Genomic DNA, 242,968 nt, shown 5'->3' with positions numbered 1-242,968 from the left:
AGAGTTCTCTATCCCTTGTGTTTCTTCTGCCCCATTCCCTTTAGAGTGTAAGCTTGCAGGCCAAGCTCTCTCTATATCTTGTGCTCCCCGTCCCCCTTTCACTCTAGATTGTAAGCTTGCAAGCCAAGCTCTCTCTATAATTTAGTATTTTTTGTTTATATATAAATATTCATTTCAGCAGTTTTTTTGTTTATTTAAATTATTTTTGTTAAATTTACAAACTGATCTCCAGGCCTGGAATCATGACCCAGGGTGAAAGGAGTGTTTTCTATAAACAATACGTGTTTTTAATTCATTAGAAGCAGGCATATCAGGTTACCACTCACATTTGCTTCATATCTGATAAGAAAAATATTTATTAACCCCTTGTAGCATACCTGCCACGTGTGTTTTTACAGTCCATCTTGTAATGTGTTCCTTCTGGGAAATGTTGCATGTGCAATAACTGCCCATAAACAGCCATTGCTAATATCCAACTATCAGTGATTGACGGTGGACGTAAATAGACAATTTAAGCCTTGCAAACATGAGGCACAGCACCCACTGCACTGCACTGAAATTAAAAAATATATATGGAATCTTGTAATAAATATTCTCTTTTTAAATGGGAAGTAAACTGTCCGTTCCGCAGCGATATATTTATTTGTAATAAAATGAAAGATTGAAGCTTTCAAGTTTAGCTAGTCTTTGTTCACCCTGAGATCTGTTCTGCAGAGGTTCCAGTAATGACAGAAGGAATCAGTCTGCTGTCTGGCTAGAGACTTGCACAGTGTACAGACACCTTGTTACTGTGGACAGACATTGGACAGAAATGTTGGCTGACATCTAATTCCCTTCTGCCAACAAGTGTACGCAGTCAGGCTGCAGGCCTTATCTCTGTGAGAGATAAATAACCAGCTCCATCCTCCCTGCCAAGGCCCAATTTATACGTCTCTGCTCCAATTCCTTAGCCACCAAAAAGCACAGTTAGTATGCTGGGGAAAAGAGGCCCCAATCAGACAGCAGCATAATGAATGGAACCAAATATTTCAGATACAATTTGATTTCACTCTCCATTCCAGAAGTGGATCTCCCCTCTCAATCCATTGTCAGTCCATGAAATCACACGAACGAACTAATTAATATATATTTATTTATTCTCAGATTTCCATTGTCTTTGCTACTTTTTGTGAATACCTGATTTCTCTAAATTGTTGAGAGGCGGATTCAGGGGCCACATTGTAGGGAAAGTGGGATCATGGCTTCATGTACTGTATATACTTTAGAAACCTGTGGCTCATTAGGGGGAAATAAATTGAGAGCCTCAGGCTTAGTCGGTGTGGATTAACATTTCTTTGACATCAGAAATAACAAGATGGCTGTCTCTACGTAAAACAAAGTGGCAGTTCTGATAATCGCTACTAAAGTTAGCATAACTAGGTTAGATTAAAGGGACACTATAGTCACCAGAACAACTACAGCTTATTGAATTTGTTCTGGTGAGTAGAATCATTACCTTCAGGCTTTTTGCTGTAAACACTGTCTTTTCAGAGAAAATGCAGTGTTTACATTACAGCCTAGGGATAACTTCACTGGCCACTCCTCAGATGGCTGTTAGAGATCCTTCCTGGGTCATGGCTGCCTAAAATGCATCCAAACATTCAGTATCTCCTCCCTCTGCATGCAGACACTGAACTTTCCTCATAGAGATTCATTGATTCAATTCATCTCTATGAGGAGATGCTGATTGGCCAGGGCTGTGTTTGAATCATGCTGGCTCTGCCCCTGATCTGCCTCCTTGTCAGTCTCAGCCATTGTAATTGGATCAGGCCACCACTTCTGAAGATGTCAGCAGACAGGTTGCTATTCTGAGTCAAGCAGCATGCAGATCTACAGCTCCAGGCTTGAATACAGTATGATTTTGCTATATTTATGGAGGCATGAGGGGCCCAGGGGGGCTAGATGGTGGTTTTAACACTATAGGGTCAGGAATACCTGTTTGTGTTCCTGACCCTTTAGTGATCCTTTAAAATATTTGGGATTGGTTGATGTTTCTGTCCTAAACTGGATTATTTTACAAACAATTACAGGAGACAGGTCTACTTTAAACATTAAAGGTTTTTCTGCTAACATGAAATCTGGCAAGGCTTAGGAGTTACCAGGTTTAACATTTTCCCAGATATATAATTTTGCCATGCTGTAGGGCAGTCTAGGAAAAGTTCTGCCTTGTAGCATGTAGCATTCCTATGCTACAAGTGAGAAATCTGTTAACTTGTTAAAGCCACGCTTTTTGGATAAAATGAATGGGTGAATGAATGTCCCGATGTTATTTCATTTTTGTATTGGAGCACTTCCTCAGTGTGTAGAGGTGAAATTTGAATTATTTGGCATTCCTGGGTTTGCAGGATTTCCTGAGCCCCTGGACAGTTTAGAATTTCTACACCATGCAGAGGAGTTTCAGGGCCTCGTACAGGATGAGCGATCTGCGGCCTCTGCTACTATCTCACTCTATGTGCTACTAGAAAATCACTCATTGTGCTCACCGAACAATAGCTACCAGGGGCCCAGGAACTGCATAGGTTTACAATGAGCTTATTTGCAGAGTTGAATGCTTTCTTGCCGGTTACACTGTGTGGTGTATCTTGAGAATTTTCTGGTAACTATGACAAACACAGCCGTGCTCTACTAAGGATAGATGGGTGCATTTCTATTTCATTTAAACCCCTAATGCCCCTTATCCTAAATTATTACACACATAGCTGAACGCCAATCTGAAAAGTCATGGGAACAATAATGCCACAAACAATAGCTAGAGCTGTGTGCACTCATTTCATGACATTTAATTAATACAAATCCATGTGTTCTCAACATTGCAGCACATTTATCGGTCTGCGAGAGATTAGCTGGAGAAATGTTTATCCCTTATTACCTTATATATTCTAAATACTGGAAAGCATATAGATTAAATGCGGAATTTGTTCTTGCTGGAAAGAGGGAAACACAGCAGGGAATGCACTATAGCTGAGTGCAGGATATTCTCACCTAACACATCAGAAAATGCACAATAGCTGAGTGCAGGATATTCTCACCAAACACAGCAGAGAATGCACTATAGCTGAGTGCAGGATATTCTCACCAAACACAGCAGGGAATGCACTATAGCTGAGTGCGGGGTATTCTCACCAAACACAGCAGAGAATGCACTATAGCTGAGTGCAGGATATTCTCACCATACACAGCAGAGAATGCACTATAGCTGAGTGCAGGATATTCTCACCAAACACAGCAGGGAATGCACTATAGCTGAACACAGCAGGGAATGCACTATAGCTGAGTGCGGGATATTCTCACCAAACACAGCAGAGAATGCACTATAGCTGAGTGCAGGATATTCTCACCAAACACAGCAGGGAATGCACTATAGCTGAGTGCAGGATATTCTCACCAAACACAGCAGGGAATGCACTATAGCTGAACACAGCAGGGAATGCACTATAGCTGAGTGCGGGATATTCTCACTAAACACAGCAGAGAATGCACTATAGCTGAGTACGGGATATTCTCACCAAACACAGCAGGGAATGCACTATAGCTGAGTGCGGGATATTCTCACCAAACACAGCAGGGAATGCACTATAGCTGAGTGCAGGATATTCTCACCAAACAAAGCAGGGAATGCACTATAGCTGAGTGCAGGATATTCTCACCAAACACATCAGAAAATGCACAATAGCTCAGTGCAGGATATTCTCACCATACACAGCAGGGAATGCACTATAGCTGAGTGCAGGATATTCTCACCAAACACAGCAGGGAATGCACTATAGCTGAACACAGCAGGGAATGCACTATAGCTGAGTGCGGGATATTCTCACCAAACACAGCAGAGAATGCACTATAGCTGAGTACGGGATATTCTCACCAAACACAGCAGGGAATGCACTATAGCTGAACACAGCAGGGAATGCACTATAGCTGAGTGCAGGATATTCTCACCAAACAAAGCTGGGAATGCACTATGGCTGAGTGCAGGATATCCTCACCAAACACAGCAGGGAATGCACTATAGCTGAGTGCGGGATATTCTCAACAAACACAACAGGGAATGCACTATAGCTGAGTGCGGGATATTCTCACCAAACACAGCAGGGAATGCACTATAGCTGAGTACAGGATATTCTCACCAAACTCAGCAAATAGTGCACTATAGCTCAGTGCAGGATATTTTCACCATACACAGCAGGGAATGCACTATAGCTGAGTGCAGGATATTCTCACCATACACAGCAGGGAATGCACTATAGCTGAACACAGCAGGGAATGCACTATAGCTGAGTGCAGGATATTCTCACCAAACACAGCAGGGAATGCACTATAGCTGAGTGCAGGATATTCTCACCAAACACAGCAGGGAATGCACTATAGCTGAGTGCAGGATATTCTCACCAAACACAGCAGGGAATGCACTATAGCTAAGTGCAGGATATTCTCACCAAACACAGCAGGGAATGCACTATAGCTAAGTGCAGGATATTCTCACCAAACACAGCAGGGAATGCACTATAACTGAGTGCGGGATATTCTCACCAAACACAGCAGGGAATGCACTATAGCTAAGTGCAGGATATTCTCACCAAACACAGCAGGGAATGCACTATAGCTAAGTGCAGGATATTCTCACCAAACACAGCAGGGAATGCACTATAACTGAGTGCGGGATATTCTCACCAAACACAGCAGGGAATGCACTATAGCTGAGTGCAGGATATTCTCACCAAACACAGCAGGGAATGCCCTATAGCTGAGTGCAGGATATTCTCACCAAACACAGCAGGGAATGCACTATAGCTGAGTGCAGGATATTCTCACCAAACACAGCAGAGAATGCACTATAGCTGAGTGCGGGATATTCTCACCAAACACAGCAGGGAATGCACTATAGCTGAGTGTGGGATATTCTCACCAAACACAGCAGGGAATGCACTATAGCTGAGTGCAGGATATTCTCACCAAACACAGCAGAGAATGCACTATAGCTGAGTGCAGGATATTCTCACTAAACACATCAGGGAATGCACTATAGCTGAGTGCGGGATATTCTCACCAAACACAGCAGGGAATGCACTATAGCTGAGTGCAGGATATTCTCACCAAACACAGCAGGGAATGCACTATAGCTGAGTGCAGGATATTCTCACCAAACACAGCAGGGAATGCACTATAGCTGAGTGCAGGATATTCTCACCAAACACAGCAGAGAATGCACTATAGCTGAGTGCGGGATATTCTCACCAAACACAGCAGGGAATGCACTATAGCTGAGTGCAGGATATTCTCACCATACACAGCAGGGAATGCACTACAGCTGAGTGCAGGATATTCTCACCAAACACAGCAGGGAATGCACTATAGCTGAGTGCAGGATATTATCACCAAACTCAGCAAATAGTGCAATATAGCTGAGTGCAGGATATTCTCACCAAACACAGCAGAGAATGCACTATAGCTGAGTGCAGGATATTCTCACCAAACACAGCAGGGAATGCACTATAGCTGAGTGCAGGATATTCTCACTAAACACATCAGGGAATGCACTATAGCTGAGTGCAGGATATTATCACCAAACGCAGCAAATAGTGCACTATAGCTGAGTGCAGGATATTCTCACCAAACACAGCAGGGAATGCACTATAGCTGAGTGCAGGATATTCTCACTAAACACAGCAGGGAATGCACTATAGCTGAGTGCAGGATATTCTCACTAAACACATCAGGGAATGCACTATAGCTGAGTGCAGGATATTCTCACCAAACACAGCAGGGAATGCACTATAGCTGAGTGCAGGATATTCTCACCAAACACAGCAGGGAATGCACTATAGCTAAGTGCAGGATATTCTCACCAAACACAGCAGGGAATGCACTATAGCTAAGTGCAGGATATTCTCACCAAACACAGCAGGGAATGCACTATAACTGAGTGCGGGATATTCTCACCAAACACAGCAGGGAATGCACTATAGCTAAGTGCAGGATATTCTCACCAAACACAGCAGGGAATGCACTATAACTGAGTGCGGGATATTTTCACCAAACACAGCAGGGAATGCACTATAGCTGAGTGCAGGATATTCTCACCATACACAGCAGGGAATGCACTATAGCTGAGTGCAGGATATTCTCACCAAACACAGCAGCTAATGCACTATAGCTGAGTGCAGGATATTCTCACCAAACACAGCAGAGAATGCACTATAGCTGAGTGCGGGATATTCTCACCAAACACAGCAGGGAATGCACTATAGCTGAGTGCAGGATATTCTCACTAAACACAGCAGGGAATGCACTATAGCTAAGTGCAGGATATTCTCACCAAACACAGCAGGGAATGCACTATAACTGAGTGCGGGATATTCTCACCAAACACAGCAGGGAATGCACTATAGCTAAGTGCAGGATATTCTCACCAAACACAGCAGGGAATGCACTATAACTGAGTGCGGGATATTTTCACCAAACACAGCAGGGAATGCACTATAGCTGAGTGCAGGATATTCTCACCAAACACAGCAGGGAATGCACTATAGCTGAGTGCAGGATATTCTCACCAAACACAGCAGGGAATGCACTATAGCTGAGTGCAGGATATTCTCACCAAACACAGCAGAGAATGCACTATAGCTGAGTGCGGGATATTCTCACCAAACACAGCAGGGAATGCACTATAGCTGAGTGCAGGATATTCTCACTAAACACAGCAGGGAATGCACTATAGCTGAGTGCAGTATATTCTCACCAAACACAGCAGGGAATGCACTATAGCTGAGTGCGGGATATTCTCACCAAACACAGCAGGGAATGCACTATAGCTGAGTGCAGGATATTCTCACCAAACACAGCAGAGAATGCACTATAGCTGAGTACAGGATATTCTCACTAAACACATCAGGGAATGCACTATAGCTGAGTGCGGGATATTCTCACCAAACACAGCAGGGAATGCACTATAGCTGAGTGCAGGATATTCTCACCAAACACAGCAGGGAATGCACTATAGCTGAGTGCAGGATATTCTCACCAAACACAGCAGGGAATGCACTACAGCTGAGTGCAGGATATTCTCACCAAACACAGCAGAGAATGCACTATAGCTGAGTGCGGGATATTCTCACCAAACACAGCAGGGAATGCACTATAGCTGAGTGCAGGATATTTTCACCATACACAGCAGGGAATGCACTATAGCTGAGTGCAGGATATTCTCACCAAACACAGCAGGGAATGCACTATAGCTGAGTGCAGGATATTCTCACTAAACACATCATGGAATGCACTATAGCTGAGTGCAGGATATTATCACCAAACTCAGCAAATAGTGCACTATAGCTGAGTGCAGGATATTCTCACCAAACACAGCAGAGAATGCACTATAGCTGAGTGCAGGATATTCTCACCAAACACAGCAGGGAATGCACTATAGCTGAGTGCAGGATATTCTCACTAAACACAGCAGGGAATGCACTATAGCTGAGTGCAGTATATTCTCACCAAAGACAGCAGGGAATGCACTATAGCTGAGTGCAGGATATTCTCACCATACACAGCAGGGAATGCACTATAGCTGAACACAGCAGGGAATGCACTATAGCTGAGTGCGGGATATTCTCACCAAACACAGCAGGGAATGCACTATAGCTGAGTGCAGGATATTCTCACCATACACAGCAGAGAATGCACTATAGCTGAGTGCAGGATATTCTCACCATACACAGCAGAGAATGCACTATAGCTGAGTGCAGGATATTCTCACCAAACACATCAGAGAATGCACTATAGCTGAGTGCAGGATATTCTCACCAAACACATCAGAGAATGCACTATAGCTGAGTGCGGGATATTCTCACCAAACTCAGCAAATAGTGCACTATAGCTGAGTGCAGGATATTCTCACCAAACACAGCAGAGAATGCACTATAGCTGAGTGCAGGATATTCTCACCATACACAGCAGAGAATGCACTATAGCTGAGTGCAGGATATTCTCACCAAACACAGCAGGGAATGCACTATGGCTGAGTGCAGGATATTCTCACCAAACACATCAGAGAATGCACTATAGCTGAGTGCAGGATATTCTCACCAAACACATCAGAGAATGCACTATAGCTGAGTGCAGGATATTCTCACCATACACAGCAGGCAATGCACTATAGCTGAGTGCAGGATATTATCATCAAACACAGCAGAGAATGCACTATAACTGAGTGTGGGATATTCTCACCAAACACAGCAGGGAATGCACTATAGCTGAGTGCAGGATATTCTCACCAAACACAGCAGGCAATGCACTATAACTGAGTGTGGGATATTCTCACCAAACACAGCAGAGAATGCACTATAGCTGAGTGCAGGATATTCTCACCAAAAACAGCAGGCAATGCACTATGGCTGAGTGCAGGATATTCTCACCAAACACAGCAGATAATGCACTATAGCTGAGTGTGGGATATTCTCACCAAACACAGCAGAGAATGCACTATAGCTGAGTGCAGGATATTCTCACCAAACACAGCAGATAATGCACTATAGCTGAGTGTGGGATATTCTCACCAAACACAGCAGAGAATGCACTATAGCTGAGTGCGGGATATTCTCACCAAACACAGCAGAGAATGCACTATAGCTGAGTGAAGGATATTCTCACCAAACACAGCAGGGAATGCACTATAGCTGAACACAGCAGGGAATGCACTATAGCTGAGTACGGGATATTCTCACCAAACACATCAGAGAATGCACTATAGCTGAGTACGGGATATTCTCACCAAACACATCAGAGAATGCACTATAGCTGAGTGCAGGATATTCTCACCAAACACAGCAGGCAATGCACTATGGCTGAGTGTGGGATATTCTTACCAAACACAGCAGAGAATGCACTATAGCTTAGTGCAGGATATTATCATCAAACACAGCAGAGAATGCACTATAGCTGAGTACAGGATATTATCACCAAACACAGCAGAGAATGCACTATAGCTGAGTGCAGGATATTCTCGCCAAACACAGCAGGCAATGCACTATAGCTGAGTACAGGATATTCTCACCAAACACAGCAGGCAATGCACTATAGCTGAGTGCAGGATATTCTCACCAAACACAGCAGGGAATGCACTATAGCTGAGTACAGGATATTCTCACCAAACACATCAGAGAATGCACTATAGCTGAGTACGGGATATTCTCACCAAACACATCAGAGAATGCACTATAGCTGAGTGCAGGATATTCTCACCAAACACAGCAGGCAATGCACTATGGCCGAGTGTGGGATATTCTTACCAAACACAGCAGAGAATGCACTATAGCTTAGTGCAGGATATTATCATCAAACACAGCAGAGAATGCACTATAGCTGAGTACAGGATATTATCACCAAACACAGCAGAGAATGCACTATAGCTGAGTGCAGGATATTCTCACCAAACACAGCAGGCAATGCACTATAGCTGAGTACAGGATATTCTCACCAAACACAGCAGAGAATTCACTATAGCTGTGTACAGGATTTTGTAGCTGAGTACAGGAGATTCTCACCAACTCAGCAGAGAATGCTGCATAGCTGAGTACAGGATATTCCCAGTAAACATATAAATTCAGCAAAGAACTCAACACAGGTGAGAATAGAAAATAGCAGAAGAAATGGCCAATCAAGAAAACTGGTGTTACATATGTTTTTCATTATTTTATATGTGGTGGATTTTTTTTTAGATGTTGATAATAAAAGCACAGTCTTGAATCTGAGCTGCCTCCTGACCAGGCACAGACAGCATTTCCTTTCATCGTCAGTGCCAGTCATAACTTGGTTGGTACCTGGGTTAAAAGAGCAGGAACTGCCTAGGGCACGCAGTTATGTTTTTATTTCTAAATGTTTTATTACAGTAATAGCTTTATTAATGAGCCATCGTTTTGTGGGAAAGCAGCCGTTATCGCCCCTGGGGCCAGGCTGCAATGTCTCCAGCAGCTGTTTGGACACTGTGTATAAAGCTATGAGAATATATAACTGTAGGCATGACCAAGGCTGGCTGAGAGCCCTTCGAAAGAATTCCAAAAATGTGAAATATAGTGCAATCAGGGGAGGATAGCCTTCTCTCAACTCTTCCTTATCTTGGTTAAGATTAGGGTACTTTTCCAGGGCATACCTTCCAACATTTCAAAGGGACACTTTAATTCTAGAGCTATAAGCAGGTGTAGCCAGGAGCAGGGATGCTCTGAGACATTTTATTTGGCATACTAATAACAGTTTGTAGAACTAAAATGCAATTTATATCAAGAACAATGTATCTTATTCACACAGACTGATTTCTAAACACATTTATTGCAGTTTAAAGACACATAGGACAGCACAGGTTTATACACCTTTACTGGATATTTTTTTTTTTCACTGTGGTAACAGCCTTTATTTAACTTTGAAAGCGATTAAATTATATACCGTGCATTCCAGAAAATATGCAGACCCTTCCCTTTGGAATACGTATGTCAATGTTCCGTTTTTACTTGTTTATTGAGAATGCTTGCAGAGAGAAACATTTTACAAATACATTCTGAGGTCAACAAGCAAACAAATAAAACATTCCTGATGATAGCATGCAAGATGATGTAAAGGCATTCTCATTTTCAAGTTTTTAGTAAAAAAAAAAAAATAAAGATAAAAAATGGAGGGGGGGAGGGGGGGTGTAGGTTGGAAGAGGAGGGGGCACCTGTGGTAAGAGAAGTGCAAACCTAGGAGAGTCCCTCCATTGCCATCCGAGGAGGGGAAGGACAGTGTGTCCCCCAGTGGAACTGTAAATCATCACTAAACCGTGAACAAACACATATCTAAAAGTAAGTCTAAAATGGATATTAAACAACACAGGTATCCAAGTAATGGGGAGGGGGTCCATTGACTTGTTCGGGATTGGTAAGTTGTTTGTCAAATGAATCCTAGCCTCCACCATAACTTTGCTATGTTTAGTGTTGACCCAATGTGTTAGGGTAAAGGGACGTCATTGTAATAGTAGAATGTGATAACGACAGATAGCTGTATTATAATGAATCATTTTTATTTTATTTTATTTTTCTTCAATATTTTAACCCCTTAAGGACCAAACTTCTGGAATAAAAGGGAATCATGACATGTCACACGTCATGTGTCCTTAAGGGGTTAAACATTACATGATTGGTAGCAGCATCTGATCACCTGACTAAAAGTATAATAGAAATGTATAATAATACAACCCCCATGTGGAAAGCCTATGCAGAGAGAACATTCACTGTTAGAGTAACAAGTCGCCCTGAAGTCGCCCTGAAGATGATAACACATCTCCAGACATTAAAGGGGGAAGTGTAACCCATCCCATCTGTTATATGTGATGGAGGACTTTGAGGAGGTGGAAGAAGAAAAAAAAAAAAAAAAACACAAAATGTAAAATGCTATCCCCACATTCTGTAGGAATTAAGTTGTGGCCTTGTCCACTGTTTGGGATGCTGGATTTTTAAAAGAATTTTCCAGTCACTGAACAGCCTCACCATGTTTAATAAACCTGCCGAGCCAAAACAGTTTTGTAAACACATCTCACTTCATGGTTGAATATATTTATTACCTGTTATGTATTACATTTATACATGTGTGTGTATATATATGTAGTTTGTGTATTGTATTTTTGTAATATTGTATCCTATTGTAACAATGCAATGTTTTGTGGACCCAGGACATACTTGAAAACGAGAGAAATCTCAATGTATCCATCCTGGTAAAATATTTTTAAAATCAGTATATGAATAAATAATTCTATTTAACTCGTCCAAAGTTAAATATTAATATAGTTTGAGCATAAAAGAAATGATTTCTGTTTGTTTTTCAATCACGCTAATTACACAAGTGATGATGAGAATCTTTGTGTGTCTCTGGCTAATTGAAACCTCTTTAGAGGAAAATGAAGCCAATTATTCAGGTTGATATAATGAAATCAGCTCCTGATTGGATAATATACGTTTTATTGCCGCTCTGCCAGGACCCATTTCATCATCATGCTTTCTGTACCACAACAAACTGTGTAATAAAAGTTATTAGAAATATATATTGCTGTCATTTTGGGATGATATTTTTGTTAACGCCTTGCATGCTTTCTTATGCAAGTAAAATACGTTAATTCTAACGTCCCAAGCAGAAGGCACATTAAAAATACTATTATATCTAATGTGACAGTGTCCCCCTGCACTGCTGCCCCCAAATCACTGCTGAAACCAGCGCCAAACCCCAGCAAGGGAAGCATTCTCCTGCCTTAACTTAGATTTTTGTTATAAAAGAAGCCATGTTTGGAGAATGTGCTTAAGAGAGCAGTGTTGAAGCCGATGCGTAGTGATGTCATCGCGCTGGTCTCCTTGACTTATAAAAGGTAAATGACATTTTTCAGGTTTCTGCGTATTATCCCAAGTACTTGTGGTAAAACACAGATTACCGTGAGTTTCGTGTGACATGTCCCTTTAACTCTTTGAGTGCTGCACAATGCATCCGCTGTCCCTCAGCTCTTGCAGTGTTAATAGAAAGATTGCAAACATGCGTTACTTTCTTTGATTAGTTTATGATTTTGTGTAATTCTGTCAGTGTTATTTACAAAAGTGAGAATTCAAAGTGATTTTCAAATTTAAGGCCATAGAAGCCAAACTGAAAGCAAAGCTAATTTAGAGAATTTTTCCGGTTTGACCAAATTGACCTTAAATTTTAAATTCACTTTGAATTCTCACTTTAGTAAATAACCCTGTAAGAATCCATATATAATATTACATTTGTAACCATGTTATTTAGGATAAATCTTTTTAGTTTTTTTGCACACGTTTATGAAAAATGCATTTGTGGGAGAACGATGTCAGTCTTCTTTGCATACATGTGTTGGGCTTTACAGGAAGCTGAAGGCAGTGATTAGCCAAACATGCAGTGCAGATTATTTCATTGTTCCTTACCTCATCCCATTAACCCCTTAAGGACCAAACTTCTGGAATAAAAGGGAATCATGACATGTCACACATGTCATGTGTCCTTAAGGGGTTAAACGCTGCCCTGTGACTGTGCGTCCAGCTCAGTATAGGGCCATAACGTTTGAAGCATTTCACATTTACAGTATCCTCTGCATTCCACCACGAAGGTATGCTGATCATTTCCCTGTAAATTGATGCAGGAGATAGCAGCGGCTATGGGGAAGGTCTCAGCATGTTTCATGCAATGAACTGACGTGCAAAGTAACTGTTAAGTAAATACATAACTTCTGTAACATAGCGATTAGAATATTCTGGATCCCAAACCGAGTTGCCGAGTCTATTTGCCAACATTTTGATAGGGTTTTGGTAGACAAGGTCAGGCAACAAAAGCCCTGTTATAATGGACTATGGTAGTGCCCGATACTTGTCATTTAACCCCAAACTATAATGAATTTAAAACTAATTGACAAAACGTAAGTTAAACTTGCCATGTTGTGACCATAGAATGTTTTCAGATCTGCAATTTTTGCTTAAGTTTTGCAAATAGTTTTCCATTCATTACAATTCAGTGAATACACATAAAGGCATTCCCCTGGACAACTTAGGAAGGGGGCGCATGACTGCTGCATACTCCGAGGCTCTCTGGATTGGCTAAAGTTAAAAATTGTTGCAAAAAAAAGTAAGGGTGAAGAAAAGGAGAGAGTTACAGGAAGGTTGATAAAGACTGACCTGTTTCCTCTCCCATCCACCCTGAGTAATAATGGTAATTGTTGTGTTTGTTGGGTATTGTGTTGTTTCTTTTTTCTTTGTTGATTTTTTCTCTCCTCTGAGCGGTGGTGCTTCTTGCCAGCTCAGCAAATATAGGTTGTAAGGTTGGCATGGGGAGTCGTGGTCTGCATGGCAACTGAAGGCGGAATGGACTTTGGTTAAAGTAATTAATGTATCTGTCTGCCGGTACTCACCCGGTACTCACTTGGCAGCTGTCCATTTGTTATTTTGGATGGTTGATGGCAAGTTGTGCAGTAAAACAAAGCTGAGGCCCATGCCCTATCCAACATAACAGGTTATCGGTCTATGGTTGAGGCTACTTAGTTAGGACATGGGTACATATTTGGATAAAAGTTAAAAAGGATTTGGTTATTAGTATTTAAGAACTGTTTCAGCACTCATGAATAACATTTAACTTAGTGATATACTGTCATGATACCTAGTGACCCAACACGCAGAGTATATATGATAATAGATAGACGTGTACCGGTCCTCAGAATGGCCTGGGTTAGACATTTTTAGAAAAAGAATGGTCAGGGACAAGCCGAGTCAGGGAAGCCAGAAATCAGGGAAGCGAAAAACCGAGAGCCAAGTCACAGGATAACAGAACGGAGAATAGTCAAGGAAAGCTGAGATCAAATACGAGAATAGACACAGAATATAACATACTCTTGGGAACTGAAAACAGAAACCACAACAGGCCAATGATCCACACCCTAAGTGCTCTTTTTATAGTCTATGCCTTTAATCTATAGTCACGCCCCCAAAACGGTCTAATTTAAATGTTTTGGCGGGCCATGACTTTGCCGCGCATGTGCGGCGTCATAAAAAGGGGCGGATCTACAGTGGCCAGCGTTGGAACCGCTGGTGAGATGAGAGGGACCGTAGGAAGGGTCCCTTTCCCCCTCATGAACTTCCCCAAGCTGTGTTACGGCCTAGACAGTAGACAACAAAAGGTAACGTGACATATATATATGCTCACAAAACTGTGCCAAGGAATGTCCCAGAACAATACAACACAAGATTTGAGAAAACTTGTCTTTTTATTGAATATTAACAGCCTCTATGCAAAGAAACATGAAGTCCAGAGGAAACAGAATATAGACACAGGTTACCAGCCATTTCTGTCCTAGGATCTCCAGCATTTGGGGAGAATTGGAACTTAGAGTTTGAAATTGAATGATGTTTACAGGAAGGAAAGAGGATCATTGACCATATCTAATTCTGCACCTTCAGAGGAGGCAGAGTAGCAGATAGAAGATAAGATGATGAATTGAAAGCAAGTGGAGAAAGTTCAATGTTACCTCAGTATAAATCATTCATGTCTACTTGGCTACTATATCCATTTCTTGATACTTTGTTTCCTAGAATATTCAGAATGGAGACAATTTAAATAGGACACTGTATATTGAGTTAGCTTTACAGTTAAAGGAATAGTCTACCCATGGCTTAAAGGGACACTATTGTCACCAGAGAATTTGCAGCATATAGTACACAGTCTAATATAGTTGTTCTGGTGTCTATAGCATGTCCCTGTAGGATTTTTGCTGTAAACACTGCCTTTTTAGAGAAAAGGCAGTGTTTACATTACTCTCTAGGGACACCTCCAGTGACAGTCACTCAGGCGGCCACTAGATGTGCTTCCTGGGTCACTATAAATACAATGAGGTAGAGACAAGATACCTGCCAACACAAATGTCCAATTAAACAAAAAAAGCTTTCCACAGTGCAGCAATATCTCCACACTGTAGTTCCAACAGTCCTTCAGCATTGATAAAGGGCTTCTGCCTGAAACGTTTGTACTTTGTCCTTCAGAATTAAAGGTGTAGCACCAGGGGGTGCACTTAAAATTCAAGTTGCACAAGACTGAACTTGCTCTATATTATATCCCCGCCTCTCTATATTATATCCCTGCCTCGCTTTATTATATCCCTGACTCTCTTTATTATATCCCCGCCTCTCTATATTATATCCCGCCTCTCTATATTATATCCCTGCCTCGCTTTATTATATCCCTGCCTCGCTTTATTATATCCCTGACTCTCTTTATTATATTCCTGCCTATCTGTTATATCCACACTCTCTATTTTATATCCCTGCCTCTCTCTATAATATCCCTGCCTCTCTATATTATATCCCCGCCTCTCTATATTATATCCCTGCCTCTCTCTATAATATCCCTGCCTCTCTATATTATATCCCCGCCTCTCTCTATAATATCCCCGCCTCTCTCTATAATATCCCTGCCTCTCTATATTATATCCCCGCCTCTCTATATTATATCCCTTCCTCTCTATATTATATCCCTACCTCTCTTTATTATATCCCTGCCTATCTATGTTATATCCCCATGCTCTATATTATATCCCTGCCTCTCTATATTATATCCCTGCCTCTCTATGTTATATCCCCACCTCTCTATATTATATCACTGCCTCTCTATATTATATTCCCTGCCTCTCTATATTATATCCCTGCCTCTCTATATTATATTCCCTGCCTCTCTATGTTATGTCCCCACCTCTCTATATTATATCGCCACCTCTCTATATTATATCCCTGTCTCTCTTTATTATATCCCCACCTCTCTCTATTATATCCCTGCCTCTCTATATTATATCCCCGCCTCTCTCTATTATATCCCTGCCTCTCTATATTATATCCCTGCCTCTCTATATTATATCCCTGCCTCTCTATATTATATCCCTGCCTCTCTATATTATATCCCTGCTTCTCTCTATTATATCCCCACCTCTCTCTATTATATCCCTGCCTCTCTATATTATATCCCTGCTTCTCTCTATTATGTCCCCATCTCTCTCTATTATATCCCTTCCTCTCTATATTATATCCCTACCTCTCTTTATTATATCCCTGCCTCTCTCTATTATATCCCTGCCTCTCTCTATTATATCCCTGCCTCTCTATATTATATCCCCGCCTCTCTATATTATATCCCTTCCTATCTATATTATATCCCTACCTCTCTTTATTATATCCCTGCCTATCTATGTTATATCCCCACGCTCTATATTATATCCTTGCCTCTCTATATTATATTCCTGCCTCTCTGTTATATCCCCACCTCTCTATATTATATCCCCGCTTCTCTATATTATATCCCTGCCTCTCTATATTATATTCCGTGCCTCTCTGTGTTATGTCCCCACCTCTCTATATTATATCACCACCTCTCTATATTATATCCTTGCCTCTCTATATTATATCCCTGCCTCTCTATATTATATCAACATCTCTCTATATTATATCCCTGCCTCTCTATATTATATCCCTGCATCTCCTTATTATATCCCTGCCTCTCTATATTATATCCTTGCCTCTCTATATTATATCCCTGCCTCTCTATATTATATCAACATCTCTCTATATTATATCCCTGCCTCTCTATATTATATCCCTGCATCTCCTTATTATATCCCTGCCTCTCTATATTATATCCCCACCTCTCTATATTATATCCCTGCCTCTCTATATTATATCCCTGCCCTGCCTCTCTTTATTATATCCCTGCCTCTCTTTATTATATCCCTGCCTCTCTATATTATATCCCTGCCTCTCTATATTATATCCCTGCCTCTCTATATTATATCCCTGCCTCTCTTTATTATATCCCTGCCTCTCTGTTATATCCCCACCTCTCTATATTACATCCCTGCCTCTCTATATTATATTCCTCTTAATTATATCCCCATGCTCTATATTATATCCCTGCCTCTCTTTATTATATCCCCATGCTCTATATTATATCCCTGCCTCTCTATATTATATTCCCTGCCTCTCTATATTATATCCCTGCCTCTCTATATTATATCCCTGCCTCTCTATATTATATTCCCTGCCTCTCTATGTTATGTCCCCACCTCTCTATATTATATCGCCACCTCTCTATATTATATCCCTGTCTCTCTTTATTATATCCCCACCTCTCTCTATTATATCCCTGCCTCTCTATATTATATCCCCGCCTCTCTATATTATATCCCCGCCTCTCTATATTATATCCCCGCCTCTCTCTATTATATCCCTGCCTCTCTATATTATATCCCTGCCTCTCTATATTATATCCCTTCCTCTCTATATTATATCCCTGCTTCTCTCTATTATATCCCCACCTCTCTCTATTATATCCCTGCCTCTCTATATTATATCCCCGCTTCTCTATATTATATCCCTTCCTCTCTATATTATATCCCTGCTTCTCTCTATTATGTCCCCACCTCTCTCTATTATATCCCTTCCTCTCTATATTATATCCCTACCTCTCTTTATTATATCCCTGCCTCTCTATAATATCCCTGCCTCTCTCTATTATATCCCTGCCTCTCTATATTATATCCTCGCCTCTCTATATTATATCCCCGCCTCTCTATATTATATCCCTTCCTATCTATATTATATCCCTACCTCTCTTTATTATATCCCTGCCTATCTATGTTATATCCCCACGCTCTATATTATATCCTTGCCTCTCTATATTATATTCCTGCCTCTCTATGTTATATCCCCACCTCTCTATATTATATCACTGCTTCTCTATATTATATCCCTGCCTCTCTTTATTATATCCCTGACTCTCTATATTATATTCCCTGCCTCTCTGTGTTATGTCCCCACCTCTCTATATTATATCACCACCTCTCTATATTATATCCTTGCCTCTCTATGTCATATCAACATCTCTCTATATTATATCCCTGCCTCTCTATATTATATCAACATCTCTCTATATTATATCCCTGCCTCTCTATATTATATCCCTGCATCTCCTTATTATATCCCCACCTCTCTATATTATATCCCTGCCTCTCTATATTATATCACTGTCTCTCTTTATTATATCCCTGCCTCTCTTTATTATATCCCTGCCTCTCTATATTATATCCCTGCCTCTCTTTATTATATCCCTGCCTCTCTATATTATATCCCTGCCTCTCTCTATTATATCCCTGCCTCTCTATGTTATAGCCCCACCTATCTATATTACATCCCTGCCTCTTTATATTATATCCCTGCCTCTCTATATTATATCCCTGCCTCTCTATGTTATATCCCCACCTCTCTATATTACATCCCTGCCTCTCTATATTATATTCCTGCCTCTCTTTATTATATCCCCATGCTCTATATTATATCCCTGCCTCTCTATATTATATTCCTGCCTCTCTTTATTATATCCCCATGCTCTATATTATATCCCCATGCTCTATATTATATCCCTGCCTCTCTATATTATATCCCTGCCTCTCTATATTATATCCCTGCCTCTCTATATTATATCCCCACCTCTCTATATTATATCCCTGCCTCTCTATATTATATTCCTGCCTCTCTTTATTATATCCCCATGCTCTATATTATATATTTCTGCCTCTCTATGTTATATCCCTGCCTCTCTATGTTATATCCCTGCCTCTCTATATTATATCCCTGCCTGTCTTTATTATATCCCCATGCTCTATATTATATCCCTGCCTCTATATTATATCCCTGCCTCTCTATATTATATTCCTGCCTCTCTTTATTATATCCCCATGCTCTATATTATATCCCTGCCTCTCTGTTATATCCCCACCTCTCTATATTATATCCCTGCCTCTCTATATTATATCCCTGCCTCTCTTTATTATATCCCCATGCTCTATATTATATCCCTGCCTCTCTATATTATATCCCTGCCTCTCTATGTTATATCCCTGCCTCTCTATATTATATCCCTGCCTCTCTATATTATATCCCTGCATCTCTATGTCATATCCCCATCTCTCTATATTATATCCCTGTCTCTCTATGTTATATCCCTGCCTCTCTCTATAATATCCCTGCTCTCTTTATTATATCCCTGTCTCTCTATGTTATATCCCCACCTCCCTATATATTTAACCACTGCCTCTCTCTATTATATCCCTGCCTCTCTATGTTATATCCCCACCTCTCTATATTATATCCCTGCCTCTCTATATTATATCCCTGCCTCTCTTTATTATATCCCCATGCTCTATATTATATCCCTGCCTCTCTATGTTATATCCCCACCTCTCTATATTATATCCCTGCCTCTCTATATTATATCCCTGCCTCTCTTTATTATATCCCCATGCTCTATATTATATCCCTGCCTCTCTATATTATATCCCTGCCTCTCTATGTTATATCCCCACCTCTCTATATTATATCCCTGCCTCTCTATATTATATCCCTGCCTCTCTATATTATATCCCTGCCTCTCTATGTTATATCCCCACCTCTCTATATTATATCCCTGCCTCTCTATATTATATCCCTGCCTCTCTATATTATATCCCTGCCTCTCTATATTATATCCCTGCCTCTCTATGTTATATCCCTGCCTCTCTTTATTATATCCCTGCCTCACTCTATAATATCCCTGCTCTCTTTATTATATCCCTGCCTCTCTATGTTATATCCCCACCTTTCTATAATATCCCTGCCTCTCTATATTATATCCCTGCCTCCCTATATATTATATCCCCGCCTCTCTATATTATATCCCCGCCTCTCTATATTATATCCCCGCCTCTCTATATTATATCCCTTCCTCTCTATATGATATCCCTGCCTCTCTATGTTATATCCCCACCTTTCTATAATACATCCCTGCCTCTCTATATAATATCACTGCCTCTCTTTATTATTTGTTCTGGTGAGTATAATCATTCCCTTCAGGTTTTTTGTAGTAAAAGCTGTCTTTTCAGATAAAATGCAGTGTTTATATTACAGCCTAGTGATAACTTCACTGGCCACTCCTCAGATGGCTACTAGAGGTGCTTCCTGGGGCAGTGCTGCACAGTGTGACTGACATTCAGTGTCTCCTCCCTCTGCATGCAGACACTGAATTCTTCTCATAGAGATGCATTGATTTAATTAATCTCTATGAGTAGATGCTGATTGGCCAGGGGGTGGCTAGGTAGTGGTTTTAACTCTATAGGGTCAGGGATACATGTTTGTGTTCCTGACCCTATAGTGTTCCTTTAAATGTTCCAATCAAGAAAATAAAATGCTTGGAATATAAAAGAAAATAATGGAATACATTGCATTCTGTTAGGGTGGGAGACAGCTGTGACAGTAACCACAGTAAATGTTTTAAAAATAACTGATTCCTATTAAGCCAACACATAATATATATTTTAGAGATTTCATTTTAATGTGGGGGAGGCTGGAAGGATTTGTTGCAGGCTCGCTTTAACACAATCTGTGATACATTGCTAGAATAGTCATGACTTTGTGTGTTATGAAACTGTATCCCATTTCTGGAATAAATACTAGAGCTATTCAAAGAAAGGGCGTGAGTTTCCTTATGAGACGGGCGTCGGTTAAAAAAAACCAACACAGAAAGGGATATATTGATCTGGTTCCAAGTCTCTCAATGAATCTTAACACAGAATGTGTAAGCACTTGAAATCCAACATGCAACGCAATAGTGGAACATTAAACCATCGTGATTGCAAGGTTTCACTAGTGACAGGTAACGTCAGTAAGTTTGTTCTGGGCAGTGGACACAAAGTGCAGGTCCCTGACTGACAGTAACAGGGCAGCTGGTTAACAGATGGGTTCCTATTTCAAGAGTTTTTCAAAATCGGTTCCTTATCTGTTAACGTATACATTTCATGGAGTGCAGGAAGGACTGTTTGATACATATCCTTAATGTACATATTTTTAGCTGGAAGGAGGAATGCTTAGCATGTGCCAAATGCTTTTAGACGCCTACTTTTCGAAGTGTATATATATATATATATATATATATATATATATATATAAAGCACTAACAATCCGATAGCACACCGCAGTATATATTTACAGTAAAACTGTCCCCTCTGACATTTTCTCACATTCTTATCCGTAATTGAAACAATTGTTGTGTTTCTTTTATGTTCAGATGACACCTTTTGTGATTTTTTTTTTTTTTTTTAGTAATGAAGGTTTCATTGACAATTTTAAATTATACCAAGAAAAATAGTAAGTACAACAGTTCTAATAATTGCTTTAAGGATGGTGTACAACAGATATACTGTAAGGAACAGGTTTTCTATATATCTTTAGTTCTAGTGTGCACAATGCTGTCAAGGCATAGCCTGGCATACTATGTAAATTATTTCAACCTCATTATGCTGTGTTCAAATGTGTATGCAGCCATGTTTCACAGCATAAAATATGTCTTTTTAGGTAGGTAAATGAACACATGTCAAAACCCATTAGTTCTAGAAGATGACTAAAGGAAGTATACATTTAGAAAATTAAAAATATTCTGTGTTAATTATTTGTTTTATTGCCTATTCAATGTTTTTGAAATGCATTGTCTCCATTTAGCTCTAACAGCCTCCACTAACTAATCCGTGTGGTCTCTTTATGAAAGGCCTCTGTCTCCTGTAACCTACATGATAGGGACTCTATAGACAGACACCCAGACCATGTTATCTCATAGCAGTGTCTCTGTCATTGTAGCACTGCAGCTGCAAACAGCAGTTTTAGAGGCGCTTCCTGGCCTCTAACAGAGTTTGGCTCTGTGAAACAATGCTGGACAAACACAGTGCATGAGGACGTCCAGAGTCTTCTAAATCCCTATAAAACAGTATTGATTCAATGCTATGGGGAAGAGGTAATGTGCGCGTGGTGCTTGCCGCGCATGCGCATTAAGTTCTTTCCACATCAACTGACATTGGGGGAGCCTGACCCAGCGCCGAGGGGCATCGGTGCTGAAATAAAGAAGGTTATAAAGGGACACTATAAAGTTATGAAATTAGTTTGTATTTCTAACACTATATTACGCTTTAATCTGTGTTGTCTGTATACAGACAGAGTGTTTCATTGCACCTGTCAGACTTTTAATTTAACTCCATTAATCATTGTGGTCTGTATAATGCTGGAACTTTCCATGGGACGGACTGTATAATGCTGGAACTTTCCATGGGACGGACTGTATAATGCTGGAACTTTCCATGGGACGGACTGTATAATGCTGGAACTTTCCATGGGACGGACTGTATAATGCTGGAACTTTCCATGGGACTGTCTGTATAACGCTGGAACTTTCCATGGGACGGTGTCTGTATAATGCTGGAACTTTCCATGGGACGGACTGTATAATGCTGGGACTTTCCATGGGACGGACTGTATAATGCTGGAACTTTCCATGGGACGGACTGTATAATGCTGGGACTTTCCATGGGACGGTGTCTGTATAATGCTGGAACTTTCCATGGGACTGTCTGTATAATGCTGGAACTTTCCATGGGACTGTCTGTATAACGCTGGAACTTTCCATGGGACGGTGTCTGTATAATGCTGGAACTTTCCATGGGACGGACTGTAGAATGCTGGGACTTTCCATGGGACGGTGTCTGTATAATGCTGGAACTTTCCATGGGACTGTCTGTATAATGCTGGAACTTTCCATGGGACTGTCTGTATAATGCTGGAACTTTACATGGGATGGTTTCTGTATAATGCTGGAACTTTCCATGGGATAGTGTCTGTATAATGCTGGAACTTTCCATGGGACGGTGTCTGTATAATGCTGGAACTTTCCATGGGACGGTGTCTGTATAATGCTGGAACTTTCCATGGGATGGTGTCTGTATAATGCTGGAACTTTCCATGGGATGGTGTCTGTATAATGCTGGAACTTTCCATGGGACGGTGTCTGTATAATGCTGGAACTTTCCATGGGATGGTGTCTGTATAATGCTGGGACTTTCCATGGGACGGACTGTATAATGCTGGAATTTTCCATGGGACGGACTGTATAACGCTGGAACTTTCCATGGGACGGACTGTATAACGCTGGAACTTTCCATGGGACGGACTGTATAATGCTGGAATTTTCCATGGGACGGACTGTATAACGCTGGAACTTTCCATGGGACTGTCTGTATAACGCTGGAACTTTCCATGGGACGGACTGTATAACGCTGGAACTTTCCATGGGACTGTCTGTATAACGCTGGAACTTTCCATGGGACGGACTGTATAACGCTGGAACTTTCCATGGGACTGTCTGTATAACGCTGGAACTTTCCATGGGGCTGTCTGTGTATTACTAGAACTTTCTATGGGGCTGTCAGAATATTATTTGAAGTTTCCATGGGGCTGCCTGTGTATTACTAGAAGTTTCCATGGGGCTGTCATGTTGCTGTCAGTATTATAATGGACTTGAAAACTATTAAAATCATTAACACAGATATAAAAAAAAAAAAAGACACTTGAATTCTGTCTAGTGAAATCTACTACAGACGGTAAATACAGGTTCATTCACTAAACATAGTGGTAGAGGTTAACACAGTGAGGGAGTTTAAGCATGCGTGGGATAGGCATTAGGCTATCCTAACTATAAGATAAGCCCAGGGACTAATGAAAGTATTTAGAAAACTGGGCAGACTAGATGGGCCGAATGGTTCTTATCTGCCGTCACATTCTATGTTTCTATAGACACTGGGGACGAATCTCGATCTGAGCTTAGTGAAGGGGCAGAGGTTCAGAAATTGATGACTAACTATAACAATTTGTTGTCTCCTTCTCCCTCTGCACTCCCATAGAAAATAAAGAAAACACTCTGCTGCCCTGGGCTTTAAAAGACAAAACACAGAATGACATTGCTTGATCAATGAGTAGTTCTTTAATAATGACAATACTTATTAATTTACTGCTCTGACAGCCAACATGTATGAGATGCATGGTTTGTCTATCTTGACGTGAAACATAAAACTCACTTTGAATCCTGCAGATTTAAAAAAAAAATATGTATTTACAAGAGAGAAAATAGCGTAATCCATGTGTTTTATGAATGAAGCTAACTGGAGTTGTGTTTAGGGCAATCAGTAAAACACAGAAAGTGGGACATCGCAAGTAACAGCCGATTTAGTGATTTCCAATTTGTCACTATATGAATGGAACAAGCTGGGACACGAGTCCATAATGTCTTAGAAGAAATTCCCTAGACCTCTTATTTATAAACACAATACGTGGTTCCAGCCAAGACTTGGGTGTCTTTCTTTGCATGGTGAGTGGAGGTTGAGAAGATAAAGTGGTTTGTTCTCTGGAATAATTACCTTCTGATAAATAGCGTGTAGTTAGTGACCCCCTGAACAGTGAATACTGAAATCCATAAAATAAATTAAACCACAGAAAAAAACTTGTCATATTCCACACTTCCCCTACATGCCCAGTTTGTCAATTTTAGCCTGAACTTGTGCAAATGTGGTTTTTGTTTCGCCACAATTCTATGTTTAGCAAATAAAGTTCAGTGTTTAGATAGTTTGATAGCGTGTTTTGTAGAGATCTGAAAACCGTTGACTGAAAAACAAGAAGTGGGCTGCAACATCTGAGTAGTGCAATATGTCAACACAAGTAAAATCATAGAATACATGAATTGCTTGCTTTCCCAGCAGTTACAATATTTCTTAATTCCTTTATAAAAAAATAAAATAAAAACCTTCTGTGTGAATAGCAGAACAGGAATATAACATGTGGCAACCCGAAACTCCTATTATTCCCTACCAGTCGACAAGTCGATTACAGGGCTCTGGGGATCATAGGAGTTATACTTAAATGTGGATATAAACACACATCAACTATGAAACAATAAGGCATTTATTCATTCCTGTGTCCAGAAAGTGCATGGACGTGTCCGAATGACTTAGAATGTCCTGCATCCTTTTGTTGACATGGTGGGTGGAGCCTGTTACTATTGATTTTGTGGAATTACTGGCTCTTCCTGGTGGGGGGGCTGTTACCAACAGTTTTGTGGATATACTGGTTGTTCTGGTAGTTGGGGCCTGTTACCAATGGTTTTGTGGAATTACTGGTTGTTCTGGTAGTTGGGGTCTGTTACCAATGGTTTTGTGGAATTACTGGCTCTTCTCTGGGTGGGGCCTGTAATAACGGTTTTGCGGAATTACTGGCTCTTCTCTGGGTGGGGCCTGTAATAACGGTTTTATGGAATGGCTGGCTCTTCGTGGTGGGTAGGTAGGGCCTGGTACTAAAGTTTTAGTGGAATTACTGGCTGTTCCAGGTAGGTGGGATCTCTTACTGAGGGTTTTATGGATTGTCTGTCTGTCCTTCCTAGGTGGTGCCGGTTATTAACTTTTGTGTAATTACTGGCTGCTCCTGGAAGGTGGAGGCTGTTCCTAACGGTATTGTGAAAAAGCTGGCTGTTCTTGTTGGGTTGGGCCTGCACTTATTGTTTTGTAAAAATAAATAATACACATGTATGTAATTACTGGAGACCTGGCCACATCACAGTCCATCGACAGGTCTGATTCCTCAACTTCAAAAACAGACAGGTACTTTACACCTCAGACATCTCATAATAAAAAAAGTGTCACGTTTTATTTGTATTTTCTTTCCTACAGTATAAAAAAAAAAAAAAAATCACAATCAACATTTAAAACATTTAACATTTTCCAGCTGCTCTATATTTTTCCAGGAGCTCTTCACCTGCCCTAAGGGCATATGTTAATGTTCGTGTTTTGTAGTATTGTGGGTCGCATTCTAGGTTTTGGATCACATCGCACAGAAGATGAGCACGGTCCACAGAAATGCCAGGAGCGTCATGTCCGAGTGCAGTGAAATGTACGTGCAGGTGATAATATGAAGGCTGATAATGAAGGTAAATTCGTAGCTGGTTTCCATGGATACCATAGCGCTTCAATATGGCTTCCTACAACAATAAAAACATCACTTAAAACAAGGACGTGAGAAACCATGGCTAAATTACAGTATTTATCATCCCTCACATTACGTCTCACAACAAGGACATCGTTATTCCCTAGTGAAGAATTCAAGGTAAATTTCTAATTAAGGTCACAACAGCCAAAGTGGACAACTTCTGTGAGTCAGCTATACTTTCAGTTTATTTGAAATTTATTCTAAATGCTAATGTTATTAAATAAACCAGATGAAAGTAATTTGTCACTGTCACCAGCCGACTGAGCACTACAAACACAGGGGAGTGATATTTATTGTGGAAAATCAGAACAAGCAATTTGGGCTGTTTTTGTGCTGTAATAACAGCGGAGTAAATTCCACCAGAATTCTTCAATCAAATGTCCTTTAAAGCGGAAAGGTCGAGTCACGGGAATGGCATAGTTACTCAGCCTGGAAAGAGACATGTGTCCATAGAGTTAAGCCTTTCTCGCAACAGTTTTTGCTGTTGATCCAAAAGAAAGTGAAAAACCCAGTTGAAGCACTTCCAATATTGCAACAAATTCCTTCTTGATCCCAGAATGTCAATCAGATCTCTCAAACTTATATCCCTGTCTATTATGTTTTTGCAAGAACTGAAACCTTAAAGAGTGTCCCTTAAAAGATTTAACAAATGACATCATTGTCCAGCTCAGACAAGGCACAGTCAGGGCACGCAATGCTAATAAAGGAGGAGAAATAGTAACATTGTTTCATTTCTCCTCATCTCTGTATGCTCTCTCTATACTGACTGCCAGGTGTAAAGGGCGGAGCTTATAACAATGATTGACAGGGAGCTAAGATGGAGGTGGCTCTTTCTATACTGACTGCCAGGTGTAAAGGGCGGAGCTTATAACAATGATTGACAGGGAGCTGAGATGGAGGTGGCTCTCTCTATACTGACTGCCAGGTGTAAAGGGCGGAGCTTATAACAATGATTGACAGGGAGCTAAGATGGAGGTGGCTCTCTCTATACTGACTGCCAGGTGTAAAGGGCGGAGCTTATAACAATGATTGACAGGGAGCTAAGATGGAGGTGGCTCTCTCTATACTGACTGCCAGGTGTAAAGGGCGGAGCTTATAACAATGATTGACAGGGAGCTAAGATGGAGGTGGCTCTTTCTATACTGACTGCCAGGTGTAAAGGGCGGAGCTTATAACAATGATTGACAGGGAGCTGAGATGGAGGTGGCTCTCTCTATACTGACTGCCAGGTGTAAAGGGCGGAGCTTATAACAATGATTGACAGGGAGCTAAGATGGAGGTGGCTCTCTCTATACTGACTGCCAGGTGTAAAGGGCGGAGCTTATAACAATGATTGACAGGGAGCTAAGATGGAGGTGGCTCTCTCTATACTGACTGCCAGGTGTAAAGGGCGGAGCTTATAACAATGATTGACAGGGAGCTAAGATGGAGGTGGCTCTCTCTATACTGACTGCCAGGTGTAAAGGGCGGAGCTTATAACAATGATTGACAGGGAGCTAAGATGGAGGCGGATCTCTCTATGCTGACTGCCAGGTGTAAAGGGCGGAGCTTATAACAATGATTGACAGGGAGCTAAGATGGAGGTGGCTCTCTCTATACTGACTGCCAGGTGTAAAGGGCGGAGCTTATAACAATGATTGACAGGGAGCTAAGATGGAGGTGGCTCTTTCTATACTGACTGCCAGGTGTAAAGGGCGGAGCTTATAACAATGATTGACAGGGAGCTGAGATGGAGGTGGCTCTCTCTATACTGACTGCCAGGTGTAAAGGGCGGAGCTTATAACAATGATTGACAGGGAGCTAAGATGGAGGTGGCTCTCTCTATACTGACTGCCAGGTGTAAAGGGCGGAGCTTATAACAATGATTGACAGGGAGCTAAGATGGAGGTGGCTCTCTCTATACTGACTGCCAGGTGTAAAGGGCGGAGCTTATAACAATGATTGACAGGGAGCTAAGATGGAGGTGGCTCTCTCTATACTGACTGCCAGGTGTAAAGGGCGGAGCTTATAACAATGATTGACAGGGAGCTAAGATGGAGGCGGATCTCTCTATGCTGACTGCCAGGTGTAAAGGGCGGAGCTTATAACAATGATTGACAGGGAGCTAAGATGGAGGTGGCTCTCTCTATACTGACTGCCAGGTGTAAAGGGCGGAGCTTATAACAATGATTGACAGGGAGCTAAGATGGAGGTGGCTCTCTCTATGCTGACTGCCAGGTGTAAAGGGCGGAGCTTATAACAATGATTGACAGGGAGCTATGTTGGAGGATTTTGTACAATTAATTTATTTCTCACACATCACGAATTTATTGATTTGTTAAGTAAAAGGCTAAATATACACAGCATTAAAGATTCTGGAAAGTCAGAGTTTCACTTTAAACGGATGTTAAAAAATGCTTTTAAATAAATGGACAAAAGAGGAGAAAGCAGTCTCGTGCTTCACAAAATAAATAAAAATGATTCCCCTTTTTTGACAGTAGGTATGGTTAGGCTTAGTTCCATGATGTTTACCAATAAGTCTAAAAGGTAAAACAAGTTTCCAGATCCCATGATGCTTTGCAAACATTAAGGCCATGGGAGTTGTGTTTTACAGTTAGAGGTCCACAGTTGGTCCTCAATGCTGTGGATAGTTCGGTGCTCTAACAAATTCTCTCACTGGCCGGTGCATTGTCGCTGGTATCTTGTTGATGTACTAAATGAGTTATTTATAGTAATTTGTTCTTTAAGTTTTCTCGGCCTTATCAATGGTACTGCTTGTTTACTAATCTAATAAAAATATGTTAAAGTACATCACTAACGTTATCCAGGAATTAAATTTTTCCATGCCTTATAGTTGGTTTACCGATTGCACTATTTAAAGGGATACTATAGTCACCAGAATAACTACAGTTTATTGTATTTGTTCTGGTGCATAGAATCCTTCCCTTCAGATTTTTGTAGTAAACACTATTTTCAGAGAAAATGCAGTGTTTACATTACAGCCTAGCGCTACCTCCACTGGCCACTCCTCAGATATCTACTAGAGGTACTTCCTGGGGCAGTGCTACACATGCCATTCAGTGTCTCCACCCTCTTCATGCAGACACTGAACTCTTCTCACAGAGATGCACTGATTCAATGTATCCCTATGAGAAAATGTGGATTGGCCAGGGCTGTGTTTGGCTTGTGCTGGCTCTACCCCTGACCTGCCTCCTGTGGGGAAGCATTGTGATTGGTTCACACCACCACTTCTGATGATGTCAGCAGATAGATCAGAGGCAGCAGCTGCAGACTTGAGTACAAGTACAATTTTACTATATTTAGGGAGGGAAGAGGGGCTAGATGGTGGTTTTACACTATAGGGTCAGGAATACATGTTTGTGTTCCTAATCCTATAGTGTTCCTTTAAATGTTGTTGTTATAGAACCTCCCAGAATCCATGAAGATAAAAATAAATCTACTTCATAAAATGTTTATATTTATTTGTGGAAATATGAATAGCTGATCATCAAAAAAGGTAGGAAATTGGTCTTTGCAGAATAGAATATTAAACCTATGGTAGAAACTAGGTCCCATTATGCTCTGTAAGCTAGAGGCCACCCTAATATATTTTCATATGATGGGGGAAAGTCTCTCTCATTGCCTCACACCATCAAAGCACTATGCTTGTGGTAATTGTTACAAAGCTAGGCTGATACATGCCATCAAAGCGCTATGCTTACAGTAATTGTTACAAAGCTAGGCTGCCACGTATTTATTTACCCAGCAATCGGTGATGTTTGTCTGCCTTGTGTCTACCACTAAATCTGTCTGTTGTTACAGATTCACAACACACATTTCCTAATGTACATAGAATGTCTGCCCTTTGACAAACTGTATTTCAGGAAAGAGCAAACAATATTCTGGAGGCAGACCGATATGACAGACAGGGAAGCTCACCTGTCCCTCGCGCAAAATGTTTCTTAACAATGGAAGATGATCGGAAGTGAGATCCCGCAGAGACTTGATGCCACGGGGATGGCAAATAGCAATGAGGTACAGATCTTCTACCTGTGAAGACAAGAAAGGATTCACTTGCAGCTATCAGATCTCTAATTTGGCAAAATAAAACAATTGTCTTCTACACAACGTTTGGCTAATCTGTAGGCATGCAGCTAAAAGTGCAAGGAGTTAATTAATCCGGCAAGGGCTGGGCGTTTTTACCAAAAAATGTAACCACAAGCTATGCAGGTCTTCACGAAGGTGGCCTCCTACCTATAAAAGAAACTGGTATTTGAAACTATTTTGTGGTTGTAAAACAGGCTCCTGCGCCCAGTAAATAAATCCTTGCAGGTAATTTGGGATAAGGCCAGTTTGTCAGTCTGCAGGCTCATAATTTCTCTTTTTCAGTTCTTCAGCCCAGAACGTAAACATGATACAGTAATTAGCAAACTGATCATCAACAGAAACTGGTAGACTACAATTCGTCATTGCAAAACTAAAACAAAACATTGAATTCACACAGTACAGATTGTGATTACTGGGTCTACACTGGGAGATTAAATTCCTCCGAAAAGATAACTGGCTTTAGGGAGTCTGAGGAAAAATGTTTAACATGTTGGGGGGAAAGTGTCCTCAGTATCTTGGGAGGGTAAACCCATTTTAACACATGAATATAAAATAAATACTCACGGATTCCAGGTTTCTGTTGTTTAGTGTTATGCGGGACAGGACACCTTTATATATGGGATGCAGTACAGATTTCTATTTTTGTTTTATCTCAGAGAAAATGTGGTTTTACATTAACAACCAGTAAGTTTGCATACTAGATACAGGTGTTGTGTTTGATTTGATGTAAAACTAAAGGTAATTACACTTGGGGTCAACAAATACAGGCAACTTCTTGGGCATGTAAAAAAAGTAAAATAGAAATTGACAGCCAGGGAGGTGTAACGAGGTTAATTTATAAAAGTGTCAGACAACAAGTAATCTTACTTCCTCGTTTGGTTAGATCAGTGGAGATCAACTCTAGAGGCAGCAATTGCCCAGAGCACCTACCTTGCAAAGACTTCTCATTGAGCTGCATTGGGAAGTATGTGATTGGGCAGTCACAGAACGTCTGGGCGGGGTTAGAAGGGGAGGGCTTGTAAAAACTGCTCGAAGCGTTTACAAGCTGGCTTAGATATACCACAATGGAAAAGTGGAGTGACCCTTTAAAGCCAAGGTAGCGGAAAGACAAGCAGAGAGGAATTAGAGAAATTATATAGTTCGGCTATAACTTAATTATGAATTCCTCCCTTTAATAAATAATCAGTGTGGTGTCTGTCCTGATATAACCCAGAAAATATATATACATACACACCCCCCAAAAAACAAAGTTTTTGTTTAAATATTTTTTAATATAGCCGAAAAAAATCAGAGGGAATGTATTCTCCGTACCTGTTTCTGATTCCACTTAAAATCTGGAATGAGGATAAAACCATGCTCGGGGTCTGGATCTTCATGAATTATGCGTTCAGACTCTGCCTTCTTATCCAGGATATTGTAAACCCACTATAAGAGCAGGACACAGTCATTAACGGGCATGAAATTATATAATGAGCGACTTCTAGAAAAAAATGAGATACAAGCAGTATGCACAGAATACACACACCATAATTTAACTGGCACAAATTCCATACAATAGGCTTGAAGTTCGACACATGGCCTCTGGGTGGCATGCCAAGTTCAGGGCTTTGTAGCTCAGTGCGTTACCTGAATGCTGAAACTCTGAGCCTCAATAAATGGCAATGTAATGGTTTTATAATCCTCCCCGGTCTCGTGGATTAAGTACAAGTCTTGATGCAGATACTTCTTGATATGTTTCTCTGTAGCAGGGCAGATAACCGTGGTTTTCACTTCTGGTTAAGGAGAACCCAGAAAAAAAAGTTATTATTTAGCATTATTTCTCAAAACATGAATATCTGCATGAAGCAACCATCAAACGTGTTAACACCTTAATTAAAATTGCATGTCTACAAAAGGTACATTTTACAACGTTTGATTTCTGAGTAAAACCATCCAATACACAATCATAGGTCATCACACAACTGCTTAGCACATGTTTAGCCAAAGACATGACTGAAAGTCCTCGTTATCGGAAAACTATGCCAAACAGGGCCCCAGAGTATGTGTCCAATTAAAGCGCTATTCACAGCGATGTCTATGGCCGGCGTGGCTCAATAGCAGTTTAGCTGTAGGTGCTCACCATTTAGTTCTGGAGGGGGGTTCAAATGATAAACACTGTAAATGTCATTCTTTAACTGTAGCTTCAGCTCTGGCTGGTTGGTAAGCAGACTGGAAACGGTTTCTGCTTGGAATGGAAATCGCTCCAGAATGACCACCGCATCTTGCGTACCGTGAGAAACACTCGTCACCTAGCAATAACACAAACGAGAGACACTGCAACAGTTACATGAATGGTACAAAAATAGTCAAATTTCTCAAATAAAACTAGGGGATAATTATACGAGTAAAGCGGCTAGGGCTGCTTGTTTGCTTTGGTTTTTAATAAACTCTTTAGGTTTTTTTTTAGGTAGTTAGATTTGCTTTCCAGCGTATTGTGCAAGAGGTCTCCATTTCTACTATAGCAGAAAGCGGACAACTCCCAAGGCGTTCTCTATTTCCCGTAAAACTGTAAGCCAAGTACAGATCTTTACTAACATGTCCACCAGATGATAGAAAGAGAGCGGAGGACCTCGGCTCAGCCGATACTAAAACTCACCCACATCTATAAACTACTTCTGTATAAACGGAAGGGAGATGCTGTATGGCGCTGGGGGCACATATGCTAAAAGGATATTTCCCAGTGTGAATGGTATCAGCCGCTGTCCCCCCCCCAGTGTGAATGGTATCAGCCGCTGTCCCCCCCCCAGTGTGAATGGTATCAGCCGCTGTGCCCCCCCCAGTGTGAATGGTATCAGCCGCTGTCCCCCTCCCAGTGTGAATGGTATCAGCCGCTGTCCCCCTCCCAGTGTGAATGGTATCAGCCGCTGTCCCCCTCCCAGTGTGAATGGTATCAGCCGCTGTCCCCCTCCCAGTGTGAATGGTATCAGCCGCTGTCCCCCCTCCCAGTGTGAATGGTATCAGCCGCTGTCCCCCCTCCCAGTGTGAATGGTATCAGCCGCTGTCCCCCCTCCCAGTGTGAATGGTATCAGCCGCTGTCCCCCCTCCCAGTGTGAATGGTATCAGCCGCTGTCCCCCCTCCCAGTGTGAATGGTATCAGCCGCTGTCCCCCCCTCCCAGTGTGAATGGTATCAGCCGCTGTCCCCCCCTCCCAGTGTGAATGGTATCAGCCGCTGTCCCCCCTCCCAGTGTGAATGGTATCAGCCGCTGTCCCCCCTCCCAGTGTGAATGGTATCAGCCGCTGTCCCCCCTCCCAGTGTGAATGGTATCAGCCGCTGTCCCCCCTCCCAGTGTGAATGGTATCAGCCGCTGTCCCCCCTCCCAGTGTGAATGGTATCAGCCGCTGTCCCCCCTCCCAGTGTGAATGGTATCAGCCGCTGTCCCCCCCTCCCAGTGTGAATGGTATCAGCCGCTGTCCCCCCCTCTCATTGTGAATGGTATCAGCCGCTGTTCCCCCCTCCAAGTGTGAATGGTATCAGCCGCTGCCCCCCCCTCCCAGTGTGAACGGTATCAGCCGCTGTCCCCCCCCTCCCAGTGTGAACGGTATCAGCCGCTGCCCCCCCTCAGTTTGAATGGTATCAGCCGCTGTCCCCCGTGTGAATGGTATCAGCCGCTGTCCCCCCCTCTCATTGTGAATGGTATCAGCCGCTGCCCCCCCCTTCCAGTGTGAATGGTATCAGCCGCTGTCCCCCCCCTCTCATTGTGAATGGTATCAGCCGCTGTCCCCCCCCTCTCATTGTGAATGGTATCAGCCGCTGTCCCCCCCCTCTCATTGTGAATGGTATCAGCCGCTGTCCCCCCCTCTCATTGTGAATGGTATCAGCCGCTGTTCCCCCCTCCAAGTGTGAATGGTATCAGCCGCTGTCCCCCCCCTCCCAGTGTGAATGGTATCAGCCGCTGCCCCCCCTTCCAGTGTGAATGGTATCAGCCGCTGTCCCCCCTCTCATTGTGAATGGTATCAGCCGCTGTCCCCCCTCTCATTGTGAATGGTATCAGCCGCTGTCCCCCCCTCTCATTGTGAATGGTATCAGCCGCTGTTCCCCCCTCCAAGTGTGAATGGTATCAGCCGCTGTCCCCCCCTCCCAGTGTGAATGGTATCAGCCGCTGCCCCCCCCCCCTTCCAGTGTGAATGGTATCAGCCGCTGTCCCCCCTCCTCCCCTCCTCTCAGTGTGAATGGTACCGGCCGCTCCCCCCGTACTTTGCCGTGCAGGAAGATGGTTTTGTCCCGCGCGGATTCTCGCAGTACTGAGTGCAGCTGGAAGCCGGGCAGGGGCTGCTCCTGTGAGGAACCAGAGTCCCCAATGCCGCCATCATTGTCCTCCCGCTTCCTCTTCTCACCGCTCTGAGCCATGCTTCCGTGGGACCGCTCTGCGCATGCGCGTTAGGACTGCGCACAGCGCCACCTGCTGCCTGGCCATGGAACTACTGTAATACTGAGCACAGCGCCACCTGCTGCCTGGCCATGGAACTACTGTAATACTGAGCACAGCGCCACCTGCTGCCTGGCCATGGAATTACTGTTATACTGAGCACAGCGCCACCTGCTGCCTGGCCATGGAACTACTGTAATACTGAGCACAGCGCCACCTGCTGCCTGGCTATGGAATTACTGTAATACTGAGCACAGCGCCACCTGTTGCCTGGCCATGGAATTACTGTAATACTGAGCACAGCGCCACCTGCTGCCTAGCCATGGAATTACTGTAATACTGAGCACAGCGCCACCTGCTGCCTGGCCATGGAATTACTGTACCACTGAGCACAGCGTCACCTGCTGCCTGGCCATGGAATTACTGTAATACTGAACACAGCGCCACCTGCTGCCTTGCCATGGAATTACTGTTATACTGAGCACAGCGCCACCTGCTGCCTGGCCATGGAATTACTGTAATACTGAGCATAGCGCCACCTGCTGCCTGGCTATGGAATTACTGTAATACTGAGCACAGCGCCACCTGCTGCCTGGCCATGGAATTACTGTAACATTGACAAAGTTTCTTTACTAAACTAAAGCATATATTCAAAGTTAATTAAAATTTAAAGGGACGCTATAGTAACCAAAACAATTCTAGCTTAATAGAGCAGTTTTGGTGTATACATTGTTGCTCCTGCAGTCTCACTGCTCAACTCTCTGCCATTTAGGAATTAAATCAATTTCAATCAGCAGTGGCTCATTAGTTTTATCAGATTCCATACAGCTGTTCAAACAGCAGCTAGATGCATACTTGCAAAAACAAAATATTAAATTATATAATTTTTCAAAGTAGGGTAATAGCTTCTTGATCCAAGAATTAATCTGACTGCCATTCTGGGGTCAAGAAGGAATTTTCTTCCTAGTTTGTTGCAAAATTGGTAGTGCTTCCAACTGGGTTATTTGACCTTCTTTTGGGTCAACCGCATAAAACAAATGTGAACTTGATGGACGCAAGTCTCTTTTCAGCTATGTAACTATGTAAATCACAATGTTCACACAGCCTTAGCCACACCTCCTTGCTTGTGACTTGCACAGCCTTCTTAAACACTTCCTGTAACGAGTAATCTATGTTTACACTTTCTTTATTGCAAATTATGTTTAATTTAGGATTTACTATTTCCTCTGATAATAGTTTGCTACACCCTGCATTAGGCCCTCCACATAGGAAAGCATTGAACCAATGCTTTCCTATGGGTAAACAGCCAACGCTGGATGTCCAAAAGTCCAGTAACATTCTGGAAGCGCATCCAGTGGGTGTCTGGTAGACAGCCACTAGAAGCTGTCTTAGTGCTGCAATGTAAACTGCAATGTTTTACATTGCTGCACTAAGTGCAATAGGGACATTGTAGCCAGACCAATTCAATGTGCCTTTAGTGTCTCTTTGAGCTAAAGTTGTTTTGGTGCCTATCATGTCCCTTTAAGGCAAGCTTTACCCTTTACTTGACTAATACTGAGCCCAGTGCCACCTGATCATGAAATTACTGTAACTAGACACTCCAATGACCAAATAACAAACAAATCACTGTTTTGGATATCTATTCCAAATTAAAACGTACATGCATTTATGACTGCATTTCTTTTTTCATTATGGTTATATCTAAAAACAGCTTGCAGATCTCTTGTCCAATCACAGACTTCCCAATGCAGTTGTTCAGCAAACAAAAGTGCTTGAGGGATGTGGAATGTCCCTTTAAGCTACACGGTTTGTCAAGATTTGCCATGTGTAGACAAAGCAGAAACATACCAGACATGAAGAACCGATTCTGAGAGAGGAAGAGAAGAGGAAATAATAGGAGAAAGGGAAGTTTGAGGGGACATTAAAGCCAGAGTAGGCGAACCGGAAGCAGAGATGTCTCAGTTTAATTGAGTTTTTAATTGAAGGGAGAATGGTCAGGAAAATTAGTCTTAAAGCCAAAATAGCTTCCAGTTTGACTATTTTGAGCCTAAATTTGAAATTCATTTGAATTCCTAACAATTCTCACTTGAGTGTAGAACAATGTAAAATACAAAATTTGGGCGAAAAATAACGGATGATTTTTTACATTTTTTTTATTATTAGTAGGTGCTTGTATAGTGCCGACATTTTCTGCAGCGTTGTACAATAGGGAAATACAGACAAATAATAAACACATAGTAATAGGAAAGAAATAGAGGATCCTGAGCGTACTGTCTAGCAGATACAATGATTTTAAACAAAATGCTGACATATGGCAAGCGTACAATCTAAGGGTAATAACAGGGAACCAACACAAATGATTTACTGGGAGTGTTAGATGTAATGGCCAGAGATCAGGGGTTCTATGCAAGGACAGCGTAACTTGGGTGCTAATGAAATAGCTTACGGTAGATTTAGTTGAAGGGTGATTAGATAAAAGAATTTGGAGCCAGGAGGCTGGGAAGTGACCTACAATAAATAAATACATAATTAAAATGTGTTCTCTGTAGCAGAGAGAGGTTGGGGTGCAGGATAATTTGTAGATGGTAGCAAATTAGAAGAATATTTAGAATCAAATGTACAATAACCTGATAAATTCCTATCTTTGCGAATGAATAACACTTATGTAAATTGTAGATTAATATGGTTATTTATCCAACAGGAACTGACCAGGTTTGGGGCATTTTAGTCAAAAAGAGTCAAAATTTGAATTAGTTGTGTAGCAGAATATTTTAAATTTGGAGTTCCATTTTTCAACTTTCAGATTCCTATTTTATTGCATAACCTTGTATATGATTCCTGCTGCATGTAATGCCATCAGCCATGAACTCTCCCTGCACCTAAAGAAGCCGAGAGAGGTAGCGCAGGCCACAGAAAACTATTTTTGGGTTGTGGGTGCAAAACTGTCTGCAGGCCAGACGACTACAATGCAGACGGTTTAATGTAGAAGGCTACCAAGTTTTACTTCATCAAAAAAAAAAAAAACTTTATGATAAATCATTTTCATTTTTTATTATGGTTTTTGCATAATGACTTTTTTTCTTTGTTGAAGACGAAGAAGTTGTTTTGAATCCCTAAAAATGGGCCGTTTTTTTCTGATTCTCTACAGGCTATAGGGAACCACAAATTGTTTACTTAACTCACCACATCGATCAGAGATTCTAATTATTACAGAATGAAATCAGCCCAAACATTGTCTTTCTTTAACACTCTAACCTGTACATCCGCTATCACATATTCCTGGACTGGCAAGCCATGTTTGCAATTCCACAGCATTAAACTATCCGCGCGTTGTTATTGGACACGTTATAACAGCGAGGAAAGCTCTTACACAATACGCAGGTAATTCTCAGGATTACTCAGATTTATTAACAAGGTAAATATTGCTTTTAAAGTTTAGCAGTTTTCCCATCTTCTGACACATTACACTGTACGAATACGTGACTGCCGTCATCTAATGGGATATCGCAAAACCAAGTCCATAATTGTACACTTTTTCACTGTTGTTCCCCCAGATTTGATACCTGATAGCTTATCAGCATAGGTCAAGGGCATTTCAATGTCATTTGAGATCATTTTATGAGCTGTCAGTTATTGTGAAGGATCGCTGGGAGAGGTGAAAACGCAGAGGATGACGAGAGATATTCTTTAAAGGGACACTATAGTCACCAGAACAACTACAGCTTATTGAATTTGTTCTGGTGAGTAGAATCATTCCCTCCAGGCTTTTTGCTGTAAACACTGTCTTTTCAGAGAAAATGCAGTGTTTACATTACAGCCTAGTGATAACTTCACTGGCCACTCCTCAGATGGCTGTTAGAGATCCTTCCTGGGTCATGGCTGCCTAAAATGCATCCAAACATTCAGTATCTCCTCCTTCTGCATGCAGACACTGAACTTTCCTCATAGAGATTCATTGATTCGATTCATCTATTTGAGGAGATGCTGATTGGCCAAGGCTGTGTTTGAATTGCGCTGGCATGGACCCAGATCGGCCTCCTTGTCAGTCTCAGCCAATCCTATAGGAAAGCATTGTGATTGGATCAGGCTACCACTTCTGCTGATGTCAGCAGGCAGTGGGCAGGTCTAAAGGAAACCGGGACAAAGTAAGCAGCTGCAGACTTGAATACAAGTAAGATTTTACTATATTTAGGGAGGCATGAGAGGACCAGAATGGCTAGATGGTGGTTTTAACCCTATAGGGTCAGGAATACATGTTTGTGTTCCTGACCCTATAGTGATCCTTTAATGGCCATTCAATTGTTAAACCAATACAATTAGCAGCATTTATAAAACATAGTGTAGAGAAACTAATTGAATTAAACATGTCTGTTAAGAAACAATTTTATCACATGACAGGAGGCGAGTATTTTGCATTACTCTCTTTACTAAACTCCACAGCAGTAAAGAAAGTGAAAACATTTAAACCAATCAAAATGCAAAACAGTGGGCATATAGTCTCTGTGAACAGGCTCCTCCCCCTCTTTCTTTACTGCTCCATCGCAGACAGGTCAGAGTTTTTGGCTCTTCCCTATTACCTCATAATATTTATATGTTTCATTGTTATCGCTATATATTCTTTATATAATTTTATATATTATTATATTATTATTTCCTATTTCTATTATCTGTATTCTTCTTTTCTAACTATCTTAATTCTTATGCTCCTTACTGGGACTGGTTGCTTTCCAGCAACTTCGCTCCCGGTTCTTTCCCCCTTTTCCGTCATTTCCATTCCGCCCTCGGGCGGCCCCAGAACTTTACCGGCTATCGGCCTTTCTCACTCAGTTCCCGCGGCTCGGCTCCAGCCGCGGCTACACTCACGGCGGCCATCTTTAATCACGCATCTCGCGAGATTACGGACGCCATTTTGTGAGTACCGCGAGGGTCACACAGGAGCTCCCTTCACGGATTTTTGTACGATACTGTCGCTGAGGTCAGTTAAGCTTTTTAGCTGTTTAAAAACCGTTGTAAAGCTGTTTAAGCACTTAGGTATTTATACCTGTGCATACTTGGGGTGCTGCCCTTAAATTGTGCTGCTACAGAGGTCGCTTTGTGGCCACCTCTACAACCTGGGTGAGGCCCAGAACAAAAAATCCCAACCAGTGGTTTGCATCCTGCCTTCCTGGCACTATCTATTACTACTATAATTTCTGGCATTATACTCTGCCTTTGGACAGAACCCGGAGGGTATACCTTCCCTTTCATACCACTACATACCCTGCTGGGGTATTATATATATTTACAACCCTGCTGGGGTTATTTGGTTTTTCTGAAACCATTACCTTTTATTGAACCCTGCTGGGGTATTTTGTACTCTGTACAACGAAAACAAATTATTACACCCTGCTGGGGCTCGCATAAAGATATCACAACAGCTTATTTTCTGTCACTATACAAAATACTGACCTCTATTATACGCCCTGTGCCAAACATATTCAGGCATTATGGAGACCTCTCAGACAACAGAGCTCCAAAATATGGTAAACGAGGCCGTATCCGCCTCCATGGAGAAAGTTCTCTCCAAAATGATGGCCTCTGGTCCCGACAAGAGGAAACCATCAAAAACCCACACAACCCGCAATGACTCAGATTCTGACGAACCAGAATCACGCAAAAGCCCAGAAACTTTCACGGGCAAACGCCACTGGAAAGGCGAAAAGGGTCTCCAAAACCCTATTAAAGGCAAAATTCCCGCCAAACGCGCTAAACCCACTATAGCCACCACCCCGAACCCGCAACATGAGTATTCTTCAGATGAAGAAGAATCGCAAGCTAAACCCATGGCCATCATAGATGAATGGCAAGCGGATGACTCAGATTCCAACGAAGACGCTTGGGATGCAGATTCAGGATCCCAATCCTTTTTCCCACAACACACGTTCACGGGAGAACCCCATGAACCAGACACTGCGGAGACCCCGCAAGAAGATGAAGACACTATATTAGACCCGTTAGGGCAAAAACTGTTTGACCCACGAAAAATACGACACCCACGCTCAAGCGACTGGACACCGCCCGACCACTTAGCGAGGTTCATGCACCTCTGGTTACGGAAGTCCATGGACAAGACAGTCCGCAACCGCTTAAGGTCGGAATGCCCACGACCGTTTTTACCTGATCACGTTGCGGACACTCCAGAATTTGACCAGGTGATGACCACCTTTATGTCGCGAGGTGGCCGCGACCCACGCAAAGGTGTGGAGAAAGGGTTCAGAGGGGTACAGGATAAACTCCTGGATGCTGTGGGACCATTGTCCAGAATTATGTTTTTAGCTGACGACGCCCTAACCAAAGCCGATCAATTTGACGCTACTATGGTACGAGAATGGGCGCATGATGTGCGGGAATGGGCACAAAGGTGCTTCTGTTTTGTGGGTAATGCCAATGTCGCCTTATCTTCTGAGCGACGCAAAGCAGCACTTCTCCGCATTGACGGGAAATTGGTGGAGTTGGGCACCAAGGAACTAGGTCCTATGGCACAGGGCAAGCTCTTTGGAGAAGCTTTCCTAAAAGAGCTAAGCAGACATGTAAACGTCTACGCATCCTTAAACAAGGCTCAGACTTCTATGCGTAGAGTCTTCAGACAAAACCCTACCAGGGGTGTTTTTGGACGGGCTGGCCGCCAAAGGGGCCGTGCTGCCAGCCGATTTTGGCCTTCAGGCCCCCGCTCTACGAGACCCCAACCTTTTTACCCAGAGGCGGGATATCGCCCATACTCCTACACTCGAGGCGCAGACAGGGGTCGAGGACCACGCACCCGAGGCAGAGCTCGTTTTTCCTCAGGTAAGCAACCATTTCACTCATTCTCCTCTCCCCATGCATACAGCAGGTCGTATATCCCTTTTCTTTCAGGAATGGACCTCCATCTCCACGGACGCATGGGTCCTTCAGACGGTACAAGGCTACGTCATAGACTTCGTAGACGAACCACGACAGACGGAACTACCACGTCCCATCCACAACTCAAGGATAGACACCTCTCTCATCGACGACGAACTTCAAACCCTATACTCGAAAGGCGCGATCGAACCCGCCTCCGACCCTCTAGGCTTTTTCAGCAACATCTTCTTGGTAAAGAAGAAAACGGGAGACCTTCGGCCCGTCATAAACCTACGACTACTCAACGAATTCGTTTCTTACAACCACTTCAAGATGGAAGGCATACATCTTCTACGAGACCTGCTACAAGACAAGGATTGGTTCACGAGATTAGACCTCAAGGACGCTTACCTATCAGTTCCCGTCCACCAATCCTGCAGACAATACCTTCGTTTCCACTGGCAGGGCCTTCCCTGGCAATTCACGTGCCTCCCCTTCGGCCTCAGCTCGGCCCCTTGGTGTTTCACCAAACTGATGAAGCCCGTGGTCGCACATATTCGAGCGCAAGGAATTCGCTGCATCATATACCTAGACGACCTCCTACTGTTCTGCTCAGACAGACTCAGACTGATACGTCACACACGGTATACCACGGATCTCCTGTCATCTCTGGGCTTCATAGTGAACTTTCAGAAGTCGGCTATCTCCCCGTCACAGACGGTACAATTTCTGGGATTCGAGATAGATTCCATCTCCAGCACCCTACGGCTGCCAACAGCAAAGATCTCAGCCATCCGCAAGGAATTACGCAGAGCCATCCGCTGCCACACCATTCCACTCCGCGCCCTCGCACGCATAGTGGGACTTCTCTCTGCTTCCATTCAAGCTATATTCCCGGGTCCACTTCACTACCGGGCGATGCAACGTCTCAAAGCTTCTTTCCTCAGGGAAAACCCCTCCTACGACCAGCTGGTCCCGATGACAGAGGAAGTCAGAGACGAACTCAGATGGTGGTTGGACAGCATGGAGGCGTGGAACGGCCGAGCCATCTTCGGAAAGGCTCCCGACATGATACTAGAATCAGACGCCAGCCTCTGGGGATGGGGCGCAACGAGCGGAAATATATCGACAGGAGGTGCCTGGACATCCCAGGACCTCAACTTACATATAAACTGCCTAGAACTTCTGGCGGGGTCCTTCGCCATCCGAAGCCTAGCGAAGGACAAGTCGGACTGCTGCATCCTCCTCCGGATGGACAACATCTCCGCAGTCCGCTACATCAACCGCCTAGGCGGAGCCCGCTCCCGGCTCCTATCAGAAATAACGAAAGACATCTTCAACTTCTGCCTACCTCGCAACATCTCCCTCACGGCGGAATACCTCCCAGGAGAGACGAACCTCACAGCGGATTGGTTCTCACGCCACTGGCGGGACACCAGCGACTGGAAATTGGATCCACAAATCTTCAACCACATCGCGGATCGCCTAGGTCCACTCCACCTAGATCTATTTGCGTCCCGCAACAACAGACAAATGAAATTATACTTCAGCTGGCTCCCAGACCCGGAGTGTGCAGCAGTAGACGCATTTCTACAACCATGGCCAATCACGGGAGCCTACGCCTTCCCTCCCTTCGCCATGATAGCGAGGACCATACACTACCTGAAGAACCAGCAAACCTCGCTGGTACTCATCACTCCACTATGGAGGGGACAACCATGGTTCCCAGATCTCCTAGCTCTATCATGCAACGATCCTCTCCTACTACCTCATCATCAGTACATTCTCACAGATCCCAAAGGCAATCCGCATCCCCTCATCTTAGACAATCGTCTCCATCTGGTGGCTTGGACGCTTTCAGGGGCTCCTGGCAAGTCGGCGAACTATCGCAGGCTGCTAAGGAACTACTATGGGACTCATGGGCCCCTGGAACCAGAAGATGCTACCTATCCGCCTGGAATTCCTGGTCCACTTGGTGTCTGGAACGAAACTTCGATCCATTTACGGCCACTATTTCAACCATTTTGAACTTCCTATCTCACCTATTCTCATTGGGCCGATCCTACAGATCACTAAACGTAATCCGTTCAGCTATTTCAGCGGCCCATGTCCCCATTCAAGGGATCCCGGTGGGAAAGGACCCACTCGTATGTCGACTCATGAGAGGCATTCGATTACAACGCCCCCCAGGGCCGAAATATTCTCAATTCTGGGACGTCGACATTATCCTCCGATTCCTGAGAGATTGGCCAACTAACGACAGACTCTCCCTCCGTCAGCTATCAGCAAAACTCACAGTCTTGCTTTGCCTGGTCTCCTTCCGCAGGGTCTCAGACATTCGAGCTCTGGACATAGACGCTTTCTCAATCTCCCCTGAAGGAGTTACATTCCGGATATCTCGTCGCACTAAGACGGACTCCACATCTGTGTTTTATCCTTTCTTCCCCACAGATCCACAACTCTGTGTCGTCTCCACTCTACAACATTACGTGGAAACTACCCTACCACTCCGATCCTCACCATCAGGTCAACTCCTAGTGTCATACGTTAGACCACATGTCCCCATCACTACCACCACTCTAGCAAGATGGGTTCGCTGGCTACTATCGCTAGCCGGCGTTGACACTACGTTTGGAGCCCACTCGGTGCGCGGAGCAGCAGCATCCTCAGCCTTTATGGCGGGCGCTTCCCTATCGGATATCCTACGCTCCGCAGACTGGTCTAGAGAATCTACATTCCGCACCTTCTATTTCCGACCGAACTCTGGTGCGGCTATGTCTCTTATCCTACAGCGTTAAAAATGCAAAATAGGAAGCCTCCTGTCATGTGATAAAATTGAAGATTATGCTAGCGCTAGTGTACTTATAATCTTAATTTTAATAATGACAGGAGGCGAGTATTTTCCCACCCTTCCCACCCGGAGGAGGGGAACTACTCTAGTTATATTTCTTGTCTACATCTTTCCTTTCCTGTTGTCTAATTGTTTCTCAATATTAATGTGTTGGCTTAACATATCCATTATTATCATCAGCCTATTAAACTACTAGTAGATTTCACACTGAACTCGCAATTATTATTATTATTATTAATGCAATATTATCCGATGGATCACTGTCATGACTACAAACAGTTTTAAGACCGGTGCCTAACCTTCTCATATTCTCCTTTCAGTTTAACTTCGCAAAGATTGGGAACATCTACCATATATCCATAGGATTACGGCTCATATTTCAAAGACCAAAGACCCTATTGGACACTTCACCTGTTGGTACCGGTTTTTCTACTCAAGCCAAGAAGTTCATCACTCCCGTTAAAGATTACTACTGATGTTCATTACAGACTTTATCATCAACCTTCTTCCCTGTTCCGATGTCGCTCCGAAAGAGGGGGAGGAGCCTGTTCACAGAGACTATATGCCCACTGTTTTGCATTTTGATTGGTTTAAATGTTTTCACTTTCTTTACTGCTGTGGAGTTTAGTAAAGAGAGTAATGCAAAATACTCGCCTCCTGTCATTATTAAAATTAAGATTATAAGTACAGTAGCGCTAGCATAATCTTCAATTTCTTAAGTACATCTTTGGACTTGTGTTGTTTTTTTTTCTTATTTTTTTACAATAACCCGGCAGCATTAACAATATTTGAAAGGACCCTCTAGGCACTACAACTACTGCAGCCCTCTGGCTATTGTATCAGCAGGCAGGCTACTGGCCCAGCAGCGTGTCATTTATCAAACAATTTTCAAGCAGTTTGCCACAAATTAAGCCTTACCCCATGCTCGACATTGGGCAAATACCTGCTGTTTGCTGGTGGCTGGATGCCTTATACGATAGTGCCCATACTATCTACTAAACTATAGTATACATTTACTATACTCTATACTCACGATATTATACTATATACTTTACTATACAATTATTATACTCTATACTCACAATGTTATACTATATATAAATTATACAATTATTATACTATACACTTATACTAGATATAAACTATACAATTACTGTATTATACTATACATGTGCTATACTTTTACACTGTTGTCCACTTTCTGTCAGTATTAGTCCTGTTTATAAAATTAGTGTAAATGATATATATACACACACACACACACACACACACATACACACACAATACAGGGATGAGGCACTCACTGTTCTTCAATTACTTTTCCAAAAGGAACGATGTAATGCCTTTGTGCTCCACGTTGGAACCAATATATATCCAAATATTTCAGGGAAGAAAAGTGTATATTGAGATTTCAAATGTTAAAAGAATCAATGTAACTTCTTAGTCCCTAGAATTTATTCTGTATTATGTATCAATATCAGGGCGTTGTTTGAATACAAGGGCCCAGTTTTTTGTTGATCGTTCTTTTTGTATCAATACTAGGTCCAATGTCTGCAACTCCTTCCCTATAATCTATTGTAGAGCAATCCGTGCAAATTTTAGATCCTTGTGTGCCTCAGTGTTAATGTTAGCTGCCCTGTGTGTTAATGTTACTCTCCTGAGTGTCACTGCTCCTGCCCTGTGTGTTAATGTTACTCTCCTGAGTGTCACTGCTCCTGCCCTGTGTGTTAATGTTACTCTCCTGAGTGTCACTGCTCCTGCCCTGTGTGTTAATGTTACTCTCCTGAGTGTCACTGCTCCTGCCCTGTGTGTTAATGTTACTCTCCTGAGTATCACATAGAAGAATAGAATGTGACGGCAGATAAGAACCATTCAGCCCATCTAGTCTGCCCAGTTTTCTAAATACTTTCATTAGTCCCTGGCATTATCTTATAGTTAGGATAGCCTTATGCCTATCCCACGCATGCTTAAACTCCTTTACTGTGTTAACCTCTACCACTTCAGCTGGAAGGCTATTCCATGCATCCACTACCCTCTCAGTAAAGTAATACTTCCTGATATTATTTTTAAACCTTTGTCCTTCTAATTTTAGACTATGTCCTCTGGTTGTGGTAGTTTTTCTTCTTTTAAATATAGTCTCCTCTTTTACTGTGTTGATTCCCTTTATGTATTTAAATGTTTCTATCATATCCCCCCTGTCTCGTCTTTCCACCAAGCTATACATGTTAAGATCCTTTAACCTTTCCTGGTAAGTTTTATCCTGCAATCCATGAACCAGTTTAGTAGCCCTTCTCTGAACTCTCTCTAAGGTATCAATATCCTTCTGAAGATATGGTCTCCAGTACTGTGTACAGTACTCCAAGTGAGGTCTCACCAGTGTTCTGTACAATGGCATGAGCACTTCCCTCTTTCTACTGCTAATACCTCTCCCTATACAACCAAGCATTCTGCTAGCATTTCCTGCTGCTCTATTACATTGTCTGCCTACCTTTAAGTCCTCAGAAATAATCACCCCTAAATCCCTTTCCTCAGATGTTGAGGTTAGGACTCTATCAAATATTCTGTACTCTGCCCTTGGGTTTTTACGTCCAAGATGCATTATCTTGCACTTATCCACATTAAATGTCAGTTGCCACAACTCTGACCATTTTTCTAGTTTACCTAAATCATTTGCCATTTGGCTTATCCCTCCTGGAACATCAACCCTGTTACATATCTTAGTATCATCCGCAAAAAGACATACCTTACCATCAAGACCTTCTGCAATATCACTAATAAAAATATTAAAGAGAATGGGTCCAAGTACAGATCCCTGAGGTACCCCACTGGTGACAAGCCCAAGCTTCGAATATACTCCATTGACTACAACCCTCTGTTGCCTGTCACTCAGCCACTGCCTTACCCATTCAACAATATTGGAATCCAAACTTAAATATTGCAGTTTATTGATAAGCCTTCTATGTGCAACAGTGTCAAAAGCCTTACTGAAATCTAGGTAAGCAATGTCTACTGCACCACCCTGATCTATAATTTTAGTTACCCAATCAAAAAAATCAATAAGATTAGTTTGGCATGATCTCCCTGAAGTAAACCCATGTTGTCTCTGATCTTGAAATCCATGTGTTTTTAGATGTTCAACAATCCTATCCTTTAACATGGTTTCCATCACTTTCCCCACTACTGAAGTAAGGCTTACTGGCCTATAGTTGCCCGACTCCTCCCTATTACCTTTCTTGTGAATGGGCACAACATTCGCTAACTTCCAATCTTCTGGGACTACTCCTGTTAACAATGATTGGTTAAATAAATCTGCCCTGTGTGTTAATGTTACTCTCCTGAGTGTCACAACTCCTGCCCTGTGTGTTAATGTTACTCTCCTTCGTGTCGCTGCTCCTGCCCTGTGTGTTAATGTTACTCTCCCGAGTATCACAGCTCCTGCCCTGTGTGTTAATGTTACTCTCCTGAGTGTCACAGCTCCTGCCCTGTGTGTTAATGTTACTCTCCTGAGTATCACAGCTCCTGCCCTGTGTGTTAATGTTACTCTCCTGAGTGTCACAACTCCTGCCCTGTGTGTTAATGTTACTCTCCCGAGTATCACAGCTCCTGCCCTGTGTGTTAATGTTACTCTCCCGAGTATCACAGCTCCTGCCCTGTGTGTTAATGTTACTCTCCCGAGTATCACAGCTCCTGCCCTGTGTGTTAATGTTACTCTCCTGAGTGTCACAGCTCCTGCCCTGTGTGTTAATGTTACGCTCCTTCGTGTCGCTGCTCCTGCCCTGTGTGTTAATGTGCGATGCCTGCGCCTTGGAAGTTCTCAAAGACAAGTTACTGCTGGACGCTTGTGCCCCGAAGCTCAGTGATAGGTTATTGCTAGAGTCCTGTGCCCTGGAGCTCAGTGATGGATTATTGCCGGAGTCCTGTGCCCCGGAGCTCAGTGATGGGTTATTGCTGGAGTCCTGTGCCCCGGAGCTCAGTGATGGGTTATTGCTGGAGTCCTGTGCCCCAGAGCTCAGTGATGCATTGGTGGATGCCTGTGCCCCAGAGCTTAGTGATGCCTTATTGCTGGAGTCCTGTGCCCCAGAGCTCAGTGATGGGTTATTGTTGGATGCCTGTGCCCCAGAGCTTAGTGATGCCTTATTGCTGGAGTCCTGTGCCCCAGAGCTCAGTGATGGGTTATTGCTGGAGTCCTGTGCCCCGGAGCTCAGTGATGGGTTATTGCTGAAGTCCTGTGCCCCGGAGCTCAGTGTTGGGTTATTGCTGGATGCCTGTGCCCCAGAGCTTAGTGATGCGTTATTGCTGGAGTCCTGTGCCCCGGAGCTCAGTGATGGATTATTGCTGGATGCCTGTGCCCCAGAGCTTAGTGATGCCTTATTGCTGGAGTCCTGTGCCCCGGAGCTCAGTGATGGATTATTGCTGGATGCCTGTGCCCCAGAGCTCAGTGACGGGTTACAGCTGGATGAAGTATTAGCTTGCTCACTTGTTCCACTGCTCATCACGTTTTGTAACTTCTTTAGATCTATAAAGAAAAAAAGAATAGCACAGTTTATTATTAAGCGCATGGCCAGCAATTTTCCTGTTTGGTCTGCATTCTTAAAGGAACTGTCCTACCTCCATAACAACTTAAGCTTATTTAAGTTATGAGGGCAGGAGTGTCCATACGCCATCTTATCTTCAGGAGTTAAACCATTTTAACACGGTTTAACTCCAAAGTTGGGTCTCTGAGGCCCGGCACCTGTGCTTCCCGGCTTCCTTCCTCTCTGCGCTACTGTATGAGGAGGGGGTCAGCACGGCAATCACTGATGGACTGAGAGCGTAAGCGGTCAGTGAGCACCCATTGAGAAAAGCAGTGCGTAGTATTGCTTGCAATAGGTGCCCACCGACGCTCTCTGTCTGTCTTTGGCCACCCGGTTAACGCTTCCTTTCTTATATACTCTGTCAAATGACACACCATCAGGCTCAGGGTGAGAGTTCCCCCCAGCCAATCAGAAGCAGTTATAGAGTAAGCTTTGCTTGAGAATTAGACAATATGAGTGACTCAGTTTGCAGCCTGGACGTGTCCTTCATGGGTTAAAACATGCTTCTACAAATGTACATAAAGCCAAAAACACGAGAAGTTGCCCTATGGATCGCTTATCCGTGTCATTACAAAGAATACCGTTAGATTTAAAAGGACCAAAGCCACTTTAGCTTGTTACACTTTCTATGTTACTATTGGCCAGTGGAAACCTGTGCAGGTTTTCAGGATCAAACCTAATTCAAAGCGTTTCAGGTGTTTATTTCCCCCACACCTGTATTACGTCTGGATTGTTCTCAGTATTAACTCTTTGCAGTTCAAACACCCATCGTGTGAAATCTCTCATATGTATAAAAATAAAGAAAGTTGACAGTTGCTCAGCGGCTGCTATATAGTTTGCAGCCAATTTATTCTGGGGATCATTTGGAATATAATTGAATTGCCCATTTTGGGGAGAATATATACAGGGTTAATTACGAAAGTGAATGTTAAATTTAAGGCCAGAGTAGCCGATCTGAAAGCAAAGCTGACTTTTTAGTAAATTCCTTTTTATTAGAATGAGTTTTCGTTTTGTATTTTTCCAAAATGTATCAACAGCGAGAATGATCAGTACACGCAGGTACATCAGGAATTCATTATCAACGGTTGCAAGCGAGAATCGCAGTTGCATGGCGGACTTTGAGAATTTAACTAGTATGGCGATTTTAAAATTCACATTAAATTCTTCCTTTAGTCAATAACCCTATCAGTAAAGGACACAGAACTTCCTGAAAATTATAATGCGAAATCGAAGCCTCTCTAACTCACTCATGATGACCTCATAAAAAAACGACCTACTGACACCACGAGAGATACTTATCATCGTCTAACTGAATAATATGCAAATTTGTTGGAATTAGAAATTAGGAAATCCAGTTGTTTTCACTGTTACTTTTGTGCATTTTCTGGTTCTTTTTTGATTTACGTTGTGTAGAACGCATTCCATTTATTAATAAATACGTATTATTTCTTGATGTTTTCTCAGAAAGCGAGGCAGAATATGTGCTACTGGTGAAAGATAAACGGGAAAAGCACAATCGGTCAGAATGTACGAAGGAAAAATGGGGCACTTGATTACTTTAAAAAACTTTTAGAAATGTGGACAGATTGTACCCCTCTATAAAGACATTTTGATAATACTTCACCTGTGACCTGGAAGTCATTCATGATGTTCCCTTAACCCCTTAAGGACACATGACGTGTGTGACATGTCATGATTCCCTTTTATTCCAGAAGTTTGGTCCTTAAGGGGTTAAAGAGATTCTATAGTGCCAGGAAAAAAGCCGTTACCTGAATGGTAACGTTAGCCGGTTGGGGAGAACTAATGCGCATGGCCGGCAATGACGGGTCTCGCATTAGGATTTCCCCATAGGAAAGTATTATTCAATGCTTTCCTAGGGGAAAATATCTGATGCTGGAGGTCCTCATGCAAAGCGTGAGGACATCCAGTGTCAGATACCGGACCAAAGGAAGCCCTCTAGAGGCTGTCTGGTAGACAGCCACTAGAGGTGGAGATAACCCTGAATAGTAATTATTGCAGTTTCTCAATAACTGCAATACTTACTATTGCAGGGTTAATGGACATAGGACATTGCACCCAGACCCCTTCAATGAGCTGAAGTGGTCTGGGTGCGTATAGAGTCTCTTTAAAGGGTTACTCTACGTAAAAAGAGAATAGGGCATTATGGGACATAGAAATGGAGGTAATGCGTTTTTTACTTACCCACAATGTTTTTACATGAAGTATACAGTAAAAAGTTTGGTGCGTATCTCAGTGATTAGTAATTATCACGAACATGGGCTATGGGCCCAGCCAAGACAGTGGTGAGAGTGTGGAACTGAAAGGGTCAATGACACCAGATCCCTGGTTATCTGTTGCTAGTCCCAGCAACCTCTAGATTAACCCCTGCAATGCGTCCTGCCCTAACACCCTAGTATAGCGTCAGAGTACAGGAATACCCCCGTATGTACCTTTAAACGTTTTAAACATTGTTTTATTTATCAAATCCTCTAATTCCCCCACTAACTTCCTCCACCCCAGCTAGCTAAATATATAATTTTAAAATATTTAAATTAATGAAATAAATGTAACTGCCAGGGGGGTTAAAAATAAATAAAAGTTAGGTATAATACTGAGATCTGTATTTTGATCACTGTAGGCAGTGATCATTTGGCAGGGAAGGGTTTAACTTTATTAAAGCAGGGGAAAGGGATGGGATTTCACTTCAACTTTTTTTTATTACAGGGAGAAGCAGAGCACTGCTGATGTGTCTCCCTGCACTTCACACTGACCATGAAAGAGCAGGGAGGCAGATCAGGAGTCCCTGCAGCACACGTACTTGTTCTTACAGGCCATCAGACCTGCAGGGACAGCGTGATCGGGTGCTTCTGGTCTGCCTCGGATACCGAGGCACACTGGAGGAGCGTTAACCCCACAATCGCTGCGATCTGGGGTTAACTTTAGTAAATGACGAAAAGTTTCCACCATGTGTCCTTAATGGAAGGACAAGCATGACGGAAAATTTTCGTCTTGCGTCAGGAAGGGCTTAAAGTTCTCCAAGCAGTTGTTAAAAAGAATTCTCCCCCTGTATAATCCAACATTCTGATTATGTAGCTCAAACTGGGTATTTCTAAGTCGCCAGACACCTGTGTGGATCAGAGGGGTTTGGCCTGGCAGTTTATTGTCCACTCCAATAAACCGGTCAAGGGCACTAGTGTGGATTTACCTGAAATCACAATAGGCTTCCTAAAATGTGCCATTTACTGTATACCTCTATAATTCTGTTATCATCATATTCTTTCAATTCTTGTGAGTTTTCAGAGATCTATACCTCTATAACTCTGTTATCATCATATTCTTCCAATTCTTGTGAGTTTTCAGAGATCTATACCTCTATAACTCTGTTATCATCATATTCTTTCAATTCTTGTGAGTTTTCAGAGATCTATACCTCTATAACTCTGTTATCATCATATTCTTTCAATTCTTGTGAGTTTTCAGAGATCAAACATGCTAACTTTAACTTCTTGGAAAGTGGCCATTCTGGTTTCCCATGACAGCCGCAACTTCCACTGGGCATGTTTGGTACCAAACAAATGGATATAACCTGGGCAGTCGGAATATATATTCATATTGGGCCTTCTCATAATATATATACCGTAACTGTTCTCATATTTCCTTACATTATGTTGTCCTTTGAATAACCCAAAGTCAGAGCATATGGACCATTACATTTATGACACCTTTTGCCCAGCTGTGGTGCTGGTTATCTGGTTGTTACATTTTTGACTTGGGCCTGGTGTTAGATCAAAGCGTACAATACATGTTATTCCAACATGTACAAAAATAACTCATATCACATATCAAATGCCAACTCATGCTTTGGCATGACAGTAATACTATTACTATTTAAAGCAATCCTGGGGCAAAGATCTAAGAGTAGAGTAATCAGCAGGGGCATTGCACGGGTTTCTAGGACAACTGCTCCATGTTTTGAATGTTGCACTTTACATATAATTCCCATTGTCCTTAGTAATCTGTGAGCAGGACGCTCCACTCTCTGTATGAGAAGGAATCATAAAACATACTTACACATCAGTACGCAACTTCGCACCTTGGTCAACACCGACATATCTCCACAAGTCCCTGTGATAGAATACATGAATTTCAGCACTACAGGGTACTGAGATTTTGGCAAATCCAACATAAGAGGGATGAAACGCCCCTCGCCACAGGGAGCTAGCACCAAGGCTTGGTTCAGCTGGTAACCACACCACGAGTCCTGGAGAAAGCCAGGAGTGAGAAGCATTACCCAACAATGGCTGCTTCTTAGACCGTAGCACATCTCAGAGGCAATGGAGCTACCCACAGCCATGTCACGCATGGGCAGAAAGCAGCGCAGGTTCTCTGGCAGAGATTCCAGGTACGAGAGCATCTCAAACGCAAACGAAGAGTCCTTCTCGCTGTGGCAGATGTACACGTCATACTGAAGGTCCCAGCGCACACTCTTTCTTGGCCAGAAAAGCGCCGGCTCGCAAGGAACTCTGTTTGGCGATACAGTCATTTTCACAGAGGTTTCTTGTGAAGAGGACAACGTCTTACATGAGGACGAGGAGGTCTGGGATGAAGAGCTAGGCCTTAGAGTGTTCCCTAGAAGGCGCTTGAAGAAGCCTGCAGAGCAGAACGACATATCGTTAACGCTATTAAACCCATGTTTGTAACTAAATAGTAAAGAAGCTTATTAAAACCAATGGGGACTGACAGGTGACAAAATAAAGAAAAACTAAATACAGCCAAAGGGATCAGTGTTCACGAGAAACGCAGGAACAGATCAAGTTACTGAAATGTAAGATGCTAACAGGCAGGAAATTATTTGTAATCTACAATTAATCTATTTATTTCCAAAATGGTGGCCAAAGATTGAAATAAAGCAGACGTGGCAACTAGATTAAATTAGGGGTCAAAATCTTAGCCAGGAAATGGCAGACCTAAGAGATTGATGTCCTTGAACACATCACTCTACAATGTGAACTTATAGCTTGTATGGACGTGAGCTGGCTGTATAGTGATAATGGGTATGGACGTGAGCTGGCTTTATAGTGATAATGGGTATAGACGGGAGCTGGTTGTATAGTGATAATGGGTATGGACGTGAGCTGGCTGTATAGTGATAATGGGTATGGACGTGAGTTGGCTGTATAGTGATAATGGGTATAGACGGGAGCTGGTTGTATAGTGATAATGGGTATAGACGGGAGCTGGCTGTATAGTGATAATGGGTATGGACGTGAGCAGGCTGTATAGTGATAATGGGTATGGACGTGAGCTGGCTGTATATTGATAATGGGTATGGACGTGAGCTGGCTGTATAGTGATAATGGGTATGGACGGGAGCTGGCTGTATATTGATAATGGGTATGGACGTGAGCTGGCTGTATAGTGATATTGGGTATGGACGTGAGCTGGCTGTATAGTGATAATGGGTATAGACGGGAGCTGGCTGTATATTGATAATGGGTATGGACGTGAGCTGGCTGTATAGTGATAATGGGTATGGACGTGAGCTGGCTGTATAGTGATAATGGGTATGGACGTGAGCTGGCTGTATAGTGATATTGGGTATGGACGTGAGCTGGCTGTATAGTGGTAATGGGTATGGACGGGAGCTGGTTGTATAGTGATAATGGGTATGGACGTGAGCTGGCTGTATAGTGATAATGGGTATGGACGTGAGCTGGCTGTATAGTAACAATGGGTATGGACGTGAGCTGGCTGTATAGTGATATTGGGTATGGACGTGAGCTGGCTGTATAGTGATAATGGGTATGGACGTGAGCTGGCTGTATAGTGATATTGGGTATGGACGTGAGCTGGCTGTATAGTGATAATGGGTATGGACGTGAGCTGGCTGTATAGTGATAATGGGTATGGACGTGAGCTGGCTGTATAGTGATAATGGGTATGGACGGGAGCTGGCTGTATAGTGATAATGGGTATGGACGTGAGCTGGCTGTATAGTGATAATGGGTATGGACCTGAGTTGGCTGTATAGTGATAATGGGTATAGACGGGAGCTGGTTGTATAGTGATAATGGGTATAGACGGGAGCTGGTTGTATAGTGATAATGGGTATAGACGGGAGCTGGCTGTATAGTGATAATGGGTATGGACGTGAGCTGGCTGTATAGTGATAATGGGTATGGACGTGAGCTGGCTGTATAGTGATAATGTGTATGGACGTGAGCTGGTTGTATAGTGATAATGGGTATAGACGGGAGCTGGCTGTATAGTGATAATGGGTATGGACGTGAGCTGGCTGTATAGTGATAATGGGTATAGACGTGAGCTGGCTGTATAGTGATAATGGGTATGGACGTGAGCTGGCTGTATAGTGATAATGGGTATGGACGTGAGCTGGCTGTATAGTGATATTGGGTATAGACGGGAGCTGGTTGTATAGTGATAATGGGTATGGACGTGAGCTGTTTGTATAGTGATAATGGGTATGGACGGGAGCTGGCTGTATAGTGATAATGGGTATGGACGTGAGCTGGCTGTATAGTGATAATGGGTATGGACGTGAGTTGGCTGTATAGTGATAATGGGTATAGACGGGAGCTGGTTGTATAGTGATAATGGGTATAGACGGGAGCTGGTTGTATAGTGATAATGGGTATAGACGGGAGCTGGCTGTATAGTGATAATGGGTATGGACGTGAGCTGGCTGTATAGTGATAATGGGTATGGACGTGAGCTGGCTGTATAGTGATAATGGGTATGGACGTGAGCTGGCTGTATAGTGATAATGGGTATAGACGGGAGCTGGCTGTATAGTGATAATGGGTATGGACGTGAGCTGGCTGTATAGTGATAATGGGTATGGACGTGAGCTGGCTGTATAGTGATAACGGGTATGGACGTGAGCTGGCTGTATAGTGATAATGGGTATGGACGTGAGCTGGCTGTATAGTGATAATGGGTATGGACGTGAGCTGGCTGTATAGTGATAATGGGTATGGACGTGAGCTGGCTGTATAGTGATAATGGGTATGGACGTGAGCTGGCTGTATAGTGATAATGGGTATGGACGTGAGCTGGCTGTATAGTGATAATGGGTATGGACGTGAGCTGGCTGTATAGTGATAATGGGTATGGACGTGAGCTGGCTGTATAGTGATAATGGGTATGGACGGGAGCTGGCTGTATAGTAATAATGGGTATGGACGGGAGCTGGCTGTATAGTGATAATGGGTATGGACGTGAGCTGGCTGTATAGTGATAATGGGTATGGACGGGAGCTGGCTGTATAGTGATAATGGGTATGGACGTGAGCTGGCTGTATAGTGATAATGGGTATGGACGTGAGCTGGCTGTATAGTGATAATGGGTATGGACGGGAGCTGGCTGTATAGTGATAATGGGTATGGACGGGAGCTGGCTGTATAGTGATAATGGGTATGGACGGGAGCTGGCTGTATAGTGATAATGGGTATGGACGGGAGCTGGCTGTATAGTGATAATGGGTATGGACGGGAGCTGGCTGTATAGTAATAATGGGTATGGACGGGAGCTGGCTGTATAGTGATAATGGGTATAGACGTGAGCTGGCTGTATAGTGATAATGGGTATGGACGTGAGCTGGCTGTATAGTGATAATGGGTATGGACGTGAGCTGGCTGTATAGTGATAATGGGTATGGACGGGAGCTGGCTGTATAGTGATAATGGGTATGGACGTGAGCTGGCTGTATAGTGATAATGGGTATGGACGGGAGCTGGCTGTATAGTGATAATGGGTATGGACGGGAGCTAGCTGTATAGTGATAATGGGTATGGACGGGAGCTGGCTGTATAGTTATAATGGGTATGTGATGAGAGGTGAATAGATTGATCTATTGTAGTTTAATTTGTTATCAATGTTTTTTTTTCATTATTACCAAGTGTGGTGCGTGTGGGAATTGGCGTTGAGCATATAGAAGATTGAGTGATGAGTATGGAGCATATAGAAACCAGCGTGGAGTGCATGGAAGTTGGGGAGTAAAGTTTGGCAGTTGGCATGGCCCTTGTAGAAGTTGGCATGCTGTGGGAGGTTTTGGGGTTTGGGTGTCTGCACATGTAGAAAAAACCCATATACCCCTCGGGTACATACCTGACATTCCTATTGTACGTTCTCTAAGAATTTCCGTTGTGTGAAAGGTCGCCTGCATTAAGGGGAACATTGACCACTATTAGTCTGCAAAGAGGCTGAGATAACCCACAAAGAAGTAAAGTGCAAACACAACATGAACATTTAAAAAATGTAAATAAATCACTCGTGGGTCCAGACACAAATATCACTCACTAGCAGAGTAAACACAAAAAAAAATACACAAAAAGTGAGTGAACACTTAAAATGACATTATCCATCTGTTATACAAAACATCTAAGAGACAACATAAACAAAACAAGTTGTAGTACAGGTGATACTCGAAAAATTAGAATATCGTGCAAAAGTTCATTTATTTCAGTAATGCAACGTAAAAGGGGAAACTAATATATGAGATATATGCATTACATGCAAAGCAAGATAGTTCAAGCCGTGATTTGTCATAAGTGCGATGATTATGGCTTACAGCTCATGAAAACCCCAAATCCAAAATCTCAGTAAATTAGAATATTACATGCAATCAATAAAACAAGGAGTGGATATAGAACAATATCGGACCTCTGAAAAGTATCAGCATGCATATGGACTCTTGGTTTGGGCACCTTTTGCAGCAATTATGGCCTCAATGCGGCGTGGCATGGAAGCTAATCAGCCTGTGGCACTGCTGAGGTGTTATGAAAGACCAGGATGCTTCAATAGCGGCCTTCAGCTCTTCTGCATTGGTCGGACTCATGTCTCTCATCTTTCTCTTGGCAATGCCCCATAGATTCTCTATGGGGTTCAGGTCAGGCGAGTTTGCTGGCCAATCAAGCACAGTAATCCCACGGTCATTGTACCAGGCTTTGGTGCTTTTGTCAGTGTGGGCAGGTGCCAAATCCTGCTAGAAAATGAAGTCAGCATCCCCATAAAGCTTGTCTGCGGAAGGAAGCATGAAGTGCTCCAGACTCTCCTGGTAGACGGCTGCGTTGACCCTGGACTTAATGAAGCACAGTGGACCAACACCAGCAGATGACATGGCTCCCCAAATCAACACAGACTGTGGAAACTTCACACTGGACTTCAAGCATCTTGCAGTGTGTGCCTCTCCATTCTTCCTCCAGACTCTGGGTCCTTGGTTTCCAAATGAGATGCAAAAGTTGCTCTCATCAGAAAAGAGGAATTTGGACCACTGAGCAACAGACCAGGTCTGTTTTTCTTTAGCCCAGGTAAGACGCTTCTGACATTGTTTGTTGTTCAGGAGCGGCTTGACAAGAGGAATACGACATCTGAAGCCCATGTCCAGGATCCGTCTGTGTGTGGTGGCTCTTGATGCACAGACTCCAGCCTCAGTCCACTCCTTGTGAAAGTCCCCAACACTTTTGAATGGCCTTTTCCTGACAATTCTCTCCAGGCTGCGGTCATCCCTGCTGCTTGTGCACCTTTTTCTTCCACACTTTTCCCTTCCACGTAACTTTCTATTAATGTGCTTTGATCCAGCACTTTGGGAACATCCAACTTCCTTCGCAATTACCTTTTGAGGATTTCCCTCCTTATGGAGGGTGTCAGTGATGGTTTTCTGCACAACTGTCAGGTCAGCAGCCTTCCCCATGATTTTATTAAGACACGGAGGCGAGTATTATGCTGCACTCTTTCTTTATTTCCCTCAGCAGCAAAGAAAAACAATGATATGAACACAGGAACAGTCCTTAACACATATCTTCCCTGGCAACCAATCAGTCAATCAGGTTCCACTCTCCAGCATGATAGGCGGTATTCCCTTGACAATTTCCTCTTTCTTTGCTGCTCCCTCAGTTCCGTACACTGATTCCATAGTTCTTAACTGTGGGATTATTATTACTATTATTATTATTATTGCCCTTATTACAGCTATCTTTTTATTTACAATTATTATTATTGTTATTACAGTATTACTTTGATTATGTTCATCTTATTGGATGTTACCATATTCTACTCTCTTTTACAGCCTAAATCGAAAGTCCATCTATCGATGACTTCTTTCGTTGTTGGATTCCTTCTCTTGTTTGGATGATTGCACAAATTCGGGATCGCAAGAAAGAGGAAATTGTCAAGGGAATACCGCCTATCATGCTGGAGAGGACTGTTCCTGTGTTCATATTATTGTTAAAGTTTTTCTTTGCTGCTGAGGGAGATAAAGAAAGAGTGCAGCATAATAGGAGCCTCTGTGTCGTTAATAAAATCATGACTTTACGTCATGTAAATAGTAAAATCTGGTAATTGTGATTCCTACTGAACCAGACTGAGAGACCATTTAAAGGCTCAGAAACCCTTTGCAGGTGTTATGGCTTACTTAGCTGATTAGAGTGGGACACTGTGAGCCTAGAATATTGCACCTTTTCACAATATTCTAATTTACGGAGATTGTGGATTTGGGGTTTTCATGAGCTGTAAGCCATAATCATCGCACTTATGACAAATCACAGCTTGAACTATCTTGCTTTGCATGTAATGCGTCTTTCTCATATATTAGTTTCCCCTTTTACGTTGCATTACTGAATTAAATGAACTTTTGCACGATATTCTAATTTTTCGAGTATCACCTGTATGTCTGTGTGTAAATATATACAATGACACCACTAAAGTGAGAATTCTGGGGAATTCAAAGTGAGTTCACTCTGTCACCCCCCCCCCCCATTTACTCACCCCGTCACACTCCCTCCTTTACTCACCCCGTCACACTCCCTCCTTTACTCACCCCGTCACACTCCCTCCTTTACTCACCCCGTCACACTCCCCCATTTACTCACCCCGTCACACTCCCCCATTTACTCACCCCGTCACACTCCCCCATTTACTCACCCCGTCAAACTCCCTCCTTTACTCACCCCGTCACACTCCCTCCTTTACTCACCCCGTCACACTCCCCCCGTCATACTCCCCCATTTACTCACCCCGTCACACTCCCCCATTTGCTCACCCCGTCACACTCCCCCATTTGCTCACCCCGTCACACTCCCCCTTTGCTCACCCCGTCACACTCCCCCTTTGCTCACCCCGTCACACTCCCCCTTTGCTCACCCCGTCACACTCCCCCTTTGCTCACCCCGTCACACTCCCCCTTTGCTCACCCCGTCACACTCCCCCTTTGCTCACCCCGTCACACTCCCCCTTTGCTCACCCCGTCACACTCCCCCTTTGCTCACCCCGTCACACTCCCTCCTTTACTCACCCCGTCACACTCCCTCCTTTACTCACCCCGTCACACTCCCTCCTTTACTCACCCCGTCAAACTCCCTCCTTTACTCACCCCGTCACACTCCCTCCTTTGCTCACCCCGTCACACTCCCCCTTTGCTCACCCCGTCACACTCCCTCCTTTACTCACCCCGTCACACTCCCCCCTTTACTCACCCCGTCACACTCCCTCCTTTACTCACCCCGTCACACTCCCTCCTTTACTCACCCCGTCACACTCCCTCCTTTACTCACCCCGTCAAACTCCCTCCTTTACTCACCCCGTCACACTCCCTCCTTTGCTCACCCAGTCACACTCCCCCTTTGCTCACCCCGTCACACTCCCTCCTTTACTCACCCCGTCACACTCCCCCATTTGCTCACCCCGTCACACTCCCCCATTTGCTCACCCCGTCACACTCCCCCTTTGCTCACCCCGTCACACTCCCCCTTTGCTCACCCCGTCACACTCCCCCTTTGCTCACCCCGTCACACTCCCCCTTTGCTCACCCCGTCACACTCCCCCTTTGCTCACCCCGTCACACTCCCCCTTTGCTCACCCCGTCACACTCCCCCTTTGCTCACCCCGTCACACTCCCCCTTTGCTCACCCCGTCACACTCCCCCTTTGCTCACCCCGTCACACTCCCCCCTTTGCTCACCCCGTCACACTCCCCCTTTGCTCACCCCGTCACACTCCCCCTTTGCTCACCCCGTCACACTCCCTCCTTTACTCACCCCGTCACACTCCCTCCTTTACTCACCCCGTCACACTCCCTCCTTTACTCACCCCGTCACACTCCCCCCGTCATACTCCCCCATTTACTCACCCCGTCACACTCCCCCATTTGCTCACCCCGTCACACTCCCCCATTTGCTCACCCCGTCACACTCCCCCTTTGCTCACCCCGTCACACTCCCCCTTTGCTCACCCCGTCACACTCCCCCTTTGCTCACCCCGTCACACTCCCCCTTTGCTCACCCCGTCACACTCCCCCTTTGCTCACCCCGTCACACTCCCCCTTTGCTCACCCCGTCACACTCCCCCTTTGCTCACCCCGTCACACTCCCCCTTTGCTCACCCCGTCACACTCCCCCTTTGCTCACCCCGTCACACTCCCTCCTTTACTCACCCCGTCACACTCCCTCCTTTACTCACCCCGTCACACTCCCTCCTTTACTCACCCCGTCACACTCCCTCCTTTACTCACCCCGTCAAACTCCCTCCTTTACTCACCCCGTCACACTCCCTCCTTTGCTCACCCCGTCACACTCCCTCCTTTGCTCACCCCGTCACACTCCCCCTTTGCTCACCCTGTCACACTCCCTCCTTTACTCACCCCGTCACACTCCCCCCTTTACTCACCCTGTCAAACTCCCTCCTTTACTCACCCTGTCACACCCTCCCTGCCTCACAAAATCTAGAGATGCCACTGTTTCAAATTTAAAGTCAAAATAGCCAAAGTGGAAACATTCTCTTAGTCAGGTATGCTTTCAGTTTGGCTACTCTGCCCTTTTTAAATTCACTTTAAATTCTCACTTTAGTAAATAGTGAGAAGTCAGTGCAGGGAAAAATACTCAGAGTAAAGGTGCACAAGGTGAAAGGATTTGCAGCTGAGGGACATTAAATCGAATACAGTATCCTCCGCCTGCAGCCAGACACCGCAAGGGATAAACAGCCAGCCAGGTACAGCAAGGGTTAAACAGCCAGGCACAGCAAGGGTTAAACAGCCAGGCACCGCAAGGGTTAAACAGCCAGGCCCCGCAAGGGTTAAACAAACAGCCAGGCACAGCAAGGGTTAAACAGCCAGGCACTGCAAAGGTTAAACAGCCAGGCACCGCAAAGGTTAAACAAACAGCCAGGCATGGAAATGGTTAAACAAACCGACAGGCACAGCAAGGGTTAAACAAACAGCCAGGCACAGCAAGGGTAAACAAACAGCCAGGCACAGCAAGGGTTAAACAAACAGCCAGGCACAGCAAGGGTTAAACAGCCAGGCACAGCAAGGGTTAAACAGCCAGGCACAGCAAGGGTTAAATAAACAGCCAGGCACAGCAAGGGTTACATAAACAGCCAGGCACAGCAAGGGTTACATAAACAGCCAGGCACAACAAGGGTTAAACAAACAGCCAGACACAGCAAGGGTTAAACAGCCAGCCAGGCACAGCAAGGGTTAAACAGCCAACCAGGCACAGCAAGGGTTAAACAGCAAGGCACAGCAAGGGTTAAACAGCCAGCCAGGCACAAAAAGGGTTAAACAGAGTATTCTGCACCTGCAGTTAATCAGGGTCTAGCTCACACTCACACTCAGTGCAGATGATTGGAAGTGTCACTCACCTGATCTGTGTTCCTTGCTGCAGGTCGTGGTGGTCTCCCAGGGCACATACTGTCCACTCAGTGTCAGCCCCTCCCCCAGTCTGGGCAGGGTGGGTGAGTGAGTGTGTGTGCACTCAGTGAGTGTGAGCTCTGGCACAGGCCATGCTGAGTGTGGAGGTTTGCTGAAGTTGCACCGAGTTCCTGAGCCCAGACTGTCAGTATACTCACTAACACTGCCCTTCCTCTTCCGCTGGCAGGTGCTGGGCGTGTGCCAAGGCAGGAATCTGTGCAATGTAGGAATCTGCAAATCTGGGCAATGTGGGAATCTGTGCAGGGCAGAAATCTGCAAATCTGTGCAATGTAGGAATCTGTGTAAGGCAGGAATCTGTGCAAATCTTTGCAAGGCAGGAATCTGTGAAATGTAGGAATCTGCAAATCTGTGCAATGTAGGAATCTGTACAGGGCAGGAATCTGCAAATCTGTGCAAGCAGGAATCTGTGCAAATCTTTGCAAGGCAGGAATATGTGCAATGTATGAATCTGTGCAAATCTTTGCAAGGCAGGAATATGTGCAATGTGGGAATCTGCAAATCGGTGCAATGTATGAATCTGTACAGGGCAGGAATCTGCAAATCTGTGCAAAGCAGGAATATGTGCAAATCTGTGCAATGTAGGAATCTGTTCAAGGGAAGAATCTGTGAAATGTAGGAATCTGTGTAAATCTGGGCAATGTAGGAATCTGTGAAATGTAACAATCTGTGCAGTGTAGGAAACTGCAAATCTGTGCAATGTAGGAATCTGCAAATCTGTGCAAGGCAGGAATATTTGCAAATCTGTGCAATTAGGAATCTGTTCAAGGGAAGAATCTGTGCAATGTAGGAATCGGTGTAAATCTGGGCAATGTAGGAATCTGTGCAAGGCAATTAGGACCATTGTAATTGTCAGCACCAGGCCCAATGGGCTCTTAATCCAGCTCTGAGTCCTGCATTGGCGTGTGTGGCACCTACAGGAGACAATAGAGAATCACTGCAATACGGGGAGATAAGGAAACCGAAATTAAACATTCTCACTGAAGATATAAAGATATATTTATTGAGTAGGGCTATAATTAATATAAAACAGTCAAAACAGGAGATATATGCCCACAAAAAGGTAAAAAGAAAAATCACTATTGAATTCTTTGACAAAAAACACATTTTGCAGTTTCAGAAGATTCTAGTCACAGTTTCCGTAAAACCAAGCTTCCTGTTTATTTCAGTGCTTTAACCTGTAGAGCATGAATATGGCACGTGAATTAGTATGGCCCCGCGCTATCGCTTCTAACTCAGAATGAATGTTATGCCCCCAGGCTATAGCTTCTAACTCGGAATGAATGTTATGCCCCCACACTATAGCTTCTAACTGGGAATGAATGTTATGCCCCCGCGCTATAGCTTCTAACTCGGAATGAATGTTATGCCCCCAGGCTATAGCTTCTAACTCGGAATGAATGTTATGCCCCCACGCTATAGCTTCTAACTGGGAATGAATGTTATGCCCCCACACTATAGCTTCTAACTGGGAATGAATGTTATGCCCCCACGCTATAGCTTCTAACTGGGAATGAATGTTATGCCCCCACGCTATAGCTTCTAACTGGGAATTAATGTTATGCCCCCACGCTATAGCTTCTAACTGGGAATGAATGTTATGCCCCCACACTATAGCTTCTAACTGGGAATGAATGTTATGCCCCCGCGCTATAGCTTCTAACTGGGAATGAATGTTATGCCCCCACGCTATAGCTTCTAACTCGGAATGAATGTTATGCCCCCACACTATAGCTTCTAACTCTGAATGAATGTTATGCCCCCACGCTATAGCTTCTAACTGGGAATGAATGTTATGCCCCCATGCTATAGCTTCTAACTCAGAATGAATGTTATGCCCCCGCGCTATAGCTTCTAACTGGGAATGAATGTTATGCCCCCACACTATAGCTTCTAACTCTGAATGAATGTTATGCCCCCACACTATAGCTTCTAACTCTGAATGAATGTTATGCCCCCACACTATAGCTTCTAACTCTGAATGAATGTTATGCCCCCGCGCTATAGCTTCTAACTGGGAATGAATGTTATGCCCCCACGCTATAGCTTCTAACTCGGAATGAATGTTATGCCCCCACGCTATAGCTTCTAACTGGGAATGAATGTTATGCCCCCACGCTATAGCTTCTAACTCGGAATGAATGTTATGCCCCCGCACTATAGCTTCTAACTCGGAATGAATGTTATGACCTCGCGCTATAGCTTCTAACTCAGAATGAATGTTATGCCCCCACGCTATAGCTTCTAACTGGGAATGAATGTTATGCCCCCACACTATAGCTTCTAACTGGGAATGAATGTTATGCCCCCACGCTATAGCTTCTAACTGGGAATGAATGTTATGCCCCCACGCTATAGCTTCTAACTGGGAATGAATGTTATGCCCCCACGCTATAGCTTCTAACTCGGAATGAATGTTGTGCCCCCGCGCTATAGCTTCTAACTCGTAATGAATGTTATGCCCCCACGCTATAGCTTCTAACTCGGAATGAATGTTATGCCCCCATTGCTATAGCTTCTAACTGGGAATGAATGTTGTGCCCCCGCGCTATAGCTTCTAACTCAGAATGAATGTTGTGCCCCCGCGCTATAGCTTCTAACTCGGAATGAATGTTATGCCCCCATTGCTATAGCTTCTAACTGGGAATGAATGTTATGCCCCAACGCTATAGCTTCTAACTGGGAATGAATGTTATGCCCCAACGCTATAGCTTCTAACTGGGAATGAATGTTATGCCCCCACGCTATAGCTTCTAACTCAGAATGAATGTTATGCCCCCACGCTATAGCTTCTAACTGGGAATGAATGTTATGCCCCCGCGTTATAGCTTCTAACTGGGAATGAATGTTATGCCCCAACGCTATAGCTTCTAACTCGGAATGAATGTTATGCCCCCACGCTATAGCTTCTAACTCGGAATGAATGTTATGCCCCCACGCTATAGCTTCTAACTCGGAATGAATGTTATGACCTCGCGCTATAGCTTCTAACTCGGAATGAATGTTATGCCCCCACACTATAGCTTCTAACTCGGAATGAATGTTATGACCCCACACTATAGCTTCTAACTCGGAATGAATGTTATGACCCCGCGCTATAGCTTTTAACGGGGAATGAATGTTATGCCCCAACGCTATAGCTTCTAACTCGGAAATGAATTACCACCTAACTCGCACAACATTCTGGGTAATTACCCCTAACTCGCACAGCATTCTGGGTAATTACCCCCTAACTCACACAGCATTCTGGGTAATTACCCCCTAACTCACACAGCATTCTGGGTAATTACCCCCTAACTCACACAGCATTCTGGGTAATTACCCCCTAACTCACACAGCATTCTTGGTAATTACCCCCTAACTCGCACAGCATTCTGGGTAATTACCCCCTAACTCGCACAGCATTCTGGGTAATTACCCCCTAACTCACACAGCATTCTGGGTAATTACCCCCTAACTCGCACAGCATTCTGGGTAATTACCCCCTAACTCGCACAGCATTCTGGGTAATTACCCCCCTAACACACAGCATTCTGGGTAATTACTCCGAACACACACAGCATTCTGGGTAATTACTCCCCTAACACACAGCATTCTGGGTAATTACTCCTAACACACAGCATTCTGGGTAATTACCCCCTAACTCGCACAGCATTCTGGGTAATTACCCCCTAACACACAGAATTCTGGGTAATTACCACTAACTCGCACAGCATTCTGGGTAATTACCCCCTAACACAGAGCATTCTGGGTAATTACCCCCTAACACAGAGCATTCTGGGTAATTACCCCCTAACACAGAGCATTCTGGGTAATTACCCCCTAACACAGAGCATTCTGGGTAATTACCCCCTAACACAGAGCATTCTGGGTAATTACCCCTAACACACAGCATTCTGGGTAATTACCCCTAACACACAGCATTCTGGGTAATTACCCCTAACACACAGCATTCTGGGTAATTACCCCCTAACTCGCACAGCATTCTGGGTAATTACCCCCTAACTCGCACAGCATTCTGGGTAATTACCCCCTAACACACAGAATTCTGGGTAATTACCCCCTAACACAGAGCATTCTGGGTAATTACCCCCTAACACAGAGCATTCTGGGTAATTACTCCCTAACACACAGCATTCTGGGTAATTACCCCCTAACACACAGCATTCTGGGTAATTACCCCCTAACACACAGCATTCTGGGTAATTACCCCCTAACACACACAGCATTCTGGGTAATTACCCCCTAACACACACAGCATTCTGGGTAATTGCCCCCTAACTCACAGCATTCTGGGTAATTACCCCCTAACACACACAGCATTCTGGGTAGCCATTTTTTGTTAAAGAATAAAAGTGGGTGGGGCGTGTTAGTCCTGCTCCAATAGGATAGGAGCCACGCCCTCATGACGTCACTTGCTGTTTTGTAACCATTCATGGAACGTGATGTAACTTTCTGAGAGTTAGTGAATGAACCAGTCAGGTAATAAACCCAGACTGCAACTCCCATCACTCCCACCACGCTGAGCCATCAGCAGCTCTCAGTATGGGGGCAATAGGCAATCACAGTGGGCCAGCTACATGGAGAGTGGGGAGAGGGTCTGGGGGCCAGCTGTATGTATAGGGGAGAGGGACTGGGGCCAGCTGTATGTATAGGGGAGAGGGACTGGGGGCCAGCTACATGGAGAGTGGGGAGAGGGTCTGGGGGCCAGCTGTATGTATAGGGGAGAGGGACTGGGGCCAGCTGTATGTATAGGGGAGAGGGACAGGGGGCAGCTGTATGTATAGGGGAGAGGGACTGGGGGCCAGCTGTATGTATAGGGGAGAGGGGCTGGGGGCCAGCTGTATGTATAGGGGAGAGGGACTGGGGGCCAGCTGTATGTATAGGGGAGAGGGACTGGGGGCCAGCTGTATGTATAGGGGAGAGGGACTGGGGGCCAGCTGTATGTATAGGGGAGAGGGACTGGGGCCAGCTGTATGTATAGGGGAGAGGGACAGGGGGCAGCTGTATGTATAGGGGAGAGGGGCTGGGGGCCAGCTGTATGTATAGGGAGAGGGGCTGGGGGCCAGCTGTATGTATAGGGGAGAGGGACTGGGGCCAGCTGTATGTATAGGGGAGAGGGACAGGGGGCAGCTGTATGTATAGGGGAGAGGGGCTGGGGGCCAGCTGTATGTATAGGGAGAGGGGCTGGGGGCCAGCTGTATGTATAGGGGAGAGGGACAGGGGGCAGCTGTATGTATAGGGGAGAGGGGCTGGGGGCCAGCTGTATGTATAGGGGAGAGGGACTGGGGGCCAGCTGTATGTATAGGGGAGAGGGACTGGGGCCAGCTGTATGTATAGGGGAGAGGGACTGGGGCCAGCTGTATGTATAGGGGAGAGGGACAGGGGGCAGCTGTATGTATAGGGGAGAGGGGCTGGGGGCCAGCTGTATGTATAGGGGAGAGGGGCTGGGGGCCAGCTGTATGTATAGGGGAGAGGGGCTGGGGGCTAGCTGTATGTATAGGGGCTGGGGACCAGCTGTATGTATAGGGGAGAGGGACTGGGGGCAGCTGTATGTATAAGGGAAAGGGACTGGGGGCCAGCTGTATTTATAGGGGAGAGGGGCTGGGGGCTAGCTGCATGTATAGGGGCTGGGGACCAGCTGTATGTATAGGGGAGAGGGACTGGGGGCCAGCTGTATGTATAGGGGAGAGGGACTGGGGGCCAGCTGTATGTATAGGGGAGAGGGACTGGGGGCAGCTGTATGTATAGGGGAGAGGGGCTGGGGACCAGCTGTATGTATAGGGGAGAGAGGCTGGTGGCCAGCTGTATGTATAGGGGGGAGAGGGGCTGGGGGCAGCTGTATGTATAGGGGGGAGAGGGGCTGGGGGCTAGCTGTATGTATAGGGGCTGGGGACCAGCTGTATGTATAGGGGAGAGGGGCTGGGCGCAGCTGTATGTATAGGGGGAGAGGGGCTGGGGGCAGCTGTATGTATAGGGGAGAGGGGCTGGGGGCTAGCTGTATGTATAGGGGCTGGGGACCAGCTGTATGTATAGGGGAGAGAGACTGGGGGCAGCTGTATGTATAGGGGAGAGAGACTGGGGGCAGCTGTATGTATAGGGGAGAGAGAATGGGGGCAGCTGTATGTATAGGGGAGAGGGACTGGGGGCCAGCTGTGTATATATAGGGGAGAGGGACTGGGGGCTAACTGTATGTATAGGGGCTGGGGACCAGCTGTATGTATAGGGGAGAGGGACTGGGGGCCAGCTGTATGTATAGGGGAGAGGGACTGGGGGCTAGCTGCATGTATATGGGAGAGGGACTGGGGACCAGTTGTATGTATAGGGGAGAGGGACTCGGGGCTAGTTGTATGTATAGGGGAGAGGGGCTGGGGACCAGCTGTATGTATAGGGGAGAGGGGCTGGGGACCAGCTGTATGTATAGCGGAGAGGGGCTGGGGACCAGCTGTATGTATAGGGGAGAGGGGCTGGGGACCAGCTGTATGTATAGGGGAGAGGGGCTGGGGACCAGCTGTATGTATAGGGGAGAGGGGCTGGGGACCAGCTGTATGTATAGGGGAGAGGGGCTGGGGACCAGCTGTATGTATAGGGGAGAGGGACTGGGGGCCAGCTGTATGTATAGGGGAGAGGGACTGGGGGCCAGCTGTATGTATAGGGGAGAGTGGCTGGGGGCTAGCTTTATATATAGGGGCTGGGGCGATGGGCATTCACTGGGGGCCAGCTGCATCTATAGGGGAGGGGGACAATAGGCATTCACTGGGGACCCAGCTGCATGTATAGGGGAGAGGGTCTGAAAGCAAAAGGCACTCACTGGGGACCAGCTGCAAGTTTAGGGGGAGAGGGGCAATAAACACTCACTGGGGACCAGCTGCATGTATAGAGGAGAATAGGCACTCATTGGGGACTAGTTGCTGATGATCATTGTTTATCATCACCAGGAATCCTGTTTATCACAGCAAGAATTATTCAACATGAGTCACAAAGCCATCCACTGGTTCAGAAAGGGGCTGCGCCTGCATGATAACCCCGCCCTGCTCGCTGCAATGAGGGACTGCGCAGAGGTCTACCCCATATTTATTCTTGATCCATGGTTCCCCAGGAACATGCGCATTAGTGCAAACCGATGGAGATTTCTCATAGAGGCTTTAAAGGACTTGGATGACAACCTCCGAAAAATCAATTCCAGGTGTAGAGCAGTAAATGATTGTCACTGTGCTGGGGGGATAATATATATATATATACACACACACACACACACTGTAAAACTGTGCTGTTTTACATTGCATGGTACAATTTGCAGATCACGTCACCAGATACATCATTGCGATGAAGTGGTCAGGGAGAGCATAGTGACCCTTTAATGTGACTTCATTTGTACATTTTAAATGTCATCTTTCAGATACAACAGCGTGATTAAGTACTGGCAGGAGAAAGTGCAGAATTTTAAATAAATATATATAAACAATAACAGCCATAAAACTTGGGTGTGTAACCTTTCCAAAAAACAGAGAGTAACAAAATAACAATGAAAAGAAGTGTAGCGCTTATAAAAAAGTGGTGTAATAAGTTGAAATACTATTACCAAATAAACAGATATTGAATGGAATTTTCACATAACCTAAAAATATAAATAGTATAACATAGTGTAGTATGACTTAATTTATGCAGAATTAGAAACACTCACAAGCTTAGAGCAAATATCCCTAGCTCAGGTGTGACCGGTATTCGGGTCTGTAAAGGCGACCCACCCCTGATTTTTCAATCTTGTTCCACCAGTCCTATTGTAGACTACAAACTCCAACCAGATTCTTCAACGTGTTCGCGGGTCAAGTCTCATTCTGCCGTATTCTTGCTGTTCAAAGATATAGACCGAGGCTTGGACTGCAACGGTACTCCAGGTGAGAGTAGCCGTTGCAAGAAACATATGTTTTATATTGTATGGACCAGAACATACTCTGTAATTAGTGGGAGTACCGCTCAGGGGCATCCTGAATTGTTAATTATCCCCCTATTAAGGGGGTATATAAACAGGAACCGGAGGAATAAAGGACACTGGAGAAATATTTGACCCTGCTGAGGAAGCCACTTGATGTGGTAGAACGCCTTCTGGGACTTTACAATTCTACATATTTACGGTTATACTAATTCTGTTTGTTGTTGTTGTTTTTTTTTTGTTTCTTTGTTTTTTTTAAAGTATATTTGATTTTACCAATAATTTTTTTTCTGGAAACTATATGTTCCCTCTGGTGTCCGGTATCCTGGAACTGGGGAGTGTAGTCCCATACTACACAACGTGCGATTACTGAGCCATAAAGAGGCTTGTGAGTATAAAATTGTCGTGCACTTACTAGTTTACAGAACAGTACTGTACTACTCTGTCCCTATCTTATCCACTTCTACAAAAGGACCGGTGGAACAAGATTGAAAAATCAGGGGTGGGTCGCCTTTACGGACCCGAATACCTTTCACACCTGAGCTAGGGATGTTCGCTCTATGCTTGTGAGTGTTTCTAATTCTGCATAAATTAAATTATTCCTAAATACACTATTTATTTATATTTTTAGGTTATGTGAAAATTCCATTCAATATCTGTTTATTTGGTAATAGTATTTCAACTTATTACACCACTATTTTTATAAGCGCTACACTTCTTTTTGTTGTCATCCTTCAGATAGCTACCTTATACCCCAAACGTTTTTTCCCTCAGGAGCCGATCGAATATTCTGTGATATAGAGGGAGATGTTCACTCCTTGGTACAGCTCTTGGTTATATGAAGTGGTCTACCCTATTAATCACTGCTTCTTACCATCCCTGTAGACTTTTCGTGGTGCGTGGGAAGCCCACAGAGGTCTTTCCAGTACTATTCAAGCAGTGGAAGGTGACACGGTTAACCTTCGAATTGGACACTGAGCCGTATTCCAAGTTGCGGGACGCGGAGGTGGAGCGACTGGCAGCTGAGCATAATGTGCAGGTCATTCAGAAGGTTTCCAATACCTTGTATGATATAGACAGGTAGGTGCCAATCATTGTAAATCTGGTCGATTTTTAAGGGTAACTTCAACCAAAAAAAATGTTCTAATAAAATTGTATTTATGGTTAGAGTAACCCTTCCTGGCATGGTCCCCCAACTATAAATAAAAATGTATTTTCAATCCCACGTTAAGGCTAAGTTCTCCCTAATCTTCCCCTGGTGATGGAACTCCCTCTTGCTACAAGGGGAAGGATGCAAGGTTGAACAGGTTGAAGGGAGTATGTGGGTGGCACAGACGTGGCAAAGAATTGGCATTAGTTCTATGCTGGTTAATAACATGGAGTCTTAACTCTTTATGTGCAACGTTTTATTGAGAAACGTTGCACATACAGACTCCGAGCACCATGACCACTTTAAATCAATGAAGTGCCTTTAAAGCTGGGAATTACCCATTTAACATCAGCCAGATTGGTCAGAGCAGTACGTCAGTTAATAGTTTAAGTAACGGTTAGTCTTGGAAATTGTGGAAAGGGTAAGGGGTTACTTTCCCCCTCCTTCCTCTCCCCAGTTCACCCCCCAATAAATGGCCCCCATCATAAATTGAACAAACTGGCCCAATTTATTATAATTTGTCATTTGACCCAGACATTGTGCAGTGAGGTTTGAGATCTGTGAACAGAAACCATTAGTAGATGTTGATACGAGATTTGTTCCTCTCATTTAGGGTAATCGCTGAAAACAATGGGAAGCCTCCTCTGACCTACGTCAGAATGCAGACTGTGCTGGCCTCCCTCGGCCCCCCAAAGCGCCCTGTCCAGGCACCCACCCTGGAGAACATGAGAGGTAAAGGCCAGACTGGATTTATTGTGAACGATGCAGCGGTGTGATGGCTTCTTTAACTCTGGTTCGTCATTGTTTAATGTCAGTGAAACCGTGAGCAAGTTAAAACAAACTGGTTATTTACAAAGCTTATTTACAAACTGGTTATTTACAAAGCTTATTTACATGTGGATATAGCCGTAAATTACTGAGCCATTTGAGAATGTCTCTGCCTTGGCTGCTTTGATTGCAGTTCCTTGTTGAGAAACAAGTCACAAGTTATTGTGAAAAATACTGTTAGCTGCCCCTGACACTCCATTATTCACTGAAGTGTGAATTGTGTGGAATCCCAAATTTTGTCCAAATTAGCCAAACTGGACGAATTCTCCAGGACAGCTATAGTTCACATTGATCTCACTTTAACTCCCTGACAATCCACACGTTGATAAATAACCCTGTAAGCCGTTTAATATTTACAAAGAAATGTTAGAGATTTTGCTTTCTACCCAATGTTTTCCCCCACACCTTGTGACATCAGATTGCCAGACTCCTTGGAAACCCGCCTATGAGGAGAGATATGGAGTTCCAACATTGGAGGAGCTTGGACAAGACCCGGAGAAACTCGGGCCCCATTTGTACCCCGGAGGAGAGAGTGAAGCATTGTGCCGGCTGGATATCCACATGAAGAGAACGGTAAGAAGGTTATTGTGTATTAAGTGCAGTAATAGTAGGCTGAGCATCTTTGGAAACCTGGTTCTAGTTCCTTCACTAGTGGATTGCAGTCCTGTGCTCACTTATTGTAGTTTGTAAACCAGTTCTGAGAGTGGGAGTGTCATTGCCTCTACCTGTACTGTCCCTCGTTGATTACAAAGAAACGTTATAGATTTGTTTCACAATTACACTAGCTCTGTGATGTACAGTCCCTTGTTGGTTACACTAGTGCTGTGATATACAGTCCCTTGTTGGTTACACTAGTGCTGTGATATACAGTCCCTTGTTGGTTACACTAGCGCTGTGATATACAATCCCTCGTTGATTACAAAGAAACGTTATAGATTTGTTTCACAATTACACTAGTGCTGTGATATACAGTCCCTCGTTAGTTACACTAGTGCTGTGATATACAGTCTCTCATTAGTTACACTAGCGCTGTGATATACAGTCCCTCGTTGCTTACACTAGCGCTGTGATACAGTCCCTTATTAGTTACACTAGCGCTGTGATATACAGTCCCTCGTTGGTTACACTAACGCTGTGATATACAGTCCCTCGTTGGTTACACGAACGCTGTGATATACAGTCCCTCGTTGGTTACACTGGCGCTGTGATATACAGTCCCTCGTTGGTTACACTAGCGCTGTGATATACAGTCCCTCGTTGGTTACACTAGCGCTGTGATATACAGTCCCTCGTTGGTTACACTAGCGCTGTGATATACAGTCCCTCGTTGGTTACACTAGCGCTGTGATATACAGTCCCTCGTTGGTTACACTAGCGCTGTGATATACAGTCGCTCGTTGGTTACACTAGCGCTGTGATATATAGTCCCTCGTTGGTTACACTAACGCTGTGATATACAGTCCCTCGTTGGCTACACTAGCGCTGTGATATACAGTCCCTCGTTGGTTACACTAGCGCTGTGATATACAGTCCCTCGTTGGTTACACTAGCGCTGTGATATACAGTCCCTCGTTGGTTACACTAGCGCTGTGATATACAGTCCCTCGTTGGTTACACTAGCGCTGTGATATACAGTCCCTCGTTGGTTACACTAGCGCTGTGATATACAGTCCCTCGTTGGTTACACTAGCGCTGTGATATACAGTCCCTCGTTGGTTACACTAGCGCTGTGATATACAGTCCCTCGTTGGTTACACTAGCGCTGTGATATACAGTCCCTCGTTGGTTACACTAGCGCTGTGATATACAGTCCCTCGTTGGTTACACTAGCGCTGTGATATACAGTCCCTCGTTGGTTACACTAGCGCTGTGATATACAGTCCCTCGTTGGTTACACTAGCGCTGTGATATACAGTCCCTCCTTGGTTACACTAGCGCTGTGATATACAGTCCCTCCTTGGTTACACTAGCGCTGTGATATACAGTCCCTCCTTGGTTACACTAGCGCTGTGATATACAGTCCCTCCTTGGTTACACTAGCGCTGTGATATACAGTCCCTCGTTGGTTACACTAGCGCTGTGATATACAGTCCCTCGTTGGTTACACTAGCGCTGTGATATACAGTCCCTCGTTGGTTACACTAGCGCTGTGATATACAGTCCCTCGTTGGTTACACTAGCGCTGTGATATACAGTCCCTCGTTGGTTACACTAGCGCTGTGATCTACAGTCCCTCGTTGGTTACACTAGCGCTGTGATATACAGTCCCTCGTTGGTTACACTAGCGCTGTGATATACAGTCCCTCGTTGGTTACACTAGCGCTGTGATATACAGTCCCTCGTTGGTTACACTAGCGCTGTGATATACAGTCCCTCGTTGGTTACACTAGCGCTGTGATATACAGTCCCTCGTTGGTTACACTAGCGCTGTGATATACAGTCCCTTGTTGGTTACACTAGCGCTGTGATATACAATCCCTCGTTGATTACAAAGAAACGTTATAGATTTGTTTCACAATTACACTAGCGCTGTGATATACAGTCCCTCGTTGGTTACACTAGCGCTGTGATATACAGTCCCTCGTTGGTTACACTAGCGCTGATATACAGTCCCTCGTTGGTTACACTAGCGCTGTGATATACAGTCCCTCGTTGGTTACACTAGCGCTGTGATATACAGTCCCTCGTTGGTTACACTAGCGCTGTGATATACAGTCCCTCGTTGGTTACACTAGCGCTGTGATATACAGTCCCTCGTTGGTTACACTAGCGCTGTGATATACAGTCCCTTGTTGGTTACACTAGTGCTGTGATATACAGTCCCTTGTTGGTTACACTAGCGCTGTGATATACAATCCCTCGTTGATTACAAAGAAACGTTATAGATTTGTTTCACAATTACACTAGTGCTGTGATATACAGTCCCTCGTTAGTTACACTAGTGCTGTGATATACAGTCCCTCATCGGTTACATTACCGCTGTGATATACAGTCCCTCGTTGGTTACACTAGCGCTGTGATATACAGTCCCTCGTTGGTTACACTAGCGCTGTGATATACAGTCCCTCGTTGGTTACACTAGCGCTGTGATATACAGTCCCTCGTTGGTTACACTAGCGCTGTGATATACAGTCCCTCGTTGGTTACACTAGCGCTGTGATATACAGTCCCTCGTTGGTTACACTAGCGCTGTGATATACAGTCCCTCGTTGGTTACACTAGCGCTGTGATATACAGTCCCTCGTTGGTTACACTAGCGCTGTGATATACAGTCCCTCGTTGCTTACACTAGCGCTGTGATATACAGTCCCTCGTTGCTTACACTAGCGCTGTGATATACAGTCCCTCGTTGCTTACACTAGCGCTGTGATATACAGTCCCTCGTTGGTCACACTAGCGCTGTGATATACAGTCCCTTGTTGGTTACACTTGTGCTGTGATATACAATCCCTCGTTGATTACAAAGAAACGTTATAGATTTGTTTCACAATTACACTAGCGCTGTGATATACAGTCCCTCGTTGGTTACACTAGCGCTGTGATATACAGTCCCTCGTTGGTTACACTAGCGCTGTGATATACAGTCCCTCGTTGGTTACACTAGCGCTGTGATATACAATCCCTCGTTGATTACAAAGAAACGTTATAGATTTGTTTCACAATTACACTAGTGCTGTGATATACAGTCCCTCGTTAGTTACACTAGTGCTGTGATATACAGTCCCTCGTTAGTTACGCTAGTGCTGTGATATACAGTCCCTCATTGGTTACATTACCGCTGTGATATACAGTCCATCGTTGGTTACACTAGCGCTGTGATATGCAGTCCCTCGTTGGTTACACTAGCGCTGTGATATACAGTCCCTCGTTGGTTACACTAGCGCTGTGATATACAGTCCCTTGTTGGTTACACTAGTGCTGTGATATACAGTCCCTTGTTGGTTACACTAGCGCTGTGATATACAATCCCTCGTTGATTACAAAGAAACGTTATAGATTTGTTTCACAATTACACTAGTGCTGTGATATACAGTCCCTCGTTGCTTACACTAGCGCTGTGATATACAGTCCCTCGTTGCTTACACTAGCGCTGTGATATACAGTCCCTCGTTGCTTACACTAGCGCTGTGATATACAGTCCCTCGTTGGTTACACTAGCGCTGTGATATACAGTCCCTCGTTGGTTACACTAGCGCTGTGATATACAGTCCCTCGTTGCTTACACTAGCGCTGTGATATACAATCCCTCGTTGCTTACACTAGCGCTGTGATATACAGTCCCTCGTTGCTTACACTAGCGCTGTGATATACAGTCCCTCGTTGCTTACACTAGCGCTGTGATATACAGTCCCTCGTTGGTTACACTAGCGCTGTGATATACAGTCCCTCGTTGGTTACACTAGCGCTGATATACAGTCCCTCGTTGGTTACACTAGCGCTGTGATATACAGTCCCTCGTTGCTTACACTAGCGCTGTGATACAGTCCCTCATTAGTTACACTAGCGCTGTGATATACAGTCCCTCGTTGCTTACACTAGCGCTGTGATATACAGTCCCTCGTTGCTTACACTAGCGCTGTGATATACAGTCCCTCGTTGGTTACACTAGCGCTGTGATATACAGTCCCTCGTTGCTTACACTAGCGCTGTGATATACAGTCCCTCGTTGCTTACACTAGCGCTGTGATATACAGTCCCTCGTTGCTTACACTAGCGCTGTGATATACAGTCCCTCGTTGCTTACACTAGCGCTGTGATATACAGTCCCTCGTTGCTTACACTAGCGCTGTGATATACAGTCCCTCGTTGCTTACACTAGCGCTGTGATATACAGTCCCTCGTTGCTTACACTAGCGCTGTGATATACAGTCCCTCGTTGCTTACACTAGCGCTGTGATATACAGTCCCTCATTACTTGTATTTCACAGTTACAGTGCTACGATATAGGCAGACCAATTGCTTTGCCACAGAGGTAACCCGCTATTTACTCCAACATATATCACATAATTCACTGAATGAATAATTCACAGCCTGAACAAACACATTTTAGGAGTTAATTTTCTTCCTAAACTCCAAAATTCTAGCGGGATATTAAACAATAATACAAAGACAAAGAGGGTTAAATGCCAAGAAATTCCTCTCCGTGACATGACATCACACACCCAGGTGACCACGGGATGTTTAAAATATTACTTTCACAGACTCTTTTATTAATGACATGTCTCGAGTGCGATTCTGCGTTAGGAAGGTACTGAGCTCCTTTTCTTCCTGGCAGTGTCTGAAATAAATTAATCGGTCACCCTCACAGCAGCAACCGGAGATATCACAGAGCCAATACTTCTAATTAATAAGCTGTCTTTCTTCCTGAGAGAAATGTGAAAATAAGTCTGTGTATTTACTGTGAATTTCAGATTTAAGGCCAAATTAGTCAGACTTGAGAATCATTCCATTTCAGCTCTTTTGGTCTTAAGTTCACTTTGAAGTCACATGACATTCCTGACTATTCTCACTTTAGTGGATAACCCTAGTGTGCAGAGTGAGAGAATATACCTGAGGCCCATATCCATTTGGCTTCTCTATTTTTCTTTTTAATGAAAACCTGTGTTAAGGGATCTAGACAAGGGAATGTTACATTTGAAAGTGTCACTTCTGCTTTCATAAGGGTAGGACCTAATAGTGCCCAGTAGGACATGGTAAATGTTATACAAAATTATTTTGTACAAAGGGATAGAGTAACCATTTAAGCCAAAATATCTAGGCTGGAGAATTTGAACAATCTCTTTATTTTGCTCTAAAATAAAATTTCCTCACTACCGTCAATGTATTGAGTAAACCCCATGTATATTATTAGTGCCTTTTAGAAAATAAAGCCGAGTTAAAGAAGGGGGCTATTTTATCTTATGGCCCATCTTTCTGAAAGCTCAGTCAAATTAGGAGCTAAATATCTATCCATAAGTTAATGCTTTTTTAAAATCACATTTCCCCGGTGCAGTAAGTGGATTTAACTTGTATTGTTGGGTTTCTCTGTGGCATACAATAAGCATGAGATCAGTCTGCCACGTGAGGTATTGTTGCGGTTACTGGGCCAGTTAATGAGAGAGAAAGCAATTTTACCTTTGGATATCCTCAGGCTGACCTCTTCTGGTGGCTTAATTATTATTATTGCTATTATTTATATAGCGCCAACAAATTCCACAGCGCTGTACAATGGGTGACCTAAGAACACAGTGAGAGTCAAGCAAACATAACAAATGTAAAATATTTCTACAATAGGGACACCTTTTAAAAATGTATTAACAGATTTAGCCAAATGATTTTATTCTTAACTAGAAATTGTAGCACTGAGCTGCAACCATGTCACCGGTAAGGAGTATTTCCTGTCATTTGATTGGGAGGTTTTAGAGTTTAGCTAATTTAACATTTGGCTGAAATGTTTAATTTGGAAGACTGTTGCCATGTGCTTGGTATAACACAGGGAAATGCTGCTACTAGAAACTGCTTCACTTTCATTTGATTGTTTTGTCTCTGCTTCCTGCGCCAGGGGTGGGTATGTAACTTTAAGAAGCCAGATACCGAGCCCAACTCTTTAACACCCAGCACCACCGTTCTCAGCCCTTATATGAAGTTTGGCTGCCTTTCAACGCGCACGTTCTGGTGGAGGCTGACCGAGATTTATCACGGGGTAAGTTGCTGATCCAACAACACATGAAGACATTCGGAATCAAGTTTAACATGTTTACATTTTTCTTCAAAAACGGTTTGTTTTTAAGATTTCAGATTTTTTTTCAGTTTTTGTTAGTTTCAGCAGTGATTTTTGTACAGTTTAGTTTTTATTTCAAATTTGTTATGAGTTTAATATCAACTAATCCTGCCGTAAAATGTTTCCACTTATTTTTTTTTTTTTATTCCACAAAATATGGAATCTTGGGGAACGGTAACCGCATAATTTAATTGGACTCAACCTGCTGTTATTCAGTAATGTGAGAATTCAAAGTTAGTGCCAAAATAGCCAAACTGGAAAAATATCAGCTACGCTAACAGTTTGGCTCCTTTTGGCCTTAAATTTGATATTCACTTTTTCTCACTTTAGTAAATGTAAATGTATCACATAAACTGATTTGAAAAGGAAATCAAGCCAAGCAAGAACCAAATCTGTGAATACAATAAAGTAAATTCGCAATGCCACACTTTGGCCTCAATTTAATATTTTTGGATAAGCTATTTGAAATCATCACAATCCGTTTCAAACAATTTATCTACAAAATCCCCATAGACTTTAATGGTGCCTTCTGTAGATGACTCCTTTTAAAATAATCACAATCTGTTACAACAATATTTCAAAGTTTATCCAAATAATATTAAATCAAGGCTTGTGTATTCTTGAGCCTAAATCCCCCGTCACTGTACGTTTTTGGTTTGTTCCCTAATCCTTAAATATATCTATTAAATCCCCCAAACTTTGCTCCCCATGCATTACTGAGTCACCGGGCCTTTATCGCATTCATCATTTTGGAATACCGAGTGCTTTTATGAAACTAGGTGTTTGTCAAGCCATTCATCACTTACGAAACCGGTATCTGGGTGGAGGTGAGCACTCCTATAGACTTGGAATAGGAAACACGACTTCACTGTCTCATTGATCTTTGCCAAGGCTGCTAAATGATGATTATACATTATGAAAGTATCCCTTCCTATACCTTCCCTGTGTATAACTTTAAAAACCAGAGAAACACAAAGGGTTAAAAAGAGGAATGAAATAAACCGAGGCAATGAAAAAGTGATGCTTTGCTTTACAGACGACTGCAAATGAGAATTGCTGGTGTCGAACATGAAACAAAAACTAATTAATTTAAAAACTAAACTGAAACCGTTTTTATTTTGTTTCCTGGACGGATTTTATTTTATTTTAGACCTATTTAGTGTTTATTATAAAATAATAATAATAATGGACTTATTGAGGATGACATTTTATGTCTACAATTCTGCCATTGGGGATTATTCAGTAAACCTGCAATCGTGGAGAAATGACAAAGATTTGTACATTTTATGTACAATAGCTAAAATGAAAAAGTTTAGTGTTTTTTTTTTACTATTTTGGCATAAAATTTGTATTTCACTTGTTGAGTGGCCAGTTTGCAGTTTATTGAACGATCCCCGCGCATTCCTCTGATTTTGCTTCGCTCGGTAGGGTTTGGAAGTATCCTCTGTTTCTCTTTTAGAAGAAACATTCGGATCCACCTGTGTCTCTTCACGGACAGCTGCTCTGGCGTGAGTTTTTCTACACTGCGGGTGTAGGGGTCCCAAACTTCAACAAGATGGAGGGAAATCCTGTGTGCGTTCAGGTGGACTGGAGTGACAATAAGGAGCATCTTAAAGCCTGGACCGAGGTGAGGATCTGCTGCTAATATCGGACTGTGTCTCACCATCCTAACTGAACAAATTCTAGTAAAACAGTGCGGTAAGGGGGCGGGAAAGTAAAACATGAACATTGTTATTTTAAAGGAACACTATAGTCACCTAAATTACTTTAGGTAAATAAAGCAGTTTTAGTGTATAGATCATTCCCCTGCAATTTCACTGCTCAATTCACTGTCATTTAGGAGTTAAATCACTTTGTTTCTGTTTATGCAGCCCTAGCCACACCTCCCCTGGCTATGATTGGCACAGCCTGCATGAAAAAAAACTGGTTTCACTTTCAAACAGATGTAATTTACCTTAAATAATTGTATCTCAATCTCTAAATTGAACTTTAATCACATACAGGAGGCTCTTGCAGGGTCTAGCAAGCTATTAACATAGCAGGGGATAAGAAAATCTTAATTAAACAGAACTTGCCAATAAAGAAAGCCTAAATAGGGCTCTCTTTACAGGAAGTGTTTATGGAAGGCTGTGCAAGTCACATGCAGGGAGGTGTGACTAGGGTTCATAAACAAAGGGATTTAACTCCTAAATGGCAGAGCAGTGAGGCTGCAGGGGCATGTTCTATACACCAAAACTGCTTCATTAAGCTAAAGTTCTTCAGGTGACTATAGTGTCCCTTTAATTTTACGTAGCAAAAACCAAGATAATGTGCCGCTGCAGTGACAATGTATAAAAATACTATTAACTTGCCATCAGTAAATTACTGCTAGAAAGTAGTAATTAATCAAGGATTTGTGCACTCGTTGTTACCTTCCTCCCTGATATATCCACCGCAGTGTTACCGGCTGTGTCTGTTACCGCGGTACAGTGAATACTTGGCTACTCCTGCCCAGCGGCAAACCTTCCAGTGACACATTATGTAATACCAATTGCAATGAGATTTTACACTCTGCTCTTTCTCCTCTCGGCTCTCAGGGTAGGACTGGTTATCCCTTCATAGACGCCATTATGACACAGTTGAGAACAGAAGGGTGGATTCACCACTTGGCGCGTCATGCTGTAGCTTGTTTCCTTACTCGGGGAGACCTGTGGATATCGTGGGAAGAAGGTCAAAAGGTGGTTTAATTTTATGTTTAATGATCTGCACAGGAACTGTTATAAAAGAAATTGCACTGAAAACCTCGCTCATTCCAGGTGTTTGAGGATCTGTTATTGGACGCAGACTGGTCTCTGAACGCAGGAAACTGGCAGTGGCTCTCTGCCAGCGCTTTCTTCCACCAATTCTTCCGCGTGTATTCCCCAGTGGCATTTGGGAAGAAGACTGATAAAAATGGCGAATATATCAAGTGAGTGCAGACGGAATAAAGCGTTCTGTGATTGTTGGACAATAGATTCTGGTTCTGGACATGTAAACTAGTGTCCAATTCATGGAAAGTACTGTTCATATTGTATCCCCCACACCCAGGCCTGTGTGCCTTTCATGACTTTATCACACTATAACGCGGTTTATAAAATCAGTCTCCATGGATTTCAACCAATAATGAGTGACGAACAATCCACATTTTCAGTTTTGCACTTTTAATAATTGATAAATGAAGTGATCAAATCTGTATTTCATTAAACCTATTGTGATAATCAATTTATTGGTTACTGTTTCTGCACTATACAGGGTTATAGAACTCATTTGATTTAACTATTTATTTTTTTCATCCATATTTACCTTTTCTTCGGATAACAGGAAATATCTGCCGTTTCTGAAAAAGTTTCCGGCGGAATATATCTACGAACCGTGGAAAGCTCCGCGCAGTCTGCAGGAGAGGGCGGGATGTATCATCGGCAAAGATTATCCAAAGCCAATTGTGGTTCATGAGGTGGTGAGCAAACAGAACATCCAGCGGATGAAGGCTGCGTACGCAAAACGAGCAGGTGCCAGCTCAGGGGAACCCAAAAAGCAAGGTGAAAGTGATAAAAAGGGTAGGTATCTCTAAACGGAACCAGACATGTAACCTAGGACATGTGGCACGTGTGTGCTTTGTATGTGATCCACCATGTCTTTGTGTGTGCTTTGTATGTGATCCACCATGTCTTTGTGTGTGCTTTGTATGTGATCCACCATGTCTTTGTGTGTGCTTTGTATGTGATCCACCATGTGTGCGATCATTGCCTTTGGGATGACGTACCGAGATTTCCATTAAAATATCAATTATGAACGGTTTGTTTGGAAAAGATTGGCAAATATTAGGGGTTTATTCCCTAAATCAAGGAATAACAAGGGAATGATCGCGTTACTCCAAGCATCCACTACAGTCCTCTGCCCCAGTTTCGCAGTAATGGAGCAAACTATTTATCAATTGTTTTCCCTCTTACCCGTGTCCATGCTGGGAGGCCAGTGATGACATTCAGCTTCTAGGCGGCAGCAGAAGTCAGCCATACAATAGCTGAGAGCAACAGTAGTCTTGGCCAATTAATACAAGTCTGTGCACATTCCTATTGCCATTAGCCAGCCCGGGTGGAACTCTTATTCCAAACTGGCTAAGGACACCCCAATGATGCTGACACAGGTGCAATTATACCTCCAGCATGGGAGGGGTTAAACTCTGTATCTGCAGTGTCTTATACTGAAACCCTGTATATACAGACTCCAGGCACTTCACTGAAATGGTCATGGTGCTTGGAGAATCCCTTTAGGGCCCAAAATGACGAAACAGAGTTCGAGAGACTGTCTCAGTAATCCCCTACTAATCTTGGCTTGGTGAATAAACCCCATTATTGCAAGTGAAGCTCTTGTGTGGTACGACTGTTAAAGGGACTCACCAGTGCCAGGAAAACAAACCCGTCCCATGTTGCTGAAAGGGTTAAAACCCCTTCAGTGACTTACCTGAATCCAGCGCCGATGTCCCTCGGCGCTGGGTCAGGCTCCTTCCCCGCTGCTGTCCGCCAACGGGGGGAGACCACATGCGCGGCAGTGGCCGCACGCGTCCGCATTAGTTCTCCCCACAGGAAAGCATTATTTTACTAATGGAGTTCACTTACATCATGGGGTGGGGCAGGGGAGGAGAGTTTTTACTGAAATTAACAAATTCTTTATAAGGGAAAGTCTTTACTCATTTTGCATTTTAAATTACAGGAGGAAAACGCAAATCAGCTACCGGACAGTCTGTAGCCGAAATGTTCATTAAAAAAAACAAAACACAAAAAATCTGAAAAAGACTGACACTCTGTGAGCATTGGTGATATCAGTTAAAGCACTTTTTTTCAGACTGGTGTCATTGAGAGACTGAAACCCGAAACGTTGCACCAAATCGGACCACAAACCACCCTAACCAAGGGGTGGAGACAGCTGCATTACAGAGTTTACCGGATTGGATTATTAAAGGGCCTTAAGAAAACACACATCTCAGAATTAGAAACAATCCAAAAAACAAAAGCATTAAAAGGAAAGTTGGCAGGGGTCTAATGTTCTGAGCAGGCAGTTACTGTAAGGTATCAAGCCATTTTTGTTATATCAACACGGAGCTTTTTCGATGCACAGTATTTGCTTGTGATTTGATGGAATTTCAGGGTTTTGGCAATGTAAGCGGTTACCGTTTTGAGGTTGTTTCTGTAAACCGGTTTAGGGAGAGATGCTTTTTATAGCTATATTTAAGAAAGTGCTGGAGGTTATGTAGGTTAAAGGATTTACTTTTGTGGGGTTTTTTAAGGTATAAATGCTGTGATATTTATAAAATATTTTACCAGGAAGGATACATTGAGATTTCTCGCCTTTTTCAAGTATGTCCTGGGTCCACAATATATTTAAACTGAGCTGGAAAGACATGCCTGATTTCTAGGGAGCTTCTCAAATCACAATAAGGTCTCCAGGTAGGTTGTATCCAGTAACATTCTGAGAAAGTGGAGATCTAAGTTGGCCAGAGGCCTTGTTTCTGTTCACGTTGTCGCCATTTGTTTTATTGTACAGCACTGCAGCACATGTTGGAGCTATATAAATCTTTCATGCCTGGGTCTAAAACAAAGCAAATGTTAATGTTCCTTTTTAGGTTTGTGTTTTTTCTGGTATGTTGCGGTGCACTCTGTTGCTTTGGCCAAGCTGTGTTCGCTCACACCATTTTCCTTAATATTATTGAGCCATAGACTTGTATAATGCAGGGACCCCTGTGTGAAAATAAAAAAACTGATCTCTGAGCCATTCCACACCATCTTCAATGGCGGAACAGGATCATCATTTTCATGAGACCACAGACAAATGACGAGAATAGACTGTGCTGCCTACCCCTAGGCTCCCTTTTAACACTAGGAAGTTCCAATAAAAGCATGTAGAAATGTCTATTTCTTATCTATTTTGTTCTGATTGAAGAATGGCTCATGGAGCTAACTTGACAGTTGACAAAAGGTTTGTCACGCTAATACCATAAACAGTAAGATATATTGCTCACATATTTAGAATTAGCACAGCGCAATACCTGGCCTGTCACCAAAATACTAACTGCAGGGCAAGGACTGAGAAATGTATAACAATTTGTCAATAAGCTCTCTGTTTTCCTGGGGAGAGGACATGTAAACCCCATTCATTGTGATACGGAATTGAATTATGTCTCAATATATTTTACAATTCAGATATTTTGGAATTCACTCTTTCAAGTATTTTCATTATAGAAAGTCTCTAGATTCTCAAATCTATTTCTTGTAAGAAATCAGACATGTTTTGCCTGTTACTTGTTTATTGCAAGTAGTGACACCGAGAATTTTAACAGACCTGCTGGGTTAAGCGTGCGGGTATTTTTATTGTGAAATTAATACATTCAAAGCAAAGTATTACATAAAATGTAACGTATTACAATCAATGTTTGAATTATTATAAATTTTCAATAGAACATTCACTAAGTCAATTGATTAAAAAAAAAAAAATAACCCTTGGAATAGTTTGTCCCTAATCTCGTAGGGATAAATGACGGATCTTTGCAGTTAAAGCATTTATTTTCTTATCCAGCACTTTGGTACAAGACAAGACAGTTTGGGATCGCAGACTCCTCCATTCACTTTAATTCAGACTCGCCGTAAGTCATAGATTTCTATTTAACATCACATTTTCCGTCCTCAGTTTTTGGCCATGAACTAAAGGAGGAAGCACTTGGCATTCTGCTGCATGAAGACTAAGTCACGGTAATGACCAAAACATTAAAATGAGTTCAAAACTCCATTGTTATTTTCCTATTGCGCAGAGGGCGGAGATGGAGTTTCATAGCAGCATCGAGTGGCATTTAGCAGGTCTTCCCCTGCCTAACCTAAACCATACAAAAATAAAAACAATTCCAGAAAAAATATAAAACTTAAAAAAATATAGATCTTCTGTGACAAAGGTTTACAAAGTCACTTAAATCCTCCGGTCCAGGCTCACTGCAGAAAGAGGTAGTTATGGCTTGGTTTTAAGCTTAGCTGATACAGCTGCTCTTTACTTTGGGGTGACGTCCGTTTAAAATCCATTTTGTTCTTGTAATCTTGATAAAGGTATTCTAATCTAAATGATTAGATCTCATTCTGGGAAAAACAAAACAACAAATCTGACTTTATATTCTGAACGGAAGCAATGCTGTATTTTAAGAAGAGGATGTAGCGATTTTATATTGTTAGGGGACTGGTGCATTCCATTTCAGTCAAATTGCAATTTATCAGAATTTAGACCAACCAGCTGTTCTGTTCTATAAATTCTGTATATCCAAAGTGCCATATGGATGTATACCAGGCAAACGAACAGCGTGATGGACAATCATGCTCATTTTCAGTGGGATTCGGAGTTCTGTCTGTGGCACGGAGAGAGAGACGGTTGATGGAAGAAAAATAAAACTTTTGTGAAGACTTTTGGCTTCAGGCAAATTGTGATTCACCTGAATTTTGGCCGATGAGCGAATCATCCAAATTCCGTAACTCCAAAAGTGCCATATGACCAAAACAAAAGAAATGATAAAAAATAAGGGTACAAACACAATGGTTGTTTTTTGCATTGCTTGATTTTTTTTTTTCTAAAAAAAAATTCTTAAAACGTCTTAAACTGAAAAATATGTAAATATATAAGAATATTCTGTATTTATGAATGTTTGATCAATAACTGCCGATATTATCCTGGTAAATCTTGGCACAATTGGTCAAATTCCAATTTAACATTTTTTTTTTGCCTTAGATTTGCAATTTGTGGTTCATAATTTAATGAATTTTTAGATAAATGGTTCTGGACCCTAATAACTTTCATCCAGATAATAGAATATTTTTTAGGAACATGTGATGGGTTCCTTTGATAAAGAGTATCACAGAGCTATTGTGCGTGCTGATTGCTGATTTTGAAAGTGTTCATACATTCTGTTCCTCTCCAGAATGCGTTCCTCACACTATGTTCCTCTCGAGGATGTGTTCTCCAGAACAAAATCGCTTAAAAGAAAATGCAGTCAGATCCAGGGTTTTAAACTGCCCGTCTATAATAAGCTCAGCGATTGCACGGCCCACGGCAGGTGACTGCTGCAATCCGTGGCCACTGAATCCGGTGGCAAAGAACATATTGTTTACTAGCGGGTGTATGCCAATCACCCCATTCTGGTCAAATGTGTTGTAATCATAATATCCGGCCCACGCTGATTTCACCTGGGGGAGAATGAGAATTTTAGTAAATAAAAACCACTGAAAAGATTGTTACAGAAAAGGCATTGGAGAACATAATATTACTGCCAGTGGGAGAAATACACTTCTGGATATCAAACTGCCCGTTAATTTTTCTTGCTGTCTTAGTGAATGGCAATATCATCAGAACCACTACCCAAAGGTGCTTCCTGCCATTCACTAAGACAGCAAGAAAAATTAACGGGCATAAGAAAGGACTCCAACTGACTACACCCGATACTAAGGGGACATTCGGGGCCCTAGATCGTATATCAAGATTTGGAATTTAAACCAGATTCCTACTGGGCTGAGCACCCCACCCATATACTATGAATGCCCTTTTGGGAGCTGACCACAGGGAAGAATGGATTGAGTCTCTGGAAGTAGTTTAAGCAGGTAAAGAACAATTCTACATGAGGAACCTATGTTATATATGTTTATATATTTCATAAGGTAAATTCATTCCTTTATGTGCGCTGAATCACAATTTTTTTTTTGTAAGGTCCCCTGATACAATGTCCAACCCGTGGCAGTCAGTCTACTCTCTCCGACCTGATCCAGGCACAGTAACAACCTGCAGTGTCTGCCCCTCTTACTACCGAGCATTCCTCCTGATGGGCGCTGCTTCACCCTGGCAAGCCCTGAGCCCCTATCCGGCCCAATTCAGAGACATTTAACTGTGAGTGCCTGCTCAGAATCACAAAAGTAGTCCTAAGCACAGGAAGGAAGGCAGAGGGAGCTATAGTGGCAGGAATACAGCTTTGTATTCTTGGCACTATAGTATCCCTTTAAATTGTAACAAGGTAAAAGTATTTTGTTTATGGGTGATGTGCACTCCACAAACTTTCTGCTGGGTGGCAGAGTTTGCTACAGCCTACGGTGGAACTTACTGGTGCAGTTAATTAATAGATAGGAAACTGCAAGCTCTGGGGACAAGTGGAGATTTCATTTAAGTTTTTAAATCATTTCCTTTTTTTTTTTAAATTAATGTTATAAGCTGCACAGCCATGATTTACAGTGGTTGTGGTATGTGTTGTAGGTCTTTTGAGTCTGAGCACATTGCAAGTGTGACGAGACTAATCTCGCCACATTGCATTGGAGAAGCCTGGTTACCCGCCTGTTGCCTCTGGCCCCATTTTTAAAAGCTTGTTTTTCCCCTGCAAAGACATGAAAGCCGGGTCCTTCGGTACTTGCCCTATTTGAATAGTGATACCACAGATAGCTATGCCATGGAGCCCATTCGTATAATGAAAGACTATGTGAAAGAGTTTGGCTCCATGGCAATTGAACTGTATGTATGAGATATGATATGGTACCTGTTTTATGCAATGGCTGCAGTTATATATTTTTATGTATTTTATTGTCTTTTGCTGCCATGTGTTCAATGGAGTTTTGCCTCTGTCCTTGGAGATAATTGGATTACTTCCCAATTATCTCCAGGATAGAAGACTCTGTGGAACTGGTTTTGGGCAGAAAAGCCATGCTTCATTTGGTCACAAAAGGACTTCGATCTATCTTTTGAACCAATTTGTATGATTTTGACGTATGTTTGTATTTGGAGTATGCTGATTCTGAAAATGTTTTATGTGAATGTGATGCATACTTTTAAAGTTATGAATAATGTGAAAAAACTGTTTCTCTGCTTGTGAAAATTACATTACCCATTGTGTAAGGTAATTGTATCACAGGCAGAGGGGAGGATTTTGTGTGGGAGTGTCTGAGTGTATTGTACATGTTTATTAGTTGTTTTCCAAAACCCTGTGGGTGGTACTAATGTGCATATAAGAACAATAAACCCACAGCTCTGGCTGTTTACTGCTTGACCCTCAAAACAGAGCCTTGTCTTGTTCTTGGGGGTATTTATTGTATGCTGTTCCAGTTCGACTGCTAGGAGTGTAAACCTATTTGTATGTTTTTTTTATTCGGCTGTTTACAGCATTTGTATGGTTCCGGTTCGGCTGTTTACGGCATTCATATGCTTGTCCGGTTCGGTGGCTTGGTGTCTACAGTAGCTGTGTTTGTGTCTCTGGAAGGGAAGATCTCCTAAACGGCGGTTTAACCCTTTTATGCCTAGGGGTGCCGTTACAGCAAGCACTTACTTTTAGATTTTCAAAGGCTGGAACTCGCTGCGCCAAGGCTGGCCATACTTTATCGTGAAAAAAGTCATAATCCACTTCCAAGTTACTGGCACCGGGCTCCTCCTCCTGGAGGAAACATAATAAAACAGAGTGAACATGTACACATGTAAAAGAACAACATTTGAAGCAGTCACATCTACATTCAGCTTGCTGAAGTGATTATGGTGCAAGGACCTTATCTGTGCTGCGTTTCAGCTTTAAATACTGAGGTATTCCGCTTTTGTTCCTGTTCGTAGAGACACCCCTTTGGCACATGAATCAGACAGTTGGAAATTGTGTTTTTGACTGGACTATGTGAAATGTTTCCAAGATTTGCTAGTCTCACAACCTTTTAGCAGAAGTTGGACTGTCAACACGCAGGAAAGTACAACTAGACTTGCTGTGTGCACATCTAAAGCTCTCACGGTCTATTCCACCCAAAATACCACCCTACATCTCGGTCTTGCCTTTATTTCCGATATTGTAGTGATCACAAAGATTGAGGGGCATTAATGGCTAGCTGAGCCAAGTTATCTCCTGAGCATTATAATAGAGCAGGGCCCACAGCATTTTCAGGGAGCATATATAAATGGAGCAGGGCCCACAGGAGCCTCAGGGAGCAAGGCCCACAGGAGCCTCAGGGAGCATTATAATTGAGCAAGGTCCTTGGGAGCTACAGGTTCTGCACCTCAAATTGCAGAAGAAAAATAAAATAATAATCTAATTCAAAATATACATAGATGGGTACTGGGCTGGACTACACCACGCCACATGCACGTCTCCAGAAAAACTTTGATCAACTTCAAACTGTACTTTGCAGGAAGTCTGCCCATTGTTTCACATGAAAACCGACTGTTTGACTTTATTATCACTTTCATTGTAAGAAGCAACCATTACCCCAGAGAGCGAGACTCACTCACCTCAGTAGGCGACATGCCACCAATGTAGTTACCTCCCAGTCCTTCTCTCCTGTAATAGGCCCCAGAGGTGTCAATCAGCAGTGGACTGTCCAGGCCTGGCCCATTAGGGCAATGGAACATATAGATGTACCTAGAACACAAAAACCACACTGACATCAGAGGACTCAAATCCCAAATTTTACTGGTATCTGAGCTTCTAGAAAAATATAAAACCAATCTAAAGAATATGAGGAAATAAGCAAGAAGAGCCAACGTTCTACCGGCATTATTATTATTGCCATTTATAAAACACCAACAGATTCCATAGCGCTTTACAATATTATGAGAGGGGGGAATTTTACTATAAATAGGACAATTACAAGAAAACTTACAGGAACGATAAGTTGAAGAGGACCCTGCTCAAACGAGCTTACAGTCTATAGGAGGTGCGGTGTAAAACACAATAGGACAGGAAATAGCAATCAAATAAGGTGGGAGTGAGGCAGAGCCGGAGGAGAGAGTAGAGTGCTGCCCTTTAGGAGAGAGCAAGAGACAGGTATGCGAGGTAGAGGTTACTCTGGGAGGCCATGAGCTCTCCTAAAAAGATGTGTTTTAAGGCACTTCTTAAACAATTGAATACTAGGGGAGAGTCTGATGGCGGTAGGCAGGCAATTCCATAGGCAGAGAGCCGCTCGCGAGAAGTCCTGCAAGCGTGAGTTGGCCGTACGGGTGCAAGCAGCGGACAGGAGAAGGTCATATGCCGATCGGAGAAACCGAGAAGGGGCATACCTGTGGATCTATGAAGAGATATAAGAAGGGCTAGAATTGGTCAATGCTTTATAGGTATGGGTTAGCACTTTGAATTGACTCCGATAGGATACAGGATGCCAATGTAAGGACTGACAGACGGGTGAAGTGTGAGAGGAAAATCAGTCTGGCGGCAGCATTCATTAGAGACTGTAGAGGGGCAATATGGCTTTTGGGAAGACCAATTAGGAGAGAGTTACAATAATCCCTGTGAGAGATAACTAGAGCATGGACAAGCTCCTTGGTAGCATCTTGCGTAAAAAAGGGGCAGATGTGGGCTGTGTTCATCACATCAAGCATGAGTCTGGGCAAATGTCCTAAATCTAGAACCCGTAAACCTTTAGCAATTCTACTTTACATTTTACGGCATATCCACTGGATTTACTAAAATATTACTGGGCGCAGCAGGGAAACCCAATCTGATGCTCACAAAGGAAATCTTCACAATGCTCTGGAAGGGGTCAAAACTGGATCCAAACGCTTACTTTGTCTGCCTACTTACAGGATCAATAAGCCCAGCTATGTGAAAACCAGATTTTAATTGGAAGACAAAGAGAAAAAGGGATGTCTCACTTTCCTGCAGGATTACGGTTGTAACATCTAATAGACATCCAGTGATCACTACATTTTCTGGTCTCTTCGTAACCAGCACAATTAGCAGGAAACCAACAAGAGTGTCTGTAAAATCACACTTAGCCTTTGGAATAATCAAAGATGAGGTATTTTAGAGTAGTGGATTTACTGAATGTTATGTAAACTGTAATAAGTGTATATCTTTATTTTAAAGGTCAATGACTCAATCCTCAGTTAGTCGCCAATAAAATCATTTAAGGAACGTAACAGCCAATAAAACACTTTTAATGCACTTGATAGGTATTAGCCTCATTAATATGCTGTAACTGAAATAGATCAATAAAAGATCTGCAAGAAGGAGAGGAGGATGCACCGAAAGCTGCATAGACCCTGCATTAAGGGGATCTTCGATTCCTGGGTGGGGGGGAAAAGGTTGGTTGGGTTATATTTTTGGAAATTCTATTAAATGTTGTCTCTCTCTTTTGTTCATAGATTGTATGCCTTAAAAAAACAAACAAACTATAGTTCAGGCTATAGTGTTACATGAAATTCATGCTTTTAGTAAATTAGGAAAACACCTCTTCCGGGGTTCAACTGGTAGTTTCAATCCTTCTAACGAGTCTGGATCTCCGGTACCAATCCCTGCCATCTCTGCCACTTTAGAAGACCACGCACCGGCTGCATTGATCACAAGGGCGCACTCCACGGATTGTGTCTCCAGGCTGTTTGGTGCCTGTACCTGGAGTGAAACATTTCTCTTTACAAATATAGAACGTGGACAGACTGGCAGCATGTGAGATCCCTTAAATCCCTTAAACCCTCGAACATGGACATTTTATTTTTGGCTAATTTAAGAAGTGGTTTATAAAAGCAATCCTGCTGGGCAATCCACATCATGAAATGTCTTACAATCTGCCGTGACTATTGACAGTACTGGATCTACGAACTTGCTGTAATGAGAGACAAGGGACTGTAACTGGGGGGAGACAACAGACTGACCTCATATATTCATCCCCACAAACAATGAAAATCTATTCCGTATAATGAAAACATGGAAGTTTGTGCTCGTTTGCGCAGACTGAATAAAAGCTGGTGAAGAAAGTTTGAAAATAAGGTATTTTTGGCACTGACAGAATGGGAGAGAGTAAAGGAACATGTAAACACCAGGATATACAACTAGTATAGTCATAAACGCAGTATGTTAGCAGGAGATTAATACTTACAATCACATGTTTGATTCTCTTAAAATTAACACTCTCTCCGTCTTCGGTGATCATTTCACGCACACTCTGTTTGAATCCTGACAACGAGAAATATAAAATACAATGGAGAAAATGACACACACACTCCATTCTTTTTTAACCTGCGCCTGACTCCAAGGAGCTTGTTTACTAACCCTAGATACCTCCTGGCTCTCCTCACATAAGAAGGAATAGAAAGGTTTAATAAAAGAATATACCAAGCGCACAGATACTGAACCATTCCTGAGTTTGCGGTGATTGTATTTGATTTGATCTGGGCTGTCATAGGAATCATTAATTTCTAAAAAGATAAAACAATTTACAATGAGCTATATTTTACCTTCCTGCATTTTAATATAGGTTAATTCTATGCACTTTCTACCTTCGATACATACAGGCAAGTCTGAAATCAGGCTTAGTCTCTAACCAGTTCACAAACAGATACATTTATAGGAAATAAATAAAAGGATAATCCAAGAAAACCAAACATTGTCTCTTACCAATGACCTCCGAGTGGCTGTGATACACTCCCATCGAGAGAGCTTTGCGTTTGAATGCACTGAGTAAAGACCACGGATCAAACCAGCCTTCGTTTTCCAGTCCTGCATGAAGACACAAAGTGTCACATTGCGACAAACTGAGCGAGAACACAGACACTCGACAGTCACGACTTCTACAGAGCGAGAACACAGTCACGACTTCTACAGAGCGAGAACACAGACACGACTTCTACAGAGCGAGAACACAGACACGACTTCTACAGAGCGAGAACACAGACACGACTTCTACAGAGCGAGAACACAGACACGACTTCTACAGAGCGAGAACACAGACACGACTTCTACAGAGCGAAAACACAGACACGACTTCTACAGAGCGAAAACACAGACACGACTTCTACAGAGCGAAAACACAGACACGACTTCTACAGAGCGAAAACACAGACACGACTTCTACAGAGCAAGAACACAGACACGACTTCTACCAGCTTAACGTACCATGGTAAAAATCACTGTTTCTTACTAGGGGGAATTGTCAGGAATCAAAGTGTGATTCTCATTTATCGCCGAAATAAGTCAGCAACATTGGCTTTAGATGTGAAATTCACTTTGAATTCTCACTTTAGTGAATAACCCTGAATTTTTACACTAAATGCATTTCACGTCATACACTGGTTTCCTTGTTTCAGGTGAGATTTTCTTATCTGCCAATTCGTCTATCGCTCTATAATAAGCCCCGGCCATTTCCCAATTTCCCCTGACACGTCTTCAACTGCCTTGGATTTCTCTGACTTGTCACACTCACAAAACCTGTGTTATTCAAATATTAAATATCTCTACATAAACAACTTAAAAATGGACTGTTAGTATCCCACTTGTTCACACATACATGATCCTAGATCAGTGATGGCGAACCTATGGCACGCGTGCCACAGGTGGCACGCCGAGCCCCCTCTGTGGGCACGCGGCCACAGGTCGCCAGAGGGAGGGAGGGTGCGCACCGCCGGCGCATCCATAAGGCCGCACAAGTGGCCGCCTTATGGTGCACCGGCTGGCGGGCGCAAAACCGAAGTGACCGGCAGGAGGTGAGCGCCTGCCAGGTACTCTGTCTAGCGTTGCCGAGCACGCCGCGGTACAGGAACTTATGTTTCCTGTACCCGGATGGACGGAAATGAAGTGCTCACAGAGAGAGCACTTCCTGTCCGGCCGGGTACAGGAAACTGAGCTCTGCGGTGCGCTCGGCCACGCTACAAGGTAGGAGATCAAGGACAAGTGGGGGGGGGGGAGGGGATGAAAACTAATGGAGGGATGGGGGGTAGAAAGAAAATTGAAGGGGGAAGAAAACTGAGGGAGAGATGGGAGGGGGGAAGAAAACTGAGGGAGAGATGGGGGGAGAAAACTGAGTGTGGGATGGGGGAAAGAAAACTGACCGAGGTATGGGGGGAGAAAACTGAGTGTGGGATGGGGGAAAGAAAACTGAGGGAGGTATGGGGGGAGAAAACTGAGTGTGGGATGGGGGAAAGAAAACTGAGGGAGGTATGGGGGGAAACAGAGAACAAAAAGTTCAGTGTCTCTGGGTGTACACCTGTGCCGACAACCCCGGATAACCCGAGGAAGTAATGCCGAGTGTCTACTCAGAGACTGGTGTACCAATTAGAGACTCCAGATGTCTCAAGAAGGGGCATAACCCCATATATACAAAATCAAACAACAAAAAGGACAGATGTGGTCAGATTCAAGAAATCAAATGAAACTAACCGCATCTCTGGAAATAACTATAGCGACAGTGTCTAGGATTATAATGCTGGCTGTCGGTAACAGGTGTAGCTGTGAACCGCTAAGGGTGTCACTATAGACCCATGAGCAGAAAAAATGCTACTAAATACCAAAAATGAAGTATATACAAAAAGTTACTGCTAAATGCAAAAAATAAATAAAGTATATACAGTGGTACTAGGATTCCACGCCTGTCAATAGAAGGATATGTATAGGTAGGGATATAATGAGCCAAATGGCAACAGCAACTCACCCCTAATTATCAGCTTTAATATAGTGCACTATAAGGAGATGAGAAAAATCCCCAAGTCCCAACCATAAATACCTCCTATAGAGATAGTAGTAGATACAGGGTAAACAGAGGCTCCAAATGAGGCTAGTACAGGGGTGAAGGGAGATTGAGGAGGGTATGCAGTGTTAATAGCAGTCAAATTCGGACTGCTAGTTTTAAATTTAAACAACCTCTCTCCCTGTAAATCCTGTACAAAAAGGATTATAGGTCCCCAAATCACAACCATAAATACCTCTTACAAAAAAATACTAATGATAGATACAGAGTAGACAGAGGCTCCAATTGGAGCTAGTACAGAGGTAAAGGGAGATTGAGGACGGTAGACAGTCATAATAACAGTCAAATTCGGACTGCTGGTTTAATTTATAAAGCCTCTCTCCCTGTTAATCTAGCTAGACAGGCATAGAAAAGAAAGAGTAAATCAAATATACATTAAGTGATTAACATGGTGCTAAAACCACCAGTGCCCAGTGCTCATATCCGTGATATGAGGAAAAAACAAATTGCCCAATGGGGGGGTATGGGGGGAGAAAACTGAGTGTGGGATGGGGGAAAGAAAACTGAGGGAGGTATGGGGGGAGAAAACTGAGTGTGGGATGGGGGAAAGAAAACTGAGGGAGGGATGGGGGGAAAGAAAACAGTGTGGGGGGGGAAGCGGGACGACATACACACAGCACCCCTGCCCTACAGATATCACCCCACACAAACACACACACATCACCCATCACCCCACACAAACACACACACACACACACACACACATCACCCCACCCCCCCACAAACACATCACCCCACCCACACACATCACCCCACCCAAACACATCACCCCACCCAAACACACACCACCCACCAAACACACAAACCACCCCACACACACATCACCCTACACACAAACACATCACCCCACACACAAACACATACACTGTACCCCTCAATGCAGTATGTGTACACTCAGCAGTCTGTGTGTGTGTGTGTGTGTGTGTGTGTGTGTGTACTCAGCAGTCTGTGTGTGTGTGTGTGTGTACACTCAGCAGTCTGTGTGTGTACTCAGCAGTCTGTGTGTGTGTGTGTACTCAGCAGTGTGTGTGTGTGTATTTAGGAGTCTGTGTGTGTGTGTGTGTTCTCAGCTGTGTGTGTGTGTACTCAGCTGTGTGTGTGTACTCAGCAGTGTGTGTGTGTGTACTCAGCAGTGTGTGTGTGTGTACTCAGCAGTGTGTGTGTATTTAGCAGTATATATGTGTGTGTGTGTGTGTGTATTTAGCAGTCTGTGTGTGTGTGTGTGTGTACTCAGCAGTCTGTGTGTGTGTGTATTTAGCAGTCTGTGTGTGTACTCGGCAGTCTGTGTGTGTGTGTGTGTGTGTGTGTGTGTGTATTTTGCAGTCTGTGTGTGTATTCAGCAGACTGTGTATTCAGCAGTCTGCTAAATACAGACAGACTGCTAAGTACACAGACAGACTGCTAAGTACACAGACAGACTGCTAAGTACACAGACAGACTGCTAAGTACACAGACAGACTGCTAAGTACACAGACAGACTGCTAAATACACATACAGACAGACTGCTAAATACACATATAGACAGACTGCTTAATGTATACAGACAGACTGCCGAGCACACACACAAACTGCTTAATACACACACAGAGATGTTAATTAGTTCGGACAACTGTATGAGTTGTTTTTTCTAAACTTAAACCTCAGTATTCAGGTTTAATTGCCGTTTTGGCACTTTGAGGGGAAAAAAATTGGCATGTATTACGGTTTGGGCACTCGGGCTCAAAAAGGTTTGCCATCACTGTCCTAGATGCTTTCGCATTTATTTCTGGTTTAGCTGTTTTTCCAAGAAAGTCGGCTCCCAACACTTTAACGTAATATCCAGAGCTTTGCACGTCCCTTTCAGTGAGACGGCACCCATATAACCAACGCCTCTCACCATAGGAAGCCAATGCCACGCCATCTGTATTGATCCACGGTAACTTCTTCTTCAGCTGCTCTGCGGACAGGAGGGCAACTTGGGCTCCACACTCTCTGCATTAAATGGTATAAAGAAATGCTAATTACAGCTGGGTCTATTCAGATGTCAAGTATTATCTGCTGTAGAAAGTCAATGACTGCACAGCCACACAGGGTCCTGCAGCAGAGGGTGTGACTTGAAAATCCCAGGGCTGCGCACATGGGCTGTTAGTGATTGAAATAACTTCAATACATGGTATATAATAAAACAACAAAGTATTTATATCTTCTATTTTATCATGTAAGGCAGGCTTATTACACAACGAATTATAATAGCAGAAAAACACAATTAACTGTCAGGTGACGCTTTTGTGAGCATGTTTCGATTTTAGAAATATTAATTTATTAATTTAAGAAAGATCCAGTCTGCGTCCAATCCTCCTTTGGATCAGTAATTGGTGACTCCTGTGATCCCATGCAATGATTGAGGCACAGAGTGTGGCTACTGGCTGATAGTCTCAGTAATAATGAATGTCAAGATGTGCCCAAGGCCATACCCAGAATGTCCAGCAGGGGCCATACTATGACACCCATCCCAGACATTCTCATTCAGGGTTAAACGGAGCTACACTTACCTCTGGACCTTATAGTTTTCCTCCAGTATGGAAGCTCCTTCCTCACTGGCCAAGAAAAGATAGCCGGACGGATTGAACTGAATGTCTATTGGATCCTCATTCACCACTCCCAGGTGTTCCTGAAAAGATTACAATTCATGGATAACAGTCACCGGTAGGCTATACATTTGTAGTATATATATTTCCACCGAGAAAACCACCATTTGTAACCACAACAGCCATCTCCAGTCATTTCAATTACAATAAACCTGAAACATTCTATTAAGAATTTAAGTTTTCTTCATGTTTTTTACAGAATCTGCAACCTCCACACCCCTAAATTACAGCTGAACACTGAGATCCCCTTATTATTTCAGTGATCATTGACTGACCTGAAATCTGAAAATATTTTTGATATCTCACTTTAGCGAATATCCCTGACTGAGAGAGACCACCATACAGCACTGATCCCACCTGGGGCCGTGTCACAGAGAGAATCCACCATACAGCACTGATCCCACCTGGGGCAGTGTCACACAGAGAGAGAGAGAGAGAAAACCCACCATACAGCACTGATCCCACCTGGGGCAGTGTCACAGAGAGAGAGAGAGAAAATCCACCATACAGCACTGATCCCACCTGGGGCCGTGTCACACCGAGAGAGTAAACCCATCATACAGCACTGATCCCACCAGGGGGCCATGTCACAGAGAGAGAGAGAGAGAGAAAACCCACCATACAGCACTGATCCCACCTGGGGCAGTGTCACACAGAGAGAGAGAGAGAGAGAAAACCCACCATACAGCACTGATCCCACCTGGGGCCGTGTCACACCGAGAGAGTGAACCCACCATACAGCACTGATCCCACCAGGGGGCCATGTCACAGAGAGAGAACCCACCATACAGCACTGATCCCACCTGAGAGGGAGAGGGAGAGAACACCCACGATACAGTACTGATCCCACCTAGGGCCATGTCACAGAGAAAGAGAGAGAACCCACCATACAGCACAATCTGACCTTACATTTATATTGCGTAGAAACTGGGCGCCAAACAGCGATATAAGGATGTTCTCTGGTCGGGAGAATTGCTGACGAATTCCACCTGCTGACAGGACAGTGGATGCACGAGAGTACTGCAGAGAGAGAACACATTATTTATGGTGAAAATCCACAGACTTAACTCCCCCCAATTTACCCCTCTAGACCCGCGGTACAGGAGCAAGTAACTCTGGGAAATGTGGCGGGATCTGATGTGAGAGGCCACAGGAATTTAACATTCAGACTAGAAGCAAGATCTTTTACATATTTTTCACTGAATTGGAAATTGTAGTGATTTCACATAGGAATTGTAATTTTTGTCTAAGTTTTGTTTAACTTCAGTTGAAGTATATTATTTCCTGCCACTTTCCACAATTCATGGTTTAGTGAATACATCTTAGAATCATATTATCACCATAGAAACTGAGATCTGAACTCAAATTCATCTTCATGTTTTGAGAGAGGAGACAGGAGAAGTTAAACACACTCATAGAGACCTTCAAAGATATAAATGGGAACAATTTGTGTTTGTTTTCTTCAGCGTTAAAAACAAACAAATTGGAATATGAAACGGATGGGAAGGAAGAAACCAAGCTGGATCCTTCCCCTATCCCATATATCCTAGATTGCTCTCAGCTCGAAAAGTTAGCCCCTTGGAGTTTACAAACAATGAGAAATTTATAGAAGTTCCATTTAGGACACTAATCCTGTAGCTAAACACGGGGAACTTCTCCCAACCATGAAAACTAAGTGTTAAATCGAGTTGCTGAGAGCAATTTTAAATCAAGAACTAAAAGAAAAGTCTCCGATTATTAAAGTCACAGGATCCAAACGGTACCTTGTGCTATGGAATGAACCCTTCATATTACACAACATATCTATTCCAACAATGCTTCCAATAAAGCATTGCCATCGAACAGCTATTTTTCTGGATCCTGCACTGACTCAATACACAGTAACAGACCATTAATAGACACAATGTATATAAAGATAAGCATTATATAAATTAAATACATTTAGTAACTAGTTTAATTGAAAACATAATATAGCTAAACGGATATGATTCCACTAAGTAAAGACGTATTCGAGTCCCTGTTATTCTGGATCCTATATAGCAAGCATGTCAAACTCAAAGTCTAGCATGGGCCAAATAACCAAGGTTTAAGTTTATGTGGGCCGCAAAAAGATTTTTTTTTCATAGAAACGTAGGTTTATTTTGAAAATTTGAAAAACACAGCACCCCCCCCCCCTCTACTAAATCCCAGTCCCCCTCTTCCCCCATATACTAAATCCCAGTCCTCCCCCTCTACTAAATCCCAGCACCCCTCTCAAGCCAACAAGCAGACTCCACTCCCATTGCCGCTGCCAGTATGCGACTCCGGAGTCTGGCCTCTGGTATACCCCAAATGGCGCCGTCCCGACCCTGTGCCAAATCTGATCCTCCCGCTACTTCTTGAAACCCTGTGAAGGTGGAGCATGTTGATGTCACGTTGGAATGTGACGTGGCGTTGCGTACCTCCATGCACGCCACTGTCCAGTCGCAGCCAATGCAACACTGACCAACACATACACACACACTCACTGACACATTCTTGCATACACATACTTTTCTTTATTGCTCCCTACCTTTTGGAGCCAATGTGGGGCTTCTCCCCGGGGTCCTTCTATCTGCCCCTCACTGCTCCCTCGCGAAGTTTATTGATGCCCGGCTTTAATACAGACGAGGCGTGCGCAAGGGAGCAGTTAGGAGCAGGAACATTGAGCTCCCTCGCTGGCCCTCCTCCCCAGCCAGGTAAGTGTTAGCAGAGTAGGCACCTGCAATATGGGGAAAGCAGGTGCCTACTATGCTTGGAACACTAGGCATGTACTTGCGGCTCGCCGGGCCACAAAGATGTCCCTTGTGGGCCGCATGCGGCCCATGGGCCGCTAGTTTGACATGCTTGCTATATAGGATAAGCTACAGTTACCAACTAAAGCCAGAGATAGATTGTATGTATAGTCTGTTCATTTCTATCCGATATTAGGGAAACATTATAAACTGCATATGTAAGCTATTAATATATATATTATATATATTGTCTTTAAACAGCTGTATGAAACGAAATAACTTTGGTCACTAGAGCTTATTGAATTTGTTCTGGTGAGTAGAATCTTTACCTTCAGAGAAAATGCAGTGTTTGCATTACAGCCTAGGGATACCTCCACTGGCCACTCCTCAGATGGCTGTTAGAGATCCTTCCTGGGTCATGGCTGCCTAAAATGCATCCAAACATTCAGTATCTCCTCCCTCTGCATGCAGACACTGAACTTTCCTCATAGAGATACATTGATTCAATTCATCTCGATGAGGAGATGCTGATTGGCCAGGGCTGTGTTTGAATCAGGCAATTTTTTTAGTTGGTATAAAAACCAACCAAAAGATAGATACATTGTTATTAAGGGCTAACGTATAAACTGAATTAATGTCTAAATCCCATTAACATCTCATTCCAAATTAAGCCCAATTAGTGCCTGAGTTTGTAAGGTGAGTCTCCAATACAGTTCTCTATTTAGAAACGATTTTCTCTAGGTCCTGATCTGCGCCTCTCAATTCCCCTAAACGAGTATAAATCACTTCCTCGCATTATATAAAATGGTTTGTTTCGCGGATTCAGATTTAATACTATTAACATGTTCTGATATCTTAGAAGGTAAATAAAATTCTGGATTTCATACACCCTATTTGTAATTATCTTTCAACGTAAAGTGCCACATTTATGCTTCCCCCTGAATGTAATCCATGTATCTGGTTTTCATCGTTTATTTCTCATAAACAGACCGGGAGATCAATAGGATCTCAGAGATTTCGATTTTCTCGCACTAAAACTTATCTATACAAATTATCTAGACTCAAAACCGGGAGATGTTTCCAAATGAGGCTCACAATTTTATTAAACGGACTGCCATACTGTTTGCAAACAATAGGTAGAAACGACATTTTTCATTCAATGTTTTCCTTGTTTCCACTTATCCAACTTTGACGAGCAGTTATGTAATAACAGGGATCTCACTTCATTACCATTTCTACCAGTCTTGGTACACTTGTACAGCGTTATGGAGCATGTTGGTGCTATATACATTATTGGATATCGGACTTTTCGTTGTTGTTTTTTATATTTTAATATTTTATTGATCTACCTGTTTGCTGGGTTCTTCAAGCTGGTTTTTTGCTCCAATCCACCACGCTGCTATCCAGTTCCACTTGCAGTGGAGACATGCCCATAACTCTTCTTTGTTTGTAGGTGCAATCAATAAATTTGTTTTGTAATTTTACTACATACTTCACCATGTATGGCTCTTTTTATCCATTTCTTTGAAGACATCTATATACTTGAATCTACTATCAAGTTACATACTACATATACCCCAGGGGGGTGAGAACCCTGATTTTCATCGCTGTTTGTGAGTTTGCTACTAGCCTCACATTTTCACTATTAATCTCTAATTGTGTTACGCTATGATTTGTATATATTTGTTGTCATTCTAGACTCAATATTACTCTTATAGAGAATATACCTACTCTGGTTATATTTTCCAGGTTGTATTTTCATTGTATGCTTATTGAATGTGGTTTCCACTTTTTGGTTTCACGTTATATACATTATTAGACTTGATTAACATTAGTAAGAGAATCTGTAACTGTGATTCCATGTGACAGACCCAGCAGTGTTCAGAACTCACCGTTGGATCTCGTTCTACCACAACCACACGCAGAGCCCCCCGTCTGTTCTCCTTCTGTTTCAGCCAATAAGCGATAGACCAACCAATCACCCCTCCCCCAACAATGACTACATCGGCTCGTTCAGGGGGCAGATTGGACGAGGTGGTAGGAAATGGATTCCAGTCACTAGAGGGCAGACTCTCCTTTAGCTTCTTATGGAACGTAACAAACTCTCTATCCAGCCCTGGAAGAAGAACGGAAAACACAGAAAGATCACCGACTGAATAAAAAGGAGTGTATCTCTGGAACGATAAATTGCAACCAATGAGAAGGTGTCTCTAATCTTAGAACACCAATCAAGAAATAGATGTGAAGACTATAAATTTTGAAAAAAAAAAAAACGCAAAAAAAAAAAAAATAATCTACTTGATGCCAGACAATCGAAGCTCAGTGAGCGCTCTGAGCACACATCAGTAGTTCCATTAGTCAGATATGATAAATGAAACTGATGGAAATTCGGTAGTTTCGCCGGCGTTCTGTCTGATTGTGGGGGAAATCGTTTTGATCACCGGAAACGAAGCACACTTTTTTACTCCGCTGGTCAAGCGTAGGAAACCTCCATAAGACAAAGTCCCTACTTTGTCTTATGTTTTAAAGAAAACTAAAGCAGACAGGAAGAAATGAAGAACAGATCCTGAGGGAGAGAAGAGGAATCGATTAAAGAAAGGTAAGTTCAGCATGACAGTGCAGCTTTAAAGGAGCACTAGCGGGTCAGGAACACAAACATGAATTCCTGGCCCTATAGTGTTAAAACCACTATCCAGTCCCCCCGTATCCCTCTTGCCTCCCTAAATATAGTAAAATCTTACTTGTATTCAAGTCTGCAGCTTCTGATCTGCCTGCTGTCTGCAGACATCATTAGGGATCGACCGATTATCGGTTTTACTGAGATTATCGGCAGATACTCTGTATTTTCGGCAATATCGGTATTGGACAATATAGATATCAATATTGCCGATAATACATACCATGACCGCCGGGCTCATTACAACCCGGCGGTCCTGGTGGGGGGGGGGGGGAGGGCAGCAGCAAGCCGTGACTTACCTTTCCTGTCGCCGGGAGCCGGAATATGACGTCATGAATAAATATGAATAATTTGTGTGTATGTCTGTAAGTGTGTGTGTGTGAGTCTGTGAGAGTGTGAGTGTATGTGTGTTTATATTTGCATACAAGTATAATTTTTTATTTTTGGGGGGAAGGGGGAGATGGTGGAACTTTGGGTGAGTTCCCACACTTTATTCCCCAGTACTCGACCCCTGTTATTAACCCTTAATAAGGAACACTGCAACACTGTAACATAACTGCTTAATACAAAAATAAATATAAACAAACAACATTAAGCCATGTGTTCAAAATCCCACGACAATGTAACAGTGCTGCCGCCGACTCCATATGTTCCTTTTTTTTTTTACCATCCACCTGTGCAGGTAACTTTTTTGTGTACTGATGTAAAAATTCTGAGTACACAATAACTCTTTTAACCTTGCAGTCACCCTTATATTATGCTGACACTCCATTAAATGAAAAGGTTTAGATAATCTGGGATTAATAATTACAAATCTCTACTAGTGAACTTCATCCACCAGTACATTAACACTATAGTGCTGGAATAAAGGTTTAGGTCCTCCACCCCTTCTTTATGGAGATAAAAGGGGATTTTACTCAACTTTTCTCCTAGTGGCTGGTCCCTTTTATATGTCTGAGATAATAATTCATAATTATGATACCAGGTCCTGGATTCCCCCTGTGGGTCTAATTATTATAATACAGTGCCTGTATGCGCCCTGAGGGATTATTATTATAATAAAGGTTCTAGCTAGCCCCTGATCTGATTATTATTATACCGATCCTGGGGGGTTGATTATTATACAGGTCCTGGGGGGTATGATTATTATTATACAAGTCCTGGGGGGTTGATTATTATACAGGTCCTGGGGGGCTGATTATTATACAGGTCCTGGGGGCTGATTATTATACAGGTCCTGGGGGGCTGATTATTATACAGGTCCTGGGGGGCTGATTATTATACAGGTCCTGGGGGGCTGATTATTATACAGGTCCTGGGGGGGTCTGATTATTATTATACAGGTCCTGGGTGGGGTATGATTATTATTATTATACAGGTCCTGGGTGGGGTCTGATTATTATTATACAGGTCCTGGGGGGGGGTCTGATTATTATTATACAGGTCCTGGGGGGGTCTGATTATTATTATACAGGTCCTGGGGGGGTCTGATTATTATTATACAGGTTCTATATGTCCCCTGGGGGAGGGGGTCTGATTATTATTATTATTATTATTATACAGGTTCTATATGTCCCCTGGGGGGGGAGGGGGGGTCTGATTATTATTATTATTATTATACAGGTTCTATATGTCCCCTGGGGGGGGGAGGGGGGGTCTGATTATTATTATTATTATTATACAGGTTCTATATGTCCCCTGGGGGGGTCTGATTATTATTATTATTATTATACAGGTTCTATATGTCCCCTGGGGGGGAGGGGTCTGATTATTATTATTATTATACAGGTTCTATATGTCCCCTGGGGGGGGGGGGGTCTGATTATTATTATTATTATACAGGTTCTATATGTCCCCTGGGGGGGTCTGATTATTATTATTATTATACAGGTTCTATATGTCCCCTGGGGGGGTCTGATTATTATTATTATTATACAGGTTCTATATGTCCCCTGGGGGGGTCTGATTATTATTATTATTATTATTATTATTATACAGGTTCTATATGTCCCCTGGGGGGGGGGTCTGATTATTATTATTATTATACAGGTTCTATATGTCCCCTGGGGGGGAGGGGGGTCTGATTATTATTATTATTATTATTATTACACAGGTTCTATATGTCCCCTGGGGGGGTCTGATTATTATTATTATTATACAGGTTCTATATGTCCCTGGGGGGGTCTGATTATTATTATTATTATTATACAGGTTCTATATGTCCCCTGGGGGGGGGTCTGATTATTATTATTATTATTATACAGGTTCTATATGTCCCCTGGGGGGGATCTGATTATTATTATTATTATACAGGTTCTATATGTCCCTGGGGGGGGGTCTGATTATTATTATTATTATTATACAGGTTCTATATGTCCCCTGGGGGGGGTTCTGATTTACCTTTGAAGAAATCTTCCTTTTTGCTGAGACAGTGAGAGGTTCTCAGTCCCCTGTGTGGGCTCCTGGGGGCCCCCAGGACAGCCAGCCCCCTCAGAAGATAACCCCAGGATTTACCCCCCGAGCAACCCCTGACCATCAACATGCTGACAGCTGAGACCAAGACGGCGCTTTTACTGCGTCATCAAGACGCGACCAGGACCACTGGAGCAGTAAGATGGCGGCTGGGTGCAGTAAGATGGCGGCGGCTGGGTGCAGTTAAGTGAGGTGTCCTGTCAGTGCAGGAAGTGAGGTGTGAGCGCGGGGGGCGGGGCCCGTTGATGTGACGTGTCCCTGTGGCCCCGAGCAGAGCGGCCGCACTCCCCGAGCTGTCACCATGTTGGATTTTTTCACCATATTCAGTAAGGGGGGGATCGTGCTCTGGTGCTTCCAGGGAGTCCCCGATTCCTTCACCGGCCCCGTCAACGCGCTCATCCGCTCAGTCATCCTCCAGGTGAGAGCGGGCACCTACCGGCAACAGGGGGGGGGCACCTACCGGCAACAGGGGGGGGGGCACCTACCGGCAACAGGGGGGGGGGCACCTACCGGCAACAGGGGGGGGGACCTACCAGGCTATGCCTAGAGAGAGGGGCACCTACCAGGCTTTGTCTAGAGAGAAAGGTGTGGGGGTGGATGGATAATTTCATATTTAAAGGGTTACTCCAGGCACCCAGACCACCTGCCCATTGGAGTGGTCTGGTTGCCAACTCCCACTACCCTTAACCCTGCGCATTAGGTCTCCCTCACCGACTGACGTCGGCGGGGGAGGAGAGTAGGCGGAGTGGACTCCGGTAAGTCACTTAAGGGGTTTTAACCCCTTCATCAACTTGGGGTGGGAGAGAGAGGGGCACTACAGGGTCCTGCACTACCAGGAAAACTGATATGTTTTCCTGGCACTGGAGAATCCCTTTAAAGGGACACTATAGTTACCAGAACAACTACAGTTTATTGTATTTGTTCTGAGTATAATCAGTCCCTTTTTTGCTGTAAACACTTTTCAGAGAACATGCAGTGTTTACATTATAGCCTAGGGATACCTCCACTGTCCACTCCTCACATGGCTACTAGAGGTGCTTCCTGGGGCAGTGCTGCACAGTGTGACTGACATTCAGTGTCTTCATGCACTGAACTTTCCTCATAGAGATACATTAATTCAATACATCTCTAAGGAGATGCTGATTGGGCTGCATTTAGCTTGTGTTTGTGCTGGCTCTGTCCCTGATTTGCTTCCTTGACAATCTAAGCCAATCCAATGCTTTCCTATGTGAAAGCACTGGATTGGGTGAGATCACCACTTCTGATGATATCAGCCTAGGAGGCAGAACAGTGGCGGAGCCAGCACCAGCAGACTGGAATAAAAGGAATATATTACTATATTTAGGGAGGCAAGGGGTACCAAGAGTTCCCTGGCATCTCTCAGTGTAAGTAGTCAAACAGTCAGTAAATGGTTGACTTCTTACTCAGGGTCTGCCAGACATTGCTTCCGCTGCAGCCCCCTCTCAGCACTAAACTCAAAGTGCGTGACTCAGTGGCTGAGAGAGATTATGGCATACCTGTGCCACGGCCTAATGTCTTCCAGGAATGCCCTGCTTTGCTTCCCACTATATTGCCAGACCCTGGCATTGTTTAATGCTTTGGCACTGCAAAAGGAAAGTGAGGCCATTTTGTATGTTTCTAATGAAGCTTGGTTTATGGTGTGACAGTAAGGTTTGGCGTATACTTGCTGTAGATTTCCCGAGCATTTCTTATCTGTATGTGATAAACATTGGAACAGCAGCTGCCAGGTCACACAGTACAAAGCGCCATACTCACCATCAGATGGCGCCTTATCCAAGTGTCTGCACTATAATAGGGTTACAGGCATTTGTTTTTTTTGTTCTGTGATTTATTGGGTTGGATGCGTTAAAGCGCTGGTTTATTACAAATTGACAGTGTAATGACATAATTCATGGACATTTTAAGCTAATTGGAGGATTTATTCATAGAGTTGAATGCCATCATGCAGGGTCCCAGCACTATAATCCGAACACTAAGCAGGCGTGGATATGATGCTGAGAATGTACCTTTAAATATTTGGCCACTATTGTCTAGCAGGGACATAGCCCGACATAGCAGTGCAGTGACTTAATTATTTCAGGGATTTCTGGCTAACTGCTCAAATGCCTTTCATGCTGTTTTGACTAAGCTTTTCTTTCTTTTTAAGGAGCGCGGCGGAAACAATAGTTATAATCATGACTCCCTGACTCTGAAATGTAAACTGGATAACCAGTTTGAGTTGGTGTTTGTGGTAAGTTTGTTGATGACGACGTTTCATCCGGGGCTATTTAGAGTAAAGTGCACAGTCTTTCCTTACAAATGGCAAAATGAATTTAACCTGAGGCATCCCTCTATCACACAGCATGGAACGACTACCTAAAATCTTTCCATTTATTGTATCGCTGTCTGCCTGATGGGTTTCACTTGCTAGAAATAGTCCTTGAAAAGTTTGAATTAAAATGATTGCCGTTAATGTTCTTGGATGTGATGGGAATTCTGTCTGGGAGACGCAGCGCTTAAAGTGAAGCAATCCATTTCTTTGACTGCTCCACTTTTAAGCTTTGCCCCAGAAGTGCTTGTTATACAAAAGCTGCTCTTCCTTTAGGGATTTTGTTGGTGTATAGATCATGCCCCTGCAGTCTCACTGCTCAATTCTCTGCCATTTAGGACATTGTTTATACAGTCCTAGTCACACCTCCCCTGCATGTGACTTCCTAAACACTTTCTGTAAAGTGAGTTCTATAGTTTAAACTACTTATTTCTCATTTCTGCCTTTAAAAGCCTACTAGAGCCCACAGTAATGAGTAATTAAAGTTAAATTAACAGCATTGGGGGGGAATACTTGTAAATTGAACATACTGTGTTGTCACACCTGATCTTGTTGATAATGCGAATTTGTCATTCTACAGGTTGGTTATCAGAAGATTTTAACGTTAACTTATGTGGATAAATTGATAGACGATGTTCATAAGGAATTTCGTGATAAATATCGCAATCAAATCCAACAGAATGGCATTCTGGGATTACTCAATGGTTCCTTTGATTTTCACGATGATTTTGACTTCCTTCTCCGGTAAACAAAGCACTTGACATAATAATTTTTTGTACATAATATCCCTTACTCGATTTATTTTTCTAATGTAATTATAGTAAGATAAATTGTTGCTACAGTTTGGCTGGTTATTTATATTAAAACATTACATATGTTATAAATTATATAACTTTTTTCTTTTGTCTTATGATGATATGTTTGATTATACATTGCAGGGCAGCGGAGGACACCTGCAAAATTCGTCCACCCGCCGCCATGAAAACATTTGTTCAGTCACAAAAGTCCCAGAAAACTGTTAAGTCCATGATTGAGAAGCCAGGGGACAAAGCAAAGGAAAATAACAAAAAGAGCAAGACTTTTAAAAAAGAGAGTAAGGCAAAGCAGTGCTAGAGCGGGCGATCTATGTGACCGTATGTTCTTCATTTATCAAATTGTAATCGAGTGGGCAGTAAGGTGTGGAGCTATGCCCATGGTCAGACTCCAACCTGATGGAATTGTTTATGTTATAAGTGGTTGGTGTTTATGAACACAGTGTTTACCTCTGTTATATTAACGTGCAGCCAGGGATTGACACAGAGATTCCTTTGTTTTTCAGATATTGCACCAGATACAACTACTGCAAATAATAAGTCCCCGGGGGGATCTAAGGTGAGTGTGTCACCGTCAGCCGGGGACAAGGAAGAGCTAAGCTCGGAAGAGATCATGCAACGCAAGCGAGAGGAATTCTTCCGCAAAAAAATGAAAGGAGGAGAGAAGGGCAGGTGAGTGTGAGTACGTGTGGACAGAGAACACCTCCCATAGATTGCTGGGGGTGGAAACTGCATTTTATTTTTAAAACTTCTCCCCTCAATGTGTGATGTGAGAGAGCAAAGACCAGCAAACCATCTGTGTGTAGGGAGGCTGCATGATTGACAGCCAGGGAGGTGTGGCTAGGGATGCAGAAATCGTGATTGAACACCTAAACAGCACACAATTAAAAAGTAACACTGTAGGTGGTTTTGGTGCTTAGACCTTTTTTTAAAAAAGGTTCAATATTTATTGCCAGAATGTATTCGTGTGTACCAAAAAAAAACAAGTAAAACAGGCGCTTAACCAAATGTCTACAATTAATCTTAATAAATGTGTTAAACACCCACTTTCTGTGTGATTATATAGCTGCAACATTAAATGGGCAAATACCGTATATACTCGAGTATAAGCCGACCCGAATATAAGCTGAGGCCCCTAATTTTCACTCACTCCCTGGTGGTCCAGTGGGTGGGCACTGTGTAGGAGGGGGGCTGGCAGAGCTCTTACTTACCTCTCCTGCAGCTCCTGTCAGCTCCCTCCTCCTCCGCGCCGGTCCGTCCAGCTCCCTCTGCCAGCTCACAGTGTAAGTCTCGCGAGAGCCGCACTATGACCCTGTGGCTCTCGCGAGACTTACACTGGGAGCTGACAGGTGCTGAACGGACCGGCGCGGAGGGAGCTGACAGAAGCTGCAGGAGAGGTAAGTAAACGCTCTGCAGCCCCCAGTCTGTATTATGGCAATGTAAATTGCCATAATACAGACAATTGACTCGAGTATAAGCCGAGTTGGGGTTTTCCAGCACAAAAAATGTGCTGAAAAACTCTGCTTATACTCGAGTATATACGGTAGCTCACAAAAACACTTGAAATATCATCAAGAACAAAAAAAGGTGTGCTGGGTCTTTAAAACAATATACATTTTTTTGTAAAGTGCAGTTCAAGCGCAATATAAAATAGTATTGTGCAATATAACATTCGTATAAAATTGTGATGTCCTAAAAGTGTAAAACCGTTTGTGCTCACCATAAAGTAAAAGAGCACTTACAATATTCTTAACTCTTTTATAGTAGATGTTTCTCTCCAATGTTCAGATTATATACCAGTGGTTCCCAAACTTTTTAGGTAAAGGCGCCCTTAATATTTCATTTTTTCAAGGCACCCCAAGTCAAAATTTCTAGGTTGTATATCTGTACAGCGCTGCGGCATTTACTGTCGCTATAGTGTAATGTACAGTGTTTGGTGTTTAACACCTTAAGGACCAAACTTCTGGAATAAAATGGAATCATGACATGTCACATATGTCATGTGCCCTTAAGGGGTTAAAGGGGGGCTTTGTATATAGTTGGTGTTTTAATACAGAGGTGTGTTTGTATGTAAAGTTTACATTTGATTGCAGTGTGTCTGAATATTCACTTTTAAATGCAGGTGTACATTTGTGTGAAGTATTTGTGTTTGAGTGAAGGAGTGTGTTTGTGTGTGTATATGTATATTTTTTTTTTGATTGAAACGCAGGTGTGTGTGTGTAATATTTGTGTTTGCAGGAGTGTGCTTGTATGTTGTGCTGGTGTTTGACTGCTTGGATGTATGCACATACACTACCACAAACATACTTACACAGATTTTCATGCACATAAATACACCGACACATTATTACACACAAATTACCACGGGCTGCAGGTTTCAGAGTATTTTCTGAAGGCTGAACTTCATACTGTACGTGACGGTGGGATGTGGCGTGATGACACGTTTCGCCTGTTATTGGCTTCCTCAGATCACACTCCCGATGGCGTATTCTTTCAAAGTCCATAAAATCATTGGCTACCGTCAAACTCCTTAAGTAAAATCATCTCAATATTGAAATGTCCCATTCTAGTGGTACATCACCTAAACATTAGACCAGATATCCAAATGCCAATACATTCCTAAATCAAATGGATAAACACTAGCATACTACATTCTAAAACTCTTATCTAAAAAATCCTCTAGTCACAAAAATATGGAAACCTGCTATTTTTGGAAGGAAAGGGGAAAGACATTAAAATTTATATCTAAAAATAGAACATTTATTATAACAATAAAAAAACAGAATTTTAGCTCTGGTCGTGAATAGTCTACAAGTTATTATTATAGTCTGTTTTGAAAGATACTCTATATAAATGTTTGTCATTGAAACCGTGACAGACAAGCTGTAAGTACAAAAACTGTAATAGTCTTGTAGGGATTAACCGTATCTGATGTTTTTAATTTTTCTCATCCCAGTAAATCACCTAAGCCAGAGGCTCCAAAGGAAAAAGGAAAGCAACCTCGTATTTGGGTGCCTGGCGCCCCAAACACCACAGTACTGGATTACAGCAATACCACCAATGGCAGTAGCCCCGAAGATGTTTCTGTGCCTGAAGAAGATCTTGCTGCCCTGGTAAGGTTACAGAGTGTGTTGTTTAGCTGCTGACCCTGCATTAATATAACCATTACCTGAACATGCAGGACACTAATAATGCATCTGTGTGGTAGTAGGATAGCGTGCCACTGATAACGTGCAGTATGTGGATAGCGTGCCGCTGATAACGTGTGCAGTGTGTGGATAGCGTGCCGCTGATAACGTGTGCAGTGTGTGGATAGCGTGCCGCTGATAACGTGTGCAGTGTGTGGATAGCATGCCGCTGATAACGTGTGCAGTGTGGATAACGTGTCCAGTAAGAGGAGAGAGTTCCCCTAATAATGCGTGCTTTACATGATTTGCTTTTTATTTCTGTATTATATGTACCCTGACATATTGCTATTTATATGTACTTTTCTCACTTCTAGCGATCCCGTGGTGGTGGTATGCAGGGAAACCTGCCTGATGTAGAGTGTGAGAGCAGCAGTGAAGAGGAGGAGGAAGACGAGCGGCCGTCAGTAAAATCCAGCCCTGCTCCGCTAAAATCCAGGTTGGTCTAAATGCCAGTTAACTACCTTTAAATGGCCAGTGAGGTACCTGTAGGTGTGAATGGACGGGAGGTACCTGTAGGTGTGAATGGACGGGAGGTACCTGTAGGTGTGAATATACCTTCAGTGACAACATGCATGCATTTTATTACGCATTTTTCATTTGGGGTATTTCTAAAAACAGCTTGCAGATAGCGGCAGATATTCTAAGCCTGTCCAGTCACAGACCTACCTGGGTAATTGCTGCCTCTTGAGTTTTTTTCCACTGAGCAAATAAACCAGGATATAACAAGACCGGCTGTCTGGCAGCCAAGGGATGTAACCAGTTAATTTATAAATGACGTATTGAAATCTGTACTTTTTTGAAAGTAAATATGGAATCTTCACTTTCCTTTCTAAATAACTTGGGTTATCAACAAACTACCTGCACACCGTTTGTGTAAATGATGAAATCTGTTCACTGGAGATACATGGCCAATTGTAACTAATACACGTAGTCAAGATGTTTGGATATTTATTGACTGATTTTATTGAAAAGTGGAAATTGCAAGTGAGACACCCAGAGCTTTAATACTGATCCAGAATGTGCTCACATGATGTCGCCTGCTATAAACATGTTATGTTGATGTATACAAAGAAATGTCAGCATTTGTTCCACTTATTCTAATTTTTGTAAATCAATCTTCTCTTTCAGCACCAAGAAGAGCAGTTTTGGGGGAATGTTTGGCATGCTGAAGGGCCTCGTTGGGGCAAAAAGTTTAAGTTTGGAGGACATGGAGCCTGTCTTGGAGAAGATGAAGGACCATCTGATTGGTAGGTGTACAGTCTCCTTTACACAGCTGCAACATCTGGTCTTGTTAAAACAGGAGCCATCTTCCACTGGGCTGCTGGCGCATGTGACACTAAGGGAGGCTGTACAGATGTAGGTCAAACCAGAGACAGTTCAATTATAAACTTGTTCTTTTTTTTTTGTGTGTGTGATTTATCCCTGTTTATTTTCTTTCTGCAGCAAAGAACGTGGCAGCAGAAATAGCTATACAGCTCTGCGAGTCTGTGGCCAAGAAGCTGGAAGGGAAAGTCATGGGAACCTTTAGCAGTGAGTATTAACACTTGTCATCATGGACGGAGTTTACATTGTCACTAAACCTCTCCTCACCTGAAGTCCCTCTGTTAACAAACCGCATCCTTAACCACGGTTTAAACACTCATAGGTATATGTGTAAATGATTATATACATGCATATGTAGAATCTTCATATCTATATAACAAAACACATTTTCTCTAAAATGTTCTCCCTTCTATTTTTCACTTTCGCACTTACTTCTCTCATTACTAAAATATCCCTATCATTCTGCTCACCTGTCCCTGGCAACACCATCTTCATTACTTCCACTTTACTCCCCTCCCCTCTCTATTCATCCCATGCACTCTACATATACCTTTCCAGCCTATCTCCACCAACTCCTCCCAAATCCTCTACATACATACCCTCCTACAAAACTTTAAAATCCTACTTCCACCTTCACTTCCTTTCTATCCTTCAGCTGGTGATGTCTCTCCAAATCCCGGTCCCATCTCGGCAAACCCACCACATACTAACTCAAGGACCACACCAATCTCATACCCATCTCATGTTACTCTTCCTGTAAACCCTCCTTCAATACTGCCCTCTGGAATGCACGCTCTGTTTGCAATATTACAAAATCCACTGCTGTCCACGACCTCTTCATCTCCAGTTCCCTAGATTTATTAGCCTTAACAGAAACATGGCTGTCCCCTCTCTGACACTGCTAGCCCTGCATCTTTGTCCTTTGGTGGTCTTCAACTTACCCACAAGAAACACTGAATGTAAAAGTGGTGGTGTAGGGTTTCTCCTCTCACCTCACTGCTCCTTCAAACCTCTACCCCCCTTCCCTCTCTCTCCCATCATTTGAAATTCATTCGATTCGCCTTTTCAAACTCTTCTCTGCTAACGTTGCTATTTTTTTTATCGCCCCCCCGGTCCCCATTTCCTCTTCCTTGACTACTTCCTCTCTAATAGTCCATTCCTAATTCTCTGATACTTCAATATTCCCATTAACCCACCTTTGACCTCAGGAGCCTCTAAACTACTTTCAATTACTTCCTCCCTTGGGCTATCACAGTGGGCTAATTCTCCCACCTATGTAGCTGGCAATACCCTCGACCTCATTTTCTCTTATGCATGTACATTAGCTAATATCTGCAACACTCCATTTCCTCTCTCTGATCACCACCTCTTATTGTTTGCTCTGGAGTACCCCCTCACCCAACAACCTCAGCCTAACCCTCCTCAACTCAGGAGGAACCTTAATTCTATTGACATCCAGCAGCTGTCAGCTGATATTGATTCACAACTGCTATCCATCACTTCCCTCTCCTGTCCTTCACTGGCCATATCCACATATAACACTACCCTCACCTCTGCCTTGAACGCTGCAGCCCCACTCCAAACATGCACCTCGAGGACGACACGCCCCTTAACCGTGGCATACTAAATCAACACGCTAAGATGCTCCCGTTGTGCTGAACGCTCCTGGAGGAAGTCTCACACCCAGCCAGACTTTCTCCATTATAGATTCATATTGTGTTCATACAGCACAGCCCTTGCCCTCGACAAGCAGTCATACTTTTCCTCTCTCATTCGTTCATACTCCCGCAATGCCAGGCGTTTCTTTGATACCTTTAACTCTCTTCTTAGCCTGCTGTGGTAACCCCCCAAACTAACCTTTCTGCCGATAGCTTTGTATGCTACTTTACCGACAAGATTGAACAGCTAAGGAAAGAATTCTCCCCACCTTGCCTTTCTTTCTCAACCACACGTAGATCATGCCTTTACTACCCTTCAGACTTTCTCTCCGGCTACTGAACAAGAGGTTGCTGCACTTCTCCTTTCATCTTGCCCCACCAGGGGAGGTGGGGTAGGGTAGAAACAGGTTAGGGTGGGGGTCCGATGCCCGGGTGAGGTCACACTGAATTTTTGCGATGCCCATGACCTATCAACACGGGGTATGTGTCGGCGTGTCTATGCGTCCCGAACAGCCTCCCCGGCCCACGCGCCTGTCCCATGTATATTTAAGCGATTCCCGTAGAGATGTAAAGCCTCCAGGGGTACCATTTTAGTGCACATTTGTCCGAGCGTCCCTGCAGGGAGGCCATCAATATCTTACTGAGACTGCTTTTTTCCCAAAGTTACTAATGACCTAATCGCAGCCAAATCTAAAGGCCACTACTCCATACTAATTCTTCTTGACCTCTCTGCTGCCTTTGACACAGCTGATCATGCTATCCTTCTTTAAACTCTTCAATCACTCGGTCTCTGTGACTCTGTCCTCTCCTGGTTTTCCTCTTATCATTGGAAAAGGAGACACTGAATGAGCGTTGGGAGAGATACCTCCTCTCCTCGTCCTGTCTAGGTTGAAATCCCCCAAGGCTCTGTTCTTGGTCCCCTTCTATTTTCTCTTTATATTGCCTCTCTTGGCAAACCTATTACTTCTTCCACCTGTATGCTGATGACACCCAGATATCGCTCCTCCCTGGACCTCTCCCCTGACTGGATGTTCTCCTATTTTCTGAAACTCAATTTCTCTAAAACTGAGCTCCTTGTCTTTCCTTCTCCTAATGCTGGTCATCCTCTTTCGCTCTCCCTTCAAGTTAGTGATATCCACATAAGCCCAACCTTGCAAGCACGCTGTCTTGACGTCATACTTGATTTTGGCCCCACCTTTGAGCCCCAAATCCTGTAGATTCCATCTTAAAAACCTAGCCCTTGGGGGGCGTGGTTTGCAGCCAGCCGAGCTGGACGTGTTCGGCTAGAGCTCCGCTGTAACCACGGTGCCAATCGCTTACATTTGCAATGACAGACCAGAAAAAATATATATTCCGGTGGGGGAGCTAGGATGGACAGGAAGGCCCCGAGGAAGCAGACCAAGAAGGTGACCGACTCGGCTACTACAGTGTCCGAGCTCTTTGCGGCCTCTCGTGCTATGCGCCTGAGCTCACAAGATGGCGGCCGGGACGGCCAAGGTACGCCACGATCACCTCCAAGCCCGGGCGGTAACGCGGCAATGGGGGGATCAGACCCCGAGACCAGCCAAATACTTATTAAACTGGCTGAAGTGCGAACTTACCTGGCTGCCGAAATGGTCCGTAACACCGCCGAGGTCAAAGCTGAGATTCAGGCCTTGGGTGCTCGGACGACGACGCTGGAACACAGGATGGAATCCACTGTGATTGCCCACAACGAAGCAGCCGCTCAAATTAATAGCCTGAAAACTCAGCTTCATGCGGCTACGTCGGCGATTGAGGATTTAGGCAACAGGTCACGGCGTAATAATGTTCGCCTCCGCGGCCTACCTGAACGAGATGGGGAGGGCTCCCTCGCCGAGACTGTCTTGGCTATATTCCGCCCGCTTCTCCCTGATATACCGGACCACCTATGGCATATCGAAAGGGCACACCGAGCTCTCCGGGCTAGGAGAGCCGATGATAGACGGCCTCGGGATGTGATTGTGAAATTCCTATCATTCCAAACTAAAGAGGCTGTAATGAGGTGTGGAAGGGGCCGCCCGATAACGCATAACGGGGTGGAAATAGCTCTATTTCAAGATCTTACACCTACAACCCTGCAGCGTCGGCGGGAATGGCGCCCACTTACCGAAATATTGCAGAAACACTCCATTCGGTACGCCTGGGGCCATCCCTTCCGCCTATTGGCATTCAAAGACGGCCGCACTAAAGTCCTTCCTCCTGATGGCGACCCGACTGCCTTCCTAACAGGCTTGGGAATCGATGTTCCTCTTGGTTTTGCGGTTCCGGTGGCGGCGACGGAGACCCTTGCACCTCTTCCACGCGACTGGCTTTCGGCGGGCGAGTGAGGTGGTCGGCTTCATGGCGGCGGCGGGAATCCTACTATTTACGTCCCCGAGTGGTGAGCTGGTCCGGGAGGGTTCTTGCAGTTTGGGAGGGTGGTACTGGTGTTCTCCCCCCCCCCTTTTTTTTTTTTTTTTTTATAAGGTTTTAATATCCCCCCTCCGGGAGGCCCCTACGGGACGACCATAGTCCCCTCTGCGGGTGGGTTCTGTTTGTGGGGTGGGCTAGGGCTGTAAGGCTTCCCATCATCTCCCCACCCCGCTAACTGTATCGCTTTTACCCCGACCCTCTCGCATACTTGGCGTGCAGACATGGGCTGCGAACGATTGATCTTTCTGAAATCAAGCCGGCCCGTTTCCACTAACTGTTCCATTTGCATAATTTTTCCCGGTACCTACATGATACACTATTCCAACCCGGGCGAGGGGGCGGCGGGAGATGTACCCGGTAACTTGCTGGGGGCCTTTGATGCCCCCTACCCTGTATTAAATTGTGACTATTCCCCGTTACGGGTAATGCTATTGGGGATGCTAGCTTTCAGGATGGGGGATGTGCTGTAACGGTCCACTTATTGTCTAGGCTGCATCTATGCTCAACGGAACTCATGGGATGCAATTTATGTATTTCACTGATTTTATGCTATGTGGTGCCTTCTTTTGTTTCTCTCCGTCCTCCCCCCCCCCTCAACTGGGAGGATAGGGCGGGTAAAACATTTATTACACGTCCTCTTAAACCGGCCCACTGACTGTACGCTAGGGGTCACTAACGGGAAATACTGTCACTGGGCCTGGAGTTTTCTCCCGGGCCTGGACCGCTTGACTTTATCTATATCCCACATGTTTAATGAATCTCGGTTATTTTTAAGTACACCTGAGCGTCTCCACTCCCCTGTCTGTTTAAAGGGGATCATGTTCCAATGCTTAATATTAGCCCCGCGGGGCGCCCCCGACTGGGACCTCCGATTACTAACTGGGGGGAAGGGTCAGTTCAGCGGAGATATGCTCATTCCCCATTACTCTCGGATTATTTAAACAAAATGTTTGTCCACAATATGTTAAACTGGGCACCTTACGGTGCCTACTACAGTTGGTCTATGCTTGGGCTACTCTGGAGCATTTTTTGTGCTCTGGGGCCGCTTCAGTATATACCCCATGTTGTCCTGGCTATGGGTAAGCCCAGGCAAAAGTTCTCTCAACTGTTCTTCTCTCTTCTACCTTCTCTTTTCTCTGCTCCTACGCTTTCTTACCTCTCCCCCCCCTCCTCCCCTCTCGTCCTCCCGTATGTCCTCAAGGGGGACGCGGGTACCCGTAGATGCTACATAACACGCAGACATAGTGGGCGAGGCCCGGACTACCAATCTATATTTTTGATAACCTCATCGCAATATACGCAAGGACCCCTGGGGGGCCCGGTATGTAGAATACGCGTGACCCTTTACCCATCACGATGCCACTGAAGTTAATATCTTTGAATGTCAAGGGCCTTAACGCTCCGAACAAACGTCGCCTTATGTTCAGAGATCTTAAACGGTTAAACCCGGACATTGCATTCCTGCAGGAGACACATATTCCAGCGTCAGCGAAATTCGCTCTAAAAGACCATGTGTTCAGAACAGTACACGAGGCCAGGGCTTTGAACAAACGGAATGGTGTTGCGGTACTTGTACACCACAGATGCCCTTTTAAAGTTGGGAAGGTAGTGGCGGACCCAATAGGCCGCTTTGTACTGGTGTCAGGAACTTTATACTCCCAAGCGACTCACTTTCTGAATATCTACGCCCCTAATGACCCCTCTGCTGAATTCTGGGATGCTATGGCCCAGATGGTGCAGGATCTACCGCACGGAATGGTGATTGTGGGAGGCGACCTTAACGCCGCCCCGTGCCCGGCCGCAGACCGGAGCCGGGGCTGCGGCCTCCCGCGGTCACATGGGAGAGGGAGACAAGATAAAATTCTCCATTCCTTTATCCTCCGAACGGGCCTCTTGGACATCTGGAGGGCACATCATCCTGCAGACCGCGATTTCACTTTCTATTCAGCACCCCACGACACCTATTCTAGGATCGATATGTTTTTGGTGAACTCTCATTCGGCATCAAAGGTTACGGGCGCTACGATCGGCTCTATCACCTGGTCCGACCACGCTGAGGTCACGCTGACCTTAGACAACTTATGCGTAGCGTCCCCATGGTCCTGGAAGTTAAATACTTCTTTGCTACAAGATCTGACGGTGGTGGACGTAGTTCGGAAGGAACTGTCGGAATATTTTGCTAGGGAAACAGAGTCGGGCCTCCGCCCGGCCACGGTGTGGGCCGCCCACAAGGCGGTTATCCGCGGTATTTTAATTCGCGAAGCCACACTGAAGAAAAAACGCAAAACGCAACTAATTTCATCTCTCCTAGAAGCCTTGGGAAAGGCCGAGGAAAAACACAAAGCTACCCCGTCGCCTAATACACTAGCGGGCGTACGAGACCTGCGGGCATCGGTCCGCGAGGCACTCCTGGACGACACGGCTAGAGCTCTAATATGGTCCAAGAGGACCTATTATGAAAAATCTAACAAGATGGACACATTGCTAGCCAGAACTCTTCGCCCAAGACAAGGCCACTCACATATAACAAGTATTAAAAACAGTTCGGGTGGGAACTGTACAGATCCCACCGACATAGCTCAGGTTTTTACAAATTACTTTTCCAACCTCTACAACCATTCGAATGGCGACGAGGCGACGCGTCAACGCGAAACCGAGGAAACTAAGCATTTCTTGTCTCAACTGACTCTCCCACGATTGGGAAGGGAAGAATCCGCTATCCTTGGCTCACGGATCACGGCCGAAGAAATTGACGCGGCAATAACCGCTCTGAAAGGTAACAAAGCCCCGGGCCCGGATGGCTTTGAAGGTAGCTACTATAAAATCTTTCGCGACGAAATCACACCCCACTTAGAAACCTTATTTAATGACCTTATGGAGGGTGGCACTCCGGACAGGGATATGTCTCTAGCTGATATGGTATTACTACCCAAGCCTGGCAAGGATGGCTCGGTTCCGGAAAACTTTCGCCCGATCTCATTAATCAATCACGACTCAAAAATCCTGGCCAAGATCCTGGCTACCCGACTGAACCCTTTCCTCACGAATCTAATCCATCCAGACCAGGTGGGATTTATTCCTAGTAGGCAATTATTCGAAAATACTAGACGTAACATCGACCTCATTTGGAGTCAGGTAGATAAAGGGATCCCGACGCTGCTCTTATCGCTAGATGCAGAGAAGGCCTTTGACAGAGTCAAATGGCCTTACTTATTTGAGGTCCTTCAGCACTTTGGCCTTCCGGCCACCTACCTGACTGCAATTAGGGCAATGTATACCGACGTGCAGGCACGGGTCCGGATAGCAGGATCAAAAATCATACCATTTAGTTTAAGCAACGGAACGAGGCAGGGCTGCCCGTTGTCCCCTTTACTGTTTGCTCTGTCGCTGGAACCCCTATTGCAAACAATACGTGACACTCAGGAAATACGAGGAATTCAGATCGGAAGCCAGCGATACGTGGTCTCCGGCTTTGCTGACGAAGTCTTGCTGACCTTGACTGAACCAGGGGCCTCGATGGCAGCTTTGATGGCAGTGTTGGATTCCTATAGCAGGCTAGCCGGCTATAAGGTGAACCTCACCAAATCAAGCGCTCTCCCGATACGTATGCGCGATACTGACATAGCTCACATAAGGGAGACATATAAAATCCCTATAGCCAGAGACAATATCAAATACCTAGGGGTTCGGCTGACAGCGGACCCGACCCACCTACACCAACAGAATTATACACCCTTAATCCGCACCTTAATAGCGGATATGGACAGGTGGCAGGATAAACCGATCTCTTGGATAGGTAGGATCCACACTGTGAAGATGAACGTGCTCCCTCGGATCCTCTTCCTATTTCAAGCTCTGCCGCTCAAACTGACTAAGTCCGACCTGGGTACGCTCCAGCAAGCCATAGGGAAGTTTATTTGGCAAAACAAGAAACACAGAATATCTCGAAATACTCTGTACAGGGCAAAATCTAGAGGCGGACTAGGCTTACCGAACCTATACTATTATTACTTGGCAGCCCAACTCACGCAAATAGCGTTATGGCACTCTCCTCCGAACGAAAGGAGGTGGGTGGATCTGGAATCCTCCCTCATGGGACCTGACATCCCCAAATTCTTTATGTGGGTTCCCAAGGCCAACAGGCCAATTTCACGCATCAACTGCCCGGCTATTGCGAACTCTATGAAACTCTGGGATGCTACATCGCTTAAATACGGGTTCTCCACGCAGTCCTCTCCGTTAACTCCTTACCTACGAAACACAGCCTTCAGCCCGGGGCTAACAGCTAGGGATTTTGGGGGCATAGAGAGCACGGGAATCCAACGTCTATGTCAGATATACGAAGGAGGCTCGATAATTCAGTTTGAGGAACTAAAGACTAGGGCGACTCTGCGCCCCTCTGACTTCTTCCGGTATCTACAACTTAAGGACTTCGCTCAAACACCGGCGGTCCGGGCCATAGCATTAACACCGCCTACGTTCTTCGAGAACATGTGCCTTAAGGAGCAATTCCCGAAAGGCCTTATCACTGCCCTATACGCTCACTTAAGTACCTCCACTTCGGAGTGGGGAGCACTCACCTATATAGCACAGTGGGAGGCCGACCTGGGCGAAGAACTTGAGGGGGTGGACTGGCAGGACATCTGGGAGGCCGCTGCGACTTCATCGGTATGTGTCTCCATGCAGGAACAAGCTTACAAGACTATGTTTAGGTGGTACACCACTCCGGTTAAACTTCATAAGATGCATAAAACACCCACAGACTTATGCTGGAAAGGTTGTGGCAATAAGGGAACATACATGCATATGTGGTGGGAATGCCCGATGATTCAGCAATTCTGGAAACAGATAACAGAGTTACTGAAGACTATATTTGATAGAGAGATCACTCTGGACCCATGGGTCTTCCTTCTGGCCAGGCCTATGGAAGGCTGGTCCAGAACGGAACAGCTACTAATTCACAAAGTAAATTTGGCCGCTAGACGGGCCCTAGCACAAATGTGGCTACAAAATACTACTCCCCCACTAAATGTTGTCCTACACAAGATTAAAGATACATTCCTAATGGATAAACTGACGGCCAAGGTCAGGGGCACGCAAGCGAAGTTTGAGAGGATTTGGGCTCCATGGATAGATAGCGGGGTGGGCGGTTGAGGGGGGGGGGTGGGCTTGCCCCCATCCACCCCACCCCTCTCAACATGTCTGCACCGGTTGATGCTCCCAAAATTTTATTTTTTTTTTTTCTCCTGTATGGGACTATAGGGTCCCACCCGGGAAGATAGCAAGCTATACGATACCCCATCAATGTCACACACCTTTCAACCGTCAAAATATGGCTCACCCACTGCCCGCGTGTACTGATACTTAACTGTTCAAAGGAGTTAACGGGTCCCGGCACCCCCCTTGCCCTCCCCCCCCCTCCCCCCCCCTCCCCTAAACCCTTTCCCGATCCCCCTTACCATCTCCCTCTCTCTCTTTGTTCCTATCGCTATTTTTTCACTATTGACTCCACATGGTCCCTATGCCCCCTACTATCTGACGGCACAATCCTCACATTACCTCCACAGAGCTACTGCTGCCGGAAATTAATATGGTTAAACCGCACCCTTACTGAGGCTGCCTTCCACTTAAGGTGGGAGTGGGGAAGTATACTTAAATACCACAAGGCCCAACAGATGCCATCAACATGTCATCCTGGCTATCTCATATCAGGCATTCGGACCAACCGAGTCTCTTTCTTTCCTCTTTTCTCGTTTTACATTTAATAAAAAATTAAGGTGGAGCACCCTGAACCTGGGTGGCACATTGGGGCGGTAGCACAATCTAACGCACCTAGCGCAACAGGTTGTGTTCGGTCACTATTGTACTCATATGCAACCTATATGTTTTTATGCCTGCCTTGAAGTGCTCCTAATGGTTTATATTGAAAATGTTACTGATGCATGTTATATTGTAACCTTATAATAAATAAAGAATTTAAAAAAAAAAAAAAAAAACCTAGCCCTCATCCAACCCTTTCTTACGCAAGATGCTACCAAGGAGCTTGTCCATGTTTAAGTAATTTACCGCATGGATTATTGTAACCCTCTCCTAATTGGTCTTCCCGAAAGCCGTATTGCCCCGCTACAGTCTGTAATGAATGCTGCCGCCAGACTGATTTTCCTCTCTAGTCGGTCCTCTCACACCTAATCCTTCTGTCAGTCCTTACATTGGCATCCTGTGTCCTATAGGAGTCAATTCAAAGTACTAACCTATACCTATAAAGCACTGAACATTTTACCCCCTCCTATATCTCTTTACTGATCCATAGGTATGCCCTTTCTCATTCTCTCTGCCCGTGACCTTCTCCTGTCCGCTGCTCTCACCCGCACGGCCAACTCCTGCTTGCAGGACTTCTCGCGGGCAGTTCCCTTCCTATGGAATAGCCTGCCTACGACCATCAAGCTCTCCCCTAGTCTTCAATCATTTAAAAAGTGCCTCAAAACCTATCTCTTTAGGAAAGCTTATGGCCTCCCAGAGTAACCTCTACCTTACATACCTGTCACTTGTTCTCTCCTATAGGGCAGCACTCTACTCTCTCCTCCAGCTCTGCTTCACTCCCACCTTATTTGATTGCTATTTCTTGTCCTATTGTGTTTTACACCCCACCTCCTATAGACTATAAGCTCGTTTGAGCAGGGTCCTCTTTAACCTATCGTTCCTGTAAGTTTTCTTGTAATTGTCCTATTTATAGTTAAATTCCCCCGTCATAATATTGTAAAGCGCTACGGAATCTGTTGGCACTATATAAATGGCAATAATAATAGAGCATCAATAGGACAAATGATCTGTTTGGATTTAGGAATGCCTAGCATTGCATACTTGTTCACTAAAGAGCAACTGCCCACTATTGAATACAACATTTTTAAATTCTCTCTAACTTTTTATTTATTTATTACTGGTATTGTTAGTTTTTTAGTCAGTCTTTCGTGTGATGCTGCATTTCCTCTAAGGTTTATAGTAAGGATTAGACAAGTACATTATAATCCAGTTCAATGAAGTCACAGCCATGGCACATAATGCAAATGAGCAGGAGAACTAGAAACATTGCGTCCTTTCTCCTTCTGTCTATGCTGACTGCCAGATGTAAAGGACAGAGCTTGGATGGAAACGCCCAGTAGCTTCATAAAGGGATAGGAATTTCTATATTTAGTTTTGTTTTTATCACACCTCACAAATACATAGTTAAGTATAATGGGCAAGTAAACACGTTAAACATTCTGGAAGTGTTCTCCTTTAACCCCTTTCCTCACAAAACAGTGTAAATATAAGGTTGATATCTTTTAACACTGATAATTACTCCAAACATCATCACCACTGCAGTGATCTGAAGTGTTCATAGTGCTTGGTGTCTGTGTGTAGCATTTCAATGTGAAACAACAAAGGCCATAAATCACAGCCCATGTAGGGTAACGCCTCCAGTTGTGGCATCATTCTGGGCTGGCTAATGTTAATTCTGTGCATATTTGGCATCTGTCGTCCGCACGCATAGCATGATGGTGACCAATGGTGGCACAACCTTCCACTTCATGGCCAATGGTGACCTCTCTTGCTATAATCCCTCTCCCTGCAGTGGAGTAGGATAGGGCTGCATTAGAACAAATATGTTGTGTTTTCTTTTTTTGCTTAATGGTAATTTAAACTATGAGGTGCTTGTTAAATATTGATAAATGTGCCTCTGTAGACATTCCTCTCCTTTTTGGCCTGTAGCTGTGACGTCTGCAGTAAAGCAAGCTTTGCAAGAGTCTCTGGTTCAAATCCTACAGCCAAAACGTCGTGTGGACGTCCTGCGTGATGTAATGGAGGCACAACGCCTACGCCGTCCTTACGTGATCACATTCTGTGGAGTCAATGGTGTGGGGAAGTCAACCAATCTGGCCAAGGTAAGTTCTAGAGAAAGGATGGTGGTATGTCCATAGTTCTGCTGGCCTAATGGGTTACTTCAGTGACATAATAGTAGAACATGTGTTTGTTAAAGAACAGTTTTGTGATGTTCCCATAATTGACCATAGGGAAAGTTTCACCAACCTACATGGCATGTTTTGACAGCATTACTTTTACTATACTTTTATTAGTATCACCAAATACAATCTGTCCTACAATCTGGCCATCTGCCCTCAGACATTTTTCTGCTTCCTGTTCCGGCTGTAGATCTCCTTCTGGCTCATCGAGAATGGTATCAGTGTCCTCATAGCTGCTTGTGACACATTCCGTGCGGGTGCTGTGGAGCAGTTGCGAACTCACACTCGACGCCTTAACGCTCTGCATCCTCCAGAGCAGCACAAAGGGCGCACAATGGTCCAGCTGTACGAGAAGGGCTATGGCAAGGATGCGGCTGGCATTGCCATGGAAGCCATATCATATGGTAAGTTGCCACCTCCTGTGGGACCTCCATTGATGCTTTCCTTTGTAATTTCCTCCCCATTTTGATGCAGACATTACCCTGAGCTTACACTATCTGCTGCTCTCTTTGCTCAATAATCTTGTTTTGGGACTTCTATGCTTTGCCTCTAGCTCCTGAAACAGAATCTTGTTTTCTCTTATATTTTTGCTTCTGAGACAATGTCTGCTTTCTGTGTAGCTCGTAACCAGGTATTTGATGTGGTGCTTGTGGACACCGCTGGTCGCATGCAAGATAATGCTCCTCTGATGACAGCATTGGCAAAACTTATAGCCGTAAACATGCCGGATCTCGTGCTCTTTGTTGGGGAAGCTTTAGTTGGGAATGAAGCCGTGGACCAGTTGGTAAGTCTAAGCCACGTATTAGTGGCACCTATTTCTTGATAGAACAACCTAATGCATGACTTAGGGTTTTAAAACCAGGTTTCCATTAAAACTATAACCTTTTCTCAAAGTATTCATGTTCTCTAACCTCAAGAATCCAAAGTTGGCCAGGTTTGGGGAACATCTCAAATATCTATCTACTTTATTTTTCTCCAATCAGTCTCTGGTTAAATACGTTTTCCAGGTACTGTGATTGGGCGAATCACAAAGCTCAGAGATAGGAAATAAAGCGAATGCTGTGGAGATTGAAAGAAGTAGTTTTATTAGAAATATGAAACCAGTCTGGGTTGTTAAACACATGGTGAAATAATTTGTCACAAGCCCAAAGGATGTTTATTTTAAATTAGTTTTTTTATTTTTCTTCTTCTGCAGGTTAAGTTTAACAAGGCACTGGCTGATCATTCGATGACTGAGAAGCCACGTCTTATTGATGGGATTGTGCTAACCAAATTCGATACCATCGATGACAAGGTAGGAGACTATAACAAGTATGATACAAAATGTAATGTTTCCACAATACAACAGGGTTTTTTTTTTTTTTTTTTTAAAGTAGATTGTCAGTAGGATTTTTAATATGTCTACTTTAGCTCCCTGTCAATCATTGTTACAAGCTCCGCCCTTTGAAACTGGCAGTCCCATAGAGAGCTACAGAGAGGAGGAGAAATGGAACAATGCTACTATTTTTCCTCCTCAGATGCTATGTGCTTTGACTGTGCCAGGATAGAACTGGATTATAATATTGCCTGCTAAATCTTTTATATACGTGTAAAAGAAAACTAAGCATCACGTATTAACTACAAGTTCTATGTGACTTTTAATGCTTTATTTAATGGTGTAATTTTCAGAGAGGAGAGTGTTCCATTTTAAAGGGACACTATAATCACCAGAACAACTACAGCTTATTGAATTTGTTCTGGTGAGTAGAATTATTACCTTCAGGCTTTTTGCTGTAAAAGCTGTCTTTTCAGAGAAAATGCAGTGTTTACATTACAGCCTAGTGATAACTTCACTGGCCACTCCTCAGATGGCTGCTACAGCTGCTTCCTATCTCAGTCTTGCCTAGTGTGCATCACAACATATCAGTGTCTCCTCCCTCTGCATTAAGACACTGAACTTTCCTCATAGAGATTCATTGATTCAGTTCATCTCTATGAGAAAATGCTGATTGGTGTGTTTAGCTTGTGCTGGCTCTGCCCCTGATCTGCCTCCTTCACAGTGTCAGCCAATCCTATGGGGAAGCATTGTGATTGGCTCAGAATAACACTTCTGATGATGCCAGCAGACAGCTTGCTGGTCTGAGGCAGACAGGGGCAGAGCCAGCATCTTCAGGCTTGAATACAAGTTAGATTTTACTATATTTAGGGAGGCAAGAGAGGGCCAGGGGGCTAGATGGTGGTTTTCAGAAATAGGTTTGTGTTCCTGACCCTATAATGCTCCTTTTAACCTTCCTTATTAGGACCTTAGGTGATCTCACATCTCACAGTTTGTGCATGGCAGATAGCAATGTGTTAAAATGCATTAGCTGTAGCCATAAACTGAAACAAAAACGGTGTTTTCCAAGGTCAGGTGATAAAGTGCTACCACGTTTACCAAACAGAATACACTGGGGATTTGTAAATCAGATAAAATAAATCTTTGTTGTGTTTTCTGTTTCCAGGTGGGAGCTGCCATCTCCATGACGTACATTACTGGACAGCCAATAGTATTTGTAGGTACAGGACAAACTTACTGTGACCTGCGCAGTCTGAACGCCAAGGCTGTAGTTGCTGCTCTAATGAAGGCTTAAGACCAATCAACTCGGGTCTCATTTCCCCTTCACTGTGATAAGTCATTGTACTAACGGCCAATAATCTAACTGCTTAGCTCGTCCCATAACGGTTCTCGGTATTAACTAATTATCCATCTGCTGAGTTCAGTTCTCGTCCAGCACCTTAAAGCCTTGCTATTCATTTCCTGCTGCTTTACAGTGTTTTCTCTATGCAGTTCTCAAAGCAAATTGTTCTTTATGTAGTGAAGTCATGACCGGTAAAGGCCACCGTGCACATGGTTACCGTGGTGCATAGGGACAATTAATCATAGGCCTCTTCAATCAATTTCTATAGCAGGAGCTTGCTGGCAGTGTTAAAGAATAATACACTCGGTCAGTAGATGCTGCCAAACTAGTAATTCCATTGTTTTGCTGCTAATGGGAACTGCCTATAACAATCCAGTAATTACTGTCTGAAATAAGGAATTCACCAATTAACCCAAAGATCTCTCCCTGCCATTCGTAATGATCAGTCTCACCGACACTCACCAGGACTTGGCAATGCTGGATTAATAAAATGTTGGTATCCCACGTATGTCTCCGTGACTCTGTGTAGGACTTGTGGGCTGCAGCCTCTTGGCTACTATTCTGCCACGATGGTAGGGGTACATTATCGTGTCACTGACCACAAAGGGGGCTGGACTGAGCACCACAGGGATTGGCAGCCTGTTGCTCATCGCTCTGATTCTTTAAGAGTTAATACCGTATTTATTTCTCTGTACCCCATGCTATAGTGATGTGCAATATATGGATCTCAATCCAGGAAAACAACATAATTTATATGAATAAATTTCTTAAATAACACTGTCTTGTGTTTGGTTTGTACTCCTAGAAATGATTGTCAGTGGTATTTGAAGCACTGGGGAGACACAGTAACTAGATATCTATATAGTGTTGCTGCACAGGCTCTGTATTGTGTGCATGCCATGTTGCAAGCCTGATAGCTGAAGGGAGTGCAGTCTGCTGTCAAAGTTTCCTAATCTGATGGAGGATTGCATATTTTTCAGTTCTGTAAAATCATACACTGTATATGGGGATTCCACATTCATTCACGCCACCTTGTTCTGGTTACTAGGAGAATATGCTTCAGAGGTAAATGCACACCTACCTTTGCTGTGTGTGCAGTTAATTATAATACAGCATTGTTCTATTCTCACATTGCTGTTAACCAAGCGGTTGATGGCCTACAACTCCCAGAATTCTTTGAAGACAATACGTGTCCAGAGAATAGTTGTACTTCAGGGACATTGATGGGGGGCACCTTTTAGATGCCTGCTTTAAAAGTAACTCCTGCACAGTCTAGGTCTCTGTATTAACAAATTTGCAGGAGTCATACATACATTAATGGTCATCTCTCCTGTAGCTTGTAAATCACCTCACTTAAATATTAGCAGTGATTGGGGTACTGATAAACGATATCACCAAATTCTTTGTTGGCTGGCAAGTAACTGGTAATCAGTGGAGTTGGGGACCAGTAAAATGAATTGAACCCCCACTTCCCTGCCATTAACGCATGTAACAAAATCCTACTCCCCTTCTCAACAAACCTCTAAAAGTTTGACTTTTACATTGGGTTTGTTTATAACAAAGACATGCTCGCTGGTTCAGAACTTTGGCCTAGGCTTCTAGATATTGGGGAAAGTGGTCAATCCCAGCCCTAAACTCCCAAAATGGCCGAGTAGACACCAAGTGTCAGCACAGGCAGAGCTTAGTCTGAAGCTTTTATTCATTAAACAGCCAGAAATTGAAAAATACAGGATTCAGATAGATCCTACAAAAGAATCTAGAGTGCATGATGAGAGTTCAATATCTGTACATGGATTGCTGTCACATAATGGATAAAGGCAGATCTGCTCAGTCAGAATATTCTGCAGGTAGACCATGTGACTGCAGTAAACACCTGGAAATTATCCCAGTTTATGGATGGAGCTGGTCAGGGTTTCTGCTGCCATGGGATTCTTCCCTAAATCCAGTATTCTGCATAGGAGCAGATATGAATCAAATTACCAAACCTGGGAGTCCTTTCAGTGAGTCTCCATTAACAGGGGCGTACGCACTCCTCTGCTCGCTTGTAATGAAGTAGATTTAATGTCTAAGCACATGACTTGCTAGTTCATCATCCTCTAGCTTGAAAAATGAAGGTTACGTTTCACATCCAAAATATCAGGAAAGATGTTGTGTTAATGAACTAATGTATTGAATGTTAGGTGCAGTTTTACGCCAGTTATTGACATCCGGGGCTATGGATATTGGACAGGAAATGCAGATTCTGTTAAACAAGGTGCTCGAGCCATAATCCCAGGCTCTCTCGGCTTTTGTAACCACATTCAAGTCTTTCGCTGCCGCAAAGGGCACCCTTTTCCTGCGTTTTCAGTACCCCTCGAACATTTCAAGTGCTGTCATCTGCTGAAACATAGAATGGTAGAGTGAGAAACCTTACAGTAAAATGGCCAATAAATTATCTCCATTTATTTAGAGATATTCACAAAAATCACTAACCACACGGCTCAAATATTGCACTGTCTAATGATTGCACCACTCAACTACAGCCACAACAATGCTTCCAAATCCAGGAGCCAGTAACAACACGGCTTCGCTGCCACATTGATTCTAACACAATTTAACCAAAGTAATATCCACACTCTATTAGAATTATACCCTGATCCTATGAACCTATGCCATGCAAGGTGGGCCTCATACAAATTCTGCCTTCTTAGAATATAACTTTTTCCATGTGAAATAACTGCCTTGCACAAACATGCTCAGTGCAAATATATTACTTACCTGCTCCCCCTCAACATATAATGAATGTTACTGGTATATTAGAAATGTTACATAAACTACCTAAGAATGTGTACACTTGATTTGATCAAGCGTCTAATCCAAAACTCCTGTCCATCAAGGTCAGTGGTCTCTGCTTTGATGCCAGAACACCCTCCATTGTCTGGGGTGTCTATCCTCTATCTGCAGGTTTTGCCCCATTTTTATGGAGGGGGTGGGGAAGGGGGTATGAGGCCTGGTTCACAGTCAGTGATACAGTTAATCCCTGAGGTGTTCAATGCAGAATAAGGTCTGGACTCCATGTATGTTGTCTGTCATTCTTCAACAGTCCATGTGCTGAGCGGGTGGACATTATCACAAAGTAGCAGCCATCCCCAGTCTGTGAGCACTGAATCATCTTAAATGGAAAAGTTAATGTCCTGTGATAAGGATCCCAAACCATTACTCCTCATCCCCCAATATCCACAATTGTTATTCGATACAGGCAGCATTTTACCAGCATCCAACAGGACAGGCTTCATATACTGCCAGATCTCTAAGCATGATTTATCCTAAACCAACAAGCGATACCCCACTTTAGCAGACATTGGGAATTGTGATGTGTGGCTTGGTTGCCACGGAGATCCCCAGACTGACGTTGCTGGAATTCAGTAATCAGTGGTTGCCTGTATTTGTGATGCAGACACTCTGTGGTCTTTTTTTTTTCTGAACGCCTGTGTGGCTACCAAAGGATTTTGGCCACTGAACATGGCTTAATTTTAATGGTATCTTTTAACAAGTGTATACCAGCCCGGAGTCATAAAAAAAACAAGAAAACACCAGCTTTTAGAAAATAAAACAAAACCCTAAATGTTCCATCATCACTGGGAATCAGATCCTGTGATCCAGGTGACAGAGCGTGCACTCGTGCCCAGCCTATAATCGAGAACGTGCATCAGGTGCCGGTAGTGTGACTTCAGACTGTATTACGGGGAATCTACAGGGACTAGAACCATGTACGGAACCTGCTGCACTCAATACACTTTAATCCATATTGTCAGACTGTATTACGGGGAATCTACAGGGACTAGAACCATGTACGGAACCTGCTACACTCGATACACTTTGATCCATATTGTCAGACTGTATTATGGGAATTTACAGAGACTAGAATCATGTACGGAACCTACTACACTCGATACACTTTGATCCATATTGTCAGACTGTATTACGGGGAATTTACAGAGACTAGAACCAAGTACGGAACCTGCTACACTTTAATCCATATTGTCAGACTGTATTATGGGAATTTACAGAGACTAGAACCATGTACGGAACCTGCTACACTTTAATCCATATTGTCAGACTGTATTATGGGGATTTACAGGGACTAGAACCAAGTACAGAACTTGCTGCACTCAATACACTTTAATCCATATTGTCAGACTGTATTCCGGGGAATTTACAGAGACTAGAACCATGTATGGAACCTGCTGCACTCGATACACTTTAATCCATATTGTCAGACTGTATTACGGGGAATTTACAGAGACTAGAACCAAGTACGGAACCTGCTGCACTCAATACGCTTTAATCCATATTGTCAGACTGTGTTACGGGGAATTTACAGAGACTAGAACCAAGTACGGAACCTGCTGCACTCAATACACTTTAATCCATATTGTCAGACTGTATTATGGGGATTTACAGGGACTAGAACCAAGTACAGAACCTGCTGCACTCAATACACTTTGATCCATATTGTCAGACTGTATTACGGGGAATTTACAGAGACTAAAACCATGTACGGAACCTGCTACACTTTAATCCATATTGTCAGACTGTATTATGGGAATTTACAGAGACTAGAACCATGTACGGAACCTGCTACACTTTAATCCATATTGTCAGACTGTATTATGGGAATTTACAGAGACTAGAACCAAGTACGGAACCTGCTGCACTCAATACGCTTTAATCCATATTGTCAGACTGTGTTACGGGGAATTTACAGAGACTAGAACCAAGTACGGAACCTGCTGCACTCGATACACTTTAATCCATATTGTCAGACTGTATTACGGGGAATTTACAGAGACTAGAACCATGTATGGAACCTGCTGCACTCGATACACTTTAATCCATATTGTCAGACTGTATTACGGGGAATTTACAGAGACTAGAACCAAGTACGGAACCTGCTGCACTCAATACGCTTTAATCCATATTGTCAGACTGTATTACGGGGAATTTACAGCGACTAGAACCAAGTACGGAACCTGCTGCACTCAATACGCTTTAATCCATATTGTCAGACGTGTTACGGGTAATTTACAGAGACTAGAACCAAGTACGGAACCTGCTGCACTCTATACACTTTAATCCATATTGTCAGACTGTATTACAGGGAATTTACAGAGACTAGAACCATGTATGGAACCTGCTGCACTCGATACACTTTAATCCATATTGTCAGACTGTATTACGGGGAATTTACAGAGACTAGAACCAAGTACAGAACCTGCTGCACTCAATACGCTTTAATCCATATTGTCAGACTGTATTACGGGGAATTTACAGAGACTAGAACCAAGTACAGAACCTGCTGCACTCAATACACTTTAATCCATATTGTCAGACTGTATTACGGGGAATTTACAGAGACTAGAACCAAGTACAGAACCTGCTGCACTCAATACACTTTAATCCATATTGTCAGACTGTATTATGGGTATTTACAGGGACTAGAACCAAGTACAGAACCTCTACGCTCAATACACTTGAACCCAGATTGTATTATGGGAATTTGCAGGGACTAGAACCATGTACGGAACCTGCTGCGCTCAATACACTTTAATCCATATTGTCAGACTGTATTATGGGAATTTACAGAGACTAGAACCAAGTACGGAACCTGCTGCGCTCAATACACTTTAATCCATATTGTCAGACTGTATTACGGGGAATTTACAGAGATTAGAACCAAGTACGGAACCTGCTGCACTCAATACGCTTTAATCCATATTGTCAGACTGTATTATGGGAATTTGCAGGGACTAGAACCAAGTACAGAACCTGCTACGCTCAATACGCTTTAATCCATATTGTCAGACTGTATTATGGGAATTTGCAGGGACTAGAACCATGTACGGAACCTGCTACGCTCAATACGCTTTAATCCATATTGTCAGACAGTATTATGGGAATTTACAGAGACTAGAACCAAGTACGGAACCTGCTGCGCTCAATACACTTTGGATCTTTAATTTATATTATGACTGTTCCCTTATTTATGGTACAAGAAGGAGAACCACTGGTGGGTAGAGGGCAACTTTATCTTAGGAATTTACAGCTCAAACTTTGTTTGGGAAAACGGAATGGATTTCTTATTTCAGTTTCTTTCCTTGCCCATCGTGGGATATGTTTTTGTTCTATATCGCTTTGTGTGAATTTTAGAAACCCCTAGTTTTCCATTCTTAGCATTGCCTTTATGGTTTTTTTTTCATTTTATGTTCATCCTAGTCCTTGTTAAGCTGAATTTTAATTAGCAAGATGGGGCAAAGTATGGAAAGATGAGCAAGAACATTCTATTGATTTTTTTATGGTGAATTAACCAGTTTTAGAATGTACAATAATATATATAATAAAATAAAAATAAATCACCATAAAATGGAAACAGATTAATTTTGCAAGATGCCCCATACACTGTTTAATGCTGCATTGCTGTAACTCAGGAAATCTCCTTTTTACTGATTTATTGGTTAAGGTAATTTTAGATAAAAACTTTGTGTGTGTGTGTGTGTCCCTCCTCCCCTGGGAGGTTGTAAAATATGTGGTTTTAATATGATATATGATATTATTATATAGTATAGAACAAAGATGATGGATTTTCCTTTTCTACTTTTAACTATGGTCAGCATTCCCAGCTTCTTATAAAAGGAGAATAGGAGTCACAGGGAAAGATGGGAGCTTAATTCAATGGAGCCGGGCTTGAATTCAGTTCCTGGTCAATAACCAGGACAGGTAGCAGGAGCCATATACACTGCACAATCTCACTTACACCAGCATTACGGTTAGGTGACAATACTACCATTAAAGGGTGACAATACTACAATTAGAAGATAACAGTACTACGGTTAGAAGGTGACAATACTACGGTTAGAAGGTGAAAGTACTACGGTTAGAGGGTGACAATACTACGGTTAGAAGGTGACAATAGTATGGTTAGAAGGTGAAAGTACTACGGTTAGAGGGTGACAATACTACGGTTAGAGGGTGAAAGTACTAAGGTTAAAAGGTGACAATACTACGGTTAGAAGGTGACAATACTACGGTTAGAAGGTGACAATAGTATGGTTAGAAGGTGAAAGTACTACGGTTAGAGGGTGACAATACTACGGTTAGAAGGTGAAAGTACCACGGTTAGAAGGTGACAATACTACGGTTAGAAGGTGACAATAGTATGGTTAGAAGGTGAAAGTACTACGGTTAGAGGGTGACAATACTACGGTTAGAGGGTGAAAGTACTAAGGTTAAAAGGTGACAATACTACGGTTAGAAGGTGACAATACTACGGTTAGAAGGTGACAATAGTATGGTTAGAAGGTGAAAGTACTACGGTTAGAGGGTGACAATACTACGGTTAGAAGGTGAAAGTACCACGGTTAGAAGGTGACAATACTACGGTTAGAAGGTGACAATAGTATGGTTAGAAGGTGAAAGTACTACGGTTAGAGGGTGACAATACTACGGTTAGAGGGTGAAAGTACTAAGGTTAAAAGGTGACAATACTACGGTTAGAAGGTGACAATACTACGGTTAGAAGGTGACAATAGTATGGTTAGAAGGTGAAAGTACTACGGTTAGAGGGTGACAATACTACGGTTAGAAGGTGAAAGTACCACGGTTAGAAGGTGACAATACTACGGTTAGAAGGTGACAATAGTATGGTTAGAAGGTGAAAGTACTACGGTTAGAGGGTGAAAGTACCAAGGTTAAAAGGTGACAGTAGTACGGTTAGAAGGTGACAATACTACGGTTAAAAGGTGACAGTACTGCAGTTAGAGTGTGACAATACCACGGTTAGAGGGTGACAGCACTACGGTTAGAGGGTGACAGTGTTACGGTTAGAGGGTGACAGTGTTACGGTTAGAGGGTGACAGCGTTACGGTTAGAGGGTGACAGCACTACTATTAGAAGGGGACAGTACTACTGTTAGATTGTGACAATACTACGGTTAGAAGGTGACAGTATTACGGTTAGAGGGTGACAGTACTACAGTTACAGGGTGATAGTACTACAGGTAGAGGGTGACAGTATTAGTGTTACAGCGTGACAATACTACGGTTAGAAGGTGACAATACTACGGTTAGAAGGTGACAATACTGCGGTTAGAATTTGACAATACTACGGTTAGAAGGTGACAATACTACCGTTAGAATGCGACAATACTACGGTAAGAAGTTGACAATACTGCGGTTAGAAGGTGACGATACTACGGTTAGAAGGTGACAATACTACGGTTAGAATTTGACAATACCACGGTTAGTAGCGCCATTTTTTTAACCAACCAGCAGAAATTCTGTAAATGAGTACAAGAAGGAAATAGCATTAGATGCAAACTGTCATCTACATTAACCCAAAGTAAGGAATACTGTGCTGCTCAAATAATCTTTCATGATTCTATAAAATCCTGGGCTAATTCTCCAAACTTCAGACATTTAATAATAATTCATTTTACAGGCACTGAACACATGTGATGTATATGCTGCCTTTTCATATGTGCAATGCAAAGCCCAGACTAGAATATTTTTCAAATATAACAGCAAACATTTATTTACATTTCTTCCTAAAAACCACAGACAGAAACATTAGAAACAGATGAATGGGCTCGCTATTTGCGTACCCGCTTCGCGGGACGTGGGGAGGACTCTGAGCATGGAATTAAAGATGAACGTCGGCCTCTTCTGGTATGTATGGTGTGATTATTTAAAGGAGCTTGCGTGAGGGTAGGAGCTACCGATGGAGCTAATGGAGAATTAGCCGCTGCCCTTTGTGTCTCCAGATAGGCCAGAAGCTGACTGTGGCTGGCTTCCTGCTGAATTACTGAAACCTGGACACTGGCAGCTAGTTTGCGGAGGTTGGTATTCATCTTGAAAAGTAATTGATTCCTTTCTGTTTCCACCTTGACCAATTTGTTAAATAAGACATAGTTTTTATTAACGTCTGTAATGAGTCGGCAGAAGTTGAGATGCAGAACATTCACTCTGCGTATTACACTCTTTCTCAGAACGTCTTGCAAACTGCTGAACCTTTCCAGGAGTTCATTAAACATCTGGGCAGTAACAGGGGAAGTAGAGGCATCTGCATGACTGGTGTCTTGGTGCTCCTCCATAGAAGGCTGTACGGCTGGTGGCAACGTGGACTGCCATGGCTTAGACCACGGTGGCTCAGTGGATAATTTAGTTTGATTTTCCATAGACTTGCTGGATGACTGTGAAGATACAGAGGTGAGTGGCTGCTGAATGAAGCTTTCGTTGTCCTGTCTAATGTCCTCTGAATGTAGTGGCCACTTATAGTCCACTAGTGAGTTCTCCTCCAAGCACCCATCCATGCAAGGGTACTCAGAACCTAAACACCATGAAAATAGTAAGTAGTAGACATTAAAAATATGTTGATAACATCGTTAAAAAATAAATAAATACAAAACCCAATCACCTTCCCCTTCAAATCTGCCTTTAAAGAACCGGCTTCATCATTTTGCCTTTTTTTGGTGTAATTTCATATTAAAACCACTTGGTGACATATTTGTCACAAAAAGCTTTTGTCCTTGGTGCACGATTTCAATATTCACAAAGAAAATAGGGGTTAAGCATGACACACCGCCAAAGCCGCCTTATCAGCGGTATTTTATGCAGCCACATTGAATGGATACTATACAGTAATACGTTTTATATTTAAAGTTCACCCTTTTACATATCACCTACTGTTTCTTCCAAAAGAAGGAGAAAAGAAATAGCTTGAAATAATTTTAAAATTTGCCCCAAAAAAGGGAAAGATCCAGAATTAAATGCCCGTCCCCCTATTTCCAGGACAGAGTTTCAGGATTTTGTCACAATCCTCGTAATGTGGGGTTCCAGCCAGAGTGAGGGAATTGTTCGAGTCTTCGTTTTCCTAAAAGATTTGGCGTATCAGCTGATCCCCACACCGACTTTATTCACAAACCAACTTGCTGATAATCAGTTTCAATAAGTAAATAATGCCCCTTTAACAGAGTCACAACTGCAGCTGGGATCTGGAAGGGTGGAAACAAGGACCGTGACAACCCCATGTCCCCACTACCTTTATCCCTTGTTGTGCCAACACCCCTCTCTATCCCTTCCTCTCCAGAGCAGAAGTGTCAATATGCAGATTATCCACACTTTAGGATTATATGTCATGAGAGACCATGTACTCAAACACAATATACATTCATCATTTTATCCACAGACCAACGCAATCAAATAACAGAACACAAAACTGAAATCAACAAAACACTTCAAGGAAAGACGGCCACAGACTGGCATACAAATTCGTGCCACAGTGGCAATCGCTTCAATGCAAACTGGCCAGATACTGCTCTAAATGATGCTGTAATCCCACATATGTCCACAGAGGGGCATCAGCGATATAGTGAAGCTTATCACACACAAGTCCTGCTTGGCTTGTATGGGATTCCTGGTTTGTTGCATTGTGTGTTAATGTTTTATAACACACAGGAAAAGTTGGTGGGTGTAGCTCTTCCTTCTAATGGTTTCATGATAAAAATATTTCAGTCTGCAGCAAGTGTGAGATTATATGATAAGATTAGTACATAAAAATATGCAAAGCATGTACAAAATGAAAGGACAGCCTGTGTAGAAATATACAAAATAACAAAGAGTGATACATCAAAGTGCAAATGCACACTTTAACAATATTACTGCCGAATAGGAACAGAGTAGTCTCCACTAATAGTGTGTGTAGAAATAGCTCATGGGATCTTATAGTACGTTATACGAATATTTTAGGAGATATACAGTCTGTGTACCTATACAGAGCACACACAGTATTCTAGTACGTTATATGGATATTTTAGGAGATATAGTCTGTGTACCTATACAGAGCACACACAGTATTCTAGTACGTTATATAGATATTTTAGGAGATATACAGTCCGTGTACCTATACAGAGCACACACAGTATTATAGTACGTTATATGGATATTTTAGGAGATATAGTCCGTGTACCTATACAGAGCACACACAGTATTCTAGTACGTTATATGGATATTTTAGGAGATATACAGTCCGTGTACCTATACAGAGCACACACAGTATTATAGTACGTTATATGGATATTTTAGGAGATATACAGTCTGTGTACCTATACAGAGCACACACAGTATTCCAGTACGTTATATGGATATTTTAGGAGATATACAGTCTGTGTACCTATACAGAGCACGCACAGTATTCCAGTACGTTATATGGATATTTTAGGAGATATACAGTCCGTGTACCTATACAGAGCACACACAGTATTCCAGTACGTTATATGGATATTTTAGGAGATATACAGTCCGTGAACCTATACAGAGCACACACAGTATTCTATTAATTTATATGAATGTTTTAGGAGATATACAGTCTGTGTACCTATACAGAGCACACACAGTATTCCAGTACGTTATATGGATATTTTAGGAGATATACAGTCCGTGAACCTATACAGAGCACACACAGTATTCTATTAATTTATATGAATGTTTTAGGAAATATACAGTCTGTGTACCTATACAGAGCACGCACAGTATTCCAGTACGTTATATAGATATTTTAGGAGATATACAGTCCGTGTACCTATACAGAGCACACACAGTATTCCAGTACGTTATATAGATATTTTAGGAGATATACAGTCCGTGTACCTATACAGAGCACACACAGTATTCCAGTACGTTATATAGATATTTTAGGAGATATACAGTCCGTGTACCTATACAGAGCACACACAGTATTCCAGTACGTTATATAGATATTTTAGGAGATATACAGTCCGTGTACCTATACAGAGCACACACAGTATTCCAGTACGTTATATGGATATTTTAGGAGATATACAGTCCGTGAACCTATACAGAGCACACACAGTATTCTATTAAGTTATATGAATGTTTTAGGAGATATACAGTCTGTGTACCTATACAGAGCACGCACAGTATTCCAGTACGTTATATAGATATTTTAGGAGATATACAGTCCGTGTACCTATACAGAGCACACACAGTATTCCAGTACATTATATAGATATTTTAGGAGATATACAGTCCGTGTACCTATACAGAGCACACACAGTATTCCAGTACGTTATATAGATATTTTAGGAGATATACAGTCCGTGTACCTATACAGAGCACACACAGTATTCCAGTACGTTATATGGATATTTTAGGATATATACAGTCTGTGTACCTATACAGAGCACGCACAGTATTCCAGTACGTTATATAGATATTTTAGGAGATATACAGTCCGTGTACCTATACAGAGCACGCACAGTATTCCAGTACGTTATATAGATATTTTAGGAGATATACAGTCCGTGAACCTATACAGAGCACACACAGTATTCTATTAAGTTATATGAATGTTTTAGGAGATATAAAGTCTGTGTACCTATACAGAGCACGCACAGTATTCCAGTACGTTATATAGATATTTTAGGAGATATACAGTCCGTGTACCTATACAGAGCACTCACAGTGTTCCAGTACGTTATATAGATATTTTAGGAGATATACAGTCCGTGTACCTATACAGAGCACACACAGTATTCCAGTACGTTATATAGATATTTTAGGAGATATACAGTCTGTGTACCTATACAGAGCACACATAGTATTCTAGTACGTTATATGAATGTTTTAGGAGATATACAGTCCGTGTACCTTTACAGAGCACACACAGTATTCCAGTACGTTATATAGATATTTTAGAAGATATACAGTCCGTGTACCTATACAGAGCACGCACAGTATTCCAGTACGTTATATAGATATTTTAGGAGATATACAGTCCGTCAACCTATACAGAGCACACACAGTATTCTAGTAAGTTATATGGATATTTTAAGAGATATACAGTCTGTGTACCTATACAGAGCACGCACAGTATTCCAGTACGTTATATAAATATTTAAGGAGATATACAGTCCGTGTACCTATACAGAGAGAGCACATACAGTGTTATAGTACGTTATATGGATATTTTATGTTAATAACCATTGCAGAGTTCTCCCGTACACTGTACTTAAGGTGTCAAAGGTTCTCATCACTCACATGTTATTAATGGGTTCTCATCATTCACATATTAATAATGGGGGACTTTCCACAGAACAAATTCACACAGTAACTTAGACAGCCTGTATTATGCTAAATGTTTCACTGCTTTTGGCAGCTCATTCGCTTCTAGATAATATTTCTCCTGTAGTTGATAAAAAGCAGAATTGTACCCACGAATGAGTCTTGATCCCCAAAAGGTAGATGGATAGTTTAAAACAAACTAGAGAACCCTCCCCCCCCTTCACCCAAAAAAATATATAAAAATCCAATTTCTCCACCTTGACTATTTTGGATTATAATTTGGAAGTAGTCAAGCAAAAGAGCAAATCACTGACATCCTGCATCTCCCTAAATTCAATATATGAATGAGAGAATCCAATGACCCTACCTTTATTTTGACAATTTGCAAGACTTGGGCCATTTCTCAAAGGTATCTCTCTGGAAATCCCTGTTACACAGAGAAGAGAAGGTTTGATCAGATTATTTAATGTGAAATATAGGATACGATGATATAACGGCAGCCTGCAGAAAGCAGAGTCTGTGACAACATGCTCAGAAATAGCCCAAAGCAGCCACCAAACACCAAGTTATCAGATCTCGTGGAGAATCAGCAGGAGAACTGGTTTAGGTAATAAACCCTCAGGAAACCAAGGCAGAAATTTACAGTCTTAGAAATAAAAACACAAGAGTTCACTCACAAAACCGCAAAATTTAGTGAAAAATAAAATAAGCCGTTTCTTGGGGTGGGGGTGTGGACTTCTTACTACAGGCAGATTTGCCAATTTAGCCTGAATTTTGCACTTTGATTTCCATTTCCTGCTAACACAATATTGTGTATATCGCCACGCACACAGTATTGTGTATATCGCCACGCACACAGTATTGTGTATATCGCCACGCACACAGTATTGTGTATATCGCCACGCACACAGTATTGTGTATATCGCCACGCACACAGTATTGTGTATATCGCCACGCACACAGTATTGTGTATATCGCCACGCACACAGTATTGTGTATATCGCCACACACACAGTATTGTGTATATCGCCACGCACACAGTATTGTGTATATCGCCACGCACACAGTATTGTGTATATCGCCACGCACACAGTATTGTGTATATCGCCACGCACACAGTATTGTGTATACAGCCATGCACACAGTATTGTGTATATCGCCACGCACACAGTATTGTGTATACAGCCATGCACACAGTATTGTGTATATCGCCATGCACACAGTATTGTGTATTTCGCCACGCACACAGTATTGTGTATATCGCCACGCACACAGTATTGTGTATATCGCCACGCACACAGTATTGTGTATATCGCCACGCACACAGTATTGTGTATATCGCCACGCACACAGTATTGTGTATATCGCCACGCACACAGTATTGTGTATACAACCATGCACACAGTATTGTGTATATCGCCACGCACACAGTATTGTGTATATCGCCATGCACACAGTATTGTGTATATCGCCACGCACACAGTATTGTGTATATCGCCACGCACACAGTATTGTGTATATCGCCACGCACACAGTATTGTGTATATCGCCACGCACACAGTATTGTGTATATCGCCACACACAGTATTGTGTATATCGCCACGCACACAGTATTGTGTATATCGCCATGCACACAGTATTGTGTATATCGCCATGCACACAGTATTTTGTATACAGCCATGCACACAGTATTGTGTATATCGCCACGCACACAGTATTGTGTATATCGCCATGCACACAGTATTGTGTATATCGCCATGCACACAGTATTTTGTATACAGCCATGCACACAGTATTGTGTATATCGCCACACACACAGTATTGTGTATATCGCCACGCACACAGTATTGTGTATTTCGCCACGCACACAGTATTGTGTATATCGCCACGCACACAGTATTGTGTATATCGCCACGCACACAGTATTGTGTATATCGCCACGCACACAGTATTGTGTATACAACCATGCACACAGTATTGTGTATATCGCCACACACACAGTATTGTGTATATCGCCACGCACACAGTATTGTGTATATCGCCATGCACACAGTATTGTGTATATCGCCATGCACACAGTATTTTGTATACAGCCATGCACACAGTATTGTGTGTATTGCCACGCACACAGTATTGTGTATATCGCCACGCACACAGTATTGTGTATATCGCCATGCACACAGTATTGTGTATATCGCCACACACACAGTATTGTGTATATCGCCACGCACACAGTATTGTGTATATCGCCACGCACACAGTATTGTGTATATCGCCACGCACACAGTATTGTGTATACAGCCACGCACACAGTATTGTGTATATCGCCACGCACACAGTATTGTGTATATCGCCACACACACAGTATTGTGTATATCGCCACGCACACAGTATTGTGTATATCGCCATGCACACAGTATTGTGTATATCGCCATGCACACAGTATTTTGTATACAGCCATGCACACAGTATTGTGTGTATTGCCACGCACACAGTATTGTGTATATCGCCACGCACACAGTATTGTGTATATCGCCATGCACACAGTATTGTGTATATCGCCACACACACAGAATTTTGTATACAGCCATGCACACAGTATTGTGTGTATTGCCACGCACACAGTATTGTGTATATCGCCACGCACACAGTATTGTGTAATTAGGAATCATTGAAACACTTTTAAAGTTGCCATGTTTCCTCAAAAGTCACATTTTCAGATATCATAGCTGACTGAGCACCCCCTTAAGACACCAAGCGTCATTACCACTACAACACTCTGTAGTGGTTATAGTGATTGAAGAGTTCCTTTCAAACACAAAGTATTGTGTGCAGGCCTAAATGTGAATATTCTGTTCCTTTAGCTTCACTTTTCAATGAAGAAATATGTTTTATTCTATTTAGGTAGACATTGACGTTGAATAGACAGTATCATTGGATAAATAACTAAAAAGGAGCTATTACTAAGCCCACAGGAGGAAGCCGAGCGCTGTATGGTGGTGGAGAGGAGCCTTGACAGCTTGAGCAGATTTACCTGCTCCAGGTTTGTGAGTGCAAATAATATCACTTACATATAGACAATTTAAAACACTATCACACTATATATGTTTTTATGCTTTCTCCTTATGTACACATCATTGGAAGTTATGAGTCCTATGTAAGTTAAGTGTGATAGGTTTGTACACTACGCACGTTACAATATTGTGATAATTTCACTATTGGCATATATCACATCTATGTGTTTTTGATATATACACCAATTTTAATATTATAGCGCACCTTTTTATAATGTAAAATGAAACCCACCTAGAGAGGGCAGCTCCTTTTTAAACACATGAAATGAAGCAAACTGGGACAAGGCAACACCCTAACATGTGCATCTCCCAGAAGAGGGCGTCCAATGATATCTGCAGCCAGTAAAACCTTCCTATTTTTTGAATTTTATTTTAGATTGCCTAGCATGGAAATTAAGCTTCTTCAATAGGAGGAGGAGCAGTAAACCGGGTCTTTGTAAATACTAGCGAAATTAAATTTTTTATTGGCTGCAATAGGAAAGCAACTCAAAGGGTTTAAACAGGGGAGCCCAAAAATTAGATCTCCATTCTAAAGGCATGCAAAGCTTCATGGTAGCTGTAGTCCTACAATATCTGTGGATCTACCTTTTGGGCAGCCCTGGGTTAAAACATGTGAAGTTTGACAGACTTAAAGTAGTTTCAAACCTGTTTTTTGTTCTGTTTTATCTTTCTACCTATGAGGCTCTCAGCTTTCAGACTGCAGTTAAATCTTACAGAGGAATGTTATTAATTTGTGCCTGGCTGTGAGGCTGCGGCTGGAATGTTGCCTTATTTGAAGTCAGGTCTGTAAATGACCGTGCAGGATACAAACTGGAAGAAGCAAGTCTGAGTTTGGTCTTCTAGCAGCTCTGAGGCGGTCAGGTCTTCGCCAGAAGTTACTAATTCTAAAGAGAAATGAATGAGTTATTTAGATTGTAAGCTCATGGGCTAACTGGGCACTTTGTACTCTTTATTTCTCTATCTATATAATGTACTGTTTATTTTCCCCAATTGTACACTGCTGCGGAATATGTTTTCGCTTTATACATTTCAGTAATAAATAAATAAACTTGGTGGATTTTCGATCAGCTCTCCCCCCACCCCGGTTCACCTATTTGTCTTACAATCAGAGTATTTTTAACGGACAGGTCATTAAGCCAGATCAAAACGATCAGCAGACAGGGATTCCAGTAACACGTCAGATTGTGAGGTCAAAGAAAGAGTTCAGAATTAAATTCATTACATTCAGAAATTCCCAGGCTGCATTCAAGCAATTCTAAAATGATTTGTTCAGCATCCTGTTACTGGATCCTGGGGACCACTGAACAAGTTAATGAAATGTATTAAGTTAATTGAATTTCTTGTTTTTTTACAAAATGATTACATTTAATGAAATATATATATATATATTTTATTATTTTTTTATATATATATATATATATATTTTTTTTTTTTTTCCCTTGAAAAAAATGTATTTTTTCAGCTGGCTGAGCGTCCATGTTGGTTCAGGCTCTACTGTAATCTGACTACCACAATAAAATAATAAATCAGGTATCAGGGGAAAGTCCCTGAGACCTGTACACCAGTTGGACACTCCAGGGGTGTCCTGAGGGCTTAACCCTAGATTAAACTCTCAATATGCGCACAATACCCACTTAGCCCACTAGATGCGGATAAGTGTGACCTGGAAAAGTATGAATAGTAAGTATAAATCCATAGGAAAGGTTTCCCATCCAGGTAAGTAAATAATATGTAACAAAACACACTAGATACTTGTGTCAGATAGTTTCAAGTGGGTGAGAAAGTAATAATCAAACATCCTAGACAGAGACAGTCCTAAGTTAGTAGGAAACATGTTTAAGTAAATACCCCTCTCTCTCCCTGGTAAACGGGCTAGAATATTTTTGAGAGGTAAATGAGTAGCCGTACTCTGCTAGTTAGTTCACTCTATACACTTCTTGGGATTTTAAGAAGGCGATCCCCCCTTTATTTAGTACTGTATATACTTCAGTTACTTTGTACTTTTTAGCACTTACTATTCATACTTTTCCAGGTCACACTTACCCGCACTTAGTGGGCTAAATGAGTATTGTGCGCATATCTACTGTAATCTGACCAACTGCTGCCCAGCTTAGCTTCCTGCAGAGTCTGACCCAACATGGCCGCTAAATACAGAGTCTGACCCAACCTGGCCGCTAAATACAGAGCCTGACCCAACCTGGCCGCTAAATACAGAGTCTGACCCAACATGGCCGCTAAATACAGAGTCTGACCCAACCTGGCCGCTTAATACAGAGTCTGACCCAACCTGGCCGCTAAATACAGAGTCTGACCCAACCTGGCCGCTAAATACAGAGTGTGACCCAACATGGCCGCTAAATACAGAGTCTGACCAAATATGGCCGCTAAATACAGAGCCTGACCCAACCTGGCTGCTAAATACAGAGTCTGACCAAATATGGCCGCTAAATACAGAGCCTGACCCAACCTGGCCGCTAAATACAGAGCCTGACCCAACCTGGCCGCTAAATACAGAGTCTGACCCAACATGGCTGCTAAATACAGAGTCTGACCAACATGGCCGCTAAATACAGAGTCTGACCCAACATGGCCGCTAAATACAGAGTATGACCCAACATGGCCGCTAAATACAGAGCCTGACCCAACCTGGCCGCTAAATACAGAGCCTGACCCAACCTGGCCGCTAAATACAGAGTCTGACCAAATATGGCCGCTAAATACAGAGTCTGACCAAATATGGCCGCTAAATACAGAGCCTGACCCAACCTGGCCGCTAAATACAGAGTCTGACCAAATATGGCCGCTAAATACAGAGTCTGACCCAACATGGCCGCTAAATACAGAGTCTGACCAAATATGGCCGCTAAATACAGAGTCTGACCCAACATGGCCGCTAAATACAGAGTCTGATCCAACATGGCCGCTAAATACAGAGTCTGACCCAACATGGCTGCTAAATACAACCATGCTCTTCAGGCGCCCTTGCTGGCTGTAACACTTTTCTCAGGCTCCTGACCTCTCCAGGAATTATCCTAACTTTAACCTCCTTAAACTCACAATTCATCACAAATATTTCAAGGACCAATATCGACTCCACATATCACACCACTGTATTTCCCAAAACTGAACGGATGGCATTACTAAACTGAGATACACAACGGATTGAAATATACTTACATTGGACCATCTTACTGCCAGGAAAAGATACCTTCAGCTGAACACCACAAACAAGGTACCTTTAAACTAAAAAAGTATATTGTTTATTTGTATATTTTTTTACTGCTATTACAAACTTGAATACCAGGAGGTCCCTGAGGAAGTCCTCTTTTGGACGAAACGCGCAGGACCTGGTACCATAATAGCTCTTATATATTTTTTTAATCTTATTTTAAATAAAGAAGAAATTTTTCAATTCTACATCTTGAGTCTTACTTCGTTTTCTCTGGAACAGGAGAAGTGGTCTTTACCCCCATCTACATCAGGGGTGGCACTCTTGGGCGATTTTAATTCATCTTTCTTGTGAGTTATACTCTACATTGCGCACTTACATCTTACCAAACAGTGTTACACTATTATTCTGTCTTATATCCCTTTTGTAGATCTGCAGCTGTATCCTCTGTTTATATTCATACGGTATTTAAAGGGATTATTGCTGGGATATCCCTGGAGGAAGCTGTTACCACTATCTATTGAGATAAGTGCTGTCCTTTCACTTTCCCATCACATTGGTATTAAGTGATTATCTTTTTGTATATTCCGCTAAATAAAGAGTCTGACCCAACGTGGCCGCTTAGCCAGGTAAAAAGTAGCATTTTGTCCAAAAAATCTGTATACATCATTTAAAATATATATATTAACTTACAATGAATATAATAAAAAAAGAAAAGAAAAAGTGCTGACCGTTATCATTTAAAACAGACAAACTCATAGCTTCTATTAAAGAAAAGGGTCCCTCTGCCCCCCCTCTCTTGCGGCCCCCACAGTGGCAAGTAAAGGATTTAAAAAAAAAAAAGATTTTAAACACTTACCTGACTCCATCGCAGAAGTCCCGTCTGTTCAGGGTCGGGCTCCTCCTCCGCCGATATCAGCCGATGGGGGACACAAAAGCAAAGTATTTCCCATAGGAAAGCACTGATTCAATGCTTTTTTAAAAGATGTTAGACATCCTCATTTAAAACCCGAGGATGTTTAGCATCGTTTCACGGAGAATGCAAGTTGCGCCTCTAGAGGGTGTCTGGTAGAAAGTCACTAGAGGCAGGCTTCACCCTGCAATATAAATATAGCAATTTCTCTAAATTTGCATTTTTTTTGCATTGCAGGGCCTCAATGAGATGAATGGTTTGGGTGCGTATAGTGTCACTTTAATATGTTACTTTGTATATCTAAAATGACCATAGCCATCATTTTGGTGTAAAACATATTGAGTTTTTAGGTTCCATTTTCCCCAATAGCTCCCCTTAAAGGAAGACGCCACATTCACATTCAAATGTTCAATATATAGAGGAACAATAATGAATGAGTCCCGCATATGCCATACCACTAATGGAAGAGCAGTTAGTATGTTAGAACGTACCAATTCGCCCTTTATTGGAGATCTCATTGGCTAATCTCTCGAAGTACTCAGGAAGGTCGTAGTATTCCGTGCCGTAAGAAATCACTTTGATGCCTTTGTCCAGCATATTTTCCCGAAGTTTCTTGAATTCATCTACATCCTCCCGGCGGACCAACATGAAATGCTCCAGGTCCGATTTGTGCTTCACGGCCTCGAGGAAGAGAGCCTGAAACGTTGTGTCGTCCACTGTACGGCCACATCCCAAAAATAGGAAGGACTTGGTCTCATACAGCTTCTGGATTTCTCTCTGGGGAAGAAATGAATGGGTCAGTGATTACAGAGGTTACAGTTAACCAGTATGTGGCACTAATTATATCAACCTGTAAGAATAGAAAAGTTCTAACAGAAATCAGAACTATGAACTTGAAACCTGCAACCTTGAGGTTTGAACAGCTAGTGGACTTACTATATCTGGAGCCCCAACCATTAATATGTACATGTATATAGGGCCCTACGGACATACACCCTGGGAAATGTCCCCCATTAATGTGATTTACAGTCTTATCTCCGCCAACCTCTTAATAAGAATTGTAGGAAAAAGCCTTCGGAAATAAATTAATAAGAATTTACATCGCGGTCCATGATGGGGACACAAGACACCAAACAGTTTATATGGAATTTTCTGTACATATGCATACGAATAGGGTAATGCCTGTTTAGTAATCATCACTTTAATATAATGTGCGCTTTCTCTACATTACAAAGGGGAATTACAGAGAATTGATGCTTAATTAATATTATAAAGAATCACTGTGATTATAGGCATTATTACAGTTGCAAGAAAAAGTATGTGAACTCTTTGGAATGATATGTGTTTCTGCACAAATTGGTCATAAAATGTGATCTGATCATCATCTAAGTCACAACAATAGACAATCACAGTCTGCTTCAACTAATGACACACAAAGAATGAAATGTTGCCATGTTTTTATTGAACACACCATGTAAACATTCACAGTGCAGGTGGAAAAAGTATGTGAACCCCTAGACTAATGACATCTCCAAGAGCTAATTGGAGTGAGATGTCAGCCAACTGGAGTCCAATCAATGAGATGAGATTGGAGGTGTTGGTTACAGCTGCCCTGCCCTATAAAAAACACACACCAGTTCTGGGTTTGCTTTTCACAAGAAGCATTGCCTGATGTGAATGATGCCTCGCACAAAAGAGCTCTCAGAAGACCTACGATTAAGAATTGTTGACTTGCATAAAGCTGGAAAGGGTTATAAAAGTATCTCCAAAAGCCTTGCTGTTCATCAGTAAGACAAATTGTCTATAAATGGAGAAAGTTCAGCACTGCTGCTACTCTCCCTAGAAGTGGCCGTCCTGTAAACATGAATGCAAGAGCACAGCACAGACTGCTCAATGAGGTGAAGAAGAATCCTAGAGTGTCAGCTAAAGACTTACAAAAGTCACTGGCAAACGCTAACATCCCTGTTAGCGAATCTACAATACGTAAAACACTAAATAAGAATGGATTTCATGGGGGGATACTGTCAGGGTCTTACCTGAGTTGGGAGTCTGTAGCGCAGATATGACGCTCACCCTTGCAGATAGCCACAGACCGAGGTGGTCAGGTAAGAATTCACCTGGCCTGTGGGTCTGTGCACGGGGGCTGTGCAGGATGCAGTACCAAATTCGCAGGACAGGCAAGGACAGAACCAGCAGGATAGTCGAGGGATAGCCGAGGTCAAAGGATGCCAGAGTTCAGAATAACGTAGTCACAAGCCGAGGTCAAAAATACGAAGCACAATAAACAGGAACACTGGTACGACACAGGAACACAGATCAAAGACTTGACAATGAGTGCAGGGCGAGGCTGGGTTTAAATACCCTGCTGATGAAGATCAGAGTCAGGTGAGATACAGACCAGTCAAGGTGCAGCCCCCGGTGTAGTAGCCAAGCCAGGAATAACAAGACCGGAATCAGTAGTCTCTGGAAAAGCTGCTGTGGCTCAGAGGCAGAGAGCAGGACTGGGATGGATAAGTACCCCGGTTCAAGTCCCCTGTTGGGAATTCCAGGAGCGGCCACGTCTGGCCGTCTGTCTCACAGGTGAGTACCCTGACAGTACCTCCCCCTTCAAAAACGACCTCTGGGCGTAGGTAGGCTCCTCATTGAAATAATCCGTCTCTCCAGAGTCACTCTCAGAATCCGTCGAGTCCCCATAGTGAAAGTCCTCAGTATGGGATCCCTGATTAGCTCGGGATTTCCCAGTACCAGCTTCTGGTACAGCTGACGATCGGTCTAGGTTCCGGGTAGGGGTGACAAAAACTTCCACAACTTCGGGAGGGACAGTGCTCGCAGCTAGCAGTGCTTTTTCGAACACTTCCAGGTCTTTTTTACAGACCGTAGTGCCATTAGAAGCAATGACACAATCCTTAGGTAAATCCTTTTCAAGTGGGCAGGAAGTAGTGGTGGTAATACAGGAAGCAACTTTGGTAGTAAATGCAGACGACTCTGGAGCAGGAGGTCTAGGAGGGCGAACAGGACAAAGCGTGATGAAGTGTCCACCTTCTCCACAGTAAAAACACAGACCATGGCTTCTCCTTCGGTCCCTCTCCCCAGGTGTGACTTTGCAGTGGACACGTCCAATTTGCATAGGTTCCTCAGGATCAAGTTGAACACAGGGTACCTCTGGAGTTCTCCTGGGAACTGGATCATAAGAGGGTATCACTGGGGTGTGGTGACGTAGACTCCGCGATTTTTTAGTAGGTGGAGCTGGCTTGGGCTTTGTGATCCTGCACTGTGAGTCCAAAGCAACAATAAAGGACTCCCAGCTGACAAGGACAGGACTCTTCCTCTGCAACATTTGGTAAGACCAAACTTTAATGCGTCCAGACAACAGGTTGATAGCCGCTCTGACCCTGATGAAATCCGTGGCGTAAGTTCGAGGCTTTAAAGAGAACAATACCTCGCAATCCATCCTGAATGACTGGAAGGACGTGTAGTTGCCATCAAATCTGTCGGGCATGATGACAAAGGGTTCCGGAGCTGGATGTACTGCGCCTTTAAGAGAAAAAAGTTCCTGCTGCAACTCCGAAACAATCTGGGCCAGGCTGGACACTTGCTGGAGTGAGGGTGAGCACATTTCTGCGGACTCCATATTGGTCAAGTCTTTTGTCAGGGTCTTACCTGAGTTGGGAGTCTGTAGCGCAGATATGACGCTCACCCTTGCAGATAGCCACAGACCGAGGTGGTCAGGTAAGAATTCACCTGGCCTGTGGGTCTGTGCACGGGGGCTGTGCAGGATGCAGTACCAAATTCGCAGGACAGGCAAGGACAGAACCAGCAGGATAGTCGAGGGATAGCCGAGGTCAAAGGATGCCAGAGTTCAGAATAACGTAGTCACAAGCCGAGGTCAAAAATACGAAGCACAATAAACAGGAACACTGGTACGACACAGGAACACAGATCAAAGACTTGACAATGAGTGCAGGGCGAGGCTGGGTTTAAATACCCTGCTGATGAAGATCAGAGTCAGGTGAGATACAGACCAGTCAAGGTGCAGCCCCCGGTGTAGTAGCCAAGCCAGGAATAACAAGACCGGAATCAGTAGTCTCTGGAAAAGCTGCTGTGGCTCAGAGGCAGAGAGCAGGACTGGGATGGATAAGTACCCCGGTTCAAGTCCCCTGTTGGGAATTCCAGGAGCGGCCACGTCTGGCCGTCTGTCTCACAGGTGAGTACCCTGACAGATACCACAGAGGAAGCCACTGCTGTCCAAACAAAACATTGCTGCACGTTTACAGTTTGCACAAGAGCACCTGGATGTTCCACAGCAGTACTGGCAAAATATTCTGTGGACAGATGAAACCAAAGTTGAGTTGTTTGGAAGAAACACACAACACTATGTGTGGCGAAAAAGAGGCACAGCACACCAACATCAAAACCTCATCCCAACTGTGAAGTATGGTGGTGGGGGCATCATGGTTTGGGGCTGCTTTGCTGCGTCAGGGCCTGGACGGATTGCTTTAATCGAAGGAAAAATTAATTCCCAAGTTTATCAAGACATTTTGCAGGAGAACTTAAGGCCATCTGTCTACCAGCTGAAGCTCAACAGAAGATGGGTTTTGCAACAGGACAATTACCCAAAGCATGGGAGTAAATCAACAACAGAATGGCTTAAACAGAAGAAAATACGCCTTCTGAAGTGGCCCAGTCAGAGTCCTGACCTCAACCCGACTGAGATGCTGTGGCATGACCTCAAGAAAGCGATTCACACCAGACATCCCAAGAATATTGATGCCCTGTGGGCAGGAAAACCAAAAAGGTGAAACCCGACAAACCCCGCCAGGGCATGGATATCGGGGAATTATGGCGGCAGGCGCACGATGCTGCAGGAGCCAAGATGGCGTCCCTGCACGGCGGCTGTTCAGACTTCACAGACGGGTCGTCAGACGACGATGGGGGAGACCTCATGCTGCCCATGCCGGCCCCGACTGCACCACAGACACAGCCAACCACAAAACCCCATACCCCAGTGACCATGGAGGCAATTAGGGCTTTCATGGCGGGCCATCACAAAAAAATAGCGGACGATGTGGCCCTGATCAGAGGGGACATTAAGGGCATTACCAACAGATTGGCTGCAGTGGAAACCACCTCTACCAGCCACACAAACCAGATTGCAGACCTCCAGACCGCACTAAGGGGCCTGCAACATAAAACCCGGCAACATGAGCAGCAATTTGCCGCCCATGAAGACAAGGCCCGACGGAATAATATAAAGCTACGAGGGGTCGCAGACTCCGTCCCCGAAGCTGAGCTGCCACATTTTGTCAGGAGATTACTTACAGCATTACTCACCCCTAAGGTAGCAAGGGCAACCGTCCTGGAAGGTCTGTTCCGCATACCGCGACCTGCCTCAGCCCCCCCGACTGCAACGAGGGACCTGATTCTCCAGTTTCAGTCATTCAGGGACAAACAAGCGGTCCTAGAAGCTGTTAAGGGTCAACCTACATACCCCTTCGAGGACATGACCATATCGTTCTACGCGGACCTGTCGGGCGGAACACTAGGGTGGAGGAGACAAATGAGTCCATTCACAGCTCTCCTGCGCCTCCAACAAATCCGGTACCGATGGGGTCCGGGGCGCACCCTTACTAGAGAAGCAGGTGGCAGTAGGCATACCATCTGCGACTTGCAAGAGGCCACTGAGAAGCTGAGCCTGCTTGGCCTCCCCTTGAACGCACTGGCCCAGCCGACACGACCAGCAGGCCAAGAACACCCACTGGGGGGACATTCTGCTGAAGCTCCGGAGTTCGTGCCCCGGAGAACACCCGCAGACCCATATGCCAGGGTCACAACTTGACAATGGACATATCCTGGAGGACCAACACAACCTATAGCATGTCACCGTGCATACCTTCCGATGACCTGAGGACTGAGACACACCTGGAACTTTCAGTCTCCCCACTCTTAAGTGCAATGCGTTTTATGCCTTTCTATATTTTTCCATATGTCTTTTTATATATATTTTTTTTTTGTTCCTTCTCCTCTAATTCCTATTTATGTTATTATATATACACGATTCCTCTATTGTTATGTTCCCACTTTCGTTGCTATTACAAAGGTGGGCCTATGCACACACGCCCTGACAGCTGACTATACCAGCAGACACTAGCCGGTCGGCCCCACCGACCGTCCATATACTTACTTAGTAAGCTTTTCCTATACCTAACCGACGTAGTGTTATCAACACATAGCCCTCACACACTGCGGGCAGGTTCTGCCTACAAGACTTCGATCTTGACTTAGGGCATACTTACAAGTATATCCCTCTTACTACTCGACCAGTCCCAATTGCAAAGAGGGACGCCTCCAACGGGCTATTGACTGCACTAGCCCGACAGCATGTACAATACAGGATGACATATATAACGATGCTACTTTAGAAGCGAGTCACCACATATCTTCGTACTCATATGATCACTAGCATGGTTTTTATTTTATTTCTTATTAGTTATTATATTCCACTGCTTCTTTATAACTTTGTTATAACTATTGCACGCAAATATTCAGCCGGTGGTTTACATCTTAATGTTTTCATCACTAAATATGTTTTTGACGATACTCAGGCTTGAGTGCCATATTACACCTGAGTCCACTTAATCGTATCAGCATGCCAACCCCCATTTACTATGATCCTGACACCCAGACAGCTGCTCTGATTATGTGAACCGAAGCTTGGTCGCGCCTTTAAATGTTTTAGAGTTGAATACTGTTCCTTTGTCTAATACCATTCTTACAATTTAATGCGGTATTCGTATGCTTAAACCGGTTTTAAATGTAAAATTGTGCATGTTACTCTTGTTCCGCGTGGGATAAGCTGGAGGACTGCCTTTGGGGCACCTCTCACCTGCTTATGTTACATCTATGCGCTACATAAATAAAGAATTTAAAATAAAATTAGTTTAAGCAGACTGTGATTGTCTATTGTTGTGACTTAGATGATGATCAGATCACATTTTATGACCAATTTGTGCAGAAATCCATATCATTCCAAAGGGTTCACATACTTTTTCTTGCAACTGTATATATTAGATAATGTATATTTTATTTATATTACCCATTAAAAGAAACAGATAAAGATTGTACATGTTTTAAGACACTATATATAATCTACATAATCTGTATCGGACACTGTATACATGATATGATTACACCCTATATAATCTGTATCGGACACTGTATACATGATATGATTACACCCTATATAATCTATCGGACACTGTATACATGATATGATTACACCCTATATAATCTGTATCGGACACTGTATACATGATGTGATTACACCCTATATAATCTGTATCGGACACTGTATACATGATATGATTACACCCTATATAATCTGTATCGGACACTGTATACATGATATGATTACACCCTATATAATCTGTATCAGGCACTGTATACATGATGTGATTACACCCTAAATAATCTGTATCAGACACTGTATACGTGATATGATTACACCCTATATAATCTGCATCAGACACTGTATACATGATGTGATTACACCCTATATAATCTGCATCAGACACTGTATAAATGATATTATTACACCCTATATAATCTGCATCAGACACTGTATACATGTTATGATTACACCCTATATAATCTGTATCAGACACTGTATACGTGTTATGATTACACCCTATATAATCTGTATCAGACACTGTATACATGATGTGATTACACCCTATATAATCTGTATCGGACACTGTATACATGATATGATTACACCCTATATAATCTGTATCGGACACTGTTTACATGATGTGATTACACCCTATATAATCTGTATCAGACACTGTATACATGATATGATTACACCCTATATAATCTGTATCAGACACTGTATACGTGTTATGATTACACCCTATATAATCTGTATCAGACACTGTATACATGATGTGATTACACCCTATATAATCTGTATCGGACACTGTATACATGATATGATTACACCCTATATAATCTGTATCGGACACTGTTTACATGATGTGATTACACCCTATATAATCTGTATCAGACACTGTATACATGATATGATTACACCCTATATAATCTGTATCAGACACTGTATACATGATACGATTCCACCCTATATAATCTGTATCAGACACTGTATACATGATATGATTACACCCTATATAATCTGTATCAGACACTGTATACATGATGTGATTACACCCTATATAATCTGTATCAGACACTGTATACATGATGTGATTACACCCTATATAATCTGTATCAGACACTGTATACATGATGTGATTACACCCTATATAATCTGTATCGGACACTGTATACATGATGTGATTACACCCTATATAATCTGTATCAGACACTGTATACATGATATGATTACACCCTATATAATCTGTATCGGACACTGTATACATGATATGATTACACCCTATATAATCTGTATCAGACACTGTATACATGATATGATTACACCCTATATAATCTGTATCAGACACTGTATACATGATGTGATTACACCCTATATAATCTGTATCAGACACTGTATACATGTTATGATTACTCCCTATATAATCTGTCTCGGACACTGTATACATGATGTGATTACACCCTATATAATCTGTATCAGACACTGTATACATGATGTGATTACACCCTATATAATCTGTATCAGACACTGTATACATGATATGATTACACCCTATATAATCTGTATCGGACACTGTATACATGATGTGATTACACCCTATATAATCTGTATCAGACACTGTATACATGTTATGATTACTCCCTATATAATCTGTATCAGACATTGTATACATGATATGATTACACCCTATATAATCTGTATCAGACACTGTATACATGTTATGATTACTCCCTATATAATCTGTATCGGACACTGTATACAAGATGTGATTACACCCTATATAATCTGTATCAGACATTGTATACATGATATGATTACACCCTATATAATCTGTATCAGACACTGTATACATGTTATGATTACTCCCTATATAATCTGTCTCGGACACTGTATACATGATGTGATTACACCCTATATAATCTGTATCAGACACTGTATACATGATATGATTACACCCTATATAATCTGTATCGGACACTGTATACATGATATGATTACACCCTATATAATCTGTATCAGACACTGTATACATGATATGATTACACCCTATATAATCTGTATCAGACACTGTATACATGATGTGATTACACCCTATATAATCTGTATCGGACACTGTATACAAGATGTGATTACACCCTATATAATCTGTATCGGACACTGTATACATGATATGATTACACCCTATATAATCTGTATCAGACACTGTATATATGATGTGATTACACCCTATATAATCTGTATCAGACACTGTATACATGATGTGATTACACCCTATATAATCTGTATCGGACACTGTATACATGATATGATTACACCCTATATAATCTGTATCGGACACTGTATACATGATGTGATTACACCCTATATAATCTGTATCAGACACTGTATACATGATGTGATTACACCCTATATAATCTGTATCGGACACTGTATACATGATGTGATTACACCCTATATAATCTGTATCAGACACTGTATACATGATGTGATTACACCCTATATAATCTGTATCAGACACTGTATACATGATGTGATTACACCCTATATAATCTGTATCGGACACTGTATAAATGATATTTATTTATAAAATATTTATTTATAAAATATTTTACCAGGAAAGATACATTGAGATTTCTCTAGTTTTCAAGTATGTCCTGGGTTGATATGATTACACCCTATATAATGTTGGGACAAAATTCCTGCAGAACAATATGAGAGACTGATAAAGTAATACAGAAAATGATTACTTCAAGTTACTGTCGCTAAAGGTGCTTCTACAAGCTATTGAATCAGAAGGTGTACTTAGTTTTTCAAACATGGCTTTTCCATTAGGGATTTGTTGTTGCTTTATCTGAGGTTGTATTTCCCTAATTGTAAGACCTGTGAAAGAACAGATGATTGTTATCATGTCCTGATATGTAAAACTATAGAGTTCAAACGGGGTGTACTTTCTTTTTCCCATAATAGTTAACATTATCTGGATAACACTGACATAGTCTGCAAGGCCTAAATAAGCCATATTATGTTACACAAGTACTTATCGTAAAAACTCTAGCATCCAAACATCGATGAGCAGTGTAGCCTAAACATGGCATTTGCTAATGAAATTGATATGTTTTGGGTTTGTTTCTGAGTTTGGATGGCTCACCATGACTTCAGTATTCCGCAGCACATTCTGGTACCCAGCTGGGTGAAGGACGATCCCACTGGGATTTGTGTAAACACCATGAATGTGCAATACGCTTAGTTTCTTCTTTTCTTGGGCCCACTCCAATACCTGGTTAAAAGAATGGATTATTGGCCCACGTGTAATGCGGGTACAGAGGATGACGAAAGGCATACATATATACTGGCATAGAATGGGCTTTAGCCCAGATATTGAGAGTTGGCATATTAACCACTGGTCGCTGCAGAAAGAAAGGGAAAGTTAAGAGTCTAGTAGTCAACCTTTTTATACCTACCGCCCCCTAGTGCATCTTTCTTGATGGTAAAATGTCCTTACTGCCCACCAGTGCTGCAGTAACTCAAACTTTTTAGCGCAAGTGTCTTTAGATACTCTGGTAAATAGCCACAAGAAAATTTATTTTTTTTCAGACGTGGGTTCTAAATTTGTTGCACAATTTAACAACTACTTTTACTCTTACCACGTTTTGATCTGCACTTCCTTTCTTTTATTTTACAAGATAACAAAACGTAACTTGCCAAAACATGAGCCACTCTAAACACTGCTTTCACTCCTCCTTTATTTTAACCCCTTTTATCTATTTTTCTAGCCTTTTTAAAGAAAAAAAAATCTAAATTTTTTTTTTGGATCTTTTCCTTTTTATATCCTTTATTTTTAATGCTTTTCTTTTACCTTCCTTATGGCAATGTCCAAAAGTAAGGCTGAGCTAGTTAGCCCACTTATTATTATTAGCCAACAACAATTCTCACCTGCTCATGCCTACAAATTTTATTTCTTATATTTTACAACTGCTCTGCTCTGCTTCTACCTGTCCATGCTATCTTGCATCAGCTCCCACTCTTCCCCTTCCTCTTTCCACGTGATACAATCGTTCGTGTTGGCACGCACGCGTTCTCTTGTTCTTACGAGTTCGCGAGCATATGTACGCATTCATGTGCGTTGTGCACTTGCGCCCGCCCTCTCGATGGAAGAAGAATTCAGCTTGTTGTGCCGCTGAACCCCCTACCACCCACCTGGAATCCTGAAACGCCCAGTAGTGAGCGGTAGGGACCAGGTTGACGACCCATTGTCTAGAGGATCCATTGAACACAGATACTGATGGAAGACATTGGTTTGTTTTTTTGGGGTCAATGTGATGAACTAACTATTACTCATCTATGAGGAAGAGTTCCCCCTATTTAATTTTCCAAGTTTCCCGAACTCCATGTACTTTTCCCTGGTTTGGTATTCACCAACTACCAAACACTGACCACCCCCTGACTCGTTAACTCAAAGTAACCACAGACGTAAATGCTCCTTCAGGGTGGCTGCCATTCATATAGCCTAAACCTGTGTCTGCCGAACACAGGCAGCGGTACTTCGTTGTCGAGTGTATGGGACTCTAGTTTGGCTACCTGACCTCGCAAACCCCGGAGAAGAATGTACCGCTGCCTACTCAGTTTCCAGACAATTCAGACTCTCCCGACTTAAGAGACCATTCGCTCCCTATGAGCCAGGGGGAACCTTTGTTTGTTTTCATATGGGAACCCGCGAAATTTGATCGGCAAAAACACCAAACGCCCTGGGACTTTTTTGGGCATGGGACCAACAAGGGCTATCAGATCCAGGCTATCCGGGGATATCATACTTGTGTGGGTTCCTAGCAATTTTATGTGTATTTTGGGGTGTTTTCTGTAATATTTTGTATCTTTAGAGCTTGCGAGATAATTTGTTTAAGCTAAAGAAAACTCCCTTATCTCCCAGACACAGACGCCTGGGCGGGCTTACTATTGTAATGAATGAAGACCCCATGCTGGGGGTCTGTGTATATATAAACAGGCCACTTGGCTCTAATAAAACAGTTCATTTTGTACCCTTCATCAAGTCTCGGCTGATGTTTGGGTATGCCAGTGTTATAATCAATGCTTCACTACGGGACCTGGAAGACTCTTCAAGGGATACACTCAGTGGCAGTATAGAGGATCTATTACAGTCAGTATGTGAATATCTCTAACTAGGAGAGTCTACATTGACTTTAAAGAGACGAAATACAGGACTTCTGGCGAGTCAGAAGACATTATGAGAACATTGGAGATAGATAAATCAGAGCACAATTAAGTGCTTGGGAGAGTATCTGAGAATATAGATGGGTGGGTGCCCCACTTGTTCTAGTTACTAGTCATCCACCCTCCCAGGGCTCTCAGCCAGAGGATTACATAAACAGTTGTTTAACCCCTTAAGGACACATGACATGTGTGACATGTCATGATTCCCTTTTATTCCAGAAGTTTGGTCCTTAAGGGGTTAATCTGTAGGACTGACTTGGCCAAGAAATGCTAGCAGAATGCTTGGTTGTATAGGGAGAGGTATTAGCAGTAGAAAGAAGGAAGTGCTCATGCCATTGTACAGAACACTGGTGAGACCTCACTTGGAGTACTGTACACAGTACTGGAGACCATATCTTCAGAAGGATATTGATACTTTAGAGAGAGTTCAAAGAAGGGATAGATACTAACCTGGTTCATGGATTGCAGGATAAAACTTACAAGGAAAGGATCTTAACATGTATAGCTTGGAGGAAAGACGAGACAGGGGGGATATGATAGAAACATTTAAATACATAAAGGGAATCAACACAGTAAAGAAGGAGACTATATTTAAAAGAAGAAAAACTACCACAAAAAGAGGACATAATTTTAAATTAGAGGGACAAAGGTTTAAAAATAATATCAGGAAGTATTACTTTACTGAGAGGGTAGTGGATGCATGGAATAGCCTTCCAGCTGAAGTGGTAGAGGTTAACACAGTGAAGGAATTTAAGCATGCGTGGGATAGACATAAGGCTATCCTAACTATAAGATAAGGCCAGGGACTAATGAAAGTATTTAAAAAACTGGGCAGACTAGATGGGCCGAATGGTTCTTATCTGCCGTCACATTCTATGTTTCTATGTTTAAATAATTCCCTCTGATGCCCTGTAGGATTGATACTGAGCATCAGACAGTTATTGCTCAGCAGGTAACAAACCTTTACAAACACCTGTAAAAATAAAATCTGCCAGATACACAAAATTAATATTTAAAAACCCCACTTGGACTATGTGTATCCGCCCTGAGCTCCCCTGTATAGATGGAGGAATGGAGGAGTTCTATATAATAAATAGAACATTTTAACAGTTATCAGACTTTACCTTCTTTTCATCAGTGAGATCCAGTGACTCCAGCTGTTTTCCCTGGTGAAAGGCATAGATTTCCAGCAGGTTGTCAAAGTTGGTGGTGAGGACCAGAGCTCCATGCTCCATGAGCTGTAAGACCGACTGCAGCAACTGCTTCCCTGAGTCCTCCATCTTAGACTCCAGGTCGTCAAACACCTCATACAAACAGTCCTTAAAAAAGGTGGAACGCACATTGCTTGTGCGCTGTTTCCACAATGGAAGGAAGAGGCAAAATAAATGTCAGAAGACAATCTGTACATAAAGACCCTGCAACAAAAATTACACCAGTGTGGCCAAAAGAATGCCAACGCAGCTACTGCAAAAACTACAACTCCCATAATGCATTCCCAGCTCTAATCCGAACAAAGCATCATGGGAGTTGCGTAGATACCTACCATTCAGACAACCCTGGATTAGACCCTTATTATTCACATGGAACAAACACAGATTAGAGACAAATACAATGATTTCTCCAGGGTAAGGGAGTGTCCGGAGTATGAAACCATATGGTATTCCGTTATTTCAGCTCTATTTACACATCCGTTTGGCCGTCATTCAATCCACACAATCAAATTTACAAATCCATCTATTCACAAAAAAACTAATCTGAAACTGAATTCCCTACATGTGATTGGTCCAATTCTCCAAACACAGAGCAGGGGAATTGAACCCATAATCTGATAACCATGCCTTCCTTAACCCTTAATTTCCCACCTCCCTCCAAGCTATTCTTTTACTATAAAAGGGAAGTTCAGATTCTGTATGGTTACAATTTGGCTGGAGCAATTGGAAAACAAACTGCAGCATTGAGATACATTTGCCAATAACAGAGATTCACACCAATCATTTCAATTGAGCATATTGCAAATAATAATAAGGCTCCTACATATTCTGAAATATTGTACAATTTGCATGCTAACATATACATGTAATTGTAACAAGACATGTAATTGCAACAATACACAAATAATATATAAAGTGAACCCCAAATTGAAGAGCGTAAAGCTATATGAAAGTGCTATCAAATTTGATGTTAGTGAATAGACTCCAAGGTTTGAAATATTAGGATAGTAGCAGAAATACCAAGTCATACTAAGAATGTGTTGCAATAAGAGTGCATCTTGGTACATATGCCATTATAATGTAAAAACTATGTCTGTATAAATGCAAAACCCCCGCAATTAATACTCAGATACACAAAGTACCTGCGTTATACAGAGCTTTGCAGACTGTTACTACAGCCTGAAAAGAATCCCTTTAGTGGGCTCCCAGCCCTGCCTTTGCCCTTCCTGACTGTTATGATACAGTCATGAAGTCTGACGTACAAATGCAGCTATAGACACACATAGAAATATGCTAAAGCAAAGAGGAAGGTAAATGTGGATTGACGAAACATGTATTAGCACAGGTGTAAACATTATTGGGGTAGGATTGATAGGGTACTGACTGGAGAAAGTTTCTGGATCAGATCATGAGCCACATGAATCAGATTCTTATCCTCATGAAGACATTTCTGGAACTTTTTGCTTTCCTCCTCTTCCAGGAGGTCAAAGTCATTAGCAGCATCCAGAAGGGCCTGAATTAACCCTTTCCAGGACTTCAGCGCCGGGACCTGAGGTGCAACAGCAGCACTGATACCTGTCCCAATCACCAGGACCAGCTCCTGAGGCTTCTTGGTTTTTAGGCTGGGAAGGAGTTTTCTGAAAGGAAATCAAAATAACGGCTAGATTAATCACAATGAGCAATATACCACTTCCAATATGACAATTACGAACACCCCTGGCACAAGGTAATCTGGGCCGTCAGACTAACCCTAAACGGATCGCCAACTCCCCTGATAATCTCCAACTAGCACACAGTAATCAGCGCTCTCTGAATGACTTTACAGACAGTAGTTACCCCCACCCTCCTCCCAGCACACAGTAATCAGCGCTCTCTGAATGACTTTACAGACAGTAGATACCCCACCCTCCTCCCAGCACACAGTAATCAGCGCTCTCTGAATGACTTTACAGACAGTAGTTACCCCCACCCTCCTCCCAGCACACAGTAATCAGCGCTCTCTGAATGACTTTACAGACAGTAGTTACCCCCACCCTCCTCCCAGCACACAGTAATCAGCGCTCTCTGAATGACTTTACAGACAGTAGTTACCCCCACCCTCCTCCCAGCACACAGTAATCAGCGCTCTCTGAATGACTTTACAGACAGTAGTTACCCCCACCCTCCTCCCAGCACACAGTAATCAGCGCTCTCTGAATGACTTTACAGACAGTAGTTACCCCCACCCTCCTCCCAGCACACAGTAATCAGGATTCTGATAAACCGGTCTCCCAGATCAGTGGTTCATTCGGTAAACATATATTGTGAGGAAAATGCAAAATAAAATAGCTGTTTTTAAGGCCAGATCATATCTTTAGAAACCTCAATGAATTAGATATGTTTTTTTTACATCCCTTTGACACAATCAAATAATAGGAAAGAGGAGTATTTCATCTCAAACCACCTGGCTATTGGCGATCAGTCCACTTTTAACCAAAACTTTAATCCTGCTCTCACCTCTAACATTAAAACAAAACTTGCAATGGCAATGTAATTTATACATAATTAACTCTTCGGAGCAGTGAAGATAAGAACCATATGTGTCACAACCGCGTTCCTCCTAGAAATGTTTTTCTAAGATCTCTAATTATCAGAGTAACCTTGAGCGCTGCGTCTCTTCTAAGGGTCAGAGAGCTTGAAAACAGCTTCCCACGCCGATAGTTCAGTAATACAGGCTGTGGCCAGTTTACCACATATTACTAAACTGGTGCATCATGGGTATCAACAAAGAACAAAAAGAAATGCCAATAGCGCTATTAGTGCTAAATGCAAACAATCAGAGCTTCGTGTAACCTAAATAAACCCCTTCCCAGTGCAACCCCAAGACAGCCAGCAAAACTCCAACATCAAAATCCAAACACCTAAAGTACTGCATTATGGAAGTTTTACACGCACAGCATGCTGCCAGCCGAACACCCACAACGCGGTGCCGGCCTAAAACCCACAGCGTAGTTCCAGCTTAACACCATCAGCGCGGTGCCGGCCTAACACCCTCAGCACTGTGCCAGCCTGACACCCTCAGCACTGTGCCGGCCTAACACCCTCAGCACTGTGCCGGCCTAACACCCTCAGCACTGTGCCGGCCTAACACCATCAGCGCTGTGCCGGCCTAACACCCTCAGCACTGTGCCAGCCTGACACCCTCAGCGCTGTGCCGGCCTAACACCCTCAGCACTGTGCCGGCCTAACACCCACAGTGCTGTGCCGGCCTAACACCCTCAGCGCTGTGCCGGCCTAACACCCTCAGCGCTGTGCCGGCCTAACACCCTCAGCGCTTTGCCGGCCTAACACCCTCAGCGCTGTGCCGGCCTAACACCCTCAGCGCTGTGCCGGCCTAACACCCTCAGCACTGTGCCAGCCTGACACCCTCAGCACTGTGCCGGCCTAACACCATCAGCGCTGTGCCGGCCTAACACCCTCAGCACTGTGCCGGCCTAACACCATCAGCGCTGTGCCAGCCTGACACCCTCAGCGCTGTGCCGGCCTAACACCCTCAGCGCTGTGCCGGCCTAACACCCACAGTGCTGTGCCGGCCTAACACCCTCAGCACTGTGCCGGCCTAACACCATCAGCGCTGTGCCAGCCTGACACCCTCAGCACTGTGCCGGCCTGACACCCTCAGCACTGTGCCGGCCTAACACCCTCAGCACTGTGCCGGCCTAACACCCTCAGCGCTGTGCCGGCCTAACACCCTCAGCACTGTGCCGGCCTAACACCATCAGCGCTGTGCCAGCCTGACACCCTCAGCGCTGTGCCGGCCTAACACCCTCAGCACTGTGCCGGCCTAACACCCTCAGCGCTGTGCCGGCCTAACACCCTCAGCGCTGTGCCGGCCTAACACCATCAGCGCTGTGCCGGCCTAACACCCTCAGCACTGTGCCAGCCTGACACCCTCAGCGCTGTGCCGGCCTAACACCCTCAGCACTGTGCCGGCCTAACACCCACAGTGCTGTGCCGGCCTAACACCCTCAGCGCTGTGCCGGCCTAACACCCTCAGCGCTGTGCCGGCCTAACACCCTCAGCGCTTTGCCGGCCTAACACCCTCAGCGCTGTGCCGGCCTAACACCCTCAGCGCTGTGCCGGCCTAACACCCTCAGCACTGTGCCAGCCTGACACCCTCAGCACTGTGCCGGCCTAACACCATCAGCGCTGTGCCGGCCTAACACCCTCAGCACTGTGCCGGCCTAACACCATCAGCGCTGTGCCAGCCTGACACCCTCAGCGCTGTGCCGGCCTAACACCCTCAGCGCTGTGCCGGCCTAACACCCACAGTGCTGTGCCGGCCTAACACCCTCAGCACTGTGCCGGCCTAACACCATCAGCGCTGTGCCAGCCTGACACCCTCAGCACTGTGCCGGCCTGACACCCTCAGCACTGTGCCGGCCTAACACCCTCAGTACTGTGCCGGCCTAACACCCTCAGCGCTGTGCCGGCCTAACACCCTCAGCACTGTGCCGGCCTAACACCATCAGCGCTGTGCCAGCCTGACACCCTCAGCGCTGTGCCGGCCTAACACCCTCAGCACTGTGCCGGCCTAACACCCTCAGCGCTGTGCCGGCCTAACACCCTCAGCGCTGTGCCGGCCTAACACCCTCAGCGCTGTGCCGGCCTAACACCCTCAGCGCTGTGCCGGCCTAACACCCTCAGCGCTGTGCCGGCCTAACACCCTCAGCGCTGTGCCGGCCTAACACCCTCAGTGCTGTGCCGGCCTAACACCCACAGTGCTGTGCCGGCCTAACACCCACAGCGCTGTGCCGGCCTAACACCCTCAGCACTGTGCCGGCCTAACACCCTCAGCAATGTGCCGGCCTAACACCCTCAGCGCTGTGCCGGCCTAACACCCTCAGCGCTTGCTGGCATAACACCCACAGCGAAGCCCAACACCCACAGCCCATTGCAGCCCAACACCCGCAGTGCAGCCCAACACCCACAGCGTGGTGCCAGCCTAACACCCACAGCGCAGCCCAACACCCACAGCGCAGTGCAGCCCAACACCCACAACGCAGTGCAGCCCAACACCCACAACGCAGTGCAGCCCAACACCCACAACGCAGTGCAGCCCAACACCCACAGCGCAGTGCAGCCCAACACCCACAACGCAGTGCAGCCCAACACCCACAACGCAGTGCAGCCCAACACCCACAGCGCAGCGCAGCCCAACACCCACAGCGCAGTGCAGCCCAACACCCACAACGCAGTGCAGCCCAACACCCACAACGCAGTGCAGCCCAACACCCACAGCGCAGCGCAGCCCAACACCCACAACGCAGTGCGTCACAGGAAGTGACGTACTTATAGCATTCTGACAAGGTATGAGAATCTGATGGAACACCGGCCTCACACTCACAGCACAGTGCCAGCCTCACACCCACAGCGCAGTGTCAGCCTCACACCCACAGCAGACTTTATCATTGTTATGTGTAGTAACCCTATAGAATCGGGGAATGTTAACACTCAAAGATTTATATGGACTCGAAAATAAAGCCCCCATGAACTTACTCCACTACCTATACCTCTACCCTACTCTACCCTTTATCTTCATTTCTATCTCTCTTTGATTCCGGGGACTGGGACCAGTCCCATAGAGGGAATCCTTGTTGTACAACTGTTAGATCAAAATATAAAACTTCTGGATAAGGCAACAACGGAAAATGTATATGATGTATAATGACCAACTGTGCATAACTTCGACAATATTTACCATATGCTAAATGTATACAATGTCACATGTTTTTCTCAAAATAAAGTACGGTATTCAAAAAAATAAATAAATAAAGCCCATTCAGTTTGTGTGCAAGTGTAGGCAGTGCAGAGGAATTCATTAACCAATCTGTTAAAGATCTCTTTCTAAACATCGAAATGTAGGTATCTGCAATCTACATTTACACATGTCCCCAGCGTTAAACAGCAAGCTGGAAGAAAGGGTCACACACGCATGATGTGCATGTGAGTATTATATAGGACGCAGGGGAGCAAGGGATTACAAAGATTACCTTGGCTTTTTGGCAGGTGAAATCCCATCCTCTATTGGCATTTGCCTCTCAGACTTCACGGTGAGTGCAGAAGCCATCCAACAACCAAACTGCGGAGAAAGTGAGATACGTATAACAGTGTGCAGATTGATCAGTGAAATGTTTCCCGTGTTCCCAAACAGTATCAGTTGAAAGGCTCCCTCTGTCTGTGCCACGTGGGTCTGTCTGCGCTTCTATTAACCCCTTCATGACAGATGACTGCCAGTATGGTTCTTACATACAGGTAACTGCTCATCATGTTGTCATGTAGGGGTTAATATTGAAACTGAAATAACCACTAGTAGAAGACTCTGTAAACACAGAAGATGCAAAATGTAATTAACTTTTGTCAGTGTGGGGGTGAACCTCATAGAACTGCATCAAAATATCTTAAATCACCAAAGAGTTGGTAAGATCCTATGACACCAACAGCCAATCAAAAGTGGGGATTATCCAGTTAAGCTAATCAGCCCCAGCATTGCAATGTGCAAAGTGACAGCCCAGAAAACAATCAGGTTGATGAGAAACATAAAATAAATTATTGTAGCAGTCCATTAAATACTGACCACCATTAACACAACGTGGAATGAAAAGTTTTTACATAGTTGCCAACATTTTTACAAAATTTCCAGGGACACTTTGCAGCACAGCTATCAATTATTACCGTACCTTAAAAATGTACCACACCCACTTCAGCAAAGCTCCGCCCACTATATCCAACCCACATAATTAATCTCCGCCTACTTATCATACTGCAGATTACCGGGTCTACTCAATAAAGAGAGATTTACAGGGAATTGAGATGGGGTGCTGTGTGTGTGTGTGTGAGGTGCTATGTATGTGTGAGGGGTGCTGTGTATGTGTCAGAGGTGCTGTGTATGTGGAGGTGTGTTAGGGTTGTGTGTGTGAGTGGTTCTTTGTGTCAGGAGTGCTGTGTGTGTGTTAGGGTGCAGTGGGTGCTGAGTGTGTGTGAGGGATGCTGAGTGTATGTGTATCAGAGGTACTGTGTGTGTAAAGGGTGCTGTGTGTGTGTCAGAGGTGCTGTGTGTGTGTGTGTGAGGGGTGCTTTGTGTGTGTTAGGGTGCAGTGGGTGCTGAGTGTGTGTGAAGGATGCTGAGTGTATGTGTATCAGAGGTACTGTGTGTGTAAAGGGTGTTGTGTGTGTGTCAGACGTGCTGTGTGTGTGTGTGAGGGGTGCTTTGTGTCAGGAGTGCTGTGTGTGTGTTAGGGTGCAGTGGGTGCTGAGTGTGTGTGAGGGATGCTGAGTGTATGTGTATCAGAGGTACTGTGTGTGTGTCAGAGGTGCTGTGTGTGTGTGTGAGGGGTGCTTTGTGTCAGGAGTGCTGTGTGTGTGTAAGGGTGCAGTGGGTGCTGAGTGTGTGTGAGGGATGCTGAGTGTATGTGTATCAGAGGTACTGTGTGTGTAAAGGGTGTTGTGTGTGTGTCAGACGTGCTGTGTGTGTGTGTGTGAGGGGTGCTTTGTGTCAGGAGTGCTGTGTGTGTGTTAGGGTGCAGTGGGTGCTGAGTGTGTGTGAGGGATGCTGAGTGTATGTGTATCAGAGGTACTGTGTGTGTGTCAGAGGTGCTGTGTATGTGTCAGAGGTGCTGTGTGTGTGTGTGTGAGGGTTGCTGTGCCACGGTGTCCAGTGGTGGTGAGTTGTCTATAGCCTGCAGCTCCTCTGGCTGTAAGCTGTCTTTATTCCTCCCACGTGCAGAATGCTGTGTTGGAGCATTGCCATGGTAACACGCAGCAACGTTCCCAACAGCATGCTCGCTGGAGGAGCGCTCTGTCTCTCAGGTCCTCCAGCCCTTCTGCATTTCTGAGACAAGACAATTATTTTGTTTGGCTGAAAACATGTCACTAGCGACTGACAGACAGTCACTACCGGCTCTTACTCTTTAAGATTATCAATTTTCAAAGGTCCTTACATTTGTTGCCATCGCACACAAAGCCCAGTCACTGATTCTCAATGAGAAGCATGGGATTGGCGGAGCACAGCGATTCCGTGAGTCATAGATATGCAACGTTTCTCAATGAGAGGAGACCGTCCTGACGCTGGGTAACAGGAACATTTAAGGAACAATAATTACATTTAGAGTGTTCCTTTAACTGCAAACTGCGTGCATTGTAAAAGACAATCTAAGAACATTCCAGCATCTATAATAATTTCCAGATGTAGCTTTTCCTGGATATATATCATGTGTACTGTATGCTGGTGGGAGGCACATGAAAAGTTCTGCCCTGCCATAGGTAGAATTTAAATGCTGCACAAGAAAATGAAGTCCTCAGTGAGGATCCAGCAGCATATGCATGCTACACACAGCAGGACTTGAATTGTCAGGACCATATAGCATCGGGGGAGGAAAAAATAAACATTGAGGAGGATTTATCGAAATCATTGGAGATTACTCCGTCATTACAAAACTGAACACAAATTTACCCCATTGTTTGTTTATCCTACTCTTCCTATGCTGACACAGGAGTGTGGAATAAAAAAAAAATCTACTTTTCCAAGGGACTAAAGCAGTAGCCCAATCTACTTGTGCGTCACAACAGTCTACTTCTCCTGACGCAAAATAATTTCAGTTACAAAGATTGGGTCCTTGCCAAGAGGCGTAGACATTGACAGCAGAACTTGTGGAGTTTGCACAAGTTAAATGTGAATGACAAATGGAGGCAAACGTAGATGATCTTGAGCAATTATCTAATTCCACCATAGTCATAACATGCCTATTTTTGCCTCAGTTTTGCCATCTGGATTTTTTTCACGAAAATTTAGTTTCTTTATTACCCTTCGGTGCCTGACCTTCTGCCCCTCCCATAGTCTTGCCCTTTGTCATAGTGAGTGCAGTAAGTGGTGATTTTGTGTCATGAGGACACAGCCACCCCAGCCACCTCAGTAATCGTGCCCTCGTGGTCCCAGCATTCAGGGAGTCACGGAGGTTAAGAATTTCCTCTGTGAAATGTCTGGATATAAAGTGCTGTACGGCCAGTTTATCTGTCTGGCGTTCTGCAGATTCTACTGGTATAAACTGGAAGCTGAATGGGGTTATTTACTGATAACACCGGATAGCCCATAATAAATAGGTTTACCTTTCTCTGTGTACGCACTTCCAACCTCCAATGAAGTTACCAGTAACAATCAGATTTTAGGAATTCTAAAAACAAATAAACACGATTCATTAATTCATTAAAATAGGCATTTGTCATTTGATTTCAACAACTAACACAATATGAGGGATAATCTTGAATTAAATGGTCTTCTAAAGAATAACCTTTAGAAGACCATTTAATTCAAGAATATCCCTCATTTCTATAAAAATGTAAATACTTAGAGGGACTTGACAGCAGTTTAAAAACTGATTAATTGTGGGATTCACGCCTGTTACCGAGGATCTATACAAACAAATATTTCCTGCAGCGTACAGACACTAACGCATTATAGAGAATCCACACACACGCATCAAGTGACAGCAGACACACACACAAACATAGAAGCATTGTATCTAAGCACACATAGCTAACCTAACCAGTTTCAGTGGGTTGACATCCAATGTATCTAGTTATTGGTATGTTTACACAGACACACACCAATGTAACTACTTGCAGTGAATTAACATACACAGGTTATCATTTCAATGACTCAACAAAATACATTCGGAGATACAGGCGTCAAAACAAATACACTCATAATTTATTTCAGAGAACCAACATGCGCACAGTGCCTTCAGACAGCGAACATGTTTCTAAAACCAGTCTCAGTGATGCCTGAAATCAGGTGTCTGATCAGAATATTTTAATTCAATGTAAAACATCACTCCATCTACACATGCATTATTCACTAAAGTGTGAACTGTCAGGAATTCAAAGTGAATTGAAGGTCAGAGTAGCTGATCTGGAAGCATAACTGAGTGAGAGTATTTTCCTAGTTTGGCGATTTTGGCCTTACATTTGAAATTCACTTTAAATTCCCAACAATTGATTCTTTAGTAAATATTGAGAAAATGGCCATCAGGGCACCCACTCGCCGAGATAAGAGCGCACACTCTGTATCACTCAATAAATCTCAGAGCGTGCTCCCTAGAGCACTCAGTAAATCTCTGAGCGTGCGCCCTACAGCACTCAGTAAATCTCAGGGCGTGCGCCCTAGAGCACTCAGTAAATTTCAGGGCGTGCGCCCTAGAGCACTCAGTAAATCTCAGGGCGTGCGCCCTAGAGCACTCAGTAAATCTCAGGGCGTGCGCCCTAGAGCACTCAGTAAATCTCAGGGCGTGCGCCCCAGAGCACTCAGTAAATCTCAGGGCGTGCGCCCTAGAGCACTCATTAAATCTCAGGGCGTGCGCCCAAGAGCACTCCGTTAATCTCAGGGCATGCGCCCTACAGCACTCAGTAAATCTCAGGGCGTGCGCCCTAGAGCACTCCGTTAATCTCAGGGCATGCCCCCTACAGCACTCAGTAAATCTCAGCGCGTGCCCCCTACAGCACTCAGTAAATCTCAGAGCGTGCGCCCTACAGCACTCAGTAAATCTCAGAGATTGCGCCCTACAGCACTCAGTAAATCTCAGAGCGTGCGCCCTAGAGAACTCAGTACTATTATTACTATTATTGTTATTAAAAAAAAAAAAACAATCCCTATAGGAAAAGGGGAACAAACACACACTCACCGTAGAGGTAAGCACCAGGCTGAAGCATACACACTGCAGGTAGTTAGGTGTTTCTGTCAGATACATGCACTGCAGGGCTAGGTAGGTGTCTGTCTTCTCGGTGTCTCAGTACTTAAACAGGATTCACTTCTAGTACAGTCTGGTCCTATCTCGTCAGCGCACAGTTCTACCTGGAAAGGAGAGCTAAGCAAAGCAGAGGCTGAAAAGAACACAAGAGACAGGAAGCATGTAATGATTCACAGTGACACATTTCAGCGTTGCTCTGCAGATGTATTTACAGAACATATCTGGAATTGAATGTGTCTGCTGATTTGGACATCTTTATTGCTCTCATGCAATAAATAAACTGTTGGTGTAATGTGGGGTGTAAGTTAATCAGTGACTGCCCTCAGAATCACAAGTGGCTTGGCACTTGTGACATTACATAATCTCCTATAGACAATACCAAGACAATACCAGTTAGAGTCTAAAGGTGCAACAGCAGATCATTTTAATAAAACCAACATAGAAAACCTTGGGCAATAGAGTCTGTGATTCCCCCCCAAACTGGCTATTTTAGTGAAATAAAACTCACTGCAGTTCACAATTTAGTGAATAAAAGTTTTCTTTTAAATGATTTTTATTTGAGTTTTGAAAGCATATACGTACATGAACAAGTAGTATGGAACTTTAGGACACATTCCAATACAAAACATTTCAGTATTGTCCTTTTCTCGGTTCTTTTGTTCCCGGAAATGACCAGGAAGAGAGTCAGCAAATTGTTTTAGTCCTTTTAGAAGAAGCTTTGGGGAAACTATTTAGCAAACTGGAGTCCCAAACCGCACTGAGTGACATATTATATCACAGCGCAGGGATGGAACAGAAGGTCCCGGAGTAACATAACCCCCAGTGTGCGGCAGTAACACAAAGCAAGCTCAGGGATCTAGGTCATTCCCTGTCAAACACAGTGGGGAAATACGGGGTGATTTTAGGAAAAGTTGCATCAATATTTTCCTTTATCTGCACCAGAAAGTCTGTCATGTCAATAGTAGAAATAAATTAAATATAGAAAAGGACATGCAAGGGTGTTTCCACACCATCAGCGTGGATGGATTTTCTAAAACAAGAAGCTTTCGCAGTCCACCTTTTTGTGTGAAGAAAAAAAACTAAAAATAATAATGATAAATGCTTCAAATTGATAAGGCATTATTTTCCTAGTAACATCGCTCATTTCTCTTATTTTGTATATGCAATCAAATGTAAAATCATCAGGGACCATGTATAAAGGGTGGGGTAACACCTTAAACATGAGAAAATGGAGTGTGCGCACAAAACGGCCGCAAGCGTGATCGGTAATATATCAGTTTTTATAAGTCAGTCCCAATGTTCTTTCCTTTGTCTATACCAGAATCTGTCCTAGATTGTGAGCTCCTTTGAGTAGAGTCTTCTTCACCTCTGTCAGTCAGGTACTTGCTCTAATATATACCCGGGGTATGACTGTAAACTAAATGAATAATAATTCAATGAATGATAATAATAAACATTTTTTTAAAAGTTTCCATTTTGTGGTATACTGATTACAGCACAGTTCTTTAGATTGTTCTTGATCACACTTTAAACAGCAGGGCTTTTCTCTAGGGATAACTATGAACAATGCATGGCTGTATTTTAACCAGTGAATTGCTGCACTGGCTGAACATTATGACAATCCTAACCCAGAATTTTAAAACATGACAGGAGGCTTCATATTTCCATTAAGTCTCTCCTTACTGGAACTTCACAGCAGCACATTAACACAGAGAGAAAACAACCAATCAGAAAAAAGTATTGTCATGCCCCAACTACCGGTAATTCCTTGTCTCTTCCGGGTTGATGGAGTTTAGCCACTCCCCCTCTCTGACGCGGTCTCGCCATGCTACATAATGCGACCGCGCCAGATACAAGACGCTGGATTATTGAACAGCGTTACCGCGATATCAAACCGGCTAAAAGTTCTCTGCAAACCTACCTGTGTACCGAACCGGACTGGAACTCGAACTAACCTCCTTCTCCTCTCCTCGACCACGGCTAGTATCTGGACTTCTCTCATCCTGTCTCAGAAAGAACCTCCCCGGAGGAGAACTCCGGGAACCTGATTTCAACCCTCTGGAAGCTAAGTCAATTGTTCCATCTGTGATAAGAGCTTTCCCTCTCGCAAGCCTGCTGAGCATTCCTTCCATAGTCTGCACTCAAGTTTTCCAAGCATTTCTGCTACAGCCTGCTCTCAAGTCCGTTAAGCATTCAGGCACCAGCTGCTCCTTGGCCTGCTATCTCTAATCCCAGAACGAATCTCTCTTGTTACAACTTCAATTATAGCTTTCTACATTTCCCTAACACTTGCAAACACCAATGTGTTAGATTGCATGTATATAGGAAGCTGCTTACTCCAATTAAACCAACAGCGAAGTAATTAAAGATACAGTACCTGTATTTACCTATATTAAAAAATACAATTCCTATATTATTCTCTAATTTTCCTAATCATCAAATTAAGTCCTAAGAAATCTGCAGTTGCGCTCCATATCAATCTATGTAAACGTGACAAGTATGTACAATAATAGTCCTCACCCCAACCAACTACTTCCTCTTTCTTTGCTGCTCCACATCAAGCACAGGTCAGAGTACCACTGCCTCCTGCTCTTAGTGGGTGGCATTGGTGATCATATATATTATTGGTTTGTGCCTTTATTGTAATTGTTTCTTGGCTAGTGCCTAGTTTTTTGGCATTACCTTTATTCTAAGTTTTCTTTTTTTACTGTTTTTTCCTCATATCTGTTTATCCTATCTACTTAGTTTTTTCTGTTATCATCCTTTGGCCAGGTATCGCGGGAGACGGCCTCCTTGCCGCCTCCTCCGATTCCCCATGCGCCGGGGCAGCGGAGAAAGTCTCTGGTAGCCCTTTGTGCCACCTCGTAGTCCCCGTTTTCCGGACCCGTTTTCCGGGACCATCCTACATTCGGCGGATTGGTCTCGAGAAGACACCTTCCGTCAATTTTATTTCAGACTGGCTGTTCATGCTTCGTTGGCCTTGTTGGCTGAGCGTTAAAACAGCAAATATGAAGCCTCCTGTCATGTTATAAAATTGTAGATTATGCTAGCTTTAGTGTACCTATAATCTTAATTTTATTAATAACAGGAGGCGAATATTTCCCTCCCAGTTTCCTTACCCTACCCTTGTTCTGTTTTGTCGGCTGAGGTAGGTATATCAGGTAATTAGGCCGTTTTGTGGGCTTTCTATTCTGTCGCAGATTTGTTTTTTGTATACTTCTGGAATGTTCGAGTGGAATTCCTGTTGGTTTTAGTGATGTTTAACCATTTTCTGGGTGGCTGCATGTTTTTCTAAGTACACTTCGTTCATTAACCGATTTTTACGATTCTGTTTATCTCGTTTCAGTTTAAAGTTTTATCTCTGATACCACATTGGAATTCCTTCTACGGATAGCACTATAGCACTCCTCAGTTAGATCCAATTTTCTTCTGAGAATACAGTTATATTGTTGCGTTTGTACCGTTGCTTGTTTTGTCGCAGCTTGTAAGTAAAGAGAGACTTAAGCAAATATTTGCCTCCTGTCATTAATAAAATTAAGATTATAGGTACACTAAAGCTAGCATAATATACAATTTTCAGTATAAATGTTTAAAGGGACATGTATCACTTTGAGAGAAAAGCCTCATTCACAAGCTTTAGCATTAAAGGGACACTGTAGTCACCAGAACAACTACAGCTTTTTGAATTTGTTCTGGTGAGTAGAATCATTACCTTCAGGCTTTTTGCTGTAAAATCTGTCTTTTCAGAGAAAATGCAGTGTTTAAATTACAGCCTAGAGATAACTTCACTGGCCACTCCTCAGATAGCTGTTAGAGATCCTTCCTGGGTCATGGCTGCCTAAATTGCATCCAAACATTCAGTATCTCCTCCCTCTGCATGCAGACACTGAACTTTCCTCATAGAGATTAATTGATTCAATTCATCTCTATGAGGAGATGCTGATTGGCCAGGGCTGTGTTTGAATCATGCTGGCTCTGCCCCTGATCTGCCTCCTTGTCAGTCTCAGCCAATCCTATGGAGAAGCATTGTGATTGAATTAGGCTACCACTTCTGATGATGTCACCAGACTGCTTGTTATTTTTTTTTTAGGCAAACAGCATGCAGAGATACAGCTCCAGGCTTGAATACAGTAAGATTTTGCTATATTTATGGAGGCATGAGGGACCCAGGGGGGCTAGATGGTGGTGTTAACACTATAGGGTCAGGAATACATGTTTGTGTTCCTGACCCTGTAGTGATCCTTTAAACAAGACAGTTGCCTTATACTGCAGGCTGGAAAAAATGCAGGTAAATATTATGTTTTTCTTCGTATTTACCTGCTTCTTTTTTTCTTATGCTTTCTACACCCACTCCAGGGGAGGCACTGATCTAACCAATCAGTGTCCTATCCCCAGGAATGCTGGACACATATTTGCACACGCAGAGTTGGAAGATCTCTTCACCTTGCAACATCCTGGGAAGAAGAGAGGGAGTCTGATCACATGCTGGCAGGGGAAGAAGAGAGGGAGTCTAATCAGTGTGATCATACAGTGTAGGTGTTAGGTTTATCTCTCCTGCCGTCATTAATGGACATGTCTGAAACGGATATGGGAGGGTCAAAGGGGGCAAGGGTGAATAAACTGTGCTAGCTTAGAGGTGTGCCCAACAACGCATTCTGATCAATTTTATAGTAAGTTTATAAATGTTTATTAAAAAATTTTCAAAGCTGGTCCTTGCTTTATTTTGGTTAGTTGTAACAGAGCTTCCTGTACCCCGGTTGGGTACCTCCGCCGACGGATGCTCCCAGTGCTCACAGAGGAATCTGAGCACTTCTCCAGACACCATAAGTACTGCAGACTCCACAACCGCCACAGCTTGGTTGGGGTCTTGCCGTCTCCTACCCACCCTGGACCTACGACAAGGCTCCAGGTTCCAGTTGGTGAACCTCTCTTCCTCCAGAGAGTCAAGCAGGAATAGCTCTTACAAGAGCTCAGAGAATCCAAGGGAGTATAATGATTATAGAAATCCCTTGTAGTGATATAGCAGTTTTCCCCAATAAGAGACAAGACTCTAGATTGAGGGTGAAGTAAGTCTGTTTAATGGAAGCCACAGCTGGCCTTTTATTCAGGTTTCCCAACAAGAGTGACACCCAGGTGGACCCTATTGGGCACAGGGACACAAAGTGTACAAACCAATGAAAACAATGTGACAATGAATGACACTCCCACATACCTCCCCTCTGCCTGTGATATAATTAAGGCAGATAATGTATTAACTTAATTATCCCCAGGCAGAAAAAACAAATTTTACAAAGTCCAATAGGTACCGCAAAATAAAACATATCACATGATAGCCCTGATCTGGGTGAACAATATATCCACAAATCACCCAGATCGGTTCAGGGGTTCAGGAATTTCCTGGAGCTCATAGTTTTGACCCACCGTGCATATGGTCCCATGACCAAAACAGTTCCAGAGAACTAGGGCTCACGGTCAGCCTCTCTGTCTGTAGTAAAAAAGTACATACTTCACATGAACAGAGCCTTTTAAAGTGCATTGGGCAAGGTATATTACAGGGCCCATAGTCCTGATGCAAGAGGTGGGCCAGCAGGCTCCTCCATAAGCCAGTGACAAGGTCACTTTTGTCACATTAGTATATTTGTTAAAAGAGTTTGCTTGCTGATTTAAAAACGTAGTTAACTGTTGCTGCATCACCCAGTATTCTTAGCAAGCAGGTCACATTCTGGGAGTGTGGCTTATTATGATGTGACTAACTTAAAGGGACACTACAGCCACCAAAACAACTTCATCTTAATTCATCAGTTTTGGTTTATAGTTCATGCCCCTGTAGCCTCACTGCTCAATTATTTGCCATTTAGGAGTTACATCACTTTGTTTATACAGCTTTAGTCACAACTCCATGCATTTGACTTGCACAGCCTTCATAAACACTTCCTGTAATAGTCATCTAATGTTTAAACTTCCTTTATTGAAAATTATGCTTAATTTAGAATTCCTTGTCTCCTCCACTGTTGATAGATTGCTAGATCTTGCAGGAGCCAACTGTGTGTGATTAAAGTTCATTTTACAGAGCAGGCGATAAAAACTTTGAAAGTAAGTTACCATCTGATTGAAAATGAAACCATATATTTCTCATGTTAGTCACAGCTAGGGTTGCATAAATAGAATCAAAAGTGGTTTAATTTCTAAATGACAGATAATTGAGCAGTAAGACTGCAGGGGCATGATCTACACACCAAAACTGAATAAACTAAAGTTGTTTTGGTGACTATAGTGCTCCTTGCAAAGCCAGTTGTGTGTAGGTGGTTTCTGAGGGCAGCAATGGAACTAAGCTCTTGAACATCCTGCGGTTTAACACAGGAATTAGTTGTGATAAGAACCATACAATGCTTAATGTCCCTTTACGAGTGTACATTATCTTTATTAGGAAAACAATGAGACATCACAAGTCACACCTTAAATGTCACATTAGGCAAGAATGAGCGACAGTGATTTCACCACAAGATCTCTTGAAGGATTTCCATACTATTGCGTAAACAGTGAAGAATCAGACTCACGGTACCTGGGGTGAAACGAATTAGACAGAAAGCCTGAACCCCCATATCCAGCCGCCTATGGAACAGAGATACACATTATAAAATAATACACGCAAGCCAAGAATCAGGTAGAAAACCTGAACCCCAATATCCAGCCACCCATGGAATAGAGATAAACATTATAAAAATAATACACCAGGCTCAGAATCAAATAGAAAGCCTGAACCCCAATATCCAGCCGCCCATGGAATAGAGATACACATTATAAAAATAATACACCAGGCTCAGAATCAAATAGAAAGCCTGAACCCCAATATCCAGCCGCCCATGGAATAGAGATACACATTATAAAAATAATACACCAGGCTCAGAATCAAATAGAAAGTCTGAACCCCAATATCCAGCCGCCCATGGAATAAAGATACACATTATAAAAATAATACACCAGGCTCAGAATCAAATAGAAAGTCTGAACCCCAATATCCAGCCGCCCATGGAATAAAGATACACATTATAAAAATAATACACCAGGCTCAGAATCAAATAGAAAGTCTGAACCCCAATATCCAGCCGCCCATGGAATAAAGATACACATTATAAAAATAATACACCAGGCTCAGAATCAAATAGAAAGTCTGAAGCCCAATATCCAGCCGCCCATGGAATAAAGATACACATTATAAAAATAATACACCAGGCTCAGAATCAAATAGAAAGTCTGAACCCCAATATCCAGCTGCCCATGGAATAAGGATACACATTATAAGATAATACACGCAGGCTCAGAATCAGATAGAAAGCCTGAACCCCAATATCCAGCCGCCCATGGAATAAAGATACACATTATAAGACAATACACGCAGGCTCAGAATTAGATAGAAAGCCTGAACCCCAATATCCAGCCGCCCATGGAATAAAGATACACATTATAAGATAATACACGCAGACCCAGAATTAGATAGAAAGCCTGAACCCCAATATCCAGCCACACATGGAATAAAGATACACATTATAAGATAATACACGCAGACCCAGAATTAGATAGAAAGCCTGAACCCCAATATCCAGCCACACATGGAATAAAGATACACATTATAAGATAATACACGCAGGCTCAGAATTAGATAGAAAGCCTGAACCCCAATATCCAGCCGCCCATGGAATAAAGATACACATTATACAGATAATACATGCAGGCCCAGAATTAGATAGAAAGCCTGAACCCCAATACCCAGCCGACCATGGAATAAAGATACACATTATACAGATAATACACGCAGGCTCAGAATTAGATAAAAAGCCTGAACCCCAATATCCAGCCGCCCATGGAATAAAGATACACATTATACAGATAATACATGCAGGCCCAGAATTAGATAGAAAGCCTGAACCCCAATACCCAGCCGACCATGGAATAAAGATACACATTATACAGATAATACACGCAGGCTCAGAATTAGATAAAAAGCCTGAACCCCAATATCCAGCCGCCCATGGAATAAAGATACACATTATACAGATAATACACGCAGGCCCAGAATTAGATAGAAAGCCTGAACCCCAATATCCAGCCGCCCATGGAATAAAGATACACATTATAAAAATAATACACGCAGGCCCAGAATTAGATAGAAAGCCTGAACCCCAATATCCAGCCGCCCATGGAATAAAGATACACATTATAAGATAATACACGCAGGACCAGAATTAGATAGAAAGCCTGAACCCCATATCCAGCCGCCCATGGAATAAAGATACACATTATACAGATAATACACGCAGGTCCAGAATTAGATAGAAAGCCTGAACCCCAATATCCAGCCGCCCATTGAATAAAGATACACATTATACAGATAATACACGCAGGCCCAGAATTAGATAGAAAGCCTGAACCCCAATATCCAGCCGCCCATGGAATAAAGATACACATTATAAGATAATACACGCAGGCCCAGAATTAGATAGAAAGCCTGAACCCCAATATCCAGCCGCCCATGGAATAAAGATACACATTATAAGATAATACACGCAGGTCCAGAATTAGATAGAAAGCCTGAACCCCCATATCCAGGCGCCCATGGAATAAAGATACACACTATACAGATAATACACGCAGGCCCAGAATTAGATAGAAAGCCTGAACCCCAATATCCAGCCGCCCATTGAATAAAGATACACATTATACAGATAATACACGCAGGTCCAGAATTAGATAGAAAGCCTGAACCCCCATTGGTTACACTGTAATGCACCCAGAAGGTCCCATATTGCTAATCTATAAACATGAGGAAACCCCATTATTTTTAGCAGTCACACTAATCCCACACTCCAGGATCTCATCACAGCCCACGATGTTAACTCGGTATCTCTGTGCACCTTCTGGCTGCCTCTGTGGTTTATATCAAAGCAAAGTACATTTTACATCTGTATAAACAGCACTTGCTCTACTGAACATAAGACATATGTTTAATTAATACACATTCTGAGCCTCTCGTTACAATGCTCACCTACTGAGACACTTTACTCTGGCACATTCCATATTAAGGTAAACAGCTGAACAAACGCACAATAAAATTATATCCACACAGATACCGTCAGGAGGACACAGTCACATTGCTACAGAACATACAGTAATATCTTACTTATAATATACCCCCCATAAAATACAAATATCCCCTTGTACGGCCCACTACATATCAAGAGAATATAAATATCCCCTCGTACGGCCTACTTCATATCTAGAGAATACAAATATCCCTTCGTACGCCCACTTCATTTCTAGAGAATACAAATATCCCCTCGTACGGCCCACTTCATTTCTAGAGAATACAAATATCCCATCGTACGGCCCACTTCATTTCTAGAAAATACAAATATACCCTCGTACGGCCCAATTCATATCTAGAGAATACAAATATCCCCTCGTACAGCCCACTTCATATCTAGAGAATATAAATATCCCTCGTACAGCCCACTTCATATCTAGAGAATACAAATATCCCTTCGTACAGCCCACTTCATATCTAGAGAATATAAATATCCCCTCGTACAGCCCACTTCATATCTAGAGAATACAAATATCCCCTCGTACGGCCCACTTCATATCTAGAGAATACAAATATCCCTTCGTACAGCCCACTTCATACCTAGAGAATATAAATATCCCTCGTACAGCCCACTTCATATCTAGAGAATACAAATATCCCTTCGTACAGCCCACTTCATATCTAGAGAATATAAATATCCCCTCGTACAGCCCACTTCATATCTAGAGAAAATGATTCCCCCCCCCACACAGCCCACTTGATATCTAGAGAATTTAATTCTTCCCTCGTACAACCCACTTTATATCTAGAGAAAATAAATCTCCCCCCCCCCAACAGCCCACTTTATATCTAGAGAAAATAAATCTCCCCCCCCACAGCCCACTTTATATCTAGAGAATATAAATCTCATAAATAACCCCTCGTACAACCCACTTTATATCTAGAGAAAAATAAACCCCCCCCCTCCACAGCCCACTTTATATTTAGAGAATATAAATCTCGCCCACTTTATAGCTAGATAATATACATCACCGCCTCGTACAGCCCACTTTATATCTAGATAATATACATTACCGCCTCGTACAGCCCACTTTATATCTAGATAATATACATTACCGCCTCGTACAGCCCACTTTATATCTAGATAATATACATCACCGCTTCGTACAGCCCACTTTATATCTAGATAATATACATTACCGCCTCGTACAGCCCACTTTATATCGCGGTAATATACATTACCGCCTTGTACAGCCCACTTTATATCTAGATAATATACATTACCGCCTCATACAGCCCACTTTATATCTAGATAATATACATCACCGCCTCGTACAGCCCACTTTATATCTAGATAATATACATTACCGCCTCGTACAGCCCACTTTATATCTAGATAATATACATCACCGCTTCGTACAGCCCACTTTATATCTAGATAATATACATTACCGCCTCGTACAGCCCACTTTATATCGCGGTAATATACATTACCGCCTTGTACAGCCCACTTTATATCTAGATAATATACATTACCGCCTCATACAGCCCACTTTATATCTAGATAATATACATCACCGCCTCGTACAGCCCACTTTATATCTAGATAATATACATCACCGCTTCGTACAGCCCACTTTATATCTAGATAATATACATCACCGCCTCGTACAGCCCACTTTATATCTAGATAATATACATCACCGCCTCGTACAGCCCACTTTATATCTAGATAATATACATCACCGCCTCATACAGCCCACTTTATATCTAGATAATATACATCACCGCCTCATACAGCCCACTTTATAGCTAGATAATATACATCACCGCCTTATACAGCCCACTTTATATCTAGATAATATACATCACCGCCTCGTACAGCCCACTTTATATCTAGATAATATACATCACCGCTTCGTACAGCCCACTTTATATCTAGATAATATACATCACCGCCTCATACAGCCCACTTTATATCTAGATAATATACATCACCGCCTCATACAGCCCACTTTATATCTAGATAATATACGTCACCGCCTCATACAGACCACTTTATAGCTAGATAATATACATCACCGCCTCGTACAGCCCACTTTATATCTAGATAATATACATCACCGCCTCGTACAGCCCACTTTATATCTAGATAATATACATCACCGCTTCGTACAGCCCACTTTATATCTAGATAATATACATCACCGCCTCATACAGCCCACTTTATATCTAGATAATATACATCACCGCCTCATACAGCCCACTTTATATCTAGATAATATACGTCACCGCCTCATACAGCCCACTTTATAGCTAGATAATATACATCACCGCCTCGTACAGCCCACTTTATATCTAGATAATATACATCACCGCCTCGTACAGCCCACTTTATATCTAGATAATATACATCACCGCCTCGTACAGCCCACTTTATATCTAGATAATATACATCACCGCCTCATACAGCCCACGTTATAGCTAGATAATATACATCACCGCCTCATACAGCCCACGTTATAGCTAGATAATATACATCACCGCCTCGTACAGCCCACTTTATATCTAGATAATATAAATCTCCCTTCGTACAGCTCACTTTATATCTAGATTTCTGATTTAAAAGTTAATCAGTAAAGTTAGAGGATCAATACATTATTAACCCTACAGTGATTAAAGGGACACTACAGTCACCAGAACAACTACAGCTTATTGTATATGTTCTGGTGAGTAGAATCATTCCCTTCAGGCTTTTTGCAGTAAAACACAGTCTTTTCAGAGAAAATGCAGTGTTTATATTACAGCCTAGGGATACCTTGACTGGCTACTCCTCAGGTGGCTGTTAGAGGTGCTTCCTGAGGCAGTGCTGCACGGTATGACTGCCATTCAGAGTCTCCACCCTCAGCATGCTGACCCTGAACGTTACTCATATAAATGCATTGATTCAATTCATATCTATGAGGAGATGCTGATTGGCCAGGGCTGTGTTTAACTTGTGCTGGCTCTGCCACTTATGTGCCTCCTTGACAAGCTCAACCAATTCTATGGGAAAGCATTGTGATTGGTTCAGAAGACAACTTATGTCAGCCAAACAGGCAGATCTGGGGTAGAACATTTTACTATATTTAGGGGAGAAGGGGGCAAGATGATGTTTTTAACACTATAGGGTAAGGAATACATGTTTGTGTTTCTGACCCTGTAGTGTTCCTTTAAACCCCATCTTCTGCGTGTCCCGTTACATCTAAATATAGTGGGATAGAAGAACTTAATCGTGATCTCTGCTCTATAAATCCAGCAGCCTGTCAAGGGTGGGTGGGGGTGGTAATAAATGCTGTTTGTTGCAGGATTAGAGGTACTTTCTGCACATTAAAAAAACACGTTTGATAAAGACAATTTATGGTGAAACGCGTTTAGTATATTTTATACTATTTTATTTTACCTTTAATTTTTATAAATAAAAGTATTTTTTTATTGGACCTTACTAATTGCTGCTGGGTTCATGAACACCTAGATCCTTGGTGGGGACATAAAACCACCTACGCCCATTGGATTGAGCAAACCTTATTTTGTTCCACTAAATGTGAGTACGTGTTTTTATTCATATTACATCTTCACTCCAATTCTACGGTTACACACTATTGTGGTTACCATCACTTTTTTATGTCTGCATTCGTAGGGACATCATCATCACTTATATCCTAGAGTGGGGATCATACCACTCCACGCTATACCTGGGGAGCCAACGTTTTTGGCTCCAAAAAATGTGAGTGCACATTTTGTACTTTGTTTTTCTAATATTTTGGTCTGTCATTGTGCACTATATTATTAAAATCCCTCTCCCCCCCCCCCCCCCCCCCCCTACATGCTTATAAGGAAATCCATTTAGAAGAAGACTGCATGCAGACTTGTGGACAGCATCATATCCCTAGGTGGGGATAATTCCACCCAAGCGTAAGTCATAGCCGCACCCAAGCTTCCATAAAGTGTGAGTGGATCGTTTTTATACTTTTCTTCATTGTATTGAACGCACTGTACTATTAGTTTTATTTTATTTTTGATCATTCTATATATCCTCAAGGACATATTAGGCGCAACAGCACCCTTCTGCTACTTTCTGCAATGTGCTGATGGCCGACAGGCACATTTCTACAATCTCCACTGAACTTTGTGCTGCTGGTGCCCCCCATTTAATGTCCTATGGACCTATTGATAAGCTGCTTCTTACTAACTGCAATGAGGATTCCCACAGGTGGCAGGGACCATAGTGCACCTGCTGGGGCTGAACTTTCACTTACCAAAGGCTAGTGGAAATTTGAGCCCTTATTTAAAGAGCAAACATCTCTCTCTCATACAGCCTACTTTATAGTCGGAGCTAGATGTGGCTATGGAATCAATGTTGAAACAGTTTCTCGTGTTGTGGAATAACATTAACGACATACTAAGTTATTTATAAAAACTGCAAATTAAGAGAGTGCGAGCTGTAAAGCGTAGAACCTCACAGCCTCATTTAGTAGCGCACAGTCAATTGACGTATAGCGGTAAATGCTTAGTTACAACATATGTTATTGTGTATGATTCGAGAATAATCTCACAGCCATTCATCATATCATGCATCATTGTGAAATTAATTAATACTTGTCACACAGCATCCATTCCTAGGGGCCACCAAACTCCTAATGTTTTCTGAATAATAATGAACAGGGATTTATCAAATACAACAGCTGCACTGTTGATGGTGCTTGGTGTGTCCCTTTAAGGTGTGTGTTAGTGTGTAATCTGTGTACTGGGTGCAGTGCGTGGTAGTGGGTATCCGGTGCAGTGTGTTAGTGTGTAGCCGGTGCACTGGGTGCAGTGTGTGTTAGTGTGTATCTGATGCACACTGTATGTTTGTGTGTATGCTGTGCTTCGGTGCCATGTGCGTAGGTGTGAAGTACACTGGGTACAATGTGTACATATGTGTAAGTGGTACACCAGGTGCACAGAGTTAGCGTACGTTTATTAGGTACAGGTCTGCGTGTCTGTATCCAGTAATGTCTCACTGTGTGTTGTCATTGTGTTAGCTCTCTCAGTATAGTGTCACTGTGTGTTGTTGTTGTGCTGCGTCATTTTTTTACCTCTCCGTCTTGTGTTACCTGTCTCAGTATAGTGTCGCTATATGCTGTTGCATTATATCATTGTGTTGCCACTCTTAGTATAGTGTCACTGTGTGTTGTTGAGTTGTGTCATTGTTTTACCGCACTCAGTATAGTATCACAATGTGTATGTATGTTACTTCTCAGTTCAGTGTCGCAGTATTGTGTAGTTGTGTTACCTGGTTCTCAGTGTCAGTGTGTAGTTGTGTATCGTTGTGTTATTGTGTAGTTGTGTTACCTGGTTCCCAGCTCAGTGTCAGTGTGTATCTGTGTGTTATTGTGTAGTTGTGTTACTTGGTTGCCAGCTCAGTGTCAGTGTGTGGTTGTGTCATTGTGTATCTGTGTGTTATTGTGTAGTTGTGTTACTTGGTTGCCAGCTCAGTGTCAGTGTGTGGTTGTGTCATTGTGTATCTGTGTGTTATTGTGTAGTTGTGTTACTTGGTTCCACGCTCAGGGTCAGTGTGTGATTGTGTATCTGTGTGTTATTGTGTAGTTGTGTTACCTGGTTCCCAGCTCAGTGTTATTGTGTATCTGTGTGTTATTGTGTAGTTGTGTTACCTGGTTCCCAGCTCAGTGTCAGTGTGTAGTTGTGTTATTGTGTATCTGTGTGTTATTGTGTAGTTTTTACCTGGTTCCCAGCTCAGTGTCAGTGTGTAGTTGTGTATCTGTGTGTTATTGTGTAGTTGTGTTACCTGGTTCCCAGCTCATTGTGTAGTTGTGTTATTGTGTATCTGTGTTACATAGTTCCCAGCTCAGTGTCATTGTGTAGTTGTGTTATTGTGTAGTTGTGTTACCTGGTTCCCAGCTCAGTGTCAGTGTGTGGTTGTGTTATTGTGTAGTTGTGTTACCTGGTTCCCAGCTCAGTGTCAGTGTGTAGTTGTGTTATTGTGTATCTGTGTGTTATTGTGTAGTTGTGTTACCTGGTTCCCAGCTCATTGTGTAGTTGTGTTATTGTGTATCTGTGTGTTATTGTGTAGTTGTGTTACCTGGTTCCCAGCTCAGTGTCAGTGTGTAGTTGTGTTATTGTGTATCTGTGTGTTATTGTGTAGTTTTTACCTGGTTCCCAGCTCAGTGTCAGTGTGTAGTTGTGTATCTGTGTGTTATTGTGTAGTTGTGTTACCTGGTTCCCAGCTCATTGTGTAGTTGTGTTATTGTGTAGTTGTGTTACCTAGTTCCCAGCTCAGTGTCATTGTGTAGTTGTGTTATTGTGTAGTTGTGTTACCTGGTTCCCAGCTCAGTGTCAGTGTGTGGTTGTGTTATTGTGTGGTTGTGTTACCTGGTTCCCAGCTCAGTGTCAGTGTGTAGTTGTGTTATTGTGTATCTGTGTGTTATTGTGTAGTTGTGTTACCTGGTTCCCAGCTCAGTGTCAGTGTGTGGTTGTGTTATTGTGTAGTTGTGTTACCTGGTTCCCAGCTCAGTGTCAGTGTGTGGTTGTGTTATTGTGTAGTTGTGTTACCTGGTTCCCAGCTCAGTGTCAGTGTGTAGTTGTGTGTTATTGTGTAGTTGTGTTACCTGGTTCCCAGCTCAGTGTCAGTAACTCCAGGTCTGGCTGCAGCTCACACTCAGCGCTCTGTACGGATCCGGGGATGGGACAAACGTCATCAAAGCTCGCACGGGCTGGATGTGATGCTCTGCTACCATCTAGTGGCTAATACACAAACTGCACATTATGACTTACTACTGACTTAACACTCACAGTGTGTCACTCTCTCTTATACTCACTCCTACTATAACGTCACTCACTGTTATACTCACTCCCACTATACCATTACGAAGACTAATTTAAGACTATGTCCTCTTGTTGTGGTAGTTTTTCTTCTTTTAAATATAGTCTCCTCCTTTACTGTGTTGATTCCCTTTATGTCTCGTCTTTCCTCCAAGCTATACATGTTAAGTTCCTTTAACCTTTCCTTGTAAGTTTTATCCTGTAATCCATGAACTCTCTCTAAAGTATTAATATCCTTCTGAAGATAGGGTCTCCAGTACTGCGTACAATACTCCAAGTGAGGTCTCACCAGTGTTCTATACAATGGCATGAGCACTTCCCTATTTCTACTGCTAATACCTCTCCCTATACAACCAAGCATTCTGCTAGCATTTCCTGCTGCTCTATTACATTGTCTGCCTACCTTTAAGTCATCAGAAATAATCACCCCTAAATCCCTTTCCTCAGATGTTGAGGTTAGGACTCTATCAAATATTCTGTACTCTGCCCTTGGGTATTTACATCCAAGATGCATTATCTTGCACTTATCCACAGTAAATGTCAATTGCCACAACTCTGACCATTTTTCTAGTTTACCTAAATCATTTTCCATTTGGCTTATCCCTCCTGGAACATCAACCCTGTTACATATCTTAGTATCATCAGCAAAAGACATACCTTACCATCAAGACCTTCTGCAATATCACTAATAAAAACATTAAAGAGAATGGGTCCAAGTACAGATCCCTGAGGTACCCCACTGGTGACAAGCCCATGCTTTGAATATACTCCACTGACTACAAACCTCTGTTGCCTGTCACTCAGCCACTGTCTTACCCATTCAACAATATTGGAATCCAAACTTAAATATTGCAGTTTATTGATCAGCCTTCTATGTTCAACAGTGTCAAAAGCCTTACTGAAATCTAGGTAAGCAATGTCTACTGCACCACCCTGATCTATTATTTTAGTTACCCAAAACATAAAAAAATCAAAAGATTAGTTTGGCATGATCTCCCTGAAGTAAACCCATGTTGTCTCTGATCTTGAAATCCATGTGTTTTTAGATGTTCAACAATCCTATCCTTCAACATGGTTTCCATTACTTCCCCACTACTGAAGTAAGGCTTACTGGCCTATAGTTGCCCGACTCCTCCCTATTACCTTTCTTGTGAATGGGCACAACATTCACTAACTTCCAATCTTCTGGGACTACTCCTGTTAACAATGATTGGTTAAATAAATCTGTTAGTGGTTTTGCTAGTACACCACTAAGCTATTTTAATAACTTTGGGTGTATTCCATCAGGCCCTTTTGACTTATTTGTCTTTTGACAGTTGAAATAGAACTTCTTCCTCTGTAAACTCACATGTAACAAATGACTCCTTTGTCCTTTTTCCTAACTGAGGCCCCTTTCCTTAATTTTAATCTGTAAATACTGAACAAAAATAAGGAGTCTCTGTTCCCACCGATATTACACAGGGATGGGGGGGAGGTGGGCTGGTTTGTCGGTCAAAGAATGAAGTTAGATATCCAATTACATGATTTCAATTTGGGTTAAATATTGTGGTGTTCTGTATAAATTACTGCATAAACTCTGGTTAAAACACATATTATGTTGTACTACATGCATTACAGATGCAATAATGATAATAGTATATGCATTACTTAAGGTTGGTTAGAGATCATTACACTAAACTGCTTTTAGACGTTAAATTCTAAGATTAATTAACCTCTGCTGATATTAATGTACGGGATAACTGTGAACAATGTCAAAAGGGGGGACAGTACTCTCTGCAGTCACCCCCTAAGCACTTACTACTTTCAGTTATACAATCTTATGTGTATGTCCTACAAAAGTACCTTATCTAGATTTCATACCCCCAGGAACCCCTAATACCCCTGGATGGGTCATCTAGGCTAAACCCCCTACTTAAGAGACCTCTTATTCTCTTATACAGGAACCAGGGCTCTTTTTTCTGCAGGTAGGTTTTGGTTCACGTCTTTTCTCTACACGGCCGTCTTTAGTTATTTCCCCTGCCCCTTAACCTAGCGGTCCGCGAGGCCAACTCCTCCACTTCGAGGTACTATACGCCCCTCGGGCCAAATCATAGTTCGTCGCCTCGCAATTATATAGAAAGGGCGACACCAGTCACTGCCAAACCCCCCCCCCCATCTACTCATGGAGAGGCAACATCCCATCACCGGTTAGGTTACCACACCCCTCACGCCAACTCATAGATAAAGCCTCTCTAGCCACTTGGCACTAGCTGGGCCTCACCTGCCACAAATCCTAGAATAATCCTTCGCCACCTGGCACTAGCTAGCCACCGGCTAAATTCCCAACCCAGGTCACCAACAATGTCTTTTATTATTTTCAGTATGTCCCTACTCCCAGACGATGGTGAGGATATTTCAATCCCTAGCACCCCGGCTAGGTCACTTACCCCGACTCGCAAGGGCAACATGGGAAGTCCCTCGTCCATGAGATCATGGACTATCCCACGCATTACGGCAGAATTACGCAAACACAGTATCCCTTTCCCAGCTACTGCCAGGAAAGCAGAACTATTTAAATTACTAAGAACCGATACCCTTAATACAGACGCAGGGGAAGGCACTAGCAGCTCTCAAGATCCGACTCTCCATGCTATGGTTGCCTCCCTAATTTCTTCTATGGGGAAGGTCAACGACAGGCTGGAAAGGCTGGAAGCCCGCAGCTCCCCCGTACAGTCTCCTGGGCCTCTCACAGAAGTAATACCGGTCATACCCACAGCAATAGCAGGTAATTCCATACCCAACAAGGCAGCCGCCCACGTTATTAATCCTGCCCACATGGTTCCGGCTAATCTTAAGAAGGACATCCTGGAAGGCAAGGATGTTAACTTGGTCTCACTGCTCATTGCCTCCCAGGATGTCGTGGAAAACCGTTCTTACGACTACGGGGACATCTCTGTGGTTTTAAAAGCCAGAGACCACAGACTCAGTAAGAAACTGACCATTCACGATTTTGTTCTAGCTTTCGGTATCTTTAGGGATATTCTGTGCATGGTTCATCCCCATAGGAGAGAGGAACTGGACCTATATATGCATAAGCTGGTGGACCTGGGTAGTAAGTATGGCGGCTATACTTTTTACGACTATCACAAGTCCTTTTCATCAAAAGTGTCAGCCACATTGTCCCAGTATGGCATCCAGATGGATTGGAGCCAACTGGACAACGAGCTGTTCCTCAGACACTTCGCGGGGCTTAGGACACCAGCTTGTGCCATATGTACGTCACCCGCTCACACAGCTTATTTGTGCCCACTCTGTCCGGACAGCGCTCCCGGCTCATCCTTACAGCATCCCCCTAAGACTGAGAAACAGACCAGAGACAAACTGGGTCATCCAGTAGTGTACCTAGGCAAATCTCAAATTTGCAATAACTTCAATGAGGGCTCCTGCGGTTACAGCGCCTGCCGCTTATTACACGTATGCTCACATTGTTTCCGGGCACATGCGAAATCTATGTGCCCAAATAAAATGTTCCAGAAACCTTATTTGTCTCCAGTGAACGTTCCTGTATTTGAACATATGCTGTCCACTCACCCCTCCAAACACCTTGTGGAATTGTTATGCACAGGTCTCGCCCAGGGTTTTCACACAGGGCTCATTTACATGCCAACAGGGGTGTTAGAGTGTCACATTTTGCAGTCAGCCACTAACAACCCTACTGCAGTCACTACCTTGCTACAACTGGAAGTGGACCAGGGATTTGTCATCGGGCCTTTTTGTAACCCCCCCCCCCCCCCCTTTTCCAGCTGGAGAACTAACCCAGCAAAAATTCTGAGAAACTAAGGCTTATCATTGACCTATCCGCACCCCACTCTTCAGCCATCCCCAGCCTAAACTCATTGATCCCATCTGAAGAGTTTTCCCTACAATACTCCACTATTGACCACGCTATTGCAGCTATCAGATAGGCAGGGCTGGGGGCCTGGCTTAGCAAGACGGATATTGTCAATGCTTTTAAATTGTTACCTATACACCCCTCTTTGTGGCACCTGCATGGCGTTAAGTGGCAAGACGCCTACTACTTTTTTACAAAACTCACTTTTTGGGCCAAGAGTAGTCCAAGGATTTTCGACACGTTCGCAGAAGCTTTGTGTTGGCTCCTCCTTAATACCTGCAGGTGCCCAAATGTGATACACTACTTGGATGATTTTCTGTTCATCGAAGCCAATGCCAACCCCCCACGTAGTCTAGACAAAGCAGTCAAGCTATTCACCTCACTTGGTGTCCCCGTGTCACCCACTAAAACCGAAGCACCAGACACAATCATAAACTTTCTGGGTATTCTGCTGGATTCATCAACAATGATGGCCAGCCTCCCTAGAATAAAGATCGATCACATCCTACACGACATTAGCCACTACATGCACAGGGGGTCTTGCAACCATAAAGAACTACAATCACTTTTGGGTTCACTAAATTTCGCCATGCGCATAATCCCCCAGGGCAGGGCTTTCATTTCTAGGCTCCTCGCCCTGTTCCCCACCTTCTCCAACGACTATGCCCGCATATCATTGGACTATCCTGCGACCGCTGACCTCCAGATGTGGTACAAATTCCTCTTGGACTGGAATGGTAGGAGCATGTTCCTCCCACTGATTGATTCACGGTCACCTGTCATTTGGACAGACGCAGCATCATCCGTGGGATATGCGGCCATTTTCGGCACGGAATGGCTCTGGGGGACCTGGTCAACAGAAACGCAGGGCATTGAGGGGTTTCACACTAACTCAGCCCTCTTTGAGGTATACCCGATAGTTGCTGCAGCTGTCACTTGGTGTAGGTTATGGAAAGGGCAGTCCGTACGCTGCTTCTCTGACAACCTGGCAATATGCCACATTATCAACAAGGGTCACTCTTCCTCCTTGGCAATTATGAACTTCCTTAGGAAACTGACATGGCTGCCAGCTACCCATCACTTCCACATTGTATGCTCTCATGTTCCCGGCATATACAATACGGCAGCTGACCAGCTATCTCGCTTTCAATTTCAGGCTTTCAGACTGTCCCTACCCTCGGCAGCTCGTGTTGCAACCCCAGCTCCAACTTTCCAAGGCCTTATCATGGAGTAGATGAACTACTTCAGCACAGCCACGCTCTCACTAAATTAGATTTATCCACCAGCACTCAACATGCATATCACAGAGCTTTTCACTTGTACAAACGATTCATGTCTGACCATCACCTAGCCAACTGGTTTGAGGTTTCTTCACTGATAGCTTTTGCATCTTTTTGCCACCTTAAACTTAAATTCTCACATAACACTATTAAGCTTTACCTCACGGGGATACACCATATGTATTGCTCCTTTCCTAACCACAAAGGGTTCTTAACCTCTTACCCCATCCGAACACTACTGAAGGGCATAGCAAAAGCAGACGGCCCAGCAACACTCAAGAGATTGGCTATTGACATTGGAATGTTCAAATCCTTGTCCAACCTACTCGACCAGGCACCATTTGAACCCAATACTAACGCGGTTATAAAAACCGCCATGTATCTAGCTTTTTATGGGTTTCTTAGACCACGAGAATTCACCATTAGTGGCCAACACCATAGCCAAGGGTGCCTCCTAACGTCGTATCTCAAGAAACACACAGACTACTACGTCCTGACCCTACCTAAGACAAGTCAGATGCAGGAACCGGTTCACATAACCTACTACCCCACAGGGAACAATTGGTGCCCGGTGAAAGCACTGGACGTTTTCTTAGCCACAACACCGACACATTCCTCGAAACCCCTACTATTGATACACGATGCAATTCTCACCACGGCAAAATTCATGCTTTACGTCCGGATGCTTATCACCAGGCTTGGTTTAAATCCTAGTAACTACTCTGGGCACTCCTTCAGAATCTGAGCAGCCTCCACGGCCTCTAGCCAAGACATACCAGCTCACGTTATTAAGACACTGGGTCGCTGGAAGTCCTCAGCTTATGCCACTTACATCCCGCACCCAGTCCAAGAGATTAGGAGGGCTTTCATTAAGATGTCTACTTAATATGTAATAATGTACTATGTTTGCTGAATAAATGGTTACCTTGCTTTTCTCTTTTTGCCCACTTTATTTACCGGCCTACAGCATACATCGGTTTCGGCACACCTCAACCGACTATTTCCTTTTATTGTATTTCTCTTCACCAGAGTATTCCATATCATATGAGAATGCCCCGAACACAACTGCAGAGTACCACAGTGGTTTCTTGAATTTAGTGCTTTTACTGACAAGCCTAATGCAATTTTCTGTTGCCTTCAGCAGTGCAACTTTTAAATTATCCCATTTCTCCTGGACTCCATTTCATTTGCCCCAGTCTGATAATGACTCCTTTACACATATTCTAATTTTAGAAAAGTCTGTTTTTTTAAAGTCTAAAACTTTTGTTTTTGTGTGGTGTGACTCAGTCAAGGTTCTTACATTAAACCACACTGACTGATGATCACTGGATCCTAAACTTTCACCTACAGTAATATCGGATACCAAATCTCCATTTGTTAGCACTAAATCTAGTATGGCCTCTTTACGAGTTGGCTCCTCAACGACTTGTTTTTTGAGACAATCCCAGTAGGGAGTTTAGAATATGTGTGCTCCTGGCACAAGTAGCTATTTTGGTTTTCCAATTCACATCAGGAAGATTAAAGTCACCCATGATAATAACTTCCCCCTTCATTGTCATTTTAGCTATTTCCTCAACTAGTAGATTATCTAACTCTGCTATTTGTCCTGGGGCATATAAATCACACCTACACAAGTCACTGTGTGATTACCAAATTCTTACGTAACCCAAACTGACTCTATGTTCACCTCACTAACTTTTATTAGGCTAGATTTTATGCTATCCTTCACATACAGGACCACCCCTCCCCCTTTCTTGCCTTCCCTGTCTTTTCTATATAAAGAGTACCCTGGTATTGCTATGTCCTAGTCATTTTTCTCATTATACCATGTCTCAGTAACAGCGACTAAATCTACATTACCAGTTGCCATTATTGCCACAAGTTCATGGATCTTATTCCCTAAGCTGCGAGCATTTGTAGACATGACAGGCTATGCTGTACAATCACAGACAGACATTACAGGCCAGGTTGTGCAGTCACAGACAACAAACAAGCAGCACAAAATAAGATACACAAGATGTTTACTTCTTAGAATCTATTCACCAGTTGGACACTCCAGTTATGTCCAAAGGGCTTAACACTATACAGTTAAACATAAAGAATTCCACATAAAACAACCACTAGGTGTATAAGTGGAGTCTGGAATAGTGTAGTTAGTATCTTATAGTAAATGGAAATATAATCCACTCTACTCTATGATCACAGATCACAGAACACATATACCTCAAGTGCAAAAATTAAATAAGTGCTAGATTTGTAAGGCTACTCCTCTACCAAGTTACAGCTGTAAATATCCATAGAAGACCTCTGAAGTAGTGCTTAAAAACGTAAGTACGTGAGCTTTATTAAAAAGTCTTGTTTTTAGCAAAGAAACTGTCCCCTTGTATACAGACAATGGATCAATCTGGAAGGTAAACATAAAATATGTTGGCGGTAGCCAGGGGAAACTGGAGGTAAGACCAAGGGTACTAGTCTTGACTTCACTAGACTAGTTACCTACAGATCAGGTAAGTGGCGGATGGGGGGCCAGCCTACAGATCAGGTAAGTGAGAAATGGGGACAGCCTACATATTAGGTAAGTGAGGCATGGGGGGGGGCAGCCTACATGTCATGTAAGTGAGGGATGGGGGGGCAGCCTACAGATCAAGCAAGTGAGACATGGGGGTGGCAGCCTACAGATCAGGTAAGTGAGGGATGGGGAGACAGCCTACAGATCAGGTAAGTGAGGCATGGAGGGGTAGCCTACAGAGCACAAAGGTAAAGTAGGAGAAGGAGCAGAAAAGAGCTGGAAAGGGCAGCAAAGAGCAGAAAGGGTCAGCAAGGAGTTTGGAGGGGCAAAAGGAGCACAAAGGTAAAGTAGGAGAAGGAACAGAAAGAAACAAAAATGAGCAGGAAGAGGCAGCATGGAGCAGGAAGGTTCAGCAATAAGCAGGAAGGGTCAGCAATAAGCAGGAAGGGTCTGCAAGAAGAAGGAAGGGTGTGCAAGGGGCAGGAAGGGACAAAAGGAGCAAAAAGGTAAATGAGCTCGAAGGGGTAAAAGGAGTACAAAGGTAAAGGAGCAGAAACAATCATAAGGAGCACAAAGGTAAAGTAGAAGAAGGATCAGAAAGGGACAGCAATGAGCTGGAAAGGGCAGCAAGGAGTAGAAAAGAGCTGGAAGGGGCAGAAGGAGCGCGAAGGTAAAGTGGGAAAAGGAGCAGAAAGGAATAGAAATGAGCAGAAAGGGACAGAAGGAGCACAAAATTAAGTAGGAGAAGGAGCAGAAAGTAGAAGGAGCAGAAAGGAACAGCAAGGAGCAGAAAGGGGCAGCAAGGAGCTGGGAGGGACAGAAATAGCACAAAGGTAAAGTAGGAGAAGGAGCAGAATGGGTCTGCAAGGAGCAGAAAGGGATCAGAAAGAGAAAGGAGCAGAAGAGCGCAAAAGAACCAGAAAGTAGCAGAAAGGTAAAGGAGCACAAGAAGCCAAGGAGGAGAGAAGACAGTGTCAGAAGAATAAGAAGACTGTGTCAAATGGAGAAGAAGAAAAGGAAATTTGAGCAAGAAGGAGAAGTGAAGTGAACCCTCCACTTCATTCTGGACACCACATCATAAGGCGTTTGAACCTGGGCCTGGCAGGGAAACTTTGGACCTTCTAATCTCCCCAGGTAAAAAAAAAATCTCAGTGTTAATGTGTTCACTTTTATTTACTGAGTGTCAGGAAGCACAGAGTGCCGGTAGGGGTGCCGCTGATTGTCTAGAGCAGTCGGCTGGCACGCTATGACAATCAGTAGCTCCCCATTCATAAATTAGTAAAACATTTTTATAAACTGGGAACTAGCTTAGAGCGTTAGCTGACTCTAGCCAATCAGCGGCACCCATGCCTGACGTCAATCTGCACTTCCTGACATTCGGTTTCAGATGCCAAATACCACTGAGCAACCTGGAGATCTGGAGCTGGAGGAAGCCTTTGGGGTTAAACCATTTGAGAGAGCTTTAACCCCTTAAAGGAAAGAGAGCATCCAGAGGACTCCTGGCAGCATAGCATTTTCATTTAGATGAAGTTGTTATCGTGACCAGAATGTTCCTTTAATTTGATTAAAGGAACACTATAGTGTCAGGAATACATACATGTATTCCTGACACCACAGTTGTTAAAACGCTATTCACCCTGGCTTTATGTGATAATGACTATGGCCCTCCCCATCATGACACTGTCAAAAAGGGGCCAAATGTGGATGTCATTGTAATTATGCCCCTCACCACCCTTCCCCCCCCCCCCCGCGGACGCCCATGCCATCACTCACTGTTATACTCACTCCTACTATACCGTCACTCACTGTTATACTCACTCCTACTATACCGTCACTCACTGTTATACGCACTCCTACTATACCATCACTCACTGTTATACTCACTCCAACTATACCGACACTCACTGTTATACTTACTCCTACTATACCGTCACTCACTGTTTTACTCACTCCTACTATACCGTCACTCACTGTTATACTCACTCCTATTATACCATCACTCACTGTTATACTCACTCCTACTATACCGTCACTCACTGTTAGAATCACTCCTACTATACCGTCACTCACTGTTTTACTCACTCCTACTATACCATCACTCACTGTTAGAATCACTCCTACTATACCATCACTCACTGTTATACGCACTCCTAATATACCATCACTCACTGTTATACTCACTCCTACTATACCGTCACTCACTGTTATACTCACTCCTACTATACCATCACTCACTGTTATACTCACTCCTACTATACCGTCACTCACTGTTATACTCACTCCTACTATACCATCACTCACTGTTAGAATCACTCCTACTATACCATCACTCACTGTTATATTCACTCCTACTATACCGTCACTCACTGTTATACTCACTCCTACTATACCATCACTCACTGTTAGAATCACTCCTACTATACCATCACTCACTGTTATATTCACTCCTACTATACCGTCACTCACTGTTATACTCACTCCTACTATACCATCACTCACTGTTAGAATCACTCCTACTATACCATCACTCACTGTTAGAATCACTCCTACTATACCGTCACTCACTGTTATACTCACTCCTACTATACCATCACTCACTGTTAGAATCACTCCTACTATACCATCACTCACTGTTAGAATCACTCCTACTATACCGTCACTCACTGTTATACTCACTCCTACTATACCATCACTCACTGTTATACTCACTCCTACTATACCATCACTCACTGTTATATTCACTCCTACTATACCATCACTCACTGTTATACTCACTCCTACTATACTGTCACTCACTGTTATACTCACTCCTACTATACCGTCACTCACTGTTATACTCACTCCTACTATACCGTCACTCACTGTTATACTCACTCCTACTATACCGTCACTCACTGTTAGAATCACTCCTACTATACCGTCACTCACTGTTTTACTCACTCCTACTATACTGTCACTCACTGTTTTACTCACTCCTACTATACTGTCACTCACTGTTTTACTCACTCCTACTATACCGTCACTTACTGTTATACTCACTCCTACTATACCGTCACTCACTGTTATACTCACTCCTACTATACCATCACTCACTGTTAGAATCACTCCTACTATACCGTCACTCACTGTTATACTCACTCCTACTATACCGTCACTCACTGTTATACTCACTCCTACTATACCGTCACTCACTGTTAGAATCACTCCTACTATACCGTCACTCACTGTTATACTCACTCCTACTATACCGTCACTCACTGTTATACTCACTCCTACTATACCATCACTCACTGTTATACTCACTCCTACTATACCGTCACTCACTGTTATACTCACTCCTACTATACCGTCACTCACTGTTAGAATCACTCCTACTATACCGTCACTCACTGTTATAATCACTCCTACTATACCATCACTCACTGTTATACGCACTCCTACTATACCGTCACTCACTGTTATACTCACTCCTACTATACCGTCACTCACTGTTATACTGACTCCTACTATACCGTCACTCACTGTTAGAATCACTCCTACTATACCGTCACTCACTGTTAGAATCACTCCTACTATACCGTCACTCACTGTTATACTCACTCCTACTATACCGTCACTCACTGTTATACTCACTCCTACTATACCATCACTCACTGTTATACTCACTCCTACTATACCGTCACTCACTGTTATACTCACTCCTACTATACCGTCACTCACTGTTAGAATCACTCCTACTATACCGTCACTCACTGTTATAATCACTCCTACTATACCATCACTCACTGTTATACGCACTCCTACTATACCGTCACTCACTGTTATACTCACTCCTACTATACCGTCACTCACTGTTATACTGACTCCTACTATACCGTCACTCACTGTTAGAATCACTCCTACTATACCGTCACTCACTGTTAGAATCACTCCTACTATACCGTCACTCACTGTTATACTCACTCCTACTATACCGTCACTCACTGTTAGAATCACTCCTACTATACCGTCACTCGATGTTATACGCACTCCTACTATACCATCACTCACTGTTATACTCACTCCTACTATACCGTCACTCACTGTTATACGCACTCCTACTATACCATCACTCACTGTTATACTCACTCCTACTATACCATCACTCACTGTTAGAATCACTCCTACTATACCATCACTCACTGTTATACAGTATAACAGTGAGTGACGGTATAGTAGGAGTGAGTATAACAGTGAGTGATGGTATAGTAGGAGTGAGTATAACTTATACTCACTCCTACTATACCATCACTCACTGTTATACTCACTCCTACTATACCGTCACTCACTGTTATACTCACTCCTACTATACCATCACTCACTGTTATACTCACTCCTACTATACCGACGCTCACTGTTATACTCACTCCTACTATACCGTCACTCACTGTTATACTCACTCCTACTATACCGTCACTCACTGTTATACTCACTCCTACTATACCTTCACTCACTGTTATACTCACTCCTACTATACCTTCACTCACTGTTAGAATCACTCCTACTATACCTTCACTCACTGTTATATTCACTCCCACTATACCATCACTCACTGTTATACTCACTCCAACTATACCGACACTCACTGTTATACTCACTCCTACTATACCTTCACTCACTGTTATACTCACTCCTACTATACCGTCACTCACTGACTGTTATACTCACTCCTACTATACCATCACTCACTGTTATACTCACTCCTACTATACCGTCACTCACTGTTATACTCACTCCTACTATACCGTCACTCACTGTTATATTCACTCCTACTATACCGTCACTCACTGTTATACTCACTCCTACTATACCGTCACTCACTGTTATACTCACTCCTACTATACCATCACTCACTGTTATATTCACTCCTACTATACCATCACTCACTGGTATACTCACTCCTACTATACCATCACTCACTGTTATACTCACTCCCAGGATACCGTCACTCGTTAGATTCACACTCTATCAGTATTATTCACTAAAGTGAGAATTGTAGGGAAGTCAATGTGATTTTTTCCAGTTCGCCTTTTTTGGCTTTACTACTTTGAATTCCTTTACTTCTCACTTAAGTGAATAAGCCAGTATATGTGACGGTACGTTAACACTGCATATCAACCAAAACTGTTCCAGTAACACTGCTCCCATTTACTCACACTCACATTGCTCCACTTACACCTACCTCATACTGCTTCCTATCACTAACACTGTTTTTCGGATTGGTAGATGTAGCTAGTGGGCAGGATCTGTAGACATAACCAGTGGTCTGGTAGACATAGCCTGTGGTCGGGATCAGTAGACATAGCCAGTGGTCGGGATCAGTAGTTGGAAGCCTGTGGTCGGGATCAGTAGACATAGCCAGTGGTCGGGATCAGTAGTTGGAAACCAGTGGTCGGGATCAGTAGACATAGCCAGTGGTCGGGATCAGTAGTTGGAAACCAGTGGTTGAGATCGGTAAACATAGCCAGTGGTCGGGTTCAGTAGACATAACCATTTGTCAGGGTCAGTAGGCATAGCCAGTGGTCAAGTAGACATATCCAGTGGTTGGGATCAGTAGATGTAGCCTGTGGTCGGGATCAGTAGATGGAAACCAGTGGTTGAGATCGGTAAACGTAGCCAGTGGTCGGGTTCAGTAGACGTAACCATTTGTCGGGGTCAGCAGACATAGCCAGTGGTCGGAAACAGTAAAATTAGCCAGTGGTTGGGATCGGTAGAGGTAGCCAGTGGTCGGGATCAGTAGACATAACCATTGGTGGGGGTCGATAGATACAGCCAGTGGTCGGGATTGGTAGAATTAGCCAGTGGTCGGGATTTGAAGACTTAGCCTACACTACACTACACTTAGGCTTACACTAATAAAAAGAAACAAAAGGAAAAAATTCTGCAACTTGGCCTCAGTCATAGTGCAACTATTTTTGCATTTTAGTTCAATGCTAGTCTTTTTATTACCCAAAAATTGTATTTACCCCCATAGAATGTTTAGACTCCATGAATTCAGCAATGTTTATTCTTATTGTAGGATGTACAGAGATTGCCAGTGATAAAATTACCAGTTTATTCAACAAATTAGGACGTTTCTTTAATTATTCACTAAACCAGGACATGAGGAGAAATTATGTGAAAATGCTTATTTTAGGACAATATAATAGATCTGGAAAACCAGCTAAGTTTGAGAACTATTTTAACTTGTCTAGAATGTTCTGTTCCAATGAAAATTCTTCCAAACTCACAGTTTAGCAAATAAATCCTTTAGCATATTTAACAACTTCAATTTAGTTTCCTGGAATTTATCATGTTTGTGGACTATCTCTAAAGCAGTAACGCACAAAATGTTTATAATTTTCGATCAATAAATTCAATCTTTCATGTGAGGTTTGGTGTCAGACAGTCTCGATCCCTATGAACCGTTTTGTCAGGAATCACTTGTTACTGGCACTATGGTACAAACCACGCTACTGACACATTATTGTGGAAGCAAGTTTTAAACAAATATTGTGTAAATTTCATGTCCAGCAGGTAAGTGGAAGATTCTAACGAAGGGTAGGTTAGGTCAATTACTCATCTCTAGCAAGGCACGCTCGTCCGACCGTGACACTTTGGACAGTTCAGAGCTCATACTTCTGTCGGTGACGTCGTATTTGTCACAATTGTCACCGCAGTGCGCAGTCTCTGTGGCTACCACGAGACCGGAAGAAAGACTCACCAGGTAGCGTTCTGCAATCAACTCGCCCATACTTATACAGGACATTGAGGAACCACCCCACACTTTTGATAAAGCCTCTGGAGAGGCGAAACGCGTCAAGTGGGACCCCCTTATTTTTGGACATTTGTACCTATACTTTTATATGTTATATTTTATAATAAATAGTCTATTTTATACATTTAGACATCTATTTTTTATTATTTTATATTTATTATTCCTTTATGTCCTGTTAACTACCTGGTGCCATCATATCCTTAGGTGGGGATAGTACCACCCATGCTGTGATAACTAGAGCAGGTCTTGCTCTACAAATTGTAAGTACATTACTTTATCTTACTACCCTTATTTTATAGTACTTACTACACTATCAGAGCGTCTCTTTCTCTTTTATCTCCATTGTGCATTTGGAGGACCAGTACCATCTTTACCATCTTACATCCTTAGACGGGGATTATACCGTCCACGCTGAAAAAAGTAGAGCTCTTATATAGCTCTACCGTATGTGAGTGTTTTTCCTACAGTTACCTAGCACAAATATTTGCACTGTTATATACTGTATTGCACTATTATTTTTTTCTGTTTTATTATTCCGAGGTATTTTACCAACTTTTCCTCGCAGAGGCAGGGCCGGATTAAGAGCACAGTGGGCCTGGTGCTGACAATTATGATGGGCCTAACTACGGAATCTTATCGAACAAAAACACCAAAACAGTCATACCTCCCAAGCGTCATGTATCTGATGGAGATGGTGCTGGAGGGAAACTCATAGTATGCAGCTATAAGAAAACACATACTCTATGCTAATCTCTCTCTAATTTATGTTTTCATCTGTCAAGTAAATCCATAACCCCTAACAGCAGTGTCCAGTGAAGCAGGAAGTCAATGGGTGGGGTAAAAGGGTGGGCCACTGGTGCGAATCACGTAACCTGCCAAAAGGGGAGAACATGCCCAAAAAGGGGGCATGTCTGTCCAAAGAATTGGAAGGCCAGCCTGGCATGAATGCATGTCAGGCTGCCCGCCAATCATGCAGGCTGTCCAACTAAGGGCATACTATGCAAGCAGCACCCTGAGCTTGACATAAATGCGTCTAATGATGCGCTCACTCCATGCTTTCTGAGGACTGTCCCCTAGCACTCGCTGGTCCACTTGTCTCCTCACCTTCTTACTAGCAGGCAGACGTTCCTGGTATATAGTCTGAGACAGAGAAAAGGTGTATGTAGTGAGTGTAGAAGAAAAGGGACATGCCACAGTGTCAGAGACCAACGTCTGCATTACCTAAACTAATTTTATTGTCAGCCAGTCCACACAAGTTTTGTTCCCATACATGCCTCGTCACCAGAACAACTGCAGATTATTGTTTTTGTTCTGGTAAGTAGAATCATTCCATTCAGGCTTTTTGCAGTAAACACTGTCTTTTCAGAGAAAATAACTCCACTGGCCACTCCTTAGATGGCTGCTAGAGGTGCTTCCTGGGGCAGTACTGCCTAATGTGCAGCACTGCCATTCTGTGTTTCCGCCCTCTGCATGCAGACACTGAACTTTCCTCATAGAGATGCGTTGATTCAATTTATCTTTATGAGGAGATGCTGATTGGCCAGGGCTATATTGGACTTGTGCTGGCTCTGCCCCTGATCTGCCTAGTTGACAGTCTCAGCCAATCCTATGGGGAAGTATTTTAATTTGCTCAGACCACCACTTCTGATGATGTCAACAGACAGTCAGTTCAGAGGTAGAGCCAGCAGCTGCAGACTTGAATAAAAGTAATATTTTACTATATTTAGGGAGGCAAGAAGGGGACAGGGTGGTGGTTTTAACATAATAGGGTCCGAAATACATGATTGAGGTCCTGAACCTATAGTGCTCCTTTAAGCAAGAGTATGTGAAGAGTAGTTAGGGTTGCCACCTTTCTTGGAAAAAAATACCAGTCTTTATCATTTTTATAATTAATTAGTTATGCGTGACATCACATGATGTAAATCACAAGGAGTTATATCAGAGAAAATTCTGTAAAATCACCAACAAACTACTCACAGTTTGATTCTGCTGTATAGATGGATTGCTCCCAGTGTCTCCCTGTCTCCCAGTGTCTCAGTCTTGCAAGTCACCCAGTGTCTCAGTGTCAGTGTCCCCATGTCGCCCAGTCCCTAGTCTCCCAGTGTCTCAGTGTCCCCATTTCTCCCAGTGTCCCAATCTCTCAGTGTGTCCCCATGTCACTAGGATACTGGGGACACAGTGAGAAAAGGGGACACTGAGAGAGCTTGGGACACAGAGAGACATGGGGACACTGAGAGACATGGTGACACTGAGAGAAATGGGGACACTGAAAGACATGGGGACATTGAGAGACCCGGGGACACTGAGAGACATGGGGACACAGAGACATGGGGACACAGAGACATGAGGACACAGAGACATGGGGACACTGGGAGACATTTGGGGAAACTGGGCGAAATGGGGACACTGAGACACAACAGACACAGACACTGGGAGACATGGGGACACTGAAACATTTAGGAACACTAAGACACTAGGGACACAGACATGGGAACACAGACACTGGGAGACTAGGGGACACTGGGAGACTAGGGGACATAGACATGGGGACACTGGGACATATGGGGACACTAGGCACACTGAGAGACATGGGACACAGACACTGGGGACACTGGCTGGGGGACATGGGGACACTGGGAGACATGGGGACATAGTTTCTCCGTGTCTCAATGTCTCAGTGTCTCCCAATGTCCCTATGTCCCCATGTGTCTGTGTTCCCAGGTCTCCCAGTGTCTGTGTCCCCATGTGTCCCAGTGTCTCAGTGTGCCCTAGTGTCTTTGTCCCCATGTGTCCCCTAGTGTCTGTGTCCCCTAGTGTCTCAGTGTTCCCATATGTCCCCTAGAGTCTCAGTGTCCCTGCTGCCTTTCCCCACATCCCTCACTTACCTGAGCTGTAGAGCTGCTGTCTGGACTCTGTGCTGTGTTGCTGCTCCCCCACGGATCAGTGAGTAGTAGAGAGAGGCAGGGGTATGCTGTGTAACTTCCTATCCCTGCCTCTCTCCACACACAGTGACCCCTACTGGCTGGTGCTGGTATTGCAGAGTAATCTCCATTTATTCTGAGAAAAAAACCTGCATTTGTATTGCCGGTATTACTGCAATACCGGCATGGCCAGGCAGCCTGAAATACCAGCTGTGCCAGTAAAATACCAGTCAGGTGGCAATCCTAAGAGTAGTATGTAAAAAAAAAAAAAAAAAAAAATTTTTTTTTTTTTTAAATGGGCCTATTCCATGGGCCTGGGCCTGGAGCTGCAGCTCCATCAGCCCCTATGTTAATCCGGCCCTGCGCAGAGGTGTATGTACGTATAATATTTGGGCGCAGTATACGCCACATTTTATATCTTCTGTGGCTACCCTGACTTGTAATATTATGACTTAGTAATACTCTCTCTGCACTTTATGAAAAAAAACAACACAAATTCACACTTATTGATTCAACTTATATTTGTTTGTTTTTTACCGTTTTTTCTCAATTATGAATGCTATATTCCTATAATAAATTTTTCATTTTTTATTTGTTTTCATTTAATGCCTCATTAAACAAGCTAACTTAAATTAATGTAATTAAATACAAACAAATATAAAACAGGACTACGTGCGGCAGGGAACTGTGAAGAGCTTTAGATGCAAATTACTGATATTTTATAACTGTGAATCCTCACGTGTAAATTCATTTTCTTTTATGTTTTGGATTATTATTCAGGAAATCGCACACTGATTACGGGATATTTGGGTTTAAAGTACGTCTGTAATTAATCAGCAAAACTACGCCCAGCTCTCATCTCCCTCGCAGTCCCCTTTCTGGTTTCATGGAGGAAAAATCTGTCTTTAATCCACACTGACTCATTGCTTAGAAGACAAACAACAGAAACAGCTTATAAGAGAAAGACACGAAGATTGTCCTTGTTTAATACACAGTTTCATGGCCGCAAAGATCCCTAGATAAAATAAACTTCACTGGTGTGAATCCACGTGCAATGGAAGATCATTACTGTTTACGTGACGCGTCGGTGGTCTATAGGCAGCTGCCTATTGTGTAAGGCTAAACGAAGGTCACACCATGTACGAGAGCAGGTTGGAGACGTCACAGATCACCCAGGTGACAGGTCTCTCGGAAGAAGACAAATTATAGCAACATCTTGGAGGTGACACATGGATTTAGTCATTTTAAAGGCAATGTCCTCACACGCCCGTCCCCATGGGTAAGGCTGACTCTTTCGGAGTTTGATTAGACGGTGATTGCTTCAAGATTCAAATTTCACAGACACTTCAAAGCCAAAGATATTGAAATTAATTGTTAGTATCCAGCGAAGATGGCTCGACTTGCTCTGTTAAAGGAAGAATACAAGAAATTAATTATCATCGTCTCCAAGGGTGTCACGTACCACACCTTGTAATTAGTGTACACAGCGCAGAACATGTGACAGTATAGCCATCACTCTACAAGCTGGGTCTCGTTGGAAATACAATCTGTAAGGGCACATACCTAACACTGTACCAGCACTTCATGGGCAAAGGGTACCTACCTAACACTGTATGGTACTTCATGGGCAAAGGGTACCTACCTAACACTGTATGGTACTTCATGGGCAAAGAGCACCTACCTAACACTGTACTGGTACTTCATGGGAAAAGGGTACCTACCTAACACTGTACTGGCACTTCATGGTCAAAAGGCACCTACCTTACACTGTACCAGTATTTCATAGGCAAATGGCACCTACCCAACACTGTATGGTACTTCATGGGCAAAGGGTCCCCACCAACACTGTACTGGTACTTCATGGGCAAAGGGTACCTACCTAACACTGTATGGTACTTCATGGGCAAAGAGCACCTACCTAACACTGTACTGGTACTTCATAGGCAAAGGGTACCTACCTAACACTGTACTGGCACTTCATGGTCAAAAGGCACCTACCTTACACTGTACCAGTATTTCATAGGCAAATGGCACCTACCCAACACTGTATGGTACTTCATGGGCAAAGGGTGCCTACATAACACTGTACGGTACTTCATAGGTAAGTTGATAAATAATCTTCTGTTAGTGGAAGTTTATGCAGTTAATGCTCACTGAAATAAATCCCCACGTTTGGCCTGTTTCCTTGTGTCTCAGTCACGCAGGAGAAATATTGTTGGATGTCACATATTTATTGTTACCATGCAAATAAAAAAATAAAAATATGATCCACTTACCGGGGTGGCCCAGTAAATTGGGACGTCACTACAGAGGAGGTTTACGGACGTCCCCAGCTCGGTGCGCTGGGCCTCCTCACCCTCCGTGATGCTATAGGTCAGATCGGTGTCTGATGTGCTGTTCTGTGGCAACAAATATATATAAAAATAATGATGATAATGATAATAATAATGAATGACTGCAGAATATCACAAAATGGAGGGGGGTTATAACCTGCCCCTATGCTGAACGTTTTACTGTCACTGTGTTATCAAAACATTCACGATAATCAATCACCGTGAGTAATAAAGGATTAATCACTAAATAGCGAATTGCAGAGAAATGCAAAATACAGGGAAAATAGCTGATAATAATAGCAATCATAGCTCAGGCGTCTCCCATTTTATCCTTAATTAAGCAGTTCAGCTGCCAACCCCCCACAACGGACAGTTTAGTGAGTGCCCTTGTGACGGACCACCGTCACTAAGTACCATGCCCACTGCTTATTCATGTTTTTCCCCTTGTATTCTGTGTTTCCCCATGTATCTGTTATGTATTTTGTGTATTTTGCCTGTTCCGTTCGGGAGAGCTCATACGAACAGAATCTGTTCGTCTCCCGAACGGAGACCACCATGATTTCCCATTCAGAACGCTCATTAGAACGTTCTGAAACCGCAAGGGAAATCATTAACGAATGCTCCCCTGGGTGGCCGCCGGTTCACATAGCCGAACGCCAACTAGGGGAAGCATTTGTATCCTGAACTGGCCTGCCCGCACTGTTTCAGGTCCCCGTGTCGGGTATCGCCCTATCTGCTCCCAACGGAGCTATAGTCACTGCCTTCCACTCCCGAAAGCTACAAGGCCAGGCTCGTAACTGCCCAAGGAGCGCTCTCCCCGGTGCTGCCTAAATGGAGGCAGCCACCGGAGAGAGGTGCGAGCCCCAGCGGAGACCCTGGAGCGGTGAGTCATCTTCTCAACCGCAGAGTCCCGCTGGCCTCATGGATGTCCGTGCAGACCAATCAGGAGAGGGAGTTCCCATTCAAACTGGGTGTGCGCCATTCTTCTGATGCGTTGGCACGAGTGAGCGCTGATTGGTCACTACAGGGAGCAGGCGACCAATCAAATAAGGAGCGCCCATTCAAACTGGGTTTCGCGCCCTTTTTCCCGATTGGGCGGCAAAAACCCTCTCCTCCCCGAGCGCCGATTGGTGCACATGGGTTTCGCGGCATTTCTCCTGATTGGGTGGCGAATTGGTTTCGCACCTTTCAGCTGATTGGTTTAGGCGCGAAGTTTGCATTAAACTAAACCAAGCAACACTTTGGATCTATTTTCGGGGATGTACAGAGCCCAGAGCCCAAACTTCGGATGCTGGTTTCTAGGGTTCTGTACATCCGATAACCCCACTATTTGCAGGGGTTCTAGCTGGGACCCGGGGCTATGCATGGATGTATGTTTCATGTGTGTACCATATTCCCTTTATGGGGCGCGGAGCCCCTAAGTATATGTAATGTGTTTTACTTTTTGTAATTGTTGTGCAGTTGGTATCTCCCAGAGTGGAAGATCTGTAAACCATCACCCTCCAGCCTGGGATTATATGGAACAGGATGGAGCGGGGAAAGTCCTTGTAAGGACTTCTGGAGTTCCCAGGACTGTGTGCTGTCCAGTGCCTGGGAGCGGGCAGACCTAGTTCCCGTATCCAGTCGCAGCTAGGAAGCGGACCCTTGGTGGAGGTACCCGGCCGGGGTACAGGGAGCTCTGTCACGGCCCTTCCTAAGGGGGATAGGTAATCCTCAGAAGAAATACATCATGGGTCAAGGTGTGATACTGTAACCTTAACATGTCAGTAACCAGTAATCCTCCAAACACCAGATACCTTCTTTAAATATCTGCACAGTAGCCATCTTACAACAGGTCTTTCACATATTTCAGGACAGTGTTACTGATAAATATGAAGTATCCATAGTCTATTTAATATTTATTTATAAAGGTATCAACATATTTTGCAGATTATGATTTAATGCTTTGTCTTATTTTTTTATTTACACAATCAAGACAATTATTCCTGATTTATTTTTCGCTAGATATTACCTGAAGATCATTATCAGGAAAACAACTCATTATCATTAATTATCTTAGTTGATATATATCTTAATATTCCCAATGTATTAATCTACATCCATTAAACAGACACTCGGCCCATTCAGTGACTGTGGTCCCCTCTCCACTTGTTCCATGTTTTGGAAAAAGCGCCATATGTCACCTGGAATGAGGTATTTGTTAAACTGTGACTATTTCACACAGAATCTTACCTGCCGCTGGAATCGTTTAATTCCCCGCAGAATGTCCTCCATTGTTGGTACGTTAACATGATCCATGTTTAGAATAAAACATTTTGCCCCATTCATGCGCCGTAAGCCGATAATTTCCTGGAATGGAAAGATACAGATAACATCCCAAATTAATAACCCCTGAGTGTCCATACCTGATCCCTAGGGAATACCCCACAAGACTAGTGAGCACCCCGGTAATCAGGGGAAACTCTATGGAGCAACCCAGGTATTGAAGCACCAAGGCCAAATTACATATGTCAACTTAGTGTTTGATGTTGTTGTCAGGGACCGGGGAACACTATGTTGAGACTGTGGGTATAACTGGGCCCCTGGGGACAGTAAGCTGAGACTGTGAGTATAACTGACTGCGCCCCAAGGTGAGGAGCTGCAACAGTGGGGTAAAGGTAGGGTTACCAGATCTGCCATGTCTTCGTACATAGATTGAAGTGCAGCACATGAAAAGGTTTGCCCTGTAGTATGTAGAATAAGAATTCAGAAGAAGGTGCATACAATTAGGCAATTAGAAATCCTCTAGAATATGTTTACATGGTGCAGTCAGTGCAACCCTTTTCAAATAAATAAATTTGACAAAATTATATTTGTCCCTGAAAACATGGTGGATCTGGTAACCCAAGGTAAAGGGTTTATCTAGAATTTATCTCCTAAATAAATAGGTCAAACTGTCAGGGCCCTCACTAGACAGACTGACATGGGTCCTCACTAGACAGGCTGGAACAGGGCCCTCATTAGACAGATTGACACAGGCCCTCACTAGACAGACTGACACTGGGGCCCTTACTAGACGGGCTGACACTGGGGCCCTTACTAGATGGGCTGACACTGGGGCCCTTACTAGACGGGCTGACACTGGGGCCATTACTAGACGGGCTGACACTGGGGCCATTACTAGACGGGCTTACACTGGGGCCTCACTAGACAGACTGACACGGGGCCCTCACTAGACAGACTGACACAGGGCCCTCACTAGACAGACTGACACGGGCCCTCATTAGACAGACTGTCACTGGGCTCTCACTAGACAGACTGACACAGGGTCCACACTAGACAGACTGACACATGGCCCTCATTAGACAGACTGACACTGGGTCTGGGCCCTCACTAGACAGACTGACACGGGGCCCTCATTAGACAGACTGTCACTGGGCTCTCACTAGACAGACTGACACAGGGTCCACACTAGACAGACTGACACATGGCCCTCATTAGACAGACTGACACTGGGTCTGGGCCCTCACTAGACAGACTGACATGGGGCCCTCACTAGATAGACTGACACGGGGCCCTCACTAGACTGGCTGACACCGGGCCCTCACTAGACTGGCTGACACCGGGCCCTCACTAGACTGGCTGACACAGGGCCCTCACTAGACAGACTGGCACGGGTCCTCACTAGACAGACTGGCACGGGTCCTCACTAGACAGACTGACACAGGGCCCCACAGCAACATACCCGGTACTTACATGGTTATAGTCATAGAGAATAGTTGATGAAATGTTGTTGGATGTCACGTGAAAGACTGCAATATTCTCCAGATCGTTGACCATCACTCTCTGATGCACTGTCTCTCCACTCTTGGCGTTAAAAGCCATCTCTACTACCTGCGGAGCACAGAGCAAGCGGGCCTTAGCATCGTCAATAGGCAGTCACTGGACAAACTCTACTGATATTACAGTGACGGCCAATAACAAGACTGGCAAGGACATTGTGCTGGCCATACTGGCTGCACCGGACAAACTTCCCCAGCCCAAACTTTCCAGAGAAGAAAAGTCATTCATTAAATCCAGCTAGAAGAATTTGGTGTTAAAATTCCAATTCTATTTGCCTTTCTCTAAAATTCTCAGTTTAGTGAATAAGCTTTTTTGGGTCGAATTTCAGTATTTTAGTGCAGTGACCAGTTAGTGTTACATGTCTGGTCTTCTCATTGGGACCTGTACAAGTAAGTGACTGCACAAGGTTAGTACTGTGCACAGTGTGAGTTTATTGATGTCGGGGTAATAACCTCCTTTAATATCCCGCTCAGTAAACGGTGAATTGCGCTCAGTAACCAGTGAGTCTCCGCTCAGTAACCAGTGAGTCTCCGCTCAGTAACCGGTAAGTCTCCGCTCAGTAACCGGTAAGTCTCTGTAAACGGTGATTTGCGTTCAGTAACCGGTGAGTTTCTGCTCCGGTATCTCATTATATAGAAAGCTCCCAGGAAATGTTATTAACAGACATTTAGTTCTAACTCTATTCATTGCGTGCACTAGAAATCACACCTCAAAAATTACACTAATTTATTCATCACGTTAACGAGCTATGAAACAATACCAGAGTAAAGGTCACGGCTTTCCAGTGAATCATTCACAAATTTAAAATCTTGTTTTCCTTTCATTTCAACAAAAATCATATCCAATCATGGCCGCTGTCTAATATTTATTATATATTTTTTTTACAATATTGATGTATTTTTTTATATTTTACTAGTTTAAAAAGTAATTTTACAAGTTTATCCAAAAATATTAAATGGAGGCCTATATCATAACATCTCTCTTTGTTGGAGAGTCCCTCGCTGCTAGTATTTATTTATTCCTTTCTAGAAAAGCATATTAAAGCTCCAGTTATTAATTCGGAAAACTCACGGCTTCTGTGTGTTTCTGAGTCATGTAAACACCAACTAAAGTCGCGCCAACTACAATAATCGCCAAGAGTGTAAGGACGACCAGAGACCATATCCACGTTTTCCGTTTGTCATTCATTTTGGGGACGATGTCAGCGACCTGGAGGTAAAACAAAGGCCAAAGAAGGACTTAACATTTTCCAAATAAAGTACCTTAAAAGTCTGTCAGTCTATTGCTATACAGTATCGGTCAGTCTCTCTCTATATATACAGTATCTGTCTATCTATCAATATGTTATCTCTCTATCTATCCATCCATCTATATCTCTCTCTATATCTATCTATCTATCGCTACGTTATCTATCTCTCTCTATCTCCCTATCTCTATCTAAAAAAAACTAATAAAATTTGTATCTTGTAATACCTTTTTTATTGGACTAACAGATTTTTTTTAATTCAAGCTTTCACATATTTATATACATACACACAAACACATATACATACATGCACATGAACTTATATACACAAATATAAATGCACAGTCACAAATATAATGTGTAATATATATAATATTTATATACCGTATGTCACTGTGCATTTATATTTGTGTATATGAGTTCATGTGCTTGTATGTATATGTGTTTGTGTGTATGTATATGGGTTCATGTATTTATGTGTATGCGTATACATGTATGTATTTGTGTGTGTGTGTGTGTGTGTGTGTGTGTGTGTGTGTGTATGTATAAAGTGTACATGTATGTATATGTGAACAGGTGTAGGTGTATGTATGTATTTGATCCTGAGGAAGGTCCCTGTGTGGACCGAAACGTTGATTTTGTTATAACTCATGGAATAAATTTATACTTTTTCTACTAAAGACCGTGAGTGCAGCCCTGCTACTACTGTTTGTTCTATATATGGGTCTATGTACGTGTAGACACATTGGTATATGTGTAGGTACATGTATTGGTGCTTGTGTGTGGATGTATGTGTAGTACATATATTTGGGCATCTGGTTGTATTTATATGTATATTGTATGTACTTGTGTATACTTGTATATATGCACTACTAGTGTATGTGTATATGTATATGAGTGTGAGTGTGTACGTGTGTCTGTGTATGCTGGATATAGGCCTTCATGAATAACCTGTAACTCTTGGATTGGAATTCATGCATTCTTTATATTAATGCTCCCCCCTTCTAGCACCATCTTCTGCACTGTTCGCTTGTTTTTGGGTTTTATCTCTCTCTCTCCTCCCTCACTATGTGATCTTCGCATAAGATATTTACGACCCTCTGCAAGAATGGTGTCTAAGTTCTATCAAACCTGTGTCTTATCTGCACTCATGTCGCTTTAACCCCTGTATCACAACTCAACTTTTTTTATTCTGTGTGTTGTCTTGCTCAGAAATGCTTAGACTTGAGAAAGGGAGGTTTTACAGGTATTACAAGATACACATTGTATCTGTTTTTTTACATCTGCATCACTGGACTAATACGGCTGCAATCTCTACTTGAACTCATATTTATTTACTATCTATCTATCCATCTACCTATCTATCTACCTATCTATCTACCTCTCTCTCTCTCTCTCTCTTTCTCTCTCTCTCAGATGATGGGACTGGCACATCCTTGCACACTCAGGCATACCCAGGCATCTCAGCCCAATACTGGCAGCACAGGTTTTTCTAGCCCAGTAGTCACCTGCAATTCCAATGGAATCAGATCCCTTATTAAAGGAGCTTTATTTCACATACTCAGTCTCAGCACTAGCCATTGGCAAGTGAAAATACAGCCAGGGCCAGTAGAAATTCACCCCTGGTTTTTATACACGGGCGGCTTGCAGTGATGAGTAACATTTACGTCCTGGCTAGCAGCATGTGGTTACCTGTTTTAAGCCATTATCATTACGTTAAAGGAGAATTATTTTATACGATTACTGATAAAAATTCATTATTTTATATTGTCACTTCTACTGAAATGTTTTTTATTTTGAAATGTGATGCCTCTGACACTAACTGGGTTATTTACTAATAGGCGTATTCTTAGGAATACAAAGAAAATTTCAAATTTAAGGCCGAAATACCCAAACTGAAAAAAATCCTCAACTCTAGTTGTGCTATTTTAGCCTTACAGTTTTAATTTACTTTGAATTTCCAACAATTCTGCTTTTAGTAAATAACCTTCTAAGTCACAGATAATACCATGTGATAAATGTATGTCAGAGTAATTAACTGTGTAGCGGAGGTACGATATTCTCCAGGTTATCTCCGCTTATAATCCAAGTGAGACTCCGGAACAAGGCAATTATAAATCCACAGGCAAGGTTTCCAGCAGGTAAAGTAATACAGCAGTATCCCAACAGCAATCCCAATAACTGGACGACACACAGTTTCAGGAGCAGAACTGACAATCTTTATTCCACAGTGCCTTATAAAGCATGCTCCCATGCAAGGGAGGAGTTTTCCACAATTAGTACAGTACCCAATCTGGGAATAGTAACCTCCCACACCTCTCCTCCGCTTACATCATAATCCCCTTTACACTGTACTCAGATTCCCCCAGTTCCTGGATGTACCCCTAAACTTAGGGGTACCCCTTTAAATGGCACATCCCCTGATAGCCCTGATCTGGGTGAGTAACATACTCAAAAATCACCCAGATCGGACCAGGGATTCGGGAGTTAGGAGCAGGCAAAGATTTGACCGACCGCATGGGTAAAGTATCCGAAAACAGTTCCATGCATTTTGGCCCTGCGGTCGGTCACAGACAAGGGAATAAAACATACGAATTGCCTGGGTTAGGGAGCCTAAGGAGGATTCGAATGAATCCCCTAGTTCGAATGAATCCCCTAGTTTCCACACGAACTACTGGAAGTCTGGAGGTCTCAGCAGTATTTGCCTAGTCGAGTGTCCGATTTGGGTTCCAGACACTCGACGGCAAAACACCGCTGTTCGGGAGTTTGCAAAATGGCCGCCACCACGTGTTCGTTTCCCGAATGGCGGCCACCCGGAGACAAAGGACCTACCGCATAGCTCGTTAATTACCCGTTTGCAACATTGTTGCCACGGGTAATTGAAGGCACACTTCACACAGGGGAGGTCTGGTTGTTCGGTAGTTTCATTCCCCTACTTCATTCGAATGATTCTACTGAATAATCAGAGGAATACACTTCTTTTAAACACATATAAAACTGGCAGGTTATACGAATACAGTTATTCACGCGAACTTTGTAGGACAGCCCAGGGCCATCCGCTACAAACTGCTTTTGCAGGATTTAATTTCTCTGATGAACCCCTGAACTGTGATTTATGGGATGTATTTAACACACGCCAATCTCATCTGATTTTTACTGGAAATATTGCTCAAGAAACGGCTTTATCCTGTAAGCTGCTGTACTCAGGCTGTGTGGGAGAAATATCGAAATGAGATTGATTATTGGAAATCAATAGAATAACCCTGGCAATCAATCTCTGCATAGTGTAACGTCCGGCTCTAATATTAAATAACAGACTCTGTATAGTGTAACGCCAGGCTCTAATATTAAATAACAGACTCTGTATAGTGTAACGCCAGGCTCTAATATTAAATAACAGACTCTGCATAGTGTAACGCCAGGCTCTAATATTAAATAACAGACTCTGTATAGTGTAACGCCAGGCTCTAATATAAAATAACAGACTCTGTATAGTGTAACGCCAGGTTCTAATATTAAATAACAGACTCTGTATAGTGTAACGCCAGGTTCTAATATTAAATAACAGACTCTGTATAGTGTAACGCCAGGCTCTAATATTAAATAACAGACTCTGTATAGTGTAACGCCAGGCTCTAATATTAAATAACAGACTCTGTATAGTGTAACGCCAGGCTCTAATATTAAATAACAGACTCTGCATAGTGTAACGCCAGGCTCTAATATTAAATAACAGACTCTGTATAGTGTAACGCCAGGCTCTAATATAAAATAACAGACTCTGTATAGTGTAACGCCAGGTTCTAATATTAAATAACAGACTCTGTATAGTGTAACGCCAGGCTCTAATATTAAATAACAGACTCTGTATAGTGTAACGCCAGGCTCTAATATTAAATAACAGACTCTGTATAGTGTAACGCCAGGCTCTAATATTAAATAACAGACTCTGCATAGTGTAACGCCAGGCTCTAATATTAAATAACAGACTCTGTATAGTGTAACGCCAGGCTCTAATATAAAATAACAGACTCTGTATAGTGTAACGCCAGGTTCTAATATTAAATAACAGACTCTGTATAGTGTAACGCCAGGTTCTAATATTAAATAACAGACTCTGTATAGTGTAACGCCAGGCTCTAATATTAAATAACAGACTCTGTATAGTGTAACGCCAGGCTCTAATATTAAATAACAGACTCTGTATAGTGTAACGCCAGGCTCTAATATTAAATAACAGACTCTGCATAGTGTAACGCCAGGCTCTAATATTAAATAACAGACTCTGTATAGTGTAACGCCAGGCTCTAATATAAAATAACAGACTCTGTATAGTGTAACGCCAGGTTCTAATATTAAATAACAGACTCTGTATAGTGTAACGCCAGGCTCTAATATTAAATAACAGACTCTGTATAGTGTAACGCCAGGCTCTAATATTAAATAACAGACTCTGTATAGTGTAACGCCAGGCTCTAATATTAAATAACAGACTCTGTATAGTGTAACGCCAGGCTCTAATATTAAATAACAGACTCTGTATAGTGTAACGCCAGGTTCTAATATTAAATAACAGACTCTGTATAGTGTAACGTCCGGCTCTAATATTAAATAACAGACTCTGTATAGTGTAACGCCAGGCTCTAATATTAAATAACAGACTCTGTATAGTGTAACGCCAGGTTCTAATATTAAATAACAGACTCTGTATAGTGTAACGCCAGGCTCTAATATTAAATAACAGACTCTGTATAGTGTAACGCCCGGCTCTAATATAAAATAACAGACTCTGTATAGTGTAACGCCAGGTTCTAATATTAAATAACAGACTCTGTATAGTGTAACGCCAGGCTCTAATATTAAATAACAGACTCTGTATAGTGTAACGCCAGGCTCTAATATTAAATAACAGACTCTGTATAGTGTAACGCCAGGCTCTAATATTAAATAACAGACTCTGTATAGTGTAACGCCAGGCTCTAATATAAAAAACACTGACATGAAGAAAAGAGATACAATGACTTGCTGAGGTTCCAACTACGCCAAACGTTTTTTTCTTTCTGCAGAATTGTAAGGGAAGGAATGGATTGAGGTAAAAGTGAGAAACATTTTGAATGAAACGGAAAGTTGCTATTTAAATGCATCCAGTTCATTTCTTTTTCTTTTTCCCTCTCTGTAGGAAATTGTGGAGAACTGACAAGGGATTACAAATTTTACGCCAAATGTCGGAATAGGCATTTTTTTTAGGCAGTCATTTTTCATGTTTCCCAATTTTAGTGAATGAACTATTTTGTTGGTGTGCTACAGCCCCCATATAGGAACATACTCAGCAGTACAACAAACGGAGCAATGACAGACTAAAGGGCAAAGTGTGTGCAATCAGCTGACACCATACAGACCCCACAAACGTGGGATCGCCCCATGTTCAGTATATCTGCCTCAGATTTGCAGATTTACAAAATCAATTATTTCCATTTAGAATTAAATAATATGTTCTGATTCTTTGACCTACTAGAAGACATGTTTGTTTATATTTTTATGATATAATTATTATGTCAAACCTGGTGCAATTCTCAGCTGTAGAAATTACCATGGCAGCCAATTGGACATGTCAGCTCATTTCTCCTAATTTCGTACTTTGCTCCATCTTCACTCCGGTTTTCCACTGACGACTATCAGTAACAGAATAGTGCAATTGTAGAATAATGGAATTATTAATGAATGCGATTCGGACTCACCTTTGTCTGCATGAAGAGATCTGTGTCTTGTTCTGGTCTTGTGCTCCCTATTTAGGGATTTGGATTTTAATACACAGTGCGTGTGGAGGTATGCTTCCTCTTTGGTACCCGCCTGACAGTGTGTGGGGTGGAGGAAGTAACACCCATTTAAACAAAACAATAAAAGTTTGCTTAGAACTGCTTCTACCTGTCTCTAAGTGTCGAGAGGAACAGCTCCTGACCTGCCTGATTTCCAGAGGAGATATTCCCTTAAGAAAGTGATTTCCGGAAATTAGACATTTACCATAAAACTGGGTGGCGATCTAATTATACAGTAAACAAGGTTACATTTGCATATGTTAGGAAATACAGGATTTCCCTTTGCCATGTATTTATTTCTGTGTTATAAATGAAAATAAATAGATAAACTTAAAATGGAGATATTAGTCATTTAGTTTAGGAATTTATTGAAAGGATCTCCCATTGTTAGATATCCCCATAGATTCACCTCTTTTTTAAAACCTAAATAGAGTAACTGGATCCAGCTCTTCGATGGATAATTGTTCCATTTCTGTTCGTTATCGCCTAAAATCTAGATTTCAATTTTTTACTTCTCACTTATTTTAGTGAATAAATGGCACAGTACAAACCTTTACAAAAACTAAAGAGAAAAGAGCTTGATTTGTAAACACTCCTAACTAAGCAAAACACAGAAAGTGTAGGAGTGTAATGTACCGGCTATGGAAATGTCTATACGTTACAACTTCACCTTAAAAATCCAATAGATATGAAGTAACCTAATACCAATAAGAAAAAATATTAATAGAATACTTGTGTTAGTGAACAGTGAAAAATAGGATTATTTTTCACTGTTCACTAACACGTTTAAGTATTCTATTAATGTTTTTTTCTTATTGGTAATAGGTTACTTCATATCTATTGAATTTTTAATTAAAATAAAAAGGTGACGTTTTAACTTATAGACCAGTGGTTCCCAAACTTTTTAGGTTCAAGGCGCCCTTAATATTTCAATATTTTTCCAAGGCGCCCCAAGTCAAAAACATTTCTAGTTTGTTTATACACTGAACAAAATTATAAACACAACACTTTTGTTTTTGCCCCCATTTTGCATGAGTTGAACTAAAAGATCTAAGACTTTTTCTATGTACACAAAAGGCTTATTTCTCTCAAATATTGTTCACACATCTGTCTAAATCTGTGTTCTCCTTTGCCAAGATAATCCATCCACCTCACAGGTGTGGCATATCAAGATGCGGATTAGACAGCATGATTATTCCACAGGTGTGCCTTAGGCTGGCCACAATAAAAGGGCGCTGATAACCGCGGCAAAGCTCTGAGCTCGCGAAAGGAGAACCCAGCGGAGGTCTCCCGAGTCATCTCTCCCTCCCTCTCCTGCCGGCTTCCAGCATTATAGTGCTAGCGGGCCGGAGAGGGAGATCTCACATCTCCTCTTCGGCCTTGCACAGCCGGCAGGGGAGGGGGAGACACAGTTCCCGGTGCTATCATCATATGATCATAGCACGGAGGAAATTGTTTGTACTGCTGCTATAGACATTTCCATACCCTCTACGTTACACTCCTGCTCTTGACATTTGCACAGACGTTATTCGGCATGTGCTAAAACTTTTATAAAAACCTTTGTACAGACGATATTCGTCATGCACTATAACCTTAAACTAAATAAGACACGGACACAGTTAATTCTGTTGGAGTATAAAGTCCACAGCTTTTATTAATTAAATTATTAATTAAATTATCATAAATTAACATAATTAACATAATTTAGGGTCATTGTCCAACTATACATTAAATTACTATACCCCCCACACAGTACCCCTGACAATGACCCTACCAATTGAACAATATATAACAAATAACAATTCACTTGAAACACGGCCTACCAAAGAGGCCCCACATCATATTGTTAACTGTAGGGGTGTACCTCAGACACCCCTACACCCACAGGTTCGTCGCCACCGAAGAGCTAGAACAAACCAGTCCTTAATTCCATCAGGCCTACACCTCGGCCTGTCCAGTCCAAACTCTACGCCAAATTCCAATTTCTACTATGCCCTGTTCCGCCGCTGTGACTGAAACGGAACTGCTAAACCGAGGGAGGGTGGGTGGGACAATTTACAGGTAAGAAAGGCTCTGGTTAAAATGGCCCCTATTCTAAAATGGCTGCTCTTTATACTCCCTGTCTCCGCCCCCAAGCTCCATTAAACTAATCCAACCCCCAAACACTAGCACCTGCCCACTTCCTGGCTCTGTCAAGGCCCACTCCTCCTACTGCGTTGTTCCATGGGCTTCATTCTGTGTTTTTGCACATTACAAACCTGCTCTCTTCAGTAACAATATGAAGAGAGATACAATTGGTTAAGGAATCGTGTTCCTGTGAGAATTGTATTGCAATGACTGTTTCTGTGATTTCCTACAGATTAGCTCAAGCTTCTCTATGAATATGAACATGTTAAGCCTTTAGATCATGCTCTTATTGTTTTTAGAATTTGCACTGACATGTAACAGATTAAATGTTGCTTGTGTTTGCATACAAAATTATAGTGAGCGCTCAGCCAATGTGGGTAATTTGGTGAATAGTGCGGTAGAAAGGTTCTTGGTGTTTTATGGGAAAATCTGTTCCCCCGCCATATCCATAGACATAGCAGAAAATAACTCAAAGCACACCAGTATAAATTGCACATAAAAAGATTGTTATTCATATAGTGAATTAATAAAATAAACAACGAAACAATGAATAGTAGAGGTATGTAAACAATTTATAACGTACCCATAACCCCATCAGAAAAAATAGGAAGTGCTCAAAATTTAAACCCATAAACCCAGTCAGTGAGTGCGTGTATGTCTGTCAGTGAGTGTATGTCTGTCTGTCAGTGAGTGTGTCTGTCTGTATGTGTGTGTGTGTGTCAGTGAGTGCGTGTATGTCTGTCAGTGAGTATCTGTCAGTGAGTGTATGTGTCAATGAGTGTGTGTCTGTATGTCTGTCAGTGAGTGCCTGTGGGTGTCTGTGAGTGCATGTATGTTTGTCAGTGAGTGTATGTCTGTCAGTGAGTGTGTCTGTCTGTGAATGTCTGTGTGTGTGTGTGTGTCAGTGAGTGAGTGTATGTCTGTCAGTGAGTGTATGTGTCAATGAGTGTTTGTCTGTATGTCTGTCAGTGAGTGTTTGTGTGTCAGTGAGTGAGTGTATGTCTGTCAGTGAGTTTCTCTGTGTGTGTCAGTGAGTTAGTTTATGTCTGTCAGTGAGTGTATGTCTGTCAGTGAGTGTGTGTCTGTCAGTGAGTGAGTAACATGAGGGGGCGGCAAAATGGATCTTTGCCTAGGGCGGTAGAAATCCTTGCACCGGCCCTGATCACAGGTACACTGACCTAGAGCATCATATGATATGATAAAACACCAACGTTTCAGCGTCTAGCCTTCCTCGGGGGGTTTCTCTAACAGACTGGTTTTGGTTCCTATTTATATACCCTTGATAATATTCAGGAAATCATTCCTCACTATTATATCTGATGTGGTTATGGGTATGGTACCAATTGTTTACATGCCCATACTGTTCATTGCACTTTGTTTGTATGACTTTTATTAATTTACTATATGAATAAACGTATTGAATGTGTATGTGTGTGTGTCTGTAAGTGAGTGTGTGTGTGTGTGTCTGTAAATGTGTGTGCGTCTGTAAATGTGTGTGTCTGTAAGTGAATGTGTGTGTCGGTCCGTGAGTGTGTATGTGTCGGTCAGTGAGTGCATGAGCCTGTCAGTGAGTGCATGAGTCTGTCAGTGAGAGTGTGCGTCTGTCAGTGTGTGTCCAAGTAATAGTGTGTGTGTATGTCATTGTTTGTCAGTGTATACGAGAGTGTGTGTTTGTCAATGAGTGTATGCGTCTGTCAATGAGTTCATGCGTCTGATTTTCACCTATAAAAGATTGTCCTACTCCAGAGTCAGACTCTATTGTGCCATGAGTACCAGGTCTCCATCTTGTGGTATAAATGAGGTACTGAATTGAATACTAAGAAATGTTCACAGGAAGTAAACCCTGTAATAGGATATTAAATAGATACATTTAATAGCCTTCCAGTGGGAGCAGTACCAGTGATATAGAAAGGGTAACAGGTACCTGGAATAGCCCCCCAGTGGAAGCAGTAACAGTGATATAGAAAGTGTAGTAGATACATGGAATAGCCTTTTAGTGGGAGCATTAAAGGCTAACAGTGATATAGAAAGGGTAGTAGATACCTGGAATAGCCTTCCAGTGGGAGCAGTAATAGTGATATAGAAAGGGTAGTAGATACCTGGAATAGCATTCCAGTGGGAGCAGTAATAGTGATATAGAAAGGGTAGTAGATACCTGGAATAGCCTTCCAGTGGAAGCAGTAACAGAAATATAGAAAGGGTAGTGGATACCTGGAATAGCCTTCAAGTGGGAGCAGTAACAGTGATATAGAAAAGGTAGTAGATACCTGGAATAGCCTTTTAGTGGGAGCAGTAAAGGCTAACAGTGATATAGAAAGTGTAGTAGATACCAGGAATAGCCTTCCAGTGGGAGCAGTACCTGTGATATAGAAAGGGTAGTAGATACCTGGAATAGCCTTCCAGTGGGAGCAGTAACAGTGATATAGAAAGGGCAGTAGATACCTGGAATAGCCTTCCAGTGGAAGCAGTAACAGAAATATAGAAAGGGTAGTAAATCCCTGGAATAGCCTCCCAGTGGAAGCAGTAACAGTGATATAGAAAGGGTAGTAGATACCTGGAATAGCCTTCCAGTGGGAGCAGTAACAGTGATATAGAATGGCCATAGATACCTGGAATAGCCTTCCAGTGGAAGCAGTAACAGTGATATAGAAAGGGTAGTGGATACCTGGAAAAGCCTTCCAGTGGGAGCAGTAAAAGCTATCAGTCATACAGAAAGGGTAGTAGATACCTGGAATAGCCTTCCAGTGGGAGCAGTAACATTGATATAGAAAGGGTAGTAGATACCTGGAATAGCCTTCCAGTGGGAGCAGTAAAGGCTAACAGTGATATAGAAAGTGTAGTAGATACCTGGAATACTGTTCCAGTGGGACCAGTAACAGTGATATAGAAAGGGTAGTAGATACCTGGAATAGCCTTCCAGTGGGAGCAGTAAAGGCTAGCAGTGATATAGAAAGGGTAGTAGATACCTGGAATAGCCTTTTAGTGGGAGCAGTAAAGGTTAACAGTGATATAGAAAGAGTAGTAGATACCTGGAATAGCCTTCAAGTGGGAGCAGTAACAGTGATATAGAAAGGGTAGTAGATACCTGGAATAGCCTTCCAGTGGGAGCAGTAACAGTGATATAGAAAGGGTAGTAGATACATGGAATAGCCTTTTAGTGGGAGCAGTAAAGGCTAACAGTGATATAGAAAGGGTAGTAGATACCTGGAATAGCCTTCAAGTGGGAGCAGTAACAGTGATATAGAAAAGGTAGTAGATACCTGGAATAGCCTTTTAGTGGGAGCAGTAAAGGCTAACAGTGATATAGAAAGTGTAGTAGATACCAGGAATAGCCTTCCAGTGGGAGCAGTACCTGTGATATAGAAAGGGTAGTAGATACCTGGAATAGCCTTCCAGTGGGAGCAGTAACAGTGATATAGAAAGGGCAGTAGATACCTGGAATAGCCTTCCAGTGGAAGCAGTAACAGAAATATAGAAAGGGTAGTAAATCCCTGGAATAGCCTCCCAGTGGAAGCAGTAACAGTGATATAGAAAGGGTAGTAGATACCTGGAATAGCCTTCCAGTGGGAGCAGTAACAGTGATATAGAATGGCCATAGATACCTGGAATAGCCTTCCAGTGGAAGCAGTAACAGTGATATAGAAAGGGTAGTGGATACCTGTAAAAGCCTTCCAGTGGGAGCAGTAAAAGCTATCAGTCATACAGAAAGGGTAGTAGATACCTGGAATAGCCTTCCAGTGGGAGCAGTAACATTGATATAGAAAGGGTAGTAGATACCTGGAATAGCCTTCCAGTGGGAGCAGTAAAGGCTAACAGTGATATAGAAAGTGTAGTAGATACCTGGAATACTGTTCCAGTGGGAGCAGTAACAGTGATATAGAAAGGGTAGTAGATCCCTGGAATAGCCTTCCAGTGGGAGCAGTAAAGGCTAGCAGTGATATAGAAAGGGTAGTAGATACCTGGGATAGCAATATAGTGGTAAGGCTAGTTTCTGTATGCTGTGATTTTTTAGTCCAAGTGAAATATAACCTAATTAAATTCTCCCCTAAAAGAACAAATGTGTAAGTTGCCTAGCTGACCATGGATAGAATATGGTTAAAGGGAAACTCCAGTGCCAGGAAAACAATCCGTTTTCCTGGCACTGGAGGGTCCCTCTCCCTCCCACCCCCCAATCCCCGGTTACTGAAGGGGTGAAAACCCCGTCAGTGACTTACCTGAGGCAGCGGCGATGTCCCTCGTCGCTGTCTCCGCCTCCGCGACGCTCCTCCTCTTCATTGCGTCGGTCGGTGGGCGAGACTGATCCCGCCAAAAGGCCGAGGGTACCTAATGCGCATGCTTTCCTATGGGGTTTTGAGCGACGCTGGAGGTCCTCACACAGCGTGAGGACGTCCAGCGACGCTCTAGCAGAGGTTTCCTGTGCTAGGACCCAGAAAGTGACCTCTAGTGGCTGTCTAATAGACAGCCACTAGAGGTGGAGTTAACCCTGCAATGTAATTATTGCAGTTTATAAAAAACTGCAATAATTACAGTTGCAGGGTTAAGAGTAGTGGGAGTTGGCACCCAGACCACTCCAATGAGCAGAAGTGGTCTGGGTGCCTAGTGTCCCTTTAAGTGACCAGCTTGGGCCCCTTTGGGACTAAGTGGAGTAAGAAACAAATACTCAGAGGATGGAATTATAAGCATAGAATCAGTTTTATCATGTTAGAGAGTCAGAACCAATAGTAAAGTACCTGATTTAGACGTGCTAAACACATTTCAAAAGGCATTCAGTTCCATCCCTACCATGAACTGGCAGACATTCTAGAAAATCTATAGATTTTACATTTTTTGTAAAACACGGCCACTCCTCCACCTGTCAGTGAAATCCTCTGCAGTAGACGTGTGTGCCGGTGGTACAGAGGGTACAGAACGCCATGATCTGACTGACAGTGGGAGCCAGAGTACCCTCCCCTGGGGGGGGGGGGAGTCCTTATTACTCACCCAGGATGCGTTCCTCTCCTTCACTGGGGAATTATGGGGCGCACTGAACACAGCATGTCACTGGAGGAAAGAGCTGCAGGTAAGTAACAAGATAGCAGCTCCCAATTCAAACACATTGCGATCAATCCTGTATTTAGTAAAGTGGGAGTTGTTGTCTGTTAAAGTGAGCCAGCCATGACAAATAGCGTTTCCCCCAAATGACCAGCAGTATAACCAAGGGTTTCTTCCCTAAACAGCCATGATTGTGAACTGAAAGATGAATCGATATATAGACAGAAAGAGCCGAATCAGAAGAAATCGCCAGTTTGGCTATAGCCAGGGCCGGCGCGTCCATAATGCAGCACAGGCGGCCGCCAGATCAGGTGACGCAAAAAGCAGAACCCCTGCCTTTGACTGGGGACGCAAATCTTTCAACTCATCTCACTCTCCCTGCAGCCAGCACTCAGCAGATTGCTATTGAAGTTGGCCGGCCTCTTCTGATGATGTCAGAAGGAGAGTGTGACTCCCACTGCTCTTCTCACAGACTCCTTAGGTCCGCTGGGGAGTTTAGGATAAGAGCAAAGAAAGCCAAATCCTCATCCTGGCTGAAATTACTGGATACTGTGTGCTGGCTGCAGGCTCCAGCTCCTGGCCCACGGGACCACCATGGATAAGGCTTCCCTCTCCCTGGCCCACTGGACCACCATGGATAAGGCTTCCCTCTCCCTGGCCCACCGGACCACCATGGATAAGGCTTCCCTCTCCCTGGCCACCCGGACCACCATGGATAAGGCTTCCCTCTCCCTGGCCCACCGGACCACCATGGATAAGGCTTCCCTTTCCCTGGCCCACCGGACCACCATGGATAAGGCTTCCCTCTCCCTGGCCCACCGGACCACCATGGATAAGGCTTCCCTCTCCCCTGCCCACCGGACCACCATGAATAAGGCTGCCCTCTCCCTGGCCACCCGGACCACCATGGATAAGGCTTCCCTCTCCCTGGCCACCCGGACCACCATGGATAAGTCTTCCCTCTCCCTGGCCCACCGGACCACCATGGATAAGGCTTCCCTCTCCCTGGCCCACCGGACCACCATGGATAAGGCTTCCCTCTCCCTGGCCCACCGGACCACCATGAATAAGGCTTCCCTCTCCCTGGCCCACCGGACCACCATGAATAATGCTTCCCTCTCCCTGGCCCACAGGACCACCATGGATAAGGCTTCCCTCTCCCTGGCCCACCGGACCACCATGGATAATGCTTCCCTCTCCCTGGCCAACCGGACCACCATGAATAAGGCTTCCCTCTCCCTGGCCCACCGGACCACCATGGATAATGCTTCCCTCTCCCTGGCCCACCGGACCACCATGGATAAGGGTTCCCTCTCCCTGGCCCACCGGACCACAATGGATAAGGCTTCCCTCTCCCTGGCCTACCGGACCACCATGGATAATGCTTCCCTCTCCCTGGCCCACCGGACCACAATGGATAAGGCTTCCCTCTCCCTGGCCCACCGGATAAGGCTTCCCTCTCCCTGGCCCACCGGACCACCATGGATAATGCTTCCCTCTCCCTGGCCCACCGGACCACCATGGATAAGGGTTCCCTCTCCCTGGCCCACCGGACCACCATGAATAAGGCTTCCCTCTCCCTGGCCACCCGGACCACCATGGATAAGGCTTCCCTCTTCCTGGCCCACCGGACCACCATGGATAAGGTTTCCCGCTCCCTGGCCCACCGGATAAGGCTTCCCTCTCCCTGGCTCACCGGACCACCATGGATAAGGCTTCTCTCTCCCTGGCCCACCGGACCACCATGGATAAGGCTTCCCTCTCCCTGGCCCACCGGACCACCATGGATAAGGCTTCTCTCTCCCTGGCCCAAGGTAAAAGCCTCAGGGGGAGGGGGGATACACATTAGATTTTTTTTTTTTAAATTATATCTAAATGTTTCTTGAAGTGGTCACTGTGTCCCAACCAGCACTTGTCACCCCTTTTACAGCCCCTGCCCAAGTGCATCTTAGCCTGTGTAGCCAAAAATCCTTGCACCAATCCTGGCTATAGCTACAGTGTCTCTATATTCTTTCAGTTTTTACTTTACTGCAGTTCAGTGAGCAAACTGTGTTACTTTTAAATCTATTTCTTGATTTCTACATAAGAGTAAACCTAATTCCAAAAAGTGACCCTTCCCCAGTGACTAGTTTTTGATGGGTTATAGCTATATCTTCTTATGAAACCTGTCCAGTAGATGGCAGTATTTGCTAAATTAACTCATATAAGATGTCTATTCACATCTACCTGGTCCTCGATGTTCATTGTCTGATATTACCAGCTACCTGCTCGCTCCAGTAGCCAGCCTCCAGGCAGCGTAATCAGCCCATTAGACTATTGTGGCCACTGAACCTGTTCAGCTGCTAAATGATCTGTTGTTACATTAAGGAGTTTTGAAACTTAACTTTTTACTAAACGGTGAATTGTAGTGAATTGAAATCTGCTATCTTCACTTAAATTTTACAAGTCAGTTTTGGATTCCCCTTTTCCGTTTAGTTAATAAACCTTGTGACTGGGATTTTGGTTTATTGAGCCCCCACCACACCCAAAAAAAATCAATATTCCGACTTGTATAGTGTTTCTCTCAACCATAAATTCACGTGTACAACACAGCAATCTGCAGGTGGGTATAAACACGTGCTATATTTAACAATCGTTTAACATGGGTGTGTTTTCATTAACATTTCCAATGTGTTGAAATCAGGATCTCAGATTGATTAACCCGTAATACACTCAAAAACCAATTAACAATGCCTCACATCTTGAAGGCACAACGTCACACATAAAATATATCCCATAATATAAGTGAAGTATCACAAATGACTATGTACGGTATGTTGTTGATATCTAATATCCTATGAAACCATATTTCTATAAGGTGATCATTTAATTATTAAATGGGAATCTCCCACCGCATCCCTAGCAGCCTGACGACACTCAGCTCTGGGGGTATAACTGATTTTAATGGAGCCACAGACAGCCTTTTATGTGAATCCCCATGCAAGGGGTTTCCTGACACATATTCCAGGGGCATTCCCCGCTGGACCTGAGAGTAGACTGAGACAAAATACACAACATAATTATATTAACTCTCAGGTCCAGGACATATACAGTAATAACACTCCAAACATACAGTTACCAATGAGGTACCCCCTCAAGTCTATATTCCCGGATAGCCTGGATCTGAACGCCCAACATATCCGAAAAGCGCTCAGATCCCACGAATGCAGCCGAATCAACCAAAAAATGTCTTAAAGGCACAGCATGTTTCTCAATAAAAACAATGTGCTCAAGCTATATACATCATATATACATTTGTAACAGTGTATTTAATGTGTAATTATATATTTAGTTATCAACAATATTCTAGTGTCGTGTATTCACTGAATCTTGTTAACCCCTTAAGGACACAGCTTCAAAAGTTAAAGGGCCGAATGAAAGAAAATGTATTTTGTGTGTCCTTAAAGGCACACCAGACCACTTCATCTAATTGATACTGAGAGCAGGAAGCTGTACATTTTTATGTCATTTTGAATTTACAGCATGATATTTTCTCATTGTGTATACGTTAGATATACAGGTGTTATTTTACTATACACCACTCTGGAATAATAAATCATAAATTGGGCTCATTGAGATAGTCTGACCTGATAAACACAAGTCTAATGATAACACAGCATGTAATATCAGCAACTGTTACAAAGGGAGATGTACGTTACTTTCCTATAGAGCTCAGCTGCTTAGGAAAGGTGTATATAACAGGGCCCTAGTGCAGGGGTGGGGAACCTTCGGCTCTCCAGATGTTTTGGACTACACCTCCCATGATGCTTTGCCAGCATTATGTGTGTAAGAGCATTATGGGGGATGTAGTCCACAACATCTGGAGAGCCGAAGGTTGCCTATCCCTGCCCTAGTGAATGGACTAGTTCACCAATGAGGAACAGTAACAGACTTTAAAATAGTTAAACCCATTATGTGAGCGCGTATCTGACGGCATATAATAAGTAGCTGTCCATTTCAGACACTTTACTGATAGAGCAAATTAAACACCTCTTGCCAGCTTTATTTAATGTGCTTTGATAGGATTAATCGATGTAGTTAATGAAAATAAACAAAAAAGCAAATTTTCTAATTCAGACAAACATAGCAATTTGGAATATTTCACGTTACGGGAATAGATAATACACAAAGCCCTCTCTGTCCCCTATGCAGAGAGTTCTAAAAGTGGTGTTATTGCCATGGAAACTAATGGAAAGTCCCAGTTGACTGCTCCATTTATAGAACCTCAACACGGAATATCAATTTAGTATTATAGTTTTCAGAAGTTTAAAAATACACAGATTGTGAAATGTGTGTGTGTGTGTGGGGGGGGGGTGTTTTTTTTTTTTAGCATGACTTGAAATCTGGCTTATTTTGGCTCACTTGTTAGTCACATTGTGACATTTTGTTTATAAACCAGGCAAAATGGGGCTGCGGGCTGCTAACAGGACGTGCCTTGTAAGACGCATGGTTAAAACGCTGGCAGATAGACAGCTCTGAATTATGGTGCATCTCAGGCAGACCTGCATATAAGCTGCATTTTTTATGCTGGTGCAGATCAGTGGACACATTCGGACTCTATGCTTCAATAAGAAACAGAGACGTTCCTTACCGTTTGGTGAGTGTTTGGTCACTTGTAGCATTAGAGCGATACCGTTAGCGTCTTAGAATGATCTTGCCCACAATGAGCATCCAGACACGAAATGGGGTTAACGCCAATCTGCAGAGACAGAAACCCAGGCGATCACGTCAGACAATCACATTCATATTTCACGTTTCGACAAGTTTGTTGAAACTTTCCTTGTCCATCATTGTGCTGCTGAGATAAGTCCTGTGCGCTCAGTTACAATTCGGAGTAATTCATTACTGTATGGAATAAAAAAAAATAATAAAATATATATATATATATATTTGTGCTCGGAATCTCTATTATGTTAATGGAATGTAGAGAAGGAGCAAAGTTGGTTGAGGTGTGCCGAAACCAACGTACGAGTAGGCCTATAAAAAAGAGGGCCCGCAAAGAGAAATGTGTAAAGGAGGGTGTAGGTGGGTGGGGTCAAAACAGCTTGAACGGCAAAGGTAAGTAGGGGGGTAGGGTTTATATAGGGTCATAACTCCTCCCACAAATCCAGGCCAATTGGCCTTCCAACTTGTGCTCGGAATCTCTATTATGTTAATGGAATGTAGAGAAGGAGCAAAGTTGGTTGAGGTGTGCCGAAACCAACGTACGAGTAGGCCTGTAAAAAGAGGGCAAAAAGGAATTCAAAGTAAACACACTTTATTGCAAGTTTAAATTGCGAGATTTCTGAAAGCCTGTCTGAGCTCCCTTTCTGGTCGAGGGATGTAGGAGTTGTATATTGAGGATTTCCAGCGTCCCAGCCTCTTGGGCCTGGATTTGTGGGAGGAGTTATGACCCTATATAAACCCTACCCCCCTACTTACCTTTGCCGTTCAAGCTGTTTTGACTATCACCATAGTTACCCCGCAGTTTTCCCGACTCGCTACCCGGCTGTCGAGCTTCCGGTCACGAGACCGGCACGCAAACGTAAGCTTCAATGTGCCGGTCTTATATATATATATATAGCTTATATTCCCCCCTCCCTTCTTACCTTTGCCTGGGAGGTGGGATTTTGCTGCCAGCCCTGGTGGTCCGGTGGGAAATCCATGGTGGCCACAGTGGTGAGTGAGCTCACAGCCACTGGAGTTCAATCTCGCGAAATCCGAGCATTGCCATGGCAACGCTCCAACCTAGCGACAGAAACCCGGCGGAGCTGCGAGCTAATAGCTCCCAGGTCCTCCGCGCTGTCCTGTAAAGTACGTGTGGGCCGGTGAGGGAGATCTTTGATCTCCCTCACCGGCCCATGCAGGCACACAGCAGGGCGGCGCTCCCTTGTCGGCCCATGGCCATCGCATTTGCCCGGTATGCCCGATGGCCTGTCCATCACTATTTGCCTCTTGAAACAGTCACTCAGATCTTTTTGCTTGCCCATTTTTCCTGCTTCCAACACATGTTATTCAAGAACTGGCTGTTCACTTGCTGCCTAATATTTCCTACCCTTTAACAAGGTGCCATTGCAATGATATAATCAATGTTATTCACTTCACCTGTCAGTGGTTTTATTGTTGCGGCCGATCAGTGTGCATTATAGCTGTGTGGTTGCATATATTGCAGCTGGAGATAACCCAAAAAAGCTCATACATACCAGGCAGATTTTGAAGAGAAACCCTTCCTAGCAGTGGGATTGAAGGAGAACATTGTGTAAGGTTTATAAAGCAGCAATGGGGTTTAGCGCTAAAAATAATCAGCGTTTTGTTTGTTTTTTAAAGATATTTACATTTTTGGGGACACCACTGGAGGGAGAAGGTGTAGAATTAGAGTGGGACTTGGGAGGACCCTAACTGCAGAGCCATCAATTTGTAGAGATTAAAGGGGCACTTCCTCTCAATGAATTTACGGGTGCTGGGGTCACTGGATGTCCGCCTACCTTCTAAGTGTAAATAATTGAGAATGTTTTAAAGTGTCCCAGGACTATGCTATGGATAGAGAATTTATGGGAGTACTGAAAGACTAGGCCATTTGCCGAGATGTTAACACTGTCACTGAATGTCTCAACTGAGGTGGTGCGTTCGATGGAAGTGATTAGTTGGCTGGAGGTTTGATGAAATGTTATAAATTGAGCAAATCAGTCTGGGAGCTTTTTGATGTTTAAAATGCAGAGTCAGTCGTTGTGCATCAAAATCCCAGAAAGCTAGGAGTCGGAGAGTACTGCAATGGATGCAGATACTACAGGACAGATTGTCGGTAAGGGTTGCAGTTAATCCTGAATGTGCATTATAGATTCTAGGAAAGCATGGTGTACACAGTGACTGAGACACAGGTACTTTAACATTTCGGTGCACGTACCTAAAAAATGATTAGACTTTTAAAAGTAATATTTATAAAGGGGGCAGATTATGGTAGGACAAGCTCCTTTTTGTGACGATAGTGAATCTGTATAATCCAACCAAAGCAGCACCCCAAAATATGTGTACAGGCCTGGATTGGCCATCGGGCAAACCCGGCAAATCCCCGGTTGGCCGTGATAACAAAGAGCCAAGGCCGACAGGAAAGATCAGATTAAACATATATGCCCACTTTGGAGAGGCATGCATGTCATTGATGATGACACAACATGCAACCTCACAGGTTGCGCCCCTCCTACGGCTGCTCTGCCTTTAAATGCCTGGGCTGTTTTTTTTGTCCCAGTCCGAGTGCCCAGGGCCCAGTCAAAAATATATCATCTATTAGAATGCAGAGAAAACCTTGATATCAAAAGGTCACAACAAGCAAGTGATACTATTAAGATACTTCTATAAACAGGCCAGGATGGGCAAATGCCTGGTGGGCCGCGATAGCAATGAGCTAAGGCCAACAGGGGATCTCCCCTGCCAGCCCCTTTACAGCTGGTGCTGCATAACCTCCAGCCCATAGAGGGAGCTCTGTGGCCAGTGGGGAGATCTAAGATCTCACTCACCAGCCTGCACACTGATGCACAGTGCAGACCCTGTGCACATGGCCTACACCTGCCAAGGGGTGTAGACCAAATTCTTCATCCACTGGACCACCAGGGCAAATGGTTCCTCCCTGGCTCCCCATACCTCCAATGCTCAAGGTAAGAAAGAGGGATGGGGGAGGAAACTTTACAGATATAAAATGTAGTTTGAAATGTAAGGGTTCTTTACCCCATCCCCCCCTCTCCCACCCAGCAGCCCCTTCCACTTTAACCTAGAACAGGGATAGGCAATCTTTGGCACTTCAGATGTTGTGGACTACATCCCCCATAATGCTCTTACACCCATAATGCTGGCAAAGCATCATGGGAGGTGTAGTCCAAAACATCTGGAGTGCCGAAGGTTGCCTATGCCTGACCTAGCAGGTACTGCCTCCCCTCTCCCACCTAGCAGCTCCTGCTCCCCTTTTTATCACCCAAGAGCCCCCCCCCCCATCCTCATCCAGAAGCCCCTGTCTACCCCTCACCCAGCAGACCCTGTCTCCCCTTCTCACCCAGCAGACCCTGTCTCCCCCTCTCACCCAGCAGACCCTGTCTCCCCCTCTCCCACCCAGCAGACCCTGTCTCCCCCTCTCCCACCCAGCAGACCCTGTCTCCCCCTCTCACCTAGCAGACACTGTCTCCCCCTCTCACCCAGCAGACCCTGTCTCCCCCTCTCCCACCCAGCAGACCCTGTCTCCCCCTCTCCCACCCAGCAGACCCTGTCTCCCCCTCTCACATCCAGCAGACACTGTCTCCCCCTCTCACACCCAGCAGACACTGTCTCCCCCTCTCACCCAGAAGACCCTGTCTCCCCCTCTCACCCAGCAGACCCTGTCTCCCCCTCTCACACCCAGCAGACACTGTCTCCCCCTCTCACACCCAGCAGACCCTGTCTCCCCCTCTCACCCAGCAGACCCTGTCTCCCCTTCTCACACCCAGCAGACCCTGTCTCCCCTTCTCACACCCAGCAGCCCCTGTCTCCCCCTCTCACACCCAGCAGCCCCTGTCTCCCTGTCTCACACCCAGCAGCCCCTGTGTCCCTCTCTCACACCCAGCAGCCCCTGTCTCCCTGTCTCACACCCAGCAGCCCCTGTCTCCCTGTCTCACACCCAGCAGCCCCTGTGTCCCTCTCTCACACCCAGCAGCCCCTGTCTCCCCCTCTCACACCCAGCAGCCCCTGTCTCCCCCTCTCACACCCAGCAGCCCCTGTCTCCCTGTCTCACACCCAGCAGCCCCTGTCTCCCTGTCTCACACCCAGCAGCCCCTGTCTCCCTGTCTCACACCCAGCAGCCCCTGTGTCCCTCTCTCACACCCAGCAGCCCCTGTGTCCCTCTCTCACACCCAGCAGCCCCTGTCTCCCTGTCTCACACCCAGCAGCCCCTGTGTCCCTCTCTCACACCCAGCAGCCCCTGTGTCCCTCTCTCACACCCAGCAGCCCCTGTGTCCCTCTCTCACACCCAGCAGCACCTGTCTCCCCCTCTCACACCCAGCAGCCCCTGTGTCCCTCTCTCACACCCAGCAGCCCCTGTGTCCCTCTCTCACACCCAGCAGCACCTGTCTCCCCCTCTCACACCCAGCAGCCCCTGTCTCCCCCTCTCACACCCAGCAGCCCCTGTCTCCCCGTCTCACACCCAGCAGCCCCTGTGTCCCTCTCTCACACCCAGCAGCCCCTGTGTCCCTCTCTCACACCCAGCAGCCCCTGTGTACCTCTCTCACACCCAGCAGCCCCTGTGTCCCTCTCTCTCACCCTGCAGCCCCTGTGTCCCTCTCTCACACCCAGCAGCCCCTGTGTCCCTCTCTCACACCCAGCAGCCCCTGTGTCCCTCTCTCACACCCAGCAGCCCCTGTCTCCCCCTCTCACACCCAGCAGCCCCTGTCTCCCTCTCTCACACCCAGCAGCCCCTGTGTCCCTCTCTCACACCCAGCAGCCCCTGTGTCCCTCTCTCACACCCAGCAGCCCCTGTGTCCCTCTCTCACACCCAGCAGCCCCTGTGTCCCTCTCTCACACCCTGCAGCCCCTGTGTCCCTCTCTCACACCCAGCAGACCCTGTCTCCCCCTCTCACACCCAGCAGCCCCTGTCTCCCCCTCTCACACCCAGCAGCCCCTGTGTCCCTCTCTCACACCCAGCAGCCCCTGTGTCCCTTTCTCACACCCTGCAGCCCCTGTCTCCCCCTCTCACACCCAGCAGCCCCTGTCTCCCTGTCTCACACCCAGCAGCCCCTGTGTCCCTCTCTCACACCCAGCAGCCCCTGTGTCCCTCTCTCACACCCAGCAGCCCCTGTGTCCCTTTCTCACACCCTGCAGCCCCTGTCTCCCCCTCTCACACCCTGCAGCCCCTGTCTCGTCTGGCATGTGCAGGGTTAAGTTTATCTTTTTGTTGTCGCCGTGCTCCACGGCAATCCCTGCTGTTATCACTTTCTGCGTCCAGCAGGCGGCGGTTATGTCGGCAGACTACACATTATGTTTCTGGAAAAGAAAGGAGAAAAAATATTTCTTTATAATATATATATTTATATAGTAAGCAGTTTCTTGAGTGCGCCATGCAGAATTATAGATGGAGTCAACTATATTCTGCTTAAACAACATATTCTGTAATTTCTGTAGCATTAAAATGCTTTTTCGTACGAATTGGCACGTATGTTAAAAACAGGCGCCGCTGCGCGCAACCGTGATCTAAAACTACTTTATATTACAGAGCGTCTGCGTGATTCAGAAGTAATCACTGTCTCGTCTGGGAGGGTCTTTAATTCCATCAGGGTGTATTTCTGGAAACTGGAATATATTTAAGGCTTTCTTGCACTATATTAGAGGAATTGGCGACTCGCTGGGCGCAGGGACCTGCCATTCTTATGGGTAATGCCATACATATCATGCCATAGTGTTAGTGCAGGGGGCATTGAGGGTCTTGAGAAGAATAGTTGTGGCAGATATCGGCTCCGTGTACTGTTGGCGAATTAGCCGGCATGCATGGAATCCGTTTTGTGACTGGTGGTGGGAGCTGTGTAATGATACCCTGCTGCAGCTTTGTATGAGCACACACTCGAGCAGAAAGGGGGCAGTATGATCTAGGAAATCTTCAGCTTGTCGTTGATTTGTGCCCAATGCTGCTGTCCCTCCGCATCCTCCCCTCGACTTCGCTCCCCCGCACCCAGTCTAGTTCTTTTGCTGAAGCAGAGGGACTCAGTGAAGAGTGAATGTGCATTCTGTAAGGCGCTCACTTCACACAGCTAGTGGTTCGGGGCCCGTCTTTGTATGCAGGAAAAAAGAAAAAATATGAAGAAGGAAAAAGAGTGGGTGGGGGGAGAAAGGATAAGATCTGGGGAGAGCGAGGGAGATGGCGTTTGCGAACAAGCGGAGGATAATGCTGTATTTGCTGCGTGAAGCGGAGGTAAGGAAACACGGCTAATATATCTGGGATGCGCAGAGGGCTGGATGCATGTTTCATCGACCAGTGAAAGCATGGAAATCGGAGACTAATCGCCCGCAGAGCTTGCAATCTCACCTTTCTTACTATTAAAGGAATCATGTTTTGCATCATTCCTGTGTAATTTTTATTTTTAATAAGTGATTTTTATTACAAGCATTTCTACGTGTATATGTGCTATACGGTATACTGTACATATAAAATATTGTTTGTCTTGTGCTCTCTCAAGTTGTGCATTTCCAATTTTGCTCCCCCACCCCTCCTTCCTCCCCCCAGGTCTGCGCATGAAGATGCCCATTGCAGGGCCCCCTGGATTAAATGAAAGGAGATCTGGGATCGCCCGCTTTTCTTGGAATATGGGGAGTTTGGGGTGGGGGTGGGGGTGTCACATGCGCTGCAGTGTCCGGCAAAAATGCGCGGCGCTGCTGTGATTCTTCTTGCAAGTAGTTAAAGGTGTGTCTATATATATATATATATATATATGTGTGTGTATATATGTATGTGTGAATGTTTGTATATATAAATATATATATGTGTGTGTTTGTATATAAAATACACACACCTATATAAAATGTTTTTTCGATGGAAGTGCAGGTATTTGCTAACTTTGGATGGGGAACGACATCTCTCCTGAATCCCCCCCTCCTCCTCCCATCGCTCCTTTGAGTTTAGTGCATACCAGATGACAGACTGAGCTCCGTTTGATCGTTTCCTTGACATTCAGCCAGGAGGCAGAGAGGCCCAGCATCCGAGTGTGCAGGGTCTGTGTGTGTGCGACGTACATACTGAATGCCTGAATAATAACAGATCTTCGGCGTTGCTAGGTTATTGCACCTTAAAGTGCTTTCGCTGAAGGATGTTAAAATCCGTGTGCCTTCAATAATTCTTATCACAATGGCTCCAGGGGGAGAATATCCTGCTTTTCATCATGGTGAGTTTAAATCTGAGTTACTATCGAACCATGACGGTTTGGATCTCCCAGCCTGAACTTTTAATCCCCCAAAAAATCTGAAGGCAGCCGCTACGAGCTGAGTGCAGAACATGTTTCCATAGTGGTTAAACTGTGCACTAAAATGTTTTTTTTTATTTTTATTTTGCAGCTTTTAGAAGTTTTGTTGTCATTCCCAGTGTATCTGCATGACATCCCCCTCACCCCCTTTGTAACCCTTTCCATCCCCGTTAACCCCGTCACCCTGTGCAATGTGCTGCTGTGTCCTCTGGCAGATATGGAGTTAAGTACAATTCTGAATGTGACATTGCACCTTCCTGTCTATGTACCCCTCTCAATCCCTGAGACCCTAACTTGTGATGTTTGGCGTTTAAAATCCACGGGTTAGGCTCTTGGGAGCTGTGAGGTGTGCGTGTGCTTCTGGAATGGAGAGCAGACTGGGATCAGGAGAGTCTGACGCTCTACGAGTAGGGGAGGCCTTGGGTTTAGGGAGCTCTGTGATTATTAACATAACCTTTGCCATCTGAAAATACCACCTGTCAACTTTTCCCCAACTTTTACCAACTTGTGATTTACTTCTGCGGAGCATAATTTATTTGTCTGGAAAAAAAAAATTGTGAAGGGGGAGATAACAAAAGCAGTGGGTGTAAAATATTCATGAGGAGCAGCAATACAATAGATCGAGCGCCTGGTGAGGACTTGTTACCTCCTTTTTTTTTTTTTTTTTTTATAATTCTTTCTTTGAGAGCAGAGCAGAGTACCCAGAGGCGTAGACTAAATCGCTCGGTACATTGCGGCCTGACCTCATAGTATCTCATCTGAATTCCCAGCATGCCTCATACCTGCCATTAAAGAATCAAACTGTTTTATTCAAAAAATTGCAAGAGAACAGAAAACCCGCATTTACTGCTCCCGTAATACTGCTGTGTATTCTGTCTGATAAATAAATCCACTCCATCTTCTCTGATTTTGTTCGTGGTTAAAATAGCCGCTATGCGCACCTCACACGAGACCGTAAGCATCAATCCAACACTGTGAGCTTTACAATGCGACAAAATGTCTTGATTTTATTAACAAAAAATAATAATATGCTTTGCTCCCAAAATCACTTCTTTATTGCAGGAAGAATAACCTAAAATGGCTGCCATCGCTACCCAGGTTACTGACGCTTCAGATAGACACTAAGGTTTTCTCAGAACAAGTGAGGGTTTCCGTAAGATGATCCGAATAATGTAAATGATGCTGGCTAATAACTTGCAACACCTATTTCCTTCTTATTAATAAAATTGATGGAGCGATTGTAGTACAAAGGTGGCGTTGTAACACATGTTAAGCAGCGCAATTTGTGTTGTCTTTTGCAGCCTTGAAACTTCAAACAAAAATGTACGCCTGTTTATACGTAATAAATGACCGTGTTCTGTTCTTCGGGAACATTTAATGTTGGTGGATGCACATGTAGAATAGAGGGGGAAGTTAGTCAGTAAAATTGGAATTGCTCTTTTTTTTTTTTTTTATACCAAATTGGAAAAACTTTACTATTTGATTCTAAAAATCCACAACTTCACATTACGTGAGTAAACATCAATATATTGAAGTAAAAGTAGCCAAAGTATCAGGAGCCAGTCTTTTAGTAAAGCTCCGAGGAGGAGGCTTGGAACCTTAACCTCTTGGTAAAGGCCTGGGATACAGTTTAGGAATGAATGATCTGCAGATATCAGTGACTTCTTTTTTTTTTTTTATCTAATTTTTATTTTTTGCATATTTGCACCTGGCAATGTGATAAGGTTTGAAATAATGCATGATGCTATTGTAATCTTCTTAAAGAGAAACTACATGTATAATACCCTGTTTATTAATCTAATATATTTAACAAATAATGTTTTTGTGAAAAATGAAATGTAGAAATTCATATGGGCATATTTAATTGGGGCGCCTCCATCTTAGCTCCCTGCCGCCAACCATTGCTGCAAGCTCTGTCCCTTACACCTGACAGTCCGCATAGAGAGAGGCGGAGAAACAGGAACAATTTTTCAATTTCTTGTCCTCTTTTGAAATTTGTGCCTTGGCTGTGCCAGGGCCGTACTGGATTGTGTTGTAATCTGTTTAATCTTCAATTTAAATGAAAACCACATCTCATAAAAAAAGAGTTGTAGGTGATTTTTGATGTTTTATAAAATTCATATAATTTCCAGAGAGAGGACTTTTCTTCGTTTTAAAGGTGAAAGGGCTTCATTTAGGTCCGTATTTGCATAATGACCGGGATCCATGTGTTTGCATTTCTATGATTTGGAATCCTGTATGGCTGGAGTCAAGCACTGTAATGGTTTTAATTGTATATTTTTTACTGTATTTTTTTTAAATGTTTTGTTTTTTAATTACAATGTTTGGGATGTGAAATAACATGATTTCATAATTCGTTACTTCCTAGTATGAATGATACATCGTTCTTTAGTTTATAGTTTGTTATATCACAATACAACATGGTTATTCACTAAACATTTTATCACATATTTTAATACAGAAGACAAAACGGAGGCTAAAATAGTCGGACTGGGACAATAACCGCATCAGAGAATGTTTCCAAAGCAGCTTTTTAAACTTAACTTTTGCCTTGGGATTTAATTTGCTGAAATGAGCGGTTTAGTGAGTTGAGCGGCGTTTGGCCTGGCCATTTGAAATTCTCTTTAATTAGTGCCTGTATAGCGTGACCAGGCAGGAGCCGTAGAGGAAAACTCCTCAATACTGATATGATGTAGATCTGATTTTGTAGTTATTAACACTCTAGCAATGTTAGTGCTGGTGTCCATGATCAGGACTTTCCTTCTTGAGCGAATTAATTAAATAAAGTTTGAAGTTGAAATTTATTTTCGAGTAACTCATTGTGCACAAAGTGTGTTGTGATATGTACTAACACTGCTTAGAGAAACAAAATAGTGACCATCAAACATAGAAGGGGGAACTAAAGGGAAGAGATGAGGAGGGGAAGAACAAATCTAAGATTAGGGAATGGGTAGAGAAAGGCATGCAGAAAAAAGCAATAGTGAGTGAGGTCTTAAGAGGAGAGAATAAGAATATGGTTTATCTGGTCAAATAACACCATCAAAAGCACACCAGATGTTGTGGGCTACGCCGCCCCTGTACTAGCATTATGGATGTAAGAGCACGAGGGTTGTAGTCCACAACATCTGGTGTGCCAAGGTTGGTTATCTGGGATGCCTAGGTGGGGAGCGATGCAGACACGGTCAGCCATTGTCGGCTGTCTAGGTGGAGAGCGATACAGACAGGGTCAGCCATTGCTGGCTGCCTAGGTGGGGAGCAATGCAGACATGGTCAGCCATTGTCGGCTGTCTAGGTAGGGAGCGGTGCAGACACGGTCAGCCATTGCCGGCTGCCTAGGTGGGGAGCGATGCAGACATGGTCAGCCATTGCCGGCTGCCTAGGTGGGGAGCTATGCAGACATGGTCAGCCATTGTCGGCTGTCTAGGTGGGGAGCGATGCAGACATGGTCAGCCATTGCCGGCTGCCTCGGTGGGGGGGCGATGCAGACACGCTCAGCCATTGCCGGCTGCCTAGGTGGGGAGCTATGCAGACATGGTCAGCCATTGTCGGCTGTCTAGG

The 242,968-nt window shown here is 43.4% G+C and overlaps 7 protein-coding genes and 1 long non-coding RNA gene across 13 annotated transcripts; 2 read left to right on the top strand and 6 right to left on the bottom strand.

The window, feature by feature from the left end:
• Positions 1 to 26,123: 26,123 nt before the first annotated feature.
• On the bottom strand, positions 26,124 to 35,718 carry DCPS (decapping enzyme, scavenger). The gene is made up of 6 exons (XM_063436607.1): positions 34,787 to 35,718; positions 32,671 to 32,839; positions 32,178 to 32,323; positions 31,863 to 31,976; positions 30,384 to 30,494; positions 26,124 to 26,457 (listed from the first exon to the last, which is right to left on the bottom strand). The coding sequence occupies exons 1-6, from the start codon at positions 34,937 to 34,939 to the stop codon at positions 26,191 to 26,193; spliced, it is 960 nt and encodes a 319-aa protein (XP_063292677.1). The 5' UTR covers positions 34,940 to 35,718; the 3' UTR covers positions 26,124 to 26,190.
• Positions 35,719 to 37,976: 2,258 nt separating this feature from the next.
• Positions 37,977 to 177,488, bottom strand: LOC134577734 (uncharacterized). Its single transcript, XR_010086054.1, has 2 exons — positions 177,384 to 177,488; positions 37,977 to 38,656 (listed from the first exon to the last, which is right to left on the bottom strand). It is a non-coding gene; the product is annotated as an uncharacterized LOC134577734 (long non-coding RNA).
• Positions 47,970 to 63,343, bottom strand: TIRAP (TIR domain containing adaptor protein). The gene is made up of 4 exons (XM_063436520.1): positions 62,897 to 63,343; positions 57,372 to 57,423; positions 53,316 to 53,894; positions 47,970 to 49,186 (listed from the first exon to the last, which is right to left on the bottom strand). Exons 1-4 carry the CDS (start codon positions 62,942 to 62,944, stop codon positions 47,970 to 47,972), a joined length of 1,896 nt encoding a protein of 631 aa, XP_063292590.1. The 5' UTR covers positions 62,945 to 63,343.
• LOC134577903 (cryptochrome-1-like) lies at positions 67,368 to 85,558 on the top strand. Its single transcript, XM_063436833.1, has 11 exons — positions 67,368 to 67,445; positions 69,902 to 70,149; positions 71,782 to 71,976; positions 72,660 to 72,778; positions 73,293 to 73,447; positions 79,416 to 79,556; positions 81,094 to 81,261; positions 82,211 to 82,351; positions 82,430 to 82,581; positions 82,974 to 83,209; positions 84,363 to 85,558. The coding sequence occupies exons 2-11, from the start codon at positions 69,935 to 69,937 to the stop codon at positions 84,437 to 84,439; spliced, it is 1,599 nt and encodes a 532-aa protein (XP_063292903.1). The 5' UTR covers positions 67,368 to 67,445; positions 69,902 to 69,934; the 3' UTR covers positions 84,440 to 85,558.
• On the bottom strand, positions 85,999 to 106,779 carry FOXRED1 (FAD dependent oxidoreductase domain containing 1). Its single transcript, XM_063437036.1, has 11 exons — positions 106,600 to 106,779; positions 103,415 to 103,638; positions 99,679 to 99,789; positions 98,674 to 98,792; positions 98,019 to 98,113; positions 94,018 to 94,119; positions 93,500 to 93,576; positions 92,855 to 93,015; positions 90,918 to 91,047; positions 89,980 to 90,084; positions 85,999 to 87,865 (listed from the first exon to the last, which is right to left on the bottom strand). Exons 1-11 carry the CDS (start codon positions 106,739 to 106,741, stop codon positions 87,611 to 87,613), a joined length of 1,521 nt encoding a protein of 506 aa, XP_063293106.1. The 5' UTR covers positions 106,742 to 106,779; the 3' UTR covers positions 85,999 to 87,610.
• Positions 106,876 to 129,848, top strand: SRPRA (SRP receptor subunit alpha). The gene is made up of 14 exons (XM_063437204.1): positions 106,876 to 107,089; positions 108,839 to 108,922; positions 109,581 to 109,744; positions 109,939 to 110,093; positions 110,319 to 110,484; positions 112,769 to 112,925; positions 113,315 to 113,436; positions 114,129 to 114,247; positions 114,444 to 114,530; positions 126,164 to 126,336; positions 126,605 to 126,818; positions 127,035 to 127,198; positions 127,610 to 127,708; positions 128,895 to 129,848. Exons 1-14 carry the CDS (start codon positions 106,973 to 106,975, stop codon positions 129,021 to 129,023), a joined length of 1,950 nt encoding a protein of 649 aa, XP_063293274.1. The 5' UTR covers positions 106,876 to 106,972; the 3' UTR covers positions 129,024 to 129,848.
• Positions 130,833 to 189,534, bottom strand: FAM118B (family with sequence similarity 118 member B). Of its 5 annotated transcripts, none has more exons than XM_063436602.1 (11): positions 189,461 to 189,534; positions 173,666 to 173,864; positions 172,095 to 172,159; positions 168,983 to 169,071; positions 164,335 to 164,587; positions 162,864 to 163,091; positions 159,659 to 159,787; positions 149,834 to 150,119; positions 142,554 to 142,613; positions 137,710 to 138,434; positions 130,833 to 131,450 (listed from the first exon to the last, which is right to left on the bottom strand). In XM_063436602.1, exons 4-11 carry the CDS (start codon positions 169,057 to 169,059, stop codon positions 131,415 to 131,417), a joined length of 1,794 nt encoding a protein of 597 aa, XP_063292672.1. In that variant the 5' UTR covers positions 169,060 to 169,071; positions 172,095 to 172,159; positions 173,666 to 173,864; positions 189,461 to 189,534; the 3' UTR covers positions 130,833 to 131,414. The 5 variants fall into 5 exon arrangements, with proteins under 5 accessions (XP_063292672.1, XP_063292673.1, XP_063292674.1 ...); XM_063436603.1 differs by having other exon boundaries at positions 130,833 to 131,447; XM_063436604.1 differs by lacking the exon at positions 137,710 to 138,434 and having other exon boundaries at positions 130,833 to 131,447; positions 189,461 to 189,531.
• Positions 189,535 to 208,003: 18,469 nt separating this feature from the next.
• Positions 208,004 to 220,297, bottom strand: LOC134577088 (pulmonary surfactant-associated protein C-like). 2 transcript variants are annotated; one of them, XM_063435731.1, is made up of 6 exons: positions 220,191 to 220,297; positions 214,278 to 214,415; positions 213,120 to 213,257; positions 211,617 to 211,733; positions 209,328 to 209,450; positions 208,004 to 208,456 (listed from the first exon to the last, which is right to left on the bottom strand). In XM_063435731.1, exons 1-6 carry the CDS (start codon positions 220,200 to 220,202, stop codon positions 208,373 to 208,375), a joined length of 612 nt encoding a protein of 203 aa, XP_063291801.1. In that variant the 5' UTR covers positions 220,203 to 220,297; the 3' UTR covers positions 208,004 to 208,372. The 2 variants fall into 2 exon arrangements, with proteins under 2 accessions (XP_063291801.1, XP_063291802.1); XM_063435732.1 differs by lacking the exon at positions 220,191 to 220,297 and adding an exon at positions 220,014 to 220,183.
• Positions 220,298 to 242,968: the final 22,671 nt, after the last annotated feature.

Source organism: Pelobates fuscus, chromosome 11, assembly GCF_036172605.1.
Source record: "Pelobates fuscus isolate aPelFus1 chromosome 11, aPelFus1.pri, whole genome shotgun sequence".
Classification (NCBI taxonomy): Eukaryota; Metazoa; Chordata; class Amphibia; order Anura; family Pelobatidae; genus Pelobates; species Pelobates fuscus.
The sequence above is the reverse complement of the archived record's forward strand: the minus strand, read 5'-3'. Positions and strand labels throughout refer to the sequence as shown.

What these genes read in the sequence shown, in the direction of transcription:
- DCPS (XM_063436607.1), bottom strand. Translation starts at nt 34,939, where the DNA reads ATGGCTCAGAGCGGTGAGAAGAGGAAGCGGGAGGACAATGATGGCGGC. An exon ending in CCATCTTCCTGCACGGCAAA is followed by an intron (nt 32,840 to 34,786) that starts GTACGGGGGGAG and finishes TGTTATTGCTAG; the next exon opens with GTGACGAGTGTTTCTCACGG. An exon ending in CCCCCCTCCAGAACTAAATG is followed by an intron (nt 32,324 to 32,670) that starts GTGAGCACCTAC and finishes CTCCTTAACCAG; the next exon opens with AAGTGAAAACCACGGTTATC.
- TIRAP (XM_063436520.1), bottom strand. Translation starts at nt 62,944, where the DNA reads ATGTGCCCTGGGAGACCACCACGACCTGCAGCAAGGAACACAGATCAG. An exon ending in CAGCAAGGAACACAGATCAG is followed by an intron (nt 57,424 to 62,896) that starts GTGAGTGACACT and finishes CCCTTAATGCAG; the next exon opens with GCGACCTTTCACACAACGGA. An exon ending in ACGTACAATAGGAATGTCAG is followed by an intron (nt 53,895 to 57,371) that starts GTATGTACCCGA and finishes TCTGCTCTGCAG; the next exon opens with GCTTCTTCAAGCGCCTTCTA.
- LOC134577903 (XM_063436833.1), top strand. Translation starts at nt 69,935, where the DNA reads ATGAGTCACAAAGCCATCCACTGGTTCAGAAAGGGGCTGCGCCTGCAT. An exon ending in TGACCGAGATTTATCACGGG is followed by an intron (nt 79,557 to 81,093) that starts GTAAGTTGCTGA and finishes TTTCTCTTTTAG; the next exon opens with AAGAAACATTCGGATCCACC. An exon ending in AAAAATGGCGAATATATCAA is followed by an intron (nt 82,582 to 82,973) that starts GTGAGTGCAGAC and finishes TTCGGATAACAG; the next exon opens with GAAATATCTGCCGTTTCTGA.
- FOXRED1 (XM_063437036.1), bottom strand. Translation starts at nt 106,741, where the DNA reads ATGTTGATGGTCAGGGGTTGCTCGGGGGGTAAATCCTGGGGTTATCTT. An exon ending in AAAGGAAGATTTCTTCAAAG is followed by an intron (nt 103,639 to 106,599) that starts GTAAATCAGAAC and finishes TTCTTCTTCCAG; the next exon opens with GGCTGGATAGAGAGTTTGTT. An exon ending in AGAGAATCAAACATGTGATT is followed by an intron (nt 93,016 to 93,499) that starts GTAAGTATTAAT and finishes GTTTCACTCCAG; the next exon opens with GTACAGGCACCAAACAGCCT.
- SRPRA (XM_063437204.1), top strand. Translation starts at nt 106,973, where the DNA reads ATGTTGGATTTTTTCACCATATTCAGTAAGGGGGGGATCGTGCTCTGG. An exon ending in AGTTTGAGTTGGTGTTTGTG is followed by an intron (nt 108,923 to 109,580) that starts GTAAGTTTGTTG and finishes GTCATTCTACAG; the next exon opens with GTTGGTTATCAGAAGATTTT. An exon ending in CATGGAAGCCATATCATATG is followed by an intron (nt 126,819 to 127,034) that starts GTAAGTTGCCAC and finishes CTTTCTGTGTAG; the next exon opens with CTCGTAACCAGGTATTTGAT.
- FAM118B (XM_063436602.1), bottom strand. Translation starts at nt 169,059, where the DNA reads ATGGCTTCTGCACTCACCGTGAAGTCTGAGAGGCAAATGCCAATAGAG. An exon ending in TGCGGAATACTGAAGTCATG is followed by an intron (nt 150,120 to 159,658) that starts GTGAGCCATCCA and finishes TTTCTTCCCCAG; the next exon opens with AGAGAAATCCAGAAGCTGTA. An exon ending in TGCAAATTGTCAAAATAAAG is followed by an intron (nt 138,435 to 142,553) that starts GTAGGGTCATTG and finishes CATGGTGTTTAG; the next exon opens with GTTCTGAGTACCCTTGCATG.
- LOC134577088 (XM_063435731.1), bottom strand. An exon ending in CTCAGAAACACACAGAAGCC is followed by an intron (nt 213,258 to 214,277) that starts GTGAGTTTTCCG and finishes TGTGCTCCGCAG; the next exon opens with GTAGTAGAGATGGCTTTTAA. An exon ending in TTAAACGATTCCAGCGGCAG is followed by an intron (nt 209,451 to 211,616) that starts GTAAGATTCTGT and finishes TTGTTGCCACAG; the next exon opens with AACAGCACATCAGACACCGA.